The sequence below is a fragment of the Acomys minous genome (genome assembly GCF_964271855.1).
Source record: "Acomys minous genome assembly, chromosome: 2".
Lineage (NCBI taxonomy): Eukaryota > Metazoa > Chordata > Mammalia > Rodentia > Muridae > Acomys > Acomys minous.
This window is the reverse complement of record NC_140484.1, coordinates 110,811,427-111,099,784: the sequence shown is the minus strand read 5'-3', so window position 1 is coordinate 111,099,784 and position 288,358 is coordinate 110,811,427. Positions and strand designations below refer to the sequence as shown.

Below are 288,358 nucleotides of genomic sequence, written 5' to 3'. Positions count from 1 at the left end.
AACCAAACCAAACCAAGCCAAGCTAAGCCAAGCCAAACCAAACCAAACCAAACCAAACCAAACCAAACCAAACCAAGCCAAGCCAAACGAAACGAAACCAAACCAAACCAAACCAAACCATACCAAACCAAACCAAACCAAGCCAAACCAAACCAAACCAAACCAAACCAAGCCAAATGAAGCCAAACCAAACCAAACCAAACCAAATCATACCACACCACACCAAACCAAACAACCACACCACACCACACCACACAAAACCAAACCAAAGGAGACTACTCCTTTGAGGCTATTTGGCAATCAAAATAGCCATAATTAATATGTTAAAGGCTCCAGTGGAAAATGTAGACAGTATGCATGACAACTCTATGGAGAATTGTGGTAGAGAGGTGATGCAATCATTTCGGTTGGAAATGTCCCCACAACAGACTCATGCTCTAAAAGTTTGCTCTGGAGCTGGAGGTGTTATCTGGGGAGGCTGAGGACCTTTTGGAGGTGGGACTTGGTTGGTGGAAGTAGGTCGTCAGAGGTAAGACATTTAAAAGTGTTGACAGCTCCTGGTTCTAGCCTGTTTTCTCTGCTTTCTGGTTAGTAGTAACCATGTGAACAGACAGGCTAACACTATTCTGCCGTGCGTTCCCAGGAAACTTAGAAATGTCCAGTCAAAATAGACCGTTCCCTCTTTAAGCTGTTCCTGCCAGGTATCCTGGTCACAGCACCATGGAAATGATTAATATAGACAAACAGAAGAAGACACGGAGTTGCTAGAATAGTCTCTTCTACAAGTTGCTGCATAAAAGAAGACGGGGACAACGGCAGCATCCATGGACACGTTAACAGTTTCCATGGAGTCCGACCCCTAGACCGAGAACCACAGGCAGCTAATGACTGTGGGGAGAAGGGGACTTCCCTTTTCTCAGGAATGAGTACCATCATCGGTTGTGCAATGCAGAGAAGTCGGCCTGGAAGCCATATGTACACCACCACCAAAAACAGACTCAGCAGGTTATTTTTATATACATTTGTGCACATACATACACACACACACATACATGCATGTATCAACAATAGTAATCAAAGAAAAAGAGGTTGTGAACTTGAGGGTTGGTGAGACATGGGAAAGATTTGAGGGAGGATCGCTACAAGGGCCTAGAAGGAGGGAAGATAGCATCATTCTATTCCAATAAAACTATTTAAAAATAAATGCAAATTATAATACTTTAAAAAGGCAAAATTATAAGATGAAAATGCAAGGAGCAGCTTGGGAGACATTACATTACTGAGGGAAGAGTAAATTACCCTGAAGAGAAGGCAGTGGAGGGGATCCAGCATAGATATATATAGAAACTGTAAAAGGAAAAATGTCCCTAAGCATGCCAAGGATAGGGCGGAGCAGTAGGGATTCTAATGTGTGTATACATGAAATGTCAGGAAGAGAGGAGATAAAGACAATTTGGCTTTTCACTCCATTTTCTTCTTAGAAGTAACCATTGGTTCTGTTGTATGTACGATTTCCATCCTTTTCCATCCTTTTATGGGAGAGAACCAACCCCTGACACTGTTAATGATACTCAGCTACGCTCACAGACAGGTGTCAAGCAGACTCGTCCTCTGAGAGGCTCCACCCAGCAGCACCTTGAAACAAATGCTAAGCTCACAGCCAAACACTGGGCGATGAGCAAGAGCCTTGTGGAAAAGTAGAAGGAAGGAGAGAAGGACCTGGAGGAGACAGGGGCTCCACAAGAAGACCAACAGAGCCAACCAGCCAGGGGCTGGCTAAGACTGAAGCACCAACCAAGGGCCTTGCATGGACTGGACCTAGGTCCCCTACAACGATGTAGCTGATGGGCAGCTCAGGCCTCATAGGTCCCTTAGTAAGGGGAGTGGGGACTCTCTGACTGGACTCTCTTGCCAGCTTGAAAATTACTTCCCCTTACCAGGGCTGCCTTACCAGGCCACAGGGGAAGAGAACACACTCAGTATTGCTATGACTTGATGAGTTGGGGTGGATGGGAAGGGGGGGCTCCCCTTTTCTCAGGAATAGGGGAGGGGGTGGGGGAGAGAGAGGGAGGGTGGGGCTGGGAGGTGAGGAGGGATGGGGCTATGACCAGGATATAAAGTAAATTAATTAATTAATAATAATAATAAAAGACATGTTCTCACTATGTAGACCAGGCTGACAGTTAACACATAGGGATCCATCTGCCTCTGTCTCCTGATTGCTGGGTTTAAAGGTGTGTGCCACCATGTCTAGCAATGCTTTTTTTGTTGTTTTTTTGTAATTTAAATGTTATTCAATGTATATTGTTTTGCCTGCATGTATGTATATGCACTGCTTATGTGTTGGGTGCCCATGGAGGTTAGAAGAAGTTGTTGGACCCCTTGGAACTAGAGTTACAGATTGTTGTGAACAGGGCACTGGGGATTGAACCTGCGTCCTCTGCAAGAGCAATAAGTGCTCTTAATTACTGAGCCATCTCTCCAGCCCTCTGGCAACACTTTTCAAAAAAGCTTTATTATTTTTTTTTTGAGACAGGGTTTCTCTGTGTAGCCTTGGCTGTCCTGGACTCACTCTGTAGACCAGGCTAGCCTCGAACTCACAGCAATCTGCCTGCCTCTTCCTCCCGAGTGCTGGGATTAAAGAAGTGCACCACCACGCCCGGCCATGCTTGGCTTATTTTTATTTTTCGTGTGTGTGTGCATGCATGCAAGGACCACATTCCTCTGGTCCTCGGAAAGAGCAGCGCATGATCATACCTGCTGAACTAACTGTCCAACCCTCTACTTAAGCCCAAAACATTTGAATGTGCAGACACTAAATATGTGTATAAGCTCAAGCATGAACGTATCTGAAATGATATATTGTGGGAAGGACTGTAAGCTTTGTCACAGGTGAAAGCAATCTTGGCGGGCTTTACCCTTGGACACCCCATGGATCCTCCCTGAGATAGACTGGGTGGAGCCATCCTGGGCCTGGAATTCAGGAAGCGGACCTGGGGACTCCACCTGGACTATTGTGTTTCTAATCCACCCTCAATGGGAGAAGGAGACCGCCCTTCGCACGTGAGACAGGCAGGCGGAGAGGGGCAGCAGGGTCAGACAAGGCTTGAGCACAAGTGGATCAGAAGGAGGATCAGCGAACAGGCCGGACCAGCACACAGGCCAGAGACACCTAGGGACCTGTCCCGTGGAACGGATACCGGAAGGTTCACTCTTTTTTCCCTTTAACCTTTTTCCCCCTCTTGTGTAAGCTAGTTGGGTTGTATAATAAAGTTTAATTGTTAAGAAACAGAGCCTACAATATATGATATTGTTTCTATTTCTAAATGTATACAGATGGCATTGTTCAGTTAAACTTAGTAGGTTAGGGGTTAAGATGTTTTTAGATCAAAATAGATGTTTTAAGTTAACAGAGATGAGATATGAAAGATATTAATCTCCATTCAGAAATTTAGACCCAACAAGACAGGAAAGATGTTTACTTCAAGTTTGCCAAATACAAATGGCCAAATCACTATGAATGTAATATTTATATAATTCCTGATTGTCCTGTGGTTCTTCCTGCTGTAGGTAGTTTATTTTACTCAGGTGTAATAATATAAATGTATATGTTAAAAAAAGAAACAAAAATTTTCAAAAAAAAAAAAAAGAAAAAATAGAAAAAGTGGCATTGTATCAATTTCTTTTTTGTGTTTACTTTCTTTTAAATTTTAAGGTAACTTATTTTAAAGCATCAGAGATGGCCTCCTTATATAATTGGGCCTAAATGACACATAGATTTTCTTAAAGCCAATGCTGCAATAAACATAGCTCATGAGACTTCCATGTGAAGCCATTTCACAATCCTCCATGTACATTTCTGAGTTTGGAGCAAGCCATTTCAATAGGACCGAGCCACACTGCTCATTTCAGCTGCTGACCCCAGTTACACCTTCACCAGAGTCAAGAACGGTTTCTTGGTCTTACCTTTTCACAAACATTTAGTTTTATTAGACTCTTAACTGCTGCCAAATCACGGCAGCAAAATTAAATTATACCTTGTATTACTTCATTTCCCCTAAACTAGTTGATTAATCTTTGTTGGCAGCATTCTTATCTGTGCCTGAACTTTTATTTATCTATTTTAATTTTTTTTAGTACACATAACTATGTCACAATGTAGCTCATCACTGTATTTATGTATATACACACATACTTTGGGGCTGGAGAGATGGTTCAGTGATTAAGATTGCTGATTGCTCTTAGAGAGGACCTGAGTTTGGTGTCCAGCAATCCACGAGGTGGTTCACCACTATTTGTAACTTCAGTTTCAGGGGATCTGAAGCCCTCTTTCGACTATCTTGAGAGCCAAGCGTCCACATACATATACACATGCAGAACACTGAGGTGTAAAATAAAATAAGTACATCTAATAAAAAATAAAAAATTAAATATTTTGATTTACCTTCTCTTGCCTCTTTCATTGATTCTCCTCTTTCTCTTGTCAATAGCCCCTTCTACACTCACGTCCTCTAAAAAAATCCAATAAGTTTCACTACAATTAATTAGAAGAATATGTGTGTGTGTGTGTGCGTGCGTGCTGTGAGACACTATTCCTGGGGGAGACATGAGTGTATGTCTACTCGCTCCAGATAGGAAACTGATGGTGGATGAAAATAAGAATACCACTAAAGTCCAACTTGGTGAATCAATGAATTTTAGTGGGTTACTTACAGAGATATCGATGACGTGTTACTTATAGAACCAGAAATGACCCAAAGACAATGACATCACCAAGGACCACCCAGCATGGCTGCCAGCTCATGGGAATCTGGGAACTTGGAGCACACTGCTCAGCCCAGAGGCATGGCAGCTCAGTAGGTTGGAGAGTGTCCTTTCAAAGTAGCTCAGTTGGGGTAAGCCTCTTCCAGGCAACTCAGCTGGATTCAGCTTCTTCCAGGCTTGACCGATCTCTGTTGCTTCGAGGTAGATTGGGTGGTCTGAGCCTCTTCTAGTCAGCTGAGTGTCCCTCAGCAGTTCTTATAGCTTATATACGCTTGAGGAGGTGAGTAGTGCAGCAGGTCAGTTTTAGGGACTTCCTGAAGCTATTCTGAGTTGTTTGCCTCCGAAGTAGAAGGCACTTCCCTGCAGGTAGACTTCTATAGGCCTGTTGTTGTACCTCCCTGTAAACATCCTGTCTTAAAACAGCCTGCTTTTTTCACCTCCCCTATAATAGTGCTTTAAGGAGCTTCTCTTCAAGATGGATGGCTGTAATCTTGTAGAAAAGCACTACCTCACAGGCTCTGGGGGGTTTATTTACAGGAGCTTGAGCATCTTCTCCGTGCCTACACCACAGAAGAAAATGTCTCTAGGTGTTACAGCTCTGAGAGGAAAGGCTTTTCCAGTGAGGTGTTGCAGCTCTGAAGGGAAATGGTATCCTAGCAGTTGGGAGCCAGGGAATACCACAAGGTCCCGTTGCACAGCAAACCTCACACGAGAGATTCATTGGTCGAAACACACGAGGGTGGCTGCCTCTGCTCAAGTCAGAAACAGCAGGACCTGAGCAGGAGGCAGGCTTTATAGAGGGTTCCTTGGGGAGGGGTGGGGTAGAGTTTTCCAGGGTGAGGGTTGGTGGGATTTCAAGCAAAGCCCAGGGATTGGTGGAATTTTGAGCTAAGGGACTGGTAGGTTTTTCAAACTGGGAAGTGGGTTCAGAGTGTTGCTCCTCTTGTAACCTTGAACTGTCCACGGATCCTTAGGGAGGATGAGACAGGGTATCAGGAGTCAGGTTGACCTTAAACGCTCTGTGTAGCAGAAGATATCCTTGAAATCCTGATTCTTCCCTCTCTACCTCCCAAGGGCTCTGACTATAGATGTGAGCCACCACTTCCAAGCTAAAATTTACTTTTTTTTCTAGTGTTGCTGGGAATTTGACACAGGGCCACGTTTGGATGCCAGGCAAGTGTTTTACCACTGTTTTGTGCACCCCTGGTGCTATGTTTTAAAGTGTGATTTCTTTCCTGAGGCACGTTTACAGGTCTCCAAGTTGTCAGTCATACATGGTAGACCTGTTTCCAGATGTCTTTATTATGTCCTGGTCTTTAATTTATTAATTTTTTTCTTCTAGTGCCTCTTTTATTTTTTTCCCCACCTCATATTGACTCATCGTAATGGGCGAAGGAATTTAACAGTTTCCAACAGTGTCTGGGCCCCAGAGATCACGGCTCTCTCACAGTGAGGGCTGAGAGAGCTTCATCTCAGTGAATTTATTGGGCATAGATCCCGACACCAGAAGCTCCAACAACTCTGGGTCCTCCTTCCAACAAACACGATGAGCAGATTACATGGTCTGTGATCGTCCGCTTGGGGACCAGACGAGAACTCCAGCCATCTGTTCCTTTTCTTCCACATGAAAGTTCTTCTGAGTGATTTCACCATGGCATAGAGCATGAAAAATGAAGCCATATCAGAGGAGAGACAACATTTTTTGTGTCTCTGAACAGAGAGTTTAAACAGAGCCACCTGTTTTCTTACCCCTATTTCCATTATAGGGCGACAGAACACAAGGCTGGAAGAAATTGCTGAGGTCATCTGGTTCAGATCTTTTTCAGATGGATGGGGTGAGCACGGCCTGATGTTCCTGGAACAGCCTCAGTTTATAGCACTTGTTCCAGACAGAGTAAACGAGGAGCGGAACCGCCTTTCAGAATCTAAATGTCTCCTTGCAGATGAGCTCCATCACTCTATTGATGAGGAAATGACATCTCTAGAAGCTAAGTGATGTTTTCCACTAATTAAGACGAGTTAATGTTGACAGCAGCATTCCCCAACCCTGATCCCAGGACATCCATCCAAGTGTGAAACTATTTGAAATATTTTTCTTATTAGGTATGATATGAATTTATTACTAACTAAACACCTGGGGAACTGAAATGAAGACGTAATTGGATTTTAGACACAGGACTGGGTGATCAAATTATTGATGACAGAGCTAAAGTAAACTCTGGGGATGAAGTAATTTTTGAAAACTCACACAAATTTCGTAAGTGCACCCGATGGCCAGAGCTCAAGTGTTTTCACTGTTCATTGCTTTCTGAGTAACAGAATAACATGCTCTCAGTTTTATTATTTTTTTCTCTCTGTTTCCAGAATTTTCTCAATGACTATATGTTGTTTATATTATTAGAAAGAAAATAACCGGATTAACAGTTATCCTAGAAGATGACATCTCCCTGCACTTGTGCAAATGTGTAGGAGTCACTTCATGCCCGCTCTCTCTCCATCTGTGACCTTCTGAGGTCCTCACAGGAGCCTCCCCCCATCCTCTAGTGTTAGTTCATGTTTGTAGGTGACTCTGAGGGCTCCAGGAGGCAGAGACAGCCTGTGGCCCCGCCTGGGAAGCCAATGCAGCCCGTCTGCTGAGGGAGCCCATGTGAGGAAGCCACATCCTCTAATCTGCAGACAGGGCCGTGGCTGCTACAGCCTCTGCACCTCCTCCTCCTCTTCCTTCCTGACTGTGCCCAGAGCCCAGCCAAGTCCTTCAAGCCAGATGGTGACGTAACCTCTCAAGTGTCTTCCATACAGATAAAGATAGCAGGGGGCACTATCCAGAGATGGTAGTTTTATTTTAAAATATATTTTATTCGTTCTCTGACAATTTCATAATATAGACGTATCTGATAATCTCAACCCTCTTTCCTCCTCACCTTTTCTTCACAGTTCCCAGCATGTGCCCTTCCCACCTTTATGTTCTTTTCCCTTTCTTTCTTTCTTTCTTTCTTTCTTTCTTTCTTTCTTTCTTTCTTTCTTTCTTTCTTAATAATCAACTGAGTCCAGTTAGCACTGTCTGCATGCATATGGACAACCAACTACGGGCCAGAAGAAAGGTGGCTTCTCTTTCCACAGCAGAAGAAAAGTGGCTTCTCTTTTCGCAGCAGCTCTCAGTGGCCGATAGCTCCTTAGCTAGAGGTGGAGCACGGGCCCACCGCACTCATGGATCCGTGTTGTGATTAGTAACTGGCTTGATTCTGTGCAGGTAAATGTAACTTGTTGATTTCACGAGTAGAGAAACTGGCTCTTGCATGGCGTCCTCCACCCTTCCTCCACTCCACCACACCTTTGTACACAAATACACACACACACACACACACACACACACACACACACACACACACACACATGAACACACACTGAAAAAACAAAACAAACACCAACTCAATCTTTTATGTACTATCAGAGGTAGTTTCCCAAAGGAAATAGTGTCTACTTTGAGACCTGAAAGTCAAAATGAGTTTCCACAATCAGTAAGTCTGTGATGTTACTATGCAGGGCTGTTTTGGATTATACACTATAATACACTATAATAAGGATGTTCTCTGTTCCCAGCACAGATTGGGTGAAATGCCTGGGCTGTTTCCCCGCTATCTCAGTTCTCTCCTGCCATCTGCTGGGACAGGCATTCTGCAGCACAGAGAACCAGGGAAGATGCTATAGGCAAGCTTCCATTTTGTGATATGTACAACAGTGATAGGCTGAAAGACTTTACACGTAGGTTGGAGAAGCAGGAGTTCAACCATCCTGCCTTCCTTTCCCAGCTGATCTTCTGCGCTTTTCGAAGATTAAAATAGTTCCTATTATTTTTAAATGCAGCAACTTTATAATAGCAGCCATTTCTACACATTAAGTTTTTTTTTTTTTAACACTATTGCATAAATGAAACAGAAGCACAGAGATCTGAGGAAAACTTAAGTGTAACTATGAGCCAGAGACTGGGCCACATGAGAAGCTTCCTTGCCTCCTGGCTACACACTTTTCTCCCAAAGCATTGCAGAGAAAACCAAGGGAGGGTCCCAGAGAGCTGAGCCAAGTTGCTGGTCAGTGCATGAAGGTAGGCTGTGGTCCAAGGAGCCCAACCCTCTGAGGGCAGGGAGCAGGCGTGGGTGGGCTGGGCTGAGCAGCACAACAATTTCTCACAAGCCTCCTGTGGACATGCCAGGGCAGTAGCTTCGAGAGACATTAGAAGGGGCATTTATTATTTTTCCTTTATGTATATGAGTGTTTTGCCTGCACACGCATGTATGTGTACCGCCAGCACTGTCTTTGAGACCAGAAGAGGGCATTGGATCTCCTGAAACTGGAGTTAGGGAGTGTTTTAAGTCCTCACGAGGGCACAGAAAACCAAACCAAGAGCAGCGGGCACTCTCAGTGGATGAGCCACCTCTCCAGTCCCATCTGAAACACATTTATTTAAACAAGAGTATGGAACTGAAAGAACTGAACCAAAACAGTTCTGTTTAATCAAACAAAACAGACTCTGCTGTTAAAAAAGTTTTTTTTCACAATTTCATATATTTCATATTCTTTTCATTTTCTTTTTAATTTTTACATTTAAACTTCCTTTTATTTATTTTTTTTTTTAAGACAGGGTTTCACTATATATCTCTGGCTAGTCAGGAACTGACTATGTAAAACAGGCTGGCCTCGAACTCACAAAGATCTGCCTGCTAGTTGAGCTTGGTAGAGGACGCCTTTAATCCCAGCACTTGGGAGGCAGAAGCAGGTGGATCCCTGTGAGTTCAAGGCCAGCCTGGCGTACAAAGTGAGTTTAGGATAGCCAGGGATTCACACAGAGAAACCCTGTCTCAAGAAACCAAAACCAACCAACCAACCAAACAACCAACCAACCAAAAGATCTACCTGCCTCTGTCTCCCTGAGTGTTAGATTTACAGATGTGCGCCACCACGCCTGGCTTGGTTCTTACATCTTTTCTGCTCCTTCCTCCTTAATGTTCCATGAGGGTGATACAGATGTTCATTTAGGGCTGAATGTTCAAGAGTCACGTATTCTCAGCCTCTGATCAGTTAGGAATCTCAGCATTAACCACTGCCCATTGCAAACAGAATGGAGCTCATCTGCAGACACTGACATTTCTGCTAGCATACTTAGTAGAGGCAAGGAAGCTAGCACACAACCCTTTCTTCATTTAATTTTGTCATACAAACAGCCAAACATATTCTTGGTATTATTAAGGGAAACATTCTGATCAAGCTAACAATCTCCTGTATTAGTCTAATGTCTTTCCAAAAAGACAGCTGCAGGGAGGAGCGTTGCTTCCAGATTCCTGTGTGTTTACATAAATATGTGTGTTCCTATAGCAACATAGAGCATTGTTTAGCGTTTCATCCACTTACACAAATGATACCTTCATGCACTCAACTGGGCTGCCCTTCATCTCCAGCTGAGCTACTCCCACTGGCCCCAGACTGGGAGGGGCAGTTGATTAGCTCTGGGCCCTCATAGGAAACTCCCTTTATATACAAAAGCCATTTTCCCCTGAGTCCCAACTCCTCAGGCACCCAGGTTCCAGGCTAGGAGCTTTCTACAGCTTTTATCAAGTTCAAAGAGCCTTCTGTCTTTTCTCCTCCCCCTGCCCCATTATTATAGAATTCAACACAAGCTTCAACATTTTAATCATTAAAATTACATTTGTGTATTTAGCGTGTGTGCGTGCGTGCGTGCATGCATGTGTGTGTGTGTGTGCGCGCGCATGTGTGTGTGTGTGTGTGTGCGTGTGCGTGCACACGCCCACGCACAAGTGCATCTGACTTGCTTATGGAGGTCAGAGGACAGTTTGCAGCAATCAGCCCTCTCCTACTATGTGAGTTCTGGGCTGGAACTCAGGTTCTAGGATCAGAGGCAAGAGCTTATACCCGCTGAACCATCTCTCCAGCCTGTTAAAACATTTTTGTTACCATTTATTTCTTTATTTGCTCCTTTGCTATTTATTTAGAGTGTGAGTGCACATGCAAGCCATGGCCCGCCTGTGCAGGCCAGAGGACAACTGGTCAGTTCTCTCCTTCCACTGAGTAGATGCTGGGGATTGGACCCAGGTGGTCAGATTTGGCAGTAAGCACTGTTCCCCATCGAGTGGGGGCATCCAGGGATGTTAAGTACACCACAACCACCACCCTCCTGCTTCCCAGAATGCCTTTATGTTTACCAACTGAAATCCCACATTCCTTAAACATTAATTGTCCATACTTTCTCCCTACCCTCGGAAACCATTATCTTCCTTTGTCTCAATGAGTTTGACATCTAGGAACCTCATATGGCTGGCTTGTTTCTTTCTTTCTTTCCTTTTTTTTTTTTTGAATAAAGATTTGTTTGTTTGTTATACAGTATTCAGCGCATATGTGAGCCAGCAGGCCAGAAGAGGGCACTAGATCTCACTATAGATGGTTGTGAGCCACCGTGTGTTTGCTGGGAATTAAACTCAGGACCTTTGGAAGAACAGGCAGTGCTCTTAACCTCTGAGCCATCTCTCCAGCCCTCCTGGCTTGTTTCACTTAACAAAACATCTTCAAATTAGACCCACGGTAGGTTGACTGCTCCGATCTTCAGTTCTCTGAGTGTTAATTCTCTCCTTTAAATAATCGACTTGTTATCATTCCTGCTCAGGATTATCTCTGGGCTCCCACCTTAGTGGGTAAGAATTCAGTTCTGGCTTCAGGAGAAGTCCAGAGATGCAGGGCAAAGTCCTCTCAGTTGACCTGTAGATCTGTAGGGAGAAGAAAAGCCACCAGGCCAGCTCCAGCCTAGGTCAGCTGAGGTCTGCAGAGGTGAGTGATCATAAAGTAGCTGCTGTATTGGGCCACTGAGTTTCAGGGTATTTTGTTACATGGCAAGAACTAACCGATACACATCAATGTCTACTCCCCCCCCCCACTTTCTTCTGTTAGATTATTACTTTTCTCTCCTCACTGTTACTGTTTTAACTTTTCTTCCCATTAATTTTTGGAGAAACCATTCCTCTCCTATTCTTTTTCACTTTCACTTTCTGGTGCCTGATTTCAGGAACCACCCTGTAGCTTTTACACAGAAAGGTCTGATTTCACTAAGATTTTATTTGTAAAGACTTGCGGACACTGGCTTCATTCTAAGTTCATAATGTTCTTATGGGAAAAAATAGAGAAAGCCTTCTTTTAGAGTGTACCCACAGCTTCCCATGACCTACTTTAGGTATGTCTACACAATCTCAGATACACTTCCCGTCCCTCCAAAGCACAGGGGACCAACGTGAGAGAATTAAGAGAAGGTGTCAACACCTGCAGGTTTCTTTACCTTCAGTTATATTGTAACACTCATACATATTTAATATATTAATATTGTTATGTATATGATACTATGTATAATCTTTTTTTGAGAGAGCATTTCATGTAGTCCAAGTGGTCCTTGAATTCATTAAGTGGTAGAGGCTGGCCTTGAACTCTTGACCTTCCTGTATCCTATCACTAAGTGCTGCCTCTTTGCATCTGACTCTCTGCCAACTCTACTTTCACAATCATCTGGGGATAGAGAGATGGGCCACATATGCTTCATCTAACAACTGTGTTTTTATAAAGCTCTATTTTGATTTGCAAAGAAAAATTAAATCAAGTTGATCATTGTGCCCAGGAAGCTAGACACGCATTTAGTAGTAAGAATAATATTATTTATTGTTATACTTTGGACTTTTTAAAAATCAGATCTGCTGAGAAACTGGCGGAGAAAATGAATAGGTTATTTGTGTTTTAAAAATTATTTATTACTATTATTATTGTTGTTGTTATTGAAATATGATCTCTATATAATCCTGGCTATCCTGGAACTCACTATGTAGCCCAGGCTGTCCTCAAATTCACAGGGATCCACCTGCCTCTGCCTTCCAAGTCATGGGATTAAAGGCATGCACCACCATGGCCAATTTTGAGTAGGAATTTTGTGAAATTTAGGCTGTAGATTGCCTATGAGTAAATGAAATGACAGATGTAGAGCTCATCGCATTTCTAAATCGTGCAGGCTGCTGCATTATTTATCCTGTAGCTTGAGATACGCTTTCAGTATTTAACTTTAACTCGTTTCATGATCTCCTATCATTGACAGCGAGAATGTATTTTCCCTTTTCTGCTGTTGCCCCCGCCCTTTTTTTTTCTGACAACTACACAGTTTCTTCAGAAAGAAAGTCCCGTGATTCATGGATATCACCGACTGCCAGCTGGGGAAACTAAAGGCACAGTGCTCTTGATTTTGGGTTGTCACTGTTGATCCTGCCACATGGTGGCGCTGTTGAAACAGGCACTCCCGTCACTGGATGCCTTTTGGGTCTAAGGCGGGGCGATCTCCCTTAACCTGGGAACACCTTTGTGAAATTTAATGATAACAAAGCTGTTGCTACATCCCATTTCGGTCTCCGGGACTGATCATTCTACTTAAGTCTGCATTTGTGTGCGATGGAAAAAGCTGCAAGATCACTGTATGTTCAGGAGAGATGTTCACCTGTGTGCTCCCTGCCTGCTACTAGCAAGTTTTTATGCCAACTTCACACAAGCTAGAGACATCAGAGAGGACAGAGCATCAAACGAGAAAATGCCTTCCTAAGATCAAGCTGTAGACAGGTCTGTAGTGCATTTTCTTAATTTGTGATCGATGGGGGAGGACCCAGCCCATTATTGGAAGATGGTCTTCCCTTGGAAGATGGTCCTGAGTTCTATAAGAAAGCAAGGTGAGCAAACCATGGGGAGCAAGCCAGTAAGCATCTCCCAAGGTCCTGTGCTACACTTCTAAGCCATCACTTTCTTTCTTTCTTTTTTTTAAAAAATTTATTTATTTATTTATTATTTATTGTATATGAGCGCTTTATCTGCAGAAGAGGGCATCAGATCACATTATAGATGGTTGTGAGCCATCATGTGGCTGCTGGGAATTGAACTCAGGACCTCTGGAAGAGCAGGCAGCGTTCTAAACCACTGAGCCATCTCTCCAGCCCCCTAAGCCATCACTTTCAACTACAAAAGTGCCCTGGAGAGGGCTCAGTGGTTAAGAGTATTTTCTGCTCTTGCAGAGGATCAGGGTTTTGGTTTTCGACACCCAGGTTCAGTGCTCACAATTCTATAAGTCTAGTTGTAGGGATTTGTTGCCCTTTTCTGGCCTCCGTGGGTACGTACAGAAATATGATGCATATACATATATGCAGGCACACACATATATTTAAAATAAATTACTGACAAACCAAATCTATGAGCACAAATAGGGCTGGGGATGTGGCTCAGCTGATGACGTTTCTCTAGCATGCACAGGCACTGAGGTAAAGAACTGCACAAAACCAGGGATTGTGGGGCATGCTTGTAATTCTGAATTTTTAGGAGGTAGAAAGGGGATCAATTCAAGTCCAACGCCGTATTCAGTTACATAAAGAGTTCAAGTCCAGCCTAGGCTAGAGAACATCCTAACTCAAACAGAAAGTGTTATTCAGCAGTATGCCATATAATGCTAGCAACACCCTTAGACATCTCTGCTTATCATGTCTCTCGATCGCATCGGGAGGCCACATCAGGTGTCTGATCCTGACCACCTAGATTGATGTGAGACCATTCTGTGATGTTCATACAAGGGTGAAGTTGCCTAGCAGCACATTTCCCAGAACACGTCATTTTGTTAAGCGACACAGAGTTGTCTTGGATATTGAGGCAATGACTTCATGTGGCCCCAAAGCCTTAAGTCTTAGGAAGATGAAAAGTAGGGGCTATGGAGATGTCTCAGCGGTTAGGAGCACCCTCCCCCGACTCCCCATAGCGAGATGTCTCAGCAGTTAGGAGCACCCTCCCCCGACTCCCCATAGCGAGATGTCTCAGCAGTTAGGAGCACCCTCCCCCGACTCCCCATAGCGAGATGTCTCAGCAGTTAGGAGCACCCTCCCCCGACTCCCCATAGCGAGATGTCTCAGCAGTTAGGAGCACCCTCCCCCGACTCCCCATAGCGAGATGTCTCAGCAGTTAGGAGCACCCTCCCCCGACTCCCCATAGCGAGATGTCTCAGCGGTTAGGAGCACCCTCCCCCGACTCCCCATCCCGGAGGATCAGGGTTTTAGTTCCCAGCGTTCACACTGGGCAGCTTCACAACCTCCCATCACTCTAGCTTCCTGGGCATTTTACACTGTCCTCAGGCCTCAGAGGGCACCTGCGCACACATGGTGTGAACACACATAGAAGGGGGTGGGGGGGGGAGGAAGAGAGAGGGAGAGGCAGAGGGGGAGGGGGAGAGGGAGAGGGAAAGGGAGGGAGAGACAGAAGGGGAGGGGGAGAGGGAGAGGGAAGAAGGGGGTGGGGAGAGAGAAGGGGGAGGGAGGGAGGGAGGGAGGGAGGAGACTAAAACAAATCTTTTAAAAAGTAGCTACAAAGATGCTAGAGTTTGCCTGCTTGTTTGTGAAGTATGAGGAGTTGGGCCTAGGACCACATGTGCTCTAGGTAACTGCTCTAAATGAGTCAGACTCCCAGGCCAAGATGCTGACTTTTGATGACACATGGTCCTTGGATCCTGTATCGTTCTCTCTTTCTGCTGCCCCTGGATCTGGATGTAGAGCTCTCAGCTACCCTCTCCAGTACCATGTGTGCCTGCACGCTGCCATGCTTCTCGCTATGATGATAATGAACCACGCCTCCGAACTGTTAGCCAGCGCCAATTAAGTGTTTCTATTTACAAGAGTTGCCATGATCATGGAATCTAGTCACAGCAACAGGCTCCAAGACTTACACACTAACGTATATTTAGTGGCTTTTTTTTTTTTTGCATTAATTTGGGAGATGTCAACTTCTATAGCAGGTTAATATCACTTACCAATAGATTAACCCAATAAAAATACATTTCTGTCTTAGATTCCCCCCTCCCCCCCCCCCCCCACAAACTGGTTGGGAGACCTTTGATGTGGCTAGTGAGAGCCCATCCTCCTATCTTGTGCCTCCAGCCTCTTCCAGGCTCTCAGATCTCTTTTCATGGAGTTGATGGGTTGGGAAGATGGTATGGAGGAAACATGTGTTTCTTAATCACTGGCCTAGAGTGACTCACCATAGAAATGCTTCCTAGACAGAGCTAGTTCTGCCTACAGACTGAGGCCAGGGATGCAGTCCTACTTGGAGCTTTTCACCCAAATAATGCGGCACTTAGAGGGAGATCTCATGCATAAACCAGTGGTCTACAGATAACCAGAGAGCATGGAACCATGTCTATCAGCAAACTATTTCGGAAGGTAAAATTCACCCACATACTGTAGTAATTTATTAGTACAATGTTTAATAGTTAATAATTTGATAATAGTGTAATATGTATTTCCAAGTATTAGTAGTGCAATGCAATACCCTTCTGTGTAAGCAGTAACTATATGTCTAATACAGTGCTGGTGGAATTTTTACTTGGCTTAGCCACTTGGTTTGTTTGTTTGTTTGTTTGTTTTAAGACAGGATTTCTCTGTGTAGCCTTGGCTGTCCTGGGTGCATTTTGTAGACCAGACTGGCCTTGAACTCACATCGATCCACCTGCCTCTGCCTCCCAAGTGCTGGGATTACAGGCTTAAGCCATTTGAAGAAGGAACTGCCTTGTTATCTTGAAGTGGAAGATGTGGGCGTCCTATGACTCAGCAAATCTATCAGAATCATTGATAACGATTTATTTTTTCAATCAACAATCCCAGATAACCAAATAGTGCCATCAGTTGCACATTTCAATGATCCCTGGTGGTTTTTGTTTATTTCAACAAGATGGTATTTGAAGAACAGGAAAAATTGACCTGGTTCATATGAGAGGGAAATCAATTTGTCCAGGCTGCTGCTGTCAAGAATGGTACAAGTGAAGTAGAATAAGGCAGAAAAGACCGGTTATTAGCTAGTGATTTGTTTAGTGATTTGTTTAGTGATTTACTTACAGCACTGCCTGTTTGCCAAGCATGACTTCACTTGCTACCTGAAACAGAATGACCCGGAAGAGCAGCTGATACAATGGTTAGTTGCCTCTAACAGCCTGCTGACTGCAGCTCTGCTTCTGTGCAATCCCCATTGCTCATCCGTCCACTTGTAGTTTTGGAGCATAAAATGAGGATGCTGGGGCTGGAGAGATGGCTCATCGGTTAAGAGCACTGATTGCTCTTCCAGAGGTCATGAGTTCAATTCCCAGCAACCACATGGTAGCTCACAACCATCTATAATGTGATTTGATGCCCTCCCCTGGCCTGCAGATGTACATGCAGGCAGAGCACTGTGTAATAAATAAATAAATAAATAAATCTTAAAAAAAAAAAAAGAATTTGTAGACTTGTTTGTTCACTTTAAAAAAAAAATGAGGATGCCAACTGGACCTGGGACTGAGGCCTTTCAGGAGCCATCATCCTGGCTTTGGTCCACTGGTGACCTCTCTCTTCCACTCTCACTGGTGGCAATGTGCTTAGTTCAGAAAGGTTTCTGCAGCACGTTTCTTAATGGGGAGACCATCACTCCATTGGCTCCACGTGTGTCCTTACAGCAGGAACCTGATAAAGGCATCTGTGCAAAGAGTCAACGATAGGCCGTCTTGTGCGCAGCTCACAGGGTCCAGCACATGACGCATCACTAACTTTGCCGTGACCATTCATTTCTGAAAAAAAAAATTAAATTAAAAAGATCAGCAGCATTATTGATTCAGGCACAGTGGAAACACGGTAGAGATTGTTTGCTGGAGAATACATGGAGGCGTCTGGGTGCCATCCATACCATTAGTATGTACATTTACTCTCATTTTAAATAAAGGGTAAAATAGATGCTTTTGTCATTGTTTTAAAATAAGTTAAAAATTTATCATCGGTGTTTGGTTAGTATACTTATTATACGGACCTGTCCGCGTGGCACTGTGGGAAAATTCCTCTGGTGGGAGGTGTTGCCAGAGGAAAGGAAATTTGGAGAGGCAGGCAGGGAGCAGGGTTCTAATAGGTATCTCATAGGTCCCAACACGGTCCCTGGTGTCAGTCAGAATTTTGCTGTGGTGACTTGGTATATCACAAAGCCTACAGGTACAAAGGCTTATTTTGCTAACACTTTAGGAGAGTTCACTCCATGGTCTCTTTGGGTCACGTGCTTGGGGACAAGGTCTTGGTGGTGTTGGAGGAGGGGCCTCTTCATCTCATGGTGGCTAGGAAGCAGAGAGGAAGGGACTGGGCACTAGACACAGCATTTAGAACCTACTTCCTCTTGAAGCTTCCAGAACCTTCCGATATAGTCATACTCCCAGACCAAGTGTTGAACACAAGAGCTGGTGAGGGATGTTTTTTACTCAAACTACAACATGCCCCTATGAGAACAGAGAATTATCCAGCTCTGAATGTCAATAGTGCCCTCTACAGGTGGGCACGGTGACATCTGGGTAACACACATGGCAGCTTACAGTCTAACAGTTTGATAGGAGACAGGAAATGATAAAAATAGACATGAATTTAAAAAATAAAATGAAATCTGGGGCTGGAGAGTTGGGCCAGTAATTAAGAGCACGTGTTGCTCTTGCAGAGGACCCAGGTTCGATTCCCAGCAACCACATGGTGATGGCTCACAACTGTCTGCAATTCCAGTCCCAGGGTATCCAGTGCCCTTTCCTGACTTCTCAGGGCACCAGACAGGCATATGCTGCACAGACAAACATGTAGGAAAAACACTAATACACACAAAATAGTAAAATATATGAATCTAAGAAAATTGCAAAAGCACACTAGCATTGGGCCATTTTATCACAGAGGCAAAGCTCTTCATGCATGCCAACCACCCCTGAGACTATCGCTATATCAGGGTACAGAGTACATAGTGGCTCAAAAGATGATAGTGGATTTGGTTTAATAAGACGGATGGGAGGCCGCTATTATCTGAAGGGCCGCTGCTGAACAGACATCTATGAACTCTTCTTGGAGTGTGAAGATACTGCTTGCCACGCAGTGTATTAGAAGTGTGTGTGTGTGTGTGTGTGTGTGTGTGTGTGTGTGTGTGTGTAAAGTACCTGCATTCAGGAGTCCCAGACCCTGGGAACTTGTCACAGCTCTGCCATTGTGTAAACTGGGATGATTTTGAATTCTCAGAGTTTCCATAGGGGATTATAGTGACCACGACGCTGACGCTGTGAAGACTAAATAGGAACATTTAGTAAATGCCCAAGTCATGAAAGACACCTAAGAAATAGCTCTTATTACCAGAGTAAACGAGGAGTAAAGAATTCATAACTATAAAACACTATCTCTATAAATATTAGATCACTAATAAGTGAGATTTTAATTTATGGTCTGATGTCCTGATATCTAGACATTCTGATATTTTTGTCATCTGGTGAGAGAAAAGACACTTTCTGGAACAGAGTGGGGGAGGAGAGGGGCCTCTAATCAGACAGTCTTCAAGGGCCGGAACTAGAAAGGGAGACTAAAAGGAAGTGAACTTGATGTTGAATATTGTTTTTCCCTTCTCTCTCTCTCTTTCTTTCTTTCTTTCTTTCTTTCTTTCCAAGATCTTAAGCACATGCCCTTGATCCCAGCACCTGGGAGGCAGTGACAGGAAGATCTCTATGAGTTTTAGGCCACCTAAGGCTACATACTGAAACTGTCTCAAGAAGAAATAAAGAAAGAAGAAAAGAAAGAGGGGGGGAAAAGGAAAGAGGAAAAAAGAAAACAAAGACAGACAAACAGAAAGAAAGAAAAACAGACAGACGTACAGACAGACAGACAGACAGACAGACAGATGAGGTCTCATGTGGCCCAGGCTGCAAGCTGCTCAGCTGGAAGGCATGCTCACCTGCATCAGTGGCTCTGATACCCCGCCCCCACGGACTCTCAACCCCCTCGGACCTCTCCTCCACACCCTGAACCTGTTACGGAAGCATCTTTAGACAGAGCTGTCGTAAAAGCTCCGGATTGTCACCAGCCATGCGCTCTTGTTGCCTCTGTAAATGAGCTAGGACCTGTAGGGAGGTCTCGGTTCCCTCACGTGCAGCACAGCAATAGTAATGGACTCTGCTGCTCAGCGTTATTAGCTGATACATGCCAAACATATTTCAAAATAACATTTTGAGTAGGTTTGGTGGTGTTTGCCTGTAATCCTAGGCCTCAGGACTAAGGGTTTGAAGCCAGCCTGAGCTACATAGCAAGCCCCTGTCATAAGAAGAAGAAGAAGAAGAAGAAGAAGAAGAAGAAGAAGAAGAAGAAGAAGAAGAAGAAGAAGAAGAAGAAGAAGAAGAAAAGGATACCAGTCTTTAATAACTTTTAGCTCTCAGTTGAGGGCTGCCTGTAACGAGAGCTCAGATGTTCACTGTTCTATTATTACTTACTGTCCCACTTGGGATGACTTGGGATGACTTGGGATGACTCTTACTGAGTCTCATCCTAGTAGTATTGGTCTTAAGTGGCCATGCTCATAAAACTTGCTCATCTATTTGACTTACAGTAATTTCACATTCATTCTTGAAACTTGAATAACTAAAATAATTTTCCTTCAATAATGAGCAAGTTTTTCATATATATATATAAAATTTTAATTCTTTGTGAGAGAGACAGAACATGAAGTTGGGGGTGAGTAAGGAGGTGAGGGAGAGCTGAGAAGAGCTGTTGGGGGGGGGGAGAAACCCGCTCAAAATATAGTATATGAAAAACATTTTTAAATACAAATGTGTGTGTGTGTGTGTGTGTGTGTGTGTGTGTCTGTCTGTCTGTCTGTCTGTCTGTCTGTCTGTAATTGCATAGGGCTTGGCAAGCATGTGGAGTTCAGAGGACAACTTGCATGTCTTTCAGGAGTCAGGTTTCTTCTTCATCCGTGTGGATTCATGTTGTCAGGGTCAGTGGCAAATGCTGAGCTATCTTGGTGGCCAAAGGTTTAAAAGATTTTTTAAAAATTATTTTAAAAAAAAGTTTAATTATTATTATTATTATTATTGTTATATTAGTCATGATTAAGGTATTACACCAGTTTTGGCCCCAGGCTTCATCGTTTTTCAGTCTCAGAACCAGTGAATGGTACAAAACTCCGTCTACATTGAAGGAAAGTTTATGCTTGGCCAAAGAATTGAAGCAGGGAAGAGGGCTCAGGAACCAGCTCTCCACCCCCTTGAGTTTGGAAGGCATGGACATAGGGAAAAGAAGTGAGAGGAGGGTAAACTTGTAAAGGGAGAACAGCCATGCGGTTTTAAGGGGTGGACAGGGCCTCGTTTTTTAGCCCAGAAAAATGTAACAGGTTTATTTATAAATATATACACTCACATTTATACACCTGCACTCTCTGATACTCTTGCACATACGCTCACACTCATGCACATACATGTGCACACACATATTCACTCCTGCACACACACTCCTCATTCACATCCACTCATTTGTTCATGTACATACGCATGCACTCATGCACACACTTTTGCACACACACGATCTCATACATGCATATAAATGTAATAGAAAAATAACTTGTTCTAGATCACACTTTTCTATTTTGTCTGTTTTAGACAGTGACAGAGACCATGGGTGTCGCTGGTTTAAGCCTAGCGTGCACAGTAGGGTCCTCTGCCTGTGGTCCAATGATGCATTGTGTTTGGGAGGTTTGTGCTTATAATGGATGGAACCTGGTTCAATTGGGAGAAATGTTTATTTTTTATATCAGAGTAAGAAAGCAGCATAGGTAGGGATAACTCCAAATGCTGCTTGGCTTTGGGACTCAGGTAGACCTGGACCATTTTTCTTTTTAATCCCAACTTGCTGAGTGATTTTACCTTCTCCCCTGGTTCTGAATATTGTTAACAGGCTGAAGGCTCTCAAATTATATTGGCAGCCCAGATCTCTTTATGAGGGCCACCCCTGGTTATTCCTTATTTATCTCTTCCTTGACATCTCTGCTTGGCTGCCAAAGTCAACATTTCAATTCCACATGTCCAAAACTAACCTATCCCTGCCTCTCTGGAGAGGATCTCATTATGTAGCTCTAGCTGGCCTGGAACTCGGAACCGCTCGTCTCTGCCTCCCAAGTGCTGGGATGAAGGGCGCATGCCAGCATACCCAGCTCAACTACACTCTTGACTCCAGCTCTGGGTCTCAACAAGCCTGCCCTGCCTCTCAGTACTGGCAGGCTAACTGTCAACAACAGAAATAACAGTAACAACACAAGAGTTGTTTGGGTTTTGTCTCTAGTTCCCGAGGGAAGTCTGTAAGCCTCTGGGGTTTCTTAATGCTACAGGACTGTTGGGTTTTCCATAGTAAAATCACACCTGGATTTGTAAAGATGAGATGAGATTCAGAGCACAGGCTGGCCACGTTAGGAATACCCGCCGTGAGGTTCGAGGCTGGGGCTCTAGCTTCCCTTTGGGGAGGGGAAAAGGAGCTGGAGGCTGAGTTTAATTATGTGTCCAGTATTCAACCTGTGAGTACCGTGTTTATTATGCTCACTTCATCTGTGCGCTTCAGCAGGATACAAGCACCACAGGCTTGGGGGGCTTGCTTAGTGCTACAGCCTTGGTGCCTAGACGCTGATGGCTTACTCTGGTGCTGGTGCTCAGTTGCCACTTTGCAAGCCTGCCTTCTTCCTCTGTCCCCTCCCCTCCCCTCTTCTCCCCTCCCCTCCCCTTCTTTTTCTGCCTCCTTATTTCCTTCATTTCTCTCTCTTCTTTCTTTGTATTCTTTCTCTTTCCCTCCCATCTCCACGTTTCCTTCCTTTTCTCCCCCGATAGACTCTCTAGCCTCAAGTATGTTGAACACACCCAACTACTGAGCAATGACCCCTATCCTTAAGTAAATAATTGAATATCTGAAGAAAATAACTGCTTAGGTAATGCTCTACATCAGCAGTTCTCAACTTGTAGGTAATGATGCCTTTGGGAGTTTAATGAACTTTTCACAGGGTCACATACCAACTCTCCTGCACACCACATAGTCACATTATTACTCATGACAGTATCAAAATTACAGCTGTGAATTAACAGCAAAGATGATTTTATGATTGGGTTCAGCACTACATAAGGAACTGTATTCAAAGGTCACAGCATTAGGAAGGTTGGGAATCTTTGCTCTACATGAAAAGAAATTACTCAATAATGTAACATCGTCTTCATCTGTCTGCATATATCCATATTAACTTTTTCTCTATTCACGTGTATATAAAATAACGCATTTGTTCATGTATTACGAATCCATCTGGAAAAGATAATTACTTTAAAAATACTTGCCTGGTGGTGTGAAGTGGGGAAGACGTGACTCCCATGAGCCTTTGGGAACAGAGTGTTGGGGCTGTGAGGATGGAGATTGCTCAAGGTGTGTCCTGAGCAATCAAAGCCTTCCCAGAGCACTAGAAGCAGAGGACAGAGCACTGTTCTCCGACCAGGCCCCTTGTTATGTCTCAAGCTCTGGCTTTGGCTCCACCTCCTCTTCCTGCAGCAGACACGTGTCTCTGCCCTTTTGTAACGGCCAGTGCAGGGGTTTGATGTGCTCATTGGACTGTGTTCTCAGGACTCCGCTCTGTCTACTGGGAGCCCCAGTGCACGGCCTGGCATACGGCTGGAGTTCTCTGTGTGTGTGTGTGTGTGTGCTGCATTTGGTGCATCTGAGCGCAGGGCGGCAAGGGGAGATGGTTCAGAGTCATTCAGTTGGGCCCAGACTCCAGCTGTCACCTCATTTATAAAATAGGAACAACAGTGTCTGTTTCCAAGTGTTTTGGAGAAGGCCAAATGAAGACAGTGCCGGGAAATGCTTCTAAAGGCTCTGCTGGCCAAATTTTAATTACATTTAGCTTATTTTGTTGGCGTCCTCAATATCTCAAGACTGAGACGCGGTGTGCCATCTTGGGCTGTGGGGACTGGTCAGCGAGAAGGCTGAGTCAATTTCCCTCACACTCCTCTGGGGCTCTTTCACACAGGACCATTTCCCAGAGAACCTCGTTCTGTAACCGGGACTCTTGGCAGGCGTGGCTTTGGGAAGTCTGAGGCTGAGGCAGGGGACTTGTGGAGATGGAGACGGGGAATGAATGCCTGTGACAGCTAAGCAGACTACACACACGGGGACCTCTAGGTCCGCATGCGCAGACGACACCCCCCGTTGGGGGGGTTAGGTCTGCATGTGTGTGCAGATGGAAGTTGCAAGTCTGGGGCTCAGATTTGGAGACTCAGATTCTCTTCAATGAGCAATTTCCTTCTGGTTCTCTGCGTCATAGAATTCCTTGGTGAGGGCTTTGCCACACCGTTCTAAGCTTAATCTGAAATTCTTGGCTTGCTTACAACCTAAGGGCTCAAAGCAATTCTAGTTCTGCTCTCTCCCAGGAAGGCAAACTTCTTTCAGTGAAATGCATTTGTTTCTGAGAGAGGCTTTGATGAATGCCTGCTCTCTCCTGTTGTTTTCTTTAATCTCTGCGGTGGTGAAGGAGTCACAGTGAGATAGTCCCCTTTCCTGCAAATTTGGATGTCAGGGAAATGAAGCTGCATTCAAAAAACTAAACAAAGCCATTCTGGATAGGATAAATTATCTGTTGAGTGAATTGTAATGTGATTTTAAGATAAGAAAATATTAAGGTTGCAGGCAGAGGTGGCGCAGAAGGTAAACGCACTTGATGCCAGCCTTGACAATGTAAGTTCCGCTGTCAGGTCCCACATGGTGGGAGGAGAAAGGACTCCAGCGAGATGTCCTTTGACCTCCACACTTGCGCCATAGCACATATATGCATACATACCCCACTAAGTAAATACAATAAAAAAGGAAAATATTTGAGCAAAGGGTTAAGGGCATCCGAAACTCCAATCCAGTGTGAAAACACATGCTTTCTAGTTGGAAAGAATTTGTTTGAAATCTTGGTTCTGTTTGTTTACTTTTAGACAAATCCCTAGCCCACTCCTCGGTCTCTCTGCAATTGTCATTGGGTTGAGGAATGAACCATGGCCTAGCACATGCTAGATAATCATTCCACCACAGCCTGGCTTTTTTTTTTTTTTTTTTTTTTGGAGACAGGGTTTCTTTGTGTGGCCTTGGCTGTCCTAGACTCGCTTTGTAGAGCAGACTGGCTTCAAACCCAAAGAGATCCACCTGCCTCTGCCTCCCTGGCATAATTCTTGATTTCTTATTTTTCTTGGTGTTTTAAGAATTAAAACATATGTTGCCAAGACTTTACAGCATTAATTTACTATGGTATTTTACCTAAAGGGTCTTTGTCAGTATGGGAGCACTATAGGTATTTAATAGGTTATTAACAATGTCATCATTGTCATTAAGATTGTTAGGGTGTCAGCAGTGGATGAAAACAGATGCAGAGACCCATAGCCAAACATTAGGCTGAGATCGGGGAGTCTTGTGGAAGAGTTGGGAGAAGAATAGAAGGACCTGGAGGGGACAAGAATTCCACCAGAAGACCAACAGAGTCAACTAACCTAGGTCCATGGGGATTTACAGAGACTAATGCACCAACCAAAGCACAGGCATGGACTGGACCTAGGCTCCCGACACACATATAACTGATGGGCAGCTTGGTCTTCATAAGGGTCCCCTAGCAAGCTGAGCAGGAGCAGTCTCTGGCATGGACTCTGTTGCCTGCTTTTGGATCACTTTCTTCTAGCTGGGCTGCCTTGTCTGGCCTCAGTGGAAGAAGATGCTCTTAGACGTGATGCCCCTGGATGTACTAGGGTAGGTTGGTAAAGGGGGGTGGCTTCCCCTTTTCTGAGATATAGGGAAGGGGGGAATGGGGAAAGAGGATGGGAGGGTGGGACTGGAGGAGAGAAGGGAGGGGGTGTGTTTGGCATGTAAAGTGAATACATACATACATACATACAATAAAAGATTATTAGGGTGCAGTTTCAAGGAGATGGGACTATTACGTGGATTGCAATTTTTAAAACAATTGTTGGGGTTGGGAGAGATGGCTCAACGGTTAAGAGCACTGTCTGCTCTTCCAGAGGTCCTGAGTTCAATTCCTAGCAACCACATGATGGCTCACAACCATCTACACTAGGATCTGATGTCCTCTTCTGGCCTGCAGGCCTACATGCAGGTAGAGCACTCATATACATAAAATAAATAAATATAATCTAAAACAAAACAAAACAAAACAATTGTCAACACTTATAGAAGCATTTACCACATGCCAGACCCTGGACTAAATGCTGCTCTGTATGTATTAACACAATAGTGCATACATGTGATATATGTATATATCTGTATACAGTTTCCTAATTATGTGTGTGTGCATATGTGTGTACGTGTGTGACTGTGTGATTATGTGTGTGTGTGTGTATGTATGTGTGTGTGTATCTTTTAGTGTACATATTACAGAATAGTAAACTTAGGATCAGAAATAAGGTGACGGCTAACAGTGGTGGGGTGTCAATTTGTGTGCTCTATCCCCAGAGCTTGTGCCCTGAGCCATTGACTGTGTCACTTTCCCTCCAAGGAATACACATCCAATCAACTCCTGGCTGATGGTGTTAGAAAGAGAAAGGAAATGACGGACATCAAGAGCAGACAGCATGGTTCACACTCTTGAGGGCACAGAGGCACAGCTCGAAGCCAATCTGCAACAAACATTTTCAACTGGTTTCATGTTTTATCAGAAACATACCTAGGATTTTTCATTCGTTTCCACAGTCAGTACTATCCATAGGACACAACATTTTAAATATAGGTGCATGTATACTATTTTTAATATTATTAGAGATTGGACATCTTCAATACTTTCGGAAGACAAATTCTTCATTGAGAATGAATAGTGATATTTTATTCTTTCTGTATTTGCTATATATTTGTTGTATATATATGTAAATATGTGTATAGATAAGCTCTTTTATTATGGTGATGCAGTCATGTCTTTAGAGGCAGGAGGACATGAGAAACATAGATGAATCATAGTACTTGGGGCTGAGGAGATGGCTCAGTGGTTAAAGGTGCTTCTTGCTGTTTTGGAGGACCCGAGTTCATATCTCAGTGCCCACACTGGGTGGCTTGCAACAACCTACAGCTCTCGTTCCAAGGAAGCTAGTGCTCCCTTGTGGCCTCCATATATGTGCCACACACACACACACACACACACACACACACACACACACGTACACACACACACATGTATACACACACACGTACACACATACATGCATACATACATGCATGCACGCACCCCCCCACTATTTATAAAAGTAAATATTAAAAGTAGGCAAGAAAACATACCATACTATTCCTTCAGTCTGTGTTAAGGAGGTTTTTGTTCCCTAGCATATCTGACTTTCCTACTATCTGTCAAAGCTGCACTCCAATTGCAACTCTGTTAAATATTTGAGCCACATGTACGGGGGTCCTTTTTCTTTTATATATCTACCAACACAGCATCTGATCATTGTGTTTTGGTTATTTATGCATTGCACAAGCACGTCTTCTGCTTCATGTGATAGATGTGTCTGCCATTGTAAATCAATGTGCTGGCATTCTAAATTACTTGCTATGCTCTGCAAACCATGTTAGCGTGGCATCCTCACTGAGGAACTGCAATCTTCATTCTGTCTTGATATGTGAATTACCTCTTTGAGTAACTCAGAAACACAGTGATTTTACCAAAACAGCATCACTCTTTGAATTCTCCTAGTGTCCGCTTAGGAAGCATGAGTTTTCTTTGAAAATATTACACCACCACCACCACCAACAACAAAAAACTGTACTAATTACTTTGGGTAGAGAAAAATGAATCAATGCTAGTTTTAGATTTTAAGACATTACCAATGAATAATGGTTTGTTCTCACACGATTGAAGAACAGTGGACACCCAAGCCCTGGAGTTCTTCGTATCAAGAGGAGAGAGGGGGGGGAAAAAAAGGCTATCATTTTCCAAAAACCCTTCAGGGAAGGTTGATATCTTTTTGTTAAAATCACTTGCCATTATCATAAAACCTAGGAGGGGGTGAGTGATAACACATTGCTATTAAAAATGCTGAGCCCCTAAGCTACAGTTATTTATCAAGTACGTGCCAGGTGCTGCACATTGATGGAGCAGCTGGCTAGAACCCTGCAGCCCAGCTCCAGCTGATAAGCACAAAGGGGAGTGGGCATGCTCAGAGGGAGCTGTGCTGATGGCCGGCAGTGCCAGGTTGGTCCCCTTCTCCCAGGTTGGTGTTTATTATAAGGCTGGGACCATGTTGACTGGCAGCTCTGATTGTCCATTCTGTAATGTAAAGGGAATGTCTTGGAGCCGGAGAGAGAGTTCCAGGTGGTTAAGAGCACTGGCTGTTCTTCCAGAGGACTAGGGTTAGATTCCAAGCACCCCCACGATGGCTCGTAACTGCCTATGACTCCAGTTCCAGGGGACCCAATGCCCTCTTCTAGCCTTCTTGTGCACGAGGCGAAGATGTTATACACAGACATACATGCATACGAAAGATCTGTACACATAAACATTTGAAAAGTAAGTAAAGAGAACCTTCCTATGGATGCTAGAAACATCTAGAAAAAAGATTCTAGTCGTTGCTTTGCTCATGCCATTGCCGGCCAATCATTCTGGCCTGACTGAGAAGACTCTGTGATTGGCACAGTGCCCTCAAGACTCACCTCATTGACAGGAGAGGAACCTTGCTCCAAAGGTGGGTGGGTGTAGTTAGGGAAAAAGAACTAAGCATTGTGTGGATCAGGCATCCTAGTTGTGGTAAATGACACGGCTTACTGAGTGCTTTGTACTTCCGTGAAGGGCTTTTCACACACGCTTTATTTACTCCTCATCATAACTCTGTGGTGTAAGTACTATAATTATTCCTATTTTGCAGATTAGGAAACTGAGAAATATTTAAATGAAGCGAATGTTTACCAGACAACACAGCTGCAGAGGGATAGAGCTGGGATTTAAACGCACATGTGTTTCATGCCAAAGTGCCCGTCCCTTCGCATCAGCGTTGGCTCAGTTAAGTGTTGTCAGATTACTGGTGAGCTCAGGTTCTATGAAAATGCCACACATTAAACAAGTGCTTCATGGGAACCGCTGTTTTTTTGTTGTTTTGTTTTATTTTGTTATTTTGTTATTAATTTATTCTTGTTACATCTCAATGGTTATCCCATCCCTTGTATCCTCCCATTCTTCCCTCCCTCCCATTTTCCCCTTATTCCCCTCCCCTATGACTGTTCCTGAGGGGGATTACCTCCCCCTGTATATGCTCATAGGGTATCAAGTCTCTTCTTGGTAGCCTGCTGTCCTTCCTCTGAGTGCCACCAGATCTCCCTCCAGGGGACATGGTCAAATGTGAGGCACCAGAGTATGTGAGAAAGTCATATCCCACTCTCCACTCAACTGTGGAGACTGTTCTGACCATTGGCTAGATCTGGGTAGGGATTTAAAATTTACCACCTGTATTGTCCTTGGATGGTGCCTTAGTTTGAGCAGGACCCCTGGGCCCAAATCTGCTTACCATAATGTTCTACTTGTAGGTTTCTAGGATCCTCTGGATCCTTCTAGTTTGCTATTCTCCATTGCTTCTCTCATCTAGAGTGTTTTGTTATTTTTAATTTGAAGCAGGGTCTCTCCATTGAGCTCTGGCTCTCCTGGAACTCTCTATGTAGACCAGGCTGCCCTCACACTCACAGAGATCCTCTTAACTCTTTCTTGGTCTCCTGAGTGCTGGGTTCAAAGGTACGTGCAACTGTGCCCAGGCTACTGATCTTTATTATATCAAGTAACTGATTTTAATTTTATAGAAAAATGCTGATAAAATTTGATTAATTACACCTCAGAACATTTGACCTGCAATTTTTACATTCTGAATATTGAACCGATGCCAAAACGACTTTGTTGGTGAGCATATCCTAGGCAAAATCTGCTACTCGCATCTTTTGCTTAAGATAATGTTTTCACATAATTTGCCTGTGTTGTTGACAAAATTCACAGAAGTGGGCTGGTGTTTCAAAGGCTATTATATGCTGGTATGCATGTAGTATAGTCAGATGATACAGAACCTTAAGCCTACCTACTTAAAATTAATACACAAACAAATAATTGTAGATCTAACATCTGGGCTCAGAACCAGATGATTGGTAGTGTTTCCTGTCACCTGTGTGCCCTTCCTCAGTGGCGACTTCTCCTTTCCTTGCTTACCTCCATAGCTATGCTTCTGCCTTCACTGTTCGAAATTCCTTCTTTTTATTACAAAATTCTATCAGCTGTACACATGTTACTAAGACGTGTTCTTGAGATGGTGAGATGAATCTGAGACTTAAGGTATTTTTTCCCAAAGCTGGCGATCTTGGTAATCACTGGGACTCACATAGTGGAAGGAGAGAACCAGTTCCCCTAACCATCTGTACGTGTACGCCAAACCGCAGATCCAGACTTACACATAGATAGAGAGAAATGGACACACACACACATACACACATACACACACACACACACACACAGTGGAAGGAGTGCGAGTACTGGTTATTCTTTACCATCTTGACTCAAATTAGTGTCACCTGGGAAGAGGGAACCCTCCCTCACACTGTCTATGGGCATGTCTCTGTGTGTAGTTTCAGTTGCTAATTGATGTGGGAAGGCCTATCTCAGCTCGCTGTGTGTGTGTTTGTGTGTGGGTACCATCCCTAGGCAGGTGAGCCTGGCCTATATAAAAAGTATGCAATTCTCAAGTCTCTGTGAGACATTGAAGGCCAGATAGTATAGTTTTACAATCAAATTTAGTTGGTTAGGGGATAAGATCTTTTTAGACCAAGATAAAGACGTTATTAGAGTAGAGATAGGATATTGAATTTCATTCAGAAATTTAGACCCAACAAGACAGGAAAGACGTTCGCATTAAGCTGGGCAAATACAAATAGCCAAACCACTATGAATGTAACATTTATAGAAAGCATGATGGTCACATGGTTCTCCCTGCTGTATGTAGTTTGTTTTATACATATGTATTTAATAATAAAAAAAAAGTATCCAAGCATCCAAGTATCAGGAAATCCAGCCAGTAAGCCACACTTCTCCATGGCTTCTGCTTTGGTTCCTGCCTCCAGGTTTCTGCCTTGAGTTCCTGTCCTGCCTTCTCTTGATGATAAGACCATAAAATATAAAGTTAAATAAACCCTTTCCTCCCCAGCTGCGTCTTGGTCAGGGTATTTAGCACAGCAATAGAAAACAAGCGAGGGCACACATATTCAATAAATAAATGTAGTAAAATTAGAAAAAATGTGTTCTTTATTTTCACTTATTTTTTTAAATTTTACATAAATGGAAATAATACTTATTTTTTCTTTGACATATGTGCATTCATGGTGCCTGAGGAGGTTGGACAAGGGCATTGGATCTCCAGGAACTTGAGTTACAGTTATGAGTCTTCCTGTGGGTGCTCGGAACTGAATCCAGGTCTCTGTAAAAACAATAAGTGCTCATAACCACAGAGCCATCTCTCCAGCCCTTGCGCCTAGCTCCTCTTGATCAGCATACTTTTGAGACTCATGGGTGCAGACATACCTAGGTTGGGCTTACTTTCACTGTTGAACATATTCACAAAATAGAATGAGCTGATGGCCACATTCTAAGTAGCCAATCAGCTCCAGTGTTGATGGGCATTCAGGCTAGTTTGCCTTTAGTGGTCATGCTGCATGAATATTCTTATTCATATCCTCTAGGCCACCGGAACACACGAACATTTCTTTATGCTTCATATCTAAATGGAACCACTGTGTCACAGTGGGTGAGAAAAATTCAACCTCACTAGGCTACTGTCACACGCGTTTGTATCATCCCTAGTGGATTTTGATAAAAAAAAATCAGTTATCATTGCAATTAATGACAATCTGCAAACATGAATAGTGAATAGGTTCAAGGCAAAATTAGAATGTAAATTTTCCTAATTCAGGACAATGGAGTTTGATAGCTTATTGATTTTGCACAAATGACACAGAAAAATGACTTCCCAAAGGAGACAGGACAATGAAAAGCTGAAAAGTAGATTTAAACAAACTGTTGACCCATTTAACCTCAGCTCTATGGATGACCTACTAAGATTTTTTTTCATAGTGACTGTAAAATACTAACTAATAAAGCAACAGTTTTCTTTAACCCACTAGCTTCCAAAATAATTGACGCACAGGGACTATGATTTATTATTAAGCTGTAAGCACTATGCTGGGCATATTCTGAGCTATTATCCTAGTACCTGCACATTTGCCAACCACTTGTCAATCTGATGACTTCTGGGTGGCTTCTGTTCTATCAGTCTGTTCTCCTGGCCACATGCCCAGCATCCACCTTGTCCCATGGTGATGCCTTCCTCCTTGACTTTCTCTTTTCCTGCTTCACTTTCTGTCCTTGTGGTGTCTCAAGCCCAAGCCTGGGAATCTAAACTCCACCTACCTCTCTTCGGCCCAGTCCTAGGCTTCAGCATATTTATTATCAAATCAGGTTAACTGGGGGAGCATTCTTTACATCACATAGGTACAGGAGATGGCTTAATATTCATAACAATGCCTGTGGCAGGGCAGTAGCCACATCTCAGGGCACTGAAAACAACATCAGAAAACATAATGCATAAGACCTTCCTTCAACAGTGACTAAAACTACTGAGGGTTTTTTTTTTACTGTAGTTATTTACTTTTTATTTTATTTGTGTTTTTGTTTTTTTTGAGATGGAGCCTCACTATTTAGCTCTGGTTGTCCTGGAACTCACTACATAGACCAGGCTGGTCTCGATCTGACAGAGATCCTCCTGCCTCTGCCTCCCACGTGTTGGGATTAAAGGTGTGCTTCACCATGCCCAGTAACTGTATTTATTTTTTTTAAAGTTAAAATCATTTTATTATTTTGTGTGTATGAGTGTTTGGCCTGCATGTATGTCTGTGCACCCCATTAGTGGTTGGTGTCGTCAGAGCTCAGAAGAGTACTTCAGATCTTCTGGAACTGGAGTCACAGATGGCTGTGAGCCACCATATAAGTGCTGAGCATCAAATCCAGGACCTTCGGATGAATGGCCAGTGCACTTACACAAGTGCTAACTTCTGTTAGCCCTGAAGGTTTTAGTTATATACTCAGGCAATGACCTCTTATAAGCTAATCAAATTTTCTTCTTGAAAACTTTTAAAATGAAAGTTCCTTTTTTTTTAAATGAAAAGCTTTGAATATAAGGGGAGGTTTTATTTTCATTTTAAAATTATTTTTAAGTTTTAAAAATTGGATGAGTCAGGGATCATGTTCATGGGAACCATGTGGAAGCCCATAATCTGTGCTCCTGCAGAGTGTGAAGAACAAGGAAGCTGCTTTTGCAGTGATATAGATGATTACATATGCATAGTTGAGAAAAGGGACATGGGAGGCTTCGGTGACATCCTGTAACCCCACCCCAACTCCCACCACCAGAAAAATGTAGCTGCCTAAGCAGGAAGTAGAGGCATTAGGATTCCTGCAAGTTCAAGGCCAGCCTGATCTACCTAGTGATTTCCAGGCCAGTTAGGGTTACAGAATTTGACACCACTTCAAACAAAGAAACAATGAAGTAAACAAACACCCAAGTGATACCTTGGGAGCGTATCTTTGTTTTTTGAGATAGGGTTTCTCTGTGTAGCCTTGGCTGTCCTGGACTCCCTTTGTAGACCAGGCTGGCCTTGAACTCACAGCGATCCACCTACCTCTGCCTCCCAAATGCTGGGATTAAAGGCATGCGCCAACACTGGCCAGCTTGGGAGTGTATCTTAATGGGCAACACTTTCCTGGGATGCACAAGGCCTTCAGTTTCATCCTCAGGACCACAGAGCAAAGGAAAAAATGAGCAAAGAGATCAAAATTAGGGACACAAGATTCACAGAACCGTTCCTAAAATTAAAGGAAGTCCAACAATTGCCCTGCTGAAGAACGTTAAAAAGTCACCCTTTGGGGGGAAAAAAGTCACCCTTTGGGGGAAAAAAGTCACCCTTTGAGTTGACACAAGCATCACACCCCTGAAGGGACAGGAGGAGTTAATGACAGGATTACAGCTGCGGAGGTGATGGAGGTGATGCCCTCTAATACCACTCTAATCAGCAACACCGTGTGAAGGAGTGGCAGCTGGTGCTGACCTTCCTGGGAGATGCTTCACTGTACACTTGGGTGAAACCGTTGTGTGGCTGTGTTACTTTCCTGGCTGCTTAAAAAAGTGATCACACAGTGTTCCCAAGTCTGGACATACAAAACCATCTCTTCAAACAGAGATCACAGAGCATTGTCAAGGCCACTTTCTCTCTGGAGTTTCACGGGAGATCTTTTCCTCTCTTCTTCCAGTTTCTGGTGGCTACTCTGCGATGTAAAAAATCACTGATGTTTTTTGCATCATGGCAAACATCACTTGCCTTTCTTGTGGCTGCATCACTTGGATCTCCATCACTTCCCCTATCTCTCTGACTCCTGTTGCCTGTAACACAACATACATATGATGGTAGTCCAGCCCGCTTACCGCAAAAATCCTTTATTTAATGCCCTATTTTGTTTCTGTACAAAATAACGTTTACATGGTTTAGGGACTAGGGCCAAGTATCTTTGGAGGCCATCCCTCTTGCCCACATACTGCTGTGTGTATGTGAAAACAGAAGCCCTGTGACTTCCGCTGTTTATTACTGAAGTCACATGTTGAAAGAGGAAAGGCTTAAACGATTCAGTCAATAGTGCTTTGTGAGCCACGATGCTCATGTGAAGAGTGTTATTGGGAAAATATTGATGGAGTGCAGGCTGATTTGTAGCAGGAAAGAGCCATGTGACACAAGCCCAGGTGGCTCTTGAATATCAAACCACAAAATGCTTTTTCACAAACAAAAATGAGCACTTAATGACATGCCTGTAAACCTTGATTGAGCATTGATGGAAATGTTGAAAACTGTAAATAAGAGCAGCTTGCAACCCCCCCCCCACATCCTTCTAGTGTGTCAGTGGATACACAGGCCATTAGAGCAACACAATCTATTGTTTGGGAAGGTGCTCTCTTGTCTTTGAAATAAGGGAGATGCCCCATAAATAAGTGTGATTATTATATGCTAATTAATAGTAAGCATGTAAGGGTTACAGCTAGGGCTTAGTGGTAGAGCATTTCTGTAGCATGTGCAAGGCCCTACGCTCAAGGTCTATCCCAACAAAAATTTAAAAGATTTTATTATGGTAATTTAAAAAATAAAAAAATGTTCTACAAAAAAAGAAATAAAGGATGAAATTGAAGTAATTGTCTTTTTTTAAAATAATGTTTCTTGAATACTATAAACCAGGGTTCTAGATTCACATTAGGAACAAAGGAATTAGGGCAAGCTATTAGGATTTTCTTTAGTAAGATGAACTGTGGGGCAGAGAGTTTGATCTCTGGGTATTTGATTACCAGTAGATAATATTTGTTTTCATCAGTTAAAGAACAAGAAGAAAACAGTGTCTTGTATTGCATATTTTTAAATAGTTGACATTCTATTCAAATAGTACAATAGGATGCGGAATGGTAATTTTGTGTGTGCTCATCACTTGTGTGTGTGCACATTAAAGTCAGAACACAACCCTGGGTGTCATTCTTTAGGTAGCGTTTTTCTTGTTTTTGAGAGCCATTGGCCTGAAGCTTGCTAAGTAGGCTAGGCTGGCTGGCTAGCCAGACCCAGGGATCTGCCTGCCTCTGCCTCCCAAGCACTGGAGTATAAACACTTGCTATCACTCATGGATTTGCTCTTTTTTTTTTTCTGGATTTTTTTTTTTGTAACATGGGTTCTGGGGGTCTGACTTAGAGTCTCATGCTTGCAAGGCGAGGTGAGCACTTTGCTGTCTGAGCCATCTCGCTCCAGTCCCCAGAACAATGCTTTCCAGAGTCATTGCCAAGCAAACGGTGAGAAAATGTTTATTTAGAGCTGTCTCCTGGGCAGAAATGGTTCCTCTAGGTGTCGGCACGCTGGGGAAGGCTGGAGTCAGTGGAAGGCTGCTTCCTTTTCTATTGGACTTCCCACTTCTACTGCCATTCCCACTGACCTGCTTTATAGGCTGGGGTTTCCTCATTTAGCAAAAATATAGGGGATGAAAGCAAATATAAGAGGAGGGAAGAGATGGTATAGAGGAGAGGGGCAGGAGGGGGGGGAACCTCTGACCTACATGGCTCAAGCATATCCAGCTCCAACAGAGGCAGTCTCACCAGGGAAAGGTGTCAAAGGAACGCAGCACCACAGCAGGTTACACATTTCTATCAATGCCGGCTTTACCCTCATGATTTCAAGCATTGTATTCATCACTTGTAAACATAATACGTGTGGTTAGAAGTATTTTTCTAAATGTTCACTTTTTTTACCTGTGGATTCCATTTTACAATATTTTTATTTATTGCCTTATTATGTAAATTTAATGCACGCAACACAGTGTTTCAGTACACATATTGAAATGCGTTCTACAGATAAGCATTTTTTCCTGTTTGTTCTCTCACATAGCTATGGTGTGGGTTACTTTTCTTTCTTGCCATTGGGGTCAAACAGCTGGTGTCAAACTAAGAGGTGGAAAGACATAGTTAGGTAGCAGTTTCCGAGGGTCCGGCCCACTGGCTTGGCTCCATGTGTCTTGCAGAGCATCATAGTGATAGGGGCACATGGCAGAAGAGCTTCTCACTTCATGGTGGGTGGGGAAGGGAGAGAAAGGGAGGATGAGCAGGAAAATTAGAGGAGAAGAAGGAGAAAGAAGGGGAAGAAGAAGAGCAGTAAGAGAGGGGGAGGGGGAGGAGGAGGAGGAGGAGGGGGAGGGGGAGGAGGACCAGACACACCCAACATCGTACCTCTAGATATCTACTTTCTCCTCTGATAGTGTCTAGCACCTCCTCATAGAGACTTACCAGCCGGGGACCAAGCATTTCACATATAAGCATTGGGACAGGGTGTTTCATATTCAAACTAAAACAGTTATGTTTTTTTGTGTGTGTGGTAAAAGCACCTAGGATCTACTCCCTTAGCGAGTTTTCTGTACTCAATATAGAATTGCTAGTCTCCATAACCCTCATACTGGGCTTTCCGTAACTAAGGTTTTCACACTACACAGCTCCAAGTTTGTATGCCACGGCTTGCGTCTCCCACTCCCTCCTCTCTCACCTTTGTGAAACGTCAGTTCTCTGCCTTTAATTCCCTAGCAAACGTCCTCATCACTGATAAGATGATAGTACTCTTAATCACAGTGACCCTTTCTTTTTAAGAAACATTTTATTATTTGTATGTAGGCTTTAAACTTTTTCAAACCTACTTTATTTGAGGTTCTTTAATGCTTATACCGCCCTTCCAACCCACCTACTTAGGAGAGAAAATAAGTTAATGGGAACAGGAGAGGTAGACCTTTTTAGACCCAGTTCCTTGGAACAATTCCACTGGTGTAGTCGGCAGGATTCCAGCAGACTGGTTAAATAGGAAACTGGCAATTCAGCAAAGGTGACTGCAACTGCTGCTGCTGGAAGCCAGAGCAGAAGCCAGAAGCTGGAGCAGCAGCCAGAACCTGGAAGCATTTGCTGGAATGGTTCTCTCTAGGCGTGTCCTCTCAGAGTACACACTAGGATATTTATCAGTTGGCAAGGACCATGCCTCCACAAGAAGCAGATCCTCTTCTAGTGGACAAACATCACCTGTTCTCTCACAAGTCTGTTTCCAGAGGAAAAACACTGCATACTCTCACACAAATCTCACACTTGGGATCAAAACAAAAACATATTAACATGCAGTACAATTATTAGTATGAACTTTATCTGTTTTTCCTAGAACCAGTAGTCTATACTAGTGTTGAGAAAGCATTAAGCTCTCTTAAAAACAAAAATAAAAACCAAAACAAAACACCATAAGAAAGGGCAGGCACAATGGCTCAGAGGGTAACGCAGCTTGCCTAATGACCTGTCTTAATGACCTGAGTTTGACCCCTAGGACTCATATGATAGGAGAGAATTAACTCCTGCAAAATGTACTAAATGTGAGAAATGTTTTCTAATCTAATTTTATTCTGAGTTGGGCACAGCTGAAAAGAGAAGAAGCAATACCTGACGTCAAGGATTCGGACTCACACTGGGAGATGAACGCTGCACACCTTACCAGCGTGATAAGGCAATATTTAATTTACAATAGCGTAAAGAAATTTGTATTCACCTATGATGGTTCAACAAAATAAGTGGCAGGTTTAAGACCAGTGCAGGCTTTCTGGAGCAGCTTATTGATTTCATATATCTTTCTGGTTTTTTTTTTTTTTTTTTTTTATCCTCTGGGTTCTCTTTCCTTCTTTCTTTTTCCTTTTTCCTTTCCGGATGGTAAAACAGTTATGTGTTCAAAGTCACCCATGCTGGTGTTGCAGCTTTGGAATTCTGTGTCACAGTGAAAGAGAGGCATTCCCACACTCCCCTGCTAGATGCATTTGCTCAGTTTTTGTTTTGCACACTCTCACGTTTAAGCTTAAATCTTGATCCACTTGGACTTTGTCCCTGTGTGTTTTGAAGGATGGTTCTAATTTTGCATGTTTGAAATGACTATCCACATCTCCCTACAGCTTTTACACACTGTCTGGATTTCCTCACTGTGCTCATTTTTATTTTCTTGTATGCTACTTCAAGGGGGAATGTGACTGTAAAGGGGCTGCATAAATACTACTCAGACACTAAGACAAAGAAGGCAGTCTGTGCATGCTGACATTAAAAAAGAGACTCCGTATACTGTTAAATAAAAGACGTACAATTTTATATAAGAATTATTTATATATGTGTCTGAAGGTAGCTAGAAACAGATCTTTTAAAATGTTGACAATGATTGATAGCAGTTGCCTTTTGTAGGTAGATTGAGGAAATGGAGTATTGATTTTTTTTCTTTGTGCAGTTCAGCATCTAAAATAATTTCAATCACATTTGGGAAAGGAGTAAGGTTAAAATGGCCAAATACTTTATATTAATCCATGAAAGAATTAATAACATATATTCTTTTATAAGTACAAGCAAAATTAATGTATTAACTAATTAATTAATTCAGTGTGTGTATGCATGCATATAAGTGACACTGTGCACATTTGGAGGTCCCAGGACAATGTGTGTGTGGGGGTCAATTCTCTCCTTTTACAATGTGCTCCCAGGAACTGAACTTAGGTCATCAGGCTTGGCAGCAAGCCCCTCTACTCACTGAACTATCTCTCCAGCCCTTTCAACATTTGTCATAATGCGCACATATTATTATAAGTTTAAAACTTCAAATTGGAAAAAAGTGTATGTCATTAATATACCCTAATTGTCCTGTGTGCTACTCCTGCTTGCATGCTGAGTGTCTAGGCGTGCTCTCCCACTTTATGTACTCAAACTACCCACTTTCTCTCTTTTTCCTTCTCTAAAAAAAAAAAAAAGTTCCATGACTTCATCAGGATGGACATTAGAAGTGAGTTTGGCTCTCATTTTGACAGGTAGCTCGCTGAGCTGGACCCCCAGCACTCGCAACTGCTCATGAGGGTGTGGCTCAGGTCTTCTCTGCTAAGTGTTCTCCGTCCCTGAAATTCTGGGATCTGATATTAGTTACACGTGCTTTGTGTTATCTAATCAGTCCACTCTAGCCGGGGCCAGTTTGTAGAAGTTGCCGTAGGCCCAAGCTCCCAGAGAACAACCGTCACCCAGAATGTGTTCTGCCAGTGCGCTCATTCTTTAGATCAGGCTAATAATCCCTGACTCACAGCTGGTGACCAGCGTGGCAACATTATTAGACTCAAACGAACCCCTTGGATAACTGGAGGGCTTCACTGATAAGGAAGTCATTCTATTTCCTTCAATAGTTCGTTTTTGCATTGTAGATTTTATGTTTTGGTGTGTGTGTGTGTGTCTGTGTGTGTGTATGTATCTCTGTGTGTGTCTCTCTGTGTGTGTATGTGTGTGTGTCTGTGTGTGTGTGGTGTGTGTGTGTGTGTGTGTGTGTCCATGCTGGGGCTTGAACTCAGGGCCTGGTGCGTGCTAAGCAAATGTTCTAGCCCTTGACCTACATCCTCAGCCATAAACTTTAATTATTACTGTTCCCTTCCTGATACTATGAGTACAGTGAGATTGCACTATAAATGTATTCAACATAAGCAAATTCAGGTGTTTGCATACAATTCTAATGTTTTCAGGTGCTTATGTTTTATTCAACATAGATTTTATTTTCCTGTTTCACTAATTTATTTATTTTTTTGAGACAAGGTCTCAATAGGTAGCTTTGGTTGTCCTGGAACTTGACATGTAGTCTAAGCTGGCCTTGAACTCACAGAGATCTGCCTGCCTATACCTCCCAAATGCTTGAGAGTAAAAGGGTATGTGTTACCATACTCTTGTTATTTACATTTTATGTATTTATTATTGTGTGTGTTTGTGAATGTGTGTGTATGTGTGTGTGTGTGTGTGTGTGTGTGTGTGTGTGTGTGTGTTTGCATGTATGCCAAGGAACAACATGGAGGTCAGAAGACAAATTTGGAGTTAGTTCTCTTCTTTCATGCGGGTCCTCAACTCAGGTCTTTAGCCTTGGCAGCAGGCTCCTTTACGTGCTGAGCCACCTTGAAAGAAGAAGAAAGGGAAAGATCAGAAACTTCCTCCTACAAGAGAAGATGGAGAAGCTCCAGACAGGATTTGAGAGTTGGATCAGTGGTTAAAAGTACATGTTGTCAGGCAAGGTGGCACACACTTAATTTAATCCCAGCTCTTTGGAGGAGAGGCAGGAGTAGCTCTAAGTTCAAGCCCAGCCTGGTCTACCTGGTGTGTGTGTGTGTGTGTGTGTGTGTGTGTGTGTGTGTGTGTGTGTTCCAGGAGAGCCAGGACTACATAAAGGGACCCTGACTCAACAAAACAAAACAGAACAAAATAAAACAAAACACCCCCCAAAAGAGTATACATTGCTTTCAGAGGACCTAAATTCAGTCTCTAAATTCACCCACCTCAGATGACTTACAACTGCTTGTAACTCCAGCTATAGGGCATCGGACATACTCTTCTGGGTCCCATGGGTATCAGCATTCCACATAGGGACCCACACATAGGGACACCCCAAACCACATAGGGACACACACATAAACACATACTTAAAAAGGATAAAAATAAGCCAGGCCTGCTAGCACATGCTTTAATTCCAGCATGTAGGAGGCAGAGACAGGCAGATCTCTGTGAGTTGGAGGTCAGCCTGGTCTATATAGAGTTCCAGGCCAACCAGGCCTACATAGTAGTGATATTCTTTATAAAATCTTTGAAACAAAATTGTTTTTACATGTATTTATTCTATGTAGATGAGTGTTTTGCCTGCATGTCTGTGCATCAGTTATGTGTCTGGTGCACATGGAGGGCAGAAGAGGGCATCAGATCTCCTGCACCTAGAGTTACAGGTGGTTGTAAGCCATCGTGTGGACGTGGAGACTTGAAGCCAAGTCCTCTGCGAGATACTAACTGGTGAAGCATCTCACCAGCCTCCAATAAAAACAAATCTTTCAGCTAGGGTGTAACGGGACACAGAGCCTGTGCATAGAGATGACAGGGACCAGCAAGGGAGATAGTGCAAAGCTGCTGCCCAGGCCTCACCTCCAATTTGCATCATCTGCCCGCTACAAGGAGGGAGCTGGGGTCAGGATGCACCCAGTGACCACAGGCCTTCTGTGTGTGTTTGAATTTCCAGTGCCACAGAACAAAGCTGCAGTTCCCTGCCTTCCGTGCTGCAGAAATAGCCACAGAGATCAGCCAGTGGGCCTTTGGCACCCGGACCTATTCCCTCCTTGGCCATCTGTTCTCCGAGACACGGCTAGTCCATCTGGATGACTTTGTGTGGCCAGTACTCCCCTTCAAGCATTTTGAACATTTGCAAGCCTATCTGAACCCTGGAAGGGCAATAGAGAGGCCACATGGAAACCGTCTGCTTTGGACTTTGGGGGAACGGTGTAAAATCAGCTGCTTGAAGCGTGTCGCTCTCATCTACACCCCCATATTCGAGTTATTCTGCACACTCAGTTTGGAGGCTGTGTTTTCCCACGTGCTTTCCCCTCACCATTAAATCATCTTCCAGAAAGTGATTTAACACTTTAGAGCATCTCATCTCATGCAGCTGTGCATCACTGTCTACTCCAAAACTCCCCTCTTGTTGAACATTAAAGTGGTTTCTAGTCTTTCACTGCTACAACCAATGGGACAAGGACTTTCACGGTTCTGAATATTTTTTGATGGCAAAAAAAAAAAAAATCACATGATAATTACTGTAAACATTGTTGTCTGGCATTTGGCTTACTTTTCTAGGCTTACTAGCAGCTCTTGAAGCAGCTGAGGCCCCAGCTGCATTGCAGATGGGCAAAGCCTGCAGAGATTGAATGGACACAGCACCCTGGCTGAGAGAAGAAAGGCAGGCATGGGATGATGAGATCGCCATGGAAACATGCTTCCTGGCTTGATACCCATCTCGGTGTTCTCACCCTTGTCTGAGAGGGTGTGGTGCCTAGTGTATTTGAAATGAGGTCCTGCTGTGAGCTTGGCTGTTTCCTGAGGAGAATTCCACAGCTGCTGCTAGTAGCCTCCGTCCTCTCGTGCTTCTGATTGGAACTTGGGTCTGAACTGTCCTCACACACGAACAGAAAAAGCATAAAAGATTAATGGCTTTGCTGCAAACACTTGGAGAACCCTTGCAAGTCAATAAGTGTTGAATTATGCATGACAATATCACCAAGACACATTTATCATTAAGCTTTGGGTTATAGTGGCCAGGGGGACTAGGAGTGCAACCCAAGGAAGACACCAGTCAGGAAGAGTCACAGTCCCTTTGCTGTAGATTTTCACTGCAGAAAAAATTCAGTTCGTGCCAGAGAGCAGAAGTGCGTCACTCACCCAATAGCTCCTGACCTGGCAGCAGGAGGCTGGAAGGAGCCCACTGGGTCACTCTGAGTTTTCCTTTTCTTTTATGGTAGGGAGAATAGGTAAATCTCAATGTACTTTATACCTCTGCTCACCCAGCAGGAATGCATACACATTCTAATAAAATTGGAAGGTGCAGAAGATTTAAATAAACATTTCCCTCACTGCAGTAAATATTACAGGACAGTGAGTTGGTTCAGCAAGTAAAGGTGCTTTCCTCCAAACCCGATGACGTGAGTTTGATTCCTGGGACACACACACATAGAGGAAGGAAGGAGAGAACCAACTCCTACAAGTTGGCCTTTGACCTCTACGTGCATGCTGGGGTAGGCATGTTTCTTCGCATACATGTTTACACAAAAATTTAAAGAAATGTTATTTCTTAGATTAGTTTTTGGGTGAGCATACAAAGTAATGAGTGTTACTTTTTAAAAAAGTTTTGGCTTCCCAGCAAAATTAAACAGAAAGCTCAGAGAAGGCCTGTATATGCCTGGCTACCATATGTCCAACCTTCCCCACTAACAGTATCCGTACAGAGTCTGCACATGGTATAGTCAGTGGACTTGCAGGTGAGATAGCTCAGTAGATAAAGGTACTTGTCAAGCCTGACAATACAGATTTGACCCCTGAACCTACATGAGGGAAGGACAAGACTGATTCTCGAAAGTTGTCATCTGATCTCTACATGTGTGTCATGGCATGGATGTCCTTTCAATGAATGAATGAATGAATGAATGTAAAAAAGTTAAAAACTGAGACCTTCTTTAAAACCATACAGAAACTCTTAGTTACAAATCTTTGTAGAGCAAAGCATTGGTTGCTGGTGTCCCAGGAAGCCAAACTAATGGGGGAATTCTCAAGAAATCCTATTCTGGCCTGGAGAGAAGGCTCAGAGGTTAAGAGCACTGTCTGCTCTTCCAGAGGTCCCGAGTTCAATTCCCAGCATCCACATGGTGGCTCACAACCATCTATAATGAGATCTGGTGCCCTCTTCTGGCTGGCAGGCACAGATGCAGGCAGATGCTGTATACATAATAAATAAATAAATTGTTAAAAAAAAAAAAAAGAAATCCTGTTGTACATGGAACGGAACAAGGTTAGTGTGTGGAATCTTTGGCAAAATACCTAATGTTATGACCTATGGGGGTGTTAGTTTTTTATTCCTATGACAAAACACTTTCTAAAAGCAATACAAGAGATGGTTTGTTTTGGTTTGCTGCTTGAAGGTATAGTCCATCATATTTGGGAAGTTGTAGTGTACGAGCATCAGGCAGTTGGTCCTATTATACCCACAGTCAGGAAGCTGAGAGGCATGAGGCTGGTGTTCAGCTCACTTTCCCCCCCTTTTTTTTTATTGAGTTCATGGTGTGGTGGTCTCCACATTCAGGTCTGGTTTTCTTTTCTCAGCTAATTCGTTCTCAACACACCCTCATAGACACACCCAGAGGTGTGTTCCCATGGCAATTCTAAATTTAGTCAAGTTGACAATGAAGATTAACTGTCAGAGGGTTGAATGTCATTCATCTGAAAAATTGACTTAGGAATATAGCTTTTTCACTTCTTCTCGGAAAAAGGAAACCATCAGCAGAGTGAAGCGATAACCTAGAAAAATGGAGGAAAATTTTAGCCGGCTGTTCTCCAGACAGAGGTCAATATCGATCAATCAGTCAATCAACCCACAAATAAGTAGTTAACACAACAGACCGTTTTCAAGTGAAGAAACACAAGTGGGCAATAAGTATTTTAAACTGTTCCATTAGGGAAATGCAAATCAAAACTACTTTGAGTTTTCATCTTACCCCAGTTCGAATGGCTATAATCAATGAATCAAGCAATAATGAGTAGTGAGTGGTAAGGGTATTGGGGAAGGGCAACCTTTACTCCCTGCTTGTGGGCACATAGACTAAAATCAGCATGGCTGTTCCTCAAAAAATTAAAAACAGAGTTATCATATGTACCTAAGGGACTTTTCCTACTGTAGAGACATCTGCACATCTGTGTTCACTGATGCTCTATTCACAGTAGCAAGGAGAGAGTGCCAGCCCAGATGAACAGATGCTGAAAACATGGGGCATATAAATAGTGAAATTTTTATCTAACCGTAAGTGAATAAAATTATGAAATTTGCAGGAAAATAGGTGGATCCAAAAATTATTATAGTAAATGATATAATCTGGACTCAGAAAGACAAATACTGTGTTCTCTATCATATGTAGATCCTAGGCTTTTGATTGTTACATACGTATACATATGTGGATCCTAGGCTTTTGATTGTTACATACGTATACATATGTGGATCCTAGGCTTTTGATTGTTACATACGTATACATATGTGGATCCTAGGCTTTTGATTGTTACATATGTATACATATGTGGATCTTACGCTTTTGATTGTTACATACGTATACATATGTGGATCCTAGGCTTTTGATTGTTACATACGTATACATATGTGGATCCTAGGCTTTCGATTGTTACATACGTATACATATGTGGATCCTAGGCTTTTGATTGTTACATACGTATACATATGTGGATCTTAGGCTTTCGATTGTTACATACGTATACATATGTGGATCCTAGGCTTTTGATTGTTACATACGTATACATATGTGGATCCTAGGCTTTTGATTGTTACATACGTATACACATGTGGATCCTAGGCTTTTGATTGTTACATACGTATACATATGTGGATCCTAGGCTTTTGATTGTTACATACGTATACATATGAGGATCCTAGGCTTTTGATTGTTACATACGTATACATATGTAGATCCTAGGCTTTTGATTGTTACATACGTATACATATGTGGATCCTAGGCTTTTGATTGTTACATACGTATACATATGTGGATCCTAGGCTTTTGATTGTTACATACGTATACATATGTGGATCCTAGGCTTTTGATTGTTACATACGTATACATATATGGATCCTAGGCTTTTGATTGTTACATATGTATACATATGTGGATCTTACGCTTTTGATTGTTACATACGTATACATATGTGGATCCTAGGCTTTTGATTGTTACATACGTATACATATGTGGATCCTAGGCTTTTGATTGTTACATACGTATACATATGTGGATCCTAGGCTTTTGATTGTTACATACGTATACATATGTGGATCTTAGGCTTTCGATTGTTACATACGTATACATATGTGGATCCTAGGCTTTTGATTGTTACATACGTATACATATGTGGATCCTAGGCTTTTGATTGTTACATACGTATACACATGTGGATCCTAGGCTTTTGATTGTTACATACGTATACATATGTGGATCCTAGGCTTTTGATTGTTACATACGTATACATATGAGGATCCTAGGCTTTTGATTGTTACATACGTATACATATGTAGATCCTAGGCTTTTGATTGTTACATACGTATACATATGTGGATCCTAGGCTTTTGATTGTTACATACGTATACATATGTGGATCCTAGGCTTTTGATTGTTACATACGTATACATATGTGGATCTTAGGCTTTTGATTGTTACATACGTATACATATGTGGATCCTAGGCTTTTGATTGTTACATACGTATACATATGTGGATCCTAGGCTTTTGATTGTTACATACGTATACACATGTGGATCCTAGGCTTTTGATTGTTACATATGTATACATATGTGGATCCTAGGCTTTTGATTGTTACATATGTGGATCCTAGGCTTTTGATTGTTACATATGTATACATATGTGGATCCTAGGCTTTTGATTGTTACATACGTATACATATGTAGATCCTAGGCTTTTGATTGTTACATACGTATACATATGTGGATCCTAGGCTTTTGATTGTTACATATGTATACATATGTGGATCCTAGGCTTTTGATTGTTACATACGTATACATATGTGGATCCTAGGCTTTTGATTGTTACATATGTATACATATGTGGATCCTAGGCTTTTGATTGTTACATATGTGGATCCTAGGCTTTTGATTGTTACATACGTATACATATGTGGATACCAGTGTGGGTATAGGTTATAAAACTATACAGGAGATGGCAGGAGGCTGGAGAGGGGGCTCAGTGGTTAGCAGAATTTGCTGTTCATAGAGAGGACCTGGGGTTGGCTCCCCAACCCACTCGGCAGCTCACAGCAGTCTGTGCTCCAAGTTGTCTGATACCTTCTTTTGGCCTTCATAGGCATAGTATATACATGGTATGCGGACATATGTGCAGGCAAAACATTCATACACATAAAAAAATAAAAACAAATACAAAAGACAGCATCATAAGGGAAAAGAAGTGTTAGAAAAGCAAGAGAATAGAGTACATGCAACATGAAATTAAAAAGGGATGTGTGGAGTAAGAGGTTATATGGGGTCAGGAGACGGAGAGGAGTCAGGGGTAAGAATCAACTGAAACAAATTGTGTATGGAAATATCATACTAGAATGTATTGCTTTGTATGCTAACAAAAACAACCATGGAAGACATGTAGTTTTTAATAGAATAACACTCTTATATTATTAGTTATTTTGATGAGGGTTGCTATGTTGTCCAGGCTGGCTTTGAACTCTGATCTTCTTGTCTCAGCCCCCAAAAGTGGTGAGACTACAGACATATGCCATCACACCTAGCTGAAGAACATTTTACAAAAGCAAATACTGAACATAAGAATACAACACATAAGAATAAGTGGCATTTTTACTTGGAGCAAGGGGTGTGTGTGTGTGCATGTGCGTGTGCATGTGGTGTGTGTGTGTGTGTGTGTATGTGTGTGTGTGTGTGTGTGTGTGTCTGTGTGTGTGTGTGTGTGTGTGTGTGTGTGTGTGTGTGTGTGTGTCTGTGTCTGTGTCTGTGTTTTTAGAGAAGAAGTCAGAGCTCAAATCTCCCACCATGCTCTATTCAAACTTTTCATAGGCTTTCTGAGTCCTTCACCCTTCCCTGACTCCCTTTTCTCTCTGGTTTTGCCTGGGATAGCCATCCTAGAATAAGCTTTTTACCTTCCCCTTAGTAGTTTATAAAGTCTTAGTGCATTTTTTGAAAGCAATTTTTCCATACAGTATATTCTGATGTGTTGTTATAATGGGTCTGTGTTTATATGTTACTTGTCTTTTCCCCTTGCAGCTTTTAAGAGTCTTTCTTTGTTTTGTACATTTAGTGGTTTGATTCTTATGTGTTGTGGTTAATGGTCCAGTCTATTTGGTGTTCTATATGCCTCTTGTACCTTGAAACTTTCTTCTTTAGGTTGGGGAAATTTTATTCTATGGTTTTGTTAAAAACACTTTTTGGTCGCTGGAGAGATGGCTCAGCAGTTAAGAGCACTGCCTGCTCTTCCAGAGGACACAGGTTCAATTCCCAGCACCCATATGGCAGCTCACACTTGTCTATGACTCCAGTTGCAAGGGATCTGACATCCTCCTACAGACATATGTGCAAGCAAAACACCAATGCATACAAAATAAAAATTAAAATTAAAAAAGAAAATATTTTTGTTCTTTAGATCTGGGTTTCTTCTTTGTGTTTTCATGTACTTCATTAATAGATCTATTCACATCCTCTTTAAAGTCTTTGGCTATATTCTTAATCACCATTCTCAAGTTCTTGTGTCAGCTGTACTGGGTTCCTCAGGGCCTACTGTGGTGAGGTTCCCGGGTCCTGGTGGAGATATGTTGTCCTGGCTGTTACTGGTCATGTTTTTACACTGGGGCCTAGGCATCTGAGTTAGGGATGTTTGTAATTACAGGTGTTGATATCCGTTCTTGTCTTTGTAGGGTATGTGTTCCATTCCTTGGTATCTGTTGCCATCTTTGGATCTTAGGAGAGTGTGGTAGGTGTGGGTCGCCTGGGAGGAGATACTTCTGACACCTCTGCTAGGTGTGGCCACTGAGGGTCCATGATAGAACATGTTTCTAGGTATTAGGAGCTGACACAAAGGCATGGGGATGTGCTAGAAGGATGGGGCTGAGAGGGTCCACAGGAAGGAGGAAAGCTGGGTCTGCCATGACGAGCTGTGCGCTTTCCAGGCAGTGAAGTCAGAGAGGGAAGGATGGCCCCCGAAGGTGGTCTACTACAGAGCTGGGTGTGGGAGTGGGGACTCTGCAGTGGTGGACAGGAAGCAGAGTGAAGACCGATTGCATACCTGACTCCCAGGTCAGCATGGCCAATGGTTGCCAGGTATAGAGTGACTCTGGGTATTGGTGGATGACACAAAGGGGTGGAGTGAGGGAAGAAGGAGTCCCCAAAGGATGGATGAGAGGGAAGAAAGAAGTTAAAGAGAGAGGCAGGTGGGAATAAGAGAGGGCAAGAAAATATATATGACATGAAAGCACACAGAGGGACTATTTCGGAGGACAAAGAAGAGAAAATGGTGAGTAGGGGGAAATAAGAACAAAATACAGTGACATGTTTGTATGAAAATGTAACTATGAAACTTTACTTGCAAACAAACAAACAGACAAACAAACAAAGTGGCAGGGTTCACACCTCCACAGGCTCTTGCATTTAAAGTACTAACTTGTCCTAAATGTTTTTGGATAAGAGGCTCACCCAATGATCCCTAACTGGTCATCTGTTTCCCTTTTATCCTATGATACCAAAAAGTGAGGGCAAGCCAAGACTCAGACATCTGGCTTTACAGTTGCGAGCTTTTCACACAGCACACACTTTTCATTACTAAACCACAGGACTCCCCACAAACTGAGTATCTCCCTTGGGAAAAGAAAACGAGCATGCGCAATGAACTGTAACTATTTGCAACTATGAATTATGAAATTTCTAATGTGGGAGATGCAAGCTTAGTTAAGTTCGCTTCTAAATGACATTGATCTATAGAGATTCTGTTTGATCACCATGCTAGTTTAATCCATAGTTAAACGGCCTGCTATCTAACTTTCTCGGCAGGGGTGGGCATTAATAAATCTCAGAGGGAAATCTTAATAAGCTAATGAGTAAAAGTATACTAAATCATGCCCAAAATGTGTTGAACAGGACAGGCTTAATGTGTGTAAACCTTACATCTCCTGGTTCCCTCAGAGTCCTCTCTTAGCAAGACGATGTCTTTTAAGAAGCTGAAAGCAACTGGAAAGGGATGCAATCTTTATATGCTATTCTTAAGGAGGAGTGATGTGATAGAATTAAGGGAAACCAATAAGAAATAATTGCTATTTCTTTGCTAGCCTTTCTGTTACCTCTTATGCCATTGTTCAGTGTTCATGAGCCATCTGTTCTTTCTATCTTTCCTGTTCTCTCTTCCATCTCTGTTCTTGGAATTGAAGTCAGGGTAAGCAAGTACTTCCTTCAGTTTCCTCAGTCTAAGCAAGTACTCTACCACTGAGTTACATCTTCAGCCCTGTCACCATTTATCTAATATATATGTATATATATGATAACTATATAATATTAAATCTGATTTACTAGTCACCTTATATGCACACGTTATTGGAATACAGAGGTAGTAAGACAGTTGCATTGAATGATGGCTTTGAGCTTGTGGTTCCTTATGTCCCTCTGACATCTGCTAGTGCTATAGTGCTACATGAACATCTCTTGTACTTTGCCTCAGATCCTCTCGGTCTACTTTAACGGTCATTGGTGCAGGTATTAGCTGTGTGCAAGGATCTCTACATCCCATCCCACTGCAGCTACACAGAGCATTGTTCCCTTTTCTGCCCCAGGGCTTTTCTCATAGTAGATGAGGGACACTCAGGAGAATCCACCATTTGATCATCTGGACACCCGTGCATAGAGTGACCAGCATAAAGAAAGAGTTAACAGTGCACAGCACAAACTTTGACTGATGTGGAATGAAAGCTGGCACGTAACTGCTTCATTCTTCCTTGGGCAATATTTCTGTGTCATATTTTATATGTTTCCTCAGAAATCTCCTGCAAGGCTCATGTTCAGTTGTCGCCATCAGTGACTAGTACAATAATAAGCCCTTAACTTTGCTTTCCTTCCTCCCCTATTTCATCCTTGAAAGCATCCCTACCCTTGTACCCTGTGTTCTGCATGCAAAGGCTCCACTTTCAGGAGGAAAAGTAGGCAATGGCACTTGGTACCAGGAAGTGTCCTGGAAAGCAGTTCCTCAGGATGGATTCTGATGTGGCATCAGTGACCAGATGGCCAATGGGGAACCCATTGTCACGGGGAGATACACTGTGACTATCACTGAGACTTTCCATGATGCAGAAATGCAGTGAGAAGCAGGTATAAGATGGAGCACTGGTGACTGAAGGAGCTAAGGTAGAAGCCTTCCTGTGGATGCCAGTCCTCACCATGGCTTAGAATGGCTGCCAGCCACCAGAAGAGCTGTCTGCTTCCTCTTTCACAAGCAGGCAGACAGAATGAGGTCTCCAGGAGTTGTTCTTTCTCCACCAAGCATTTGAAAACCTTCTAAAATCAATCTCTGTTGCAAAGGGATGCTTGAGATTAGCAAGAACATACAGAGACTCCCTTTCAATGGGAAGCACCATGTTTAAAGGCACCTGGTAAGCTGGTTGCTAGAGTGGACATTGCTGTGGAGAGCTGCTTTATCCAGGGCGGTGACATTTCAACACTGTTCGATGACAGCATAATGGCATTATCATCATTTATACAGCAATGCAATTCAGGATGAACAGGAAGCCTGCCAGCAGTTGTCAAGGCATGGAAGTCACTGTCCCCTCTAGCTGCCTGGGAACCAGGAGACGGTGATGAGGACACTGCATATCCTGAGCAGAGACCATGGAGATTCCCTTCCTCCCACTGGTTAAAGGTGAGGTGGCACACACCTGTAATCCCAGCACTCAGGAAGCAGAGGCAGGTGGATCTCTGTGAGTTTGAGGCCAGCCTAGTCTACAGAGCGAGTCCAGGACAGCCAGGACTACAAGAAAAACCTTGTCTTGAAAACAAAACAACAAACAAACAAACAAACAAAACCTCACAACTCCCCAAACAAACAAATAAACCAAACCAAACCAAACCAAAAAAAAAAAATCTGTACATCACTTTCCTTAGAGTTTGCTTGGTCTTCCTGTAGTATTGGACTTTATTTCCCTATGGTACCAACTACCAGGTACTGGGAAAATGTGCAGATGGTAAGAGCTTGCTGAATAAGCACAGGGACCTGATTTTGAACCAACAACCCATGCAAAAACAAACAAACAAATAACAACAAAAAGCTAGGCATCCTAACACTTGTAATTCCAGCACTGAGGAGGCAGAGATAGGCAGATCCTGGGGCACAAAGGCTAGCCTGACCAGCTTGATCAGTGAGTCCCAGGCCAATGACAGACCCTACCTCACAAAACAAGGCACATAGTGCCCAAGGGAAGACAGTACACATATCCACAGGCAAGCAAGTGTAAACGTGGGTGTATGCACACAGATACACAGGCACAAAGACACACACACACACACAGACACAAAGACACACACACACACACACACACACACACACACACACATCACATCACATCACATCTCGACAAAAGGCATGGGCCATCACCGCCCAGAAACATTTGCTCTTTTAAGCAAAGAGTTTAAGTTGTTGCTGTACTTCCATTTCAAAAGGGAAATGACAAAACAAACATGCTTTCTGAGACATATTCATATTAATGAAGTGAATTGCCACACTTCATAATGATCTGTGAGAGGAAGATGCTGACAATGGAATAGTCCTTGTGTTTCCTGAAGAAAAGGGGACAGGAACCCTTATTGTGTATGTGAAGTTTGTGCTAGAGTCTTGAGGAATAGTGGAAACTAATTTAATTTCTCTTGTAGAATTTTGGTAAGAGATGGGCCTTGAATTGAAAGCAGATTCTTTATGCACTTGACTCAGCAGTTCACAAAAGAGCCTTTAAAAACTGATATCTTCTTTATATTCTCAGTTAGACACTAGAATTTCATTTTCCCTTAAGTAAAAGGCTGTTCAAACTTCCTGAAGAGAACACTAACAGCCCAAGCCATAAGGTTAACAATTAATAAATGGGACCTCATGGGCCTGAGAAGCTTCTGTAAGGCAGAAGACACTGTCAACAGAACAAAGTGACAGCCTACAGACTGAGAAAAGATCTTCACCAAACCTACATCTGACAAAGGTCTAATATCCAAAATATATAAAGAACTCAAAAAATTAAACACCACCACCAGGCGTGGTGGCGATCACCTTTAATCTCAGCATTTGGAAAGCAGAGGCAGGTGGATTGCTGTGAGTTCGAGGCCAGCCTGGTCTACAAATCGAGTCCAGGACAGCCAAGGCTACACAGAGAAACCCTGTCCCAAAAAACAAAACAAAACAAAACAAAAAAGAAATTACACACCACCAATAACCCAATAAAGAAATGGGGCTCAGAATTAAACAGAGAATTCTCAACAGAGAAATTTCGAATGGCTGAGAAACACTTAAAGAAATGCTCAACATCTTTAATCATCAGAGAAATGCAAATCGAAACAACTCTGAGATTCCATCTTATAGCCATCAGAATGGCTAAGATAAAAAATTCAAGTGACACCACATGCTGGAGAGGATGTGGAGAAAGAGGAACATTTCTTCATTGCTGGTGGGAATGCAAATTTGTACAACCAGTTTGGAAATCTATCTGGTGCTTTCTCAGAAAACTGGGACTGGAGAGATGGCTCAGAGGTTAAGAGCACTTGCTGGTATTCTGAGGACTAAGGTTCAATTCTCGGCACCCATATGACAGCTCACAACTGCCTGTAACTACAGTTTCAGGGGACCCGGTGCCTTCTACTGACCTCTGAGGGCACTCACTATTCATGTGGTGTGCAGACATGTGCAGACAATATACCCATACCCATTAAATAAGACAAGATAGAAGTAAAAAATTATTCAGGTCCACGGTGTTGGCTTAAGTATGTAATTACCTTAAAGTTAGTGCCCCAATACTTCTTTTCTCAACTTTCCTTCTCCCACTGTCCTCTTGCTCCCCTAGGTCTTAATGGCTATTTTTTTGAGATTGTTTATTGCCTCTCACAGGTTTATACATATGTAACTCACTATGTTTAATTAGGGTCATTTGCATGATCTAGGGTGAGAGGTTATTTACTAGATCGAGAACAACTTTCCATCAGTGACACCTCTGAGGAATAGGACTCTCACTCTCCTAGCAGCAATTATCTGTAGATAGCTCCCGAGGGAGCTATAACCTACAAAAGGTATTTCCATTCGAACTATTTTCTTTTAAAAAATTATTTTAAAATTATCTGACAAAGTAAGAATTTCCCCCTGCCCTCATCATGGTAATAAATGTCAATTTAAACATATACATCTACAATTTTGAACTAGAATTCACATACAAGAGAGAGATAGAGATAAAGAGAGAGAGAGCATTTAGAATTTCCTCCACACAGTTTTTGTTCCTACTTTCATGTCACACATATATATACAGTATTTTATGTGTCTATATAAAATGTATACATTACAAGTGGGCGTTAACATGATTATCTTTATATGATATTATATGATAATATGATTAGTATTTCTGAGATTGACTAAATTTAATCTGATTATCCCTAGTTGTATCCAACAACACTTAGGCAGATCACTTAGGACTCTACTTTTGCCTTTGTCTTAGTTAAGGATTTATTGCCATAAAAAGGCTCCATGACCATGGCAACCCTAATAAAGGAAAACATTTAATTGTGGCTGGCTTACAGTTTCAGAGGTTTAGTCCATTACTATCATGGTGGGAAGGATGGTCGCATGCAGGCAGACATGGTGCTGAGAAGGACCTGAAAGTTCTACCTCTGGATCCATAGGCAGGAAGGAGGAGGCTGTATGCCATGCTGAACTTAGCATGAGCAGAGGAGACCTCAAAGCCCCACCTCCAGAGTGACACACTTCCTGCAACAAGGCCACACCTACTCCAGCAAGGCCACAGCTCCTAATAGTGCCATTTCCTATGGCCAATCATTCAAGCACAGGAGTCTATGAGAGCTATTCCTATTCAATCAAACCACCACAGCCTTTCTTTTATGCTTGCATTAAGCCTAGAGACTATCCAGAGGTAAAAACACAGCATCACTTAATATTCTTGCCTGAGCATACACCATACAAGGCACCTGCACAGCTCCCTAATTCTCGGGTATATGTAGGTGCTTGTAAATGCCTTAAATTATCTATAGTGTTCTCTCAAGTTCTCAAGAAATGAAATACTGTGCAGCAATAAAAGGGTGACCTATGTAATGCCACAGATGAATCCCACAGACATCAGAGCAAAAGAAGTCACATACAAAAGAAGACATATACATCATATCATTCTGTTCATAAGCAATTAAAGATCAGAGAATAAAAATAGTAGTTATGTCTTGGGGCTGACAAGTATTGGCTGGGAAGGAACATAAAGAAATCCCTGGATTTCTGGAACTATTTGCAAGCCCAGTATAGACGGTGGCTAAAGAAACATATTGAGCAGGCACTGGTACAGTGTGCCCTGCCTGTGTGTGGCAAGCAACAGAAGCATGCCTTTCTAAGCATTCATTCTAATGAAGACGACATGATTGACAGCTGACTTTAGTAGTGCATTGGGCCTGTGGTGACTGTGGACATACAAGTTGGGAGACCACATGAAGTCCAGGTACGAGGAGTCCATGGCTCAGAGGAGAACAGTAGAGCGCTTGTTCAGGGGAGGGGGTTAAAAAAGAGTTTGGGGGGAAGCAACAGTATATTCAAAGGCCAGGAAGGGAGAGACTGAAGCATGTCTGAAGAATTAGGAACTAGTGATGGCTCAGTTGGGAGTGCTCACATACCATATATAAAACTCTGAATTTGATCCCAGCAGCACAAGAAACTGAGTGTGGTGGCACAAGCCTGAGACCCAGGTCATCCTAGGCTACCCAGTGAGTCCAGGCCTAAAGAAACAAGTGAGTATGGCAGGGTAGAGGGGAAGAGATCAAGGCGGAGCACTGAGGCTGTTAACATCGGTGGGCAAGCTTTGGATTACTAACCGGGAAAGGAGCATTTCCAAGGACAAAGGGGGAGTCAATGGCGTGGTGGCTTTAGCCAAGGAGTGCAGTGGGAGTTTTGAGTTCTTTAAAAAAAAATCAGTTACAATATGTAAACATGTTTTTGTTTTAATCCCAAGTGTGGGATATGGGACCGCCTTAGTTTATCCACAGCTGATAACAGCCTGGTGTGGGGCCTGGTCCTTGCCAGCTGGAGATAGTTTCATTCTGAGGACTCAGAGAGGATAGAATTATGAGAGGAGAGAGAGAGAGAGAGAGAGAGAGAGAGAGAGAGAGAGAGAGAGAGAGAGAGAGAGAGAGAGAGGAGGCTTCGAGGGCTTTGAGGAGATGCACAGAGGAAGAAGAAGGCTGCGTTTGCAGATGCTGGACTGCTGGACATCCTGATGACTGAGATTGGTATTTTCCCAAAGAACTGGAAGACCCTAGCCAGCCGGAACTAAGTCTAAAGAGGTCTGCATCCCCTTTCCCTTCTAACCTTCTTTCTCTCCTGCCTAGGACTAGGGGGTTAGAAGGGAGGTAGAGGCATTTAGGAACCTTCCTCAAAAAATGGAGTTTAAAAAGTAGCGCCTACCAAGGAGTCAAGACTAGACTTACCTTTTAGGGAATGGCTCTGGAAGGGGAACTCGGGAAGCCCTGGCTAGGTGGTCCAGGGTCAAAGCCAGGCTAAGAAAGAGGCAGGGGGCTGGGAGAAGCCTCTTGCAGCGGTGGGGGGGGGGGAGATGGAAGTGAAGACCTTGGGTTGGCAGAAGTTCTGGGTGGGAAAGAGGGAGGATTCTTCTCCACTTGCCTCCAGTTCAACATGATTCGGTACAGTGGTTGGTTTTTATCAACTTGACACAAACCTATACGTATTTGTGAAGAGTAGCCTCAGTTAAGAAAACTCCTTCACCAGATTGCCTGTAGGTAAGCCTGTAAGGGCATCTTCTTAATTAGTGACTGATGTGGGAAGGCCCAGGTCACTGGGCATGGTGCCAGCCCTGACCTGGTGGTCCTGAGTTGTATAAGAAAGCAGGCAGAGCCATCCAGTAGGTACTGTTCCTCCATGGCCTCTCCTTCAGTTCCTGCCCTGACTTCCCTCAATGGATTGTGCTCCGGGATGTGTAAGCCCAGTAGACTCGCCCCCCACCCCCCAATTGCCTTTTGGCCTGGTATCTTTCTCAGCACTAGAAACCTTAAGTATGGCAACCAGGGAAGGCACTTAGCTGCAGTCGCTACAGAAGATCAGGCACCTGTAGTGTTGTGTAATTTGGACTTCGAATTTCCAGGGTAACTTAGTTGCTCTTTACTTCATTCTAGAAGGAGCCCCGTGCTTTTGGAAAACGTCTTTTCAGGCTGGCTGCACTGTGGTTGTGAGTCAGCTATGAATGGGAGTGTGTGTGTGTGTGTGTGTGTGTGTGTGTGTGTGTGTGTGTGTGTGTGTGTAATTGGAGAGAGGGAAAAAGCTAGAGCCTTTCTCCAATATATCAACTCCCCCCCCTCGCAAATTTTTCTCACTCCCCTCTGGACCCTTCACTGGTCAAGCAAGCTTTTTAAAATTTATTTTTATTTTTATTTTATTTTCCAATTCCAAAGGAGTTATCAAGGCCAGAGCGATTTGTCAACATCCACTCTCTCAGATAGTTTGAGGATGGCTTAATCCGAGGATCCCCCTGCCCAAGAACCTAATCCTTTGACTAGGGGTGGCCTTGTCACCTTAGGTGGGAGGAGGGAGAGAGCAAGATATTTAATAGTTAGTTGGAAATAAACCTAATGGAGTAAGAAGTTTGCAGATCTGTCCATCTGCAAATCCAGAAAGCAGAGGGCGGGACTGGGGAGTGGGCGCTGGCTCCACTCCAACCTATCCTGAACTCCTCTCCCTGAATTCAAAAGGGGGTTGGTTAGAAGCAAAGATTTTCCGCAGTGAATACAGCTGGTGCCTGGGCTAGGCTCAAGCTGATCCAGCTGAATAGACTCAGGAGTCTCAGGAGGGTTGGGGTGCTGTGGGGGCTGGGAGCGGGCTGCACAAATGCTGGTAGTGGCAGCGGCGACTAGGGCGCGGCGGTGCAGGTGTGCCCCAGGGAGAACGCCTGCCTAGGCTGGGATCACCAGGGCACCGCGTTAGCGGGAGCTGGCCAGACGGACGCTGCTCAGCTGCTGCCCGGCTTGTTGCGGATTTTCCACCCAGGTAGGGGGACAGCGATCCTTGCTGTGGTGCCCGGCAGGCTAGGACCCACGCTGGGTGGGACTCCTGGGTGCGGTTGATGGGGAAAGCCTCAAAGGACAGTAGAGTTGGAAAACAGCGCACAGAAAAGCAATCACTTGCTGCTGCCCCAGGGCTGAGCGCTTCTTTGAACGTGGCCTTTCCTAGAACTAGGAGTGAAAGCGCGTGAACTGTTGGCGCGATAGTTTCCCAACTTGGGCTACTGACATTTACAGCTGCTTTCCACACGCTTCCTGAGCATCCCTTTAGTTTCAACCTTACTCCTCACAGACCGGTTTGTTCTCAAAGAAGAGATTAAATACATGCCCACACCTGCTGGCTCTGGACTGGGGTTTGTGGGTGTGTGTTTCTCTGTGTGGAGGGCGCCCTCCGCGGGCGTGGAAGCCGTTTCTTTGGGACTCGGGATTTGTTTATGGACGGGTTTTAGCGCAAGGAAAAGAACATGATTTGTTTTGCAGGGGTGGGTGAGCAGATGCGGTTAGCTAGGGAGGAGCTAGGCGCTGCTGTTCCTTCAGCAGACCAGTGGTAGATCTATCATCTGTCGGGGCTGCAGCAGATCGGCTGCCCAAACGCTTTTATCTTTTATCCAGAAATCGCAGATGCAGACAGGCTCCGTTTAAAGGTAACTTAATGTCGATGTGTTGGGCAAGGTAGGGTGGGGCGCTGGGGAATGCTTGCTTGTTTCTAAGCCTGTTTGGAAGGTGAATGTGGGTGGCTCTGTGCCCCAGGGAGGGGCAGGTGAGGGAAGAGAGGTTGTGTGGATGGTGTGGAACTAGACCTTGCAGCCAGCTTAGCTTTTGCTGCCTGCCCTGTGCGGAAGAGAAGAGTTCTGCTTGTTGGAGGATGCAGTTGATATGGTGAGGCACATGCTGCTGCGTCTTCCCTGAGTCAGCAAATACTTACCTAATGGGAATATGTGTCAGAGGTGGGACTGATCCTCAGGGATGAAGAGGTGATGGAAACGAAATCTTAACATCGTATAAGCTCACACCTGGTGGGGGCCGAACACCTGTAGTGAGGCATTGTGACCAATTCGGAGATGGTGCTGGGAAAATAAGAGTGGGTGGTTGAAGAGAGGAGAAGGGAGTTATTTTCAAATGAAGCTCCCACAGGGCTTAGAAGAGATTGGATTTGTTTCTTTGTCCGTTGGTTTTGAATGACCTGCAACCCCTCTTCCCACCCCACCGCCATCACTGCTGATGGGAAAGCCGAGCTGGTGTTTGGGGGGGGGGTGAAACACACCAGTGTAGGTCGGGCTTTTTGCTTTTATTCTTTTAGTAAGTATTATTTTGATAAATTCCAGGACTATGGGATATTGAAATAACATTTCACAAGGGCAAGGAGTCTGGAAAATTCTAAGGGGGTTCCAGAGCTGATCAACTTCTTCTCCCCCTCCCTCAGTCCCTGTTCATGTCCCAGTACAGCTCAGGACAACTCTGACCCAGTTTGTTCATCCCTTTCCCCAGCTAAAGTTGTTGCCACCAGTCTACTCTGGGGGAGGAGTGTAAATGTTCCTTGGAGTTGATTGTTTTGGGACAGAAAGTGAACAGTGACAGGAAGAAGTACTCATGGGCTATTCCTGGTCCTGGAGGTGTGCCTTCTGTGCATTTTGTAACCGAAACCGCTAGAAGATGTTTGGACGCGTCTTCTGGCACACGTGGGTGGGCACTGTGGCCTTGGCTGCTCAAAGAGAGCTGGTGTGGGTCTCAGGCAAATATCTGAACCGTTCTTTGAGCTTTGATTTCCTGATTTGTAAAATGGAAGCAATGGCGTCGTCACGGTAACTGCGTAGCACACACTTAAGACTGTTCGTTCATTTGTTCATTGTTAAACAATTGTCACATGTTGTTAATCACTTGGCATAAAGTCCCTTTTTAAGAAACGAAAGTTTGTTCATTGAGTTCCTACCATGGGCCAGGTAGTTCTCTATAAGTGGGGAATATAGAATTAATCAAAGTGTGTGTGTGTGTGTGTGTGTGTGTGTGTGTGTGTGATAAAGAACAAATAAGTAAGTTCATAGTATATTAGCTCAGGAGCTCCTGGGATGGAGAAAAGCAAAGGAGAATAAAAGGCATGGAGAATGCTGCAAGGGTTAAGAATAGGTTTGGCCACCTATCTATCTATCTATCTATCTATCTGTCTATTATATAACTATTATCTATCTATCCTCTAATCAACCAATTAATCTACCTATATCCACCTATTGTATATCTATCATCTATCTATCTCTATTATCTATTAACTATTATCTATCTATCTATCTATCCATCACTCTATCTATCTATCTATCCATCACTCTATCTATCTATCTATCTATCTATCTATCATCTATCTCTGCCTATCTACATGGTTAGGGAGAGCTTTGATAACAAGGGCATCTGACCAACTCTGGAGAAAATGAGGAAGGAAGCCAGGCAGTGTGAGTAGAGAAACAAAACTCCCAAAGCCCTGAGACAAGAGACAAACATGTTCATAAGAAACCAAGAAAGAGACCCAGGAAGCCGAGTTGTGTGAACGAGGGAGATGGTGGTGGGAAGTGACTCAAGATAACACGACGAGGCCATAGTTGTCTTGCCTCTTGTGATTTATGTTTACGTATTTGTCACTAAGGTACGGCACTGATCACCCCCTCCCCCCTTGCTTTGGTTTGTTTGTTTAAGGACTTGGCTGAGGTCCTAAGCTCCATGTTTAGAAGAAGGTTATTTTTTAGGAAGCAGGACCTGGGCCATTCAGAACATGATCTAACACAGCAAGCAGGAGGGATACATCTCTGCAAGGCAAACAGGGGCTGAGGAGATAGATGGTCAATGGCTCAGATTCCTATCACCCAGATGGGGGATTGTGTTTGCATTTGTTCTTTTCCAAATGAACCAAAGAGTCACCTCTAGTGAACAGTCCAGCAGGTACTGTCCTTGTTAGCCTACGGTCTCTTTGGCAAGAATTTCTGCGATGATGGAAAAGACTGGGGTCATCTGGAAATATACTGACCTTCAGTGCACCATGGAGTGCATTGACGTATGGCTGGGTGGTGAATTTATTTGGGGCTCCCATCCAGAAGTTTAAAATAAAGATCACAGCTTGCTGCTTTGCCCTTTGGAGAAAGCAGTGTTTGGGGATCTAAGAGCTCCATCAGTTTACTGTGGTGCAGTAAGCCTCCTGCAGTGTTCCATGAGCAAAATGGGGAGTTGATGGCTGAGAACCTTGTCAAAGCATCTGTGAAATAGGATGTGGGGAGGCTGGGTCAAGGTCAGGGCGACTGGCTGGCTATCATCCAATTCATCTCAGGAGAGAACATTTACTTCTGTGCTTTTTCCCCATCCAAGGGCTGGCTCTCAGTCATACTCTTTAGTCTCAGAAACCTGATCTGTCTCTCTGGGCTATGGCAGAGTGGCTTTGTTCATCTGCATGCCATGCTATTGATCGTCAGTGGCTGAGCCACTGTGTTCCATGGCTAGTATATATAAGCCCTACAGACTCCCTTCCTGACATCCAAGCCACAGCGAACAAAGCTGCTTAGAAACCTACTTGAAGGACTGGCCATACACTTTAGGGTTTGTCTTCTGAGACTATGGAATAAACCACCCTCAAACTCAGTGACCTTGACCGACCAGCATTTATTATTTTTCACTCATGTGTATGGAGTGGCTGAGAGACCTTTAGAGCTGAGCTGTGCTTGGCTGATCTCTGCTGTGTCTGTTCACGTGACTTGCCTTTGTTGGGGGAGAGTCTAGGAAATGGCTGCTTTGGGATGACCTGAGCTTGGCTCTGACCGTTGCTGTCTCTCATTTTTTCCCAGTATAGCTTGACATGTTCACATGGCAAAGGAAGATAGTCAAGAAAGAGTAGAAGTGTGTGGGCTGGGGATGTAGCTCAGCTTGGAGTGCTTGCCTAGCCTGCACTGAGCCACGGATTTGATCTCCATTACTGTATAAACTGGGCCTGGTGATACATGTCTGAAATGCCAGTAATTGAGAGGTGGAGGCAGGAACAAAGTCTTCCTTTGTTACATAGGAAGTTCAAGGCCAACCTCAACCACATGGGCACTATTCTAGAAAAACAGAAGAGAAAAGGAGGAGGAGAAGAAGAACGCAAAGAAAGAGGATGGAAGTGTGCATGGTGTCTTCAAGTCCAAGCTTACACTTGGCACAGCATTCTGGACCCTTGTTTACTAACAAAAGCAACGTATGAAGAATCCATTGTGAAGGTGTAAAGAAATAGATTCCACTTCTTCAGTTGATCTTAGCCCAAAAGGCTGAGAAGCAATTAGATTCAGTATTACAAAGAGTAGGGTGCAGGGAAAAGAAGAATCTGGAGTGTTTGGCTCTTAATACATAAAGTTCCCTTGTGCATAGAGGGGAGAAGGGTTCAGGAGCCCCTGCCCCAGCTGAGGAGCTATTGATAGCTGATGGGGAGAGTCAATTTTTCTTTAATGGTGTGTGGTTCCTGTACATCATCTGTGCTCTGGTGGATGTCCCTACACCGGAAATGACACGGGCAGCACACATTGTACTTCATAGACACACACACACACACACACACACACACACACACACACACAGAGAGAGAGAGAGAGAGAGAGAGAGAGAGAGAGAGAGAGAGATGAAGTTGGGGGGTTGGGTATAGGTACTGTAACAGAGAGTAGTTAGGAGGAAGAGTCAGGGGTAAACATGATCAAGACACATTGTGTGCATGGATGTAAGTTGCAAAGAATTAACAAAAACACATTAAAAACCAAGTTCTCATGGCTAAACCTCCTTTCTCCATGGACTCACCTTGGGTGAATAATGCTTGTGGCTTTCCCCTGTGGCTGTCCTTTTTCTGTATGTCCATGCATCTTTAGACATGGTTCTTGAGTGTTCTTTGGTGCCAGGCATGCCGTAGGTAGGACATGCAGCAGTTAAGCATAGTGTAAGCTCTACCTCACGAAATAGTCATTCCAGTTGGGGAGGCAAATCTACATATGTGTTAGGCGATTAAGGAGCCAAACAGGGAGAGGAGTCAGGAGAGATTTGAATGGGATTGGGAAGGTGTTGTTAAGTAAGGACTGAGAATAAGGTAACTGATTGAACAGGTGTGAGGGAAATGAAAGAGTGAGCCACTAAAGACCTTTCAAGGCAGGGTAAACAAATGCAAAGTTCCCAAGGCAACAGGTGCTGGCACATTTTAGGAAGGGAAAGTAGGCTTCTGTAGAAAGAACTAGATGAGCTGGGTGCTGTGGCACACGCCTATAATCTCAGCACTCGGTAAGGCAGAGGCAGGCGGATTCTGTGAGTTTGAGGCCAGCCTGGTCTACAGAGTGATTCCAGAACAGCCAAAGGCTATAAAGAGAAACCCTGTCTTGAAAACAAACAAACAAACAAACAACAACAACAACAAGTAAAAACAAACAAATAAAGAACCAGATGAGAAATATCAAGCACAATTGTTGATACTATCAGGGCAGTTTCATGAAGCCAGAGCCTCCAGGGCTTCCAATGTACACAGATTTTGAGTGAGAAGGGAAGTGAAGCCCCTGGAAAATTCTGAGCATTATCTGATTATCTCATTTAAATTTCATGGTGGTCACTTGACGTTTAGAGTGTAGACTAAGGAAATCAGTCAGGGTGCTACCTCTCTGATCCAGGGAACGGTGGTCGCCTGGTTCAGGTGGGATGGTAGTCATGGTGGAGAGGAACAATCAATTCTGCATCCGTGTGATGGTAAAGCAGACAAGATTTGTAATGAGATGCACTTTGGTGATTCATTATTTTGAGGTTAAGAGACAGGACAGATCCATTACTACTGTTGAAGATGAGCTGCTGGATAGCCAATAGTGAGGTCAAGTTCAGAGATGTATTAAGAGTTCAGGGAAGAAGCCCAGGAGGAAGACATAAGTTTGAATAACATCAACAAGGTCGTTATTTGTCCCTTCAATGAGCCGAGTCACTGCTGTGTGGCCAGGGTCCAGAATCCTGCCAGCGTGTGCTCAGTGACTGTCTGCAGGGTGAATGGAAGAAACAGTTTCACTAGAGGTGACTAAATGCTTGCTCTGGCAGACCTTGAAGTGCAACTCCCTGAAGAAATTCCCTTTCTTTTCAAGGTTTCATGGGAGACTTACTGTAGATCTTGGGGAATGAAAACAGGCTTTAAATGTGGAGGTTCCAATTTCTTATGTCTTACAGAAAGCAACACGGAGCAACAAAGCAGGGAAGAGAAACACGTGGAAACCAAAAAATAGCTCAGACTTACCAAAAAAAAAAAAAAAAAAAAAAAAAAAAAAAAAAAAAAAGGAGAAAAGATCCTCCAGGAAAAAGTGGCTAAAATTCAGGGGTGTGATGTTCTTGGATTATTATTGTACTGCTTTTAATTTGAGATGAAGCAGAAGCAGCAAGAAAGAATTCTGGAAGGGAGAGAAAGTTATTTAAATCAGCTTATGCTGAGTGAAAGCATGTCACCGGCTTGCTTGAAAAAACCCCTCTTCTACAGTATCTTGCATAATGCGTTTCTGTTTATAAAAGGAGTGATATAGGCAGTCGCCGTACTGGAAAATGAGAAGGTTGGAAAGGCTCCCATGCCAGGCTAGGTGCTGCTCAATGGCTCCCCAGACAGTGGCTGATTTGGGGTGAGCATGAGTTGTCTTGGTAATATCTGCGGTGGGAAGGGCTGGAATAAGAAAAAGTATGGATTGTAATGGAAAGTGACGTGTGTGTGTGTGTGTGTGAGAGAGAGAGAGAGAGAGAGAGAGAGAGAGAGAGAGAGAGAGAAAGGGAGAGAGAGAGGAGAGAGAGAGAGAGAGAGAGAGAGAGAGAGAGAGAGAGAAAGGGAGAGAGAGAGAAAGGGAGAGAGAGAAGGGGGGAGAGAGGGGGGGGGCGGGGCTGGGGGGGAGAATGGTGAAGAAAAATAAAAACCTGCTATGACGTAGAGACTAATAGCCATTCCTATCTAAATCAGAGTCCCTGCAGTTCCTTTAATAGACCTTCAGCAAGGTTGAGGTTCCCTTGGAGCATTGGTCATTTGATCCTCATCTGGACCCCATCTTCCCCACTGTATGCAGTTCTGCTCCAGCTCCTTACGGTCTCATGGTCTTAGGATGTAGAGGTGTTGTGACTTGTGATCTGAGGTTGGAAGGCTGACTGAATGGAGGAATTCCATCCGGGTAGCCATGGGAAGTCATTATCCATGCTGAGGTGAGACCTTGGGTGATGTGGCTGTTTTGCAGCTACCCATTCTCTCGTCAGTAACCTCTCACCCATGTTTCTGTAGGTAAGCCTAATACACTCATGGGTTCACCAAGATCAACTTGGGGGCCTTGTCATGGGAAGTGGACTTTGTCTACATCTCTGGGTAAAATTCACACAGTACCCTCAAAGGTTTGTGTGCTGGGGGTGTGCTCACTTTATGATAGAAATGAGGTGCTGGATCCTTTAAGAGGTGGAGCTTATGCAAGGTAATCAGATCACAGGGCCATTGCCCTCCAAAGGCATTAATGTTGGTTTTATGGAGTGACTTAGCTCTTAAAGCAGCCGGCTGAAGAAAGAAGGTTCCTATTTTTTTTTTTTTTTTTTACATATTTGGTTGTTTGCTTCTCTGACATGTTGGGGTTCATCAGAGAGTGAACAAGTGGTGTTATTCAGTCATGGACTTTAGGCTCCCCAAACTGCATGCCAAGTCAGTGGCTTGTCATAAAGTTCCCTGCCCCAGGCATTTTGTTATAGCAATATAAAATAGACAAATATAAACCCAGAAGAGATGGCAAGGTCACGTTATTTTTAAATGTGGCTGCTAGGTGTGACCCAGGGAGTTTATGATGGAGCATCAGACCTGGCTGAGTTTCAACTCAGGCTCTGTTACTTTCTGGTTGTATAAACTTGAGTCGTTCAATTTCTTTGGAGCTTTGCTTTTCTCAGTTATCAAGTGATGAAGGTGATGATGATGATGACAACGATGAAGGGACTAATATCCAAGGGCTCTGCTGTTCTCTTTTCATTCCTTGATTTGGAATTGTGCTGAACTCAGAGCATCGCCATCAGCTGCAGGATGTAGTGCTCCCACGTGAGGGAAGACGCAAGAACCTGCATGTGATGTCAGCAGTGCTGTCTAAGTGGGTTTTTGTACGAAGCTTCTACTGTTGTTCAATACTAGACAGAGATGGCCCACACAGCTCTGAAGGGAATTAGTCCATTTTCTGTCTACCAGCCAGTTCTGCCAGTGTGGTTTAGTGTGTTGGCATTTCATGATGCAAATCTCTCAGTTACCTGGAGTGTGTTGAGACAATCAGTGTTCCCTGGGTACCGTTCTCTCAAAATCTGCCCCATGGTCTTGTACTGGGAGGCTTTTCCTCCACACTGAGGACACACATGAGCACAGTATGTGGTTTGTAGATACACTGATGAACAATCACCATTGTTGTTCTTCTCTTGACCAAGGATTGTCATGGTTGTTCCTTATTAGCTTGCACAAGGTGTGCATTTTCACATAGGTAAAGGCACCTCTCTGTCTCTCTCTCTCTGTCTGTCTATCTGTCTCTCTCTGTCTCTCTGTCTCTCTGTCTCTCTCTGTCTCTCTGTCTCTCTGTCTCTCTCTGTCTCTGTCTCTCTCTCCACACTTGTGTGTGTGTGTGTGTGTGTGTGTGTGTGTGTGTGTGTAAGCAATGGTAACTTGATCATCAGCACACCACAGGCACCTATGGTCTCGTTCCTCTTGCCTTCTGCTTGGGACCCCTGTTTGTTATAGAAATTTCTGCTGCACCTGCCATCAGTTCCTGCCAGTCTTCAGAGTGTGTGTGGCTGAAAAGACAGTAACATTTCATTACAATAAAATCTTTCTCCCTTTCTCCCTTTCTCCTGCTCTCCTTCCCCCTCTCTTCTCTCTCTCTCTCTCTCTCTCTCTCTCTCTCTCTCTCTCTCTGTGTTTGTGTGGAGAGAGAGAGAGAGAGAGAGAGAGAGAGAGAGAGAGAGAGAGAGAGAGAGAGAGGCGCAGAGGGGGAGAGAAGGAGGGAGGGAGGGAGAGAGGGAGAGAGGGAGAGAGGGAGATGCCTTTACCTATGTGGGAATGCACACCCATGAGCATGGCTACGAGGCTAGAGGACACTGGGTGTCCTGCTTTGTTGCCCATTACCATATTTCTCTCAGATAACATCTCTCACTTGAGGCTTGAAAATCTCAGTGACCCTCCTGTCTCTTGTCCCCACAACGCTATGGTTATAGGTGTGCTTATGGCATGCCTAGCTTTTTATGCAGAGATCCAAAGTCAGGTCCTCATGTTTGCACAGCAAGAGCTCTTAGCCCTGAGTTGTCTCTGACAGCCCTCTGCCTCAGCTTCCTGCATACATTAACTTTCTTTTTCCTGAAAAAAAAAAAAAAGAACATTAAAATTTAAAAAAGTGTCTAATACACAACACCATGGTGACTGCTTAATGCCTTAATATCCTTCAGGATCTTTCCTCCTGCATTCATTTGAGGGTCAAGAAAGGCTCTGCCTCTGAGAGAACCCACAGACACAAGTACCTTTACACAAACACATTTCTTTTGCCATCAGCTTTGCACAGGTACAGGACAAGGTGGTTTTGCCAAACATGTAGTCTTGAACCTCAGGTGTCCAGCGGCGGAAGCAGACTGTCCAGTGTCGGGGCTGGGTGCGGCTACGTGATTCTGTTGTCATCCTTGAGTGGTCAGTGATTGATGGGAGCACCATGCTTCCAGAACGTCTGTAGGTAGGAGGATGTCCCAATTCTGTGTCCGTGCGTGGTGTTTCCATGATGGAAGCTGCAAATGAACCAGCTAAGGAGAAGGAGGAGAAGCTGCTCCTGGATAACGGAGCTGTCCATCATTACCTGTGGTGGGTGGGCTTTGCTTCAGGGAAAGGTTGCGCAGATTCCTTTTCAGGTCCGGAACATGTCCAGGGCAGTGGAGGCCTGAGCTGATTGATAGAATCTTAAGAGTTCCAGGGGTGAAGGAAGCTTAGAAAGCAAGCAATCTATTCTCCTTATCTGTCCAGGGAGAGGAAAATAGCTCTCCTTTACAGTAAGTTCATGAGAGAGAGAGAGAGAGAGAGAGAGAGAGAGAGAGAGAGAGAGAGAGACAGACAGACACACACACACACACACACACACACACACACACACACACACAGAGAGAGAGAGAGAGAGAGAGAGAGAGAGAGAGAGAGAGAGAGAGAGAGAGAGAGAAAGAACCAGAGCCCACAGACAGACTACAGAAATACAAGTTGCTCGGGAGGTAAGGAGAGTATAGGATAAAGGGGCTTGGGTTCCCTTCACCAGTAGGACCAGAACCTCCCTGAGAGAGCCTCTCAGCCTTCCTAGGCCTGGTGGCTCTCTCAGCAGCTTCCTGACTGTTTTGGTATTCTGGGACTCTCCTGGCTGTGCCCCAGAGTCCAGGCCGGGGAAGGCTATTGCTGTTGTCACTCCCGCTTTGCCCGAGGCCTCTGCTCTATTGGCAGTTTCAGAAGCTGGCTTTTGCCTGATCTGGGGTATAGCAGATGGCAAGGATGTAGGGAGCCCTCTTGGAATATGGCCCAGATCTGAGGGAGAGGACAAGAGTGATATGTTCTAGGCAGAGTTCTGGGCCTGGAAAGGACACAGCAATGTCAGGAGCTTCTTTCTTTCTTTCTTTCTTTCTTTCTTTCTTTCTTTCTTTCTTTCTATCTATCTATCTATCTATCTACCTATCTATCTATCTATCTATCTATCCATTTATCTATTTATACAATCTCTTTCTCTGCAGCTCAGCCAGGTCTCAAACTTGTGACTTCCCACCTTAGCTTCCTTAGTGTTGCGATTACAGATGCATGCTACCAAGCTTGGCCTTACTCCTTCCCTCCTCTCCTACCACTTTTCTTCCCCTTCCCTGGCCTGCCCTGTCCTCCTCTTACCTCCCTTGTCCTCTCCTGTTCTTCTGCTTCCTTTCCTCTCCTCTTCTCTCCTCTCCTGCCTTCTCCTCTCCTTTCTTTTCCCTTCCCTTCCCCTCCCCTCTTCTATTCTTAAAAGGCATAAACATTAAGCTTTGAGGAAAGAGAATCTGTAAGAAAGCAATGAAAGTAACATTAGCACAGAGGGATAGCTGACAGACTCCAGTAGAAGCAGGACGAGCTAGCCAAGAGTCGGAAGTAGTGTGAAGACAGGGCCGGGTGCTGAGGCTAGTTCTCAATGTCTGCATGATGCCTTTCTTGCCCATCACTGGAGCTGTCCGCACCTTTAGCAGAGAGACTGTGTGAGGCTCACGGTGTTGGTGGCCTCCTGCATCCTGTCAGGTTTCCCAGCTTCATCTGTGTCACTCTTAATTTGGTTTCCTGTTTCTTCCAGCCCATTTCCTGTAGATAAGGAAGCCCCTTCAGTCAGTCTTAGCTTTCTATTAGTTCCTGGATTCCTGAGCCAACTCTGCTTTATTGTGTATGTGTGTGTATGTGTTGTGTATGTGTATATGTATGTGTTGTGTATGTGTATATGTATGAATGTGTGTGTGTATACATATGTGTGTGTATGTATGTATGTATGTATGTATGGTTGTGTGTACGTGTGTGCATGTGTGTGTCTGTGTGTGAGTATGTGTGTGTGTGTGTTTGTTTCTATATTGAGATGGTTCAGACCCAGGGGCCCCAGGGACAGTCTGAGTAGGTTCCCATCAGGGCTCTGGGTCTTACTTATATTAGACTTGTGCAAGTTATGTGGCAGTCCAGAGCCTCAGTTTCTCAATAGGGAGCACAGAAATGATGGCGGACTTACCTCCTTGGTAGAACTTGGGGAAGAAGATGTGAACTCACTTGCATAGAGGTCTACAACAAATCTCACTCGCCTCCTCATGAGTGCACACAAAGGACTCTCTCTCCCTGGAAGCGCCTCTGGGTTTCAGTGTCATTGCTGAGTGTATCAAGTAGGAAAGACCTCAAGGACCACTGTGCCGTGCAGAGAAGCAAACTGTCCTGTCCCTTGAAATGGCACTGAGAAGGCTCAGCTCACCAGCCATAGGCTTTGGCTCTGTGTGACCTTGAGTGGATCAGGAGTTTGATTTGGCCTAGATCACAGGTAGCCATCCAGAGAGGAAACAATAGCCCTGAAAAGTATAGTGGGTCACTTGGTGAGGCTTTAAGTCACAGACTCTGGAAAATATTTACCAAAGCAAAGGAAGCTGCTAGAGTGTCACTACCCAGAATAGGTGATGTGGACATGCCCATGCACTCGGTTTGGAACAAATGTGGGAGAAGGGTGAGCTTCATCAGTGCCTCCCAAGGACCCCAGCATTTTAAAAGGAGGTGCTGATTTCAGCAAATCTGGGGTGGGGCCTGACGTTCTGCATTCTAGAGAGGCAGGGAACGGCACCAGTTGGGTTTATTTCCCAGCCGTTGCCTGGATTCCATGGTTCCACTGGTAGCTGTTCAAAGCCCTGCCAATTAGGGACTTCGCCTCATTCTCCTCCTCCCAGACATTTTGTTTATATTAAAGCCACATTATAGGTATCCAAAAAAGAAAAAAAATCAGCAAGAGTGAATCCCATCCATAACTCCCACTATGCGTTTAAACACAATGCATTACTTCCTTAATTCAGAAATAACTATATTTGCTATGTGGCAACTTCTGGCAAATTGCTCACCAAAGATCTTTTCTTCCTTTTCCTGACCATGCAGACTACATCTCCCAGCACCTCTTTAGGTGGGTGTGGACACATTACAGTTCTTTTGTTAGATTGACTATAAGCATGAGAATGGGTCTTTGACCATTGATTGGCCCTGTAGGGTGCTGGATCAAGTTAAGAAACAACTGTCTTGAGCCTGCAGACATCTTTGCTGGGGTTAGTATGACTGCTAAGCAGCACAGAGCCTGGTGTTCCATAAACAATCTTTTGCAAGCTTATGGCAACACATGACAGAAGACCTAGAATGTTTCTTGGTCACGCAGAGATTTGAAAAAAAAAAAAGCTGTGGTTGAGATGACTCAGGTTGTCTGTTCTTTAGGAATGCTTTAAATTGAAATAAGTGCAGAGTTAGAAGCTAGGGGGATGAGTCAACAGTTCAGAACACTGTCTCCTTCTCCAGAGAACTTGGCTTCAATTCCCAGCATCCACATGGCAGCTCATAACTGCCCGTGACTCCAGTTCTAGGGCCTTTATAGTTATCCCGTGAGTATATCTACCCTCTTTAGAGACCAAAAATCCAACATCCACCTTTTCTTTCTCTTACTGTTGCTGACTGCTACAAAATGTTGGGACTGTCCTAGAATTTCCTATCGGTTTGAAACTAAGAGGCTTTCCATGATAGTTACAGGCTACACAACCTCACGCAAGATGTTTGACTGCTCAGTGCCAATTGTCCCACCTGTAGACCAGTCACTGGAAGATGTGTTTCCTGGCTCTGTGGCAAAACCCTGCAGGAGATGCTAGGGTGAAGCACTGAGCTGGGTATAGAGCTTATAGCAGGAGCATCCCCGTTGGTCTGAGAGTTGAGCTCGCCATCTTGGCTACTGTTGCACTTCAGGTGTCTAAGGCGGTTGCCGGCACATGGGCACATGGTGTATGTCTGCTTTGTTTAGTTAGTACTAAGCACAGGCAACCTTGAACCTGTGTGTTTCAAAGGAGGACCAATGAACACTGGATTGGAGGATTTAGGAAGGCAGTGGAGGAACATGGGGGAGATCCTGGCAATCTAGCCTCTTAGCTTTTAGGCTCTGGTTAAACGATCTGTTTACCGATGAGTGTGGGGGAGAGAAGAAGAAAGTCTGAGAGAAGGCTGGGCTTGTCCTGTCTCTCCTGTGCTTGGGGTTGCTCTATATTTGGATGGTGAGTGTCTCAGCTGAGGTTAATCCTCTTTGTTGGAGTCGTCAGCCCAGGGATTAACTGCTTTAAACTCAAAGCTTCGCTGGCCCTGACAATGTGAGCTTTGTGCTTCCAATACCCGAGATTCAGGGGTCAATTTCTGTTGACCTAACACACAAGGCTCCTTTGTGAGCATTTCGTCCTAGTTCCCTTCATGCTATGGAGAAAGGGAGTGAGGGTCTAAAGTGGAAGGTTATGTGCTATCCCTGGTAGATTTATGATCCACAATTCCTAGCTTGCAACGCTCTATTTCATACTGCTCTGGTCTTCTGTGAAGCAGTTAGGCCAAGGGCCTTTGCTGAGAGAGAAAGCTGTGTATCTGTGGGAAGAGTCCTCGCTGGTGAGAATTCTCTACTGTGTTCTAGCAAAGTCTCCATGTGTCTGTGGAGGAACAGCCTGCTTCCTCCCTAATAGATAGACTGTTTAGAATCATGCTCAAGGGACAACTCCCACCATGATTTTTCTGGCTTTAGGGGGACCCAGTTGGGGTCCATGGCCAGACCCAGAGGTCCAAATGTGGAAAGCCAGAGTTGTATGTGGTGAGGGCAGGGGTTGTTCCTCAAAGGAAACTGGGGACTTGCTACCTAAGAAGAGAACATGGTTGCTGGGCAGGCGACCCCCCACAGAGACTTGCCACAGGCTGAGCAGGCTTCTCCCCCTGAAATAAAACTCATGGGACATTAGCTTCATGGGAGAGCATCAAAGACTTCCAAAGTCTGGCTATTTCTCCAGTTCTTTTCTATTCCCAATGAGCTCAAGTGTTTAAAACAATCTTGCTTATTGTGAGATTGCATTGAAAAAACCAAAACCCTAAAATGCACAAAAGTCAAAAGATGCAAATTTCCTTCTTAAATCTGCTTCCTTCCTTCCTTCCTTCCTTTCTTTCTTTCTTTCTTTCTCCCTCCCTCCCTCCCTCCCCTCCTTCCTTTCTTTCTTTAATTAATGTTTATTGCTGGCCCATCATGCCAGGCACAGGGTTTAGTGGTAGGTAAAGAAGACACAATCCCTGTTCTCGGGGTGTGTGTGTCACAGCTTGGTAATTTATAAGGAATTACTATGTATATAAAATACACATATCCATTCTTAATATATATATTGTTCTGCTGTTCATGTTCAGAATTGCAAACTTGTTTGTGACCAGAAGACTCATGTGTCTGATTAGCATGCGTCAGGGTGCTAACCCACCCACAGGAAGACACGCACATGCACTGTATTGACTTTTTTTGTGGAAGAGCATGACTTTGCACATTCTCCCTGTACACAGAGTGCACTGGCAGAGGAAGAGTAAAACTCCTCCCTGAGACCATGCTGCCTGCAACTCTGTCCCCCTGAGGCTGGGAGAGTGGGTGGCCTTCATTTGTGCTGCTTCTGTTTACAGGCTGTGAATGGGAGCTGGCACTGCAGGCTGCTTTGTTGTTGTGTGGTGATGTTTGAACATGGGGCAGCATATTGCTTTGCTATTATCAATTTATTTGTGAAATCCCAGCAGCTGGCAGTGGTATAATAATTTTCAAGTGAGAGAGAGAGAGAGAGAGAGAAAGAGAGAGAGAGAGAGAGAGAGAGAGAGAGAGAGAGAGAGAGAGAGAGAGAGAGAGAAAGCAAACCAAGTCCTGGAGATATTGGCTTAGAGAGAATAAAAATAGGCAGAGCATGAGGTGTGTCACTTATGACAGGATTCACAATGACAGGCTTGTTCAGTGGCTAGAATTCCCAGTGGGGTTTCCCCTCCTCAAAGTGCAGAGAAGGGTCCCGTGTTCTGGAAGGAAAGCCTGTCTTCTTTGCATACACTGACAGAGCTAGAAAACTGGCCCTAGCTTTTGCATTTGGTCGGGGTGTTGCTAATAGAGAACCTGCAAACAGACCTGAGCCTGAATCCAAAGTTATTGCCGGAGTCCTGACGTGGGTAGTACAATGTCATCTTTTGCCCTTTCTGTTTTGTTCTTGTTCCACGATGGTAAAAATATAGTGAGTGGTGTCTTCAGGAATATGGTGCTGTTATCGTCTAGTGGTGGGCAGCCAGGAGGAGTGCCATTAGCCTGTATTATTTTGGGGGCCTCTGGGGTCGTACTGACTAGCAATGTAGGGAGGTGCCTGATGTCTGGCACTGAGATTTCTGTTTAATAATCTGTGGCTTCTGGGAGAGGAGTTATCCACCTGTTCAGGGTGCCTCCCTTCCAACTCCCTTTTGTTAAATTACGTTCTTAATTAGCTTGCAGAATAGTAGCTTTCCATATGGGGTTTCATGCATCCTTAGTTTTGGCTAACTCCCCAAATAGCTCTTCTCTCCCCTCTGCCAATTTAAACCTTTCCAAGCCCCCAAATACCTCTCCCCTTACTTTCACATCACATGCTCCTTACTATCCCCATCCCTGAAGACCCTCAATCTAACGGCTTCTTTCTAATTTTCTTGCCACTACAGGCACTCCAAGTTAAAAACATAAATCTGAGCATTTGACAGGAGAATTTACATTTGAGAGAGAACATGTGTTTCTTTTGTTTTTTTGCCGAGTCTGTGTTACTTCACTTAATATTTTCCATACATATATATTTCCCACAGAGTTTATGCTTTTATTATTTATAGCTGAATAAAATTTCATCTTGTATAAATGAATGTATAAAACACACTTTCTTTTTAAAAAAAACTTTTTATCGATTCTTTGTGAGATTCCCATATGCAGCCTAAATCCCACCTATCTCCCCTTCCCCTCGTACCCACCCTCCATCCTTGTAACCTTCTCCCAAAGGAAAAAAATCTTGTTGTGGAAGCTGTAGTGTGTGACAGTGTGTCCCACCGTATAGCCTTCTGCATGCTTCTCTACTTGCAAGTGTCCGTTGCAATGAGTCATTGGTCTGGTTGGAGGCCTCTGGCTCCTGCTACACTATCTATACTGGACGCTCACCAGGGCTCTCTTGGATATCCTGTTGTTGTCCTGTGTCATGAAGATCCTTGCAGCTTTGGATCTGCAAGCCCAACCCTTTCATGCACTCCAGCAGTTCATAGAAAAACCACAATTTCTTTATCCATTTGGGCTGGTTAGATACAAACTAGAGTCACCTGAGAAGAGAGACCCTCAACTGAGGAGTTGCCTACGTGGATTGGACTGTGGCATGTCTGTGGGGCCATGTTATCGATTAATGATAAACGTGGGAGCGCGCAGCCTACTGTGACCACTGGCGTCTCTAGGCCAGTTGTCCTGGGTTGTCTAAGAAGCCAAGCTGAGCATGCCATGGGAAGGAAACCAATCAGCAGTGCTCTTCTGTGGCCTCTGCCTCTGTTCATCCCTCCAGCTTCCTGCCTTGAACTTCTGCACTGTCTCTCCTCAGTGAAGGACTGAGACCTGTATGCTGAAGTCAGCCCTTTCCTCCCCATGTTGGTTCTGAGCGGTCTTTTTTTTTTTTTTATCACAGAGACAGAAAAGAAAGTGTGACATTCATTCATCTGTTGATGGGTAGTTAGGCTGGTTCCATTTCCTTCTGTTCAGCAGATGTCTCTATAGTAGGATATAGAGACCCTTTGCTTTTTCAGCATCTGAGATCCCTTAAGACTTTCTAAGAGATATCAAAACTGGCCTGGGTGCCCCGAGGTCTCTGTAAGAATAGGGCTCTCAAGGGAAGATAGACTCTTTGGCATCTTCACCTACACTCAAGGATACAAATGCTTTGCTTTACAAAGTCAGGTGAGGGGCCTGTGAGAGAGCCTCTCATGGACACTGCAGGTGCTTCTAGGAAGGGAGTTGGGACAATGACCTGTCCTTCAGAGCCTGCTGATCTGTGGTACTATAAGAATGAAATGACCATGCAAAAGAGATCTTGGCATGTCCCCTGACTTTGGACCATACGAAGACACAGAGTGTACATTTAGCTTGAAAATTGTGGGGAGACAGCTTAAGGTAGAGCCCATACCTGCAGGGTGAGACGGGTGATAGTGCTAAGGGAAGAAACAAACTGTTTCTGTTGGATCCATTGAGGCCTTGGAAAGGTGCAAGGAAAAAGCCTGATGCTTGGGGTCGGAGCAGAAGCCCCAGGGAGGCTTCAACAGTAGCTAAATAACACGGAGAGATTTGTCTGGCATTAGCTGAGAAGCTCACGGGCACGGAAGAGGGGCAGCACAACACGGCCTAGGAAAACTGCATTAGAGAGCTAGTTTAAGTACCAACAATAGCTAATGCCACAGTTCTAATTATCACGGTTACTGGTCCGTTCATTTCTCTTAGTCTTCCAGTGTGAATGACATGCTAAATCTACCTCCTCTACCTCTGGCTCTTCTTCATGGCTCTGCCCCTCCTCCCCTTAGTTCTGTGGAGCCTTAAACTATTTCATATACTGGTTAATGAGCTCAGTCTGCACAGAGGCAGGGCTTGGGCGTGTGGGCGTGCTGACTGATCTGCGTGGGGATCCTGGCTCTTATTCTTAATCCGCGGCTTCTGTCTGGCCTGTAGCAGATGGAATCCCCTGCAGGATGCTCAGGCCAGTTGCTCCACTTTTTAGAACAAGGTAGAGACTGAAATATATAAATAAAATGCAGGCAGGGAGCCTGTCTTTGCAATGAGCAAAAGGTTGACATTTCTGGGAAAGCAAGCTTTCCCCAATGGTGAGAGCTGTCTTTCTAAAGATAAATCCTTTTCTAATTTGACAATCTCTCAGCTTTCAAGAGGAGATTAGATGGCTAAAGTGGATGAAGAAATAAATTAAGATGTATCTAAGGCACTTCAGATCTAGGGTGAGCAACTTACTTGTTCTCATTCTCAGGTTTAAGCTGCCCAGTGAGCTGCCTGAATTTAGCAAGCGTCGAACCCTACTCCTGCCTCTGATGGACCATCCCTGACATGATCTGTTTCTTTTTTTTGTGTGTGTTTGTAAGGGAATAAGGAATGGCCCATATTTGTTGCTGAAGTTAGTGAGGATTCAAGTTTTCCACCAAGGTAGTTGCTTTTTAACAAATGATTATTATTTTTATGATTGGAAAAAATTTGCTGCGGAAGCAGATTTGGTAAGTGGGAAACCTTGAGACAGAGGTCTCCATTTGTGCTGCGAAGTCGCTTTCCATAAAGGTCGTTCCAACTGACGGCCCGTGATGGGAAAGCATGCCCCCTCCACTCCCATGTTCACAGTGACTTTAGTCATGAAAGGGAGTGCCCGTAATTTAAAGAGGCAAAGCCATACTCAGCCGAAGTGCAGAGGCCCCAGTTCTGTCAGCATTCTCTTCTTCGTACCCCTCCCTTCCTCACGGCACCCACTTTGGAAAAAACACTCATGGACTGAGTATTCCCAATCTGTGATCCTTTTGAAATACTGTAAAACTGGAAACTCTTTGTGCTCCAACATGATACCATAGGTAGGATATTCCGTATCTGACTTTATGTATGACAGGATGCGGTAAAAATAATGCAGGCATGCTAAGAATATTGTATGAAATTGCCTTTAGGCTGTGTGTATAAGATAAACGTAACTGGATTCTTAGGCTTGGGTTCCCTCCCAAAGACATCTTATTATATGTATGAAAATATTTAAACATCTGAAAAAAGCCCTTGACATTAACAACAACAACAACAACAACAACAACAACAACAATAATAACTACTACTTTGGTTTTTAGAAACAAGGTTTTTCTGTGTAGTCTTTGCTCACCTTGAATTTACTCTATAGACCAGGCTGACCTCAAACTTAGATCTACCTGCCTCTGCCTCCTAAGTACTGAGATTAAAGGCGTGCGCCATCATCGCCCAGCTGCTGAAATAGTTCTTATCCCAAGCATTGTGGATAAAGGATATTCTCCAACCTCTACTTACATTAATATCTTAAAAGTAAAATACTGTTGACTTCAGGAGTCTGGCCCTGAAGACTACTTGCCATGTGTGCTCAATGTGTGCTGAGCTCTGTCTGCCCTCTCTTGTCTTATTGATATTTATCATAATTCAGGGCGCAGTAGATGCAGGTCAGATTGACACAGATGTAGACTCAGAGTAAGGGTTTATAAAACATCTCTTCTTGACCTCCATGAACAGTTAGGTCATGATGCTCCCAAATGGGTATCCCAGATGGCCACCCCAGGGACTGTTTGGGAAGCAGGAATAGCTGAAACCATCCCTGCTGTGTGAGTCTCTCCTGCCGCATCAGTTCTCTGGCCCCTCTGCCTGTGAGCCATTTGGACCAAGCTCCCTGCGCACTCTTGGCCTGCTCACACCGTGCAAAGCTCGCTCTCCCAGTTCTGGCTCTGGCTCTTCCATTCCTGGTGCGTTTACTTGTCTGTTTTGGTTTTTCTGGGGATTTGACGAAACTGGAGGTCCTCATTAAGATACTTCCTATCTGGAGCCCTAATTTTTTGTCTGTTTCTCCTCTGGTTCTTTTTGAGACATTTATGAAATAAAAGCTAGAATCTGGAGGACGAGCTATCACATGAAATAAGCCAGTCGCAGAGAAATACTGCATGACTTCACTTCAGAGTGGAATCTGAAATCTGAAAAGCTGAAATTGAAGAAAGTGGTCACCAGGGCCCAAGGTCAGGGAGATTTTTGGAGATCTTTATCAAAGGAAACAAAATTTCAGTTAGGAGGAAGAAACTGAGAAGGTATATGATACAGTAGTATGGTGGCTATTGTTGGTAATTATTTTATTTATTGAAAGATTTAAATTTTCTCACCTCCCATATAAAGTCCATGAAAATGCATATATTAAGTAGCTTTATTAGATGGTTCTACAATGTATGCAGGTTTAATTTTTTTCTATCTTTTATTGAAAGTAGATAGTTCCATATAATATATTTTAATTATGAATTTCCTTTCCCTAACTCCTTCCAGATCCTTGCTACCTCCCTACCCACATAACTTTACATCCTTTTCTTCTTTTTTATTTAGAACAAACCAGACATCTAAAAAAAAAACCAAATTAATATAAAATAAAACCAACTCAGAATGGGACAAAACAAACAGAAAAAAGACCAAAGAAAAAACATAAGAAACACATATAGATGCAGACACACAGACATTTGAACGTACAAAAATTTCATAAAAATACAAAATCATAAACCTCGTGAGTTAAAAAATATGTCCAGACAAAGCAATATGAAGCAATCAATATGAGACAAAAACTTCCCCAAATACCACTGAGTTCATTTTGTATTGGCCATCTACTGCTGTGCATCGGGCCTATGGCCTATCCTTAAGTGTGTTTTGTATACCTAGGGACACTCCATTGGAGAAAAATAATTTTTCCTTTGTGAATGGTTAGCAGTTGGAGAAAGTTTCTGGGTTAGGGACAGGGGCTTGAGTCCATTTCCCCTCCTAGTACTGATACTCCATCTGGCTTAGACCTGTACAGGCCATGTGCAGCCTGCCACCAGTCTCTATGAGTTCATATGTGCCTCAACCTGTTGTATCTAGAAGGCTTTGTTCCCTTCGTGTCTTCCATCCTCATTGGCTCTTACCATCTTTCCACCCCCTCTTCTGCAGGGTTCTCTGAGTCCCGAAGGGTGGTGGAATTTGATGAAGACATTCCATTTAAGACTGAGTGTTTCAAGATCTCCCACTCTCTGAACGTTCCAGTTGTGAATCTCTGAGTTTGTTTTCATTTATTCCAGGAGGAAGCTTCTCTGATGATGGCTGAGCAAGACACTGATGGATGGATATAGTAGAATATATTACCAGAGTCACTTTATTACTACATTCCTTTATCAGAACAGTAGTATTAGGGTTTTCTCTAAGTCCGTGTCTAATCTTGGCCACCTGAGCAATGTCAGGCATGGGTTCCACCTCATGGAGTGGGCCTTCAAATCAACCAGGTAGTGGTTGATTACTCCCACAACTTTTGTGACCCTACTACACTAACATATATCTCCAAGGAAGATCACCATTGTAGACAAAGAGTTTGTAGCTTGTAGTGTGTGGCTTAGTGCTTACTTTCCTCCTCTTCTATCATGCAGTGTACTTCCTGTTACCATGAACACTAGTCAGGAGGGGTGAAGGCTCTGTGTAGGCACCATCTTGACCTCTCCATGTTCAATGAATTACGTAGGTGTTGTCTTCAGCAATAGGGCCTTACCGTAAGTTTGTGGGTAACAAAAAATGGCCTTGGAAATAGCCTGAGTTGTTTGATAAGTTTCCGTGGGACACTTTTTGCCAAAAACTCATTCAGATTTAACCCATTCCTGACACAGGAAGCTCTATTTGGTGATGAGAGATTTCTAATTTATTTGGTGACTCCATTTACATTTCTTCTATATACATATATATTTTACAAATACGTCTACTGTATTATGTTTTCATATGATCCTTCAAGTGGCCCTTAGTTTCAGTTGTCCCTTCACGCATTTCATTCCTTATTCCCTTTTCTCTCCCTCTATTGGTTTATTACTCTCATTAATTAGCTTTATCTGACAGATACACCTGTATACAGATTTTTAAAGAACATGTCTATTTGTGGAAAATACATACAGTGTCTGTTAGTCAATTAAAAAAATAAAGAGCTTGAAGGAGGTGCATTTTGGGCCAACTTTAAGTCAGAGCCTGTATTCATGTGTGGCAGTTTGAATAAGAATGACCCCCAGACGCTCATGTATTTGAATGTTTAGTCATTAAGAAGTGGCAATACTTGAGAAGGATTAGGAGGTGTGGTCTTAATTGGAGGAAGTGTGTCACTAGGAGTGAGCGGGTCCAGTGTCTTTCTTTTCCTGTTGCCTGTGAATCCAGATGTAGAACTCTCAGTTATGTTTCCAGCACCATGTCCGCCTGTGTGGTGCCATACCGCCTGCCATGACGATGATGGAACAAACCTACACAGCTGTAAGAAAGCCAGAAAGCAGCACTCCTCCATGGCCCCTGCATCCTCCCCTTCCTCCAGGTTCTTCCCAGATTTGCATTTCTGTCCTGACTTTCCAGAGTGACGGACTGCCACCAGAAGTGTAAGGTGAAATAAAGCCCCCTTTCTCCACAACTAGCTTTGGTCATGGGATCTTATCACAGGAACACTTACTCTATCCAAGAGAGTTGAGCTCCGACTTCTCCTGTTCAGTAAATATCCACGGAGTGGTTTCGGAGCTTGAGCTGTTCACGAGACACATGTTGGTGGCTGAGAACCTGTGTCTTCTCTGATTGATGCCCGAAGAAAGCAAAGCGGTGAAACCAAATCCTTGCTCTAAGGTCACTCTGCCAATTTGCCCATCAGTTCTGAGGAGTAGACTTCCTGTGCTACAACAAAATCCCATGAAAAGAAATGAATGCCACTCCCACAGAATAGAGAAGCCAAGCCACAGCCTGTAAGACACAGCTGGTGATTGGTTGAGTTTTGACCCAGGCTGTTAGATTCCTTATTTCATGCTTTCTTCTTCTTTTAATGGAGCATCTTCACTGAAGCATTCCAGTGATGACCAAGGAGAGATTGACTTGGAAAAGGCTGGGTGGGGCAGTTTGCAAATGCTAGACTACTGATCTCCTTGGGACACAATTTTGAGATTGGTTCTTATATTATATCTGTGCACACTAATGTCGCTATGAAGTCATCTCTCTCATCTAGACATGACCTGAGACAGTCCTGAGGACTGTTGTCTAGAGAGGTGCCTTGCAGAGACAAATATGGAAAATGGCTGCAACATGTTGCTCTGTATACCACCCCACTGGAAGACACTTTAAATCCCTGGGGAAACATTTTCTCATTGTAACCTTGCATTCCTCAGTACGGGAGGTTATCCTGGGGTTAAACTTTACAGAGGACAATTGTTTTCCACCACTGGCTCTGGTACTGGATTGCCATTTTGTCTTCACTATACTCATTAAATTATCAAAGTTCTATTAAGATTTGCATGCAAGCTTCCAGCCCTAGGACCCATCTGTTCTCGCTATTTATTCTCCAGGGAAGTCACGAATCTGTCATTTGTGAATTTACAGTTTTTCATATCTGTGATGCCAGTGGTGTTTCCTTTGCCAGGCTGCCACGCACAGCTCCCACGCAGGTCTCTTGGGAGAATTGTGAAGCTAATGGCGTCTTTTTTTCCCCCAGTATGTGAGAAACCCTCAACTGAGTGTGAGGCACAGCACTAAGTCCTAGAGAGAGAGAGGTGGGGTGGTCTGTGGGAAAGTCACTAGACAGATTTTCATATCTACTGAGGGACCAGGGGTTCTTTATAAGTCATGTTGTTGTTGTATGCATCTAAAGTGAACCCCACAGGCTCATGTTTTGGACACTTGTTTCTAATGGAGAAGCTATTATGGGAGGCTGTCAAACCTTTAGGAGGTGAGACCATAGTGGTGGAAGTGGGCAGCTAGGGGAGGAGTTTTGAAGATTGTGGCTTTGAGTCGGAGAAGGGTTAAGTGGCTCAGAGTGCTCGCTGTGAAAGCATGAGGACCAGAGTTCGAGTCTAGCTCCTATAAAAAACCTGGAGACCTAAAAATGCCTCTAACTGATGCTCTGAGGGGGACAGAGTTAGGAACATCACTTGGCTTTCCTGGCTTCCAGCACAGGTGAGAAAATGTGAGTTCTAGGTTCAGCAAGAAACTCTACCTCAGAAGACTAGGTCAAGAGTAATAGGGGAAGATGCTTGATGCCATCTTCTGGCCTCCGTGTGTGCACACAGGCATGTGCTCCTGCACACATATGTGCAAGCACACAGACATACATACAAATAAATTAATCTTGGAAAAAATTGCCAAGTTGCAGAGATGGCTCAGCAGTTAAGACCACTTGGCTGTTCTTCTAGAGGACCTGGCTTTCATTCCCAGTTACCTACAGGGCAGCTCAAAACAATCTGTAGCTCCGGTTCAAGAAGATATGATGCCCTTTCCCAGGCTCCAAAGGTACTGCACGCAGGTGGTTACACAGACATAGAAACAGGCCAAACACCTTTACACATAAAACTAAAAAAACATTATAACCTTGTCTCTGGTTCCAGGCTCAGCCTCCACTTCATCAACAGGACCCATCTGTTTTCTCAGTATTTATTCCGAACAAGGTGACCCTGTTTGGAGGCACTTCTGCCACACACTCCTGCCACCACGAACACTCCCATGTTCATGGAAGTACTGAAACCTGCTGAAGCCATGAGCTAGAGCAAGTCGTTCCCTCCCTTGTTAAGCACTGAGCTGAAGAGCTCTTTTTTTAAAATATTAATTTATTCGTATTACATCTCAATTGTTATCCCATCCCTTCTATCCTCCCATTCCACCTTCCCTTTCCTTTTTCCCTTACTCCCCTCCGCTATGACTGTGACTGAGGGGGGACCTCCTCCCCCTGTATATGCTCATAGGGTATCAAGTGTCTTCTTGGTAGCCTGTTATCCTTCCTCTGAGAAGAGCTCTTTTCTTCTTAAGGCCATTGTGCCAGACATTGTCACAGAGGCCCTAAAGCAACTAACATACACACGGAAACTTTCTGTTGTCAGAAAATGCCTCTTCCCCTGAAATTTTTATTCAAAGGACATTGCATTCTTTTGCTGTGTCGGCCACAGCACAAAAGCCAGAGTGTGGGCAGCTTAAACAATAGAAGTTCATTTTGTCATAGGAGTTGTCCCTGGCTTGTAGGTGGTCATGTTCTCTTTGTGTCTTCTTGCAGTCTTCCTTTTTCTTGTCTGTGTCTTAACTTTCTCTTCTTGTGCATGTGGCAGTTGTGGGACTATAGCCCTGACGGGCTCATTTTGACTTCATTACCGCTGTACAGTGCCTGTCTTCAAATAGGATCCCTAAAGATGGGTTAGGGATCCCATGGAATTGAGAGGGATACAATGAGTGTATGAGTGAAGGTATATGCATCTGCAGAGGTTTCATTCTGTGCCAGGCACTGAACTTGACCTAACATTCATTTCCTTGTTTCTTGAAAAACATCTCATGGGTCATACAAAAGTGACCCCAGATGACATTTGTATAATTATTATTATATCAGTAGGAGGGCTAAGGCTTCAGTCAAGATCTCAGGAGTTTAAGGCATGGGCATAGAGGATAGTGTGGAGAAGTAAAGTCATATTGAAGAGGAAAAGCACCCAGCTGCATTGTTGTCAAATATAACTGAGATGAATATATTATCAACAACAATGGTGACAATGGTGGTGATGGTGGGTATTTGGAGAGCACTTTCTCTGCTTGGCCTCTGATCCACATGATTGAAACGCATTACTTACTCACAGTCGGAACTCTAAAGAACACATGGGTCCTCTTACGAGGTTGGTCAGCCTTGTCATCTTAGGAAATGGACCTTTTCAGAAGGCAGCGTTGACCATGTTTCCCAAATGCCACCAAAAAGCGACTTTTTGGCTAGGTAGGTCAGGAGTGAGGTTTCCCCTAACAATACTGTAGGCCTAAAGACACTGAGCTCTCGGCTGGGGACCTGGACACACAACAATTTAGTTCCATGACCTTCACTACCCTTCCTCATAGGGATTTCCTCCCTGTGTCAGCAGAGTGAATGATAGGTAGACTTGGTCATGGCCAGATAAGGATCCATCCCATGTGTGGATCTCTTTTTGAAAAGAGGTGCATGTCATTTTAGTTCATGTCTTCATCTAGAAAGCCTACCTGATGAGGAAGGGTCCTGTGTTTTATTGGGCTGGTGAACTAGGCTTTGTGCCTGTGGTGGTTTGAATGACAGGGGCTCCAATAGACTCATGGGGAGTGGCATTTTTGGAGGTGTAGCCTGTTGGAGTAGGGGTCCTTGTTGGAGTGAGTGTGTCCCTGGGGGTGGGCTTTGAGGTCTGAGATGCAGCCAGGCCTAGTGGCTCTCTCTCTTCCTGCTGCCTGTTGATCTAGATGTAGAACTCTCAGCTACCTCTTCCACACCATGTCTGCCTATAGGCCTTCTAACCAGGATGATAATAGTCTAAACCTCTGGATCTATCAGCCAGCCTCAATTAAGTGTTTTTCTTTTTATTAGTGTTGCCATGATCATGGTGTCTCTTCACAGCAATAGAAATCCTAACTATGGCAGCCTGATTTAGGTCAAGTGCTAAAACACAGCTGTTTCCTGTGGCTACCACAACAAATGACTAGTAGTATATTGGTGTCTTAAAACAGGAAAAAAATCTTATGATTCAGGAGGGCATGCAGGAGGATATCCAGCATGAATATCACTTAGCAAAAATTAAGATATTAGGAGTATTGTGTTCCTTCTGGAGGCTTTGGAGAGGAAGTCTAGTCTCCTTCCTTGGCTAGCTTCTTGAGGCCAGCTGCATTCCTAGGCTTCAAATCCAGAAGTGTAACAGTTTCAACTCTCTCTTGGACTCCAGCCCTCCTGCCTCCCTTCTTTCCCTTACAAGGATTCTGTGGCTACATAGCATCCCCATGGATGGCCCAGTATAATCTTTCCATCCCTAATCTATCCTACAGAGTACCTTTACCATGTAATGTAAATACTCACAGGTTCTGGGGGTTTAGATGTGGATACATTTGGGGAGCTACCATTACGCCCACTATAACTTCTTGGTTAGATCAACCTCATAAATCCAAAGCTCTCAGTAGCTAAACCAAACAAAGGTAACACAGAAAAGGAAACCTGGATGGCAGTGGTGTCTTACAGGTAGGTGCAAAGACTCTTGAACAGATGCCAGCATGCCAAGTAAAGAACAGACAATCAAAAAACGCCAGGCACCATGACTGAATGACACTTGTTCCAGGACTGAAAAATTGGTTTAATAGCGAAAAGTCGATTGGCGTGATAGAACACATTGGCTGGATGAAGACTAAAGAACCCCGACATGACCATCTATATCAAGATAGGAAAAAAAAATTTTGTTGGTCAAATTTGAAACCTTCGCATGTTAATAATAGGGAGCTGAGGTCTAAAGGGGAGCTTATTAATCTACTACGGGGTGTCTGTGACGAATCCACAGAGAATGCAGCACAGCTAGTGTTGAGAGACTGGATGCTCTCCCTTTGAGATCAGGAGCAAGACGAGGATGCCTGCCAGCTCTACTTCTATTCAGTATCCCAGGGCACAAAGCGTGGGCTCTGGACTCAAAGGCTAGCTCTGTCAGTCGTTAGCTGGATGGCTTTGGCCAACCCACTTAAGCTCCCTAAGCTTTCTCCAGATCTGTGTTTTCCTTCCAACAATGAGGAAATGACCATGTCTCCAACGGAGAGTTTGTGCGAGGACTTCATAAATGTCAGGTTTCCAGTGCTGAGCTGGGCATGTGGCAAGCCTTCTGAAGTCTTTTCCTTTCCCTTCTCCCTTTGTGCTCACTTCTTAAAAAGAGAGAGATGCAGGTGAGCTGGGGAAAGAGGGGGAAAGGTGGATCGAAACATTTCTAAGAGATTCTGATTAAGGAACAGGGAGGCTGGAAAACAGATCAGCAGACCCTTTGTGCAATGCTCCAAAGCCAGCTCATTTTGCTATGCCCTTGGTGTGAGGGCGCCAAGAGAGCATCCTGTTCTCCGCACCCACGCATCAACAGTGTTTCCTCTGAGGCTGGTTCAGCCCACGAGCTCATTAGAAAGCCAGTTGTCCACCCTGCCTGGGCCCGCTCTTTCTGTGGATCATGTAGCTCCTTGGGAAAGAAAAGGAGTCCCAAGACTCATCCCACCAGGGGCTTTATGTATAAAGATCTGAGAAGTCGGGGTGTGGAGATGGAGGAGACAAGGGGGTAAGGCCTTTGGCTCAGGTGCGTTCTATGTATATGGAAGCACGGAAAGTCCCAAGCGCTTACCAGGATGTCTGTGTTGATGCCGCAAAGCTGTTAGGCTCAGAAGTAGGTCTCTGAGCTTTCCCTCTTCTCATCATAAGCATTAAAGTGAGACACATTTTATGGACTGCTGAGAGACTCAGGAGAAGATGGTGAGTTAGGGCATTTAGTGCTCGGCAGAAAAGCATTCCAAGGTATATGAGCCTGCTGCACTGGAAGAAAGGAGAAGGCACACCTGTGAGAATTCTTGCCTGCCTCCCCCAGCCTCAGGACTCAAATCAAATCTGGGATTGTGGAGACATGGCATTTATACCCTCCGGGATGAATCCTCTCACCAGCCCCACGCAGTGTCTGGCTGAATTTCCAGCCTTTCCCAGGAACGGTTTCTGTCTCTTCCACAGTGAGTCACCCTGAAGCCATTCTTGGAGAAAGTAGGATGGGCAAGCAGAAGGATTTGTCAGAATGGAAGGCTGTTCTGCTCCTTCCTTTCAAAAATGGGCTCCGCAGCTTGTAGCAGTGAGTTTTCTGCAAGGTCTGAGAAAGCAAATGGATTCCCAGGATCTGTAGCCTGCTTCTGCTGGAAGCTGAGATCTGTACCTTGCCATGTATAAGCCCCTTATCCTGTCGATTTACCAGTGGGAAAATTATCCCAGTGCCCAGATGTGTATGTAAGATTCCGGGGATCAAGTCATTTCAACTAGTTTTCAGCATGCTCTGACCTATTATGGTCATGACATCGAGGGCATCGACACACATGTTCATATGCTAAGACAGAGTGAAATGAAGCTATGGCAGAGAGACAGACAAGCCAAATGCTGGACTGTGCTGAAGGGAAAACAAACAAACAAACAAACAAACAAACAATTGTCACAGGCTGGAGCTAGGGGAAGAGGGAGCTTTGAGGATGAGCCAAGGGAGATGGCAGAACCAGCAAAAAAAAAAAAAAAAAAAAAAAAAAAGGGTACAATCAACCCAAACTGGGGCGTGGCCTGATTGTATGGGTGTGGCTACAAAGATGGAGAGCAGTAAAGTGGAAGAGGTACCTGAAAGTAGAGCACGTTGGGCCCAGCACAGACTTCGTGAAGGAAGTTGGTAGACAATGGGAAGCTCCCAAAGAATTCTTAGGAAGTTTCTGGCTTGTGCAGTCTGTGACAGGATACAGTATGACTTCATGGTTTGGGGCCCGCATCCTGGAGTCAGTGAGCCTTGTCTCTATAGCACGAGAATGTCCTTCCTTAGATTTTTGACCTGTGAGGTGGGTGGGGCAGATGGCTTGGAAGGGGAGGGACTATAGAGCTAAACCATGTGGGCAGATAAGCCTGGCCATGAACCAAACTTGGGAGGCATATGGGAAGAAGGAGGACCAACAATGACTGGCGCTGGTGCAATGGAAGGGCAAGACTTGGCAAGTGGGGGGGAACGGGTTGAGGAAAGTAGCAGGACTCAGCCAGCTGAAGATCTCAGGCTAGCACAGCAGGGAAGATGGGCAAGGAACTCCATGTTGGGATTTCATGGGCAAAATGGGCACCCGAGTGGAGTATGTTGCAAATTCACGTATGTGATCAGGGTGTGAGTAATAGGCATGGCTGGAGCTGAAGGTCTGTCTGAAATCATCCAGGAAGACAGAGTGGAAACAGAAGAGAGAAACGCAGAACAATAAAGGACAACGGTGGAGAGAAAGAAGCAACTCAAGAGGGAGGAAGAAGAGAGCGAGGACAGAGTTGATGACACAGTCACCAAAGAAGAAACAACCAAGAAGGGGTCAAGGAGGCTGGAACCAAAAGAAGCTCCAAACGGCATTTAGGACATGCGGAGTGCCACTCTAGGATGTCAGCACAGCAGAATGCAGAAGCAAGAGCCAAACCATCAGGGCTGCACAGTGAGGAGGTGGGGCGACAAGTCTACAACCCCAATGTTCTTGTGAGGTTCAGTGGTGAACAGAAGGGTCTACAGACGATAGACCTAGGCTGAAGACAATGTTGGCAAGACGTGTGGTATTGGAACGTTTTACAGGACAAGAGTTTCAAGGAGAAAATGCTTGAAGATGTAAAGGGAGGAGATGGAGGAGACGGCTTAGGGGTAGGGCGGGGCTGAGAGCCACAGTTAGGGATGAGCTTAGCCTTAGAAACAGAGTGTTGTAGGGCTGAGAGGGGCAGGAGAAGAGAGTGAAGGGACACATGATGCCTGAGCAGGTGCTTAGCAAACTACGAGGTGAGGTCAGGAAGTCAGGGAAGGGGATTAGAAGTGGGGTGAGAATCATTTGAGAGGACTGAAACAGCTTTTCTTGGGGAATAAAACGAGGGACGATATAGGGGCATTGGCAAGCAGGGTTGGTGTTCAACCGATTCACACATTGGTAGAATATGAGCACACGTATTTATATATACACACATGTAATATCTCTCTCTCTGTCTCTCTCTGTCTCCCTCTCTCTCTCCCTCCCCCCCCCCTCTGTCTGTCTCTGTGTGTGTGGCTTGCCTTTTCCTTGAGTATTTAGCAGTCTAGGCAATGAGTAAAAGAAAAAGGATGTTCTCACTTTCTCCTTAAGTCAGCTTAAGGAAGGAAGTGTGTATGCTGGCTCATAGTTTTGGGGAAACAGCCCCCTGTAGTGAGGAAGGCAGAACTGTGGTTCAGGATTCTATAGTACATCATGCTCAGGAAGTTAGGGCTCCTGGAAGCATTTCCATGGCTACAGGATCCTCATCGTCAAGAAACAAGCATTGGTGGGAACCAAGCCCAGGCTATGACTCAGAAGACCTTCCATCCCTGGAGCAATCCACTTCTCGAGGCTAGAAGAACCATATCTTAAAGGTTCCACAGCCTCTCCAAAAAACCACCACTAACGGGGCACCAAGTGCCCAAACATGAGCCTGTGGGGATGTTTCAGGTTAAATTCACAAGGGAGTTACGGACATCTAGAAACTGTACCTAGGGCTGGAGAGATGGCTCAGAGGTCAAGGATACTGACTGCTCCTCCAGGGGTCCTGAGTTCAATTCCCAGCAACCATATGGTGGCTCACAACTATTTATAATGTGAACTGATGCCCTCTTCTGGCCTACAGGTGTACATGCAGGCAGAGCACTGTGTACATAGTAATAAATAAAATCTTAAAAAAAAAAAAAAGAAACTGTACCTAATTAATTCTTCATGGTGACTGGCACCAATTTTACTCAAGTCCAGTACATAAGGTATAGATAAGACAAAAGGCTTTGAGAGATCTGCTTTAACCCCATTTGCTCCCTTAATCCTGTTACCCACTTCAGGAGAGGTCACATCACCTTTCAGAATTTTGGGTTGGAGAAACTGGGGTCAAAAGGCCAGGTGACTTGAATAGCACCACACACAGTGCATTTGTAAGAATTAGGATTTTTTTCCCCCCTACATCTCATGCCTACAGTGCAGATTTGGTCTCAGGGTCATTTAGACATTAAAGGGCAGCATTTCCTTTTTGTGTCAGGTGGATCTGTGAGGTTAAAAAGAAAAAAAGGAACAAAATCGAGCCACCACCTGTCTGTTCCACTACTTGGGGGTAATATGTGTGGGAACCTTTTCTTTTTTTGAGCTGTCTGCTTAAATGCACAGGAATTGACAAATTCTAATGAAAGTCTATTTTGGAGGGAGTGTTAAATTATTCAGAGGCAGGCACAAATAGACTGTCTCCAGGAGCCTTGACTTTCTGCTTAAACTTGCAGACATCAATTTGTTGAATTTTCTGAGGGTCCGCAGACAAGGCTCTGGCCAGGGAGGAGGCAGGCAGCTGGGCTTTTATCCAGCGCTCCGGAAGTGGACGTGATGCTGGGTGGATGCTGTCTACAGTCTATAACTCTAAGTCTCCAGCCCTACCCCCCACCACATTTCCAGTCTCTAAGCTTCAGGGTCACCTGGCATCACTTGGTGTCATGGCAACAGAATCCAAGATTTAGGGCTTCTGGTTGCTTCTGCCCTCTCTGCGTTGGTGTCAGGGAAACTCCGAGGTGTCTAGACCACAGGAAGCTGGACCTAGGGCAGCGGTGAGCACAGGCAGTTTTGCATTCTCTGGGCTCTGCACAGGAGGCTATTTACAGCATAGCTTAAAAAGCAAGGCTTGTTGAAGTGTCGCAAAATGCGAGCTTTCTTCCTTTCCACTGCTCACCCTCTGCTTTTCCAGAAACCTTTGTTCTTGAGAGGAACCGGCAAAGATTCTGGGTGTATTTAACACTGTTCTGATTTTTTTTTTTTTGGCGCTTTCTGTGGAAATGCCTTGAGAGATAGACAGAGCAACAAGAATAACTGCAAAGCAGAATGTTTAATTTATGACCCAAACCAGGATACGGAAGAGAGTGAAGGAGTGTTCTTCACTAATGGTTTCAAGCCAGGAGGCACTGTCCTGAGTGACTTGGGAGGATGGTCACATTAGGAAGAACAGGGCTTTGGAATAGACTGTTTTCACTGTTGATACAAAGACACTGTTTCTCACCGTGCAGCTGAAACCAGCTTCTGACAGGAGGGTTGGCGCAGTGTCCGTCATGTGCCAGGCTCGATTCCTAGTGCAGATATTGTGATCCTCAACTTGACAGGGCGGAGAGTCGCCTCAGAGACAAGCCCCTGGGCATGTCTATGGGAACATCTAGATTGGGTTAATTGAGGCAGGAAGACCTATCCTAAATGGAAGTAAACTGAGCACCAGAGTCATCTTTCTCTGCATCTGACTAGAGATGAAATGTGATTGATTAGCTGCCCTCTGATCCTGCTGTCTGTGATTGATTAGCTGCCCTTCATCCTGCCACTGTGACTTCTCTGCTGGGCTGGACAGTGAGTCCTTGAACTGCAGGGCAAAGTAAATCCACCTTTCTTTTTGTGCTTTTGTCAGCATCAAGAAAAAAACTCCATATATATATAAACAAATGAAACCAGCAGCAATAACAGAACTTTCTCTGCATCAAAATCCATTCCTTGGTGTTCAGCAGGCAAGGCTGAATACTCCCTGTTCTTGCTGCCCATCCCTCTCCTACCATTCCTTCTGTGCCAGAAGTAAAGAGTTAACTTTTTGGTCAGAACCTATTTGGTTCCATAAAGCAGTTTCTCAGTTGTTTTTATTTTTTTCTCTATTACCTCTCAAGGGATCACCATTTTAGACCCCTGTCTGTGCTAATTGCCACGGTTATCATTAAATTTTAATAGCAGGCCGAGCACAGGTCACATGCATGTAATTCAGGCTACTGGCAAAGGCAAGGTGGAACAATCACTTGAGCCAGGAGTTTAGGGCCAACCTGAACCACATAGTAAAACCATGTATCAAAATAAAAAAAGAAAAATTAATATCACAGATATGACATATATGTGTTCATGTATTGTGGGTATCTGAGGAGCTACAAACTGCTGTGAAAGCTGGGGTATTTATTTGAAGCTCTCCCCCCTTGAAGAGTCAATTATTCCTTGGAGAACTGGCCTTTGCTCCCTCCAGGCAGCATCCTGCTTTGGCACCAGTGTGGTGTTCGGTGCCATCATCTTTCAGTCTTCCTACTCGGTCTCAGATCCTCCCGCGCAGAGGATGTCATGCTTCTCTGCAGGAGCTTATCTGTGTGGTGGAGGAGGAGCGAGAAAGCCATGGCGAGACTGTGCACGATGAGATGTGCTCTCTCTACCCCTGCAGCCGCCCTGTGAGAAAATCCTTCCCTGATGTGAAAGTCTGGGTTCAGGAAAGGCAAGTCACTGTGACTGAAGACCACTTCTGTGCCAAGAAAATAACACTGTGGCTGCTTCTCCATCCATAAGGCCAGGCAGGAGGCGATGGTGGAAGACAGAAGTCTTTACCAAGCTCCCCCAATGACCCTGGCGATTGCTTAGGTACTTCTACGTGTCCTTAGCTCTTAATTTGTGTCCTTGCTCTGTGAAGGGTAGGGATGTGATGGTTTCAGAAGTTAAGGACAGATTTGCAAGTGGCTTTTTTGTCAAAATTCATAAAGCCAGCAGCTCATGAGGGCTGGCTCATAACCTGTGTCTTCCTCTCCCTGAACCCCTTTCTCTACCCATCTAAGCATGACTCCCAGGAGATGGATGTCCTGGCCTCCCTTTGCAGGAGGATGGGAGCCACCACATGACTAGATTTTTTCCTATTGCCAGTTTTTACATGTGTAAACATCTCTTTTTATCCTTGGCATTAAAAATTAGCATTGACTAATTGTACATACTAATAGGATCTAATGTGGTGTTTCCATGCATGCACACAACATGCACTGATCAAATGCAGCCTCCTTCACCTACTACCCGCGCTCCCCACGCCCCACCCCCCGCCATATTCAATGTTTCTGGTGTGGTTAGACATGAAGATAAATACAAATCACACCCTTCTGAAAATTACTCTCTTCACAGGCTCCTGGGTGTCTGGGAATCCCAGGTTAGATGCCCCTGGTCTTTGTAATGTCAAAGGCTGATTTGTGTTCCTTGGAGCTAATCTAGCAGAATGCCTTTCAGGAAGTCACACATGGCTTTGTAGTATGGTGGTGTTTTTTTGACTATAAGATGCACCTGACCATAAGACACACTTAGTTTTTAGAGCAGTAGAACAAGAAAATCAGTAAAAATAGCAATCAGCACACCCTAATTTATCCCCACTTTTTTTGGTGAAAAAGTATGTCTTATGGTCTGAAACCTACGGTATAAACTTCAGATACAAGTAGGGACAGACAGGCCTGGCCCAGCAGGGTGCCGGGAGGTTTGAATCAGGGTTAATGCACTTGACAGGCCGAACGGAAGGAGTCAGTCTGTGGGTGGCTCACTCTCCAGGTGCCTTTGGCATATTCTTGGTTCCCCTATATTCATGTATGCTGATCTCAGCTGCCTGGGCACCACCGGGGAGCACATAGCCCTCTGGGAGGCTCTGGTGCTGGCAGAGGACTTGCAGTGCAGTGAGGATCTTGGGAGGGGCTGTCAGCAAGACCTCCCATCTTTCGTAGACATAGTTTGCTGAGCCTTGACCTGACCCACTCTGATGAGTGACACTTTCAGTCACTAATGTGTGTTGAAGCCACCTGCATATCAGGAGCCAGGAACCCCAGTGTTTGGAAAGCTGATGCTGAATGTGAGGTTGAAGACAAGGGTATTACTCATTTTAAACTCCCAGCTAGACTTACAGCAGACAGAACTGTCAGCAAATAACTTATCAAGCGAATAAACAGTATGGGCATTATTCTTAGATGCAGAAATCTCACAGCTCTGCGTTTGTTCTAGAAGTGCAGTGACAAACGATGCAAGCACATAAACCCACCATGTGATGGGCACACTGGCTGTGTGTAAACCCACAGACGGGCGACGGACCTTAGAATGGAACAACTCATGGTCACTTTTGGGAGATACTAGGAACCAGCTAACTATTTTGAAAATTGGCAGAGAAGGGGCAAATAGCACGTTTTAACTCTGCCTTTCCTATACTGGGTGGTTCTCACCCTTCCTAATGCTACAACCCTCTAATACAGTTCCTCATATTGTGATGACCCCCAACTATGAAATTATTTTCATTGCTACTTCACAATACATAATTCATATAATTTTGCTACTGCTATGAACCATAATGTAACTGAGTCAAGCTGGACCGTCAGCACTATCTGATATGCAGGATATCTGGTATGTGACCCCTGTAAAAGGGTCGTTCAAGCCCAGGGGGCTTGTGACCTATAAGTTGAGAACCACCGCACTACAGTCTCCCCTAAGACAACTAAAAAGGAAGCTTTTCTTCATAGAAGTAACCCAGTTGATATATGAAGGAGTGATAGAATTAGAATTTTGTAGTTTGAATTGCAGAATCTAGCAATGATTACCGTGTGTGTGTGTGTGTGTGTGTGTGTGTGTGTGTGTGTGTGTGTATGTGTGTGTGTGGTGTTCTTTCATGTGCATGCATATGAAGGGCTGAAATTGACATTGAATGTTACTCTCTACCTTAGTTCTTTAGCCAGAGTCTCCCACTGAATCTGGACCTCACTGATCATTAGACTATCTGGCCAACAAGCTCCAGGGATCCACTGTCCCCAAGCCCCTTAGTGCTGGGTGATAGAAGTGCATCACTGTACTTGGTTTTTTGTGGGTGTTTTGTGTTCAAATTCAGGTCCCTATGCTTCTGTAGCAATCACCTTTCCAACTGATGCCTTTAATCTCTTGAGAAAAGTAGAACAACATTACCTATGAAAGTCTTGGCCAAAACCAAAACAATGACAACAGCATTATCTCCCACAGTAACATTAACATTAATTCTAATACTACCACTAACTTTACCTTAATCATAACCTTAACCATAACTGTAACCCACATATACCTTTGGTATGTAACCCATATCAAAGGCCTAATCCCTAATCCTAACCCCATTCCTAACCTTAAACTCAATCCTAGCACTAATCCCAACCCTAATCCTAACCAGGGATTTTCAGTAAGAACAAGTCTAATAGGACTTCCTGTGAAGACAGACACGTTTTGCATGGTACATGCACAGAGTATTTGGGCCACCCGACAGGAATTGCCAGCCTCAGGTGTGTGCTGAGCATTTGAAATAAGGTCTGTGTGGGTGAGGAACCAAGCTTTGCATTATATTGCTCTTTAGTAATTCAAACTCCAATAGCTGCATGTGCTATGAGTTATAGCACTGGGCAGCACAGCTCTAGATCTCCCTTGCCCACTCGAGGGAGACACAGAGGACAGAAAACATGTTGAAAGCCATCATAAAAATAACAAAGCATATTCTGAAGAAGCTGGAACAAACCATCTGGTTTCATCATAAGAGGGACACACTGAATAGTGTGAGGTGCTCCGGGGAGCATCTAAGCCTAAGTGCTAAAGATGAGATGTAGCCACCAATGACAAGGTATAGAACTTATTTGGAACCTACTCTGAACAAAGAAATAAAAACCCCGGTGAAACAATTGAGAAAACTTGAACTCTGTCTATTCAACGATGTTACAAAATTATTGCTAATTTCTTAGGTGTGATGATGGTTAGTGGAGTACTATTTTTAATTTAATTAATTAATTTATTCATTCTACATCCTGATTGAAGCTCCTACCTCTCCTCCCAGGCCCTGCTACACATCTTCCATTCTCTCCTTTCCTCCTCAGGGAAGGGGGAGGCTTCCCAGGGGTACCAACTCACCCTGGCACATTAAGTTGCTGTAGGACTAGGTGCAACCTCTCCAGTGGATTAGTTTTAAAAGATTATTATTATTATTATTATTATTATTATTATTATTATTATTATTATTAATTATTATTGTTGTTATTATTATTGTTATTACTACTACTACTATTACTGAATTAGGGTTTCACTATGTAGTTTTCACTGGCCTGAAACTCTCCTTGTAGACCAGGCTGGCTTCCTTCTCGGAGGTCTGTTGTCTGCTTCTTCCTCTTGAATGCTGGAATTAGAGGCCTGAACCACCACGCTGCACCCTCTTATCCTCTTATCCTCAAGAGCTTGTTTGGAGATCTGCAATGGGAGTATAGCTACTCTTGTGTCTTTGACTGAAACACAGTCCAGAGAACACGAGCCTCTACCACCAAGTGTGCAGCTTCAAGAGGGGTGTCTGTGGATGGGTGTGAGAAGACTGGGACACTGGCTTTGCCAGGTTGGTAAAACAGCATCAGCTCTGGGGACTGACAGGGTAACAGTTGCAGCCAAACTGTCCTCAGATCCAGAGTCCTGGGTTTTGTTTTTTTTTTTTAAATAGATACCACTGATCTATTCATAGATTAAAGATCACTGGATATCGAGATCGGCTTCAGTGACTATCTATGTGAGGTGGGAGAATTCAACCATGGTGCGAATGATACAAGGTTGGAATGAGTTAATAACTTTGGGACTGTTTGGTGAATACACAGAAGCATATTATGTTATTCCTAATGTGTTTGATAGTTTCCATAATAAAATGTGAACAACAACAACAACAACAACAACAAAAGGAAGTAAGGGACCTCTTTCTGATCTCAGATGACAGCAGACACCATAGCAACAGCAACAGGAATCACTACCCTGGAGCTAAAAGGAGAGCTGAGCGGTGCGTGGGGGAAGGATGTGCAGTAGTAGCCAAAGAAGCAGCAGCAGCACAGGGCCAGCGAAGGGCTAACACTGCCTCCAACGCTGTGGCAAGGATGCAGAGCTGAGGTCAGGGTCATAAGAAGTGGGACTTCTCATTCTGTGCCAGCTGAAGAGCTCCCAGAGGCTTCATGTCTCTGATCCTCATGGAAAGCAAAAGCAGACTCTTCCCCAGAAGGAAAGCACTTTCCATGTATGATTGAGGGGTTCCTACAGGTCAGAGTGAGGCCCATACTTGAGAGCATTATTATGAGTACCAGAGGCACTTCCAGGATGAAGGGAGATGCTAAATAATTCACAGGAGGAAACTGATTCCAGAAGTCCCCAGTCAGGGACCTCCTGGGCTCTCTGAAAAAGGGGAGGTAGGTATATGTATGGCCTCCAGATTCTGGCTCCTTCTCCTGTTTCTTCAGCTTTATGGATGGGAGACAACTGCCTTGCATTTGGAGGTTGGTCTTGGGGCTCTGTGTCAGTGGCTCTGGAAATGTGTCCTGAGACCAATAGTCCAGAATCGTCTGCTCTGAAGTCAGGAAGTCAAAATTCTAGGCACTACCCTAAACACAGGGACTCAGAAAGTGTTTTGGAAGGAATGATCTGGGTGACTCTTGAATGGTTAAGCATGAGACCCTGGGGGGAAATGTTTCAGGAGTTGAACTGTAGCTACCAGGGTAGCAAGGGGGTCCTGAAGCATTTCTGAACTGGTATCCATCCAGCTTTTGATAAACATTTCCTGACCATTGACATGTAATGACAGTTTTTTCTTAAGAGCAATAACAGGCAGACACAGGGTGTGGTGGCACTTGTTGTTAATCCTGGCAGCAGAGGCAGGTAGATCTATGTGAGTTCGAAGCCAGTCTAGTTTACATAGCCAGGCTAGCCAAGGTCTAGAGACAAATACATAGATACACACACACAGACACAGACACACACACACATGTGCTCGCACACGCATGCGAGATAGATAGAGAGAGAGGGAGGGAGGGAGGGAGGGAGGGAGGGAGGGAGGGAGAGAGAGAGAGAGAGAGAGAGAGAGAGAGAGAGAGAGAGAGAGAGAGAGAGAATGAATCAGAATCCCCTTTGGATTTTATGTAAACATATTCAATTCCAAAGGTCTGGAATTCTTGAGAAATAGGGCAGAGATTTCTCCTCAAAAGAGCCTTTAACTGGGTGCCGGCCTCTCCTATATGTTGGTTTGTGGATGTCCTGTGGTCAAGTTCTCACACACTTTTGGTCAGAGCTAGCTCTTAGCTTGCACTAGCTCCTGCCTTGGGTGTCTGTCACCTGCTTGTGGTCTGAGGAACAGTTCATTACTGTCCATTCTCCTTGTCCTTCTACAATAACATGGAGGAAAGAGCTGCTAGACATCACTTTCCACACTGGGCTTTGGGGGGCATGTACCAGATATGTTTGTGCCCCAGAACATCTCCTTCTGCCAAAGGTGTGCATGTACTTTCCCTACCAAGGTTTTTTTTTTCTCCATGCTTCAGTGGCTGCACATCACTTTGTGTGAAGCATAATAGGCCAGGTCCCTCATTAATTGTAGCCTTGCTGAGAGGTGACATCTGGAGTGATATGACTGCTTTCTTATGGCCACAGGCACTGCGCAGAATTCCCTTCTGTCTCAGTTGAACATATGCTAACTCTGAGATTCTCCACACTTCCCCCAAGTTCTCTTAAAATAGAGCTATTATTGTGATGGAATCTGGAAGTGCTACAAGCTCTAAGGCGGCAGGTTTTGCAGTGTGGAATGGTGGAGAATCACACTTTCTTAATGCCCTCATCTGCAATTGGAGGCATTATCTGTAGATGTTTGGGGCTGAGGACTCAGTTGGTAAAGTGCTTGCTGTTGAACATGAGGACTTGAGTTGAGGTCCCAGTACCCACATAAAATGCCAGGGTGGCACTGTGCATGTAAACCCAGCATTAGGGTGGGGTTGGAGACAGGTGGAAGCTTCAGGCTTGCTGAAAGTCTATCTCAAAAATGAAAGACAGTGATCAAGAAAAAGATGTCCAATGTCAACCTGTTTGTCTCCACATACATGTGCATAAACAAACCCCTACATGCACATGTGCATGATTACACTAGCAAGTACATACACCAGATACCCCCACTGACTATTTGCACCCCGTTCCCAAAGACTTCCCTTTAGTAGGCCTGCACAGAGGCATACGAAACTCTAGTTTTGGAAGGATTCTGGTATGGGGCTGTTGTTGCCAAATCTGAGCTGTTCCAGCTAGAGCCTAGAGTTTTTTCCTGATTGTTGGCTGGTATCACCCAAAGTCTATTGTGTGCTCTTCTTCAGGGAGACCTGGAATTTCCAGGAGCTGATGGCAGTGTGGGGGTGCCCTTTCAACCTAGTCCCAGCCCATGTGGCAGGAGAGCCTGATGGTGGCCTGATGAAGAGGACAGACAGGCCCTGCTTTGAAGGTTGGCTTGGTCACACACCATGGTGAATACAATGACAAAATGATCAAATCCTGTGGGCAGCATTTAGCTTGTCAGACTGACAGTGAGAATACCAGCCAGCTCTCAGGCCTTTGGTGACGATGGAATGAGAGAGCTTAAGTAAAGCACTTAGCTTATTGCTTGGCAGAGTGCGTGCTTGCTCACTAGCGCTACAGATTTATTTGTTTTTCAAAGGGTTACATTTTTTGAGCATTGTTTTCTGGACTTGGGTCACATTTTGACGTATTTTGTTTTTGCTAAGAGCATGTGATGATGGTTATATTGCCAACTTGACAGAATCCAGAGCTGCCCAGAAGACAAACCTCTGGACATGTCCATGCGGCAGCTTCTAGACTGGCTCACCAAGATGAAAATGCCTACAAATGTGGGTAGCACCATGCCAAGGGCTTGCGGGGGGGGGGGTGTCTGGACTGAATGAGGGAGCTGAGCAACAGCACTCATCTCTGCTTCCTGACCGAAGATGCAAAGCGACCAGCTGCCTCATGTCCCTGTTACCATGCCATCCCTACGGTGATGGATGGTAGCTTCAAACCCAAGAGCCCAAAGCAATCTTTCTCTTCTTGAATTACTTTTGGCAGGTATTTTTATCACAGCAGTGAGAGAAGTAGCTAAGATAGGGATTTATAGCACATTACATTTGGGAGATGAAAGCGTCATCCTCAAATGTTTATGTTCGAAAGACCAATAGTCTTAAAGCACATAGGTTCCCACAATGCCCATGCAAGGGTCCTTCAGCATTCACAGACAGAGGCATATCATACAGAACAACGCAGAAATGTCAGGTGGCTTTTGCAGGAACACAGCGCAGGGTAGATGTTAGTGGGATCTTGGAGCTCTGTGAATATGTCTGTTTCAGTTCATTTGGCACAGTGTGGAAGAGCTGAGATTTCTCACACTTCACATGTGGTCTCAAAGGTCCCCTTTAATTCTGACTTCTTGCTTCTGGTCGTTCTTTGCTGCTGCCATCCCTGCTGCAAGGATCTTTTTGCTGTTGCTTGCCTATGGTATGGCTGTTCTGCTTCCCCCTTCCTTGTCTGTTATGCCCAGTGTGTCCAGCCCACTTCAGACGCAGAACAGTGTCTTTGGCTCTTTTACTTGGTGTTGTTATTTTTTGCTAATGTGTGTTCTCAGGTGTCTGTTGCTCCAAGTGACATTCCAAGATCTTCTCCAGGGAAAACAGAATGACTTTTTGATAGAAATTATGTTGCTTGCTCTTAAAATGCTATTTTTCTCATCTCCTTCCAAGCCTAATATTTAGGTAATGAGATGCTGAACAAATATAGGGATGATAACGTGGGTGGTGGTGTTATATCAGAGAAACAAACTGCGTCCAAGATTTTGAGAGTTGATAAAAATCTCATGACAAATTTACCAGAGAGGAAAACAAAAGGAAGGGGAAAGAGGAGAGGCATCATGCAATGAATGCCAGTGTCTCATATTATTACAACTGATGCACATGTGTGTGTGTGTGCACACAATGTGCAAAAGAGTGTGTGTGTGCACACAATGTGCAAAAGAGTGTGTGTGTGTGTGTTCATACAACATGCCATGGTGTATGTCTGTGGAGGTCAGAGAACAATTTGTGGGAGCCAGGCTTGTAGAAAGCATTCTTTTCTCTTGCTGAGCCATCTCTTTGACCCCCTAGATTGATATAACTCCCAATTTCTATTAAACTGAAGCCCAGAGGTAGTAATACATCCAAGACAGGAAATGAACGATCTAGGGCCCACCCGAGTGTGAATTAAAACCCAAGTTCTTTGTCATGCATAATCATGTAATTGTTCCAGTATAGAAGACAGTGAGGTTCATTCATTTTAGAGTAATTGACTTTATTACTTTATATACATGTATGTCTGTGTACCACATGTGTGTCTTGTGCCTGTAGAGGTCAAAAGAGGGCACCAGAACTTCTGAGACTAGAGTTACAGATGGTTGTGAGGTGTCATATGGGTGCTAGATGTCAAACCCAAGTCTTTGGCAGGACCGAGTGTTTTTAACTGCTTGCTAACTCTCCAGCCCAATATAAGGTCCTTTAAAAAAAAAATCAGGATTAGCCCAGTCCTAGGTTGTATACATTTATAAACCCAGATGAAAGGCTTTAACAGGAACTGTCCATCAGAGTCACTTGGGGATGGTGTATTCAAAACCAGACACCTGGGTCCTATTAGAGAAGACCCTAGCTTTCCAACTGACCATAACACATACCAAGGTTTGGGGACAACTGGAGCAAATGATGGTGGAAATCAGTGAATTCTGTTTTCTATTGTAGGAAAGAGATTATTTTGTCCCATAAAGCACAACATTCTGGTCATGTGAGGAAGGATAATTGGTTAAACACTTCTTCTGTCACATTCTTGGGGAAGAGAGACAGTTGAGCTATCTTTAGAGTGTCAGAGTTATGCATCTTCTTTGTAATGGAGAAAATGTAATTTACTCCAACAGTGCTTCTGGGAGACTGTAGGAGACCAAACATGCTTTACTTTGAAGGAGTTGGCTGGTGCTCATACACTCACAGGAAAGACAAAGCATAAGTTTAGCTGATATTGTTTTTATTTTAGGAAACTAAAAGGTAAACTTCAGGACTGCAGCATGCTTCAACATGATTTTTCTTGGTGTACTTAAAACAAAAATTTCTTTTACATGGATGTTAGTGGTGAGCGCACACTGTCTGGCTTTGAAAAAGAATTTTTATTTTTATTTATATTTTTATCTATTATCTGTGTATCTATGTATCTATCTATGTATCTATCATCTATCTATCTATCTATCTATCTATCTATCTATCTATCTATCATTAGTCTATCTGTTTAGCTCTTCAGTTGACCTGTTCACCGACTTTTCTTGGAAAAGCCCTCATATATCCTACACTGGTCTTTGAAGTAACTCTGCAGCTGAGGTTGATTCCGAGCTCTTGATCCTCCTGTCTCTACTTCCCAAGTGCTGGGACTCCAGGCATGGGCCACATGTGAGCTACCTGTTTGTATGGGTGTGTTAAAGCATTGGCCTAATCTTCTCTAAATAGACGAATGCTAGTAATAAATAATGAAAAAAATTGAATGCCAGGAAAATGACATGCAATTTTCCTTTCTTCTTGATGTAAGCTTTCTTAATAATTGATGTGCATGTCTTCCTAGTGCCTAGGGGCCTTTTCTTAAAGAGAGATAAACCACAGGCAGTGGCCAGAGAGGCTTACTGTACTGCTGGAAAGGTCTGGGTGTTGACCTCTCAAATTTTCTGCTTCCCAGAAAAGAGGCAGCTTATAGACAAGGATATAACTTTCTCATCCTGGAATGCAGAGTTGAGCCTTCTTTGGTTTCTGGCTCATTTCTCCCCTCCCCCCCCTTTAAACTAGGAAGGCACTTTAATTTACTTTAGCTTGTTTCTAATGAGATAATTAATGTGTGCCTATAGGAGATTAGTGTTTCTCCTTAAAGTGTGATAAATAGGATTGGTTTTCATGGAAGCCACTTAGAACTCTAGCAGATGAAGCAATTGGTTCTGGAGAGCATTCATACTGAATGGTAAGACATAACTAATGTTTCTTGGTGAGCTTCCATGGGGATTAAAGTACAGAGTCATTCTCAGATTCCTGCTGCGCTTGCTCTTTGTGGGCTTGGAGGATGGTGAGAAAATGGGAGAGCCACTCATGCACCAAACCCAGTCAGATGTGGATTGAATGTCAACCTGTCGTTACTGCGGGATTACTGGTAAGACGTTTGACTTCAGAGTCTTCTTTTCTCACCCGTAAATGTATCCTAGAACTCCTTCTTTGGTCTGAATAATCTCATTTGATGTTTGAGAAGCTTCTGAGATTTGGAACTCAATCTGTGAGCCTACAAGTTGGCTATGAGCCATTGTTCCAATTAGATGGGAAACTCTTTTTTAGCCAGATCTCCAGTGCCTAAGAATTTATATTTATTGAAAGAACGAAAACTGAATGTTCTTGGTTCATCAGCAATTGCCACAATATTGGAGAAGTTGATGTTGGGCTGTGGACGATTTTGTCGTCTTATGCTTTTAAAGGAGCTTAGACCTACCACCACGACTTCCTTAACATCTTAGAAGAGTGTTGGGAAGTCCTTAGAGGTTACCACCGAGAACTGAGCTATCCCTTCCTGTGAGGTCCTTTTGGTCCTGATGTCCCCTGATATGTGATATAGAAGATGTGCTGGCTCCAAACCTTGCTTCTGCTCTTCTTCCCTAGCACAGGGAATCTCTTACGTGCTCTGAGGGAGGTCTACCTTTTCCCGTCCATCCTTTAAGATACTCAGTTCATACTTAGCAAACCTTGGGCTTCTGGAACACCCAAGTAAACACACACACACACACACACACACACACACACACAAAGACACAGTTTTCTCCTCTTGGCCAGAAACCTCTCTGAGGTGGTTGGGCTAGAATGTCGTACTTGACTGAGTAGGGGAAAGGAGAGTTAAAATGTTGTAGACACAATGCCTCAGAGGAAGTAATTAGATTGGACTCAGCAGGACTGGCTAGAGCTTCATGGATCAAGGGGCTATTGATTCCCTATGGTTATAAGACAGTGATTATTGTCACACTATTTAAGATGGGGAGAATCTCTCTTTCTCTCTCTCCCTCTCTCCTTCCTTCTTTTCTTCCTTACCTTTCCTTTTCCCTATTAACAAGAATTAAAAAAAAACATTCTTGAGCGCCTTCCACCCAGGGCACCTATTTTTATCTATTGTTGTCTAAGTTTCTACAGCTATCTTGTACTCTACAGGAAGCTGGTGTGGAAGGACAGCAAGGGAGAGATGGCTGCGAATATAGGTGGTCAGGCTGGGCCCCTCAGAAGCAGATCTTGAGATAAAGGTTCAAGTGCAAGTAGTTTGTTTGGGTGGTAAAGAAACACTGGGAGATACAAAGGAAGAAGCTGCAGGTGTTAGTCTCAGTTCCATGGAGTGACAGAACCAATGGGAAATAGATATGTGTGATATGTATCTCTGCAAATATAGATATATACTTACATTTTATATGTATAGTGTGTGTACCTATCTTAGTTAGGATGTTATTGTTGTGAAGAGACACTATGACCATGGCAACTCTTATAAAGGAGATGTTTAATTGGGGCTGGCTTACAGTTAGAAAGGCTTAGTTCATTATCATCATGGTGGGAAGTATGGCAGTGTGCAGGCAGATAGGGTGCCGGAGAAGGAGCTGAGAGTTCTCCATCTGGATCGGCAGAAAACCAGAAATGAACAGGCTTGAACTTCCGTGACTACAAAGCCCACTCACTCTCTAGTGATGTGCCTCCTCCAACAAAGCCACACCTCTTCCAACAAAGCCACACCTCTTCCAACAAGGCCACACCTCCTCCAACAAGGCCACACCTCCTAATAGTGCTGCTCCCTATAGACCTATGGGGATCATTTTTATTAAATTCACCATAGTCCCTATGTTATATTGTATGTACATATGTATCTATTCATTGTAAGGGGTTTGTTCACATGATTTTGGCAGCTGAGCATTGTATTCAATTACCTGGAGACCTAGGAGAGCTGATGTCTAACAAGTCGAAACAAAGCGAGAGCTGATCACCTATGAGAGAGGCAGGGGTTGGGGGGTGGGAACTTCTTATTCATTTGTTCTACTCAAGGCTGCATTAGATTGGAGTGAATGAGGCCATCTGTTCTACACAGCCTACTGATCTCAGGAGAGTCTCACTCAAACTTTCTTCCCCAAGACATAGCCAGATAATCTGACCAAGTATGTGGACACCCTGTGGTCCAATCCTATTGACCAGGAAAGCAGGATCATGAAGTTGGTTATTCCTGTGGACAGCTGAAGCCTAATCCTGTCAGAGTGATGCTGAGAACCTGTTGAGAACACAGTGGAACTGTTCTGTTTCCACCTGATACCTCTGTCCTGGCAGTGAGTCAGTAGGTAGAGTTTGTAGGGAATTCTTTCAGGTGAATCAATGCTAGTTGGTTCTGGAAGTCCAGTGGTCATTGGGGAAGAGTTGGATGAGAAGATACAGTGAGTGTGGTAGCATCATTAAAGTCCTTCACACAGAGTAGGGTAAAGCACTCACTTGCATGTTAAATCTTTAATCACTGCTTTAAAAAACTCTCTCTCTCTCTCTCTCTCTCTCTCTCTCTCTCTCTCTCCCTCTCTCTGTCTCTCTCTGTCTCTCTCTCTCTGTTGCATCTGTATTTATATCTGTGTGTGCATATATATGTGTGCTGTGCATGCAGAGGCCAGAAGAGGACATCCTCTGAAGCTGATGTTTCAAGTGCTGTGAGCTGATTTATATGGGTGCTGGGAACTGAACTTTGGTCCTCTACAAGAGTAACAAGCACTTTTAACTCTCCAGCCCCATTAAAAAATATGTGTACTTATTGCATGTGTATGGCTGCTTTGCCTGCATGAATATATGTGTACCACATGTGTGCAGTGCTCCCAGAGGTCAGGAGAGGGCATTGGATCCTCTGGAGCTGGAGTTATGGATGGTTGTGAGCCACTGTGTGGTTGCTAGGAATTGAATCTGGTCCTCTGCAAGATCAACAAATACTCTTAGCCACTGGGAAATCTTTCCAGCTCAAGATTCCCATGTTCTTTATCTCAAAAAAAATTAAAATTACGAATTACACCGTTCAGACATAGCATATTGATATTAAAGATTTTATTCAGGAGAAATCTGCTCTTATGGCATTTTCTCTGGGGACAACTTACCAAGGTTGGGCTAAAGATGAACTGAGAGGAGTCTTGTTTGAACTATTTAGTTTTTAACATGAGCTGAGGCTCTCTGAGGTCTCTCCATCTGTGATGTGTTCAGAGTTTAAAAAGAGGAAAATTATACTATCATATTTAAGTTCAACCCTGGGCAAGGTAGTGCTACCTAGGTTTTCAGGTAAGGAGACTGAGGCTCGAAGAGGGATTGTTTCAGTCACAGAGGTGGAAAGATGCAAGGCTGCCTGGTGATGTCACCTTCTTGAGTGGATGTGGGGGTGTCTGGTGATGACGCCCTCTTGAATCGATATGGGGATCCCAGGTGATGACTGCTTCCTGGGTGGATGTGGGGGTGTCTGGTAATGACTTCTTCCTGAGTGGATGCAGGGATCCCTGGTGATGACGCCCTTCTGAGTGGATGTGGGGATCCCAGGTGATGACTCCTTGCTGAGTGGATGTGAGGATGTCTGGTAATGACTTCTTCCTGAGTGGATACGGGGATCCTTGGTGATGACTCTTCCCTGAGTGGATGTGGGGAATCCCTGGTGACGATGCCTTCCCATCACCTGCTAGTTCTTCCTTGGAAGACAACCTTTCATATGTACAACATGACTTAATAATGGTATAATTATGTAATTATAATTATGTAATTATAACCAGAGCTGACTCACACCAAGCCAGTGGCTTAAAGTTGTTTTTCTGATGGGGAATGTCTTGTACTGATTCTCTGATCGTGCCCTCTCCTGTTGGAATGTGCTGAGAGTCATGGCACCAATTCAATTCCACTCAGTTCATGGTGGGCTGAGCCACACCCTCATCTATTGATGTTTTCTCCCAAAGGATGAAAACTTCAGACAGCTGTTAAGATCTGCATTAGGGAAACAAGATATGCATAAAACTTGGCTCTGTCTTGTCCTCTGTTATTAAAATAGACATAGAAATGGATCCAGAATGCCCTTCTTCTTTCATCAGTTCCTGATCCACAGACCTGCCCGAGGGAGGCGCAGCTCTCGGTATTTGTATTGCGTGGGCATTTGATCAAGAAAGGGGGAACCACCGACTACAGTTTTGGTCCCGGGAACTGACACCTGAGCCTCACAGAGGCTGTGGCAAAGCTTATTGCACAGTCGCGTGTGAGCCTTAGGTCAGCAGCGCAGCAGGGCCTGGAGTGAGCAGAGAGGAGATGCTTGCCAGGGACAGAGGCAAGAGAACAGATGGCTCTGCGGGGGAGTGAGTCCAGTCTTGTCATCCTTCTGCTTTGCAGAGTCCTGTGATCAGACTGAAAGACCCTCCTTCCTTGCGGCTGGAGAAAGGGTGTGGTCCCTTTTCATCCACAGGATTCTTATCAAGCGGACTCAAACGAGAGCTGTGGTCTGGACCGCAGGCGCTGCCTTCTCACTGGCACGCAGCCCCAAGATGACACGGAACACAAGCAGCAAAGGCACCTGGGGTGATTCAAGCCCCTGTAATTCCTTACAACACAGATCAGGGCCTCGCTGAAGCTAAACAGAGCCACGAACACCCAAACAGACGAAGGGTGACATTAGTGGCAGTGCAGGAGAATGGGTTCCAATGACCAGGTGGCTTCCGTGGCAGTGTTAAGTCACAGCTTAATGTCTCTGATATAACTGGAGAATTTGCTTGTTTATTCCAAGGGATAAACAATCATTAAAAATATCACACATTGACTAATGAAAGTTAAATAAAAACAGCTTTGATTCAGTCAGTGCAAGATCACTAGGGACAGATCTATGTCCCAATAAAGTTGTATTTATTGGCCCATTTCTATGATAGAGACTGCATGCTCGAAGTGCAGGGGCATTCCCGCCAATACAAACACAGGAAAGACAGAAGTAGGGTAGGATTTTTGGGGAAGGGCAGAACTTTGGGAAAATGGAAACAAGGCAGTGCTGAGTGGAGTGAATCAAGGCTCTCATTTGCTTGGAAAGGACCAAGTTAAGGTGTATATGAACACAGTCTTCTTCATCAGAAAAGCCTTGTCTGAAGCTGCACATTGGGGCTAGAAACCAGGCTGTGCTCACATGTCAAAGAGACTTCAAGCAAGAGTGAGATGCTTCATTCTCACGGATACAATTCCCAGCAGTGAGACTCTGATGGACTCTGGTTTTCGAGAGCAAGGATTTTCAGGAAGCAGAGGAACAGTTCTTAGCCAAGTCAGATCTGAAAGTGCAGCACATCCTAGGAAGGAAGAATACTTCCTTTTGCTTTACAGCCATTTTTATCCATCTCTGGCTCTCAGCTGGATGGGTGGCAAAGGGAGATTGCTCTGTATGAGCTAATCTGCAAGCTTTGTGGTGCCTTTGGAGGGAAATGTGATGGTTGATGTTTTCTAAAACTTGTGGTAGATTTCTTCCCCTTGCAAGTTGCAAAAACCATGTAAGTATTCTAAGTGACAGGACACTGTTTCCACTTCAGATTCTGCTGAGGACCGCTTTCTTGATTTTCCTGTATGGGGAAATATTCACTCTTACTTTCTCAGTCATTAAGAAGCAGATTCACTCTTCTTACCATAGGTAATCTATTATGTATATATATATATATATATATATATATATATATATATATATATATATGTAAAAAATAAAAATATAAATAAACAAATAAAAAAGAATTACAAAAAAAGCAGATTCACATCTTATGCTTAACTAAATGTACTACAAAATGAGCCACCTAGCCTTAATTACTACCATAAATTTAAAGTAAATAAAGAAAAGAAAGGATGATCAGATCCATCCCCCACCCCTGGGGCTATTAAATTTCATGAGCTTGAGGCTTACATTACCTTTAAAAATGGTAGGGCATTTAGAAGTTTAAAAATGTCAGGAAAGTTTTAAATTGCTCCCCAACATCACCAAGCACATACCTTCTCTATTGCGTACCAAGAAAGATGAAAGAGAGCCACAAGAAGGTATCTTACGAAGTGCCTTACTGTGTTTGTACTGTATAACAAAATATCCGAGTCTGAGTAGTTTGTAAGCAATAGAAAGTAATTTCACATTGTTCTGGAGGACAAGAAGCCCAAGATCACAAAGCTATCAGATTAGGGTCTGGTGAGAGAATCTGTGCTTCCAACACAAGGCTGTGTCATTCTCTCTCATGTGGCAGAAACAGCAAGTTCTGTGTCTTACATGGAGGGAGAGGGGGAAGGATTGAGGGCCCCTCTTAAGCTCTTGAGAAAAACAATGAGGGTAACAAGTAATCTCTTCTCACTACAGAACCATTATCCTACGGGATAAGTCCTCACACATGAATTTTGGAGGGACACATTCATTCAAACCAGAGCTCCAGGGTTCAGTGTTGAGATCGTGTTTGTGTACCCTCTCCAATGTGTACAATGACTGTGTGTCCCAGTTTCTTGGGAGACTGGCACGCTTCAGGAGCTCTGGCTGCGCTGTCACAGCCTCAAGATGGAGTGTAGTGCTAGCACCCTGTAGATGTGTGTCTCTGGGGCTGGTATTTAACTCTTAGAGGCTCATTTTCCCCCTCATCTACACAATGGGACAATAGTTATTAACTCTCCTGGTTGTTGTGTGGATTTGAGGAACTAGTCCATCAACACTGGGGGCTGTTGTACACAGTTTTTCACAGCTGGGATCCCGAGACAAGCTAATATCATGGATCTGCTAAATGATCAATGCCTGAATGAGTTTCAGAGACAGATCTGAGTCATCAGAGATCAAGAAGAAGGTCAGGTTGAATGCTGAAGGTCAGTTTCTACTATATGAAAGGATGGAAACAAGGGTTAGGATGAAATAGGTAAAGGATGAGAGGAGCAAGAGAGAGTACCAAATGTGGGCAGGCTATCAAGGCTTTGCTATCTTGAGCAAGTGATGCAGCTACAAGCCAAGGCCCTGTGGCAAGAAGCAAGACAGGATTCTTTCCTCTTGTCTTCAGAAAGAAGTGGCTTTGCTGACACATTGATTTTGACTTGTAGCAAATCACAGGCAAGTAAATTTCTGTTATTTAAAGTCACTATCCAGTTTATGTTGGCTAGCTCTATTGTTATGGTGGTCCTAGGAAACTAACAGATCTTCTGTCTAACAACATGGATCCTCAAGGCAGGCCCAGACCACCATGATGGAGGGTGGAGAGAGCTTGGACCTTCCATCCCATGGCTAATCATTAGTTATTGGTGAGTTTCTTGTCCTAAAAATTCCCACATAGTCTAAATTTTCCTTCACGGCCTGCCCTTGGGACTCAGCTTCTTCTCACCACTCTACCATCCTTTCCCACCGTATCCTATTGTTCACTACCCAGAGAAACTGCTTAGCTTGGCATAGAAGGTTGGCATAGAAAATCAGAAGGCTGGGGAGCAGACACAGGAGCCAAGGATGTGGGAGAAACCAGCAGAAGGCTGAGGCGAGCTTGGCAGTGGCTCTGGGCTGACCACTCCTCTTAGTGACTGGCCTGGCTTAAACATACAAGACAAGTCAAGCACTCGACCCTTTCTGGTAATTTCTAGTCAAAAGTCCATGCCAGCTAATCAGAGATATGATCAGTTCAGTGTAAAAATTAAAAATTCCCAGGGAAGCTCCCATGACCTGCTTCAAAGACTGCATGGAGAGCCTCCAGGCTGTAAAATCCTGTCAGCCTTTGTTCTCAGGCATAAACTCCCCACGTTTATGAGCCACATAGAGGACTCCCTACTTCCTTTATGTGGGCTGCTAATTGCAATTTTGATGTTTCCATAAAGTGGCGGCACAGATGCCTTATCCAGAAGCTCAGATAACGAGAGCAGACAGCCTCAGCTGTCACTAACCAAGGTCTTCTGTTGTTGCCCTTGACTTTTGGTGGCAACTCAGCTGGTCAGGAGATGGTCAAAGCCCTGTGTTCACCGCACATTCGGAGTCATGGCAGTGGCAGGCGGGTGCTGAACTTGGAGATTCAGAGTAGGGTTCGTTCTTTTTTTTTCTTTTTCTCTACTTCCACCTTTATCAACGTCTTCTGAGCCTTCTGCGAAGTATTCTCTAGAGGAAATGGATGCAGAATCACTAGGGACAATAAGTGATTTGCGTTAGCCTCACCTCTGAGGCTCCAATAAAAACGTATAGCATGCATAAGGAGAGATGTTCTAGATCACAGTGGGATGGGTTCAGAACCTGTTGGGAGACCCAGTCTTTCTGTCCCTCCTTTCCTTTTCTTGTCTTCTTGCCCATCCCTGCTACGTAGTAAATAGTATTTCCACCTTTCTTCCTATTTCCAGGATGACTTTACCTAGAGTAATGATCTTAAAATATAGATTTCTTGCGATAAATTAAAATTAAAAAATTATTAGCATATGTAATTATAGATAGTGGGTTTCATTGTGAGTTTTATATGTAGTTATGATATAGTGTGACTAGATTCACCCCACCATGACCCTCTAACTATCTCCCTCCAATTCCTGTGGATCCCTTCCTCTTACCAAGCAGCCCTCCCTCTACTTTCACTTCCTCTTTGACTACATGTTGATGGATCCAGTCTCATTCAGTCTTGCTCAAGTAATTACAGCTGCTGTGATGTCGTGAGTGCAACAGCCTTGCCATGTTCTGAAGAAAGCATTCTGCCACACAACGCTAGCTTTCTCCAGCTTGGACAGTCTGTCTGCCCTCTGTTGTGCGATGCCTCCTGGGCCTTCGAGGGGGGTGATACACGTGTCCCTTAAGGCTGAGCATCCAGCAGTCATTTGTTTTCACCTCTTTCATTAGTTATAAGCCTTTGCAATCATTGCTGCCCAAAGAAACTTCTCTGACCAAAGCTGACAGCAGCATAAACGTAAATATTTAGAGAACTATTTGATATGTACATCATATACACTTAGTGAAACAACCAGAGTTTCCTTCCCAGCAAGGCCTATGACCTTTACAGCTGTGGGATTTTGACCAGGGCAAAACTATTTTTGATGCTGAGAGAGTGCTCGACACCGACAGTCTGTTCTGAGCACTTTGTATGTCTTTGCCCATTTATTAACTCTTCCTCACAGCTCTGTGATGATGAGAATGTCACTGTCAACCCATCTTACAGAGAGAACGGAAGCGCATCAGGGTTAATTAACTGGAGACAGGTGGTAGAGCTATGATTTGAACTAGAATCTAGATCAAGACTCCGCTTGTAGGATAAAGAGCAAGTTCACCAGCTTGGGTGGGATCCACTGTCTTTTACAACACCTGGCCTTGTCTGCCTTGTCTCCTGTGTTTACTTTGGAGTACACCATGTGCCTTCAACATCAGGTGCTTCCTTAATGCCACCAAGTTTTCCCCCACCCACACCATCCTCCTGGCTTATCTGGCTTATGTAGGCCAGGGGTGCTGATCTTGGATTTAGAGGATTTGATTGAATTCGTACTCTGCTCCATCTCTGTGCTCATGGGGGGTCAGCTTCCTCTTCTGTCCTTTGCTCTTTCAACCTGTGAGAGTTAGAGCTTGGACCTGCTAATATCTGCTTATGTTGAGACAAGGTTTCTCTGTGTGGCCTTGGTTGTCCTAGACTCACTTTGTAGACTGGGCTGGCCTCGAACTCATAGCAATCCGCCTGCCTCTGCCTCCCCATGACAAGGAGATTTTAAAATGTGAGGTTCAGAGAGGGCTGTGTGATTAAGGACAAGGACTGCTCTTGCAGAGGATACTTCCAACACCCAATCAGATGGCTCACAGCTGCCTAAGGCTCCTCCTACTCAAGGGAATCTGTGGCCTCCTCTGGCTTCTGTGGGAATCTGCACGCATGTGCATACTGCCCCCTCATACAAATATTTAAAATAAAAACAAATCTTTAAAAAACTTTTAAAATAAAAACATGGAAAACAAGAATGTAGATCTGAGGAGAGTATTTGTATTATTTAGAAAAGATAGATCAAGATCATAAGTATTTGCATTATTTAGAAATGATAAATCGAGAACATCTCGTTAAAATGGAAGCAGCAAACAATTAGATCTTGAGTTAGCTCAAGTATGCGCAGACCAATGGAGGAGCAACTTTGGCTAGGTAGTCACGTAAACGAAATCTTAAGCCATTCACAGGCAATGTGGCACGTGAAGAATCGAATGTCTGGGAGTGTGAATCAATTTACTTTCAGAGATGAGTGAGACAGTAGCTTTTAAGATTTAAAAAGTGTTTTCCTTTAGTAAAGCCATTCCTGTTCTGAAAGAGTAGTGCACATACATTTCGGCAAGTGCCTAAGTTATTTGCAATATTTGAAAATAACCAGAAACAGGGGCAGGTGCGTTTTCAAAGACAGGGACTTGCTAGAACATACTTTGCTGAGTCAGAATATCCTGTGTAGCCTCGGGAAGAAGTAGACACACTGTCCTCACTGCCTGGGAAAGCTGTGTGCTGTTGACTCATGTGCTATTTCTGTAACAAGCTGGACACTTAGGTTTTCTGACCATTGGCTCTGCGTTTCTGTTGTTCTGAAGTTGGCAAGACATGGCTGCGTGTCCCCACTCAGAAAATTCTCTGGAAGCCCTGTGGGAAGACGGGCAGAGTCTGGCACTCTGAGATTGTAAGATGAGGTCTCCTTTTTCATGCTTCTTGTCACATGGCCTAGAATCCATGTACACTGCCAGCCAAGTGTCCCCTTCCATCTTTAAGCCAAAGTAGCGTGTCTATCCTCTGGCTTAGACTTGACTTTCCTGCTTCTGACCTCAGACCCACCTGAAAGAGGTCATTTTATTATTTCTACCTAATCATTTTCTGGCTTACGTAGTGTGAGTGCTCATGTGTATGCATGTGTACATATGTGCACATGGGTATGGAGGCCGGGGTCAGTCTTGGATGTCACTCCACACCACCTTGTGTTTTTGAGACAGGGTCTCACTGGCCTGGAACCCACTGACTTGTCTAGGCTGGCTGACCAGTGATGCCTGGGGATCCGGTAGCCTCCACTTCTCCAGTGCTGGAATTGAAAGCATGTCACCACACTGAACTTTTTCTCATGGGTTCTGGGGATGAACTCAGGCCCTTGTGCCTTCAAGTCATAGGCATTACTGACTGAGCTACCACCCTGAGCTTATTTTTGTTTTTCAGTGAAACTGACTTGAGACTTTAATTATATCTGTAAAGCATCCTATAGTCAACACTTAGGTTTATTTATTTTTAAACATGATTTTGGAAAATTTTATAAATACTTTTAGTTTTCCAGAAGATTTATTAAAACATGCCTGACCTGATCATACACACACACACACACACACACACACACACACACACACACAGACAGATACACACACACACACACACACACACACACACACACACATACACACACGACTTTTATATTGACCGAGCTACACTGAATCTCTTATAATCTATAAATTTGTGTCCTGCAGCAAATTTCAGAAGAATTTGGTCATTATTTGTTTAAATGCATCATTTTCTTTCTCTTGCCCTTTTTAAGACTCCAATAATTTATGTTTAAAATTCTTTTCTGTTTGGTTGGTTTTGGGTTTTTGAGACAGGTTTTCTCTGTATAGCCCTGGATGTCCTGGAACTCACTTTGTAGACCAGGCTGGCCTTGAACTCAGATCCAACCCCCTGCCTCTGCTAGGATTAAAGGCACGTGCCCACTATGCCCTGCTTCTGTTTAAAAGTCTTAGCACTGTTCCACGAGCGCCTGGGGCTCTGACTTTTTTCTTGACTTTTTTTGTACCATTCAGATGAGACAATTCCTTATTCAGCTATTGGCAAGTTCACACATTCAGTCCTTTGCCATTTTCCCTCTGCTCTTGAGCTCCCACAAAGAGCCTTGTATCTCAGATCTAAACTTTTCCTTTAGGTTCCCCGACCCCCATATTGAGAAGTTTTTTTCTTTTCATTCACTTAAATGATTTACGTTCATTTCATGGAACATAGTTTGAGCCATTATTTTTACATCCTTTATAACTTCCAAATCTGGAATAAATTAATTTGTTTTTTTTGTTACTATACTGAAATATACTCAAGACACTTCATCTTTTTTATTTCAATAAGGAAGACAGGTTTATTTATCTCAGAGTTCTGGAGGTTGATGGGTATGGCACTGGCATCAGCTTGGATTTAGGGACAGTTTGAAGACCTTATGTTGGTGCCATCACTGGGGAAGCCATTTAGTGTTCCAGGCCTTTGCAGGTGTGTGCATTCTCCCTGGGCGTACCTCTGGGCCAGTATGGAATCTGGGGCTGTGACCGACACCAGTTTTTATGGGGTTTGCTCTGTGGCTTTGGGCTCACTGTGTATGGGAACTGCTATGAAAGATCCCAGTCATTTGCCTGTAGGACAGTGTATGTCACATCCTTCCAATTTCTGATCACCTCCACACCTTCTGCTTCCCAGAGTCCCCCTTTTCTTGGCCCTCTGGCTAGGAATTTGAGGTTTATTCTACCCTGTTCAATTCTGCACTGTTGGTGGATTAGCCTCTCGTGTCAAAACAGTGGGACAGAACAGAAAAAAACAAAACAAAACAAAACAACAAAACAAAACAAAACAAAAAAACAAATGAAGGGGACACCTACACTCATCAGACAAAATGCTCCTACTCCCTCTGTCACAAGGGCAGGATTTTCTCTCATGGTTTGGTGCTTGGGTGGCTGGCTATGGCATGGCTTTTGATTGTGGTTAAGCAAAGACGTGGACAGCCAGAAGGGATAAAATTTGTGGAGACCATCACATTCTCTGTCCCACTCATTGGTCTTCAGGACATAAAAAGGAAAAATTTCCCCAGAGACATGTCTGTTGGCCCCTGCTGGGGGACTGTGAGCCGGGAGAACTGAGAGTTCAAAGAAAATCAAGCCAGCTCTGCCATCTCTTCCCTGTGTTTTCATTTTCCTCCCGAGCAGGCCTGCTATTATTCGCCTTTACCATCCTAGAGTAATTGCTCTCTCCAGTTTGTGCAGGGGTTTCCATTGGAATCAGCAGGAGAGGTGGAGGAAAGTGTACTTCTTCCGTCTTCCCAGAAGCCCCTGCGAGATTGCTAGTAACCTAATGACAGTGAACTCTTAGAGTAAAGTAGAAGACAGTGTGGGGCCTTGGCTGTGGAGCTCTTGTGTCTGCAGAGAAGCGCTAGGCTGATGTCCCCCTTAACAGGAGCAGTTCACTGCTACTTTCTAAATGACCTCAGGAGGCGCTGTTCATTTGGCGTTGGTTGGGCATCTCTGTGTTTTTGCATAAGAGGTACTTATTACATTTTCCCCTTCTTCTCCCTTACAAGCTATGACCTATTTAAGAAGGGCATAGTCATATGTACTCATCTCTCTTCTCTTTTTTAAAAAATTATTTTTTAATTAAATATTTTTAATTTTTACATATACATTTATATATTACACATATATACAATCAACTACCTGTAGCAAGAAGAACCATGACACAATGAAGAATTACATAAATGTTACATTCTTAGTGTTTTGGCTATTTGTATTTGACAGCCTTGAAGATAACATCTTTCCTATCTTGGTGCGTCTAAAATCCTGAATGTAAATCAATCTTTATCACATATTGTCATTATCAACTTAAAACATCTATCTAGACCTAAAAAAAATCTTAACTCCTAAACAACTAAGCATAATTGCAAAACTAAACTATCTGGTCTTCAATACCATCAGAGACTTCAGAAGGAATAAACTTGATTACCTGAGTATACTGGGAGTGTAGGTTAGCAGCTTTTCAAATGAGGAGATGACAGAGACAGTTTGCTACCTGAATAGTCACCCAAAAATCTGTTTAATGTTGGAGCATCATCTTCAGCCTTCTGGCCCAAAATATCTGACAGACAAATTTTTTGAGGCAGGAACTATTGAGGACTTGTTTACTCTGTCTCAGCAGAGTTTGGCCACCAACTCTGCCTGCATCCAAGCTTGCCCTTTTTTAGGCAGAATTCTGTCTGTGGTGGAAATGAGGACATTTTCCCCGGTGGCTTGTTTGCCATCTCCTTGAGGTTCTTTGATGCTCATCATCCTCTTTGAGGTAGGCTGTGTGTTGCCAGGAGTTAACCTGTCTCATTGTCAGTGAATCTTTAAAATAATAAAAATATTTTAAAATGCCATATTCTGTATGTCTGTGAGGTTTTTGAAGTCCTTATCTATTTTACCTTATCAATCTAGAGAACCATATCTATCTGTTGCACTTAAGATGTATATACTTGTTATAAAAATAGACTGGTAATTACTATGACCATCATTTGATCAACTAACAATTAATTTGTATAACTTATTTATCCTAAACAGCCTTCTTTTTTATTTTTAAAAATAATTTATTTATTTTATTTGCATTGGTGTTTTGCCTGCATGTATGTCTGTGAGAGGGTGTTGGATTCTCTGGAACTGGAGTTATAGACAGCTGTGAGCCGCCATGTGGTTTCTGGGAATTGAACTCAGGACTTCTGGAAGAGCAGCCAATGCTCTTAACCACTAAGCCATCTCCCCCTGGCCCCAATCTCTCTTTTCTTACTATAGCCGAGGAAAGAGACCCAATCACAAGAACACATGGACAGTGTGTGTACAGGAAGTGCTCTGGTGGCTGGAGAGTGCTGAGGAGAAGCCGAGCAGATCCCTCTTCAGGGAAAGTTGCTCTAAAGTGTGAGAGATGGTCAGGAAATGGGAGAACTGATGAATCATCCAGGCCCTTTTAGGTGGTGTTAACAAGCAGGGCGATGGGTAGAAATGGAGTGGGGTCCAGTTGCATTGGTGTCACTTGGTGGGTGGCTTATGGAGGTCAAATCTGGGCTAACTTGTGAGAAACAAAGAGACAATTTGGTTGTGTGTGGGTCACCTGACCACTTGGAATCACCCTCTTGTACCGTGCCTGTGATTTTCCCTGGGAAAATCAGTAGTGTAAATAAGGCGGTGAGAGTTCTCTTCTAGAGAACTGGTTACTTTCCTACTGCTAAAGTGAATGACGGGACCTTCGTCATCCATTTCAGCCCAGCTATCCTGCTGTTTGTTGCAGTAGGTGAGAACAGAGTCTTTACAACAAGGCTTTCTGTTTTTGAATCTTAGCTGTGCTGTGTGACCTCAGGCAAACACTTAGATCTTTCTGTGCTTCCGTTTCATTGCCTCTAAACCAGTAGTTCTCAACCTTCCTAATGCCAAGATCTTTCAGTACAGTTCCTCATATTGTGGTGACTGCCAAGCATAAAATAATTTTGGTTGCTACTTCATAATTCAACCTCAAAGGGGGTCGCGACCCACAGGTTGAGAATGGTGGCGCAGATTGTGCTTACTAATGGCATTATTAATGAAATTACACAATGCGTATAAAACACATAGAAAGTTGTCCACAGGAGTATTCCCTCTGTCCTTCTGAGCACGAGGAGTTTGGGTGTTTGCTCTGGAGGTCAGAGCTGGCTGCTTGGTGGGTATCTTCAGCTCCTTGTCTTTCTGTGGCTATGGCCACTCACTGTATTTACCTTGCTTGGTCTCTTGGTCCAGGTCATATGTCAAGCTGGCAGCTAATTTTCTCTGAGCAAAGGGCTGGAGTGGATTGCAGAGGCTGCACCCACAGCTGTAAAGTGCACAGACCGCTGAAATGGCCTCATCTTTGCTCATGAAGAGAATGGATGGCTGGCGGCTGTATTGATCGGAATGTGGTTTTTCCTTCTTATGGAAAAATCCTGTGCTTAACCCACAAAGACCAGCTCTGCTATTTCATGCTTTCTTCTTTTTGGCATTTGACAAGATCTGTGACTTGGCACTATTCTGAGGAGGTTTTTAAGAGGATTTTTTTTTTCTGTTGAATATCTTTGCCTCAGCGATCACACGTGGAGAGAGATGAGTGGGGTTAGCAATGGCGCAGTCCTCCTTACCATCATCTAGATGTCTTGAAACACCAACCTCAGGGCCCCATTTTGTGGGTAAAAACTGTGAAGTGGTATAAAACTTTTAAAGTAGGTAGCAGTATTGATGTCCCTGCTGTGTGATGCTTAAGTGGATGGGCAGATTGGTTTAAACCCACCAGCTGGGGCTGGGGAGCTAGCTCAGCTGGTGAGGTACTTGCTTTGCAAGCATGACAACCCGACTTTTATACCTAGAACCTGCATTAAAAACAAAACGAAACTGGAGTGTCATGTTATGTGTCTTTAATCCCAGTGTGGGGGAGGCAGAGACAGGAGGATTAGGCCAGCCAGTCCCAGTGAACCAGTGCGCCCCAGTGAAAGATCTTGTCCCCCCAAAGCAAGGTGGGCAGCATCTTAGGAAACAGCTGGTGTTGTCTTCTGGCTTCCACATACACATACCTCCCCACCATGTACACCTGCACACACACACACACACACACACACACACACACAACATTATCAGCTCCTTGAACATGGTGGTACACCTTCAATCCAGTGCTTGAGAGGCAGGAGGAGTGTGAGTATGAGGCCATCCTGGGGTACCTAATGAGAACTCCCCCCACCCCCACCACAAAGAAAAAAGAAAGAAATCAAAGGCTGGACACGTGGGTTTGTGTAAATAACATGTCCGTAGAGCACACATGCTCAGAAGCAGGGGAGCTGGCTCTCCTTACTGAGTGCACGGTGCCTTTCTTGCCTGGCTACAGACTCACTTCCCAGCCTTCTTCTTCCCCTCCTTTCCTGCACCACACTGCGCCCACACCACTTTCCCTGTGGGTGTCAGTTTCCGACGTTCTCCAGGGGGCGAGCTCCTTCCTACCTCCTGTCAAGGTCTCCCACATATCAGACTCTCTGCTAAGGCCAGAGGAATGAAGGCGTGGCTCTGCTCAGCCTTTTGGGGTCACCCCAGGCAGCCCCTTCCCTCTCACACACATCGTTTTGTGGTTCTCCTTTTATTCCGCTTCTGGAATGTGGGATGGGGGCTTCTCCAACAGGTGGAAAGTAGAGAAGAGCCTGAGGCAGAGCCTAGAAAGAGGCAGGCTGAAGGACCTAAGGTCCCTGAGAGCCCCACCTTCTCAGTGCTTCCTCCTAAGAAGGTTCCATTTTCTCCTCAAGAAGTGAGAGCCAAAAACCAGAGCAGTGAAGACTTTCCACTTTGACGATAGCTCATCTAGGTTCTGAACTGCAGTCTTTGCTAGCTGTGTGAATTTCACGGCTTACTTAACTTCTCTGTATTATGATGTCGAGGAACAGAATGATTTCCTCCCCAATGGATTAGGTGAATTAGACATGTAAAGGAAAACCTGAGTATCTGGATTATAATAAGGTTACATAAGCATTGCTATTATCATCATCATCATCATCATCATCATCATCATCATCATCATTGCCTATCTATTACTTGGGTAAGCAAGAGCTGGCCTTTGGAAAGCCACCTCCATTTCTAGTGGAAAAGTTCTGATAGTAAGCAAGTGAATAAATCAACACCAAGATGACCCCGCATTATAACACAAAGGAGTAAATTTGCTAGCCTTTAGTTATTCTGGAGGAAGGGTTGGAACTTTTCAGTTGGTGGGGGAGGAGGGGAAGGTAGGAGGGTCTCATTGAAAAGATTGCATGTGGACTGAAGAGCAAGTGCTTAAAAGATCAGGCACAGGGCCTGGGAGGAAAAAAGAGAGCCATGGGGGAGATGAGCCCAAGCCCCAGAGCCTGGAGTATTTGAAGGAGGCAAAAGAAGATGCTCTGGGATGCAGGCTTCAGGACTTAGTCATTAAAGATTCCCAGCTGTGTCAAGCAGCTGAAATTTTATTCCTAAGAGCCTCATCCTACTAGCACACCAACATTCTATTGCAGATAATCCAGGAGTGATGTCTTTATATTGATCCCTGTGACAGTATTATAACTGCAGGGACTGTATTATGACACTACCCATCCCCTAGGCATGCCCTGTCCTCAGAGACCTTTTGTCCATTGTGTGTCCTCCAACTCACCCATCTTGTGTCCACACCCCTCAAGATATTCCTAAGGGATTGCCCAGCTCCAGCCTAGGAGAAAATGTCTCCTGTTTGTGCCAAAGACTTAGAGATCTTTATCAGGAAGCCCCACAGAAGAATTGTAGGTGTTCATGGACCACTATCACGGGTGACTATTTCCAACATCAGAATCAGAGTTACCACGCAAAGCATTTGTTCTCTCCAAGGCCTTGTCCCACCTTTCATGTGGCAATCTTTTTCTCTAACCACATTCTCAGTACTTTAAGGTGGGTTTTGCCTCGGTCTCAACCACCCAAGGATTTTCATCATCCCAGCATCTTGATGAAAATGTGTGTTAAGGACCACTGCAATGGTTCTTAAGTCTCTCCTATTGGTGCCATCAGTCAGTCCCTTTCTCTAATTCTAGAGCAACCAATTGCAAGTGTCTTCTGATCGTTTGTCAAACACACACAAGCTGAGCTTGTTCTGTAGAGCTGCAGCCACGAGCAATTTGGATTTGTGTGCCAACAAGAGGTAAAGAGCACTGGAAACAAAACCTTTCCTAGTGAAGACAGTTGGGCTGGAGAGAAAGTGAAACTTAATTAATTGTAATCCTCGTCTTCCCCTTTTGCCTTTAGGCAAGTTACTTAAGCCTTTGTATGTCCCCAAGGTTGGTAATTATTAGTTTTGTATGCCGTGGCTATGAGAAATGTCCCAGAGTGCATAGCTGCATCTCTACATATGTTAAGTCCTTTCCTACTTGGAAATGGAATGTAGAAGGTTGTGTGATCTTGGGCTTACGGGAAAGGGACTTAATTTGAAGGCAAGGATCACTTCTTTAAGTAGTTTATCTCTGTACGGTGTGCTGGCCCATCCTACCTTCCATGATTTTGCCATTTGGTAACGTTCTTGTTTAGGTCGCATCCAGCATGAATGATGTGCAGGCTGGCTGGTTTAGTTAATTTGTACTTTGGGGAAGATCCTCTGGAGGGAACCTTCTGGGGACAGATAGAATCAAGTGGAGTCACAGCAGAAGCAAAGCTTTACTGAAGTGGCTCTGTGACTTTGTAACATCTCTATCTAGTTTATTAAAAGGTGGTTATAGGCTAGTCACGGGCAGTCAAGTCACTTAGCATGTGTCTTCTGACACATCTCTCACTTCTGAACCTGGTGGTGCCCCCTGTGGGATTCAGCTTGAGATGTGGAGCAGAGTGAAGCTGGACCCAGATCAAGCTGTTTGATCTGGGGGTGGGAGACTCTCCTTGCTGTGAGGTTGATAGGAGAAATGCTATGCAATATACTTTGTGCTACTACGTAGAAACACCTGGGGCTGGACACATTTGCTCTGTATTCTGGTTGAAGGTTGTGGGCCTTTTTCTCATTATAGTCTTGCTAGATGAGCCCCAAGTTGATTGGGACTATCACATGAACATGGCAAGGGGCAGGGGCCATATGTGTGTCTTCTGTCTTTCCTACAAAGCCACCAGGATTTATCATGAGATGTCACTTGTTGAGCTTCTGTAACTCTACCTCTATATATTATAATTAGATTAAGTTGCCACTCTTCTGATTCTCAAGATGGGGATTAAATTTGAGCACATTAAACTTTGGGGGAAACTTAAACCATACTCAAACCACAGCTGACGTTAAGGAGAGATTGCTGTTGCCCCCTCAGGCTCCTGTGTTGAAAACTTGGTTTCCAACTGGTGTCACCATTTTGAGAGTGAGTGTAAACTTTAGGAGATAGGGTCTAGTTAGAGGAAGGTTACTGGAGGCTTTGAAAGTTATATCTCATCCTGGGGTTCTTGCTCTTCATCTCTGCTTCTTTTTTTACCATAAGGTAAAGAAACCCCTCTACCACAGGATCCTGTCACCATGAGCGTGGAGCCAATGGCTGGGGCCTGAATCCTCTGAAATCATAAGCCAAATACTAAACCATTCATGAAATGGCATCCTCTTTATAAGCCTTGTAGCTGTTGCCAAAGAGGGAGGAACACATTCAGATCCGTGAGTGCAGCGTTCACTTTGGGCGGAGATGAATTAAGTCTAGAAGACCTGCACACGAGCCCCAGAATCCACAGAAAAAGCCAGGGCCAATGGTGTGTGCTTATACTCCCAATGAGGTGTGGCGGGGACAGAGACGAGGTGGATGCCTGGGAGCTTCCTGGCCAGCTAAATCTAGCCTACTGGCTGAAGTAGGAAGAGAGGAAGGCTCCCAACCTCCTGACCTGCACAAATGTGTACACATTCAAAATACTTGTGTGTACACGTGCATGCACACATACACACTCACACAAATACACACACTCATATAAACACACACACTCACACACACTCACATAAACACACACTTACACAAACACACATACGCACACAAACACACACAATCACACACACTAACTTCCAGCAAAATATCTGTTATACTGAATGTCAAGAAGTCTGTGTCTCCACTTTTCTTTTCTTTTACTAATAAAAAATGAAAATTTCACACCACTGACATATCATTTGGCCATTTTCAGGGAAAGTAAAGTGAACATACGTATCCTTATCCTAGTAAGTGTTGAAGCTTTTGCCTCTCTCCATGTCCTCATGGTGTGAGTGGTCTTTATTTCTATTTGACAGAAAAAGAGCTTGAGGTTTAGAAAGCTTTACTATTTCCCAGTACTTAGTGGCTAGTAAAGAAACGAATTCACAAGCTTATGGTCCAACTCCAAAGCCATGAACTTCTACTTTCTCTCCAACTGATTCTGAGCCATTTGGAGAGCTGCCTTTACTCTCTAAGTGTTTTAGAGGCCTCTAATGGGGTTTTATGCTGAGAGTGATGCTAGGTACTGGGCTATGGAGAAAAACGAAACACATATTCCTGATGACTTCCCATGCATGGAGTTCGTAATACAGTGTTACATGTTCTAGAGATTTCATAAAATTGAAAGTGGGCATACTATCTTGTTAGTGGGGGTTTCAACTAAATGACTCCAGAAGATACTACAGATTTTTTGTTTGTTTCACCCAAGGCAATTATTTCAGGTGTTAAGCAAGTTGTAAAAATAAGACATGCAGAAATGATGAGCGGATGAAAATGTGAACGTTTTTCAAAGGCCAGGAGGAAAACTCAATTTACGTTCCGTTCTGTCCTTGCCAAGCAGTCACTTCCATCCCTCCCTCTCTGTTTCCTGAATGTGGATCTGGCCTGTTTGCTTCCCTGATCTGTTTGCTCATTGACATTCACACAGCTTCAAGGCCTGGGCTTCTCATTTCCTTTGTCTTTATGATGAACGGCCTGACAACCACATAGAAAATGACTGTGAGGGTCATTAAAACCTGCAGAGGAGCTGCATCTAGGCGGTGAGATCTTATGAGCCAGGAAATAAGCAGTGATGGAGACTGACATAATTTGTAGAATGTGGGGGAAAATATACCTGCGACAGACGAAGCCATAGTTCTTTCTTTTTAAGATTTATTTATTTATTTATTTATTTATTTATTTATTTATGTAGACAGTGTTCTGCTGCATGTACACCTGCAGGCCAGAAGTGGGCACCAGATCTCATTTTAGATGGTTATGAGCCACCATGTAGTTGCTGGGAATTGAACTCAGGACCTCTGGAAGAGCAGTCAGTGCTCTTAACCTCTGAGCCATCTCTCCAGACCAAGCCATATTTCCTAAGCTGGACACTAGAACTGGTTTTTATAGGTGTTATGGGGCCAGAGATTCAAGCAAATGTTTACACAGTTCCTGTTCAAGCCACCCTTCATTAGTATCTACATTATTAGGGTCAAAGTAGTTTCTGGCCAATAACTGACTCTCTACAGGACATTTTGATAGTGGACAACATACAGGCAAAGGGAATCATCTGAAGATTCAAGTCAAGAGAATTAACCCATGGTTAACTAGATTAATTAATCCTACTTTGTATGTATCTGCATTTATGGTCATCTTAATTTTTTTCTAATTATTCATCATCGAGTTCTCAACTCAAAGGGTCCCTTGCTGGAGACAGCTCCAAAAACTCAGACTAAGTAAAGCCACTCCAGGGGATGCATTTCCTGTTGTTTTTACTGGACTGTGTTATTTGTAACATCCACCTTATCCTTGGAATATGCAGTCCATGAGGGTGGATGCAAAGCTGCTCTCTCTATGCTTGCAAGCCACAGTGCTACAGGAGCTGGTAACATAACAGTTCTGGCATCTGAGCTTGCCTTGGGGTCACCTAATATCCAGCAGAACGGCGGCTTTGCTCCCTGGACGAATGACATTTTTACAGGTAGCAGGAAAAGAAAACTTAGTGGAAGCCCTTAAAATGAAGGTGCCACCACAGGGGGTCTGATGCAGATCAGCCCTCTGGAATTGTTTTCTCTGGGTTTGACTCAGGGCTGACACAACTCAGATGCCCTGATGGCCACTGACACACCTTGAAGAGGTGATGAGCTGGGCCACCTGCAGAGTGTGGGGACTCAGAATCTCAGCGCTGTCCGGTCTCCTGGTGGGGTAGTGGTGGTGCGGGGATTGAGTTCATGACCTTGTCATCAACGGAACCACAGCCAATTTCATAATCTTATTTCAGAGACTGGCCTTGTTGTGGGATTTTTGAGCTAGCTGTTTTATTCATGCATGTGGATAGATGTGCATGTGTATTCAGCTAACGGCTTTGGCAGATTTCTACGCTGGAGAACGGCTTTCCATGTTGGAACCGACCTTCTCTTTAAATTAATCATGGAGGAAAACAGTCCCCTTCTTGGCTTGCCTACTTGAGTTCATTTTCAAGTGCCATTATGTTTTTGAATTCATTTCCCCACCAACAAAGACAGTGATATTGTGGCTCTAGACCCTGCATTTGGAGATGTACATTTCAAAATGAAAGAAGAAAGAACAACATTTCAAGGATTCATTTTCTTTCTTTGTCTCAGATTGAAACTTCTAAGATGCCTATAATGTAACACTCCCCCGCCCTCACTCTCTCCTTCCTCTTTCTGGCTAGGAGACCAGATATTATATTCTGAGGATTCTTATATTACTTTACAAATATTCCAGTACAAGTCTAACCACGACTGTCACAGGGAAGGAATGACAGACACATGATCCCTCAGAGGAGTGATTCCTCACAATAGTTACCAAACTGATTATTTTGTCTGACCATTTTTTTTATCTGATTGATATTCTGTTATTTAATGATAACACCTGAAGATCCCTGCCTAAAAAATCTTCTGGGATTAATCTTAATCTTGTACATTGGACACCACACATCTTCAAATGCCACACTATACACCCTGAAAAGATAAATTATGTGCCAATTAAAAATAATACTTCAAAATCATTAGAATAGCTAGGAATTATTTACATGTTATGCGTCACAAGGGAAGGTGGCCAGGTGTGCTAGCTCACACATGTAATCCCAGAACTTGAGAGGTCAAGGTAGGGAGATTACTGTGTGTATGAGGCTGGGCAAGTACAAGGGTATCCAGGGCTACTACACAGCAAGACCACATCTGAGAAAAACAAACAAGCAAGCAAACAAACAAACAAACATCCCAAATCCAAACTCTAAAAAATCAAAACAAGATGAACCAACAAAAAATTCTCCCCGAACAACAACAAAATGAAAAGAAAAAGGCCGGGGTAAAGTACTGCCTTGTGAGCACGAGAACGTGAGATTAGATTTCCCAAAACTCACATCTAAAAAGCACACCTGAAGTCTCCAAGATGGCAAGATGGCAGACAGAGACAGGCCAGGCATCCTGGCCTATGTTCCATGCTAAAGAGAGACCATATCTTCAACAGAAGGTGGAAGGCACCTGAGGATTCACCCCTGAGGCTGTCCTCTGAACCCCATGTATATGTGGTGCGTGTCCACCATACCCACAATGAAACTCAAAGATAAGAAGGAAAGGAAGGAAGCACCACAAAGCTCAGAAAAAGTCCCCAAAGCTTAGGAGATTTTATTCCCAACATCCTTTGCCTTTCTCCTTCTATGTCAGCTCTATACAAAGTTTGGTCTGGAAAAAATTTTACATGGTATTTCCCCCCCCCCTTATATCATATTTTCTTAAAAGTTCAGCATCTTCTCCCATTGTCTCTTCAGACACCCATGGATTCTGAGTCACACAGCGAGGCTCTCCACTAAATTTCCTACATGTTCTGAGGCAGGTCATTTAATTTCTCAGAGCTTTAGTTTTCCACAGGAAGTTAACATAGAGGCAGAAAGATACACACATTTACACTACAGCAAATGGAAACACTAATGGCTCCCATCCCAACGGGTGGGAGAAGAGTGTAGGATGCTTGGCAGGATGCCCCATGCACAGCAACCTTTCACTGTTTGGTGCCTTGTCTGAGCATCATGAGTTGGATGCCAGATGTTGTGAGGAGAGGTGCCGGTTATTTATTGAGGATCAGTCTAGCTTTGGATGATGCTTCCTAAGATGTGCTTTTTTCCGTACAGCCTGCGTTGCCTTCTGATCCTCATCACCTTGGTACCTCTCCATTCCTCCCACTCTTCTTCTCTATTCTTACTTGTTTGCTTTTTCAGTGTTTGTTGGTGGCTGCTTCCTTTGTGATCTTGAAAAAAAAATGCCCACTCATCATGGCTTCACTGTTACATCAAAGCGTGCTTCATTTTACCATCGGCATCCCACTTCTACGCAACCTTCCCGGCTTTATTCAGAATTTGAGTGGTCAGATGTAGCTCCCTTCAGCCCTCCCAAGACTTCTTTGAAATAATGTAAGTCAAAGTATCATAGTCTTCTTAAGACTTTTTAGGCTATTTTGCATAAATGTGTACTGAAAACATATATAAACACTTGGTCTGTTTATGTTAACATCGTGAAAGATCTGTTTCAAGTGGGATAAATGTTCATGAAAGTTCCTGACCACCTAGTGAATGGATAGAGTATCAGTGATAGTGCAATGAAAGAAATTAAGCTTCAAAATTGAGTTTGTTTTGATCTGTAAATCACATTAAGGGCATGCAACACATGCTTATGTCCCACTGTTCACAGTCTTTGGCCTTCTGCACATAGCCCTTTTGACTTGGTACAATTATTTCCTTGCATCCTTTGAAATGATCACAAGGGATCATTTGCTGCAGAAGGCTCTTTCCACGAGGTCTGAAGCTGTTTCTAGCCACTGCTCAGAGGAGCCCTGGTCTTGCTGGCTTAGAACTCATAGCTGTTTTAGAAAATATGTGTGTTTCTCCAGCAAAGCTTAAAGGGCACAAGGGTGGGGTAAGAATTCTCCTAGCCCCCATACCTCCAAGTCACCATTCTTACAGGATGTCCTGAGAAAACAGAGGTAAACATTTTCAAAGGTCAAAGAGCAGAGAAGACATATAGGGTTCAGATGACGATGGTGAGTAACACTTACTCAACCATTACCTTGGTCCAGAAGCTCATTAAGCTCTCGCAGTCCCCTGCCTGGGAGATGTAATTATCTTCCTTTTCCAGATGAAGGAACTTAAATAGTAGAGAGAGGTAAATATCTCGCTTAAGGTCATGTAATTGAGGCCCAACTCCATGTCAGGAGTCCATTGCCACTGTGCCAGCACATTGGGCCAACATTAGTTTTGTCACTTGGATCAGGACACCCCAGCTGAATGTCCTTAGGCTTCTCTGGAGATGTCCGGTCAATGTGGAGGTTCTGTGCACCTGTTTTTTTTTCCTTCCCCCTCATGACTACCACAAGCCAACTCCATATTTCTACACTGTGGGGTTTTCTTCTATGAACAAGGGTTCAAGTTTTGGCATGGAATTATTTATTTCTTCTATCCCAGAAAAATATGCCCTGGACCATCAGGGAGATAAATACAAAGGAAACTGAGGCTGTTGTTTTACACCCAAAGCATATGGTGTCTTCGAGGTCTCTGGAGACCTGTTTAACAGCTCACTGTCATAGACATGCTTTATTTTTTATACATTGAAACCAACAAAATAGTTTATTTTTTTTTATTTTTATGTTTTACTGTGAGATAAGACCCCAGGCAAAACCTAGGGCAGTCACTGAGTTTAAATGGGAAAAGCATCACCCACAGAGTTGGGCAAGGCTTCTTTCAAAGCTGAGCTCCACAGTTTGCAGCTTGGTGGCTACATTGAAGTTTCTAATTTTAAAGATACATTTTACATTTATTTATTTTGAACCTATATATGTGCATGAATGTGAGCATGTTACTGCAGGCATGTGGAGGTCAGAAGACAACTTTCAGGACTTAGCTCAATCCTTCTGCAATATGCATCACAGGAATCAAACTCGAGTTATCAGGCTAATCAACAAGCACCTTTATCATCTTGTCTTGAGTTGTTTTTTTAATTTTTAAGAGGAGTTAATTATATATAAATCAATGTTATTAATCACTTTGTAGAAATGTGAGATGATTCTAGATGCTTAATGAACTTTTAAAAATAAAAATGTGGCCAGGCTGTGGTGGCATACACCTTTAATCCCAGCATTTGGGAGGCAGAGGTTGGTGGATCACTCTGAGTTTGAGGCCAGCCTGGTCTACAAAGCGAGTAGACCTTAGGCTACACAGAGAAACCCTGTCTCGAAAAACAAAACAACAATAACAACAACAACAACAAAAACCCAAAAAATGCTTACATCTTTTGCTGGTGACAGAGGCATGACATGCCAACTAAATATACAAAAGAAACTTATTTTTAATGTTTGTTTATCTTTTTAAAGTAAAGCTTGCTTTTACACTTTAAAAAAATGTTTGTTTGAACCTGCTGAAATTTTACAACCACTGTCTGACTTAGGTCATGCACAAGCCATACTTTAAAAACAAACAAACAAACCCAAAACCCTGACAGGCATTAGCATTGTATAATCCCTGTGTGCATGCATACTGCACTTAAAAAAAAATAAATCCAATGGCATCACACTGTGTGGCATATTGTAGGAGGTGAATAATTTATCTACTCTGACTGCTTGAGGAAATATTTCTCTATATTTGTGAGTAGATGCTTTTTCTCATTACTCATAGATTTATTGCATGGGAAAAACACATTATATAATGCTCTTAAATGTTCTCAGGAAGAGATGAATTTCAGAATCTCACATTCAATCAATAATTTTCTATGTGACAGCAGAATAGAAGAACATTCCACCAGCTCATTCACTGCCCCTGAGAACAGACCAAGGTCACCACCCTCTATGCTGAAGGCTGCTACTGCTTATGAACTCAGTTGCCTTGCGTTTATTATCAGGAAGGCATCAGAGTTGGAGATAGAGTCCAATAGCTATTTATAGCTCTGGAAAATGAACTCAGGGCTCTCTGCAGGCCAAGGGAGCACTCCACCACAGAGCCCCAGCTCCGTGTTTTATAATTCTCCACAGGAAACCTTTAGATGTTGGGATGTGTCTTTCAGGTTACTGCTTTGACATCTAGAACAATAGCAGAAATCTGGAAATCACTTGATTTTAGGTTTTTATTTGTGGTAATATTCTTTTTGTCCTTGTTACAAATATAGGCGCATTTGTTAATTATGATTAAGTTTCAGTTACAAGTAATAACATTCACTAGGAAGAAACTTTGGAGATTGTGTGTGTGTGTGTGTGTGTGTGTGTGTGTGTGTGTGTGTGTGTTAGATGTTTTCTGTATTTCCCTTAATCATTGTGTTTTGATGGTCAGTTAGGGCCTTTAAAAAACTGAGCCACATAATTGAAGATTAGGGTAGCCTTATTTATTTATTTATTTATTTATTTATTGATTGATTGATTGATCTATCTATCTATCTATCTAGCATGTGTGTATGTTTCATGGTGTGTGTGTGTGTGTCTATCTGTCTGTGTGTCTGTCTCTCTTTCTGTATACATGTCATGGTACATGTGTGGGGAGATCAGAGGACAATTTTATGGAGTTAAGTGTGCCCTCCCAGTATTATGTAGCTCCACGGATTAAACTTAGATTGACAGGTTTGCACAGGAAGGGCCCTTCCCTGCTGAGTTAACTTGTTCACTGGCCCTGGGGCAGCTTAAAATTTATTTTCTAAAAAGTTGTTTTGTGTGTAGGGATGTTTTGCCTGCATGTACGTTTCTGCACCACACCTATTTAAAAATTACATTTGGATTTAATTAAAATAATAAGCAAAATAACAATTCTAGCAATGATATTTTGTATTTGTAAAAAAGCTGTCTGTATTTATGAACACTGGGCTACTGTATTCATACAGTATGTGTAGATTTCAGATGAGCTTCTATGAAATTATCTTCCCAATATGTTTTCGTGCTGACCTTATTTAATCAGGAATGATTATAGACAGACCAAGAGATGTAAATGGGGCTTTGCCATGCAATCTGCCTTTCACAGAGGCCAAGAGAGAGGGAACACTGGAGGGATCGGTCAGCATAAAAGGTCTCCACCCCATCATGCCTAGCAAATTTGGAATCCAAAACAAAATACTTTTCTCCTTCAGCATGAATGCGTAGTTTGACTGGTGGGAGTTACTTAGAAATTTGTTTGAGAGGAAAATTAATCAGAAAGCTCTTGTTTCGACCCAATATGTATTTAGGTTTTCTTTCGCATTGCTCTCATGATCCACCAGCTTTTGATCCAGAACTAAGGCCCCGTTGTTCTAATCTTCCTTTTCCTTCTTCTGATGCTATTCTCTAAGATGGTGCTGCACCAACATTTAATTTCATTTCTTCCTTTATCAACTCGATGTTATTCTTGATCTACTCATGTTCACAAACAAAAGTGGTTTCCACATCTGTGGGTTCTGTACTTTTATTAATATTGGGATTTACAGGGACATTTTCTTACAAGTATATTGTGCACTTTGACCATGTTCCCCCCATTATTCTCTACCCCCCTCTTTTGCTTCCTCCCTTTTACAAATCTCTTTCACTTCCCTAGGCAGTACTATTCCCATTTTCACACTATATATGTAGATATCATGACTTTATGTATATACATAAAATCTCGGATTCCCCAAATGAGAGAAAATCTACAAATATGTGTCCTTCTTAGACTGAATTAAGTCATTTAATACCAGGATCTCTAGTTGCACCCATTTTCCTGCAAATGACACAACTTCTTCCTCCTTTATGGCTTTATAAGTCAGTCGTACAATATACCGAGCTTTCCTTACCCATTGCTTGGTTGACAGGCACCTAGGTTGGTTCCATAATCCAGTTATTGTAAACATCAGTGTGAAGGTATCTTCATGACACAGTGACTTGACATCCTTTGAGTAAATGCTCTGGAGTTCTATTGCTGGCATATGGTAGGTCTAGTCTTCGTCTTCTCCACATTAATTTCTGTATGGTTGGGCTGACTTACGTTCTCCCAGCAGTGTATGGGGGCTCCCTTTTCTCCACATCCTTGCCATCATTTGCTGTTGATTGTTTCCTTAATGGTTACATTATGTCTGAGTTGATGAAGACCCTCAATGTAGCTTTGGATTGCAGTTCTCTGGTGGGTAATAATGTTGAACACTTTTCACATGTTTATTGGCCATTTGTACTTTAGGTTTTTTTTTTTTGAACTGCCTGTCCATTAACCCATTCATTGATTAGGTTGTTTGATTTCTAAGTATTTAGTGTTTTGGTTTTTTATGTCTACACTTGTGTAGTTATCAGATTTTTTTTTCTAGTTCCAAACGCTGTCTTTTTCCTCTGTTGTTTCCCTTGTTCTGCAGAAGTTGTGTAAACTCAGCCAATAACAGATTTAATCAACTGTGGATGGAAAATATTTTTTTTAACGTTCTTCACACTGTGCTGGCTCAACTCAAATACCCCAGTCTGTAGCAAGCTCTGAGGTAACCACAGCCTTTTCTAATACCCACTGCTTAAAAGTTATTGCCTTTGTGCCTGTCCCATGGACTGTAGGATGAGGCCTAGGATGGTTACCCCTCTGCAGAATAATGCCTAAAACTGGAGATCATGTCCCTCTAACCACCACAGTGTAGCAACCATACACACAACTTTTATATTAGGTTGGTGCTGTAAGTAATCTATAGATTATTCGAAATATTTAGTCATTATGTAGTTTGGATTCAAAGAGTATGCAGTCTTTTGTAGGTAATTTGAGGACCTCAGGATTTTGATATCCAAGATAAGGACCAGGAATCTGTCCTTCATAGATATAGTGAATGACGTGTGTGTGTGTGTGTGTGTGTGTGTGTGTGTGTGTGTGTGTGTATTTCAAATGCTTCTGACTTTATAAAGTAAACTTTCTCTGAATTAACTAACACAATCTAGTTCTAAGAGAATTCCTCCCTTAGACTATTATAACTATACATGTACGTGCTAAATATGTGCATATGTGCAGATGTGTTGTAGAGGATTTTTGTGTGTGATAGTTTTAGGTTTTCCTCTGGAAAGATCTTGTATTCACTTAAGAATACCTCTTTAATACTTAAGGATGTGATTGTCATGGTATTTTCCACCCGATTTCACATTCATTTCTTTGTTAGTTTTTGGTATAAAGATAAATGGTGTTTACCTTGGGTTACTGCAGCTACATGAATGGCATAATTCAATTGATCTTCAGTGGTAATTGCTTTATATTTTTACTCTTCTTTCCTTTGTTCTTGCTTAACTGTTTTGGAAAGGCTAGTGTTATGTTGTACAGTTGTGGTAAAACTGTGCACTCCTTTTTCTTTTCCTTTTTTCTTTTATTTTTTTTTTGCTTATGATCTTAATATAAATACACTTTTTTTTTACTGGGTATGATGTTTCCTGTATGGTTTTGGTAATTATTGTTTATTCACCATCATAAAAATACTTACCTTGGGATGCTTTCAATATCTTCAGATTTCTATTTTGTTTTTCCTCAAAGATAAAACACTTCTTAGTTTTCAGATACCTGTGCTGACTTACAGTTTTTGTTTCCTGGTCAAACCATAGTTCCTCGATGCTTTCCTGAAACATTTCCTTTGCGAGCATTCCTTATACACAAGCAAACATTTTTAGCTCTGACTCAAGAGACATTTTAAAAATCATTTTGAAAAGTGAAAGGGGAAAATGATGTAATTATATCTTAATTAGAAATGTGTTAAAAGAATAATAAACGAAATACGAAGAATTTAAGATGTCATTATAATAGTTACTTTGGATTCTTGTTCATATTTTTATATCTTTACTTTCAAAGGACATAGACTCTGTCTTTGACCAAACTTCGCTCACATCCTTCTCAGCTTTTTCTTTGAAAACTTAAGTCTTGTTCTTGACCTGCTTGTTCAGTTCTAGCGGAGAATCTTGAGGCGTCAGTTTAGAGGGCACCCTCCCACCCGTGAGGTCGCATTATCCCCGTGTTATATGAATCCTCGACTCCCTTCGACAGGAACCACACTAAGCCAGTTATAGTAAGTTTCTGGCTCCTGATGTCTAACCAGTTCCTTAGATGCACTGTCTCTGCCTACTGTGCTCCTGACTGTCCTTACCACACCTGGAGTTGAAACCCAGTGTGTATCAGAAGGTCCCCCCTGTACTGCAGTGGTTCAAGCATCTTGTCATTTTAAACAGCTTTCTCCTGCAACGTTTCTCTTCGATGTCACCTTTATGCACATTTTTATCTTTATTTATTTAGTTAGTTTTTCAAGAAACGGTCTCTCTGTGTAGCCTTGGTTGTCCTGGACTCACTCTGTAGACCAGGCTGGCCTCAAACTCACAGCTATCCACCTGTCTCTGCCTCCATGAGTGCTGGGATTAAAGGCGTGTGCCACCATGCCCTGCTTACCTTTTTTTCTTCTAAGATCCAGGTTGTCGGGGATTTTTTCCCAAGATAATAATTTAATTGCTTAGTTGAACTTTAAAAAAGTATTTGCTATTATGTCACATCTTACTGCTGTCATCTCATTTAAAAATCTGTATATCTTTTGTGGCTCCTTTTCTCATTGGTGTTTGAGAATTTTATATATGCATACAATACATTTTCATCACATTCCCCTCCCACTCCCTTTTGCCCACACACAGCCCCCTCTCAAGTTAATGTTTTGTTTTTCTATAAATAGAGGTGGAACCTTGGGTGCCCTTCCGCCATCCATCCTTGAGGGTTGACCCATAGGGCCTTGTGCTGGTAGCTATAGTGTCAGAGGTATCCTGAGGAACAGCGCCGTGTGCTCATTATTCTGTGTAAAGCACCATTGACTTTGTTCTGTTTTGACATTTTCCAAATTGGATATACAAAAACAAAACAAAAACAAAAACAAAAGTCAAAACAAAACAAAACAAAACAAAACAAAAAACCCAAGAACAGAATCAGAGCCAAAGAGGTAGTCTGGAAGCTGTATTGATGGAGCTGATGTTCCCTTTGCCAGGCATAAGCAAGAGGCAGGCCTCACGGTGCTGGACTGTGCACTGCTGAAGATCTGAGGCCTTTGAAGTCATCAGATCCCTAACAAGAGCCCAAGGCCATTTGCCAACAGAGAATGAAAGTGGCTTTTATCATCTCAAAGTTGTCTTACATCTTCACTCTAGAAAGTTCTCAGCTTTTTTTTTTTTAATCTGCCCCTTTGCATTACTATAGTGCCAATCCTTCAGTGAATTAGCATGTCAAGAGGCCACAAAAGAGATGACTGGGAAAGATGTGAATGCCGTGAATATGTTTATAATCTCGGGAACTCACTCCAGAAAAACATCTCAGAATTATTCTCTACATACTCTAGCACGTTTAGGCACACAAAATGTCAATTTCTTATCCTAAGGACTCACACGATTTCACCCTCCTTTTGTGGTATAAATAATGGGATCTGAAAACCCACACTTACGTTTGCTAGCTGACAGTCAAAGATGAAGACTCAACAGCGCCTTTCTCTTGTAGGGACCTGGTTAATGGCCCTTAGACAACAGTTGGAATAAGCAAAGGGAAGCTTTGCAGGTGTCATGTCCTAAGTGACCTAGAGGGGAGGAGACTGCGCTTCAGTTAAACAGGAGTGGTAGGAGAGGTAAAAAAGCAAGGGACATATTTAACTGGACAGAGCCATGGCGTGTGGCTTGGCGTGTCCCTTGTCTCTGCCCTTTAAAGGTGTAATTTTGCCAGCCTGGCCTATCTCTGAGCTTCTTGAGTTTTACTTCCATTTCTGATAACGTTGGGATAATATCTTGGGCAGTTAAGTTGCTTTCACTCTGTGGTGCTTATGACTGAACTGCTGTTACCATTCCTATTCCTGTACAGATATGTACCCCTGTTTTCCTAGGGTGAATATCCAGCAGTGTTTTTTTTTTTTTGTGTGTTTGTCTGTTTGTTTGCAGAGTCATAGGTTAACTAGCTTTCCTATCTCTCTGGAAATTTTTAGGGCACTTCAGAACAAATCTTTGGTGATTTCATGTTAATTACCATGGGCCTCTGGAGACTCGTTAGGCAAGGATCTCATCCTCCAGGAAGCCCACTAGGAGTGCAGGCCTGAAATAAAGAGACGCCCTATTCTAGAAAGTCAGTGAATGAAAGGAGGCAGCATCTTTGGGTTTAGGTCATGATACTGTCACTCTTCATTGTGGGAGATACTGGCTGGAGCCCTTTTGTGTGGGTAAGATCATGGATGATTGTTCATTTTCCCTAGTTGAATTTGGCTACAGTCACGTGACCAGTTTTGACTGCTGAAGGATGTGTGAAGTGACCTATGCCCATGTAATTGTAGCTTTAAGAGTTAGCTCATAGCTTGCATCCTTGTTCCCCTCTGCCACCACGAGCAACAATGCTTAAGGTCAAGGCTGCTCCTGCTGTGTAGCTTGGCTCTCAGAATGAAGAGTGGGCTATCGCAGAGACACAGTCAATCTGTGAAAGGCTCGGTCTTAAGTCACGAGATATTTGGGGGCTATTTGTGAACACCACATAGCTCTGCGTGTCCTGAATGGTAAAATGTCTTATCCTTGAGTGCACCATGTAAATTGGTTGACTCACAGCTGCCAAACCTATAAAATGGGGAAAGGACATCTGTTTGGGTTGATGCAATCTGATAGAACTGTGAAGACAAAAATAAGCAATAGAAGATGTAATTTCTACAGTTATGAGAATTGGCTTAATATTGTTCCAGTATGGTTTCACCTAATATTCATGTTTGAGGGCAGGCTTTGGGATTAAGTAGCTGGGCCATTTAGTAGCTGTGTGACTTTGAGTAAGCTACTCCAGCCCTTTGAGTTGCCTCATCTCTAAACTGTGCTTGGCAACAGTAGCCAAGCTATAGGGTGGTGTGCAAGTTATGTGAATCCAGATAAAACAGAGAGGCTCATCAACTCCTTATTATTGAAATCATAAGACTTCTTACAGATCTGCTAAAAGTGCCTTATTCTCCAAGGTAAATCAACAGACACAGAGACCACTGTGCTAACAGTATCTCTTTCTTGCTAGAAGTCAGTTAGGGTGAGGGTGGATTGTATTTGATGCACTTACAAAGCATTTGTTCACTTTAATGTGTGAAGATAAAGTACAGGGTAGAATGAGATGTAAGGCAGATGTAAGACACTAAGGCTCAGAGTGTAGAGTGGGAGATGGGTGTCTCAAAGAATCATTAAAATAAGATGCCATAAGAGCTCCAGTATGGAGTTACTCAAAAAAGATGACAAGAACACAGGTGGAAGAGTGATATAAAGTGCCCATGCTAGTGCCAACCAAAGCCTTGGAGAGAAAATGACACTTAACTTAAAACAAAAACAAACAAACAAACAAACAATTGGAACACCCTTGGCTGTATAGGGCTCCTCTTAGAGAAGGAAGGCACTGGCTGGGAAGAGGGTGTGGGTGTGGCTACAGACGAGGTGGGTGTGGCTACAGATGAGATGGGTGTAGCTACAGATGAGATGGATGTAGCTACAGACGAGGTGGGTGTGGCTACAGATGAGATGGGTGTAGCTACAGATGAGATGGGTGTGGCTACAGATGAGGTGGGTGTGGCTACAGATGAGGTGGGTGTGGCTACAGATGAGATGGATGTAGCTACAGACGAGGTGGGTGTGGCTACAGATGAGATGGGTGTAGCTACAGATGAGATGGATGTAGCTACAGACGAGGTGGGTGTGGCTACAGATGAAATGGGTGTAGCTACAGATGAGATGGATGTGGCTACAGATGAGATAGGATGCATGGCTGATGCCGCATGGAAAGTCCGGAGGCTATGGTAGAGAACCCGGATGCGTCCTCAGGCAAGGGGTGGGGGGTGAGCATTGAGATCATGTCCTTAGACAAACACCAATAAGGAGAAACCTGGCAATGCTATAAATGACCTGAGCTTTATCTATGCACCAAGCAGAGAGCTTATTTATGGATAGGGTACTCCTTTCTTCACAGATTGTTGGGTTGTAATTGTACAAAATAAGAAGTGTGCCAGATAGGCTTCTTAACAAGCTAATGTGTCACTCAGTTGTCACTCAGGTGACTCTAAAGGAGTGCCCTAGATATCCGCCAAGCAGGGGCCCAAGCAGATGATGGTAAGAGTGCTGGCTACTTGTGAATGGCATGGCCACAATGGGGCAAGCCCTCAGACAGACGCTTCACACATGGTCCTACCACAGGGCAACGTTGCAGAGCCACAGGGATTTTGTCTCTCTTCTGCTCAGCTTGTTGACTGGGACTGACAGCCTTCAGCCTGTAGTTGTAGGCTTTAAACTCTACAATAGAAGGAAGGCAGAAAGCCCTGTGTGCCCTGCCCCAGATAGGTGCAGGAGTTAAGCCAGCCTGATCAAAACATTGCACGTCTTCCCAGAGCATCAATGATCATCAGCATAATGAGATACTCTGATTATTATTTCTGATAGCAAAATTCCAAGTCTTGTAAAGGGAGAATGGGTAAACAGAAGGATATAAGGGACTATAAGCAGAAAAATTAATTAGAATTATATACATGTTATGGCTAAGTCTCCAAAATGCATTATAGGACAGAAAATATAGATTTTTGGGCTTATCACTTAGAAAAAGATTTTCTCTCTCTCTCTCTCTCTCTATATATATATATATATATATATATATATACTCTCTCTCTCTCTCTATATATATATATATAGAGAGAGAGAGAGAGAGAGAGAGACAGAGTCTCATGAATCGTGGACTAGTTTCAACTTAGTATGTAACTGAGGCTTGCTTGTGCTTGCACTTCCCTAGGGCTTGGATTACAGGCATGTGCCAGCATGCCCTACTAAAGTTAAACCAGCATATAGGACTTCTAGGGTAGAAACACTGATATGTGGGGAAAACAAAAGCTGATGAATTTTTGAGAGGAGAAGAAGAAAGAAATTAGATGGAAAATATCTATGAACAGGCTTCAGTTTCTTATCTTCAGTGCCTTTTTGTTTTTGGTTTTGAGTCAGGGTTTCCTTGTGTAGCCCTGGCATGTCCTAAGAATGCCAATGAAAATGCTTTCACCAAGGCCCTGAGGCCTATTATCAAAGACATTCTCTTTGGCTCTGAGTGGGCTTTGATTACTTCTTCTCTGCGACAGTGCTTGTGCTTGCATCCAGGATGCATGTGCATAGGTGTGTATACATCCATGATGCATGTGCACAGGTATGTGTGCATCCATGATTCATGTGCATAGGTGTGTGATTGCATCCATGATACATGTACAAAGGTGTGTGCTTGCATCCATGATTCATGGCATAGGTGTGTGCTTGGAGGCTGGATGGACAGAAGGCTCAAATGTACCCAAATCTAAAATCAAATTGCCTTTAGGTTAAATGTAAAACATAGTACTTTCATGAGTATAAAGGCTTCTTTTATGGATGACCAGAGCCTGGGCTGCAAGAATGAAGGGCATGGATGGGGAAGAACACAGGGTATTTAAGAGGAAAGGGCATTCTGTCTAGGAAAAAAATGACAAAAACAATTAATTATAACATTTGGGGCTATGGATGACTGGGGCCTGATGATGACTGGTGCAGCTGTAGGCTCATGGCAGGATGTGGTATCTACAAACCTGAGACTCTGAGCTGCATGGAGATGGCTCTCTAGACCTGCAGCATCTCCTTTGGCTTTCGAATACATACTTAAAGTTCATAGCAGTGCAGTTATTACTATAAAATTCACTTTCCATTTTCAGTATAAAAACCATTTTGTGCCATCTAAACTATCTAGAGGTAATCTCAGTGAGTCTTAAGGGAAGAGTTTTCAGAAAATAATTTGATTTTTTATCTCCACCCATGACGCTCCAGGGAAAGAATGAGAATAAATGGCTGTCGGATTTGCTGAAAGGGAGAGGCATAGGGTAAATGGTGGAGTAATGCTATTGTGTCCTAGTGTGCCCAGGGGATCCGGGCCTTGTGGCGGTGGTGGTTGTGGTGGTGGTGGTGGTGGTAGTGGTGGTAGTAGTTGTTGTGCATGTGTGTGTGGACATGGGCTCTTCTTCTCTATGGCTCCCATTTTCTGGGGTGGGAGTGAGTCTTGGTTACTCTTTATTAAATACTTCTGTGTTAGCCACTTGTCCCTAGGAATGTTAAGCCCTCATGCATCTTTGAACAAAGCAACTATTTTGAGAATCTCAGTGGCAAGCAGCATGTTTCCCAGAATATGTCACCACAGAGTTGGAGCTCTGAGGAAGATCATGGCACTTGGATTTCAGAACCCATGTGGGTCAGTGGGTCAGCCATGTGATGGAATGGTGGCCCCATGATGTTTCTAGACATACGCACTGTGGGTGAGGCCTTGACAGCTTATTCCAGACTTAAGGTTATTTCAAGTCTGCCTGATGAGGATAAAGCAGCTTTGAGCATCTCACCATCTGGGCACTGTGGGCACCTGGGGCGGATAAGTGCATTCTCACTGAAGGGATCCATATGAGGCTAGGCTTACAGACTGCCAGTCCTCCAAAGAATGGCCTGGTGAGGCAGGTGTGTTCTCCCAGAGTCCAGGCTCTGATTTCTTCTCGACATCTGCTACTGTTGACCCAGACTGTCCACATTTGTATACTCAAGATGCATTAGAAAGCCCAGGAAATATTTGGATCCTGCACGAGTTCAAGGTTCCCCTATTGCTTATCTTCTGATACTTGACAATTCACCAGGAGGAGATTAGGTCTCTGTGTAGGGCACCTGTGCTTTCCTTCTGACTCTAGGAAGTTTGTGCACCTTCCTCCTGAGCCCAGCCAGCATTGCTCTGCTAGAGTCAAAAATTTGACCTTTGCAATGTGTTTCTCCACTAGAAATATTAGGGACCAAGATGCAGTGAGAGTTTAGGGATATTTATGTTTATTCAAACATATGGCCTTGAAACATTCAGATGTAATGAAGACAAATGTGGATTCCACTGCTTTGTTGTTGACTTTTGAGCATAACTTCCTGGAATATCAGAAAGAAAGTTATGGGGTGCAGGAATGGTAACTGTTAGCTGTTAGAGGCCTTTGTGTGTGTATATATATATACACATATATTATATAACTATATAATCATTATATTAAATACACATATAAACATACATAAAACATGTGCTAAATATAATTACATTATATATTTACACATATGAGTATATGTGTATCTATGTAATATCAATATATGTATTGAGACAGGGCCTTGCTATATAAAGATGGGGGCCTTGCTATGTAGCCCTGGCTAGCCTGAAACTCACTATGTAGCTCAGGCTGCCCTCAAAATGCCACATTCTTCTACTTTAGCCTCCTTAAATGCTGAGACGTCTCTTGGCTTCAATATGAGCTCTGACATGGTCAAAGTCAATATGGCAGCCCTGGTCTGACTCAGTGATGACAGGTGGAGATCAGGTGAGCTGTTCTAGGTTGATCCATTTGAATTCATGAACCAAAAATAATTTTTATCCTCTTTGGACATGAACTAGATCCTACGGTATCAGCACAACTTAAGACAAGAACCCTAAGACAACCATTTTGTGCATGGCCTTTGCTACATGCTGGCTGTGCTATCAGAAAAAGAGGCAGACTGTTACCTCTGTCTTGGATGGTCCCCCTCCTCTCCATCATCTGTAAAAGCTAAGCCCAGTTTCCTCCAGATCTGGGAAGCTAGAGTTCAGAGCCACCGAGCCACCTTTCCTGGTCTTTCCTACTGCATATGAACTTTGAAGTTTTAGATTGGGAGCCTTGTTATAATTTTTCAATCTCAACATGGTGCTCCTTGAATGAAAGCCACTCATTGTTTTCTTAAATACATATGTTCATATTTACTCCTTCTCATTTCCTAACCACACTATGAGGCTAGTACAAATGTTTTTCCCCATTTTACAGATTAAAATAACAAAATTCAGGAAGGACGGCACGGCATCTTACCTAAGGCCTCACAGCCAGGAGTAGAAGAGCTGACTCAGTTCTGTAGTCTGGCTGTGGGATCTGTGTACATAAGCAGCCTGCTGTCCGATTCCTTGCTGAAGTTTACGGTTATAGAACGAAGTTGCATGAGTCTGCATCGCCTGGCCCTGCACCATCTTCTTGTTCCTCCCCTAGACCTTTATATCTCAGTCCCCAGCACTTCCCAGTTGCTGAGGTCAAGATCTTGGCGTCATCTTTGGCTTTTCCTTTGCTGTCGCGCATATGATCTATCTGCCTATCTAAACGGCTTCATCTCTTGTGTACATCTTTCTGTTTCTGACTTGTCCTTGATAAGATCTTGGTTCAAATTACTGCCATTGCTTGGTTCAGATTATGGCCAGAGGCTGCTATCTGGCCTCCCCACCCCTTTTCTTGTCCCAGAATGCCCTTCCTCAGTCTATGTACAACAAAGCACCAGAGAAATCCCTTTAGAATTTGCCAAATGCTGCTAAGCCTTTGGTCAATATCTTTCATGATTTCCAACTTTGCCCTTACCTCTTTCATAGGACACCATATGCCTTTGAATATCCACACGACTCCGCTCCTTTCATTTACTCAAATGTTACTCTGTCCCTGGAGCCCTGCCTCAGTTCTCTACGTAACATAGGCCCCTGTCTCTCTTGTTCTCCTGATCTCACCTTCTGTTCCTATGCAGTCCTCATTTAACATGGACAGTTTCTCATTTTTTATTCTTCTCTTATAAGGTTAATCTCTCAAGCGCGCGCTCTCTCTCTTTCCCCACTCCATGCATGAACTTGTAGACAACCCCAACACCCCAATCGCCCATCAAGAAAAACTTCTACAGTATGTGGTTTTGATGATGATTTCTTATTTTACCATTTTAATCTAGGAGGTAATTTCCTGCTGAAGAATCTCTAGCAAGTCTTGGGGGTCATTTGGTACAGAGAAAATTTATCTATTGGGAGTTTTAGCTTCCCTATAAAGACTTCATGTTGGACTTGATACACGTGTCTTTCTTCTTGCCGCTTACCACCAGTGGGGTATCTTCCTGGGCTGTTTAATTGCTATGATCTCAATTTGGTAGGTTCGGTCACTGTTATCCTGTGTGGCAAAGGTGATTAGGTGATTTCTGTTTGTTTTTTTTAGTTGTTTAAGCAAAATAGGTCAAGCCTTTGTCTAAGTTTAAGTCAGCAAGACTTAGCCAGATCTCTCCTACCACCTGGAATGTCATTGTGTGTTGAAGCATTAAAAAACAAGCAAGCAAGCAAGCAAACAAACAAAATCCAAGTGTGTTCTACTTTTCTACTTGAATCCAAATAATGGAAAGTTAAGGCTAAATTTTGTTTTGTATTTTCAAGATAGGGTTTCTCTGTGTAGTCCTGGCTGTTCTGGACTCTCTTTGTAGACCAGGCTGGCCTCGAACTCACAGAGATCTGCTTGCTTCTCCCTTCTGCGTGCTGGAATTTTTGATGGAATATTCTGTAAAGTCTTATCCAAACATGATCAATGCTTTCCTTTGAAGTTATTATAAACCTGGCATCATTGTTTTATGTTTATGTTCTTTTTTTGGGTTTCACAGACTTTTAATGAAAAAAAAAAACACCCTACATGGAGGATTTTATTTGGACATTTTCTTTGAGAGACGTTAGGGGAATGTACTGGAGACCTGGAGTTAGTGTGGTAATTGTCCTAATACACTGGAGGGTTCTTATCAACTTCCTGTGTGTCTCAGACACTCTAGGCTTTCTATTGATGAAGAGAGATCGGTACAGTTCTCACTGGACACACGGCCTTGTACTGGATGGGTGTGGAAATGGTCCCTTGTTTCTTTTGCTGCCTAATGTTTAGTAGGTGTATTTGCTGAGGAGGAACCTCAGTCTCCATTTGTGATGTGCTGAGAGCTGACGGTCAGGGGCAGCACTTCTTGATGGCCATGCATACTTCTGGCACTAAGCTTATGTCTTTTATTCCTCATCACCGCCCTGAGACTTGACTCTCCTTTTTCATTTTGGAATGATTTGCAACTGCTAACTTTGTATAAGTTTCAGTTTTCTTGTTCATAAACTTTAATTGCATTATTTTATTACAAAATATTTTTTAAATATTTTGAGATTATAGTTATAACATTTTTCTTTTCCCTTTCTTTCCTCCTTCCAAACCCTCCTCTTTACCCTACTGCTTTCTTTCAAATTCATGGCATCTTTTTCTTCAAATATATATGTATATATATTTGCTTATGTATAGTGTTTTATATATATGTGTGTATATATATATATATATACATATATATATATACATATAAATATGTATATATACACATATTTTACATATAAATATGTATATATACACATATATACATATTTATCCTAAATACATACATACAATCTGCTCAGTCCATATAATGTTACTTGTAGGTATATGTTTTCAGGATGACTACTTGATATTGGATAACCAGTTTGGGAGCTCTCCTCTGGGAAAGATTATGTCTCTCCTCCTCAGCTTTGTTGCCTATAGCTTTGACTATGGTTGAGGCCTTGTGAAATTGCCTTTTTCACATTAGCATGTCTGACGGTGTCACTCCTTGTTCAGTTCATGTTTGGTCAGCCATGTTGGAGAGACTTCATGGGTGTAGCTTCTGACATTTCCAGGAGACACTCTCAGAGCTAATTTTCATAGCTGAGAAAGGAGGAATTTGATGATTTGCGGGAGATCTTTGCTTGGGCGGAGATTCAGGTGTGTCTAATGCAGAATCCATTATGTTCTGCAAAAATCATGATACAGAATGAACACAGAGAAACTCATCAATCGTACAATGTGTACAAACCAATAGCTTATCCTGAGGTCCAGAATTAGTAAAATCTGGATGGTCTAAATGTGTTACGTGAATAAAAGAGGCTTATTTTAAAAAAGGGTTTGGGTCTGGAGAGAGTGCTTACTGCTCTTGCAGAGGACCCAGATTTGCTTCCCAGTACCCACAATAGGTGGGTTACAACAGCTAGCAACTCTAGTTCCAGGGTCTGGCCTCTGGATGGAGGGTCCTGTATATGCATGGTGCATACACACTCACAAAGGCTTACACATACAAGCATAACAAGTAAGTATTTTTAAGAAAAAAGTAATTAATGGATTGGTCATTCCAGCTGCTCTTTTCCCTCTTTTGTTCCATATTCTAGAACGTGCTATGGCCATGGTTTGTTGCACATAATTTTTATCTTCTGGCCATGATCATTGTAAATATATTGTTAAGGTCTCCTTTTCCAGAAGTTTCTCCATGCATATAGCAGTGGAGATGGTATTTCCATACATGGATGGTACACTGATGGCTACTCAGTCAAAGAGCTGACTAGGGTTATTGTCTTTCATTTCAGTGAGGTAGAGTAAGATACCCTGGCAGGAACTGTTTTTTACTGGCATCAGATAGAAAGCTTAGCAGTTTTTTTTAGGCATTTGAGAAAGGCTGTCCATTTGGGCATACAATGGGCAATGCCTACTTCAAAAGTAAGAATTAGAAAATCCCTTTGAGTGACTGTGAGTGGAGCGAGGGGTAGGGGATTGTGGAGTGCACGTTTACTGTAGAGAACAATATATTTCTTCTGGTTTGTCAACTGACATGCTCTTAATGGTATAAATGTTACACCAGTCAGTCCTTTATGTCTTTTCTCTTGAATATATTCTTCAGTAGAAAAAGAGCATTGGGCAGTCGTCAGGTCTGGGGCAGGTGGGTGGGTTTGGGGAGTAGTCCTCTGACTGGTCTTTAAGCTCCACAGATTAGTGTTCTAATGTTAGAATCTTTTATTAGTGTGCATCATCCCCGGTAGGAAAGTGGAGTACTGCTCAGTGCTGGGGAAACATCTTCCAGGGAGGCTGGAAAGGGCAAGAAGGAAGGGTTAGGTGGAGAGTGAAAGCAATTTGGTAATTCTATAAAAGACATGCAGTCAAGTGCTAGGAATATAGCTCAATGGGAGAGTGCTTGCCTAGTGTATAAAAGGTCCTTAGTTCGATTCCCAGCACCACAAGAAGGTGGGCTGTAAAAGTGAATGGTGAGCAGTTTTCTCTAAAACTCTTATGTCAGGTATTTTAAAAAGAAGGCAGACTGCATCAAGGGGAAAATCCCTGGTTTAGGAAGGAATCTTCTAAGTCACTGTGCCTGAAAACAATCTGTATGATGGGCAGGGTGCCCACCAGGAAATGATTTGTCCAGTTCGTGCAAGCAGAGGGCATAGCCATCTAGTCTGTTTAACTGGCCCTATGTTGTAGGGCAGAGAAATAATTTCCTCACTTGCTGCAGAATTCATGGCTGAGACCCCATAACAAGAAACAGATTAACCAAAGCATACAAATTTATTTAATATAAGTTTTGTGCAGCTCAAGTGGCTTTGGCAATGCAACTTCAAAGCCGTGGGAAGGGCTGAGTATTTTTTTTTTTTTTTGTGGACAGTTATGCAAACGTGTGAGATGATCTAATGGCGGGGGTGGGGGAAGGATTTAGCAAGATGTGTCAGCATGCCCCCCTCTCCCTAAGCCCCACATTTCTTCTTGATGTTCCTTGTCTTCATTCCTTCTAACTCCAGATGTAGGGCAGGACACCAGTCACATGGGGTGTCATGGAGAGGGGAGAAGGTCAGAGAGTGATCATCCCAGGTTTTATGGGTTCTTTCAAGGAAGGAGATTCGAGGGGAAGTCTGGTTTACAGCCTGCTTCTGGGCAGGAAGGGGCGGGGACCATTCATTGCAGCTTCCTCTGCTTCCTCACTGATCAGTGGGCCACACTCTGGGCCACAGTTCCCTGTGCACACCCTGTCTCTGCCGCCGGGTCTCTGGTCCAGTGCAAATCCCTGTAACTTTGTCCACATGCTGGAAACTTGCTTAAGTCTGAACAGCGTGCCTCCAACTCCCCAGCAGGAGTCACAAAGCCTTCCCCATGTACAAGCCTCTGCATCTGTGCTTCAACTTAGATGCACAACAGCCTGCAAGTGGCCTCTTGCTTCCTTGGGTTTCTAGAAGGAACAATCACCGTGCAGCTTATGATGATGATGTATTTGTCTGTTGGTTTTTCCATCGTTGAAAAGAAAACAATAGGGTGCTAGCTGGTTTCAATGCCAGGTGAAAGTAGTTAAAAAATCACTTCCCCGATGACAGTGTTTAGTCATGCAGCTCTGAAAGACATCTTGTGTTTGACTTCAGGGCCCCTGATGACAGCAGCCAGCAGTGCTGGGGGTGGATCCTGTGGCTGTCTGGTGTAGCAATGTCCTTCTTGCAGCTATGTGCCATCTGTTTCTCGTAGCTAGGGGTGGGGCTTTGAGAACCTCATGAAAACATTCCTGTGAGAGTTTCTCAAAAAAAGTCCCCCTTTGAGACAATCCTCTATACAACATGGCGATTTAGACACAGGAGGGTGCTGGGTGTGGAGGTGTATACTCTTAATCTTAGCATTGAAACGCAGGAGGGTTATAAATTTGAGTGGTATTTAGTAAGATTCTGTCAAAAAAAGAAAAAAAGAAAAAAAAAAGAGGATAGATTAAGAATGACGTCGTTTTGAATCTGACCTGACTACTGCCCTCAGCTTGTTGGCGCTTTATCTTCTCCCTCTTCTGGTCCCCATCAGGATCCTGTGACATGGCACTGCCACTTGTTTCAATATTCAGGGACAGTTCAATAAAGGAAGCCATAACTGGCTATTGGCGTTTCCATCACTCTAGGCTTGACTTGGACAGGAGTCTGTGCCAAGTCCTGATGCATGCTATACAGGAGGTATAGTTGCACCCTACCCTCCAGGTGCTTAGGTGCTTAGAATCTAGCAGAAACTGTAAGGATGAGAACTGTCCTCTGTGTCTTGCAGGTTCTTGAAAAAAAAAATCTTGTACCATTGGGCATCTTTCCTTGCCAGGTATGTAGCATCATTTGAGAAAAAAAAAAAATAGGCCTGTGGAGGAAGTTGTGATCTCAGTTAGTGGAGACAGTCAGGCATGTCAGACGGAGGTCACTAGTTGTCTCTGCATCACTGTTACCATAGTGACTGAGAGAAGCAGCTTAAGAGATCAATGGCTTACTTTAGCTCATGGTTTCAGAAGGTTCTGTCCACCAGGGTGGAGGAACGTGGAGTGGAGTGGAGTGGAGGATGTGTCAGAGCTGTTCAGTAATGACCGGGGGGGGGGGGGGGGGAAGGGAAGGAGGAAGGGAGTGAGGGAGGAAGAGAAGGAGAGGGAGAGAGGGAGCGAGGGAGGGAGGGAGGGGGGAGGGAGCAAGGAGCCGGGTATAATCTTCAAAGACCCACTCCTAGTGACCTACATCTGCCAGCTGTGTCCCACCCCTCCAAAATGTCCAGAACCTCCAAAAATATTACCACTAGCTGGAGACAATTGGTTCAAAACATGATGTTTCAGATTCAACTGACAAAAGATAGAGAGTCAAAATGGAATCTGTTCTGCCTTTCTCTAGCTTTATAACCTTGACAACATCCTTTGGGTCTCTGAGCTCACAAAGAGCCGTCCCAGTCTTTGGGAACATTATGTGAGACTGTGCATGAGAACATCCCAGGCGTGGACTATAGGCTCATTAACGCTCTCTCTTCCTTCCCCATCTTTCTCTGTTTCTTTAATGTTTGGAGTAGAGCCCAGAACGGCACAAAATGCTAGGCTCTAGAGCTAAATGTATTTGCATTCCTGGCAACACTTGAGCCCTTTGTAATTACAAAGTTTATACACTGCCAAGGCTGAATTAGGGATGAAGATGGAGAAAGAGAGAGAGAGAGAGAGAGAGAGAGAGAGAGAGAGAGAGAGAGAGAGAGAGAATATAGAAGTAGTACAGTGGAGTAGGGTGTGTATATTATGGCAGAGGGGAGTTGTGGGGCCAATATCACTTAGGGATTAGTGATTTGGGGATAATTAGGAGATGGAGATAGAGACTGTAATGCACTGAAATGAGTTTTAAAAATCATTTAAGGAAAATATATGGTGCTGCAAGATCACCTGTGAGGCCTTTGCTTATGATTTCCCCATTGAGAAAGTAAAGAGGTTTCCAAAAGCCCAGAGAGTTGTAGACTGACTGTGTGAGACTATCGCTAGGCAACCAGGGAACCCTAATGGGCAGGGAGTCGTGCCTTAGTGGGTCTGAGATGCCCAAGTTACCAATGTCAGGCATCTTCAGGACTGGACGATGGCAGGGCTAGTCTGTAACCAAAGGTAGGTTCATTTCTAGAAAGAAATTTATATGAAGACAGAGGCAAGTCAAGATAGATCAAGTGGCACTTGCCAGCTCTTCTCAGGTGTGCCTTTGGAGAAATAGTCCAAAATCCACCTTGATATTTTTATCAGTCTCCCAGGCTTCCCTCTACTCAAACCCAGTAAAGCTGTAGCCATAATGTTCCTTGAGTATTTAATTTTTTTCCTTTATTTTTATTTTACATCTATGTATATTTTGTCTACACATGTGTCTGTGCATTGTGTGATTGCAATGCCTGAGGAGTCCAGAAGATGCATCAGATCCCTTGGGACTGGAGTTATAGATAATGCAAATCACCATGTGGGTGCTAGGAATCCAACATGGGCCTTCCAGGCCATCAGCCAGCCCTCTTAACCACTGAGCCACCTCTTGAGCTGTTCCCCCTATTGGACCAATAATCTTCTAGGCTCTGTCTTTTTATTTTCAAGTGTTCTTCCCAAAACTCCAATGATCCAGATGGTACTTCCTTATAGGTGGTGAGGCATCCTTACCCTTGCAGACAGGATGCTGACTTTATACTTAGTAAAATTTATACCTACTCTCCTACAAGGAACAGGACAGTGGGAGCCTGTTACATTCTCTGGATGTCCCCAGCACCTGACATAGGACCTTCATGTGACTCCCAAAGATTGACAGAACAGATGATGAGAGCAACAGTGGCAATGGAGTAAGAGTGTTTGCCTATGGAGGAGCTGCCAGAAAGGGGAAAGTAAAGCTGAGAGCTGAGGTGTGCGTTGCACAGTGAAGGGCACTTTGAGGACAAATCAAGTATTTTGAGAGTCTTCAAGACCACTAAGACATTTCTTCCATCTGCTTAAAGGAAGAAGGGCCTGGTGGTGTTGGGATGATTGGGGTACGAGGTGTGTTAGACGTGTCAATAGGATGGTATAGAGTGCCTGTGGCTAGACCTTCTTAGGCTTGGTGACACAGTATAGAAGCTAATAGTGTCATTAGACAAAATCTTCCATCCACACAAGGAGGGAGTCATCAAACTCTCCTTTATGTTTCATTTTGTGGTGGCTAAGGCCATCTCCAAGGTCAGCTGTGGCTTCATTATTGGCTTAGTGGTTTAAGCTATTTGTTCTCTATTTTTGAGACAAGCTTTCTACCTGTGGAATTGTTTTTCAATTGGCTCTATTTTGGAAAGAAGAAGAAGAAGAAGAAGAAGAAGAAGAAGAAGAAGAAGAAGAAGAAGAAGAAGAAGAAGAAGAAGAAGAAAACACGTCTGAAATGCCCAGCAGGTTATATTATTTCTTCCTTTCTCCAGGAGATTGAAGTTTTCTGGAAACATGACTGACTATAGGGGTGCTCACGTTGTGTCTCACAAGCCCTCATGTGCATCTGCCCAGTAGCAGAGGGTCCCATTGTTATAGCTTCTACTTTTTTTCTTCAGAAAACAGTCCTTCAAATAAATAGGAACAGCATCTTATGCTTCAAAATCTGCCCCCTTCTCCTCTGTCCAACTCCTAAACTTACCTGTGCCAGTTCCTCTTCTCAGGCTTTGAGGTGTCAATTGATGCTTTCTGTTGTCACTCAAGTCCTTACCAACCTGCTTCCATCTTTCCTTCCACATGTATCCTCAGGCATCTTCCCACACTTGCCCACCAAGGGGACCCCTTCATCTGATAGTTTAGCATCTCTGTGGGCTTCAGGGTTGGCTTAAGGTGCGGATACTCCTAAGTGATTGGTCATACTGGGATGTCTTCAGTCGTGGCGTACAGCAGATGTTCTTTGTTGGGTAAACTTGAATGCAAAGCAGAATTATAGAGAAGAGAAGAAACCCACCATTGGACTGGGGACAAGGTGCTGTGCGACAGGCTGGCCTTCCCAGTGGCAGCCAGTAGACTTCCAAGTATAGTCAGTGTTTCCTGGTCTATCATTGGCTGCTGGGAGCTGTCCATGAAGGAGCAAGAGATGTAGTAAACATGACAGGCAGGAAGGCAGCTTAGTGTAGGAGAGTCTTAATGCAACTTCTAAATTTCCGATCCAAGGGCACCAGAGTTACTCTCTTTGAGCCTTTGTGTGGCGTCTATGGACGGGAAAAGTAAAGTTATATCCCAATGCTGCAAAATTGGAATAAGAGAACAAACAAATTACTCAGTTCAGAAAATATTCTTGCTCATTACTTTCTTTGGAAATGCCAGCTTAGGGGCAGGACAGATGGTTCTGTCAATAAAAACACATGCCACACAAACCCGAGGGCCTGAGTTCAGACCACAGTACTTATGTAAAAGCCAGGCACAGAAGTGTGCATCTGTAACTTTAGAACTGTGTGGGTGGGGGTGTGGGGGAGAGGGCAAATGATCCCCAGAGCTCATTGACAGCCAGTCTAGCCAATCAGTGAACTTGGCATCAGAGAGAGACTTAGTCTCAAAAAATAAGCTGAAGTGTGGTAAAGGGAAACACTTAGTGGTGTCATCCTCTTGCTTTCTCCCCCTCCCCCCTCTCTCTCTTGCACACATACACACCCACACACCTACACACATCATAGATATACACAACATACACTCATATACACCCTCTCATACACACGCAAATAAAAATAAAATGTCAGTTGGGTGTGTTCATTTAAGAAATTACATTACTACTGTATGTATTGTGTAAATCATAAAGGCAAAGCCAATGAAAACACTACAATATCATGATGACTTCCATAAGCTGCAGTTGTTCCTTCTAAAGGTTCTGAACTTGAGCCATGTCCCCATTTCATTAGAAAGGACAGTTAGAAAGGTAGCAGGGAGCTGGTAGAGCTGAGCTGGCACCCCTGGGGAGCCTGACCTAAAAAAAAACCTAAATGACCAATTGATAAGAGTCACCTTTTCTCCCTGAAATTTGATGCTATTTAATGGTATAAAATTATGTTAGGTACCACGAAGAGCAACATTTCTGCTTTGGAAAATTTCACCTTAATAATTATTCATTCTGAAAACAAAATATGAGTGGGTGCCTGCGACTCATAGTGGAGGAGATTCAGGTGCATGTGGAAGAAGGTCAGGACTCTAGGCTAAGGTCACATGGGAATTCAAGGCAGGGCTCCAGCAGAGTGGGGGTACCCCAAATCTAAAGGCTCTCCTTGAGAAGACTGAAGATTTGTGTTTGTGTGGAGGTGAAGCGAAAGTCTCCATAGTGCTTTTGGCTCGGGTGTGCTTTGAGATGTAAGTGGTGCAGGCAGAGGAAGGTTTTCTCTGTGTGGTGTATGTGCACAGTAGCTTTTGTTGCTGAGTTCCTTTCTGGTCCTGTGCACTGTACCAAGCATTATGAGCATGTTTCTTTCATAACAACTAAATAACTGAGATGTCATATTCTTCTCATTTCACACATGAAGAAAACAAAGCTTCCAGAGTCAACTACCTGGCCTGATTTGCAGAGCTGGAATCTATAAATATATACAACATCAAACATCTGCTTTGTTAACACTGACTCCAAGGCAAGAAATGATGTGGAAAAAGTTGTAATAAAACAAAATTCAAAGAGATGAGGGACTGGCAAGATGCCTATAAATTTGATGTTAGTTTTGAGGCAGAGTCTTTGCCTGCTGACTTCTACTGGCAGTTCTATTTTGGATGACCAAAGGCACACTGTTCAAGGACTCCTGATCCTGGTAGGTTGTAGTGTGGGTTGAAACCTTGCAGATGGTTCTATCTCCTCTTAGGGAACTCATATCCCTCCTCCCTTGGCTCTGATCCCAGCACTTGGGAATCTCTTTAAATTTGAGCACCAGCCCCTGTATCCTTCCCTTGTGGCTCAGCTCCTGGAAGGACCTAGGTGTTGGAAGGCAGGGTGTCTCTTTGGTTTTGCCTTTGGATCACAAAGATACGATGATTTACTTCCAGGGGAAGAGGACTTAGGGCGGAGGAGGGTCTTTAACACTGAAGGAGGGAGCTTCCTACGGCAGCAAACTTCAGTGTTTCTTCCAAGAGTATGCCTTTGAACAGCACCAAGAGACTTTGCTGTCAGGGCTGACCACACATTGAAAAACACTGTACAGTCTTTTGAATATGGGCAGAAAAGGGACTAACAGGCTTTTCATGGAGTGATAATCCTGCCAGAGATATTTACGTAAGAGAGTATCTACAAATTTATGTAACCCTATGGATATTATTTGTCTAATATATGAATAGATGGTTTTCCTAATGTTTTCACTAACATAGCTGGCTATTTCCTTTTCGTCCCAAATAGAAGTCCTTCATAGGCACAGTTTTTATATTGCCATATTATTTAACTACATAAATATTTCAAGGTTTATTTGCCTGGCACCTGTTTAGCATATGAATTACTTCAATATTTTTAATATAAACAATGCTATAATTAACATTCCTCATCAGTTGTTGTCCTACTTTTCTATTTTTTTAAAAATTAACGCATTCTCCTACATATTACATCTTGACTGCAGTTTTCCCTCCCTCTGCCCCACACCTCTCCCTCCCCATCCATCCCTTCACAGTTTCCCTTCAGACAAGGGCGGGCATCTCAGGGATGTGAACCAAACATGGCATTTCAGGTTGCAATAAGATTAGGCACCTCCCCTCATATTAAGGCAGAATGAGGCAAGCCAGTAAGTAAGAGGACATTGGTCCCAAAAGCAAGTAAAACAGTCAGAAAGAGCTCCCACTCCCTCTGTTAGGGGTCCCACAAAACACCAAGCCACACAGCTACAGTATATATTAAGAGTGACTAGCTTAGACTCATATAGGTTCCATGATTGTTGGCTCAGTTTCACTGAGCCTCTATGAGCCCACGTTAGTTGACTCTTTGGGTTTTCTTGTGATCTCCTTGACCCCTCTGGCTCCTACAATCCTTCCTCCTCCCCTTCTTCAGCAGAATTCCTCCAAGCTCCATCTAATGTTTGCCTGTGGGTCTCTGCATTTGTTTCCATCAACTGCTGGATGAAGCTTCTTGGATGACAATTGGGCTTAGGCACCAATCTATGAATAGAGCAGAATAGCATTGGGAACCATTTCATTGACTTTTTTTTTTTCCAATCATGTTTGGTTCTATCCTAGCTCTCTTGGCTATCTGGCTTCTGGGTCCTGACCCTTCAGGCTGTGACAGGGGTGGGCTCCCTCGCATGGCACGAGTCTCAAGCTGGACCAGTCATTGGTTAGCCACTGCCACAAGCCTTACTTTTCTACTTTAAAAGCAAGCGATATTCTCTAACATCAAACTAAGTCTTGCTGTACTTTAAAAGATTTGATTTAATTTCTTGAGAAAATAATCAGGAGGTTATCATGGATGATGTCCTTTCTTAACCCCACTTGTTTCTCACAGGAAATCAGGGTTCTATTCTAATACAATAAGAAGGGAGACATGCTCTTAAGGTTATAGCACCAATGAACTAGCATGGTCCTGGGTGGGGCAAATCTGGAAGTGATTGTTAGAGTTTCAAAGAGCAGTCTTCCACTCCTAGCCAGATTAATGAGTCCTGTTACTTTCAACCCACAGTTGATGCAACCTCTGCCAGAGACACCGTGTTTCAAGAAATATCACAGATGATTAAAATCAATTTTATGTTCAGAAACTTGATAACAAACAACTCAAGCTCTCCTAAAGCACTTTGACCTCACAACCTCAACTAGGATGCTGCCAGCATTAAAAGGATGTGAGGAAAGACGTGGTAGATTCCTTGGGACCTAACTAATCTAGCCCTTCCATTTTAATTTCCATTTAAAAAATAAAAGTATTAATTTAACAGCGTTAAACAAGTGGACCTATTTACAGCAAGGAGGGGCCCTCTGGTTCCAAGGTGGGTTTTGACTTGCTTTTAGTGAGGCATTGAGTGGTAGTTAGCCTTCTTGGTTGCGCAAACATTTTCAAAGACTTGCTATGCTCAAAGACTATGCATTTGGTGATGGTGACTCAAAATAAAATAATACACACTGCAGGAATACATACACAGGAATGTCCTAGACTTGCTCATAGATTTCCAGCAGAGAAACACATAGAAAACACAGAGACATTAATAACTATCATATAATATGATAATAAAGGAGTAGGCATATGCCAAGGGACTTCCTCGAACAATTGTAAGTGTTCAAGAATGAAGGACTATCAAAGCTGTCAGTCTATAAACATTGCTTTTAATTAGGAAGAAACACGGTCCTAGATATTAAAATAAGAAAACTTACATTATATGTTTCTCAGATGGCACACTGTGTTTGTAAATGCACAAGAAATCTTTGGAGCAGATGGCTGCAAAGAAACCATTCAGCACAGCCCCACTGGAGAGATGAGGGTCTGTGGCCTCAAAAGGCAGGTCATCGACCCAGGTTCCCACAAGGCTTGAAGACATGTTTAGGACAACAGCTCAGGCATCCATACCATGGTCTTTCTTGTATTCCCCTGTATCTCCAAGTATTCATCATTGGTGTTGACTTCTCAATAAGGATAGAACCCAAAGACAAGCGAGTGTAAGGGAGATTTCACCTACTGCTAGGTTCATGGGCGGAAGCAAATATAACAATATAGGCAATGTATTAACTTTTGCATCGCTGTGCTCAAAATGTCTGATAGAAGCAATTTAATCGAAGAAGGATTTACATGGGTTCACAGTTTATAGCAGCAATTTTTATCCTGTAGGTCATGACCCCTGGGGGGAGGTCAAAGGACTGTTTCCCAGCGGTTGCCTAAGACCATGGGAAAACACAGATATTAACATTATGATTTATAACAGTAAAAATTATAGTTATGAGGTAGCAACAAAAATAATTTTATGCTTGGGGGTCACCACAATGGATCACAGCATAAAAAAGGTTAAGAACCACTATTTTATAGCATTCAGTCAATTGGAGGAAGCCCTAAGCTCACATCATTATGGTAGACCAGGAGACAGAAAGTGACATTAACTGTCCAGAGATAATACTCTCCCAAAGATGTTCCCTGAGTAACCTACTTTCTATATCTAGGTCCCACATACTGAAGTTCCCACAACTCCCCCCAGGGGACCAAGCATCAGAATACATGATATAACAGAGATATTTGATATTCGAACCACAGTAGAAAAATTAAACAGAGATGATAATAGTTATGTGTGACAGAGGAGCCTTCAGCAATGGTGGCACAGTATCAGGAAGGTCTACTGTGAGTTGTGTGCAAGTATGACTAGTGGATGGAAGGGTGGGTTCAATAGTGATAAAATTAGACTCCATAGAAAAGACATGCATTTCCTCTAGGCATTGGGTGGGCAGCTGTGGAATAAATGTTTTTTTTTTTAACTTACCTTAGTAGAAGACAGAGAATTCTTTTGTAAGTGACTTTAATGGAGACAGGGAAAGGGAGAGCCTGTTTTCTGTTTCTATTGAGTTTTTAAATGCCGAGGTGGCTATTTGGGGTCAGCAGTCCAACAGCATCAAAGCTCACTGGGATACATGAGCATGTCTTTTGGTATCTATCTGAGTTAGTTGGCTCACCCCAATAATGCTCATGTAGAATAAATGACATTTCTCCTTCTCCTTCTTCTCCTCCTTCTTCTTCCTCTTCTTCTCTTCCTCCCTTTTCTTTGTTATTTGAGACAGGGTGTCTCTGTGTAGCCATGAAATTTCTGGGACTTGCTCTATAGACGCTGGCCTTGAACTCATAGAGATCTGGCTGCTTCTGCCTTTTGAATACGGAGATTAAAAGAATGCCCCACCACTGGCCTGCTAACAATGAGCTTCTTAAGGAACACTTTATGAGATGTTTCCTTGCATGCCTCGGTCCTCTCCAAATTCCTGCCCAACACTCAGGGTTACCTACCTGATGGCTTGAGTCCTTCTAAACACAGGGTGCCTACTGTCTTCTTTGTTTGCCTTCATGGGTTGGGGTCAACTTCTTATCAAAGCCAATTTTAGCCAAAGGCACACCTACTACTGACTTCTGTAAAGCTGGACACCAGTGTCCCCAGGTCTTCTGTGGCTGCTCTTGCTGTCTTTCCTAAGGGAGTCATTTTCTGTCATTGCTTGCACTGAAGCATCACATTCTGTGCCCTTGATATATTAACAGCAGAGCCTCACTGGACCTGGAAAAAAGTGCCACTTTTTATTTTCTCCCTGAGCTGTGGCCCATCAGGCCATGACAAAGCTATGCTTTCTAATCCTCCTTTCCAATAGTGTTCTCCTTGCTTCTACAAGTGGATTCTAGATGGTGCACTCAGATGGACCCTCAAATCTAGACTCTGGATAGAAAAACAGCACTTAACCATTTAGAAGACCCTGCATGCATGCATACATGTCAGAATTTCCAAGGAGAAAGGGGATTATGACTGTGGTAAACATAGATTTTTAGCAAAGTAGACAGACTCCCTTTCAGTAGAAGCAGGAGTTCTACTGTGTAGAAGGAGGTACTCTGTATAGATTACAGCTATATTTCCGTGCCCCAGAATCTACTCATGGACACACAGTTAAGCGATTTTTAGTGATATGTTGGATTGTACATTCACCACTGTAACCTGATTTGAGGACATTCGCATCACTTTTTTGTTTCCCAATTCTCTTAAGTTCATTTGGAGTCAATACCCACTTCTACCATGGTCCTAGACCACCCCTGACCTATTTCCTGTCATTGTGGACTTGCTTCTTCTGGCTATTTTATTTAAATTGAGCAAGATAACCTGTGGCCTTTTGTAACTAGCTGAATATCTGTCCAAACTATTGTATGTATCACTAATTTGATCCTTCTTAATGTTAGTTCATATTGTACAGCATACACATGACATTTCATTTACGTACTCATGGGCTCCTGGGCACTTGTGTTAATCCCACTTTGGAGCTGATGTAGATGCTAGTGCTGTGAACATGTATGTACAAGTCTCTGTGTAAGCATATTTATTTGTCTTGGATAAACTTTTTGCATGGGAATTGCTTGGGTTTTATTACATATATGTTCAATATTTTAAGAACCTGGCAAACTATTTTCCATGGTGATTGAGCCATTTCTCACTCTCACCAGCAGTTTTTAATGGTTTTTGTTCATCACCTTCTAGCCCACACATGCTGTCATCTGTCTGTTGATTACAGCTGCACTAGTGGGTGTGTAGTAGTGTCTCATTGTTGCATTAAATAAGTTTTTGTTCAGTTTTACAGCGTTCAATGTGACAGTGTGTACTGTGAATCACCAAAAGAGAATCTCAAGGATGCAGAGTTTACCAAATTTATTTGCTCTTGGAATCCTTTTTTTTTTAATCTCTTAAATGAATATGTTTAAGGTCTAATAGCATTCAAACTTCTGGGAGGAACTACATAATTTGAATACAGCATTGTTTTTAGCTTTGTTGTAAAACAATGCCTACGGCACAATGATTCTGAACTAAGTAGCTAGATGAGGCAATTACTGTAAGGGTTAAAGAAAGATGACAAAGAAATCAGGACTAGCAGGTTGAGAAACCAACAGTTTGCAACGAGTAGCTAAATGTCAGTTTGTTTTCTGTATTTGGTTCCATAGCCCAGGCCAGATGGACTCAGATGGGGAGGGAGCTGAGCTCAAGGTGGAATCTTGTCTTCAGTTTAATTCCCAATACTCAGGTAACAGTCATTATAAGATGAGATTTGTATTGTTACACCTGTGCATGCCAGGAGCTGTGCTGACCGAGGCTCACCAGTATCTCATTAAGTCCTCATGGTGACTCTGTGCATGGCTGCTATAATTATAACCATTAGTAGATGAGAAAACTGAGGCACCGAGAGGCTGCTAGTAGCTTCTACACAGGCAGCAAGAAAGAGCAGAATCAGCATTTGACTCTGGGCTCCCCAGACACAAGGGTGCTTGAGATACACCCTACTACCATGCCAAAAAGGGCAAATCTGTCCGGAAGATCCTTGTTTTTCCTAATTACAGAGAAATCACTGCGTTCTGGAAATGTCAGCAATATCTAGCTTTGGCTGGCTGGAATCATCACTGCTCCAGCTTCCTGGGTGCTCATCTTTATGTCTACAGGGCACAGTCTATTCTATTCATTCCACACATGCGTTCTGGCACATGCATCTCCCTGGTTTCATGGTCCCCCATGCCAGATTTTTGTTAAAACCAGAACTTACACTCCCACGAGTGAGGCCTCCCTCTATCAGTTCTGCACACCTTCCCAACTCATTTTCACCATCTTTATTGGCTCCTGATATTTAGACAAAATTCTCACCTCTGAGCAAACGCTGAGTTTGGCCTTGCTTTCCAGTCCCATCAACCGCCTACACTTCCCCATGTGGATCCTCTGCTGCAGACTGGTTCGCTTCTCACCGCTATCCTAAAGGAAGAGCTAGTCTCACTTCCAAGCGCCACCCTCCAGGTGCCTTGCTTGTGGTGCCCAAGTTTTCCTGAGCCCTCTCTGCCTTTGGATGTCTCCCTACCTCTGGGTTGCTTTCTCAGCCAGTCCCAAGCCACAATGGCCCTCTCGCCTCTGAATTCCCTTGGAGAACCTGTTCACTGCCACTTGGGTCATTTGTCTGGCTTCTCCATGTTCTCTGAAAAAAAAATTGTGATAATTATGGGACTGCCTCATAGGGTTCATATGCTGGTTAAAAGATGTAAAGCACATGATAAGCTTAGGTCAGGATCTGGCCTGAAGCTATTAAGTCAAGTGCTCAATATATGAAAAATAGCATAATTAATAATTAAGATTGGAAATTAGTTATGTTTCTCATGGCTGTGGCAAAGTGCCTGACAAAAACAGGGAAGGAAGGGTTATTTTGGTTTACAATTTGAAGATGCTGTGCATCATAGTGATGAGGGTATGGCAGTGAGATTATGAGTCAGTTGGTCACATTGAAGCTGTCCTTGGAGAGAACACCTGATGTTTTATTCTGTCTGGGACTCCAGCGCATGAAATCTGACTTGAAACACCCTCAGACATTCCCCGAGATAGCTCTCCTAAGAGATTGCAAAGCCAGTCAAGTTGACAATGAAGATTAACCAGGGTGTAAGTTTCGTCGCCGAGTGATGATCTCTGTGGTTTTTAATTTTACTTTTCCATAATGGCTCAGCCTCTTAAGAATGGGGCTGAGTTGTGACCATTTACACAAGGCCTTGTGCTCCAAATATCCTGGGAAATGCATGGTGGATGTGGGGAGAAAAAAACTCAGTTGTGGAAGTAGGAGCCGCTCTCTATCTATCAAGATTAGTTCTGCTGCAGCTGCGCGTGGGGCCTTGACCCACCTCTTTGGGTTCCAGTTTCTTTCTCTCTGTACAACCCCCAACATTCGGCTTGAATCCAGCTTCTTACTCATCCCCTGGTACTGACTCTCTGTGTTCACGAGGGCACATCCTTTTGTCCTCCCTGTCCTTCACCTCTCCATCCACGACACAGAAAATCATGGTTCATTCTTGGTCCTGAGCATAGGTGAGGCATCATGGGAAGTGGCCACTTTAGTCCTTAGCCAATGGTTGTTCCTGTGGGTGTCTTCTCCCCTGCTGTTTAGTTGATGAACCTGTTGACTGTCCTTTCAAAGAGTTAGAGTATTATAGTTTTTTTGTGGATCTAATCAAAGAGGTCTGTTGTGACCCAGTTCTGGAGACTCTTAGAAGTCCTAAATCGAGGAGTCAGCAGACTGTGTTGGCTTGTCTCACAACTGTTGGTGGCCTTGAGCCTGCAGTAGCTTGTACATGACACTATCCCTGAATGTCTACATCATCTTCCCTCTATGTACTTCTGTCTTCCTGTCTCCACATCCAGATTTGCCTTTTTCATAAGGTCACAGTTACCTTAGGCTCACCCTAATGTCGTATTTTATCACTTCTGTAAAAACCATGGTGTGTGTGTGTGTGTGTGTGTGTGTGTGTGTGTGTGTGTGTGTGTCTATGAAGGAATGTTGAGGCTATAAACAGTCATTGGGTATATTTCTCTCCTACTTTCCCCCACTTATTTTGTTGAAATAGGATCTCTCACTAAAACTGGAGCTCACATGGCATTTTACATTTCGGCTAGGCTAAAGGCCAGCAAATCCAAGAAGCCTCCTTTTTCCTGCCACCCAAGTGCTTCCTGGGCATCTGAACTCAGGTTTTCATGCTAGCACATTAAGCACCAACCCACCAATTGGCTTCTCTACTCTCAGACTCTATTCTTAATGAGGATCAGAGTTCAATTTCTCTTTCCTGAAAGAAGCAATTTAACCCACAATATTGCAAATGTTGTGTTCTCTAGAAAATGTTCTGCTGTAAAAAAAAAATTAATAACTTGTCATTTCTCAATGAGATAGATTTCAAGAGATACTAAAAACACACTTGACAGGGAGGCCCCTTTGCTTCACTGCACTTGACATTCCTAGCCGTTCTTTAGCCAGATCGGCTGAGTGGGGTTATTTTTTTTTACAAAGACCTGTTTTTTTCCACAGAGAAAGGCTCAGAATCTTTACCCAAAGTGGTATTTCCCACATATGCTTTCAGAATTGAAAATCTTCCCTTCCTGGCTCGTGACATTTTTGTGGGGCCTCCAGAATAGAAATAACCCAGCAGACCTCAGGCAGTCAGCATACCTTCCCCATGTGACAGCATGCTGCCAACGCCCCCACTGTTTATGTGTGATTTATTATCCTCCCAGGGTTCCTAAATGCAGGCAATAAAAACTGGTTTAGAATATTAATATGACATGATCCAGGCCAGCCTGGTCCAATCGACGTTTGTTTACTGGAGATGGTGATAATTCTGCAAGAGTAAAGCGAGAGTCATTCTGTTAAGTATTTCTTTTAGCTTCTTTAGCGCTGTTGATCTCAGTCTGCTGGGTTGATAGTGGTGCTGATGAAAAAAAAAAACAGTTTTGCCAGGCCTGATTTCCACCCTGAAGTTAAGTGTCTTTGGGAGACAGAGGCAGGATCCCATTCCTAATAAGTCACCTGGGTGGTTCTCACGCACACTCTGTATTTGAGGACCAGTGTCTTCTATCATCCTCCCATGAGACAAGGCATCGTGTCGTTTGAGTTACATGATTCCCAGAGGCAGAGACTGTCCAAGGCTGAAGGCAGGGAGAGCCGGGTGCCAGGTGTGGGGCAGAGAGCCCAGAGATGGGCTGTGGGCAGGGGAGGAGTCCAGCAGCTGCGGCGTGACGTGACATCTGCTGAACAAGGGGAAGGACAGTGGGTTCCAGGAGTGGCGGGAGGCCTAGTAAGGGTTGATGGCTATACATTTGTCAGCAGGTGGGCTGAACTAATGAATGGTTTTCTGTCAGTCAGAAAATCTGGCGCCCAGAGGACATCGCTGTTGGGATAGGGTCCAATGGTGAGTATATACCATGTGCATCTTTCTGGGTCTGGGTTAACTCACTCAGGATGATCATTTCTAGGGATTGGGATAGATGCTGGGACTTCCTATTGGGATTCCAGGTGAGAAAGGTATAGGGGAACAGGGAAATGGAGGAACCCAGAGGGTCCAGAAACCCTACAAGAAGACCATCAGGGCTGGCAGATCTGGACCCAGGGGCCTCTGATTAAACTACTGTACCAACCAAGGACAATGCGTGCAGTAAACTTAGACTCCCTATTCCAATCTAGCTAATGGACAGTACATTCTCCACAGTTATGTGAAGAGCAGGGACTGACTTTGACATGAACTCTGCTGCCCCCTATTTGACTATTTCATCTTGATGGGGAGGCCTGGTGACACTCAGAGGAAGGGTAAGCAGGCTACCAGGATGAGACCTGATAGGCTGTGATCATATGGTGGAGGAGGAGGTCCCCTTCTGTCACAGGCCTAGGGGAGGGGAATAGGGTAAAAGAAGGAGGGAAAGAGGAAACAGGAAGATACAAGTGAGGGGATAACAATTGAGATGTAATCTAAACAAATTATTTAAATAAAAACTTTTAAAAAAAGAAAAGAAAAAAGAAAAAGTGGCTCCTCAGCTGGCGTAGAGAAGAGCTGAGGGAGGGGCTTAGCCCGTACTGCTGAGGGCCTGTTCAGTGAGATGGGGCCTTGAGGCTCCTTGGGCAGCTGTGTGAAAACCCAGATTTCTGATATCCAATTGGCCCCCTGAGAGCTCTGGAGACTGTATTTTCAAAGTCCGCATGCGATCTAATGTGTCAATCACCCAGGACAGCATTAAGACATCGTTCACGAAGAGTTGTGGACCTTGCAGCGAATCTTAGCTTTGTGACAACCTTGCTTCTGTTATTAACCTACTCTGAACCACCCTTGATTTACTCATTAGATGAAATGCTCCTTTCTGCTCACCCAACTCTTTCCTCCTTTCCCCTGTCTCCCTTTCTTTCCTTACTTTACCATGCCTTCTCTAGGTCTCAGTGTGTAGCTTATTTTTAGTCACATTTGGATACATGGTAAGCGTCAATCAGTGATAGCTCATGCCCTGGGAGACTTGAGATTCTCAACCTTCCTAGCGCTGTGACCCTTAAATACAGTTCTTCATGTTGTGGTGACCCAAGAACCATTATTTTCATTGCTACTTCATGACTTTTATGACTCATAATGTAAGGATCAGTGTTTTCTGATGGTCTTAGGCAACCTTAGTGAAAAGGTCATTTGACCCTAAAGAGGGCATGACCTACAAGTTGGAAACTGCTGTTTTAGAAGGTAATTTGGACAAGGCATCTACTTACCCCTTGGATATTGAACTCAACAGAGGGAACCAGTGGTTAGACCTGAGTTATAAGAGAGTGCCTTGGCCTTAGGTAATGCTGGTTCCTGGTTTTCCAGAACTAGGAAAATAATATTGCCTGAAATATATTGACCTGCAGGCTTGTATTTGGTATAAAATTGTATGCATTAGGTACTATTGTCTTTGCTTTACATGTGAGAGCAGGAAAACATGGAAAGAGGCATGTAAGTTCCTGCCTGTCATGCATCAGAATATCTGGGAGATGCGGCTCGGGGTTTGTTCTTAGCCTTTTGAGCCAAGGTCATAGTGGCCCTTGGAACTCCATGCTGGGCCTTAGAGGAAGCTATTCGGGATATTTCTGTGCTCCACTTTTATAGATGTAAGCCGACACAGCTACTTCATAGTGAAGGTGGAAAAGCATGCATTCACAGATTAGAAATTAACCCTTAGGATATTTTTGCTATTGCCAAAAGCTTGACAAGTTCACAGGAAACCCAAAGCACAAAGTTGCTTTTGTACTGAAAATTCCTTGTCCACTTCCTATTGCATTCCTGTGGAAGATCTGACCTTTGACCTTCGCTTGGCTCTTTAGTACTTAAAGGACTTTTCTGCCCATAGTCTATGCTTCACTGATTCAATACTCATCTAGTTTGTGTGAATTCAAATGTCTAACCAAAATCTACCTCACTTTACACATGAAGTATGTGTATTAATAAATATAATCATTTAATTCAGAGGTCATGTCAGAATCTCAGCCATTTGTAACTATTTCCTTTCCTGTCCTACTCACAGGGCACACTCTTCAGTAGAAGGACAAACACCATAGCCAGTGAACTGCCAAGCCCCCATCTTGTCAAAGAGAGCAGCCGGACCCAATTTTCGTCAGCACCTCCCAGCACAAGCCTCTGGGTCACAGAAGAAGAAGAAGAGGCCAGAGTTTTACACTTTCCAAAGACATTGAACACATGCTGAGTGCGAAAGGTTACTTAGGTTGTCTTTGTTAGAATCTGGTTAGTTTGCAAAACAAACTGAAGAGGTGTGACGTTCACTGAAGAAGTCACACGGACATACTCACAGTTTCAACCACATAATAGATGATGGTTATTGGAACAGCCAGAACATTCACCGTAGAGCAAGAGATATAGCTTGAGAGGCTACCAGACAACCCAACAACCAAGGAATGGATGACTACAGATATCGGGACAACTATGAGGGCTATGCCCCTAGTGATGGCTACTACCGGGGCAATGAGCCAAACCAGGAAGAAGATGCCCAGAGTGATGTTACGGAAGGCCATGATGAGGAGGACGAGATCTATGAGGGCGAGTATCAGGGCATCCCTCATCCAGATGATGTCAAGTCTAAGCAGCCTAAGATGGCACCCTCCAGAGCAGATGGCCTTCGGGGCCAGGCAGACCTGATGGCTGAGCGGATGGAAGATGAGGAGGAGTTGGCTCACCAATATGAGACCATCATTGATGAATGTGGCCATGGGCGCTTCCAATGGACCCTCTTTTTTGTCTTGGGTTTGGCATTGATGGCTGATGGGGTGGAAGTGTTCGTGGTGAGCTTTGCTCTGCCCAGTGCAGAGAAAGACATGTGTCTGTCCAGTTCCAAGAAAGGAATGCTTGGTAAGTAGAAACTTCCAAAGGTCTTTTTCCTTGTGACATTTCTATATGCAAGTAAAGGAGAATATATACAAATATACTTACATGTAAATGTATATATATATTTATATAAAATATATACAAATATACTTACATATATATGTATATATGTATGTATACATACATGTTTATATAGCCTGTTACTGTTAGACACTTTAAATGTGCCATAATGTCCTTCAGAGTTATACTTTTATAGTCACTTTGTCATTAAGATGATATTGTATATTGGAAATCAATTGATCGATTTATTAACTCAAACTTACATAACTAGTATCAGAGCTTGCTTTCCTATTCAAGTCTGTTTGATTCTTAGCTCTTTCTTTGATCCTCAAATCTTGTTTTCTTGAATGGCAAATTATTCTCCTACTAAACCATCTTCTGTATCCAAGTAATAGTAACAATACATTTTGGAAGAAGTAAATCAGAGGTCTCTTCCATCATTCCTTCTTTACATGTCTTCCCGGAATCTGGTGGCATCTGCTCCCAGTTTCCCTTGTACTAAGAGTTGGTGGCTGAGTGCCCATGTGCCTTGGATAACTGATGGGCTTGGGTGTGCCCGCAGGGATCCTGTAGGCAGTTGGGAACCATGGTGTGAAGCACAGATGGATTGGGAAGTCAGTTAGCAGACCAGCACGGTCAGATCCAAGCCTCAGCCATCAGCGCTCGAGGCAGAGAGGATTTTGTGAAGTTACAGAAGGGATGGGCATGAGTGGTGTGGAATAGGAGAGATTCATCATAAGAGAGCTAAGGGCTTATCTCGATTCCCCAAATGTTCTGGAAAACATTTAGTGTCCATACAGAGCCCAAGAAACATGCAGCTATTGAGGACTTGTCATGAGCCAGTTTCTCATTCAAGATAACGAATATTTATGGCCCCCAGGACTCCAACATCTGTCCAGCCATCAAATTCATTAATTCAACAAATAGGTATGTATTTCTAGTCTACAGTATGCTGGTACCCGTGATATGGTCTTGGAGAGAAAATAGCTCTTGTTTCTTAATTCCAGGGAAAAGCACTAGGCTGTGGGACTTGAGATCTTGATTTTGGAGGAGGAGCTAGCAAACATTTTTGAACAGACTGAGATAGTAATCATTTTTGAAGCCCAGATGGCCTCTCTCACAACTATCCAAATCCACTGCTGTGACCGAAATTGTCTGGAGATAATCCGTAACAAATGGGTGCAGTTGTGTTTCGGTGAAACCGAGGCTGAACTCAGGACGTGGAAGCAGGAGGACCGTGAACTTGAGGGCAGCCTGTGAGAACATCACAAAATCGGGGCCAGGGCTGTAGTAAAACGCTTATATAGAGCTATACAAAGAATTGTTACCAGTGAAACAAAACAACAGCAACAAAATGTCCAAAACTAGCCAAGCAAAAGAAGCTGTCTCTGGACCATTGAAACTGTCTTGCACATTTATGCTTAGCGATAATGCCACTTGAAATGGTTAGAACTCCATCCGGCATGACAAGGAAAATCAAAGGACACTGAATATATATGCACAGAAGCAATTCTTTGAAAAGCATGCGTGCCATTCAGCTTTTAAAAGCCAGCCACATTTTAGTGACATGTGTGAGTCCTACATGTGCGCATACACACTATCCAACCTTAAATGTTGAATACTAGATTTAAAAAATTTATTTATTTTTACTTTTATGCGCGTTGGTGTTTTTGCCTGCATGTTATGTCTGTGTCGGGTGTCAGATTCCCTGGAACTGGAGTTACAGACAGTTGTGAGCTGCTGTGTGGGTGCTGGGAATTGAACCTGAATCTTCTGGAAAAGCAGCCAGTGCCCTTAACTGCTGACCCATCTCTCCAGCCTAGAATAGAAGATTTTTTTCCCCAAAGGGCACATGAAAGAACAGAATTTCCAACTGAAACCAATCCACCCTTAACTGACTTTAGCATTTCTTAGTCACCAGCTTGTTCTATGCTGTTCCCAAGTGAAACCAGAGTCCTTGTTTATTCTGGCAATGTCAATAATGGTTTCATGCCTATCAGTCTCTCTGGCACCGTGGTGCCCAGAAACCTCATTAGCAGAACTGCAGTATTGTGGCAGCTCCAGCTTTTCCCAGGGTACATGCTGGGCAGGAGCCTAGGGAATGTGTTTATGATCTGGAGAGCCCACACTGATGCAGTTCTGCCCCATGTTTACCACGAAGATGCTATGACTCAAACACATAGATGTTGTGCAGAGATTTCTACCTTGGGTGCTCAGGAGACATGTTGTGTGGTTAAAAAAAAAAACCATGAACCTAAATGGATCCAGGGAGGTGGATGATTGAGGGGCTCAGAGACACTTTGGATATTGGCCATATGTAGAAATAGATTCAGAGAGCTGTATCTAAGCCCACAGAGATAGTTAAGTGGCAAGCAGAGCATGGTGGCAGGACTGTCTTTGAAGCCTTTGAAGAAGTTCACTCTTCTGTACCATCCTGCCTTGGTCTTAATCATGGACTGTGGAAAAGAAGCCAAGCCCCGTGCAGGCTTCACCATGTGCAATCATGCTATAGTGGATAATAGCTTGAGCACTGGGTTTTGACCGTGAAAGTTTGGCAGCCAGCTATGTTATTGTCAGTCAATGACCCTAGGAAAGTTCCAACTCCTGCGACTCAGTTTTCCCCAGCAATAAGTAAGGACAAGGACACTTCTGTTGTGAGGACTGAGATAACACAAGCAAAGGAACAGTCTGGATGCTTCCTATACAACTCAGCCCCCATCTTTGTGTCATGGCACCTTCCCGCCAGCGTTTGCATGGATTCTGATTGAGCTGATATAATGAATGGGGGCAACCTGGATGTCAGGGCCAAGATGCTTGGATTTGAAGTATCACTGCTGACTCTTAGTGAGGCAGCCTCAGAAAAACTTCAGCTGCTCTACTCTGTGCCCAGGGTTCCCTCGCCTGTAAAATGTGGATTATGGTGATGCCTGTTCAGTAGGATTTCTGTGGAGATGGATTGAATTCCGCCATACTGGAATTTAATGTAGTTCATAGGGATGACTTATTGCCTGTAGGAGCTCAAGATGTCTTTATAGCATTTGATTGAAGTTATTACTATCATTAACCTGATTGCTTGGGAGTGATGAGCCACCCACGCTCAGGGCTAGATCTGCTCCAATGACTTTGCACATATCCTTCAGCCAAGATGATGCCTTGTAGACTCTTAAAGTCAAGCTGCTTGGCCTTAGCTGGCAAAAGGCCTTTGCATTCCAGCATTAACCCCGAGCATTCTCTCTCCTGTTTCCATTGTTTTAAAAAGAAATTCTCTTAAGTGAAACCTCAAGTTTGACTCTCAGTTACTGGTCTAAGAAGAAAGTAACACAGAGAACAACCCAGGTCTAACTCACAGATCATTTTATTTTCTTCCTGGAAAGAAACAAATAAGTTCAGAAAAATTAAAGAGGCCCCCTCAGTATCTTGGTTGTTTCTCTTGAGTGTTGTGTTTTAGTGATCCCCTCATGTACAAATGCCTCACTGGGCAGAAAATAGGTTCAAGAACATATTGCTGGCACCGAAGGCTCAGCCATGCTTCTATCCAGTGGTGGTCACCTTTAAGACAAGGAGAATGCATCCACTAGTTAATTAAGCACCTCCTTCATTCTTTGATTCTCTATTTCTTCCATGTATGTGTGTGCACACACATGTGTGTTGCACATACATGTGCATGCCCATGCTTTAGGAGGCTCAAAGTTGATGTGAGGTGTCTTCCTAGTTTTCTCTCCACTTTATCTATTGAAGCAGGGCCTCTTGTTAAACCTTGGAGCTCACCAATTCTGGCTTGTCTTGCTGCCCAACTTGCCCTGGCAATCTCCTGTCTCTGCCTCCCAAGCACTGGGATTGCAGGGGGTTGCATGGGCTGCCCAGCCTTTACATGTTCTCTGGGGGACCCATCTCGAGTCTGCATGCTTGTTCGACAAAGACTTTATCTGCTGAGCCATTGGCTCATTACTTCTTTTGAAAACAGAGGCTGGAGAGATGGCTCAGTCAGTGTGTAGGAGTTTCTGCTGAACCCACGTTCAGTTCCCAGCATCTAGCGGGAACTGCACCTCCAGTTCCAGGGGATCTGACATCCCCTTCTGGGATTTCTGAGCGCCAAGAATGTAGGTGGCACATTTATATACACACAGTCAAAATATGTATAAAAGGAAAGTGATAAACCTTTTTTTGATGGTTTTTGATAATTGCTATTCATTGACCCTAAGTGCTTGAACACCTTAAGTGTGTGCTCCACTCTGAGTTCCTTCCCCAGCGCCTTCCTTCCTTTCTTCTATTTAAAAAAAATGTTTTAAAAAATGTTTTGGTAGTAGCTCAGGCATAGCTCAGGCTAGCCTGAAAATCGCCATATAGCCAAGGATGGCCTTGAGTCCTTCTGCTTTTACCTCACGAGCACTGGGATTATAGGCATATGTCTTCATGCTTCACATTTGATTCATTTTTGAAAGAAGGTATTTGATTTTTAATTCTGTACTTGTGAATAGGCATACGCACATGAGAGTGCCACCCTGAAGATGCAGTTCCATGTGGTTATGAGCTGCCCAGTTTAAGTTCTGGGAACTGAAATCCAGTCCTGTGGAAGAACACCAAATACTCTTAACCACAGAACTGTCCCTCCACCCCCACTTCATTCACTTAACAAATAATTGCTGAGCATCAGTGCGTGCCTTTTCCATTTCTGGTTGATAGAAATGCAAGACAGACCAAGTATTAACATTCAGAGAGTTCTAGTCTCACAGCAGAAGTTGAGATCATATGTGAAATATAGACCAACAGCACAGTACAGTGCAGTTGTGCAGTGCAGTATTCATTGGTGTCACTTTTCTCAGCTAGGGAAGAAACAAAGGCAGTGTGAGCGAACAAGTCTCAGAAAGGGACATTTTGGACTGAGGGGCCTTGTTTTTCCTGGCGTTGCTCAGCTCTGGCGTGGGTCTGTGACCCTGGCCTGATGTGAACATTATGAATTCTGGTGACTGATGAGTGGAGCTCAGCGATCCCTTTCTCTCTCCAATTTCACACTGTAGTATGTATGTGTGTGGAGGTCACATGACAGCTTGTGGGAGTCAGTTTCCTTCATCCACCATATACGTCCTGGGGACTGAACCCAGGCCATTAGGATTGGTGGTGGCACGTGCCTCTACCACGGAGCCAACTTACTGGCCCTTTTCTACCTTTGGCTTTTTCTTCCCTTTCCTTTTTCTTTTAACTTCCTTCTAGGTGATAGTTGTGCTTTATATATATTAGGAAAAACAGAAACACCTCATAGGCCTGGTACTGTAATATTGTAACTCCTGCTACTAGGAAGGTTGACACAGGAGCATGGATAGCCTGGATAATTTAATCTCACAATAGAACATAAAAACATTATTGAGGATATAGCTCAGTGTTATTATGCTTGCTTAAAACATAAAAGATCCTAGGTTCAGGCTCTAGTACCACTGTAAATAAATAATAAACAAACAAACAAACAAACAAATAAATAAATTTGCCTAAAGCAATGGCTTTCACAGTAGAAAGTTCTAGACTTCCTGGTGTGATGAAACATTGATTTACTTCTTTCAGATGATATCGAGTGATTCTTAGTTAAGGTGACACTTAACATGGATGACATGAAAGACAAACCACTAGCATCCTTTTTGTGGGGGCTTGATGAGGTGATACCTGCTTTTTACCTTATAAATAGGGTACCTTCCAGCTTTATGCCTATCAAAAGAAAGAGAGCCATGCTTGCCTGCAAAGGTCTGTTAGTGAATATTTCACTGCATGTTAGTTTTTCTTGCTGTAGTGGAAAGTCCTAGGGCATCCCATGCTTCAGCTAGTATTTTGATCCTAAGAGGGAACCCCTGGGACTTGGAGTCTGTCCTGACTCTGGAGAGGACATAGAACAACATCAAATGAGCTTAATCCACTGGCATAAGTTGTGAGCTCAATTTTCATGGTATCTCAGAAATGAATTCATCACTCTGATTTCATGAAAATTTATTTTATGATCATTTTATATACAAATGATTGCTGAGTGTCAGGGCAGAACATTTGGTGTATGCGCCTCTTTTTGTTTTTTCTTCCTAAACTTTAAAATCAGCATTCCAGTTAGTAACGGGAGAGGAGTCCCAGGTCCAAAGACCTGGCACAAAGCACGCCCTCCAGCATCTACCACAGCTTGTTTTTATGCATTCCTTTGTGTGCTCAATTTACTTGGTTCAGCTGCTCTTGCTTACCCTCACACAGACCACAGGATTGCTTAGCATAGAACCAGAGCTAAAGGCTCTCCTGCTGATCACCACATGTGGCAATGACAGCTTGATTCCACAGGCGATGGAAACCTGTCAGGTGGTAAACGGCTTGCAAGACTATGCGGATGCTGAGCCTGGGTGGCGGCTGTGGCTGACCCTTAGCACCCACCCAAGAAACTGTAAAAGAATACAGACCTGGGGCGGGAAGATGGTTCAGTTGGTAATGTGCCTGCTGCATAAGCATGAAGATCTGAGTTTGCATTCCCAGACACTGTAAAAAGTTGGAGGTGGTGGCCTATAACTGTAACCCTGTCACTGGAGGAGCGTGGTGGCCGAGACAGGTCAATCCCTGTTGTTTGTCATCCTGCCAGCCATGTAGCCAAGTCAATGAACTTGAGGTTCAGTGAGAGAATTTGTCTTTAAAAAAAAAAAAGTGTGGAGAGCATTGGAGGAAAGGCAGTTAATATCTGCCTCTGGCTTCCACACACATATGTCTGTGCACATGCACACACTTACCTTGGCAAGTACATTCACTAAAACATGTGTGCATTTACCCACACAAATATGAATACACTTATACTAGCAAGCATACTGTACACGCAGCATATATCACCCCCTCTGTCACACACACAAACTTAAACACATACTTAGAATACATACATGCACACATGTACACGCGTGTATGCCCATGCACGTACACACACACACACACACACACACACACACACACACACACACACACACAATGTATATCAGGTTCTAGAGTAGCCTCCCTGGCTTTGATTGGAGTCCCTACTGGTGAGATATGAGTATGGCGTGGCTTTGTTGGGCCCTCAGGGGTAAAGAAGATCACAACTGTAGAGATGCCAAGGCCTGTGCTCTGTGGTATGAAAGATGGCATGATTCCCAGGAGGCCTTCCTTCTAGCGTTTTCCTTGATAGTTTGTTTATCTGCTATCTGGGCCAGATTGATAAGACGGATATGCATCCGAATCATGCTCAGTGCTTTACAGATTTTCAACCGTTTTCCTGCTTTCTCTCATTTTATCTTTCAATGACCCAGGGAGGTGAGCGGAGTATGAACTCCCCGTTCCCCAGATGAGGGAAGTGTTGCTTGGAGACCGTAAGTGATGAATGCTGGGACCCACTCCCTAATGATGTCCTCTGGCCCTGTGTTCCTTTCATTGCTATTCATCTCCACGTGGGTTACTTTCTGCTAATGAGGTTGGAAGGTTGATTTTTATCATGTACAGATTTCTTCCTGGGATGCCAAAGAAATGGAAGCTAAAGATGCAGTGATTTCCCAGAGCCTGTACTCTCTCTGTTAGCTTTCTTCTAATTTCAAAGCAAATTATAATAGTTACACCGCCACGACCTAGAATTGTAATTTGATAAGCTCTCTCCTTGCATCAATTCTACATGAATATCAGATCTATGGCATCTGTAATCCTTATGGGAAGGTAAATATTGTCTTCATTGAAACTGTTCTATCTAACTTCACCTATTGTTTCTCCTTTCCCTTGCTCTACCATCCACGGAAGACCATGCAGGTGCCATTGCATACATACTGTTAACCTTTTATGCAAAATTCATCATCTAGTAAGTGAAGGTGCTGGACTTCCAGCCATGTGCTGGAACCAGTGACAGTCCCTCTCTGTAGATGAGAAGAGTCTCAGCCAGCTGTGTCACAAAGGCCAGGGGACTTCAGGAGTATGTAGTAATTCCTTGAGGCATAGACTGTCTACCGAGGACAGGCTTCCAGAGTTGGAAAACAGCACTGGCATCCTGCTTCAGGCCAAGAAAGATGCCCCCTAGGTAATGTCTGTTACCGTGGAAACACCACAGCAGGGGAGGCACAAATACCTACCCTAAATTCACCTCCATCGAACACATTAGGGGGGAGCACTTGGATCCCATGTGGGAGTTCATGACTATACAGCTAAAATGGCCTTTACTTATAAATCTTAAGCTGAACAAGCAGAGATGATCTGATTTTTACTGTGCAGAGGCTTGATTTAGTTCCTGGAGGAGGAAAGGTCAGTGTCACATTAACGGTGTGGGGGGTTGGGGGGGTAGGAAAGGGAAAAGATAGGTTCTAGAAGTGCCATGGCCTTTGACATGCCCTCTGGGGTTCACTGAACAGACAGGATGTGAACACTGCCTTCTCCGGGGCAAGCTGGCCAGGTTGCTCAGCCATGCAGACTGAGCACTTTCTGTTTCACTGTGGGAGATTTTGCTGACTCAGGGGCACACATTAATCTCTGTTGGGGATGTGCAGAAAATAGTCCACAGAAACTTCCTCCCTGACCTGGCTGGCCACTCTGCCTCATCTCTCATTGGCTCTGTGAACGAGAACTAGTTTCTTCAAAAGAGGATATGTTAACTGAGTATAAGTCTGCCACGAGGTCTAAATCAGTGTTGTAGAACCATGTGAAGGGGAAGGGCGGGGTGGGGGGGTGGGGCTTCTGGGATGCTCTTCATTCCCAGCTTCAGGGAACTGAGCCCCACAGAGCAAGTTAACTTGGTCAAGGTCATGAGTCCTAAAACTAGAACTGACTGGGCCTCCTTGTTACCTGGCTGTCATAGTTAGGGTTTCTATTGCTGGGATAAAACACTGTGACCAAAAACAACTTGGAGAGGGAAGTCAGGCCAGGATCTCAAGGCAGGAACCTAGAGTCAGGAACAGAAGCAGAGGCCAGGAACGGGGTGCTGCTTACTGGTGTGCTCCTCATGGCTTGCTCAGTCTGCTTTCTTATACACCCCGAGGACTACCTACTTAGGGTAGCACTGTCCACAGTGGACTAGCCCTCCCATAGCAACCATTAATCAAGAAAATGCCATACAGATTTGCCTATAGAACAATCTTATGGAGGCATTTTCACAATTAAGAGTTCGTCTTCCCAAATGACTCTAGCTTGTGTCCAGTTGGCAAACACCTAGCCAGGACATTGGCATAGAACTCTTTTTTTCCACAAGTTGTCTTGCATTTTGCTCCTAAGAAATAACTATATAAATCAGTCAGATGATGTTTTATCTGCATGGCTTCTTTTTATAGGAGACAATATGTGCATAGGATATATTTGGCTGCTTTTACCAGTGGCTCTGAATGCATTTATGAAGGCATCACTTATTTTCTGCTTCATGAGCTTCCAAGTATGTTGCTCCAAGCATTGATTCAATGCCTTGCTGGTGCTAGGGCTGTGAGGTCCACGTCTTCGCCATTCCTCACGGTCACAAGGTTAGCACCACAGTTCTGGGTACCCACTCCTCAGGACAGTTTTCTAAGTAGATAAAGGAGAGAGATGGTGGACAGCCTTTGTCTCCCTCCTTGTTGCCTTTTAGTCTGCCATAACGCATTGCTCGAAGGCCTCCGTGGGATGTCTGTCTGCTCCTTCTCTTTTTGGATTATCACTGGCAGGAGAGCTGGATGAAGATGGCCATCTTAAGTAAGCTATGAGTCGTTTCTGAGGGATAGGGATGGAAGAAAACATTTCAACACCTGAAAAAACCCTCAAAACAAACAAAAGCAAAGGCAAGGTCCTTCTAACAAGGAAGAAGAGAAAAGAAAGTTAGTGGGTATGTAATGTATAAGGTTTGACACATTCACTACCTTTTTTTCAAGGTAGGCTTGATTTCAGAGTTTAGCTATAGTGCTGTCCCTACCATCTTATTTATTTATTTATTTAAGTAATTATTCAGATTACATCTCAATTATTATCCCTTCACTTGTATCTTCCCATTCCCTGCTCCCTCCCCCTTTCATCCTATTCCCCTCCCACAGGTCTGTGACAGAAGGGGGCCTCCTCCTGCACCATATGATCACAGCCTAACAGTTCTCATCCTGGTAGCCTGTTTACCCTTTCTCCGAGTGCCACCAGGCCTCCTCACCAAGGGCAACTAAGGGACACCAGAGCTCATGTCCAAGTCAGTCCCTACTCTCCACACAACTGGAGAATGTGCTGTCCATTGGCTAGATCTGAATAGAGGCTCTAGGTTTACTGCATGTATTGTCCTTGGTTGCTACAGTAGTTTGAGCAGACCACCTGGGTCCAGATCCATCAGCCTTGATGGTCTTCTTGTAGGTTTCTAGGACCCTCTGGCTCCTTCTATTTCCCTACCATCTTGGATTAGTCACTTAAGCATTCCAACACTTGTTTTTAATCAATAGGATTAAGATATCATCAGCACTTATGTCATAAAACATTCATGAGGATTAAATAAAATAGTGCATGAGAGGCTGGAGAGATGGGTCAGTGGTTAAGAGCACTCACTGTTCCTGTAGAGTGGGTTCCCAGTACCCACATGGAAGCTCACAACCATCTGTAACTCTAATTCCAGGGTCTCTGGCATTCTCTCTTGACTTCACAGACACTAGACATGTGTGTAGTATACATGTATACATGCAGGTAGAGCACTCGTATACATAAAATAAAAGTAAAAGAAGCTTAATAAATACAATACATAGAAAGGCTCAGCAAAGTCTCTGGCATATAAGGATCCACCAAATATGAGCCTACATCTATGTTTTCTTTATATTTACTTTGTATACTAATAAGTCAACAATTATTTATTGGCCTCTTATTACTAAGACACATAAGTCTTTCCTCTCAAGGGACACACATTTTCATGAAGAAATATAGGGATAGAAGACCACTGTCCCTCAGCCATCCTTTCTTCTTTGTCAGGAATTAAGGGAATTCCAGAACTCAATGTACTTGTTTTGTTTATGAGACAGGGTCTTGTGTAGCCCAGGCTGGCCTCAACCTCACTTTTGACTTCTCATTTCCCAGTGCTGGGACCACAGGCATGCAGCACACATGCCTTATTTATGCAGTGTTGAAAAATCGAACCCCAGGCCCTTAAGCACTCTAGATAAACACTCACATCCTTAGCCTCAAGAGCTCAACAAACTCTTGGTAGGACTCCCAGCATTTCTTTCTCCACAATGCTGCCAGTCCTGCTACCAAGACCAGGGTTAATGTTGCTATGCCTTTTGTTGTTTGTGTCGCTCATGCTGGGAGTCCCATGCCTCCTAGGATACCCATTATCATCTATCCCCTCACCCACATGCAGGAATGTGACCCTTTTCCCTATAAGTGTTCTCTGAAAGCCATTTACCTTCTTTATGTAACCAAACTTGTTCTCCCCGCAGAGCGCAGAGCGTTACTTAGCCATCCAGTCTCAGTGTGAACTGTTTTCGCTTTCACACCCTGCATGCCAGCATTCTTGCCACCTCACGAACCTCCCCAAACCACTCTCCCTCCCTCCTGACTCAAAGATGCCAGATTTTAATCTTTTGTCACTAGGGCCTATCACTTCCTACTCACTTCTTATGACAGAAATCCAGTGACCTCTGGGTTATAATGGTTGGTCCTTTAGGAGTTCAGCTCCAGGAGTATTGTCCTATTCCAACACCATGAGAATTCTTAGTGGTTTTAACACTTACTTTGCAGTGGCTTGGCTTCTATGTTCCTGAGTCATCTCCAACAGACATTTGATGAACGTGTCTCTTACCATCCTCTTCCACTCACAACATTCATCATTAAGCAGAGTCATTGCACACAGCATGAATTTCTGGGCGCTTCTTCCTCTCTTGGATTCCCTAAGTGCTGGTTGCATTGGCTCCATCATCAATCTGTCTTCACATCCTACAGCTGAGTGTGGCTGCTGAGAAACACTTGTAAGGTTGTGTGCTGGCCCGACTAAGCTCCCAACCAAGGACCTGCAAGGCCTCTTTGTGCCACCAGTCATTGTGTTTTATTTCCTTGATCCACTTCTTCTCCCACTGAGGATGGCTGCATTTCTTATCTGCTCTTCCCCTATTCTGAGGACCTCGTCCCCATGCCAACACTCTGACTTATGAACTCAGTTCTGCTTGCTTCCCCTAAGAATAACAGAAGCGATCAGAAGGGATCATCCACAGCTCCAAGCTCCATGGCTACCTGCCTCCTTACCGCTGTGCTTCTATCTTTGCGTCTGGGGAGGGAACCTAGTATTTGCCCCTTAGTTCTCAGCATCTCCCATCTCCATGGGATATTACGTTAAAAATTCTCATCTTCTTTCCCAGCAACAGTTTTTGTTCTTTTTACGGATTCTTTTCTTATCAGCACCCGGTGTGCTGCAGTTTCATCAACGTTTACCCACAAAGGTCTGTTCTAGTGTCTGTTTTCATAAAAGCCACTGAGTCTGATCCTCTCTTCTCATTCTTCCTCCAACCCATGTGAACAGGTTTCAGTCCTAATCCACTTCATAAGCTTATTCTTGTCTAGACCACTAATGGCTCCTAGGTGTTGAACTCAATGATTAGACCTTCGTGCTCAACATCCTGACCAGACCACAGCAACATTACCATTACTGTCCACTTCTCCTCAGTGAAACACACTCATTCGACTTCTCAGCTGTCACCGTCTCCCATTTCCTGTGCTGCTCATTGGCTGCTACCTTCACTCTCCATCCTGAGCTTCTTTGAATCTTTCTGACCTGTAAACACTAGGATACTCTGGTGCTCAGTTCCGTGCTTCCTCTATGACTCATACCTTGGGAGAACTCACTTAGCCTCTGTTTAATATCCCCTTTCTGACTGATATTGCTCTTGATGCATCTTTGGGACCCAGTCACTTTATCCCTCCTCTCCTGCTGCCATCTTGGCCCGTGTTGTCAGCATCAGCCACTTGGAATATATAGCAACAGTCTCCGTAAGATTGTCATGACTCAGTATGTTGAAGGAGAAGCTAGGCTGGGTGGTTAGTCAGGGCAGGCCTCTCAGAGTGTGAGAGAGAACCAACCACGTGAAGAACTGCAGACAGAAGAATGATGTGTACAAGTGCTGGAGGAGACACTGAGGCAGGAAAGAACATAAGACATCAATATCTAGGGGCCATGCAATGTAAATATCATCTTAAGGGGATTTTCCAGAGGAGCAAAGAACAAGAGATTTGACCCATAAGTTATATTTTATTTTTAAAAATATAAGTATTCACTTTATTAACATACTATTAAAGTACAAATCAAACAAGACACATGGGTTCTCAAACAACAGATAAAAATAACTATTTTGCTAGTAGAATATTTTAAAAAGCAGAGTTTTATTTAGCAATTCAAATTTCTCTTTCTCTTTTAAGCTATAATAAGCTCTACCATACATAATTCAGCAGTTATTTGAGGTGCTGGCTACTCCCTTTAGATGAGACATCTATCTGTCTGTCTGTCTGTCTATCTATCTCTCTATCTATCTATCTATCTATCCTATCATCTATTTATGTATGTATGCATGTATCTATCTATCTATGTATCTATCATCTATTTATGTATGTATGTATGTATCATCTATGTATATATGTTGATGTGTGTGTATGTATGTGTATTTGTGTTTATATGTATCTATTATTTATTTATGTATCTTTCATCTATTCATCTATCATTTATTTTTATATTCTTAAAAATACTGCCTCTCTCTCTTTGTGTGTGTGTGTGTGCATTCCCAAGTGCCAGAGGAAATAGAAGAAGGTGTAGGATTCTCTGGAGCTGGGGTTACAGGTAGCTGTAAACCATCTGACATGGGCATGCTTAGAAACTGCATTCATGTTCTTTGTAAGAGCAGATGGTACTCTTATCCATTAAGTCATCTCTAGGCTTCATCTTCATATGCTTTGGCTTTCCACATCTCCTGCCACCCATTCCTTATCAGTGCTCAACGGGCTTCACCCATGAGCATTACTTACCTTGTTTTGTAAACATCTGGTTTTGAAACCTCAAGGTCATGATGCACAAAAATCCATTAGTTTGGATATTTAAGAGAATCCACATGATTCATCTATCTATACATGTTCATGGAAGACTTCTATTTTAAGTCAGAGAATACAGTGGATGAAGAGAAAGAAAGTGTAAGCAAACACTGGAGCTCTAAGAGGCATCTAGTTATGGACCTGTCTCCAGTTTGAGCTACACGGATATGTGTGATACATTTTAACTTTGGAAGCAATCAAGGCAGAAAGTGTCCAACGGGATTTCCAGGTCAAACCAGTTGTCTAACCAGTTGTCCATCATGCCACCAAAACCCATACGTGAATGGGCTAGAGGCTCCTAAATGACTTTACAACACATCATAGATGCCCTTATGTTGGTCAAGAGTCAGAGTCAGATACTTAAGTGTTCCCTGAGACAAAGGGCAGTCTCTCCTTGCTGTAAAGCAACTGTACCTGAACACAGGCAGTGTTGATTTCTGAAGACCAGGCATCTGGTTCAGTCACTAGATTCTGGGAGGACTTGTGTGACACAGGTCATGATTTCGTCTAGTTTCTAGCCTCTTCACCTTGATCACATGGTGTGCCACTCTGTCCTGACATCTTTCTATTCCACACTCAGATTCTGAGTCAGCCACTTTCAGATCCTGATCTCCTTCTGGGGGACAGAGTTCTTGCTGTGTCCCTTTTTTGGACTTTGATCTTCTCTCTTTCAAATTCTGCTGGAATATGAGTTTTCAGAAAGCAGAGGATTGTTTTAATCAAGCACTGCTAACAATTTTATTTGTATTGCACTATCATCTATACTTTCTTTCTTTAGAACCACATTCCGAATTGTTGTTTATATTCTTTAAATTTTTATTTATTTATCTTTTTATTATTTTGAGGTTGCAATGTAATTATATCACTTCCTCCTTCTCTTTCCTACCTCCAAACTCTCTCATATACACTCCTCCATGGTCTTTTTCAAACTCATAGCCTCATTTTTCATTAACTGTTGTTATATATATTCCTAAGTATGTAAGTGTAACCAAGCAGAGGAATTTTGACTTGCTCATTTTCATATCCTTGTCATGGAATCTCTACAAGAGCTTAGCAAATTGATTCCTTCTTTACCTCTCTTGTCATTTCTCTCAGCTTTCCTCTGTGATTGGCCCTATTGCTACACTCCTGGACTGTTTCTAGATCTTACCAGATCTCCTTATGAGCAAGGAGCCCAGCACCTGTCACAACACAACATTAAAACAAAGGGCTTAAAACAAACTTAAAACAAAACAGAGATTGCTGAGTCTCACTGGGTCATGACCATGTCTGAGATGTCCATCCTCTGTGCCCATAAGAAAGCTCAGAGGTGTCCTACATCCGTGGCTGAGGTGTCACCTCCCCTAATCTGCCTTACCTATGATTATCCTGCATCTGCAGAGAGTGCCAAAAGAGAAATGGTGTCTTCTTAAGGTACTTCTAGTGTGGTACGTGAACAAGACAGTTACAATTTTCCTATGGTGTCCCCAGGGAATATTCACCAGACCCTTTTCAATTCAAGAAGAAAACTAATGATGCTCCTTAAGCCCACAGCTAGGGTTAGCCCTTGTTAGAAGCCTCCCTTATGAGCTTGGCATCATATCTGTTACAGTTGCTCCTACCATGGCTGACACTCTGCCTCTGCTCAGCAGAGCATGGCCAGGGATCTGGAGTCTGGGTTTGCTCACAGAACACTGCTTAGCAGAAGGTTTCCCTGAGGTGAGAGGTAGGTTACCCAACATCCAGGATGATGAATTCTCCGGGCTGCCTGATAGGGTCATTAGTTTCGGATAAGCACGTATCCTGGTTTAAAGGTCTGTCCTGATACCATGGTGTGGAAGCAGGAGGCATCTTACTCCCAGATTCTACAGTCTGCCTGCAGACCTCCGGGCTTGTTGACCGCACTGAAACCTTGACCTTCCACAAGGCTCAGCTCTGATCGTTTATGGAGCTGTGGCTTGGCTGGGACTGAGCCAGTGTGTCGGTGAGTAGGGTTCATTCTCAGGCTCAGTAACAAGGGCTTCACTTAGTCTTCATCTCTAATAGTCTTATCTATTCACACGCATTCCATAATCTGGGACATTGATGGATCTCCCAACTATATGCTTGGATTTTTCCATGAGATATTGAAAAGACTTTCTTCTTCTTCTTCTTCTTCTTCTTCTTCTTCTTCTTCTTCTTCTTCTTCTTCTTCTTCTTCTTCTTCTTCTTCTTCATGATTTTGGTTAGGGAGAAAAATTCATAACCTCAATTTTCCCATGTTATCTACCCGCCCCACAGTAGAGATGGCCAAGTGAAAGTGTTGCATATGTACCACCTAGCATACAGGTTTCTGATGCGTGGCAGGGACTTCAGAATCACTAGTCTTATTGCTCTTCCTTTTTCTCCTCTGTGTTATATTTTAAATTTTTTTTCTCTAATTTTTTTCTTCTGTGTTATTTTTAAGTAACACATGTGACATTTAGGGAAGTTCCATTTTCAAGTAGATGAGGAATGACTCATTCACCTGTGCTTACTGACCTCATGAAAAGTCATAAAAGCCGCATGTAATGATTCTGTATTAGTGTCCACTAGACTAAATGGAAAGCCAAACCCCTTCATTATGACATGCACTAAGTGTTAACTCATCAAAAAGTTTCCAAGGACCCAGGTATTATATAAATAAAGCACCTGTCAAGCTTACTCAGTATTCCGATCTCACAGTGTGCACAGACATACCTTCAAGTTCTTTCTTGATTTGAAGGCAAGGCAAGAGTTTTATAGGGTACTGCCATGAGTGTTAGAATTATACCTTCCCGTATTTATCACCATGTGGGCCTATAAACCTGAGATGCTAGCCCAAGAGAATAGATTTCCTTCAGAGAGTAAATTTCTTTTGTAAGTAATAATAACAACAGCATGGAAAAGCACTGTCAGGTGTATCTGTTATAAATGGTAGGTGGAATGGAGATTGTTTAGCTGACAGAGGTTGATTTTTCTGTGAGACTGTGCTGCTGAAAATCAAATGCAGTCTAGCCTAAGCTATGCAGGTAATTTACCAATGCGCCCGGGAGGTGCTGTTTTTTTTTTTCCTCTACAAAGTGTGTACATAGAGTGAAATAAAGTGGTTGCAGGGAAAGAGAGCTCAGAATACTCCTAGAAAAATTATCTAGGTATAATTAGTACATTTAATTTCTATGTATTTAGGCAAGGGGGAAAAAAGCTAGGAATGGCTTCTTCATCCTGAGTTAATTGATGAATAATATGATCATCCATGTAAGAGCCTCTTTTTTCCACGTTACTTTAAGCAAATACAATCTGATTATACATCGCATTATCACATTGCCTTCCCTGCTTAGAGGAAGCATCCTGTGCGGGGGAAGCAAATCATCTAGCTACTGAGGGGGTTTAGGTACATGCCTGCTATCTGGAAAGCAATTTGACCTTCCATGTTGGGAACCACAAACTTATTGATTGCCTGTAAACTCATAATCCTGTTTCTTAGGACCTCTTCTGAGCAAACAACTAGTGATGCAGACAGGGACATATGCACCAAAATATCCTTTCCTGAATTATTTACAAAGCGGAAAAAATGGCCTCTGGAGCTGCCAATACTGAAGTGATTTTGACTCTGTAACTACAGCATGTAGTATTATACCCACAGACATGCTAATAGCCATCTTCTAGTGGCACTGTGATGGATAATTTTTCCTTATTGTTTATACATCTTGAGGGTAGTGTTCATGTTTTCTCATCATGAATATGAATTAGGTTTATATTATTTCATTTATCAAACAAATATTAATGGGATCTTTTTATTTGACAATACTGGGAATTTAGGGCCTTACATGGCACTTTCCCATTGGGTCCCAGCCCCAGCCCTGAGCTAATACTAATGGAGCACCTACTATGTACCCAGTCTGTGCTACATGCATGACACACCATGGGACACTTCAGCAGAATTGATAGGATTCATGCAGGAATGTGCAGTCAAAGGAGTCTGAGAAGCACCAGGTACAAGATTGTCTAAAAGCACATAGAGTTGTGTGCAACGGAGAAAGAGCTTGTCATAAAAAGATGATCAGAGTGACCATATTTGTTTGGGACAGGGGTCAGCAAACTATGGCCCAAAGCCCTGTGACCTATTTCTATTTGTACTTCTTAAAGGGGTGCACACATTATGTTTAAAATTTAACTGATGTACAACAATTGCACGTATTTGTGTTACAGTGTGATAACTTGACATATCTATGTGACATAGAATTATGAAATCCAGACAATTAGCATTCCTATCTTAAACATTTATCATTTTATTGCATTAGGAACATTTGCATTCCTCCTCTTCCTCTTCTTCCTCCTCCTCCCCCTTTCTCCCTATCTATCTATCTATCTGTCTATCTATCTATCTATCTATCTCTCAGTCAGGTCTCATTGTATAGGCAGGGCTGGCTTGGAACTTGTTTTGCAGTCTAGACTGGCCTTGAACTTACAGAGATCCACCTGCCTCTGCTTACTGAGTGCTGGAATTAAAGAAGTGCACCACCACACCAAGCTCTTTTTGGTCTCTGTAAAATAAACAGTAAATCCATATAAACTCTAGCCACCCTCCTATGCTGTAGAATATGGAGGAGGAAAAGGAAAAGGAGGACTCAGTGAAAGCCATATAGCAACCCCCCCCCCGGGAAGTCTATGAAATAACTGCTTGCAAGTGAAATATGTACTTTTTGGCTCTTGTCAGAAGCACTTGGTGAGATGAAGTTTAGGACATTGGCGATCTCTCTAGTGGAATGACATTTACAATGGGAATTTTTAAAATTTAAGAGTCGGATCTAGCCAATGGACAGGACATTCTCCACAGTTGAGCAGAGAGTGGGGACTGACTTTCACATGAACTCTGGTGCTCCATATTTGACCACGTCCCCTGGATGGGGAGGCCTGGTGGCACTCGGAGGAAGGATAGCAGGCAACCAAGAAGAGATTTGATACCCTATGAGCATATACAGGGGGAGGAGGTCCCCCTCAGTCACAGTCATAGGAGAGGGGAGTAGGGGGTAAGCAGGAGGGAGGGAGGAATGGGAGGATACAAGGGATGGGATAACAACTGAGATGTAATATGAATAAATTAATAAAATATTTAAAAAAGAGTTGGGCTGGGGAAAAAGTTTTTTTCCTTAAAGTTTTGTTAGAAAGAGCTGAAAAGTATTTTAGTCAAAGGAAGCTTTACATTGGATCATGACTTCTCCTGGTCTGATAGCGAGAAGTCTATCTAAAGGGCAAGCTCCTGTAAAGAATTATCTTCCACAACTCCTCACCACATCCTTTGCAATCCCTCTCATATATGGTTGGCTTAGTCTTAAAATGACAGCATTTCATCTTCATTTCCCTGAGCCCTGGCTTCCTAAGGCAATAGCCCACACCCAGATGGCCTATTAATGACAACAATAGGAATTTAAGGTGGTTGAACATTCATGCTGGGCCTCTGCTCCTTCTCCATGTCACCTCCTCTGTCACCCTAACAGCTCTGCCAGAAGACCACTGGCTGAAGTGTATAAAGCATGGCCATGTTGCTGGTAATTGCCCACAATGTGAAGATGTCTCTGCCTCTTCCGCCATGGCTCTTTTCACTGCAGAGTGAGCTCTTTTCCACACAAGGGGGGAGTCCATGTCTTTGTTCTGTTGTCAACCCTTCAACATCAGGCCCCCTCTGAGTATGTCTACCTCCATTTGACATTATCAGCTCTACTCTTCAGGTAGCACCATAAGTTTTAATTTCTATAAAAAATATCAGTGCACTTGGGGGTGGGACACTTCCCTAATCTCCTAGTAGCCTGTTGCACAGAATTAGAGAATGGTAGTTTCCAGCTTTCTAAATGGTCTCTCATCTGCTTCAAGCTAAAGCAATTTTTGATAACTCCATTGCACTCTAATTTTCCAAATTTATTATCTCAATTTCTTCAGCTAAGGACGGGTCTTAATGAGTTTGGTAGTGTGCAGTCGTTTCGGAGGCATCATTAATTTCACATTTCTCTTCTCTGGTGAATAGGATCTTTTTTTTTCTTTTATATCTCCTCTTTCCAACCTCAAAGGCAGCATTTAAGGAACTCTTTTTGCTCTTCCTGGTACTTCCAGGGGCTTGGACGGGGAGGTTTGCTGGTGAAAGCGCCAAATTGGAGCCAGGAAAGCAAGGATACAGGGATTTCAGATCCTCAGCCAGCATCAAGGTGCTGGGGGACTTATGAGCTTCTTGGGCCTAAACTACTCTATCTGATAAAATTGAGGGGTGGATGGGACTGAATATTTAATTTCTAATATTTGCCAATTTCCTGGTAAGTCTGGATCAGTCAAGGACTAGCAAGGACACCAACAACATGCCAGTTATCTGGAGAGAGAGAGAGAGAGAGAGAGAGAGAGAGAGAGAGAGAGAGAGAGAGAGAGAGAGAGAGAGAGTTCAATGTAAAACATTACCAATTGGGTAAATGAAATGTGTTTTAAAAACATGGCTTAAATGGTGAAAGTAGGATGTAGCTGGCACAGAAAGAAGGTACTGGAATTATTATAACTAAAGAGACCAGAGAAGGGCTGCCCTGGCGCTGCATTAAAGATGAGGCTGGCTCAGTCACTGGCTGGCTTACCCTGGTGTGAGAGAGGAGGGTGGGGGCACAGTCGAGCTTCTGCTAATTGGATTCAGCTGCTACCATGGGAAGGCATTGCTGCTGTCAGGGTGGTGGTGGTGAACCCGTCGTTAACAGGTTGAGACAAAGAGGGTCTTCCTTTCTACTCTTTAAGCCCCTATTTAAAGCATCCCCTGTCCCCTGTGGGAAGAACTTAGAAGGAAGCACTGTCAAGTAAGGTCTGGAATAGCTTTGGACTGGGAGACAATAGCTTAACACCTGAAGGAGGTTTTTTTTTTCCTGTGATAGCAAATGGGTAACCCGGAAGTCACTTCTGTTAAGATCATGTCTTGTGTGTCCCTCAGTATTTTAATTAGACATCTGTGTTTAGGCTTATGTTTATTTATTTGTTCATTCATTCATTTATTCATTCATTGTGTGTGTGTGTGACTGTGTGTGTGTGCACACTCACGTACACGTGCACTCACACACACATGTTGTGCCTTTGCACGCATGTGGAAGTCAGAGGCCAACTTGGGGAATTTAGTTATCCTGTTTTCTTGCTAAGCCATCTTGTGGGGCTTGTTTTTAACCCGAAAAACTTCTAACTGAGAAGTCTACAGAACCTCATCTCTCATGATTTGTATTTCTTTTTTTCAAAAAGTGTTGGAAGATGGCTTGGCGTTCAGCAGCCAGTTTATGAATGAGGTTGCTAAGAGCCCCAGAAGGCAAGAGCTTTTCTCTAAAACCAGGTAGTAGGTGAATGAGATCGCTCGGTGCTGAGGCCAGTGTCCTTACTGTGGTTAAAGAAGGTCAATCCTTTTGCTACTCAAAGTCTTTTTTCAGGGCCAGCATCAACTAAGAGCATGTTAGAGATACAGGAACTCAGGCTCCACTTTATGACACACACAGACACAGAGCTATTTATGGTTACGTCCTATACATTTAGCACCATCCCTCACCAGGTGCCCCTGCATTAACTATACTCTACCCACTCTCAACTACTTGACAGTAGTTGCCCGGACATACCAGGCTCTCTTTTGGCTGTCCTGGGTTTGCACTGGACATTGTCGTGTGTGTGTGTGTGTGTGTGTGTGTGTGTGTGTGTGTGTGTGTGTGTGTGATGTGTGCACTCAGATATATGAGTGCAGGCATGAGTATACAGGCATGTGCGTGCCATGCTGTGTACATGGAGGTCAGAGGACAAACTGGAATTTCATCTTGTTTGAGACTTGAGACAGGGTCGTTTTGTTGTTTCCCACTGCCCGTGGTAGACTAGCTGACCTGTGAGTTTCTGGGATCCTCCTGTCTTGGATTACCAATACAGGCTTTCATGTGAATTTTGGGTATGTATGGTACATATATTCAGATACCTATGCTTGTATGAAAAGCATTTTACTCACTGAGCCATTTCCCTAGCCCCAGGAACAGTTTTTAGTGCCCACTTCAAGAAGAGCAGAACATTTCTCCTTTGGAGACCTTCCCACACCGGGTGAGAGTCCTTTTCTGTGTTTTAATAATACTTGACAGATACATTTTCTAGGTTTCCTCACTGTGTGATGATCATATATTTTATCATTTATCTACCTGGAATGAAGGGACCCTTCCCAACTAAGCAGTTTGCCCTGGAGATGGGTAATGAAGAAGAATGAACTAACATAGAGACAATAGATCTAGCCAATATTTGTCTACAAGGAGCAATAAAGTGTAACCGTTGTAGGCTCATTTTTTTTCAAAGATAGACAAAACCAATAAACTTCTAGCTGACCTAAGGAAAAACAGAGCTGACTCATAATCAGGAATGGACAAGGGGACATTGCAACTAATGCCACAGAAAGATAAGCAATAGTAGCAGACTACTTTGAACAAGTATGTGTCAACCAAATAGATGGCCAAGAATAGATACATCCATAGAAACATACTGCTAAGACCAAATCACAAGAAACAGGAAATGGGAAGAGAGTAAAAGTTAGAGAGTGAATTTCAGTTGATCTGGGTTGATGTGCATGCGGGTAAGGCTGGTGATCTTGTTATCTTGTTGTAATAGCATATGCAGAAAATCACCTTTGGATAGGTTCCGATTTGCCACAGGGATCTTGCTCCATACCCTCCATTTTAATTGGCTGACATGGGATTTCACTACAGATCCTGAGGGTGGAGTAGAAGGTAATTAGTGCTCTCTGGTGTCTTGTCATCTCTATTTACCCTCTGCCATTTTCTTTTTCCTAGGGCTGATAGTCTACCTGGGAATGATGGCAGGAGCCTTCATCCTCGGAGGCCTGGCTGATAAACTGGGAAGGAAGAAAGTCCTCAGCATGTCCTTGGCCATCAATGCCTCCTTCGCCTCCCTCTCCTCCTTCGTGCAGGGATATGGAGCCTTCCTCTTCTGCAGACTCATCTCAGGCATAGGGTACGCACTGGCCTCCTCCACCACAAAGTTTTTCTCCTCTGGCCCTCTAGCTCCAAGTGGTACCCAATGAAGCATTTGGATTGAAGGATTTTGTTTGACTTTAAAGATGCTATGTTAAAGTAAAGGGCAGACAAGATGGCTCAGGGGATAGAAGTGTTTGCCACCAAACTTGATGGCCTGAATTCAATATCCAGAATGAACATGGTGGAATTTGAGAAGTAACTCCCATACGTTGTCATCTAACGCCTTGCATTGTACCATGTCTTGTCTGTATGAACACTCACAATAATAAACAAACAAAAACGAGTAAGTACAATAACTTTAAAAAAGTCAAAACAACCCAAGATTGCTTTCTAAATGTAGGGGAAGCCTCCATGCTGGTCTATTAAATTAGTGAAGTTTTCACCACAGAGCCTAAAGGTACAATAGAAGGTAATTTGATTTTTGCTATGACCTTTTTTTTTTTTTTTTAGTATACTGCTTGATGGTCTCTTTCTGGTTTTTTTTTTCTCTTCAGTATTGGGGGCTCCCTGCCAATTGTTTTCACCTACTTTTCTGAGTTCTTATCACGGGAGAAACGAGGTGAGCATCTCAGCTGGCTGGGCATCTTCTGGATGACTGGGGGCATCTACGCATCTGCGATGGCTTGGAGCATCATCCCACACTATGGTGAGCCGCTGACTTAAGATAGCTCCAGGTTCTCTGTTTCTATAGCAACTGCATCATATAAATACCTGACCCCAACCTTATTCCCAGCTTGTACACAGTTTCTGTATGTCACTCGGGTTTTTTTTTTAATTTATAATGTTGCAGAAGAACTGTTAATTTTAATTTAGAAATAATGTCATCTCTTCTCTCTCCTTTTCTTACCCTTTCTCTTCCTCCCTCTCTCAGCTCCCTCAGTTTTAAATTTTCTTTTACTTATGTCTCAGTGTGGTATGTGTTCTCATGTATGTACTTGTGAAGATCAGAGGACAACCTGTGAGACTCAGTTCTCTGCTCACACGACCGTTTCCTCTGGCCCTCTTCACCTCAGTGAGGCAGGCTTCGGGAGGCCCATTTTATAGATGACAAATGCAGAACTGGTCGACTTACCCAAAGTTATGCACCAGAGATGGAGTAGGGCTGGAAACCTGGTGCTCCTCCAGGTGTAGCCCACTTCTTGGGTACTTTCCATTGTCTTTCTTTCTTTTTTAAATTTCAAGCTAGCATACTAAACATCTTGGCATCTTCATACTTATGTTATTGTACTCTGTTCTTATTAATTTCCCTCCCTTGGCCCTCTTCCTCCTGTTGTTTGCTCCCCTCCCCTAGCTAGTGCCCCACCCAATTTCTTATCACCTGTATTTCACTGCTCTTCATAGTTCCCCATCTTCTTTAAGAGCTCTTCTTCCTTTCTCATGATCCACACACATATAAACACACATGTGCACCCACACACAAATATAAACATATACACTCACACACATATAAACACACATGCATACACATGTTTTCTTCTTTTCTCTAGTCACCTTTCTTTCCTTTTCTATTATATTTTTAAGATTTTGGTATTATGACATAATTACATCATTTCCCCTCACTTTTTTCCTCCAAAGCCTTCCATGTACCCACTCTCTGTCTCTCAAAGTCATGTCCCCCTTTTAATTGTTGTTGTTGTTGTTGTTGGTGGTGGTGATGTGTGTGTGTGTGTGTGTGTGTGTGTGTGTGTGTGTGTATGTGTCTAAATATATAAACACAACATTTTCAGTCTATATAATGTTACTTGTATGTATATGTTTTCAGGATATGTGTTCAGCCTGTAAGAACATGAGTTCTTTGTCTTCCTAGCTTATTTCACTGAATGTAATGATTTATAGTTCCACCCATTTCCCCACAATTGTCCCCACTTTTCTTATGTATATGCAATTGCCTTTGTATATATGTTACACATAATCTTTGTTGATGACATGTAGATTGGTTCCATTTCCTAGCTCCTGTGTAGTGCAAAAGTGTGCAAGCACCGCTGTGGTGTGCCTTCTTAGAGTCTTTTGGGCTGGTATCCAGGAGTGAAACAGCTGGGCCATATGGTAGCTCTGTAAGTTTTTAGGGAAATTTCACACTGATTTCTGTAATAGGCATCAAAGTTACAGTCCCATGAGTAGTGAATCGTGGTTCCTCTTTGCCTATACCATCTTTGATATTTGCTGTTTTTCCTCTTGGTCTCAGGGAGATTTTCACTTGTGTTTCTGTAGTGGCTGAGGACGTTTCAAGTACTTTCTGGCCATGTGTTCTCTTTGGAGAACTGTCCATTCAGTCCATTGGCCCATGAGGTAACAGAACGATTGGGTCTGGAATGGTCCATGGTTGTAGTTCTGCAGGTATCCTAGGTATGAATCCCCACTCTGATACCTAGTTTAAAAGATATTTTCATTCTGTGGGTGGTCTTTTCACTTTGGTGATTTTTTTTCTATTGTTGTGATGAAATATTTTAATTTTGTACAACTCGGTCTGTTAGTTGTTGAGGTTATGCCCTATGTTGTTGGAGTCCTTTTCAGAAACTCCTTGCCTATGCCTGTATCTTTGAGTATTTTACCTCCATTTCTGTCTAGCAATTTTATGTGTTTCATTGAAGCCTTTATTTGATCTGTTTTGAACTGACTTCTGTTCAGGTGGAGAGGTATGGATCTACTTTCTAGTAGAAGCCTGTGGAAATCGAGTTTTGCTTCAAAGGCTGTCTTTCCACCAAAGTATGCTTTTGACGTATTTGCCAAAACTGAGTTTGAGGTAGCTGAGTCTCCTGTCCTACTTTTATTAATTTACGTGTCTGTTTTTTGTGCCAGCCCCATTCTCTGTCACTGTGGCTCTGTCTGTAATTTGAACTCAGGTGTTAGGATACTCCATTGCTCTTTCTAATGATTACTTTGCCTCTTCAGGGTTTGTGTGTGTGTGTGTGTGTGTGTGTGTGTGTGTGTGTGTGTGATTTCCTATTAATTTTTAGAACTTTTGTTTTTAGTTCTGTGTAGAATATCATTGGGATTTTTAATTGAAACTTCACTGAATCTGTAGATGTTTGGTAACATGGCCATTTTAATGGTATTAATTCTACCAATCAACCCTTGAGCATGAGTCTTTTTATCTATGTATTCTTCAGTTTCTTTTCTTTCTCTTTTGTCATTGTTATTTTTATAATACAGACCCTTCACTTCCTTTGCTGAGTTTATTTATGGGTATTTCTGAAGCTATTGTGAATAGGATTAAAAAGTGTCTTTGTAAATTTATTATTGGTACGAGGTAACACTGCTGATTCTGGTATGCTGATTTTTGCATCTTGCCACTATGATGATGAAACACACCACTTTTACTCCTAATGTCCTTGTTGCTTGTCTACAGAAGTGGAGTAATCCGCAGACATTCACCCATCAAGAGCACTTTTACTACCCCCAGTAGGTAAAAACTGATCCCTGGCAGCACTGACTTTACTATCAGTCTGTTGAGTGGTAAATGGGGAGAAACAGAAGTTTTGAGTTTTATGATGTCTTTTGAGTGTTCTGGGTAATATCATCAGCATCCTTCAAAACTTTTTTTTTTCAAAATGTTGATTGTAGGTATACTCTCTGTGGTATTCTAAAATCCTGAAGACAAGTAGTGATGGCACATACAATTTTCTTATTTTGGATCTGACTCTCCAGTATGTGCTGAGCTCAGGGAGGCTGGTGTACACCCTTGTAAGAAGCAGGTCCAGTGTTGATAATGCTTGCTGCATTGGTTGGGGGTGGTATTGGGTGTGTGTCTGTGGCAAACTGATAGACCCAGAAGTTTCAGTGGCTTTGAGGTTTTTAGAAGAAACAACAGAAATGTCTTTCCCCTGTAAAGTCAGGCTGATGTTTCTGGTTTGCTTATGGCTCTGCTCCATCAGTAATTCTTGGGCGTATATCATGCAATTAGACCATCTTTGACAGATGGCTTGCAGCACTTTACATTTTCCATGTGAAATGTCCCCCACAGGGTCACCTGGTTCCAACAGGTTGTTCCCAGCTGGCGGTGCTGTTTAGTGTGGTTGTGAACCTTTCGGACATGGGGTCTAACTGGTAGACTTAGGGGTAGAATAGGGGTTTATGGCCTGGCCCTAGTTCTGGCTTGAGCTCTATGGTTCCTGCTGCGATGTGACAAGTCATCTTATGTTTATGCTGCTACAGCTGTGAACCGTCTCCACCATATCTTCTCTGCTACGATGCACTATGAATTCTGAACTGTGAGTCAGAATAAAAGCTTTCTCTCTTAAGTTGCTTGTGCCAGGTATTCTGTCACGGGGATGTAGGAAGTGGCTTTGTGTCGTCTTTCACTTGAGAAGGAGCATGGGCTGTTCTGTGCAGGCTTTTTAGGGCAGGCCGGAAATGGAACTTATCACCTCCATTCATGTTCTGCTGGCCCCGTATCTGTGGCATAAACAAACACTATGGCAATGGATGCTGGGAAAGGCAGGCGAGCTGGGAGGCTAGAAAATAGAAGAAAAAAGGGGGTTGTTGCGGTCATTTTTAATATTTGAGAACCTACTAGATTTTTTATCATTAGAAATGGGACAAGTTGTGAGTAGGTCTAGTGAAGAAAAGGGGTATTTCCGGGCAATTCTGTCATTTGGCAGGTTTTCATGACTTTAGATAGAAAATTGCATACGTCTAATAGGAGGCGTTCTAACCTTTACCAGGTACACGCTTTAAATGGTTATACGGTTCTAAAAATTAAAATTAATTAATTAATTAATTTATGGTGCCATTCTTTATAAAAGATGACTTCTTCTGTTAACTTATCCAAATATGGTAGCACTACAGTAGCATGGCAGATTGAAGTGAACTTATTAAAAAAAAAACTTTTTGGTAAGGAAAAATCTGAATAAAAGTAAATCAGTATTTGTTCTGAATAAATCTGAGTGAAATTAGCGGCGGTGTGCAGTATGGGACACTCCTCCCCTTCCTTACAGCCATGGCTCTATCACTTACAAAACAGGGGAAAGAAGTGAAAAGAATTCACCACAGACTTCCTGCCAGCTTGAAGTACAGTGACTCCCAGGGTGCAAGCAGTGTTCAGAATATTTCCTAGGTGATCTTAGTACTGGGGCTAGCTTTCTTCACGGAAGGAGTAGCCTTTCTAACCTACCTGTTTACAGAGTACACGCACAAAAGGATGTCCTCAACTCAGCCAGCAGGCAGAGAAGGCGTGACTTCCTCTGATTGGAGCAGTCTAAGCCATGTTCTCACCTTAGCCAGTCACCAAATACTGGCTGATGCAGGTCCTGGCTGGGTGAGAAGTACTTCCTTTCCCACCATGCCATGTTCCTGAAGCTCAGTCGGGGAGGGGGGAAAGGAAGGGTAGGGATGGATGCTGTAAGAAGAGAGTCAAGTCACAATGATCTTTACAACCCGTGTTGGTATTTTGTTTGCTTGTTTTGTTTTTGCTTTTTTTTTTTTTGTTTTTTTTTGTTTTTTTTGTTTTTCGAGACAGGGTCTCTCTGTGTAGCCTTGGCTGTCCTGGACTCACTTTGTAGACCAGGCTGGCCTCGAACTCACAGTGATCCACCTGCCTCTGCCTCCCGAGTGCTGGGACTAAAGGCGTGCGCCACCACGCCCGGCTCTGTTTTTGCTTTTTTAAAGACAGGACTTTATATTGTGGCCCTGTTGGCCTTGAACGTGCAGTAGTTCTTCTTCTTGTCTTCACTGGAATTACAGCCATGTGCTAAAGGTCTGGTTTCTAAGATTTTAGTAAAAAATCGAGGTAGGGAGAAAATGATACCAAATGAAAGGCCATGTGGAGGGAACCACATGGTTGCTGTCTGGCCACTGCTGGCTTGTGAACTAAATATTTTACACCAAATGGATAGGAACCTTCTTAAGTCGTAGGCCTGTATGGAATCTGTGGCTTTTATACTCGATATAGAAGCAGAGGTTTAGTCAAAACAGGAATTAGCTTAGAGGAAAACTATTCAAGACACTGTGCAGTAGAATCAGAGTACAATAAGAGCAATTATTTTACTTTAAGCATCATTTTACCAGGACCAGATGTTGGATGTGCAACGAAAAGACATCTGATGGCATTTCCCAATATGTTTGAGACATCTGCCCTCTAACAAATGAAAAAGGTGACTCTAGGAAGGAGGCAGAGGCTTGCATGTGCACAACTTCCATAACCTCTTTAGTTGCTCTTGCAAGAACGATGATGAGAGCCTTGGCTCCAGAATTTTGGGCAACTGATTCATAGAGGAAAAAAACCTCCCAATTCTTTTTTTTTTTTTTAAACCATGTCTCAGCAAAAACTAAAAAGGAATGGGCATATGATGGAAGACTGATTCTTGTAGTCAACTCCCTCCAGATGTTTCTGAAATCCCAACAGAGGAAAGTAGGGCAAGCTGAAAGATCAGCCAGCAGAACAATTCATGCCTCGGAATTAATATTGTTTCAAATATTTGGAGGCAGTTCAGCACTTAATTTTATTCAGTTTAAGGCCCCAAAGGTGTGCCTAATGAACTCAATAAACGCAAATGACTGAAGTCACCAGGAAAATCGTAGAAGCATGAGGATGTTAGATATTTCACACATAGGATCATAAAGGAAAAAGCCTTTCTGATGCAGGGTACTTTATAAATGCACCAGCGTCGGTCCCTCGTTCAAGGTCATCCATTTGAGTTCGACTCCCTGAGAAGTTTTGATCAACTTTGCTTCTAGTGATGCCAGAACCATGTTTGGACCTGAGCCCAGGGTGTTTAAATACTGCTATGCTTTGTGTAAATCTTGTTGTGATTTTTATCTTTCTTTGACCAGTGTTACTCCCAGGAGGAAGTAAAGGCTTTTTAATTAAAATTACGGTAAAATAAACCAACCCCAACGAGACAGGGAGAGACCAGGCTGTGCAAAAGGAAGTTTGGTTTTAATGGCACTGGATAAGGTATGAGCGTCCTCACTCGGGTCAAATCTGCCTAAGGGGGCATAGCTCACCACCTGCACCCCTGTTTTGCTGTTGTTGCTCAGTTGTGCATCTAGCAGGAAATGTATGTAGGTCCAAAATGTGTGAGTTAGAAGTCTACTGTGGAAACACAAGTTGAACCACGAAGGGAGTCATAGAAAATTCAAGATATGAGCTTCCCACCAGCACCGGAGCCAGCCATGAAGTGTGTGGTTTTGCATCCAAAAGGTAGTTACTACCTTTCCTAAACATTAGGAGAGAGTGTACTTATTTCTTAGGCTTTACCTATTAAAATGCCAATTGAGCTGTTTTCAGATAAGCCCTGAGGGGTATTGTAACCTCAGCCTTTGCTTTTCAAAAGTAACCATGGATTTTATTCAGCAACTCTTACAATAAATGCCATGAAGTTATTTCTGAAAATGTTGAATCTTGTCTGAGGCAGGTGAGTCATTATGGGTTGCCAGGAACAGGCATGCCTAGCAAGCTTGCAGGGGACCATTATCTTCGTTCTGCAGCCGTGAAGACCCATTAAGATAATGATATGGTCAGGATTTGAACTCTGACCTCTGTGACTACAAAAGCCCAAGCTCTTCCCATTGTGTAGCTTGCTCCTTAAAAGAAGGGAGTTGACTACTCATTAGGGCATTTAAAGTTAATGTTTAAGTAAACTAGCACAATTACTATGGGAATCACAGAAGAGGATTCTTCACCCTCACCCCCAAAAGAAAGAAAAAAAACCAAAAATAAATAAAACTAAGGCTCTCCTATGATTCAGTTATACCATTCCTAGGTGAGTGTCCAAACGAATCCTTGTTAGCATACTGTGGAGGTCTGTTTATCATAACCACATCTATGTTTACCATAGTGTGGCTTAGAGCAGCTAAGATCTGGAACCAGCCTGTATGTCCATCAACAGATAATGGATAAAGCAAATGTGGTGTAGATATAGTGAAGACCTATTCAGCCATGAATGAGAACAGAATTATGTCATTTGAAAGAAAATAGATGGAGTTGGAGATGATCATAAGTAAAATTAGACAGACTCAGACAAATATTGCATATTTTCTTTCATATGTACAGCCTACATTAGACTATGTATGTGCAATGTGAAAGTGGAAGGGGACGATTTGGGAAGATAAAAGGGATTCTAGGGAGGGGATACATGACAGGATAATGGGCTGTGAGTATAGACAGAGTACACGACATGCTCGAATGAAGATGTCCTGATGAAACCCATCACTTCATGCAGTGATTACACACTAATAAAGTCTTAAAACTGCCTTTTGAATGTAACCTAGAATAGGACCTAGTCCCCATCACCCCCAATACCCCCACTCCACCCCCACCCAGCTTTCAGTGGTGGCGGATTCATTTGAATAGAGAAGAATGGCTGCTTAGGAAAACATATGCAGCCATGTTGGATGCCTGGTGCTTTCCAAAGTGTGGCTAGGAAGCTTGCTCAGTGGAATCACTTGGAGCTGACTTGGTTAGGCGGGAACCCTGACCCCTGGACCACTGTAAAGCCTACTCTGGTCTAATGCCAGGAGTGTCTCCTGACTCCCCAAATCCCTCTCCCAACCAGACCATGCCCTCAGCACTCAATCCCAAAATGCCTGTGACTAAGACAAGAGCATCTCTTTTTGACTGTGGCAGTCTGGGGCATCTCTACCATTTGGTGTGGTGCCACTTGTTGAGTAGGAAGAGAAGGGCATTCAATCAGAGTGCCTTCCAGGCCACTGTTTGTGGAGGTGTGCTTGCTGGTATAACAGCTTCAGATAACAGTTTGTTCTCTAAACATTACATGTCTACACGGGGCTGAGGGTGTAGCTCTATTAGCACCGTGTTGGTCCAGCATGCACAAAGCCCTGAATTTAGGCCCAGCAACATATAAACTGGATCTGATGGTGCATGCCTGAAATCCCAGTTTGTGGGAGGCAGAGGCAGGAGGATCACAAGTTCCTGGTTAGGCCTGGAGAGATGGCTTAGTGGTTAGGAGCACTTAATGGTCTTCCGTTCTCAGCACCCATGTGGTGGCTCACAACCATTCATAACTCAAGTTCCGGGCATCTGATACCCTCTTCTGACCTCCTTATGTGCGAGGCATGCGCATGATGCACATACATACATGCAGGCAAAACATACACATAAAAATAAATAAATGAATATTTTAGATAAAGATGTTCAAGGTAATCCTTGACTAACTACACAGTGTGTTCCAGGCCAAGTTAGGCATAGGAGAGCCCGGGTGAAGGGTGGGGAGTGGGGGTGAGGGGTGGGAGGTAGGGATGGGGGTGGGGGTGGGGGATAAAGGCAAAAGTAAGATATTAGTTTCTTTTTCTTTTAAACAAAATTTCACCATGACTGACAGTAATCCTCCTGTCTCAGTCACTTGAATACTGAGAATATAAGCACAAACACACGCCCCACCTTTGACTGGGAATGTTTTTCTATTTATACATTTATATAAGGCTCTGTAAATGTCAGGCAGGCCCAGGGCTCAGGGTTTGTCAAAATGCAGACTCACAGCTCATATCCCAGATGCATAACTGAGAAGCTTCTCCGAGGCAACCAGGGAATCTGCATTTTTTTTTCCAGCAGCTTCTCCCAAAAGTCTAGCATGTCCGTGAGCTTAGGAGCTGGCTTTCCGTTTTCTCTGCAGTGGGAAAGCCTCTTCCACAAACCTTCTGCTTCTTTACAGGCTGGGGCTTCAGCATGGGGACCAATTACCACTTCCACAGCTGGAGAGTGTTCGTCATCGTCTGTGCTCTGCCCTGCACTGTGTCCATGGTGGCACTGAAGTTCATGCCGGAGAGCCCCAGGTTCCTGCTGGAGGTGAGTCTTTAGCAGCCTCAGGATTCCTGGCCTTGTTTCCTCAGTCTCCGCCTGCTGCACACTTTCCCTTGTTGATGAACTTTCTTTCTTTCTTTCTTTCTTTCTTTCTTTCTTTCTTTCTTTCTTTCTTTTTTTTAAGACAAGGTTTCTCTGTGTAGCCTTGGCTGTCCTGGACTCGCTTTGTAGACCAGGCTGGCCTCGAACTCACAGCAATCTCCCTGCCTCTGCCTTCTGAGTGCTGGCATTAAAGGCGTGCGCCACCATGCCCTGCGAGCTTTCTTACGATTACCTATCACTCCCTTCCATTTGGCGATGGGACAGGTCATGGTGCAACAGTCAGAGACCCTCCCTCAGGCTTGGAGGGTACTGAGGGACAGATCCTGTCTTGCCTCATGGTGCTACCTCCTCATGGGGGTCCCAAATAGGAGGCCCTTCACATTTTCATGCCGTTTTTCTGATTGGGCACAGTGAGCTCTATGGAAAATCTTGTCACTGTCCCAGGGCTCTCAGGACTCTTAGCTCTACAGGGCCTCTACCCACTCGAAAGCTGCTGCTGATCTTAGGAGCTTCCAACTCCGGGGGCTCATGTGCCTGCCCTGGTCAGACAGAGGGGGCTGGCATCGGGTGACAGGACTCAGTCTCACACAGCCTCAGTTCCCAGATCAGTCTCGTCGGTGACTATTGCCACGGTGATCTATGCTGAGTTCTCTCTTGCATCCCACTTAGCAGTCACATAGGGCAGGCAGTTTTCAGCCAGGGTCATTGCAAACTGCATCCTTTGTCCACACATTTCTTATGGCCACTCTAACAAAGAACCAGAGGGTGACTTTAAGAAATTTGTCTCACAGGTCCATGACTTTGAAGCACAAAATGAAGGTATTAGCAGGCCAGGCAAGGAGCTGTCCCTGTTCTTCACAAGGATGCTGCCAGTCCAAAGGGGCTGGGGACCCCTCTACTGTGGGATGAACTGATATTAACTAATTTCATCCACAGCAACCTTCATTCTGAATAAGGTCACATTCTGCAGTGCAGTGACAGTGTGGGCTGGTACTTAGGACCTCACACATGATACATTACCTTTTGGGTTGCCTTGTTAGTGAGGAGCATGGCTCCTCTCCATGATTTCCTCCATGTCACACCGAGAACAGTTACTAATAGTGAGGATGGCATGTGGCCTCTACCCCTTGAAGTCATACCCCCGTTGTCCTGTCAATGCAGGCTGGTAGGCCTCACCTGTGCCTAATAGGTCCCAATGAAAAGGAGGCATATGCAGCCATGAACTTTCATGTCTCTACTTTTGGATTTTTCCAGATGGGCAAACATGATGAAGCCTGGATGATTCTCAAGCAGGTCCATGACACCAACATGAGGGCAAAGGGGACCCCTGAGAAGGTGTTCACGGTGAGTGTGCTAGCCCGCACCAACACAGCACTTTTCCACTGTGTTGAAAGAAAAGTATTCCTTTAACATTTCTATCACTTTCCCACCTGAAAGTGGGAAATCAGAATTATTTCCTTCATCAGAACTATTATTTGCAGTGTGTGTATGTGTGTGTGTGTGTGTGTGTGTGTGTGTGTGTGTGTGTGTGTGTGTGTACAGGTGCATGCGTTCCACAGCATACCCATTGGAGTCAGTTCTCTCCTGCCACCTTGTGGGATCCAAGCATCAAATTCAGATCATCAGGCTGCGCTGTGCAAGTGCCTCTACTCACAGAAACATTTTACCCACCTTGCCAGGCCTAGGTAGTTTTTGCTTTGCTATCATTTTCTAATAACATTACCTGAGCAAAAATCTGGAAATTAGCCACCGAAGTGCAAGGCTGAAGAGATGCTTTAGCCAGTAGAGTGCTTGCTGCACAGACACAAGGCCCTTAATTTGATCCTTGGAGACCACAGTAAGAAAGTGTGTATGCATGTACACACAGGCACACGCACACACACACACACAAATACACAGAGACACTCAGACACACACAAACACATACAGAGACACACATGCACACACACAAACACACACAGACACATGTACACACACAGACACATACACAGACATACACACACATACACAGAGACACACAGGTATGCACAAACACACACAGAACACGTGCTCTCACAGACACAGGCATACAGACTCAGACACACAAGTGCACACAGACACATGCACATACACACACAGAGACACAGACATACACGTGCACACATCCACTCACACACACACAGACACACACAGACATACAGATATATTCGCGCACGCACATGCACACACACTAAACAATCAAGAGAGAAAGAGAAAAAAACACTAAGGTTAGCGAGGTGGCTCACTGTTAAGAGCACGTGCTGTTCCTTCTTGTGTAGGACTAGGGTTTAGTTTCCAGCCCCATGTGACAGCTCACTGTAACTTCTGTGCAGGGAATTTGACTTCCTCTTCTGGCCTCTATGAGCACTAGACCTCCCCCTCAGGTAACCTCCCCCTCAACAAAAGTGAAAATGAGTGAATTTTTTTTAAAAAGATAAGACTAGCTATATTTCCGTGAACATATGTACACATGAAAATTTTGTATTATATTTAGCGGCATGCACCAGCATTTTGGATGTTGCCTCATATATCCAGAGCCATTGCTTTTCCCCATTAGCCTCTCACACTACTGTTTTAATGAACGATTCCATTATGTTAATGAAAGCCAGCACTCAGAACATTACCATTGTTTTCAACATGTCCCTAATGTCAGAGGTTCGTTTACACTATTTTACTGCCTTGTTTCTATAAATATCATTGTGATGAGCCCTCTCATCCACGTAGCTCCTGTTCCTTCATGTTCTGTAGAAATAAAATTACTGGCTCCGATGTCATTAATTTTTTTATTATTTATTTTATTTTTTGAGATTATAATATAATCACAATATTTCCCCCCTTCCCTTTCCTCCCTCAAAACCCTCTCATATATTCTTCTTGCTGTCTTTCAAATTCCTGGCCTCTTTAAAAAAAATAATTACTATTTTATACATGTATGCATGTACATATGTATTTCTAAATACTTAAATACTACCTTGAGATGAATTCCCAAGTTACATCTCATTAGAGTTTTGTTACTCTTCAAAATCCAAGTAGCAAGTAGCAGGCTACCTATTTCTCCCCATCCCCCACCTATGAACACTGGCTATTAGCCTGGTTTAAAGAACCAGGAAGTGGTAATTCCCACAAAAATGTCTCTTACACAGAGAGGTCTGTGCTGCTGCTTGTCATGTGTTGTAGCCAAACACAAGCAAGGCTTGCCTCAGGCAGCTCTTCACACCTGCACTTTTTTTTTTTTTTTTTTTTTTTTTTTTTTGGGTTTTCAAGACAGGGTTTCCTGTGTAGCCTTGGCTGTCCTAGACTCGCTTTGTAGACCATGCTGGCCTCAAACTCAGTGATCTGCCTGCACTTATAAACATCCTTTCAGACCCATTTCAAATCCATTTCCTCTGAGAAGCCTTCCTGGATAAACTCCCACCTTGCTCCCACTCCCTAACTTTTCTCCTTGTTAATCTGCTGCTGCTGCTTAGAGCCCTGGAGTCTCAGGCAGGGTCACAGGGTGGCACTTGAGTTTCCTCATGGGGAAAGGCAGATAACATGTCTCTGAAGACAGTTACTACAGAGATAAAACAAAGCACCTGAAACAGTGCCTGCTTTGGAGCATTAAAAAAATATTAACAGTTATGAAAAATGTTATGATGTATATTTTGTATAAATTAGCTCATTATAATCTTTATAGAAAACTGCTTAATGGCATGCTTACTCAGTTCTAATGCTCCTAAAATATTTACAATAATAGACATTTTATTTTGCTTTTAATTTAAAATTATTTTAAAATATTCATAAACATGCCTACTGTGTATATTAGCAGTACCCCCATCCTCCCAAACTACCTCTCTTTCTTCCGCTCCCATTATTTCTGTTTGTCCTCCTAGATACTTTCACTTGTCCTTTTATGGGACCAATACTTTCATTAGTAAAACTTACCATGAAGAACAAACAACAGAAATACTCCACATGAGATGTTAAGGGTCAACGGCCCTCCCAGCCATCCAGCCCTGCACATTCTCTGGTGGACTGTGATGCATAGGTAGGCTACACTTGCAGAACTCAGGCGTCAGGGCAATAGGTAGGCTACACTTGCAGAACTCAGGCGTCAGGGCGGACGCCCATCCACCAGCATCATTTCTGCAGCCCTCCTCTTTGCTCTGTTCCACAGCCCAGGCAAGTCCCAGCTCCCAGTTCGTCCAGGGAGATGGTTCCATAGCCATCCCTCTTCCTCTGGTCTTTGACTCCATCTCAGCTTGCAATGGCTTTTGGACCATATTAACCTGGCATAGAGTGCATATCCAGACACCCACCCACCCACCACCTGCAGCAAGCGTTTGTGAATTTGGTGGTGTTACTGAAAAGTTGATGACATAGCTTTGCCTTTCCTTTCTTCCAGCTCCCCCTCCCCCATTTTCCCCTATGAGTAGCAAGCTTTACTATTAATCTACCATCGATAGGCATAAAAACCCAACACCCCTCTGCCCTTCCCCAACAAGGAAGTAAAAAACATTTAACAAAAAGGAGCCAATACTTGGGAGTCAGGAATCCTGTGACATGCCTGCCATCTCTGATTTGGTAGCCAGAAGTGAGTGTGAGCCTCCCCAAGGCTTCCAAAGCTTTGGGGAGCCCAGGGTTGTTGTTTAGGGGGGACTCCTTGGGGTTCTGCCTGATTGTCCATCTTGCTAGCGGGTAGAGCTCCATCACTTTGATTTGGAGGAACAAGAGGCTTAATCTAATATGGTGATGCTTATTGGGCTTGTAAACATTATATCTCAGCTTTGCCCTGTTGGCCTTGGACAACTTTGTGAGCTTTATCTTGTTCCTGCGGAAAAAGAAATCAAGTCTCAATTTATCTTTCTGTCAGTTTCAGCCTGTCAGCCAGGTCCTTGAGAATCTCCTCGTTAGGGTTAGGGTGTGTCCCAAAGTGTTTTGAAGTACTACTTACAAGTGAACCCAGGGTGTTGGGCCCAGCAGGGCAAACTCGGAGTTGTCTCCATTGGAGTTACTTCCATCTTGGTTGCTGCTCACTTGAGTTCAGTTTGTCAGTTTCTTTTTCCCTTTTCCTAAACCTCTTTTTATGAATTGATCTCCTCCTTCCCACCATGCACTGAATGCTACGGTACAGGGAAACTTCCGTGGTTGGCTTTTGGGTTCTGAAGTCCGAGTCGCTAGGATTCCTGTATAGCTCATATATTTTATTAAATGGATTTATCACAACTATGGACTCTCCTAAGAGGTGTCATGATAGAAAGTTCCTTTCCACAACACACACACAGACACAGACACACACACAGAGGCACACACACAGACACACACAGACACACACACACACACACACACACACACACACACACACACACACGAACGTGCACTTGTGTTCTTCATTCCAAGGGACTGTACTCTCTGTGTTCTCAGCTTATGCTTCCTCGCCTTTAGCACAGAAGCCTTTCCCAGGGTAACTGGGCTGTGACTTCTGTAAGGAATTCTTCTGAAAACCTGGCTTATGAGACTGGCTATCCTCTGTAGAAAAGTGATCCCACTTTCTCACTTGGCAAAATGCCAAGAGACAAGCTCCGGCACATTACAGTTAGACGTTTATCTGAACAGAGAGTGATTTGCAAGTCTGCAGCTCCAACCCCAAGGCGGTTGGGATTCCTCTGTGGGTTTCCTAGGGTGAAGTTGGAACGGTCAGCTGGTTCGTATTCTCCTCCTAAGAAATTTGAGATGATACAGCCAACGATAACCCCAACTTCTAAAGGCAGAAGTTAAGGTGTTCACTTCAGGAACAGAGTTGGTCTTGTCAGGGATGGGAACACACTGGGAAGAAAGGCCACGGAGGTTAGAATGCAGGGGCTCTCAGATGCTGCAGCTGCCTTACCCCAACATGTATGTCACTTCTGCTTTTGGTGTTTTGGCTTTTTTTTTTTTTAACCTAGTAGGAAAGAGGAACTAAAGGTTATAGGTTCCAAACCGACTTGTTGATCATGAGCTGGGTTGAAGTGGGTGACTGGATGGTTCAGGGAAAAGGAAAGAAGGTGGATAAGAGGAGTAAGAAGAGGGAAGGAAGAAGAAAATGGGGAGAAAGGAAGACAAGGAGGAAGGGAGGGAGAGAGAAAGAAGGGAGAGTGGAGGGAAGGGGAAAGTGGAAGGAAGAGAGGGAAACGGGAATTGGAGGGGAAGGGGAAGGGAAGGGAAGTAAAAGAGGGAAGGAGGGATTACAGAAAGCTCACTGACCTCAGGCAGCTGGGCTGACATTGGCCATCAGTAGCACGTGCACACTCAGTCTACCTGGACAAAGCTATCAGCTCTGTGTGCCCCCACCCCCACTAAAGCACTCATAAGTGTGCTCAGCGGCCCAAGCAGAAGAGCAGGTAGGCTCTGAAGATGTTTGGCTGAGAGCTCACCTCTTGCTTGACCTCTGAGCTGCAGGCTTTTGCAGCTCCGATGTGTGCCTCCCACGCGCCTAGACAGGCCCAGCCCGCAGCTTTCCCTGCAGAGAAACCTTGGAGGGTCAGGGACTTGGAGCATTCTGCTCAGAGCTCGTGTTCTGCAGGGTAAACAGGAACACGGGCCATATGCTGTTCTCCGTGGCACCAAAGTAAATGTTCTAATTAATTGTAAATTAGAGCTCTTGTGCTGGAAATCAACACGCCCACTCCCCAAAGCCCAGAACAGGGTGTTATTTCCCTCAAGAAAGCTAAGGTACATCACTGTGGCTACGTTGGTGACGTAGAGCATGCTTTGTCAGGGCCTTTCGAACCGGATGCCTTCCTTTCTTTTTGGTCTCCTTTGGCAGTGTCTGGTGCTATGATGTCCATGGGCTTAGACAAGGCCTGCTCCATCTACTTCTGCCGAGTCCTTCTGCAGGGCCCTCGGTGACCCTTGTCCACTTCCCAGGATAACCCCAGTCGAAAGAGCATTTTCACTGGCCGTGCAGTTGCTCAGCGTACAGATGTGACTGTCAGCAGCTGTAGCTGGGAGGCTCAGAGTACAGATGCGTCAGCAGGCTGTTGAGCGGGAACCTGGCCTTCCTGAAGGTTATCCAGCCCCATCTGTGTTTCTCCTTTGCGCCTTCACATTCTCAGCTCATTGGCTGAAGAAAGAGATGGAGAACACGGATCTGTTTTATTCCTATTCAAGTGCTTTGTTGGAGGACAGATAGAAACAGCTTTTGAGTTTTAATGACCACACCCCTCTCCTGGTCCTGTGAGTTCAGGGAGAGTGACTGCACTGTGGACTAAAAGAGTTTACAGGATCAGGAGTCTTCCTTAGCACTGACCAGGTCTACAATTCAACGGCTAGTTTAGAAATCAGGTTGCCTTGAAAGTCTCTGTTATGATGAGTGGGGGTTGGGGGATGTTTACATAGGGTTTCCCATGTTTTTTTTTTTTTACAGTTTGAGGGGACTATGAATGTATTCCACTTTACCTGACTCCAGAACTCTCCTTTATAACCAAGAAAACTGGGATATCAAGGAAGCCACGATTCCTCTCATTCTGTTGTATTTTTAAGACATCTTAAGTCTCAACGTCCCTCCCTCATACTGTTGCCTGCTTGTGTTAGAAATTTTCCTGATATTTTTTATATCCACTAGTTATAGAAGTATGAATTTTAAGGCAACATCATCTTTGGTCAGTCAACATACTATAGACCTGGTAATATACATTTCTCAATGGCCTGATTTGCTGAAAAACTTATAGTTCATTTTGCTTGCAGTCAGATATATCCACATAGGGAAGTTCCCTGAGAGCTACCGTGCAAATCTTTATTAAAATCATAACTAAAGGATTATCATTATCATTCACTTTTTAAATTCTCAATAATCCAATAAAGTCAATGATATTAAAGTAAATATTTAAAAAGAAAAAAAAAGTAAAGATAAATGCTGTTGAGACAGTCACGCCCATCTTTGCTTTCCAGGTGTCCCACATCAAAACTCCCAAGCAAATGGATGAATTCATCGAGATCCAGAGTTCAACAGGAACTTGGTACCAGCGCTGGCTGGTCAGGTTCATGACCATTTTCAAACAGGTACAGTTTGTGAAGACATTTTTAGAGGGAAGGGTGTCTCCATGGGAGTCTGTTATTTCAATGAGTGAAGAGAAAAGACCACGTAAGCATCCTTAAATTAAGGCAGCATGACAGAGAGAGCCAGCCTCAAGGAAGGTTCTGCTCCATGCAGGGCCATCTCTCTAAATTGGCCCTGTGTCTTGAGATGTGAGTGCTTTAAACAGTAATGTCTTTTTCTGCTGCTCTTTCTCAAGGCTAGGGTTTTTGATAGTTTAGTAAGCATCCTTCTTTCCACCTCCTTCTCTACAGCAACTTCTTTTTAAGTAATTCATAGCAAGGAAGCTAGGATGAAAATCAATGACACTGGGATTTTAGTTGACTTTGGGAAGGAGTTATAAAGGATCAGGCCGTCATCTATTGAGACTCCGTAGGCTCATGCTTTATGGCTAATAAACATTTGAAGTGTTACTCTTTTTGCAGAGTTGGGGGCAGTGTAGAATTGACTGCTGCAAGTTACTGGCTGCCTTGGAACCCCCAACTTGGTGTGCTTTTGGTTGCATTTACCAAAATTCCATGTACCCAGGGGAAATACTCCAAGGTTGTTGATGTTCAAAGCTGGACAGAGCTTATTCCTCTGGGAAAGGATGGGCTGCCTGTCCCTCCTGTGACGTCCTAGGCGATCATTTAGCAAATCTGAGGAATGTGCTGTCTGTGCCACCTGGCCACTGTCTCTTCCTTTAACGGTTCTTCTCTGTTGTGGATCTTAGGTCTGGGATAACGCCTTGTACTGTGTGATGGGGCCCTACAGAATGAACACCCTGATTCTGGCTGTGGTTTGGTTCACCATGGCTTTAAGGTAAGTTCTAGCTCACATCCGCCTCTCAATAGCCTAGTTTATAAATTGAGGTTTATACTTTGCTTGAATGCACAGTTGGCCTCAGAGAAGATGCTTTGGGCCACAAGAGATGAGTAACCGTCCAGTGGCTTCTGTGAACAGAAACCTCTTCTTCCACAGAGAATGCTTAGAGTAGTCAGGAGGAGGCGCAGCCTTAGACTAGTGACTAGTGACTGAAAACTGCCTGCAGGCTTCCCGTGGACGAAACAACTGTCAGGAGGAAGAAGAGGCTGGGTCTTCTCAGCTCTCTCCTTCATCTACACTGAGGTATAGCTGACAAATAGAAAATGGATATGCCTACTGTGCATAATGTAATTTTTCAGTATACTCAAGCTTTGTGCAACAGTGAAGCTAATGATGAAGTTTATCTCCTCCTCCTCTTCTTTTTTTTCTCCTCCTCCTCCTTCTCCTCCTCCTTCTTCTTCTTCAACACCAAAGATCCCCTCTCCCCTCAGCAGAGTTCAAGTTAGCACTGATTGTTGATGGTGAACTGGTGGCTACTGTTAGCTATAACTGTTAATTACTGAGCTGCTGCTTCTTCTTCTTCTTCTTCTTCTTCTTCTTCTTCTTCTTCTTCTTCTTCTTCCTCTTTTTTTAACCAACAGCAGATTTCTTAGAAGCCCCTGAGCCAACATTTCTTTGGATCCAGTAGGCAGATGGCAGTCTCCTTTCCTGGTACTGGCTAAGGAAGTGGGAGTGGCCTGTGGTTTTTGACTCATTTGAATTTACCCCCAAACTGAAGATGTCTGAACTTTCCTGAAGGCTGATGTCTGAGTAAAGTTTCTGCTCTTATCATACTGTACCCAACAATAAAGAGAAAAAAAAATGACAACCCAGAGCTGGTTCTGGCCTTAAACTGCAGACTGGTCCCCTAGGCATTTCCTAGCTTCAGACAGCATCACTTTGCTTCCTAGGTGGGTTCTGGAGGGCACACACAACACTCAGGAGGCAGTTCAGCCGTGCGTGTGAGGAGCATCAGGTCCACAGTGCTCGATTCACAAGACTGTAAACTTAGATCTGTGAAGTTGCTTTGTTCTACAGCCCATGTGTAGGGAACTTGAGAAGTCCACTCAAGACGCCTCAAGATCAAGTTCTCAGCACAAAGGAGATTTATTTGCCCCAGAGTGACAGAGGACAGGGATAAGGGACAAAGACAGGAGATAGAAGAAAAGGAAGAAGGGAAAGGGAATAGGGGAGAGAAAAGGGTCAAGGGAGAGGGAAAGGGGCATTTGTCCAGGTAGGATGGGAAGGACAAAGGGCTGTTTCTGGATAGAAAGGAGACAGATGTGGCCCATAGGCAGATGGTGATTTATAAAGGTTAAGGTGGGGGGGGGACCTGTGTTAGGATTAGGTGTTTGATTTTTATTGGGCATGTTAATTAGGGGCTTTTGGTTGCTGGGCTTGAACACTTTGATAGCCGGACTTTTGTAGTCAGCCTCAGGAGGAGGAAGTGACCAAATAAGGGAATAGACCTTGGGGGCCAGCTTTAGGAATGTCATCTAATTTTTTTATTTAGAAAAGCTGAGGGAGTGTTTGCCAGGCCCCAGGCTGGCAAGAGTCACTTCGCCATGATCCACAAACAACCTCCTCACCTTAGAAAAGCAAGTGGGCTCTAGGGATCTCTTTGATTGTTGGTAAATGTGGGCAAAATGAACACCACTCAGTACCTGGAAGGAAAGGATGGAAATCAGCCTTTCCAGAATCCTTCTCAGACCCAAGCAGGTTGATTATAGAGTGAGCCTGAGTCTGCTACTTTCGAATTATTCAATTCCAACATTTTGAAGGCAAATGCAGTGCGCACTAAGATTCAATTCATCAGCAGTTTTTAAAGTGGGTTTTACTTATATTTATTGATGCTGAATTTAATTTCATCCAATAGGCAATATATCCTACATGTAGGAACACCAGGGAAATCTTACCTCCATCCCTTCCTCTTCCACCCACTCCCTTCTATTTCATGTTTTTCACTCCAGTGTTTTCTTCTTTTTCACTTTTATAAATATAAGCCGATATATACAGATACATGTAGATGTTTCCAAGGGTGTATGTATGTATGTATGTATGTATGTATGTATGTATGTATGTACATATGTATGTGCTTCTCAAGTTGTATGCATGTATGCAGATGTTTTCTGAGGTCTATGTATATATGTAGATGCTTTCCAAGATCTATGTATGTATGTACCTGTTTCCCAAGGCCTCTGTAATATGTGTAGCTATTGCCCAAGATCTATGAATATATGTAGCTGTTTCTCAAGTATGTATATATGCAGATATATGCATATTGTATATATGTAGATGTTCCCATAGTCTATATATGTATGTGTATGTAGCTGTTTCCCAAGAGGTTTGTATATTTTCAGATGTTTCTTTTTTTTCCTTCATCAAAGAAAAGCATCTTGCATTTTCTTGCTGTGTTCAATTATCTAGTCTGAATATCTATCCACACCAATCAACTAAGCTTTTTGTTTGCTTGTTTTCCTCTCCCTCCCACCCTCTCTCTTTCTTTCCCTTCCTTTCTTCCTTCCCCCCTTTTCTTACTTGTTTTGAGACAGTATTCATGTAGCCCAGGCTGGCTGGAAATGCACTGTATGACAGGATTTCCCGCAATCCCTGATCCTCCTGCTTCCACTTGCTGAGTGCTGGCATTAAAGGCCCTTCTTCTCTGAAGTGAAATAACATGTGTAAGCAGAAAGCCCACACTGCCCCATCACATCACTAACCAAGGCTCCTTGCTAGGCTCCTGGGAGTTTCCAGACTTTTGCTATTGCAAACAGTGCCACAGTGTCCAGCCCTGTGTGCAGCACATTGCACTGGGGCTGCTTTGTCAGTGGACTCGATTCCTGAAAGTGGGGTTCAGGGGTCAAAAGGGATAAAGCTCTCATCCACGTGTGCTTTTATCGACTTCAGTAGAACAGAGAATCGCTTCTGTCAGTCTGATAATATCTGTTGCTTTGAGTTGACATTTAGGGTTTAGGGTTTAAACTATATTATTAAAAAGTGTAGCTAGTGAGCAATACAGAGGATGAGGGTGGGACATCCTGGTTCAGTGAGAGGAGGAAGCAAGAAGACCATAAAGATGCATAAGGAGAGGACCAGGAAACACCAGGAGGAGTGAGCCGGACCTAGGAGATGAGTAAAAAGCAAATATTACATGGGAAATCTGAATGGAAAGAAACTCTACTAGCCTGGAGGTTTAGGATGGAGTAACTGTTGCACAGCATTGTGCTCTGTTTAAACTTTAAAAAAGAAAAAGAACTAATTTTACAATTTTATATTTCTATGTTTGTTTCATGTATATATGTGGTATGTGTATGTATGTGTGTGTATGTGTGTGTATGTGTGTGTGTGTGTGCATGCTTGTGTGTAAGCCAGACATTGAACGTTGGGTGTCTTTGCAGATTGTTCCCACTTTCTTTACTGAGGTAGGGTGTCATAGAAGCTGGATCTTGATGGTTTGTTTAGTCTAGCTAGCTGGCGTGCCCTAAGATTCCCTGTCCTCACCTCTCTAGGTGGGCCATCTTATCTACCTGGTCTTTGTGCTGGTACTGGGGATCTGAACTCCACTCCTCATCTTGTATGATGAACACTTTATCTACTGGGCTATTTGCTCAGCCCCCGCTCCTGTTTCCTTTCTCTCACTAATCAGGTTGTCTAAGAGCTACTAAGTCAGTGGTGACGAACATGTTGTCTTGTTCCTCATACTAGTGGGCGCATCCTTAGTGTGTCCCTCTTTTACTACAGTTCTGGCTTTTGAGTTCAGATGTTCTTTCTATAGATTAGAGAAGTGTCCATCAGCCCTTAATCTATTGGCAAATTTTTGTTTAATAACAAGTGAGCTTTTTAATAAAATATATTTCAAAATACCATTTCCTTCTTACCTCTTAGATGTGTTAATGTAGTGAATTTTTGTATTCAATTTTCTAATAATGAACCAAATTCCTACATTAAGTATGATCTACATTAAGTCATGGATGCAGACTCTGCTGCTGAAAAAACGATCCTGGGGGGCGCTTCTTAGCTTTTCTGCTTTCTCTCTTGCAGTTACTACGGCCTTACAGTGTGGTTCCCTGATATGATCCGGTATTTCCAGGATGAAGAGTACAAGTCTAAAATGAAGGTGTTTTTCGGTGAGCACGTGCATGGCGCCACAATCAACTTCACGATGGAAAACCAGATCCACCAACATGGGAAGCTTGTGAACGATAAGTAAGTGTGTGACCAGGGGCTTTCCTTAGGCCTGAGTGACAGTCACTGGGGCTTTCCCTAAGCCTAGTCACAGCCGCTAGGGCTTTCCTTAGGCCTAGTCACAGTCACTGGGGCTTTCCTTGGACGAGAGCATTGGGACGATGGGAGTTCAACGCGATAAGAATGAGCTCCAAGGATGTGTCCTCCCAACCCATCCTGGCTGCTAAAGACACTGTAGTCCCCGATGGCTGAATCCGTATTGCACTGATATAAGATGACACGCCATTTGGTGGAGGGTGACCAATCTGGCTATCTCTCCTGAGAACTTGACCCTTTGACGGAAGGGAACAGACAGCCACATTCTTCCACGGTGTCGTGTTATTCACTAGGCTAAGCACGGCCTCCTTTGAGCTGAACTGTGCTGAGTGAAGCTCCCAAGAGTGTTGCTGATGGCTGCGTGAGTGACCACGGACTAGGCAATAGCGCCGGGAAATAAAGGATGCGCAGCTTTTAGTGCTGAGGCCCTTGAAACAATCCGTGGCCTGGTTACTGAGCTTTTTCTTTGAGCGTGGCAGCTTCTCTGTGCAAGGCTATTATGGAACTACCTTTGTCATTCTTCATGTACTACTACCTCAGAAGGTGGACCTGAATCATGTTCTGTGGTCAGGGCGAGCCTTGTCCTCAGGGGAGAAATCAGTGGGATATTAGGGTCTTCCTACATCTTTGTGAGGATGCTTCCTCGGGCCGTTGGAGTCACCTCTTTACTTCTTAGACAAATAAGATGGATAATTCAGCCTGCTGAATTCCCCCCTCCGAGGCTTCCATCTGGAGGTGAAGTAGTAGACAGAGGCAGGACATTAGATAAGCTTTCTCCAGGTCATATTTTTCTTCAAGATGAGCATGAGTCCCTTGAAATTTGCCTCCTGGAACTGTACCTAGGAAGATCAATGAGTTAAGTGGCGTGTGAATGACCATAGATTTATGTGGGATTGCTGGAGATGCCGTGGCCTAGAAACATCACTGTCAACGCCATAAGCGCCCTGCTCACCACCTTGATACAACATTGGCACCGTCACTTGGAGTACATAGATTTTCCTCTGAAGCCTATTGAGTTCAAAATTATTTGTCTTCATGGGCTTATTTGAAAAAATACAATCTGCTTCTCTTCTTGTGTTGTGCTGCCATCTGGTGGTCAAGATGTAACAGTGGTTTTTTTTCTTTCAAAGCATCTAACCTTTATGCCAATATTCCGTCACGCACATGTTGCTGGTTTAACATTTAAATGAAAGTGATTTATTTTATTATCTAAAACACATGGAGGTAATGACTTCTGTATACAGGGCCTCAGACTTTCTCCAAGTATTTTAGGTCTCACTGAAAGGTACCCCTTATCCTGCTGAGAAACCTATCCCCTTGGCATGGATTAGTTTTGACCCCACCCCAAGGGGTTCTACACTGCATCCTGGTTGGTGCATCTTATGGGGCATAGTGCCTCTAAGTCCCAACATGCAGTTTGTCTTGGAGTTTGAGTTTTTTAAAGGCGTAGGATTAAATTTGTATTTGCACTCTTAGACAAAATGACAAGTTACCATTATTAGTAATTAAGAGAAAGCAGGCTCCCATCTGAGTGTGCATTAGCTAATCAGCTGACTAATTAATGTGCCTCCTGCTGGGAGAAAGTGGTTTGACTGGATGGGGTTGTGAAAGGGTCAGGCTTGGGGAAGCATTATCAGGGAGAGCTGCCTGATTGCTGTCTGCGAAAGTTCAGGACCCTGGAAATGATATCCTGATCCCCACTTTTCCTCCCAGCAAAAGGGAAGTCAAGGCTGTACTCTGAGCCACCATGTGGTTGCTGGGAATTGAACTCAGGACCTTTGGAAGATTATGCAACCTCTGAGCTATCTCTCTAGCCCCCCCCCCCCTTTTTGTTTTTTGTTTCTCTGGGTAGCCTTGGCTATCCTGAACTCGCTTTGTAGACCAGGCTGGTCTCGAACTCACAGAGATGCATCTGCCTCTACCTCCCAAGTGCTGAGATTAAAGGTGTGTGCCACCATGCCTGGCTGTACTCCGAATACTCAGGGTTGGCCCTCCAGTGGGACTGAGTCACCATTCACATAGGTGACTTGTCAGGGAGGAATAGAAAGGCTTCTTATTAAAGTCGTATAAAGTCAACAGGGCTTTCATTAAAGGTCAGTGGTGAATAGCTCAGAGTGAAAATGAGGCTGTGAGAGTTACCTCCAAATGAGGTCTAGAGCACAGCAGGAAGCAGGGAGAGAGGAGGGGGAGGCAAAGTCATGCAATGTGCAGAGACGGATTTTATGCATAGCGTGAAAGGTCACCGTGCTGCCGGGGTCCCTTTTGGAAGCACATAAATAAGATGTGTTATTTTAAAAACACTCAGTGTGGCTCGTTTCAATACAGCAAAGTCCCTTACAGATGGCAACAGTAGGTGGTAAGCACAGGCACACGCTGGGATACACTGGCCTGTGCAGCCTCACAGCCCACATTTGAAGGTCACAGTTCAGATATGGGCCACATGTCAGATTATGTGGTAAAATTTCTCAGTACAATTTCCTGCTTTATATTGGCTCTGTGTAGTTCCTCCTGAGAGTCTTTCTGGGTACTTTGTATTTTGCTTGGGCATTGAAAATAGGATTGCTTTCTCCCAATAAAAGGTTTGCACACATTATTGCAAGCATATAGGAATCCTATCGATTATTGGAGGGTTACTTTGCACTTAACAATTTCTCTTCTTATTGGTCCTGGAATACTGTCACCTTTGAATAACTATTGCTTTCTTTTTTTTTTTTCTTTTTTCTTTTTTTTAATGGTGGAATAGTCTACACTTTGAGATACTAGGGAGTAATACAGATAACAGTATTCGGGGCACTTTATAAAACCATAACCTCAAGGTCATTAACTTAGGCTTTAAGCATTCGCTTTGTGAACCCCATTTTCTTCTGGTGAAGGACGCTTCTTGGGGTTGACCCCAGCACCTCTCACAAGTTAAGCATGCACTTTACCATGGAGAAGCGGATCCTAACCTGTGGGTCACAGCCCCTGTGGGGCTTGCATATCAGATACCCTATATATCAGATATTTATGTTACAATTCAGAACAATAGCAAAGTTACAATTACGAAGTCACAAAAAAATAATAATTGTGTGGCTGGGGGTCACCACAACATGAGGAACTGTATTAAAAGATGCAGCATTAGGAAGGTTGAGAACCACTGCCGGGAGCTACAGCCCTCCATCCTCGAGTTGAATTCTTGGTACGATTCCTGTCTCTCTCCAGAGGACATGATCATCATTGTCAGAAGTTGGTGCTTTATATTTTTGTATGCTTTTGTGTTTTTCCAAAGTATTTCTATATATATAAGCATTGCACAGTTGTCGTCTGTATGTTTCAAGTCTCAGCTAAATATACTATGGTGTATGTGTGTATATATTAATTGTTATTATTATTGGTTTTTGAGATGGGGCCTTATGTAGCCCAGGCTGGCCTCAAACTTGCCATGTAGCTGAAGATGTCTCTGAATTCCTGATTCTCCTGCTCCCACCTCCCATGAGGATTACAAAGGTGTCATGCTAATTATTATCCAACTTGTGGCTTTCTTTCTTTGTTTAGAATCAAAGTCTTTTAAAAATTAATCTGGGCCAGGCATGGTGGCGCACACCTTTAATCTCAGCACTTGGGAGGCAGAGGTAGGCAGAGCGCTGTGAGTTCGAGGCCAGCCTGGTCTACAAACTGAGTCCAGGACAGCCAAGACAGAGAAACCCTGTCTCAAAAAAAAATTATTCTTTGACAGTTTCATACACACACACACACACACACACTCACACACACACATACACACACACACTAGATTCAAAGTACAGCGATCTCCTAGAACCCTCCCTTACCTTCTCCAGCTCCCACCAACATGCTCCTCTACCAAGCCCCTACTCTACTTTCATGTCATTTTGTTTTGTTTTTGTTTTTGTTTTGTGACCAAACATGGGTGCAAAGCTATCCACGGGAGTATGATCCCTCATAGTGGTCACATCACTAAGAACAATGACTTCCTATCACCCATAGCCACTGCTGCCCACAGCTCCCCTGGGGAGGACTGGACTCCATGGCCTGTCCATGGCTGCTTATGGGTTCACTCTTTGTAGGCCCTGTGCAGGCAGCTGCAGCTCTCAGGATGATTAGCATAGCTATGTAACTCACTTATTTTCATTCGAATTTTACTTCATGCATATTCTACTGTGTATTTTCTATTCTTTTGGTGGCCATTTAGGTGATAATTGTTTTCTTTTATATACTGCTGCAAAAAAGTATTCTTATGAAAGAGTTTTTTTTCTAGCTAGTATAACTAAAAGTAGAATTTCTGAGCGGGAAGGGTCTTGCTCTCTCTATACAAGTGTTTCTCAACCTGTTACTCCTTTGGGGTCAAACGAACCTTTCACACGGGTCACGTGACCCAAGACCACCAGAAAACACAGATACTTACATTACTATTCACAGCAGGCGGCCAAATTACTGTTATGAAGTAGTAACAAAAATACTTTTTTTTAACCTTTACCACTCAAGATCTATTTTTTAATTGTCTCCTCATGTAACCTCTTCTCTCTTCCCATCATCTCTGCCTCAACTCTATGCTTTTCAAAGAACTGGATTATAGGGAAACATCTCTCCAGAAAGTGGCAGACTGCCTCTGATTCATTGTAACTACTTAGCAGTGAATCAATTGCGATCTGCCACACTCTGGAGAGATTTTAAAAAAAAGATGTTTGGCAAGTCTGCTTCCAGCTTCCAGTCAGCCAGCCAGGCTCTGTACCCTGGTCAAGGGAGCAATGCCACGCCACATGCTACAGAGTAGGATCCAACCCCCAATTCTCTGTGGATCCCTGAGGGTTGCAGAGGGATCCCACATGCTCATGGCTGTGGTTTTATCATCTTGCATTCATCACCCCACTCAGGAAGACAGACTTTTATTATGCAGCAAAGTTTCTGCTGCAGGGTAAACTTCGACATAATGCAATTGTGTTCTCGATCCAATCAGCTAATTTAAGTATAAAAGCATAGAGAACAGACCTGAGGTAAGTCTCAGGTATATAGAGTTGGGGGTCACCACAACATGAGGAACTACATTAAAGGGTAGGAGCATTAGGAAAGTTGATTACCACTGTTCTATACTTCTAAATAAAAAAGTACTTTTAAATCCTATGTACATTTTAAGTGTGTGTGTGTGTGTGTGTGTGTGTGTGTGTGTGTGTGTGTGTGTAAGGGACACATATGTCATAGCATGCAGAGGACAACTTGGTGGAGTTGGTTTTCTCCTTTCACTTTTATGTGGGTTTTGGGGATTAAACTCAGGCCCTTAAGTTGTCAGCTGTGGTAAAAGCCTTTACATGCTGAGCTATCTCACTGGCTCCTGCTACAGTTTTATCTGTCTGTCTGTCTGATGTGATTTTAAAAACGTTCCTCATTTCAAGATTTTCCTCCCATCTCCTCTCCCAGACAGGATCTCACTATGTAGTCCTGGCTGTCCTGGAACTCCCTACAATGACCAGGGTAGCCTTGACCTCACAGAAAGCTTCCTGCCTCTGCCTTCCCAGTGCTGGTATTAGAGGCGTGTGCCCCACACCACACCTGGCCTTATATTTGTTACTTGTCTGTTTTCATATAGGATGCTTTTTCCTTCCTTCCTTGCACTTCTTCTGGTATTGCCTCTGTGGACTTTTTACGTTCCTTACAAAACATAAGTGTTTTGTTTTCATAGTCCTTTAGGAAAATTACCATTTCTTTTGCCAAATTCTCTCCCTTTCTTATCTTGAATTATGAACTGTACCTATATTATACCATCCTGTGTTTCCCCATAGTATTTAGATGTTTTGTTTTGCCCTCCTTTATTTTTCTCTTTGTGTTACCATTTTGGTAATTTCTTTAGAATTATGTATAATTTCAGCAATTCCTTCTTTTTGTTGTGACACATGTCCTGATGAGCCTATCAAATGCATTCTTTTAAAAATGAACATTTTGATTCATTCTTTGACAATTTCCTCATGTATACACTGAATCTTGATCATATCCAACTATAATTTCCCTCATATTCCTTCCTGGGCTCCCACTTTACTTTCCCCTTTCCCCTCCTCCTCCACTTCCTCCTGCATTTCCTCCTTTTCTATTTTGTTTTATAACCCACTAAGTCAAATTAGTGCTGCCCTTATGCCCGTGGGTGTAGGACCACCCACTGCAGCATGGAAGCCTACTAGTGGGCGTGCTCCTGAGACAAACGACTCTCCCTACCCCAGTAGCCATCAATTACCAATAGCTCCTTAGCTTGGAGTACAGCCTCAAGAGCCTCTCCCTCATCTGCGCTGGCATAGAGACTGGCTTGCTCTTGTGTCATAGCTGCTGTTAGTTCATGAGAGCAACAACCCTGTCATGTCCCATAGTGCCATTTCACCGCGCGCCTCTAGTTCCTCACATTCTTACATTCTTTCTGCCTGCTCTTCTGCATTATTTTCTGGTCCAGATGGTGACTGGATAGTATAGCTTCTGTCTCATAATGATCACACTCAGTTATCATCAACCTTTTCTGTAGAGGCAGTTTCCTGACTGTGACATCACCAAACCACAAACACGAGGATTATATTTATGAGTCTGGTGTCCTCTAGATCACTTGGTGGACAAAGCATCGATGACTCTAAGGGTGATGGGATTAGAGTATAATAATGACTCTTTTCTCAAACTTTAAATTTTTATTATTTAACCTTGTTCTTTGACAATTTCATACACGTGTAAAATGCATTCTGGTCACTCTCACCTCCACCCTGTCTTACCTCCCTCTCATCCCTGACAACACTATGTCACATGCTCATGTCTTTTTGCTTTGTTTGTGACCCACTGGGCTTAAGCAGGGCTGCCCATATGACCACAGATTTGGAACTGTACACTGGCACCTGGTGGGCTCAGCAGAGTTGTCACATAATAATGTTGTCCCAGACTCTGCATTGCTGGTAGCTTCTCTTTCCTGAAAGGAATAGAAGATACACAGTCTTGCTAACCCACTCTCCACCCCCATCTCTATACTTAGACGCAGGATCTCATCATGTAGCCCAGGCTGTCCTTAAACCCATAATACCCTGCTTCAGTCCCCTAAGTGCTGGTTACTTTGTTTTCAGCCTCCGAACCTCCTGAGTGAGGAATCTTGGGATGACTCTGTGTATAAGTTAGATATTGGAAGAGATGATTTATGTAAGGACTCATAAAATATGTGTTGGTCCTTTCTCCTTCTATCTTTTTCCTTATAATGCTGGCTTTTTATAACCCAGCTGAAGACATATTTTAAGGCTGACCTGCGTGAGACTCATTTTTGATATATGGCTCAACTTTCTTAACCCACTCTTGGAAGAATATTAAAATACCTCTGAAGGCCATGTCACCAGCCCCCTATTATGTTAAACAGAAGGATATCTTAAGAAAGACAAAGATGGAGACAAGAATAGCTGTTCCACGTAAACACATCTGGCGCGCAGTATTTGAAACCACAGGCATCTTCCTGTAATAAAAATATCCCAATTATTTTTTTGCTTCTCTCTTCCCTTCCCGTCTACTCTCCTTCCTTTCCCCCTCTGTGGCAGGGTTTCCAATAGGCCAGACTAGCCACAAATTTGTACCTGAGGGTGACTTGAACTCCTGATGTTCCTGCCTCTGCCTCCCAAATGCTGGGATTCTGGGATGCTTGGATCATAGGCAAGTACCACTGTACTCTTCCCCATCTGACTCTATAGCTAAGGCTGGCCTCTGACTCATTGCTTTTCTTCTTTCTCAACCTCCTAAGTGCTGGGTTGGCAGGCGTTACCTACCATGTCCCGATTAGTTTTTCTGTAGAAACTGGAAACTTAATGACAGATTTTGTAAGCTTGAGTTTAAATGTTTGCCCAAATTTGTGCCTTAAAAAATGATACAAAGTTGTTAGGAGCACAGCATTGACAGTTCTTTCATTCACAGATCTCCAGAAAAGCCAGGAATGTCAAGTGCACAGAATTGTCTTTCCAGTGTGAAAGATGTAAAACCTATTCCTCCATCCAGAAAGCTGGAAATTGGAAGTGATTAATAGCCTTGTGATCAGTGTTATCTGTTGGGCAAGGCTATATCAAGCTCCTACAACCAGGACCGAAGGTGCCTAGTAATCTAAATGACCTTTACAGCCAGGAGCTTACCAAGCTCTCACTACCAGGACCAGAGGTGATTAATAGCCCAAATGACCTCTATGCTATCAGTATGATTGAGATCAGGCCAGATCTCTCCCTAGGCTGTTAAGATAGTACACTTAGCCTATCTGTAGAACCCATCCTCTTGGAAGAAATGACAGGTACCCTGAGTCATTTTGGTGTAATTATACTTCCCTGTGCACCTGTATTACACCAGGAAACCCCCCCCCCAACTCCAAATTATACTGTTTAAATTAGGGGAAAATGGGAGGGAGGGAAGAATGGGAGGATACAAGGGATGGGATAACCATTGAGATGTAACAAGAATAAATTAATAAAAAAAAAGAAATTAAAACTTTTTTGAAACATCGACAAAACAAAAAAATAAATTTGTTGGGAATAAACCACCTGGCATTAGTCTCCATCTACATTGTCAAAGTCAATCTGAACCCAGTGTTCATTCTCACCTCTTCCTGGTTCATCTCCATGCCTACTGTGATCACCTGCGGGCTCTCACTCACAAACTGATTTTCTAGACCTTGAAAATATAATAATATGGTCTAAGATTATATTTTTGAGCTGAGGTCTCACTATATAATCCCAGGCTATCCTCAAACTCATAATCCTCCTGCCTCAGGACTCCCAGGGCTGGCATTGCAGGTGTTCACCACCATGTCCAGCTATGGAAACAATATTTAACAGCAGTTTTTTTTTTTTTGGTTTTATTCTGATGAAGTGGTCAGGGCCTATCACTGTGGCAATCACTGGCCCAAGCCTTCTTTTGGGTTGGGAGTTCCCTTTGCAGAGGCTAATGAGGAGTGTGTGTTCTGGTTAGGCTCTGAGCAGCAGTGCACAGCGGAACACTGGTCATTACATAAGGTCAGAAAGTGCATCATCTCAGGGTGCTCAAGGGACACAATGACCCTCAGCCCCCTGTGCTGCTCTGTCTCTGTGATTCCACTATCTGGCAGTGGCCCACTGTGCTTAAAGTATCACTTCTTCCCATCAATTAGATTGAAAGGTGGGGAACATGTTTTTTCTCTGGACTCACAGGACCTAGCCCTGTGATACTAGTACCGTGCTCAGGAAGGCTTGGCTAAAGATTGACTGTGCAGATGTGTGAAGGAGGGGAGTGGTTTGCAATTATTCGCCAATGAGGACTTACCTAAAAGTTTCCACCTAAACATCTGACCGAGCTACAGAGGACCAGATTAACATGCACGGAAGAGACTTTCTTTCCTTCCAAGATGACAGGGGAGTTGGACCAGTACCAAGTGGCCTCCCCATGTGGCTGCACCTCATAACTGTCCAGATGTCTTGCCCATTTATTATTAACGGGATGCTTTTTAAAATTTAAATTTATTTTTAAAATTCATTCACATTACATCCCTATTGTATAGCTCCCTCCCTTGTCTCCTCCCAGTCCCACCCTCCCGCTTCTTCCCCTATCCCCCTCCCCTAGTCCTCAGAAAGGGGGAGCCCTCCTCCCTTACCAACTGATCTCAGCCTATCAAGTCTCATCAGGACTGCCAGAGTCTTCTTGCTCTGTGGCCTGGCCAGAAGGAAGAGGCTGAAGAGCAGGCTGCAGAGTCCATGTCTGAGACAGACCCTGCTCCCTGTACTAGGGGACCCACATGTAGAGTGAGCTCCTTATTGGCTACATCTGAGCAGGGGGCCTAGATCTTCTCCATGCATGGTCCTAGGTTGGTGCATTAGTCATTGCTGGCCCCCTTGGGCCCAGATTTGTTGGCTCTGTTGGTCCTTCTTGTGGAGTTCCTGTCCCCTCTGGGTCCTCCTATCCCCCCACCCCCAACACTTTTCCATAAGACTCTGCACTCTGCCCACAATTTGACTGTGAGTCTTGGCATCTGCTTTTATCCCCTGCTGGTTGAAGTCTTTCAGAGGACATCAACGGTAGGTTCTCATTCTGTTCCCTCTTTTTGACTTCTTCCAGTGTCTATTCTATTTGCTCTTATGAATGGGAATTAAGCATTCTTCCTAGGGTGGTCCTTGTTACTTAGTTTCTTTAGGTCTGTGTATTGTAGTGTGGCTATCTTGTATTTTATGGCTAATATCTGTTTATAAGTGAGTTTATACCATGCCTGCCTTTTTGGGTCTGGGTTACATCACTCAGGATGATTTTTTTCCAGTTTCATCCATTTGCCTGCAAATTTCAATATTTCCTTATTTTTAATAGCTGAGTAGTATCCCATTGTGTAGATGCACCATAATTTCTTTATCTATTCTTTGGTTGAGGGACATCTGGGTTATTTCCAGTTTCTGGATATTATGAATAAAGCCTCTATGAACATAGTTTAGCAAATGTCCTTGTTGTATGATGGAGCATCTTTTGGGTATATACCCAGGAGTGGAATAGCTGGGTCTTGGGGTAGAGATGTTCCCAGTTCTCTGAGAAAGTGCCAGGTTGATTTCCAAAGTGGTTGTACAAGTTTTCACTCTGTCCAGGAATAGAGGAGTGTTCCCCTTTCTACGCATCCTCACAGCATGTGCTGTCACTTGAGTTATTTTTATCTTAGCCATTCTGATGGGTATAAGATGGAATCTCAGAGTTGTTTTGATTTGCATTTCCCTGATGATTAAGGATGTTAATCATTTCTTTAAGTGCTTCTTATTTCTGTGCTGTGAATTCTTTGTTTATGTCTGAACCACGTTTTAAAATTTGATTATTTGGTTAATTGGTATTTAATTTCTTGAGTTCTTTATATATTTTGGATACTAGCCACCTGTTAGATGTAGGGTTGGTAAATATCTTTGTCCAGAGTGTAGGATGTCATTCTGTTCTGTTGACAGTGTCTTCTGCCTTACAGAAGCTTTTCAGTTTCATGAGGTCCCATATATTAATTGTTGCTCTTAGAGCCTGAGCTCTAAGAATCTGTTGGTGTTCTATTCAGAAATTGTCTTCTGTGCCAATAAGTTCAAGGTTCTTCCCCACTTCTCTTCCAACAGATCTAGTGTGCCTGGTTTTATGTTGAGGTCTTTAATCCACTTGGACTTGAGTTTTGGTCAGGGTGATAAATATGGATCTATTTGCATTTTTCCACGTGTAGATATTCAGGTAGACCTGCACCATTTGTTGAAGATGCTGTCTTTTTTCCATTGTACGGTTTTAGCTCCTTTGTCAAAAATTAAGTGCCTGTGGGTGTGTGGGTTTATTTCAATTCCATTGATCAACCAGTCTATTTCTATGCCAGTACCATACTGTTTTTATTACTATTGCTCTATACTATAGCTTGAAGTTAGGGATGGAGATATCTCCAGATCTTTTATTGTATAAGATTGTTTTAGTTATTCTGTTTTTTTTTCATATGAAGTTTAGAATTGTTCTTTTAGTGTCTGTAAAGGATTGTGTTGGTATTTAGTGGGGATTACATTGAATATGTAGATTGCTTCTGGTAACATGGTCATTTTTACTATGTTAATCCTACTGATCCATGAGTATGGGACATCTTTTCATCTTCTGATATCTTGCTCAGTTTCTTTCATCAGAGACTTGAAGTTCTTGTCATACAGGTCATTGACTTGCTTGGTTAGAGTTACACCAAAGATATATTTTTATTATTATTTGTGTCTATAGTGTATATATAGGGTATAGTTTCCCTAATTTCTTTCTCAGCTTGTTTGTCATTTGTATACAAGAGTGCTACTGATTTTTAAAAATTAATCTTGTATCCAGTCATTTTGCTGAAGGTGTTTATCACCTTTAGGAGTTCTCTGGTGGGTTTTTTTGGGCCATTTGTTTATACTATTATATCATCTGCAAATAGTGATACGTTTACATTTTCCTTTCCATTTGGACCTCCTTGATCTCTTTTCTTTGTCTTATTTCTCTAGCTAGAACTTCAATTACTATATTAAAGTTGTATGGAGTGGGCAGCCTTGTCTTGTCCCTGATATTAATGGAATTTTTTTGAGTTTCTCTCCATTTAATTTTTTTTGGCTATTGGTTTGCTGTATATAGCCTTTATTATGTTTAGGTATGGGACTTGTATTCCTTATCTTTCTAAGACTTTTATCATGAAGGGCTGTAGTATTTTGTCAAAGGCCTTGTCTGCATCTAATGAGATGATCATGTGATTTTTCTCTTTCAACTTATTTATATGGTGTATTAAATTGATGGATTTTCATATGTTGAACCATCCCTACATCCCTGGGATGAAGTGTACTTGATCATGGTGGATGATATATTTGATGTGTTCTTGCATTCAGTTTGCTAATATTTTATTGAGTCTTTTTGCATCAATGTTGGTGAGTGAAATTGGTCTGAAATTTTCTTACTTTGTTGATTCTTTGTGTAATTCAGGCATCAGGATGACTGTGGCCTCATAGAATGAGTTTGGTAATATTCCTTCTATTTCTATTTTGTGGAATAGTTTGAGACTTATTGGTATTAGCTTTTCTTTGAAGGTCTTGTAGAACTCTCCACTGTATCAAAAAAACCCTGTGGTTTTTTGGTTGGGAGACTTTTGATAACTGCTTCTATTTCTTTAGGGATTATAGGACTATTTAAACCGTTTACCTGATCTAGATTTACCTTTGTTAAGTAAAATCTATCAAGAAAATCATCCAATTCTTTTAGATTTTTTCAATTTTGTGGAATATAGGATTTTGAAGTAAGGCCTAATGATTCTTTGGAGTTCCTCAGTGTCTGTTTTATGTCTATTTTTCATTTATGATTTTGTTAATTTGGATGCTCTCTCTCTGCCTTTTAGTTAGTTTGGCTAAGGGTTTGTCTATATTGTTGATTTTCTCAAAGAACCTGCTCTTGCTTTTATTGTTTCTTTGTATTGTTCTCTTTGTTTCTAATTCATCAATTTAAGCCCTGAACTTGATGATTTCCTGTTGTCTACTCCTCTTTGGTGTGTTTGTTTATTTTTGTTTTAGAGATTTCAGGTGTGCTGTTAAGTTGCTAGTATAGGATCTCTGCAACTTCTTAATGGAGGCGCTTAGTGCTATGAATTTTCCTCTTAGCATTGTTTTCATTGTGTCACATAAGTTTGGGTATCTTGTGCCCATTTCATTTTCAGTGAATTCTAGAGAGTCTTTAATTTCTTTCTTTCTTTTGTCCCTGACCCAGTGGCCATTGAGCAGGGAGTTGTTCAGTTTCCATGAGTTTGTCTTCTTTCTCTTGTTTCTGTTGTTATTGTATTTAACCGAAGGTGGTCTGATAAGATGAAAACGGTTATTTCAGGTTTTTTTTTTATATCTGTTGAGGTTTGATTTGTGGCTGAGTACATAGTCAATTTTGGAGAAGGTTCCATGAAGTGCTGAGAAGAAGGTATATTATTTTGTGTTTGGATAAAATATTCTGTAGATATCTGAGAAGTCCATTTGATTGATGGCACATATTAGTTTTATTATTTATCTATTTAGTTTCTGTCTTGATGATCTGTCGATTGGTGAGAGTGGGGTGTTGAAGTCTCCTACTCTTAATGTATGGGGTTCAATATGCGATTTAAGCTTTAGTAACTTTTTTTGAATGTGGTGTCCTTGTGTTTGGGGTAGAGTTGCTCAGAATTGAGACGTTATCTTGGTGTATTTTTCCTTTGATGAGTATGAAGTATTCTTCCCTATCTCTTTTCATTAGTTTTGGTTGAAAGTCTATTTTATTAAATACTAGAATGGCTACTCCAGCTTGCTTTTTGGGTATGTTTGTTTGGCATAGCCTTTTCCAGCTCTTAATTATGAGGTAATGTCTATCTTTATTGATGAGGTGTGTTTCTTGTATGCTGCAGAATGATGGGTCCTGTTTTTGCATCCATTCTATTAGCCTGTCTTTTTATTGGGGAGTTGAGGCCATTAATATTGAGAGATATTATTGACCAGTTGTTAATTTCTGTTATTTTGATGGTGGTGGTATTGTGTGTGTGTGTGTGTGTGTGTGTGTGTGTTTCCTTTCTTTTGATTTTGAAAATGTGTTGTTATCTATTTCCTGTGTTTTTCTGGGTGTAGTTATCCTCCTTGGGTTGGAGTTTTCCCTCTAGTATCTTCCATAGGGCTGTATTTGTGCATAAATATTGTTTAAATTTGGTTTTGTTGTGGAATATCTTTTTTTTCTATCTGTGGTGATTGAAAGTTTTGCTGGCTATCATAGCCTGGGTTGGCATATGTGGTCTTTAGCATTTGCAAGATGTCTGCCCAGGTCCTTCTGGCGTTTATAGTCTCTGTTGAGAAGTCAGGTGTTATTCTGATAGGTTTGCCATTTCATGTTATATGACTTTTCCCCTTGCAGCCTTTAATATTTTTTCTTTATATTTAGTGTTTTGAGTATTATATATCTTCTGCACCTAAGATTATTTCCTCCATCTCTTGTATTCTGTTGTTGATGCTTACCTCTGAAGTGCTTGTTTTCTTTCCTAAGTTCTCCATCTTCAGGATTTTTTCAGTTTGGGCTTTCTTTATTGTTTTCATTTCCATTTTAAGATCTTAAACAGTTTTATTGATTTAATTCACCTGTTTGTTTGTATTTTCCTCCATTTCTTTAAATGATTTTTCAATTCCTTTACCTGTTTGTTTGTATTTTCCTGAATTTCTTTGAGTGATTTATTCATTTTCTCTCTCATGGACTCTCTAAGGGCCTCAGTATGTTTGACTGTTTCTTACTGTATTCCTTTAAGGATTTTATGCATTTCCTCTATTATCATCTTTATAAGCATAGATTTAATGTCATGTTCTTATGTTTTATTCGTGTTAGGGGATTCAAGGCTGTCTGCTATAGAATAACTGAGCTCTGGAGATGCCATATTGCTCTGGGTTTTTACACTGGCCTTTAACCATTTGATTGCTTTTGTCATTGGCTGGTAGTTCCTGGTGCCTGCTGGAGTTCTAGGGGGTGTGGGATGAGCCTTAGGTAGGAAGCTAGATGTTCCTTTAGGAGTCTTCCTCGGATTGGTAGGTATGGTATTGGGCTATGCCATTGGTGCACACTCCTCCAAGTACACCTGGACAAGATGCTCTCTTCCATGGCCGCAGAGCATGTTCAGCAATACAAAAGCAGCTGCAAGGTGAAGCAGTAGTCTGCCTTGAAATAATGTTCTTCTACTAGTCCTATGCAGTTCTTGTTTCTGTCATTCTGCGTTTTCCATTTTAGTCACAAGCATTCGTCTTTTCCTGGGATGCTTCACTCAAGGATACTGTCTTCCTCACAGGTTCATAAAGATGTACTTTAAACATGTCCTCTTTGAGGACACATTCTTTGACAAGTGCTCTTTTGAAGATGTGACATCCACAGATACTTATTTCAAGAACTGTACCATCGAATCAACCACCTTCTACAACACAGGTAAGATGATGAACACACTGGGGAGAATACACAAAGGCCACCTGGGGCTTAGGAGCCAAAGCCCAGAGTCAGAGCCGAAGCAAGAATGAATGTATTCATAGTGATCAATGCCAGCTTTAGTGGCTTTTTACCCCCAGAAAGGGCATATATTAGATACCATTCTAACATTTGCTTAGTCTATACCTCTGTTTTGGATCACATATAAATTGGAGCAAAAATTCTGGCCAATTGTTCTCACCTGAATGAGACTGATGCTATACAGACATATATCTCTGTTCAGATTTTGGTGCATAAGGCAAGACACAAAGAACATCTTAGAATCACACTGTTTCAGATCTTCGTGTTTAAAAACATCACAGAATTCTCTCACTCCACCACTCTGGGTACCTCTACTGTGTGCATTATAGCTTAATGGTATCTTGTTGCAGCTGGGACACAGGAATCTCATTGGTTATTACTAGCACCCTCCCCTACCAGGGTTTCAGTGGAGAAATGTATTCTGAGTATTCCTACCTTAGAGCTGAGGACACAGGCTTAAGCCATTGATAAAGGCCACAGCTAGCAAGGAGATGGAGTTTAAATCCATTTCTCAATTACTTGGCTCAAAAAGCTCTTTGCACTGAACCATGTGCTTCATGTCCATATTTATGATTTCTCCTTGCCCTCAATGTCAACAGATAGTTCACAGAACATCTTTTCTCCTCATGATTCCAGCCTCAGAAGGTTTAATATATGGTCTCTAAAATTACCCCGTCTCTAATAATTTGATATTGTTACCTTCCTGAATTTCTTCCCAGCTTTGCCTAAAAAAAAACAATGAATTCCAGAATTTCCATTTCTCATTAAAAAGTGTCATACCCTTTTATCCTTTCAAGTTCAAAGTTCAAAGAATGCCCCCCTTCATTTGTATACTCAACACAGGCCTTTTTCCTCCTTAACATTTATAGTTGGGAAATGTCATAACTGGGAGAAGCAAAGATATATGCCTCCAATTGTGTGTATATGTGCAAACATGGAAGCCAGAGGTTGATAGTGAATATCTTTTTCAGTCATTTCACCTTACTATTTGTATCAGGGTCTCTCAATGACCCTGCAGCTCACTTATCCAGCTAGATTGCCTGGTTGGCAAGCCCTGGAAATCCTCCTGTGTTCAATTCCCCAAATCTAGGATTATAGGAACACACTACTGTATTTGACTTTTTTATATGGGGGCTAGAGATCTGAACTCAGAACCTTATGCTTGAATGTCAGACACTTTACTGTCTGAGCTACCTCCCTAGCTCCTGTACACATTTGGTTGTATAGGCAGATGAGTGTTCATGATAGGGTCAGCCATCCCAACCCAGATTTCTCTATTTAGCATTCTATCTACTAGAAGTTGGTCTTTGATAGTGTTGGAAGACATATGAATTATTTCACAGCAAATGCTTTTCACTTTTGAGAAAGTTTAGGGTTTTGAATATGTGACTGTCTGGGCTCTGCACTAGACAGTTCAGGCTGGCCCTAATTCCTAGTGTGTGTGTGTGTGTGTGTGTGTGTGTGTGTGTGTGTGTGTGTGTGTGTGCCAGAAGTTAACCTTGGGTGTTGTTCCCAGTTGTTCTCCACCTTGTGTTTTGAGGCATGATCGCTCACTAGGACCTGAAACTCATCAATTAAGCTAGATTGGCTGGCCAACAAGCTTCAGCAATCCATTTATTTCCACTTTTCAGCAGTGGAATTGCAAATGTGTGCCATCATGCTCAGTTTCTATGTGGGTTCTAGGGTCTAAATCCTTTTGCAGATAGTACTTTACTGATCTATTTTGGTAGTCCTGAACTCCAATTCTTTTTTTTAATTTTTTTTATTAATTTATTCTTGTTACATCTCAATGGTTATCCCATCCCTTGTATCCTCCCATTCTTCCCTCCCTCCCATTTTCCCCTTATTCCCCTCCCCTATGACTGTTCCTGAGGGGGATTACCTCCCCCTGTATATGCTCATAGGGTATCAGGTCTCTTCTCGGTAACCTGCTGTCCTTCCTCTGAGTGCCACCAGGTCTCCCCCTCCAGGGGATCCCCAGGGCAAGCTGGCTAGCTAGACTAGCTAGAGTAAGTGAGCTTCAGTTTCAGTGAAGGGTTCTACCTTAATACATAAAGTAGAGAGTGACTGAGATAGATATCCAACAACTTCAGGTTTCAATATGGATGTGCATATGCCCATCCCCAAATATGCCCAGACACCTGTGAACATACATACTCACATGTGCATGCCACGCAAACATAGATATGTAAAAAAAGTCTCTAAAATTGGCACTAATTCCATTTGTCTTTATTGCAGGAACTTGAGTAGGTTAGTATATTTTTGGCCAAACATCCCTGTGACTTCAAGGTCACAGCTTTTCAATAAAGAAGGCATCTATGTGTCTGCCTTTCTTTCCCCAGCTCCCATCAGCTCACATGAACTGAGGTGTCTTTCTTTCTCCAGACCTCTACAAACACAAGTTCATCAACTGTCGGTTTATCAACTCCACCTTCCTGGAGCAGAAGGAGGGCTGCCACATGGACTTTGAGGAGGACAATGATTTTCTGATTTACCTCGTCAGCTTCCTGGGCAGCCTGTCTGTCTTGCCTGGGAACATAATTTCTGCCTTGCTCATGGACAGAATCGGAAGACTCAAGATGATTGGTAAGTTGCTCATGAAGGAACATTTGGGTCCCCTGGCCACAAGGGCTTGCTTCTTTCTCTTAAAGAAATGTTGCCTGGGGAAGGCTGGATCTGCTGCTGTAAAACCAAGCAGGCATGTTCACAGTCCTAGGGTTTCATAGAAAGGCTTTGAGGGTGCTGGGGAGGGTTCTTCATCACTTCCAGGCTTTTCTATCAGCATACATAGCGATGACAAAATAGATCTACCACACTTGCTTCATAACAATAGTACAGAAATGTATTCAATGTTCTTTAATGATAGTTTGATGATTTAAGATAAATTATATATTTTTTATTTAATAGCAACTTTCTGTTGTTTTATAGTGGAAGTGAGAGGGGATAAGAGCCATAATGGACAGATATGATCAAATTCTATAAAAGAATAGGTGAATAAAGAATAAAAACTATGTTAAATTGCATAAAAATAGTTTAGGTTTTGTTTGACAGACTCATGTTGAAATCATTGCACACAGCCGTTTGATTTTTGAGCATACGCCTTTCTCTGGGTTTTGGTTTCCTAATAATACAAGGAATACTAGCTGGGAGGATTTTGTGAGGGTTAAACATAAGATAACTCAGGCATCTTATTATACACAGTATGCTGTAGGCTCTTGGAGTGGCAGCTGTATTCACATCTGCCTTGCTTCCTTCCACCAGGGCATGCACTGTTGGATACTGAAACTCAACACTGCGAGGGGCCAAAAGGAAGTGAGATGAGTATACTGAGGGCCAGGGAGAGTGTGTGTTAAGTGTGAGCCGAGACCAGCGCTAGGATACTAGGAGGCACATTAATAAAGCTGCCATTAAGGATCTGCCCTCAGGATGTTATTCATAGGGAAAATAAATACTAGACTTTCCAGTGTCAGAACACAGAGAGAAACAGAATCAATCACACTGTCATTTTTCTGGAGAAGAGAAAATAAATCAAGTCTTCATGAGAAGAAACATCTCTTGGTGTTTGGATTGTACTGGATATTGTTGTTGTTGTTGTTGTTATTATTATTATTATTATTATACATAGGAGATGAATATTCAGAATGGTGAACACAAGATGTGTCTGTGATTTTTGGCTTTTTCATCTCATTGAAAAGATGGAAATTCTTTTCATGGGTACTGCAGACTCAGCTGTTTCTGTTAGAGGAAGTGTCCTTGTCAGCACAGAAGTCTTTTGAGGAACACAGACACAGAACACACACACACACACACACACACACACACACACACACACACACACACAGAGAAAGAGAGAGAGAGAGAGGGGGGGGGAGGGAGAGAGTCAGAGAGTCACTACTCAGGCTGTGATGGCACCCCTTGTCTTTAAGGAAAGGAAGGCCTGGAGCCATAGACCAGCTACGACATTCTCAGTTCATAAAAAGCACTACATGCTCAGCAGAACTTCCTATCCCCCATGTCATGAACTGCTTTGAAGCAGTATTTCTGCTCTGACCCCAGAGCAGCTTGTCTGCTGCAGCTTTGTCCTGATCACTCCTCAGGGCTCTTGTCTGGTAGAAGTCATTTTTTTTTTTGTTAAGAGAATAGAAGGATCCTTAATGAGGCCGTTACTCATTTATTCATTTAATAAGCATTTATTTATATAGTTCTTACTCTGTTCCAGACTGTGGAGGAAGCAATGGGAATATAACAGTAATTGAGACCATCAACATCTTCATGTTTAAAGAGCAGATGATAGATTGAGAAAGGCAGACATAAACTAGAGATTTCATTTAACTAACACTGGGATGCTTATTGTCTGCCAGGCTGTGTTCCCAGCATTTCATAAACATTAATGCATTTGAACCCTCACCATAACCCCGTGGGGTAGGCACTATTGTTACTAACATTTTACAGATGGGAAGATGAGACACTGCAGGGAGGGTAAATGACCTACTCAGAATCACACAGATACAAAGTTGTAAGGCTTAAACTTGAACTCAGAGCTCTTAATTTGAAGAGGAATCAGGGTTACGGAAGTGAAAGGGCAGTGGACCACATGGCTCTATGGTAGGAGCAATTAACACAGAGTCAAGGAAGCTTTCCTTGACCATTGCTTGATTTGACAATGGTGTTTTATTCGTCAGAATTTATTAGTGAAACCTCACATTGGTCTCCCTGAGGAGAGCATATGTTTAGATGGAATTATTCTTAGGACTCTTGTGGCCCCGCAGATGCCAGCCTCCTTCCCCCAGGCTTCTGTTTTGGCTGTTAGAAAGAGCCTAGACTGCCTGCTTGCAGCCCTGCCTCTTCCCAGCGGGGGCAACATCCAGGTGGATGGTTATCATCTCCCAATGCCTTAGCCAGGCTTACACTTGCCACAGTTCTTACAGCCCTGAGTCCTGGTGTGATGCCAGGGTGAGATCTTGTCAGGAAGATGTTTCTTGTTAGCATCACAAAAGAATTTGGATTCCTGGCAAGGAGGATGCTGGCTCCCTACTGATCTGATGCACATGGGGAGCTCACCCATGTACTAATTGGTGCCCACAGTGTTTACCTTCTTTGTTTTGGCCCATCCCCACCTGATTCCAGACCCTTTCAGGCCGGCAGTCTTCTCTGTCTCAATCAGAACTAACCTGAGGCCTCCCAAGCTCCCCTTGGTGGACTTCCTGGGTTTGGAAAGGGGTTGCTACAGCCCTTTTTAGAAAGGGGTCTCTTGTTACCAATTCATTCAGTGGGATTCCTCCTCGTCAGAGAATTCACCCTGGATGGCATAGAGAAGAGATTTTGCTGGTGGACAGCTTTATTCATGTGGCCTGGGTTGGAAAGACAAATGAAGGAGATGAGACTCTCAGATACTGGCAAAAGTGGGAGGCAGCTGTCATTCCATGATGGCAGGAGCCAGTATTCACAGAGCCCAGTGGAGCCTGAAACAGCAGTGGAAGAATAACCCGGAAGGAGCTGTGGTCCTGGAGGGACTTAGCCATTGCCCAAAACGGCCCTTCTACAATGAGAAGGGAGTCACTGAGCAGTCCGACCCCTCTCTCTTCCCATCATGGTGATGACGGTTCCTGTAGGTCAGCTTCTCAGAGAGTTGCAGTGGGGTCCATGAGGGCGGAGAGATCTCTGGAGTGGAGATGGGAATGTACAAGTCCTACATCTGTTGCTGTGACAGAACACCCCACATTTTCCACTTAGAAGGAAGAAGTATTCATTTTGGTTCCTGACTTCAGAGATTTGGTCTATGGTTTTTGGCTCCATTGTTTCAGTTTGTGTTAAGGACAAGCATTGGGCGGGGAGAATGCCACAGAGCAGAGCTGCTCACCTCACGGTGGCCTGGGAGTAGAGGGAGCTTACCTTTATTTTTAGTTTTTTAAGTTTATTCACTTTATATCCCAATTGTAGCCCCTCCTCCACCTCCTCCCGGTCCCACCCTCCCTCCCTCCCTATTTCCCCCACCCCCTCCCTTAGTCCTCAGAAAGGGAAAGAAAGCCTTACCATCTGACCCGAGCCTATTACGTCTCATCTAGATTGCCTGTATCCTCTTCCTTTGTGGCCTGGCAAGGCTGCTCCGCTAGGGGAAAGTGATCAGTGAGTGGGAGGGCACCAGAGTCCATGTCAGAGCTGACCCCTGCTCCCCAATTAGAGGATCCTCATGGAGACTGAGCTGCACATTGACTGTATCCGAGCAGGAGGTCTAGGCCTTCTCCGTGTGTGGTCCTCAGTGCATTAGTCTCTGCAGGCCCCATGGACCCAGATTTGTTGGCTCTGTTGGTCTCCTTGTGGAGCTTCTGTTTCCTCTAGGTTCTTTTACACCCCCAACTCTTACATAAGACTCTCCACGCTCTGCCCAAAGTTTGTCCATGAGTCTCAGCATCTGCTTTCATTCCTTGCTGGGTGGAGTCTTTCTGAGGACCTCTATGGTAGGCTCTCGTCCTGTTCTCTCTTTTCAAGTTCTTCAAGTGTCTATTCTATTTTCCCTTCCTAATGAGAATTAAGCATCCTTCCTAGGGTCTTCCTTGTTACTTAGCTTCTTTAGGCCTGTGGATTGTAGTATGGCTTTCCTATATTTTATTGCTAATATCCACTTATAAGTGATATGTACCATGAGTGTCTTTCTGGGTCTGGGTTACCTCACTCAGGATGATCATGTCTAGTTCCATCCATTTGCCAGCAAATTTCATGATGTCCTTGTTTTTAATAGCCTAATAGTTTTCCACTGTGAAAAATGTATCACAGTTTCTTTATCCATTCTTTGGTTGAGGGACATCTAGGTTGCTTCCAGATTCTGGCTATTACACATAAAGCTGCTATGAACAGAGTTGAACAAATGTCCTTCTTCTGTGGTGGAGCATCTTTGGAGTATATGCCCAGGAGTGATATAGCTGCATCTTGACGTAGAGCTGTTTCCAATTTCCTGAGACAATACCAGATTGATTTCCAAAGTGGTTGCACAAGTTTGCACTCCCACGAGCAATGGAATAAAGGGAACTTATTAAAAAGCTCTTTATTCAGACTGTATTAAGCTATGAATCCATAAATAATTAATCCACCTCTGAATGTTGCTGCCTTGTGGGCAACCCCTCATTTGGCATGTGTGTATTTGGAGGCATTTACAATTCAAACCAGAGCAGGTCATAAGTAAATAAGCAGAAAAATAGCCCTTCTGGAATTTTCCCCTTGTACCCCAGCTACAGATGTGTTCATATTAGAATGTAAGCTGTATAAGCTTGGGTTCTATTTTTTTTAACATTTCTTTAAAAAAATTAAATTTTAATATCTTAAGTTTTGAGTTGTATATTAATGTATTCCCACTCTTTTCATGTGTATATGTCAATATTTACTTTTTCACTGTATATACTTGTATTTAACATTTGCATGAGTTTATTCTTTTTATTAATAAATTTATTCACTTTACATCCCAGTCATAGCCCCACCCCTCCTCTACTCCCAGTCCCATGATCCTTTCTTCCTTGGATCTATTCCTTGGAAAAAGGGAGCCCCCCTACCCACTCACCCCAGCTCATCAAGTTACACAAGGATTTGAATTTGTCCTTCTTCCCTGTGGCGTGGCAAGGCAGTCCCATCAGGGGGAAGTGATAAAAAAATCAGGTAATAGAGTCCATGTCAGAGACAGCCCCTGCTCCCCTTACTAGTGGACCCACACGAAGCCTGAGCTGCCCATCTATGTAGAGGATCTAGGTCCAGGCATGCATGGTCCTTGCTTGGTGCTTCAAACTCCATAGGCCCCTCTGGGTCTTGGTTAGTTGGTTCTATTGATTCTCTTGTGAAGCTTTTGTAACCTCTAGGTCTTTTCATATCTGCTCCCCCAACACTTTTCCAGTAGACTCCCTATGCTTATCCCAATGTTTGGCTATAAGTTTCAGCATCTGTTTTGATCTGCTGCCTGGTTGAGTCTCACAGAGGGTAGTTCTGGTAGGCTTCTGTCTGCAAGCATAGCAGAATATTGTTAATAATGCCAGGGGTTGGCTCTCTTCCATGGGATGGGTCTTGGGTTGGGCTAGGCATTGGTTGGACATTCCCTCAATCTGTGCTTTTTTCTATCTTTATCCTTGCATGTCTTGTAGGCAGGGTAAGTTTTAGATCAAAAAAATTTTTTTTTGTGGATTGGTAGGATTAACATAGTGAAAATCTTACCAAAAGCAATCTACAGATTCAGTGCAATTCCAATCAAAATCCCAACACAATTTTTTACACACCTTGAAAGAACAATTCTAAATTTCATGTCGAAAAGCAAAAACCCAGAATAGCTAAAACGATCATACAGAATAATAGAACTTATGGAGGTGTCTCTATCCCTGACTTCAAGCTATACTACAGAGCAATAGTAATAAAAACTGCATGGCACTGGTGTAGAAATAGGCTGCTTGATCATTGGAATTGAATCAAAGACCCAGAAATAAACCCACTCACCTATGGACACCTGATTGTTGACAAACCATGCAATGGAAAAAAGACAGCATCTTCAACAAATGGTGCTGATTTAACTGGATGTCTACATGTAGAGAAATGCAAGTAGATCCATATTTATCACCCTGCACACAACTCAAGTCCGAGTGGATCAAAGACCTCAACATAACACCAGATACACTAAATCTGTTAGAATAGAAAGTGCAGAAGAGCCTTGAACTCATTGGCACAGGAGACAACTTCCGAGTTCATTCTTTCCATTTTTTGCTCTTTCCAATTGGAAGATAGACCTAGTCACTCAATATCATGATATGTCTGCTGAGCTTGAGAGAATAGGAAGTGGGCAGACTCCAGGACACAAGGCTTCACATTTCTTCTGAACTTTGTCTTGTCTCCACAGGTGGCTCCATGCTCATCTCTGCAGTCTGCTGCTTCTTCCTGTTTTTTGGCAACAGCGAGTCTGCAATGATCGGCTGGCAGTGCCTGTTCTGTGGGACCAGCATTGCAGCCTGGAACGCTCTGGATGTGATCACGGTGGAGCTGTATCCCACCAACCAGAGGTCAGTCCTTCCCTGAGTTTCCATCTAGGACTTGTTTGGGTTTCTTTGCTCAGAAGCCTACTGCCCACTGGACTGTGTACTACATGTAGTTTTGCTCTTCCTGGAGAGCATGTTCCGAAGGCTTTCTGGGCAACTGACTTTCTCTCCAAGAAGGTGGCAGAAGCCTGGGTAGGGCTTGGTAGGATTGAGTAGGTGACAAAAAAACAAAGAACAGGAGTAAAGTGTCTCAGCAGAGAGTTAAGTGTGAAGACTGAGTAAAGTCTTGCGTATCATGCAATCCTCATGGCAGCGGAAGCCAGGCTGGCCAATGGGAACTAAGGACAAAAGGTGAAAATTTGAAACAACATGGGGTGTTGTTCCAAGAAGGAAGAGGAGGTGGATGGAGGCAGAATGGTCCAGGGACACCAGAGTTTACTCTTTGTTTAAGAGCAGAGGGTCAAGACCATTAACCAGTAGGTGTTTCTCTTCATGAAGGGGATCTTGAGCTGTATGTACAGAAGATATGGCTAATAAGGAGTAGGCATGATGTAGAGGATGGGCCAATGGAATTCTGAAGAGTGTTTTACTGATATTTCCAAATTCAACGACAGAGCTTTTGGGTTTGGATGGCTATAGGATACGATTTTATATCATCTTTGAAGCCTCTTTCCTGAATCAAAGAATGCTAAGTCTTACAAAAAGTAATGGACAGGACAGTAGTCATTGTTGAGTGGGGTGTTGTTTTACAAATAGGACATTTAGGAGAGTGAAATAAAGAGACACTTAGAAGTAATAGGTAAAATGGGAGGGAAGGAGGAATGGGAGGATACAAGGGAGGGAATAACCATTGAGATGTAATATGAATAAATTAATAAAATAAAAAAAGTAGTAATAGGTGATCAGGAAAAAACCACCTTAGAACATAAATGTTTAGTGTATTCAAAAAGTTAAAAAATGCAATTGAAGTAACCTGATAATATCAGAAATGATAAAATATCTAGAAAACAACTTGGACCATACATGAATAAAACTATAAACTTCTACACAACAACATTTAAAAAAAGACAAAATAGGAATTAAGACAAACTTCATCATGGATAAGATACTTTGATCTTAATAAAATGTCAAGTTTTATTTAAATTTTCCCAACTGCAAAATTATCCATTCAAAATTCAATGAGGCTTTTACCTCCCTAAAAAGCAGGAAAACGTAACTTTAAATTTTATTTAGAAAAGCAATCACGTGAAAAGTAGAAACAAATAAGGTAGACACCAAGGGTTAGTGTTGGAATTGGAGCCTAGAAAGCTGCCATATTGTTCAGGGATAGATAGCAATAGAGTGCAATATTTAACTGTAAAAATATGGCAACATTCTTAAATCTTTGATTTATACAAAAAGGCATTTTACTTTAGTCAAGGAGACCACCTTGAGAATAGTATAGTAATTCAGTCACTAATGTTGTAGTGGCCCCAATTGTAAAATTATTTTCATTGCTACTTCATGACTGTAATTTTGTTCCTGTAATGAAAATATCCATGTTTTGCAATAGTCTTAGATCCCCTCTGTGAAAGAGTTGTTCAACATCTATAGGTTCAACATCTATAGGAAATGCTGCTTGTATACAGCCAGGGTCAGGAAAGGCCCTGTGTTTTGTGATGGTTATCACTTAAGTGTTATCTAGGAATAATAAGCAGGAGTGGGTCAGCCATGGATGACAGATACTCCAAACAAGCATGGGAGATTAGGCATCGAATATCCTCTTTATTAGCAGCCTGAGCAGATGGCTTAGGCTTCTATGTTGTTACTCTGCTTTGCCTGGACGCCACCACAGATCATCCGTTTTGCAGGCAGTTAGACAAAAGAGGGGGGAAAAGAAGAAGAAGAAGAAGAAGAAGAAGAAGAAGAAGAAGAAGAAGAAGAAGAAGAAGAAGAAGAAGAAGAAGAAGACAGAGCAAAAGCCCACTCATAACCTCTTTCAGGAAATTTCTCAGTTGCTGCACTTTTGTGCCACAGGCCTAAACTAAGTCACGCCCATACAGCCAGCAGCAAGGGACCCTGGGAAACGTAGTCTTACACATGGGGACCTTCTGTGCAGGGCAAGCTGCCAGTCTTTGCCACAAGACAATGGACTGCTCATTCTCCACGGTTGTGGAGAGAGCAGGGACTGCTGTGACATGAACTCTGGCACCTCTGATTTGATCACTTGCCCTTGGTGGGGAGGCTGGGTGGCACACAGAGGAAGGAGAAGCAGGCTATCCAGATGAGACCTGATAGGCTGTGGTCATATGGTGGGAGGGGAAGTCCCCCCTCCTCTCCCTTACCCCCCCCCCCTCCGACTTCTGTTAGAGGTCTAGGGTAGGGGAATAGGGCAGAAAAGGGAGGGAGGGCTGGAATGGGAAGATATGAGCAAGGAATAACAATCAGGATATAAGCTGAGTAAATTATAATAAATTAAGATAGGAAAAAAGAACCCCCACCCACCCAAAGGGTTGCACTCACACTTTATTTTGCATGGAGTTTCACGTTTTTGATATTTTTCTGTAAGCAAGTATACTTGTAACCATTTTAATAAGAGATATGCTTGGAAAGATAAAGAAAGAAGCTTAAGGCAATACTCCAAAATGTTAATAGTGGTCCTTAGTCTAGATAGCCCTACATGTTTATAATATTATTTCTAATGTTGGCTAAAATAAAAACATTGTTTTTATATTAATGTTAAAATATTCACTCCCACACCTCTTCCTCTTACAACAAGGTAAGAACCTAGTGTCGCTCATGTACCTAGGCTCAGAATTTCAGAATCCTTTCCAATCCTCTTCTTTTGCAGGGCCACAGCCTTCGGCATCCTCAATGGATTGTGCAAGTTTGGTGCCATCCTGGGAAACACTATATTTGCTTCTTTCGTTGGGATAACCAAAGTGGTCCCCATCCTTCTGGCTGCTGCTTCTCTGGTTGGGGGTGGCCTGATTGCCCTTCGACTGCCAGAGACCCGAGAGCAGGTCCTGATGTGAACAACCCACTGGGGAAAGAAAGATGGCCAGATCTTCTCCAGGACACTCCAGCCCAGCCACGCCTCCTGCCTCTCGCTGTCCACTGGTTACCATGGACAGCAAAGGAGGAAAAATGGACTTTATGATCCCTAGTTTAGGACCCACTTCAGTTGTCAATACATTTGTAACTCAGGTGATTGACTAGGGGTGCCCTGAGCCACCCTTAGGATCCCAGAGCTGTGTGCTTAGCTTCAGGTCTCTCCATCCAAGGCAGGGGTAGAACCCTCCAGTAAACACATATCTGTTTCTCTAATCGAGGTGCAAGGAATTGTTTGCATTTCAGACTGAAGTTGAGAACAAGAAACACCGAGGCTCCTCTATGTAGCTCCTGGGAGCCCCATGACCTAGAAGATTGCCCCAGTTGGCAGTTGGGGTCATCACATGAAAACTGGGCTTGGAGAACAGAATATATATTTGCATTTGAGAGTATCACCTATCATATTTTTTCATTTGAATATTGGCACAGTAGTACCGAAAATACACTGATATAGGAAAACCAAATACTTAAGCAAAATCTGTATAGACTTGACTTTTCTTCCCAAGCGTTCTCAACTTTGCAAGATGACGAGGTGATACATTGAGAATGGGATTTATTACGGTGTTTCTCTAATCAGAGAAACTTGAGCGTGGGTATTCTGTAAACTAAGTCTGTATATAACAGTTTTGAGGTTTTTATTTCCACAAACGGTAACTGCTAGCATTGCCAGCATTTTAGCCATATTTGGGGGGGACACACCATTCGACGTCCCAGGAAACTTGGTGCAATTGGATGGTGTGTAAGCACACTATCAGTACAGCCATCTTGTTTGCTGTCAGAATTGCTTAGCAAGCCACATGTAGTTTCCTTCACCTGGGAACTTTTCTTCAACTTGGCAGGGCCGTTCCTTTTCTCACCTATGTTGATTGCTTGTGAAGCTCAAATCTCTGGGTGATTTGATGCTGTTTATCCAGAAGGAAGAGGAACGAGTTTGTTTTTTTAAATGGCTGCTGGCACTCTATTTTTAGAGAATCAGACCACACAGGTAATTGATTAAGAATGGGGCAATATAACCACAGTTGTTCAACGTGTGAATTCTTGCTTGATTTCAAAGGAAAACATGACACACATTTATTATGGTGTTCAGGACCTATGAGAAATTTATGTTCTGTGCCCTGGCTTGGGGCTTTTGAAACAGGCCATTAACACGCAAGTTAGAAAATAACAGTTGTGAAATACATCTATTTCTTCCGAGCTCTAGGGACATTTTCTTGAGGTCCAGTTTGGAATGTGAGTGTGGAAGTGGAAGGAGAGAGGAAGTCAAGACAAACTGCTCTGGCACGTGTCAACCATCACCTGAAATCTTGACTCTATGCTGAGGAGCAACTTTCGTTCATCATGACTCTCTAGCAATGGTTGAGACAGGGAGCTAGGGGTTTCCGCCACTGGAGTTGTGCTTGCCTGGGCCAGGGGAGCATCTGTCTGTATGAACTAGCTTGCTCACTTCATTTGCAGCACACGCAAGAGCTGTAAAATGCTAAATGTTGCTTATTAGAAACCTCCCTAAATCTAAACCAGACTAATGGCTACATCAAGTGTTTTCTCAGTTTTGTGGGAATGCTTAGAACCCAAGAAAGTTCAAGCCATCTTCCTGTAATCCTCCAGAGTATTAGTCAACAGGGGGAAAGAGTGAATTTCTTGAGATCTTCCCTTCTTTAAGTCTGGCTCACGTGCTTGCTCTGTTTCTCTGGTCCCTACCACTTTACTTACACCACCATTACTTTCTGTACAGGGAAGGAAGCTCTGATGTGATACCCTGAATCCCCAAAATATAAATACATATAAATACACAGAATGTATTAATGCTTCTTTCAGTGTTTTATAGGTATTAGCTAACAATGCTCTGTTGATAACGAGAAGCTTCCTGTAATATAGCTGTAATGTCTTTTCCCATTGTCTTGTGATATGTAGTGCATTGGCTAAGATCATGAGAGAACTGTGTAAATCTGTATTCTTCAGTATTCTTCAATGGGATAATACACCCCAGTGAGCAGCACGCAAGAAATGTACAGGACAGTTAGAACCCATCTGGAAACAGCCAGATGGATCATGTAAACGTAAGAACTAATTAATATTTGAGTGTAGGGGTGGCTGCAGTCATTTGTAGGTTAACTGTACTTGGTTTCTCATCTTTGTCTTCTAAATTACATTTATGGATCCTCAAACGAACCAAGGGCAATTCCTATCCCATCCATCACATGGGCTGTGTGAAGGATGCAGCCATGGTCTGCGGCCTCCCTCATGAAGGATTATCCGGCCAGGATACCTGGACACTTCATAACTGCTGTCACTCCTGGTGAGATAAATGGGTCTTTAAAAATAGTCTCCGTGGCAGGTCACTGGGGCATAATGTACAACATTCTTAGCCATCCATTTCTTTTCCTTTCTTGTTTTGCCCCTAGAGACTCCCAATGGCATCTATAGAGGGCTAAAGAAAAGAACCTTACTCTCATTGAACAAGACGGCTCACAGTTCATGATGTATTTTATGATGGCCCATTTGGGAGTGGTTACTTCCAACAGTCTCAACTGCGTTGTGTTATCTCCTGATGCTGATTTTTGATCTTTTGTTTTATTAAAACTAATTAGTGAAAGAGGTGTCCTGTTTCTGAAATTTGTAGCACACGAGCTTGAGATTATGTAATAATTAACCCCATTCTCTGTGGTCCTTGGCTATTGGCTCATGACAAAAGACAAAAACAAAGGCAAAAAACAAAATAACCCATCCCCAACAACAACAACAACTAATAAAAATAACTATAAGTGATTCTCTAAGGATCGAAATTAGAGCTCATTTTATAGCACTCGTGTCTTGTGCATGCCTGAGGTGGTTGAATCCTTCTAAGTTTCTTATTTTTTCATATGGGGCCTCTGCGTGATGCAAACCAGCCACCCACGGTGCTTGGACTCTGTAACAAGGCCTAGGATGATGCTCTCTCTTTCTATGGACTAACCCTCCGTTGAACCAGCTAAGGCTGTTTCAAACCTGCTTTCCTGGAGGCCCCTCTCAGTTATGTCCACATGAACGTCATTGCTCTCCTTTCCAAAGTGCATGCTGGGAAGTGTATTTACTGGGTACGTGACCATCATTTCTTCAAAGTGGAGTTCTTGGTGCTGAAAGAAAACAGATGAATGAATCATTCTTCTTCAGCTTTTCTCGTTTATCAGAATCACTTGAAATGGGAGCTGGGACAATATCTGGGGGCAAATGTGAGGCCCTGAGTTCGATGCCCAGGACTTAACTAAGCTGGGCATGGTGGTTTGCTAGTAATCCCAATCCTGGGGAGATGGAGACAGGAGGGCTTCCTAGTATCGATGGCCTACCAGCCTAGTCTATTTGGGAAGTTCCAGCCAATAAGAGATTCACATCAAGGAAAAGGTGAGCAAGACTTGAAGACTGACACCAGAGATTGTCCTCTGGCCTCTACACTCACGTGTATGCGTACCCCCACAGACATGAATCTGAACAACTGCTTGGCCCTATCCCCAGAGGTTATGATTAAGTATGTATAGGATTTGAGAATCAGCCTTTTAAACAAACTTTCACATGGCACGGGTGGTACTAGTCTCCAAATCATATTTGGAGAACCACAGACAAGCTAGGTACTTGGATTTGCTGGGGTGGAGGTAAAGTGGCAGAGTCCTTTTGTCCCAGTATCAGCCCAGCCACAATCTCATGTGAGGCCACGAGAAGCATTTCTAGTGCCAGACATCAGTAACTCAATGGTGTCAGTGGTGACATTTTCATCCCTAAAGACTGTGTTCCCCAAAGTCTCGGCCTTTGGGTTACGTCTTGCAGTCTGAGTCTGCCTCTTCTCTAGCCTCAGCAGGGGTAAATTTCAACTGGGATCACTGGTGTCTGTCTTGACTATTTCCAGCCGGCATGTTAGTGGTGGCTGTGTTTATAGCCTTGCAGACAAAGATGACTTTGGCATATTGTAATCCCCAGGGCTCTATAGTGAGAGTTTGATCCTAAAAGCTTTTCCTACCTAGTGATCATGACAGAGTGAGGTGGACCGTGGCTGGCTGCCCGTCAGCTGACCTTGCTTGGTGATGATCTTGACAAAGCTGGGAAGATTTTTCCTTTAGAGATAAGGCAGGATAGGGCATTTTCCTCCATGCAGACCTCATGGGACACAGTTTCAGAACAGCCTCCTCAGCTCTTGCACAATGCCAGGTACCCAATCCTAGGAGGATTTTCCCAAGTTAAAATCCTGTGGGACTGTGGGCAGCTCTGTCATCTTTGGACATAGCCCCAGAGCTGTTTGCAAATCAATCACAAAGCACCTTTGAATTCAAACAAGCTTAAAGCACATTTTGTTTAATTTGCAGAGGCATGGTGAAGAATTCATATCCGAGGCTTTTGTGTGGCAGGAAGGCTTCCCCAAAGATTAATAATGAAATGAATTAGACTAGAGCTGTCCACAGATGTTAAGTGGAAGGCCAAAAGTTGTTAGTTACTTTAAGTTATGGGTTGGGCAGGAGATTTACTTAGCACACCCATCCTATAACCTCTGCAAGGCTCAGTTCATGAACAGAAAGAAGAGATTCACTGTTACCTCACCTTAAATATGCATCTAGCTGTCTTTTGGTACCATGGGCTTAATATACTTTAAAATTTTAGAGGCCATAAAGACATATTGAGAAGTTGTCTCCTGAAGTGAACGTGGCCATTGCACTTGGTGATTTCCCTTAGGTAAGCAGGGAGGTTTCCTGCATCACAGGCACTGTCACTCCGGGAAACAAGAGAAAAAGGTATTGAAACATGACATCTCTGACCTTCACTCATGATGCACTCGTGCAGATTCCTTCAAATCAGCACTTGTGATGATTTCAGCAGAGTCTGAACAAAAAGCCTATAAAATAGCACTTTATTCCACCAAAAAAAAAAAAAAAAAAAAGTAAGCATTAGTGTGTAGAGTTAAATAGCCTCAGTTAGCCACCTGGCAGCACATACATATTCATGTGTTTAGCCAGGGAAAGAGGTGTGCTCTCAGAAATGCATGCTAGGCAATTCTGAAATTGTGCAAACATCAGAGAGTGTGCCCACACAAACAAAACTGGGTACAGAGTTACCAGGCAGCCCGATCTTAAGGGGCCATAATTATCAACGTCGTTCCTCTTCATGCACTGCAGATCTGTATCTCAAAGTGTGTTGTCATAAATACATGTAATCTGGACGTGTCAGTTTAAAAGTAAATAAATAAGAATGGTTTTCCAGGGACACGATATCACAAAGGAGTTGTTAAAAATGAGTAGAAAACTAACTGTTGTGCAGTTGGTGAATGGATTCGAAACGAGTATCATGGTTAAAGTCCTTCCTCTGAAGCATTGCCAACCAAACTCTCCAATGTCTAGAATATAAAAGTGGGAAAGCTCTCCTGAGAGCACGTGCGATGTGGTCACTGGCACAGCACTAGTGGTTTTTTTTTTAAACAATAATCACTTTAAAAAACAACCTGGGCTCTTCACATTGAACAGGGGAGATGCGATGTTATTGTAGCACACGATTTTCAAAGAGTTGTGGTGGTACGTTGTTCAGCTGTGACTTGAGAGCCAGAGAAAGCATGTTGGATGGGTAACTCTGAATATCTGCACACTTATGCTGGGTGTATTATTAGATGTTTCAAAAAGAAGCCCAACATTTTAAAATTATATTCTGGGAAGTGCAATATAGGTACTTATGACATAAAACAGGAAAACTCTCTTGTAGAATATATACACATACTAGACACACACAAATTTTTAAGTCTAGTATATGTTCTATGGATTAGTCAGTTTTAATCTAGGCTATTTTTACATAGGAGTAAGACAGGAGAAGATAATTTAAAATTTGAAATATTTATCAGATAGCTTTTTGCAAAACTTCCAAGTTTGCCTCATTTCAAATGAGTCAAATAGAAGCATAGTGATACACAGCTTTTAAGTGTCAAGAGTGGAGCTATTTAAGATTATTTTTCTACATGAAAATATGGCCTAGATGAATCCTGGAGGTCTGTAACCTTAATAGACTAGAAGTGTCCTCATGGACATTAACCTTGTTGGGTTAAATAGAGTAAGGTACTAGAAAGGATGCTTAAAGTTTGATGGGTTATTTTTCACAGTCACACATGCTTGTGATCTTTTGTCCTTTTCCAGTTTCAAAGTCATGTCCTAAATTCAGGAAGTTTTGGGCTCTAGAAAGAATATCTGAAGGGCTAGCAGGCTTTATTCTTTGGAGGAAGATGGTCCTAGAAAAGTGCCAGTGTTTGAGAGAGGAGAAAGTACGTTTGTATGACTGTTTTCATCCATTGTGTATTTCTATAACAGAATGTTTGATGCTGGGTAATGTACAATGAAAAGAGGTTAATATGGTCATAATTTTGGTGCTTGTAAAATTTAAGCAACATGGTGCCAATGTCTCTCAACTCCTTAGCTTGCTCCCAATATGGCAGATGACATCTCATGATGAGAGAGAAGTTACAGGGCGGGAGAGGAAAAAAGATAGTGAAGCCAGGCTCACTTTTACAATAACACACTGTCTTTGGGACTAATTCACTCCCATTAGACTTAATGCACTCTGAGAGACCAGCATTAATCCATTCCTGAGTGTGAATCATGGCCCAGTTGTTTCCTCCTACTCCCTACGATGCTCAAACATCCTGCCAGCTCTTAGCACCACTGTGCTGGGAACTAGGCTCCAACATGAGTTTGAGAGAGAGCAAATATCAGAACTATATGTGTGAGCCATGTGATGGTGGCAGGAGGTGGTGGTGTATGCCTTTAATCCCAGCACTTTGGAGGCAGAGACAAAGGCAGGTGGATCTCTGTGAGTTCAAAGACACCCTTGTCTACACAGAGAGTTCCAAGACAGCCAAGGCTACACAGAGAAACTCTGTTCTGAAAAGCCAAAACCAAAACCAAGCAACCACCCACCCACCAAAAAACAAACCAACCAGCCAGCCAATCATCCAAAAACAAAAACCAAACCAAACCAAACCAAACCAAACCAAACCAAACCAAACCCAAAACCAAACCAAAAATAAGAAATCACCAGAAACCAAAACCCCAGACTATAACTGTGACTATTTCTGGTTTCCTCCAAGTGTCTGCAAAGTGGTTCCCCCAGCAATTGCTTCACAGGCACCTATTCTAGATCTTTCAGTAGGTGAGATGCTACCTTCAGCACTGTAGATGTGAGCTGTTTGAAGAGCTGTGTCTGCTGCCGCAGGAGGTTTCTGCAACGTTGGTACCTAGAGACAACATTAACAAAGGCGGTCTCTCTAGGTACTTGGGAGTCTCTGGTAAAATGTCCAGTGAAGTGCCAAGAATGGCTTGTAGGTAATGGAAACATTTGAGGAGGATTTAAAAAAGAATTACTTTTTAATGTCAGCACACGCTTCTTCATGGAATCTTCATACATGTGTGCCCTTGTACTTCCTTCTCATTTGTTTTCGGCTCACAATGCCTCTGCCAGCCTCGTTCTTTCCCTGCCTCCAGCTGCTTCCATTTCTTTCCCCTTGTTAGCGATCTTCATGCGTAATTATCACAGGCGTTCCATGTTCTTTCCCACCTCCATTAACCTCCTTTGCTCCTGCCTTATGATCCAGCGGGAGAAGGCATTTGTAAGACTCCTGGTGACAATGACATGTGCCCTCCCACACTGAAGAGGGATGACATGCTTCTCGGGAAGCCATCTTCCTGTAACACACCTTTAAGACCGAAGAATATTAAGATCCAGCTTAGTTTTAGTCTTTGTGTCACAATGACCATACGTCCTATGGTACCATAGGCCACTGAATGGCACAGAACCAGGAAGAAGTCTGCAAGCAATGTGCAAAGGGGCCATTCAGTTCACCATGACTTGGCATGTCACTGGACCCTATGTCCATCTAGGGCTGCTCATATTAGTCTCTACATAATGCCTCATATAGCAACTGCAGCGAGTGAGTGGTTAGCCAGTGCTGTGCGTGTGGCCGAGCCGTGCATCGTTTCTCACGGTTTTTACGCTCCAGTTGCTGCTCCAGTTGCCCTCTGCCTTTGAACCCTTCCCATATCACTATCCCCAGGAATCTCAGCTATTCAGACAAGTGATACTTTTTTGTTCTGTAGCACAGAAATCTAGTAGAACAATCCCATTTGGTGATTAGTGAGTAAATTTTTAATATTTATGACTTTGCAATCCGCACATTAGCTGGAATTTATTGAACACTTTACTGTACTGGTGACAAGGATCTATGCAGCCTATCTCTGCTAGCCCCCATAATAACTTAGTGATGTGTTGTGTTCTTCTTGTAGAAATGGAGGAATTTGAAGCATAGATGAAGCAGCTCACCAAAGGTCAAACAGTTCCTAATAATCGGAGCCAAGGGATATTGCACAGCTTGAGGGAGAGCTCTTGCCTCTGGCATTCACAAAGACCTGCCTGGCCTTAATCCCTGGTATGGACATTTTTTCTTTTCAATAAAATCCCTATTATTAAAACGAATTCAGTTGATGGTTGCCGAGGAAGGGAGAGTCAATTTTGTGCCCCCAGGGCTGTGGCCCCAAGGGTGTTGTCCATGCTCCAGGAGATAACCTTATACCTACACGCCCATAGGTAATGCAATTCAACATGGAGAAACACAATGACATGAAGTTGGGAGGTGGATGGGGGGCCTTGGAGTAGTTAAAAAAGGAGTTAAAAATATATTGCATTAAAAAACAAAACAAGTCAGGTGTGGTGGCGCACACCTTTAATCCCAGAACTCAGAGAGGCAGAGGCAAGTGATCTCTGCTGGTCTACAAAGTGAATCCAGGACAACCAATACTACACAGAGAAACTCTGTCTCAAAAAAAAGTTTTTAAAGGAAATAAAGAAAAAAGAAAGAAACAAAGAAAGAAAAAAAACCAAAATAGAGACATTTTAGAAACATGCTAAAAAGAAGTAAAATTTCAAATGAGGCAAAATGGTGTGTGTATGTGTGTATGTGTGTGTGTGTGTGTGTGTGTGTGTGTGTGTGTGTGTGTGTGTGTGTGAAACAGCCCATTTATCTCCAAGAAAGGCCTAAGTGGAGGCTGGCTTTCAGCCACCGGTGGTTCTGGGTCATCTGTTTTCTAGCTGCTGTTTTCTAAATTAGAAGCCATCTTAAGTGCAGAGATGACACAAGGCTGTGACATACACAGACTCTCCTCTTGTGACCTGCTTGATACATAGAGGATAGACTTAGTGATAAATGACAGAGAGATACTGGTTGAACCTTGAGAACAAAAGATGTTTAATCGCTGGGTTCGTTCAGACCCAACATACTGCAACTGCAGTGCTGGCTGGGTGTCCAAAGTCCCTGTTTTGCTGGGATAGATTAGTACTATTATTATTATTATTATTATTATTATTATTATTATTATTATTATTATATTATTATTATTATTATTATTATTATTATTATTATTATTATTATTATTATTATTAAGTTTTGTTTTAGTTTCTTGTATTCCTCTTACCCACCCCCTTTCGGATTTTCAAGGTGGAGATTCTCTGTGTAACCCTGACTGTCCTGGAACTCACTCTGTAGACCAGGCTGCCCTCAAGCTCAGATTCGATTGTCTCTGCCTCCTGAGTGCCGGGATTCAAGGCACCAGCACGGCCCAGAACTTCTTGTAGTTTTATTTTATGTATGTAGGTGTTTTGCCTGCCTGCATATCTGGGTACCACATCCGTACTTGGTGCCCACAGAGGCCAGAAAAGGTCATCAGATCCTCCATGGAAAAGGAGTTATAGATGGTTATTAGTCACCAGGTGGAGGGTGGGTATTGGACCCGGTTCCTCAGGAAGAGGCGTGCTTTTAACCTCTGAGCCATTTCTCCAGCCCCTTGTTTATCTGAGCTTTAAGGCGTTAGTTACTAGGTGGTGGAGATGACCTGGCAGTCTAGAGGAAGGACCTGGCTCTGGAGACGCGGTGTTGGATGGGGAGTTAAGGACGATGGCTCGTTGCTAACTGCTATTTCAGCAAGCACGGAAGCACAGTGTGAATGAGGTAACTAGAAGCTTTAGAGGCACAATGAGTCAGGTCCACTGAGGTAACCTTCCTGAGCGGTGTTTCCCAAGCTACCTGCCAAGGCTCCTAGGCATGCACCTAACTGAAAACTTAAGTCTATCTAAGGATGCTTGTTGCTTTATTCCTATACCAACACTAGAGGGCAGTAGCTACCTGGAGCATGCAAAGCCGCTTCCACGCCAAGGTTGGTTAGCTCTGTCACCCAGTCTAACCAGCGGAAAAAGACTGCTTTGGGGAAATGCTTGTTTCCCACCACTGTTTCTTTCCTTCTTTTTTATTTTTCAAAGGATGTACATGCATGTGGAGATGTTTCCAGAAGACATTTTCTGAAGGATCTCAGGGTTCCTTCAGACTCGTTGTATGCTCAGGTCTGAAATAAGGAAATCTCTTTGTCTCTGGAGGAACTGTAGATCGGTTACCATTTGTTAAACGCTCATGCAAACATGCCTTGCATCATCCTATGACACAGCTGAGTTTGAACCCAGGCTTATTTCACCATCTCTTCACTGCTTCCTGTCATTGGTTAATTTCACATACACACATGTATGTATGTATGTATGTATGTATGTATGTATCTATCTATCTATCTATCTATTTATCTATCTATCTTTGGGTATGCCTAGAAATTCCGGAGGATGATGTATTTAAGCAAGAAGACCTCCCGTTAAAGCCTGAACCCTTCCCCACAGGGGAGGAGACTCTTAACATTAGCTGTATTAAAAACCACATGGCGACTGACCTCGCTGACGTAATGGAAATGGGCACCCATCCTCCCACCACAGTACAGCTGATTCATGTAAAGATCATGTCATAAACCAGGAACAGATCCTCTTGGGAGCCCCAGAGTTCCTTGGGTATACTTGTATAATCTAGAGAAAGGCTTTGAGATCTTGGGCTGGTTGCTTGATGCCATTTGATTAATATTTAACACTGAAAATAGTTAAAACAAAAAGGTAGGAAAACGACTGCGAGTTTTGACTCACTAGGATGAGAACAGTGCCCAACCAGGAATGCATACAAACCAAATAACAGACAGAGAAGTTTGCCTGCATGCAAGAAAGTTCACGAGCAACATTGGCTGTATGTCACGGTGACGTTTTCAAGGGTCTATTTTGCTTATTGCTCACCAGTAGAGGGAGCAACTGAGCAGTGCATGCCTACATCTCCTTTGTCAGCCCTCGAATCTGCGTTTCTGGAGACTTAAGTTTTGCCTATCCAGTTTAAGTAATTCTCCACAGACCCAAACACATAGGAAAGTGTCTTGAAGATACTGCTGAAGAAGCCACACGGTTTCTAGAAAAGTAGGTGAGGGGGCTTGGGCTTTTCCTTAATTCCAGTTCTCTTGCGTTTCTTTGAAGACAGTCCTGATTTTTAGCTTGAGTGATAGAATTCTTTCGGCTTTCAGAATGGAGGTAAAAAAGCAGGCACGCTGTGTGGGCAAGAAGGGCAGGAAAGACCACACACCCTTAGATTGCCTGAAGGGCCTCCCTGGGTCTACACAGAGAGGTCTTTATTCACCAGGGAGGAGGCTACTGGAGTGTTGCAGGTTCTGAGGCCGCAGCTGTAGCAATGGTGAGAGTGGGAAAGAGCCGTGGCCTCGGGCTTGAGGGCGCAGTTAGGTGAGAGGAGCCAGAGTTGTCACAAAGGCAGGAGGAAAACACTTGTAGCCTAACTATGTGACTCTTAAAAGTAATTTTTTTTTCCAGGACAGCCAGGGCTACACAGAGAAACCCTGTCTCGAAGAACAAACAAACAAACAAACAAAGAAAGTAATTTTTATGGATTGTTTGAGAATTTTATACCTGCATTACATAATGTATTTTGGCCAAATCTACTCCCATTCCCGGCCTTCTCATTCCTCCGCTATCCCTCCTCCGGCGCAGTTTACTCCCAATATGTGATCACTTTTTAAGATACACTGTGTGCTGCCTGTAGGGCCATCCAGAAACCATCAATTGCCAATAGCTCATGAGCTTCTCCCCTGTCCATGCTGGAATTTGCCTGGCTTGAGTCTCTTGTTCACTCAGTCACAGCCGCTGTGTAGTCACGTGTGCAATGGTCCTGCTATGTCCACCGAATGCTGTATGACTGCAGCTGGCCACTGCCTCTGGCCCTTACAGTCTTTCCACCCCTTTTCTGTGATGACCCTTTCAGGCAAAGGGTGTGATGTAGATGTTTCATTTAGAGCTCAGCACTCTGCAGCCTCCTATTTTCTATGCATCGATCAATGGTATGTTTCTGTGTTAATTTCTATCTACTGCAAAAAAGCAGCTTCCTGGTGGGGTTGCTAAACGATGTGGCTCCCATAGAAGTTGGTGTGGAAGTTAGTTCCCTTTCCCCACCCACCCAGAAAGAGGCCTATGATCTAGCTATACCATTTTCAGGGATATATCCAAAGAACTCCACACCCTGCAACAGAGATACTCATCAATGCTCATTGCTGCTCTATTCACAATAGCCAGAACATGGAGACAGCCTAGATGTCCGTGAACAGATGAATGGATAATGAAAATGTGGCACGTTTACACAATATAATATTATTCAGCTGTCAAAAGAAGTAAAACTATGAAACTTGTAAATAAATGCATAGATCTAGAAATAAACATTTTGAGCAAGATAACCAAGACCCAGAAAGACAAATACTGGCTATTCTCTCTCACATGCGGATGTTAGGTTAGAATTTTTAAATAGGTTTGTTTAAATTTGAATACCCTTGTGGCTCTCAATGACACTGGAAGTCCTATACAGACATCTCCTTATGTCTCTACTATTCTATACTTATATAAACTTATACTAGTTTTGACTTACAACTCTTTTTTTTTTTAGATTATGATGGTGCATAATAATACATATTCAGCAATCGCCATTCTTTACAGTTTGAAGGTTAACCTTTTCCTGGCCTGTGGTATGTGGTATGATTATATTCTTGTTATGTTGGGCATTGGTTCTAGTCAGCCACAAGCTGACGTGAGGCGCATTGAATGTGCCGCCCCCCCCCCCTCTAATGTGTATGTGAATGCAGGTGTATATGTGCCACAGCATGTGCATGGAGGTCAGGTCACGACATTTACATGGATTTAGGGACTGAACTCAGTTAGCAAGCAGTTTTACCTGCGGAGTCTCTTGCCAGACCTTCATTGCATTCTCTGCTGCAGTTCTACTGGGCCATAATCCTGTTCAGAGTTGAGTAGCATCTGTAGTGCCAGCTCCGATGCGGAGAAACCCCCAACAAACATCAGGGAAGACTGAGTGCGGTCCCGTGTATAGGAGATCTACAAATGTATACTGAATAGTTACAGATCACATGCCACATGAGATGACTGGAGGAAATTGTAGTGTCTCACATGGGAAAAGAAGTATGAAGGAACTGGACAAAATTCAGTAAAGTACCATGTCTCTAAAATTCTGGGCACTGAGGCAGCTATAGGTGGTTTAAGGTCATGAAGCTTGATGGGATCGGTCATTATGTATTTACTTAATAAAAAAGAAAAAGAAAAGAAAAAGGCAGCCTTCTTTTAAAGAACTTCTGCTTCCTAATCTTGTCAGAGAAATTCCAGCAAGAAGAATAGACTCCCAGAAATTTGCATAATCTTGCTTCAGAAATCAATAATGTGTTTTCATCAAGTTCTCAGATCTAATTTGCACTGCATATAGGATTTCCCCCTAGGAAACCAGAGCAAAGAAAAAGATGCTAAAGAGAAGAGAGGGAGAACAACTGTGATCCCAGGGACAGAAGGGTACAGAAAGCAAGAGGGTCAGAGCTGGGTACAAGGTCAAGTCAGAAGGGGCAGCAGGTGATTCACACGGAAGCATGAAATTGGCCATCACGAGCAATTCTAGAAATACAGAAAGTGTCTGGAGATCCTGATTCTTCTAACAGGGGAAAGAAAAGGTCTGGCATATGAGCCAGAGTATGGGCCTGGAACAGCACTGCGTCTACCAACAAGTCAGAGGTGAGTCCAGAAGGTGAGTCTGGAAATAGGAAGAGTTTCAGGTGCATGGAAGCCAGTACAATGCCTGGAAAAGATGCTGGCATGGGAATTGCATCCCTTTCAGAAATGGACAGTCTGATCACCATACCTCTAAGAAATGACAGAGCATTCAGGCCTGGGTTTCCTACCCTTTTAGCTGTTGGATACTTCTGAGGAAGCATTGGCTACATCCTTTGTGCCACCTGTGTTCCTTTTGGCCTTACCTCTCTTTACACATTGGCTGCCGTGGCCGTCAGCCACACAGGCTTTGACAAGGTTCTTGCAGTAAAGTTCTTTTGCTTCCTGTCCCACTCACCAGCTCCCCCTCCCCAATATACCATGTGCACTCACCAGTTACTATAGCACGGCATGACCAAAGAACTGACCATCCTAAGGAATGCGTTCATGTAGAATCAAGGGGAGTTTATGGCCTTAGGTGTGAGAATGAGTGGACCAACAGGGGTCAAAAGCCAGTGGATACGTCCTTTCCTTTTCCTTACCTCAGACAGATCATTTAGCAACAGGGCTCGTGATGATGTGGTCTAGAGCAAGCGGCACATAGGTAACACCAGCACATGTTCATATTGACTTTCTTTCCCTGCCTTTGTATCCTTCTTATGCCCCCAAGCATGCTGGGTCATCTTCCCAGAGGAACACATTCACTTCGGGCTCTACTCTGGGTAAGGCTGGCTAGAAAAACAGGAGACTAAGACAGCGAGTGAGGAGAGGTCCCTGGAAGGTGTCTTGAATGAGCAGAGAGCATGTAGTGTAGTGAGCAAATAGGACCAATGTTGTAACACCAGCACTTTCTCCATGGACTCTGACAAGGGGCTGGAATAGTGGTCTGTAATGGAAGGGTTTTTGTTTTTGTTTTTGTTTTGTTTTGTTTTGTTTTGTAAACTCAGTTTTGTTATGTAAATGTGTTTTCATTTTAATCCCAAGTGTGGGATTTTAGTTTGGGCTTTAGTATGTTCACAGCTTATAATTGCTTCCTGCGGAGTATGGTCTTTGCTGGCTGGTAACAGTCTGCCTCATGCCGCGTGGAGAGGGGCATGGTCTAGGACACTGAGGGAGATAAAGACGAGAGCCTGGAGAGAGAAAGTGTGGTGTGTAGCAGTTTGGAGAGACCAGAGATGGATGGTGTGGTGGCTTGGAAGAACACAGAGAGAAATGTTTCAGTGCAGCAGCTCAGAGGAGACTGCTTGCTGCATGTGCTGCTGGTGAAGATTGGTGTTATCTCCCTCCCCCAAGCTGCATTGACCCTAAGCAGCCAGGAGAAGTAAAGGGGTCCTCAGCCCCTCTATCCACTAACCTTCTTTCTCAAATCTAGGGTTAAGGGGTTGATGAGAGGGAGGTACAGGCAATAAAACCCCAAATAAAGTAGAGTTTAAAAACTAGGGTCAACAGTGGTCTCCTTGGACCTCCTTCTTCAGAGCTAATCTGCTCTTCAGAGGTGATTTTTATGTCTCTTATACTTCTGCACGTAAGGCTCCTCTTGCCTTTCACATTGTTTACTTATGGTGTGTGTGTGTGTGTGTGTGTGTGTGTGTGTGTGTGTGTGTGTGTTGGTCAGAAGATAGCTTCTGGAGTCATTCTGCTCTCTCACCATGCAGCCTCTTGGGCTTGAACTCAGGTTGTCAGGCTTGGCATCGGCTGCCTTCTCCCCTTCCTCCCTCCCCTCCCCCCTCCCCGAGCCATCTCACTGGTCCTCCTCTTGTCTTAACACAAGGTTTTCAGACATAGCTCAGGCTCTTGTCCCTGAAGGTGGGTCCGGCCATGCTTGCTTCTTCAAAGCCATCTGCTGGGGTCTCTCCTCTCTGACTCAGGTGTGGCTTAACCAGCACATTCAGGGGTATTATCTCTTCTTATTGAAATTCAGCTCCTGGTCAAATAATGGGGACCCGGGTTGTAGAATGCAGGTCTTTGACTCCAGGAAATTCAATTACTGTGCTGAAAGCACTAATTACCTGCCTTAAAAACCAACACGCGTCTCCAAGAATAATTATTACTGCAAGGAAAGTGAAAACAATCAGGGGAGTACCTACCTTTAAGGCTACCTTCAATTTCACGTTTCCGTTTTAACACGGAGGAGGATTGTATGAATTCTACATTTTCTATCCATAGGAAGTCGTCAACTGCTAGCAAACTGCCACCCATTTACGGTTTCTACCTTTGGTGTGAATACTAATTAGACATAGTGACAAAACCCACAACATGCGGGGGTTCATACAACTTTAATGTCTGTTATTTTAAGCTCACTCGAAGGATGTAAGTCATTATTGAAGTCTTTGCTGGTGGGTAAAGATTTGAGTGAGTGTGTGTGGTGTTTTGTGTGTGTGTGTGTGTGTGTGTGTGTGTGTATGGTGACTTTCAAGGTTACTATGGTTACATCACATAATTCCCTTGCCCCTTGCACAGCCTGTAAAGGCCACAGCAGGGGGAGGGGCTTGGCAAATCATATAAATGAAATCAGAGGGGTTACAAACTCCCAAATTGGAAAGCTGTATTTCCTTAAATACCTCTACCATCTGGGCATATTCTCTGGGAGGATGCTGTACTCCAGATGCGATTTTGTCCAACAAAGCAGAGTTATCTTTAGTCAAGTAAGATTAAAGGGACCGTGACTGAATGGAACTATTCTAAAGACAGCCTGGACCTGCTCTAAAGTGGTGTTTCATAGTGGGCATAGTGGGGGCCTCTGGGCCTCAGAAATAGGACATCTCTTCAGTGGGGGCTCTCCTTGTTGAAGTAGGGCAGATGAGCAGACAAGAGGGAAGGTTCCCTTTATCATTCTCTCCTACTCCTTCTGGAAGGCTGGTCCTGTCACATCACCTCCTGGTCCACTTGGGCCCCATTCAGGCCACAATATTTTTAGAGATTTAGGGCCACCATGCCTATTCTTATAACACCAACAAGAGAAACCAGACAAAGGAGAGAAATGTAGTGACTGAAAAATCTGGCCCTTATGCCACAAAATCCAAATAATTTATAATTATACTACTTATAGGTTTACTATTATAATTTTTAATTCACCTTTTCCCCTTATCTATTGTTTTTTTTCCTCTCCAACTCAACTGAGACCTCTTCTTCTAATTTTTCTGCTTAAAAAAAGCTTAATTGGAGAAAAAACTTCATTCAGAAGATTTATAAGTCACATGTGCAGTCCACTGACTTTGTTACTCTGTCTCCCTAAAACTCATACCAAGACTCTCTCCATCAGCAGCTTTCCCTTGAGTCCTGTCCACTCCCACAGAGGAGCTGCCATCCTCCTCAGATCTGTCATGCTTCTTTTTGAAACTCACATGTATGAAATTCTCCCATACTTTCTGTATTCTCATCAGGATGTCCGGTTCTGCGGCTTCATTATTCTTATTACTGTATTGTTTTTTTTCTTGAGTGAATTTCCCTCATTTCATTCCCTATGTTTATTATTATTATTATTATTGTTGTTGTTGTTGTTGTTGTTGTCATTAAGATTTCCTCTTCAGATTGATAGATAAATTCCTCTGGCCTGCTCACTGAGGAGAACCATATTGCTCAAGGCCACACATCTCTGTTGGGGCAGGAGCAGCCAGCACGGTGGACGCCGCAAACAGGACAGCCTGGGTTCTCATCCCAGACTCAGAACTTCTTGCAGCATCAGCAGAGGCCACATGACTGCACTCTAACCCAATAATCCCCTTCCCTGCCCAGGTCCCTTTCGTTTCCCTGCCTGGTGCAAACTACTGCGGCTTCCTGCAGAGCAGAGGAGTTGGGGGCATTTTCACCTTTTAGCCTTTTCCAGTATTGTTGCTATGGCACTCTCACAGTTCTGTTGAACATCCGTCTTGCATCTTCGTGGAGTCTAGAGCTCAGAGTGGAACTGCTGGAGTTCAGAATCAGTGTATGCTAAACATTAACAGGCGTTGCTAACTATGTTCCCCGAGTTATAGCAATTGTTATCTTACCAGCAGTCTGCTTGTCCTCGCCAAGGCTTGGCATCGCTCCTCTGTATACTTTAGCTATTGTAGCAGGTGCCATGCTTTTCATGTACAATGTTCCTGCACAGGATCACTTGCTTATACTCGGCTCCCCGAATGGAGGTGCTGTTTTGTGAGGTTGGGAAATCTTTGTGAGGTGAGGCCCAGCTAGAGGAGGTGGGACACTGGCATTGGGGGTATAAGCCAGCTATTTCTGGATCATACCTCTGTTTCCTGATCTGGGAGAGATGAATAAGCCCTATTACAAGCACATCTGGGCTGTGAGCCATAAATCCTGCCTCCTTAAGTTGTCAGGTATTTGGTCACAGGAAGGAGAAAAAATAACTGATTGGAATGTCATGCATTTCAACATGGTGCTAATTGGCATTTCCATTACAGCCTGAATACATTTAAAACACCATTCTTGGGCCATTAGGAAGACACTATTTGGTTTTAAGACTTAATTTTGGGGGAAAGCAACTTTAGGAAAATCCAGAGGAAGGCATAGAGATTTGCCCACATTTACTGCACAGAGACAGTCTGTCCTAGAGTGACACACTGGTGAACCAACATTGACACACCATCATCAGCCCAAGTCCACAGTTTGTAGCTGCATGGTTCTTGTGTTGTGCAGTGTATGGGTTTTCACTAATATATAATGACATGTACCCATCATTACAGAACCACAGGGGCATGCCACTATGCTGAAAATCCTCTGCACTATAGACATTCTTTATAACGATCACATCTGCCTTCATTCAAGGGGAAGCGCAGATTTTCTTCCGGATGGAAATACATTAACTTTAGTGCCTTTCGACTCACTGAGTACAGTGAGGACTGGCATTGTTTTCTGTGGTAATATTACTGGGCTCATTAAATGGCTATGGTGCTTCCAAGTGAGAGGCAGCAGAAAGTCGACAGGAAATCAGAGGGCATGTGATCACACAGCAAGAAAGGCGTGGTAAGTCTAGAGAAGGTCTTGGAGCTGGAAAGGGGGTAGGACACCTGCAGAAATTGGCTGTAGCAGCAGATGACATGAGGAGAAGGACACAGGTTTGAATTATAAATTGATATGAGTGGGGGTAAACTTTTGCTAAGAACTTTGAGCCTGAGATTCTACATCTATCCATAAACAAGTCTGGAGTGAAATACTTTTCTTCTTTTTCTTGTTGTGTTTATACAGTCACAGATTGCAAACATTATTTATGTAAGGTTAGTGATTGAAGATCAACTTCTGATGCTCAGATGGAACTCTAGGGACCCATTTGCCATGGGAGAAAACTCTTGGAGGCCAAAGGAAGATCAAGTGCACTGAACTACTCAAGAGACTCCATGGCAGTGGTTGTAACCTCTTTTGGGGGTGAAAACAAGGGTTGTTTAATTCTATCAGAAACCTCAGATATTTATGTTATGGCTCCTAACAGTAGCTAAATTGCTGTTATGAAGTAGCAACAAAAATAATTTGATGCTTAGGGTCACCACAACATGAGAAACTCTATCGAAGAGTTGCCATATTCTGAAGGTAGGACCCACTTGCCTTGGCATCAAACAGGAAAAGGGGTAATGTCCGCATGTCCCTTTCCTGTGACATGAGCTCTCTTCTTCAGCATGTCTGCTCATCAAGTTCATTTACACTTCTGAAAGCTGAAGCTGAGAACCCAGGAGTCCCTGACCCTTTGCTCCTAGACAGAGACCTTCAGGGAGGAGCAGACACTTGCCTTCCTCATCTTGTTCCTATCTCCTTGCTGTTGAGGCCAACTCTCAGTCACAAGCTCCTTTCTGTAGACCAGGATGGCTTGAGAATGTGACGGCCTACTATACACCCTTTGTTCCAGCTCATAAGCCATGATTCCATTTCAGCAAGTGAGCCACAAAGACCGAAATCTGTAATATCCTTTTCACTGAGCATCCATTCTAGAACAAAGAGAAGCTGGAAACATCCTCGTCTCATCTTCGGAGAGATGTCATAGAGAGTTTGCAATGCTGTACACAAAACAGGTGCTCCTGATCTCCTCCTAAAGCACCTGGTTTCATTTGGACTGAGATGTTCAGACCTAAGGACCCTTTCACACACTGTGGGAGAGACAGCTGACACATAGACTTGACGATAACATAGCCTACCACTATTGTCGAGCTAGTTTGTTTGCAATTGGGAAATGGAGATCCCTCTTGGGTTCAAAATGAATCCCCAACATGAACATCAGGAATCCAACTGGATTAGGCTTGAGCACATTTCTACCTCAGGAGACTGTTGGAGGCAATGTAGTAGCGCTGCACTTCTGGGAGAGGTAGGGGAAGGAAAGCAAACCCCACCAAGTACCCCTGCTAGGCCACTATGGCACACCCAAGTACACCTTTCTGGGGAAAACCTTCAGAGGGTGTTACACTCCCATTAAATCCAGCAGCAACTGAACAGCAGAAAAGCAAGAGGATAACAAATGCAAGGGCTTTAGGGACACTGGTATCTAGAGCTGTTACAATGTACCACTGAAAAGATTTAGTTTCCATCAGGAAATTAGAAGGTACATAAAGGAACATTTTCTACCTGGCAGTTCAGATAAGCTGTTTTTCCATAAAATGTAATGGCTAGAAAATTATATGTTGTTTCTGTAAATCATTTTGTAGAGTCTATTAGTTTTATTAGTACTGTCTGCTTGATTTCAAGAAAGCACACACAAGTCGCTTTTTAAAAAATGGCCAGCTAAATTAAATATATACTTTTATGTTATAAACTAGCACCCTTTAGAGATCCTTTTAACTTCTGAAAACAAACGCATTCTATAAAAACCCGGGAAATATTTATCCATCAGAGGAAGTCACAGAGATGTAAAAAATGCTTGTGCTAGAGATCAGTTTCCATATATATGTTGTATATGCACCTGAATATGTGTGCAGGCAAACATGTATGCTGAGGTCATAGGGCAACTTTGGATATTGTTTGTAAGGGCTATTCACCTTTATTGTTATTATTTTTGAGACAAATTTTCTTTATTGACCTGAAGCTTGGCAAGTAGACCATGAGCTTCATAGACCCATCTATGTTCAGTTCCATAGCAATGAGTGAACACCACTGCGTTGTTTATTTTTAATATATATTTTATTAATTTATTCATATTACATCTAAATTGTTATCCCATCCCTTGTATCCTCCCATTCCTCCCTCCCTCCCTCCCATTTTCCCCTTACTCCTCTCCCCTATGACTGTGACTGAGGGGAACCTCCTCCCCCTGTATATGCTCCTAGGGTATCAAGTCTCTTCTTGGTAGCCTGCTATCCTTCCTCTGAGTGCCACCAGGTCTCCCCATGCAGGGGACATGGTCAAATATGGGGCACCAGAGTACATGTGAAAGTCTGACCCCACTCTCCACTCAACCGTGGAGAATGTCCTGTCCATTGGCTAGATCTGGGTAGGGGTTTGAAGCTTACTGCCTATTTTGTCCTTGGCTGGTGCCATAGTTTGAGCCACTGTTTTGTTTAATGTGAGTTCTGAGGATTGAACTCACATCCTTGTACTTGCAGGCAGCTACTTTTTCAATAAACAATCTTTCCTTCCCAGGTCCAGATATCACATTTTGACAACAGAAGACTGTTTATAAGTCTATTCACACAAATAATGCAACTGTGACTTGTGGAAGTTAAGTAAGGTGGAATGATAACGGCGCATCAGATAAAGAGTAATAATACAAGACATAAAGTATACAACAGGAACAAGTGGAGCTGAAAAATATGTAAATCAAAACATTTACTAGAGGGGGCTTGAGACTCAATCTGTAGTGGAAGAAGAAAATAATTACTCAACTAGAGTATGCATTAATAGAGACTACAAATGAAGATTTGAGAGAACAAAGAAGGAAGATGAGCAGGGCCTTAGACAATTACGGGCTACCATTGAGTTCATGTTGTCCTGCGAGAAGCAGAAGGAAGCAGAGAGGAGAAAGCAGAGTATTCAAATACACAGTGCCTGAAAAGTGACGCAAGAGTGTAGTAACAAGTGAAGCAATATAAAGATGTGTAAGGTAAATGCTGATAAGATCCCTCTTTCTGTTCTGGGAAAATCACCCAGTCCTAGTATGTGAGAACACAATGAAAGGTGCTGTGAACTGAAGAAATAGACAGAGATTGGATTATACAGAGTTACCTTTGGGCAGTTTTCAGTTCCAACTCAAGATGGCTGCCTTACTTAGGGGTTTTTATTGCTGTGAATAGATCTCTTGATCATGGCAACTCTTATAAAGGAAAGCATTTGACTGGGCCTGGCTTACAGTTTCAGAGGTTCAGTCCATTGTCATCATAGTGAGAAGCATGGTGGCACGCAGGCAGACATGGTACTGGAGAGGGAGCTGAGGGTTTTACATCTGGATCTACAGGCAGCATGAAGAGACAGAGGGCCACTAGACCAGGCCTGAGCTTCTGAAACTTCAAAACCCATCCCCCCTGGGACATATTTACTCCCTCAAGGCCACACCTACCCCCACAGGGCCACACTTACTCCCACAAGGCCACACCTCCAGTAATGGCACTCCCTATAAAGCTATGGGGCCACTTTCATTCAAACCACCACAATGGCTATGGTTAGGCCAAACTAGATCTTTAAAACTACAGCTGTGCTTCCCATTTAGGCTGATGTGATCAACATGATAGTTTAGTGTGTTTTCTATGCTTTTTTTCATTTATTCAAAAATAAGCAAATATTTACTTACCTTTTACATATAAAACAGAGAAGGTTATGTTATTGCTTAGATGTATTGCAACCATCTTCCTGTTAGGATCCCTGGTAATGGTGATTCTGTTTGTTTAATAACAGCCTTTAATTTGTAAACTTTATTTTATTCTAATCATACTGAATTCGATTTTAAATATTCATTGTAAAACTTGTGTCTAATAGCCTTATTATTTTTAGGATGGGGACTAGTCCAGTTTATGTGGAAGACTTTTATAGAAAAAGAGAAAGGATGGCAAAGATTAACTTGTTCAATATTCTTTTTAGCTGATCATAATTTCCCACGTATCAAATGTACATTGGGTGGGCCTCTTCCCATTCCTTTGAGACTCACCAGATTCCAGCCCACTTCCTAGAAGGCACTCTCAATCTATCAGAGGTCATCTAAGACCATTGGAAAACACAGATATTTACATTATGGCTTATAACAGTAGCAAAATTACAGTTATAAAGTAGCAATGAAAATAATATTGTGGTTGGGAGTCATCACAACATGAGGAACTGTAGTAAAGGGTTGCAGGACTAGCAAGGTTGAAAACCACTGTTCTAGAAGACTTGTCTGCAGACAAGTCTCTGGGGGAAGTCTTTTTGATTAATGATTGATGTGGGAAGACTCAGCCCACTGGGAACAATGTCACCCAAGTCTTGAACTGTCTAAGAAAGCAGGCTGAGCAACCATTGGGTAGCAAGCAAGTAAGCAACTTTCTCCACGATCTCTACATCAGTTCCTGCTCCCAGGTTCCCATCTTGCTTGACTTCCTGCTTTGAGTTCCCTCAACAATGGTCTATGATTGAGAAGTGTAAGCCAGAAAAACCCTTTGTTCCCACTTGCTTTCTGTCATGTCATTTTTATCTTAGCAATAGAAGCCTAAGACCTGTTGGATAGATGGTGGTTACCAGGTTTGGAGGCAGCAAAAAGGGAGAGGTTGCCTGCTGTGAATTAAAGTCATGCTCAAGTAGAAGTGTTAAGTTCTGAAGCCTTGTTACATGGCAGGGTAGGTTGATGCCTGTCAGCAATTATTCACTGTAATTTCAAAACAGCCAGAAGAGAGGGCTTTGAATATTCCTTCACAAAGACATGATACGAGCTTCAGGTAGTCATTGTACAATAGATTTGTAGATGAAAGATGACATTGTGCCCAGTAAACTAGTTAATTAGGTGTCAATTAAAAACAAACTGTTAGCCACACGCCACTCCCCCTGCCCTCCAGACACTGTTAGGATTAGTTTAGCTCACATGTCTATGTAGCAGCATGAGACTGGGGAAACAGGATGCAGGTGGGGGTAGAGGTGAAGATACGATTTACTACATTTGACTCAGAAGGGGTAGATCTAATGTATGTGCCTTTTTGCGACCAGAAGACCAGATGGGTGAAGGCAGAGGGGCAAGATTTGTAGGTCTACCTGAAAAAGCACACTCCAAACCTTGGTTGGCCTCCCGCTGCTAATATCCTAGAGGTCCAACCATGCTGGCTAGCTAAGAGTCCAAGGAGGACTGGGTAGTCTCAGGAAGAGGTTATAGCTGCGTGATTGATTCTATTGCTGGAGAAGGAGTTAAGACCTGGAACTATAACTTGGCTTAGTGTTGTCATCTGTTAGCAATTTCCTTCGTGTTATTTGAGGAAGAAAAAGAAGATAGAGCTATCCACCTTGTAATTTTGTTGTGAGGGATAATTGTAACATTGTAGGTACCTCCCTTGACATCTCATATATAAGCACTGGCTATTAACTTCCTTCCTTTACACAAGCTATCATGGATAATACGGTTCTCTGATGTTCAAACTCTTTAATGATTTTATCAAATTGATAGAATAAAAAAGGTATACAGCAATTTAAAAAGCCTTTTTTTCTCCAGTACACTAGTGCATAATGTAATCTCACTCATTGCACCTAGATGGTCCCATTAGGGACTCAATTAGTTCCAGTTTAATAAATACCTTTGCATACTTGCATGCAGAGTGTAAAAGCCATTTTGGATTTTGATATTTAAATTTTTTTCTCACATCAAAACATTGTCTGCATCCCTTTTCCCCTTCATCTCTTCTGGTTGTGAGGTAGTCTGCTTCTTCACAAGAGCACAGTGAGGTTTCACAGGTTCATGGAAAGGGCTGGAAGCCTACTGGCTGAGAATCCATCACCTGAGCTGATGTCCTTTTGGTTTTAGAGCATGACACCTGCTGGGTCCTGATGGGGAAGGTCCCAGGGCATGGGGACTCTCAAGCTCCCATAAATCCTCTCTTCTCTGAGAAGTCAAAAGAATATTCTAGAAAAAGCAATAAGGCACTCTGTGCTGTATTAGTGTGACTGCTGCCTGTGGGAGGAAAAACAGAACCATCTGTTCTGTCAGTGACAGTGACACACTGCACCAGGCTCCAACCTCATTGACCTGACTTTGTGGTCTGAAATTATTTTAGTCAGACATAGAACTAAAGCTGTGGTTTAGTGAATCTGATTGAGTCCTTTAAGCTCATTTGTTAAAATTTAAACCGTACGTAAAGAGAGCTTAGAGCTGGTTTAATGAAGAGTCAGCCAGTCAAGGGCAGCGCATGAGTTCTGCCACCTGGGCAGATTTACTTCAGTTAGGGTAGGCTCACCATGGAGCTGTTGGTCTCTTTGGGTGTCAAATGGCAAATGCCTTTGTGTTGGGACTAATTCTGTAGCTAGACTGGAGAGGGTCTGTGCCAAGCCAGGGGTTCAGTTAACATAGGGGAAGAAAATACTTTTGTTTAGGGTTGTCTAATAAGACTTTGTGACTTCTTGCTCAGGAGCTTCTACAAATAAGCCTGAGACCCTGTGAGTTTTACTTCCCCACAACATAACAGTCAGTTCTCCAGAGACAACTCTATAATGACCTAGGTTTATGGGAATATTTTGGTTGGAAAGGTCTCAGAGAATGACCTATATTCATACTTTTTGGAGAACATTGCTTTGTTTGGTTCAACTCAACTTAACACAAACTAAAATCACCTGGGAGGACGGACCCCATCACATGGTTCCATGGACATGTCTGGGGTGCATTTTCTTGATTCACGATTGATATGGGAGGATCCAGTCTATTTAGGATGGTGCCACCATGGGAAGGGTTGTCCTGGCTTGTATGAGAATGCAAGTTGAACATTAGTCAGGAGAGCAAGTCTGAAGCAGCATTGTTCTATGGTCTCTGCTTCAGTTCCTGCCTCAGGTTCCTGCGTTGAGTTCTTGCCTTGGCTTCCCTCGATGATGGATTGTATATAACCTGTAAGCCAAGTAAACCTCTCTTTCTGCAACTTGTTGTTTCATCAGTGTTTTACTATGGCAACATAAAGCAAATTAGAAGAGGCATCTTCCTATCATAATGTTCTACTTGTAGGCTTCTAGAACCCTCTGGATCCTTCTACTTTGCCATTCTCCCATGCTTCTCTCATCCACAGTCCCACTAGTATGTCCTCCCCTCTGTCTCAGTTTCCTGGTAAGTGAAGGCTTTCATGGGACATGCCCCTTGGGCTAATATGCAGATATAAGTGAGTATATACCATTTGAGTCTTTCTGCTTCTGGGTTAACTCACTCATTATGATCATTTCTAGCTCAATCCATTTATCCACAAATTTTGGGAATTCCTTGTTTTAATAGCTGAATAGTATTCCATAGTGTATATGTACCACAGTTTCTTTATCCATTCTTCTATTGAGGGACACTTAGGCTGTTTCCATGTTCTGGCTATTATGAATAAGGCTGCTATGAACACACATACTCTGGTGCCTCACCTTTGACCATGTCCCCTGAAGGGGGAGACCTGGTGGCACTCAGAGGAAGGACAGCAGGTTACCAAGAAGAGACTTGATACCCTATGAACATATACAGGGGGAGGTAATCCCCCTCAGAAACAGTCATGGGGAGAGGAATAAGGGGAAAATGGGAGGGAGGGAAGAATGGGAGGATACAAGGGATGGGATAACCATTGAGATGTAACAAGAATAAATTAATAAAGGAGAAAAAAAATGAAAAAAAAAGAAGAGGCATCTTTCTAAGTCCTTGTGGAGTATGTCTTTGTGCCTCACTCCATGTGCCCAGTGGGTGTTTCTAAATGAATGGTCTTCATACTAGGCTTAGCCACTTAGGAATTATCAGTTTCAGCCAATCACCTTCCTTCATAGGATTATCCAGGATTTGAAGAGTACCAGGTTTCTGTAGTGTAATAGCTTTCATGTTTATCTCACAGGTGAAAGGACCTTGGGTGGAAACAAACTTCTATTTTGGGCCAGTGAGACAGCTCAGTGTGTAAAGGCTGTTGCCACCAATCCTGATACCCTGAGGTCGATCTCCAGAGCCTTCATGGTAGAGAGAACTGACTCCTGGAAACTGCTGTTTCACACAACACACACACACACACACACACACACACACACACACACACACACACACACACACAGACACACACACACACACACACACACACCCTCTTCCACCACTCCATATACATAAATGTAATTAAAATTTTTTTCTAAGAAAAAAAGAGAATTAAGAAGCTCTGTAAAGTGTTTGGAGTAGTCTGTGACAGAGAGCACCACGTAAGTGGAGCTCTCATTATATTAAGATTTCAACGGACAAGGGATAAATGAGATAGTACAATGAGCACTGTAGCGTAGTGAGCTGTACATTGGATTGTAGCTATTGTTGCTGCTACCACTCACTGCTAACCTTCCCTCATAGCTCCTATTGGGTAAAATGCCTGGGTGATAATCACAGGGTTCTTAAAGCTAGATAAAGTCCTATCCTATATTTTCCTTTATTAAGTTTGAAGTCTTCTATGTAAAGTATGTTTTGAAAATGCTGCTGCTGCTGCTGTGTGTGTGTGTGGTGTGTGTGTAGTGTGTGTGTGTGTGTGTGTGTGTGTGTGTGTGTGTGTGTGTTTCTAATACATCTTCAGGCCACAGAGCTATTATGCCTAAAAACAGCTATTGAAATTTTTCTGAGGCTTGCAATTTCAGATGAGGCAATCATTGGCAGTATTCTCAACCCTTCTAAAATAATGCTAATCAAGAAACTTCCCTCCTCACCCCTGAGAGACGTGACCATACTTATTAAGCCCCCCCATACATCAGAAATTGGCTGCAACACTGGAAAATGGATTATCACCAATAAAAACATATTAATAGCTATCGTTTATTGACCACCTGGTATGCTCCAGGCATTTCGAGAAGAAATCTTTTCTAACTTCTTTAAAGTCTTTTGCGGAATATGATGATTATCTCTGATTTCAAGAGGAGGAAATTGACGTTCTGTGGAGAGAGCAGGTTACAGCTCGGGTCTAAAGGCTTCCAAATATCACTTTGCAAGATTATGATGGGGAAATTTGGCATTCTCCATAGTACTTAAGGAGATTAGGAAAGAAGAGAGAGAAGAAGCAGTAATTAACTGGGAGCACATTCCTGTTAACATTTAGAAAATGCTTCCAGGAGTTTCTTATTTGATTCTTCGTATGTGTAACCCGGGCCACCTTTTCCATGTCTGTTCCCACAGCGGCCAGTGCTCCTCTGAACTCAAGTGGCTCCTGTGATCTCTTGCATTTTCTAATACTCACATTTTCCCCGCATGGGCTCCTTTGTATGGCTGACTTGTACCTGTCTTCTGTGAGTGGCCTCTCCCTACCTGCCTCCAGACAGGAGCAGCCTCCATTTCCTTTCACACCACAGTTTCAGTCACACCCATTCACTGCAGTTAGCACACTGAGCTCCAGTTGCTCGATGGGAAATGGGATGACGGAGCGAGAGAAGACCCCCTTTCAGATGGATGTCAGTACTGTCTTGGCTTGTTCTTACAATTTCAAATATTTATTCTATTCTAATTGTATGTATGTGCACTCCTGTGTAAGTTCATGTGCATCACGGCAGTGCAGGAACCCAAGGAGTCCTGAAAAGGCTATTGGACTCCTTAGAACTGGCATTACAGACAGTTGTGAGACAGATGCCTTGTGGGCACTGGGAACTTAACCCATTAATCTGCAAGAGCAGTAAACAATTAACCACATAGCCATCTCTCTAGGCCTGCGGTCAGGTAAGATGAAGAAAGTACACTGTCTTATTTTTTCTCTTTAATTTATTCACTTATTCACTTTACAAAGCAACACATCCCCCTCCCTTCTCTCCTCCCAGTCCTACTCTCCCACTGTTTTTCCCTATTGTCCCCTCCCCTCCTTCTCAGAGAAGGGAACGCCCCCCTCACCACATACCATCCTGCCCCACCACTTCATGTCACACCAGGACTAACATCCTCTTCCAGAGACAGTTGCCCAGCTAGGGGAAAGTGATCCAACAGCAGGCAACTGTGCCCGTGTCAGTGACAGCCTCTCAATGATTGGCCCAACTTAAGACCCACCCATGGGAGAGAGCCATCCCCTGTCACTACTTGTGATAATACTCTGCTATGCTTGCAGACATGAGCCAAGATGCCTGTCTTCTGAGAAGCTCCACCCAGCAGCAGATCAAAGCAGATGCTGAGACACATAGCCAAACATTAGACAGAGATCTGGGAATCTTATGGAAAAGTTGGGGGAAGGCTAGGGAGACCTGAAGGGGAGAAGAACTCCACAAGAAGACCAACAGAATCAACCAACCTAGGCCCATGGGGGTTCACAGAGACTGAACCACCAACCTAAGTGCATTCATGGGCTAGACCTAGGCCCCCTACACTTATGGAGCTGATGGACAGCTTGGTCTTCATGTGGGCCCCTTAGTAAGTGGAGCACTGTCTTATTTTTAAAGCGATTGATCCTCCCACCTGCCATGTGGAGGACTGACCCTAGGGCCTCCCTCATGGGAACCAAGCACTCAAACTCTGACACACAGATCTCTTCCAGGATGAGCGAACACAAAAACATAGCTTGTAGCCCCTTACATATATGTATGTTAATTCACAGACTGCCCCTATTCTTCCCACTTCAACAGCTACACCAGTAGAGTCCCATGGTGAGGATCCCATCCCTGAACTGATTGAAATGAGCAAATATATCTCTTGGTGTATCTTTGTATTAAAGGAAAACTTCCACTGCTGATAACAGCTCAGCATCTCCTGTGTCTTTCCAGCTAAGGCTAGGTTTGTACAGGCCATTTCTCTTTCTTTTCTTGCTCTGTGGGAATTTCTGCATTTTCCACACCTTACAGAGGGAAATTAAAAGAAATCAATTACAGTCAGACTTTGTGAAGGCAGTGATCCAACAAAAGGGAAGTAAATGAGCAAGGGTGTTTATCATCATGGAAGCCGAGAAGCTAATATTGCCTAAATAAACAGCTTTTCTCAGGCATGAGATCGACAGCCACAGGCAGCCTTGGAGGATGTGATGCGATGAAGGCCTTGCACTTCAGCATGCTCTCCAGCTTTACCTCCTGTGCACTGGTGTAGGGCTGAGTGTTCAGTCAGGTGAGGGAGTGAGGCAGAGTGCACCCACTGAGGCAGGCAGGCTGCCTTGTCTGGAGCCATATCACCACCAGCCATGATGCAGTGCTCAATATAACTGCGATCTGCATGGCTAGCCTTCCTGATTGCTTTGGGTAAATTTTCTTTGAGGATAAGATAGAAACCATTAGGTGTAGACTATGATTCACTGGGTCCAGGAAGGGTCTGTTCAGGCAACAGCTAACAGTGCTCTAGGCAGTGAAGAAAGCAGTCATTGGACTTTGGCTCCATCCAGGGAGCTGTATCATCATGCTGAGCGCTCCAAGCCAGGCCTCCGCCCTTCCTCATCTCTATCCACATCTAGAGGCCCATCTTCTGCTTGCTACATAAAGATAGTGGGAATGGGTCTTAAGACTTCTCAGTAAATCCGAAAAATAATTTTGCCTTTGTCTGTGTATGTTTGCAGGTAGACGTGTGGTGTGTGTGTGTGTGTGTGTGTGTGTGTGTGTGTGTGTGTGTGTGTGTGTGTATGTGTGTGTGTGTGTGTAAACTGGAGAACATCAGTACTGCTTCTCAGGTGGAATCAACCTTTGGTTTTTAGACAGGGTCTGTCAATGGCCAAGCAGGTGAGTTTGGAGGGCCAGCAAGCACCAGAAATCTACCTATTTACTTATCTTCAGAACCGGGATTACAAGCGTGTGCCACCACACCTGCATTTTTGATATAGGTTCTGGGGCATGAACACAGACTCACATGTTTATATAACAAGTGTTTACCAACTGGGCCATCGCCCCAGACCTTCCCTTGCCTGCATTCTGGGGGGTTGGGGGTACTTGATTCAGAACCTAGATGCTCATGCTTAGTAGGCAAGCACCCTATCACTAACTTACACGCCCAGCTCTCTTATTTTATTTTGTTTTTTATTTTTAACATTTTTCCAATATAATTTGGTCATATTCCTTCCCTCCCTTAACTACTCCCATTTCCCTATCTGCCTATCCACCCAACCTCATATTTTTTCTCTGTCTTAAGAAACAAAAAGCAAACACAAGTGGACACAAACCCAAATCCAAACTAAAACCAAACAAACACAACAAACCCACAAACCAGACCAAAATAAACACGGCATTCATTTTGTGTTAGCCAACTATTCCTAAGCATGCAACCAGGCTTGGGGTGTGGTTAATATAACCAGCGTCACTCCACTGAAGACAGCTGATGTTCTTTCGCAGAAGGTATCAATTACAGATAGCTTCTTGGCTGGGGGTGGGCCTTAGTATCCACTTCCTTTTCTATGTGCTAGGATTTTGTCTGGTTTGATCTTGTGCAGGTCTTCTGTATACTCTCACAGTTTCTCGAGTTCTAGTCCTCTTAAAATTTTTTTTTTTTCATTTTGAGATAGTGTTTCAGAAAGTGGTCCAGGTTGACCTTGAACTCACTGTGTAACTCAGAAAGCCTTGAGCTTTCAATCCTCCCATTTCAGCCTTCAGTGTAGCACAGATTACAGACTTGTGCCCATGGTTACCTCTCCTCTCAGCTTTCTTTCTCACTGAAGTTGCTCGGTGGATCTTGCCTGTTCCTATGTAATGGAGTAAGTCCTAAATCTGTAGTAATCACTGAAGGCAGGTGATTATAGTGAAGCCAGGATCTCAGAGCTGATAGGGCGAGTGAGCTTGGCTGTGCCTGGGGTAACTTGTCTCTGTTAATTCCTCTTCATACCAATGATGATGGGCTTTATGATTTGACTTCTGACCATTTCACAGAGTTTCCTTTACTCTCTGAGAATTGAACATTTTAAAAAAATTACTACATCTTAAATAAATAGCATGAAAGTTGTCTGTATTTTTCCTTTCTCATTTGTAAACAGGAAGTTTCATTAAAGGACGCTGAGTATAGGTGGGGTTACGCCTAAGTAAATGACGGCCCTTTAGTAGTTAACCACTTAACTTCATTGGGCATGTTATTGTTCAGAATCACTTAGGTACAAGTGAAAGAAAGTAGCCCTATGAGGCCAACGACTGAAACCAGATACTCAAACCACTGAGCTAAGCGCCAACTGCCCTGACTTTGAACCTCTACCCAGATCTAGCCAATGGACAGGACATTCTCCACAGTTGAGTGGAAAGTGGAGACTGACTTTCACACGAACTCTGGTGCTCCATATTTGACCACGTCCCCTGGATGGGGAGGTCTGGTGGCACTCAGAGGAAGGATAACAGGTTACCAAGAAGAGACTTGAAACCCTATAAGCATATACAGGGGGAGGAGGTCCCCCTCAGTCACAATCATAGGGGAGGAAAATAAGGGGGAAAGAGGGAGGGAGGGAGCAATGGGAGGATACAAGGGATAGGATAACAATTGAGATGTAATAGAAATAAATTAATAAAATATATATTAAAAAATAAAAGCACATACTACTATATCATAAAAAAAGAAAGAAAGTAGCCTTAGTAAATTTTATGTCATGAGTTAATTTATGTTTCCAACATGTATCATAGAATCCAAGAACACAAATATGACTACTTCTAAGGACTCTCAAAGTCAAGAACTTAACTCTCAGAGCTGACTCTATTTCTTTCATCTACAGTTTCCTCCACATGCTAGTTCTTTTATTTTTATTTTTATGTGTAGAGATTCACTTCGTGTGTAATCCATGCCACGGAAGATAGCACTATAAATATGTTATAAGTTCCTAGTCTCACAGTGAGCATTCAAATGCTGGCTTTCTTGGATCAAGGTCCAAGGTTCCTTTACCAGCACTGCAGATGACCTGTAGTGGATAGTGGCCTAACTAACAGGCTTACATCACATCAGTCTGGATTGAGGGATCAGATGTGGCAGGAAGGCCTTGGAGGAAACCAGAAACATGCCTACATAGTTATAAACCCTCCGTTAGATGTAGGGTTAGTGAAGATCTTTTCCCAGTCTGTACTCTGCTGTTTTGTTCTGTTCACTGTATCCTTTGCCTTTCAGAAGCTTTTCAGTTTCATGAGGTCCCATTTATGAATTGTTGATCTTAGAGTCTGAGCTATTGGTGTTCTGTTCAGCAAATTGTCTCCTGTACCAATAAATTCAAGGCTCTTCCCCATCTTTTCTTCTAACAGATTTAGGGTGTCCAGTTTTAGGTTGAGGTCTTTAGTCTACTTGGACTTGTGTTTTGTGCAGGGTGATAAACATGCATCTGTGTACGCTTTTCTACATGTAGCCATCCTGTTAGACCATTTGCTGAAGATGCTGTCTTTTTTCCATTGTAAGGATTTGGCTTCTTTGTCAAAAATCAAATGTCTGTAGGTATGTGGGTTTATTTCTCCGTCTTCTATTCGATTCCAGCCTGTTTTTATGCCAGTACCATGCTGTTTTTATTACTGTTGCTCTGTAATACAGCTTGAGATCAGGGATGGAGATTCCTCCCCAGTATCTTTTATTGCACAGTATTGTTTCAGCTATTGTGGGTTTTTTTGTTTTTCCACGTAACGTTGAGAATTTATCTTTCAAGGTCGGTAAAGAATTGTGTAGGTATTTTGATAGGGATTGCATTGAATGTGTAGATTGCTTTTGGTAGGATAATCATTTTTACACTGTTGATCCTCCCAGTCCATGAGCATGGGAGATCTCTCCATCTTCTAATGTCTTCTTCAGTTTCTTTCTTTAGACTCTTGAAGTTTAGGAGTTACTATTTGTGGCTATTGTGAAGGCTGTAGTTTCCCATTTCCTGAGCAAACATTGATTTCATTATTTCTCATAAGTTAATTCTTTTTTAATTCATTTTAATTCATTTTATGTGTGTGATTGTTTTGTTTTCATGTATGTCTGCACACCATGTGCACGTCTGGTACCCTTAGATCTCTCGGGACTGTGGAGCTGCTGTGAATTGCGTGGAGGTGCTGAAAATAGACCTCTGGTCTTTTGGAAGAGCAGGCAGTTCTCTGAACCATGGAGTCGTCTCTCCAGGCCTAAGTCAATTCCTTTTTGTAGGAAGCAAGTTGTTGTAGATATTTAATCTATGAGCTGTTAGCTTCTATTACTAATTAAATTTGGTTACTTAGAGAAATCAATTCTTTTCTCAGACAACCATTAACTGAAAAATATCTATTTTCATTGATTTTTTCCCCCTAAGCAACATATAATAGCAGTAAATAATACAGGGATGACTACATTTAGACTCTCTCTCTCTCTCTCTCTCTCTCTCTCTCTCTCTCTCTCTCTCTCTGTGTGTGTGTGTGTGTGTGTGTGTGTGTGCATGTGTATGCATGTGCTAGGGCACACACACATGCACATGTGTGTATGCATACCTTTGGATATTTTTCAATTCTTAAAACTATCACATGAGAATATTGAGTATGCAAATTTGCCTGAAGAATTTGAAAATTGTTCATGGTCAAAAGATATTAAGAGGTGGAGCTTAAATTAGTGAAATGGGGTGAGGGAAATATATATAATTTAAACATGCTAAATGACAAAACACTGAATCATGTGGTATAATATCTTAGAATTTGGAGGAAGTTTAGGGACCATGTAAACTAGTTTTACAAAAAATATAATATTCAGGTAGATCTCTGTGAGTTTCAGGCCAGCCTGATCTACAAAGTGAGTCCAGGACAGCCAAGGATACACAGAGAAACCTTGTCTTGAGAAACAAACAAACAAACAAAAAAGCATAAAATTAACATAGACAGTCACTACTGTTCTACTACCAGAAAAAATGATTTTATAAATTCACAATGAATTTTTGTTGTAGCCTATTTAAAAGTAGCTATGAAAAGGTAGGAAGAAATATTAAAGTCTGGAGTGTAGTCAGATGTAAGAGGGTAAACTTTCTCAGAGGGCAGATCCAGCAGGAATTGGGTTCTGATTTGGTTCCACTGGGAAATCCTGCCACTATTAATTCAGCTTGTACTAGAACAATGGGTCTTTCAGAGCAGGGAGATCCCAAAGTGTGGTCCCTGGATCTGCAGCAACAGCATCTTCTGAAGGATCCTGCCTGAGGCCAATGTGAAACAATATACAGTGGCAACTGCTGCTGACTGTCACAGTCACCAGGAATCCTTCCTGGTCTTCACTGCATCAATATATGAAACATTGGGAAGAAGTGACCCTCCTGGTTAGAAAGAGCTTATACTGGCCATGCAGTGTTTTGTTTTTGTTTTTGTTTTTTTGTCATCATATAGTCTTATTTATTCTCAGAGAATTTTATACATGCACAGTATATGCATGTTTACTAGGGGACACTTTTACCCTTTCGATCTTCCCCTAACTCCTCCCAGATCTACCCCCATGACTGCCTCCCAACTTTACATCTTTTTTAAAGTTCACCTGGTTCAATTAGTATTGCTCATATATGTAATGGGTTTGGAGTCATCTACTGGAGCATGGTCAACCAACAGGAATCACACCCATAAAGAAAACTGACCCTCAGATAGAAGTAAAGAAAGAAGTTAAAGACTTTCTAGAATTCAATGCAAATGAAAACACAGCATACTAAAACTCATGGCATACAATAAAATCAGTGTTAAAAGGAAATTCATAGCTAAGTGCACACATAACAAAATTGATTAGATCTCATTCTAGGAACCTAAGAGCATTCCTGAAAGCTCTAGAACAAAAAGCGGTAACCACACTCAAGAGGGGTAGATGTAAAGAAATAATGAAACTGAGGACTGAAATCAGTAAAATAGAAACAGAGAACACTACAAAGAATCAATGAAACAGCAGAGTTGGTTCTTGGAGAACCAACAAGATAGACAAACTCTTAGTTAAATTAACTAAGAGAGAGAGAGAGAGACAGACAGACAGAGAGAGAGAGAGAGAGAGAGAGAGAGAGAGAGAGAGAGAGAGAGAGACACACACACACACACACACACACACACAGAGAGAGAGAGAGAGAGAGAGAGAGAGAGAGAGAGAGAGAGAGAGAGAGAGAGAGAATATCCAATTTAACAAGATCAGAAAGGAAAAGGGACATAACAACAGACATCAAGGAAGCCCAGAGATGCATAAGGACATACTTTAAAAACCTCTACTCCAGAAAATTGGAAAAGCTAAACAAACAAACAAACAAACAAACAAAAGGATAAGTTTCTCAGTACATATACCAAAGTTATCAAGATCAAACATACAATTTAAATAGATTTCTTAAATCCCTAAGGAACTAGAAGCAGTCATTAAAAGTCTCCAAACCAAAAATCCCCAGGGCCAGATGGTCTTAAGGCAAAATTCTTCCAGGCTTTCAAAGAAGAGTTAATGTCAGTACTCCTCAAATTATTCCAGAAAATAGAAACAAAGGGAAGGTTGCCCTATTCATTATATGAAGCTACAGTAATTCTGATACTAAACCACATAAAGACTCAAGAAATTGGAACTACAGACCCATTTCCCTTATCAGCATAGATGAAAAAAATATTCAATAAAAAATACTTGCAAACTAAATCTAAGAACACATCAAAAAAACCACCAACCATGATCAAGTAGGCTTCCTTCCCCACAATTAGTCAGTGTAATCTATCATATAAACAAACTGGAAAAAAACCCACATGTTCATCTCATTAGATGCAGAAAAGGCCTTTGACAAAATCCAACACCCTTTCATGATAAAGTCCTGTGGTGATTAGGGATACAAGGCACATACCTCAACATAGTAAAGGCAATATACAGCAAATTGATAGCCAACATCAACTCAAAGCAATTGCACTAAAATCAGGAACAAAACAAGGTTGTCCACTTTCTCCATATATATTTAATAAAGCATTCGAAGTTGTAGGTAGAGCAATAAGACAACTAAAGTAGATTAAGGGGATAAAAATTGGACAGAAGGATCAAAAAGTCAAAGTATCAAAGTATTTGTAGGTGGTAAGATAGTATACATAAGTGACTATAAAAATTCCACTAGGGAACTCCAACAGCTGATAAATATTTTCAGCAAAGTAGCTGGATATAAAATTAACTCATAAAAATCACTAGCTCCCCTAGATTCAAATGAAAATTGGACTGAGAAAGAAATTAGGATAACTATACCCTTCACAATATCCTCAAATACTATAAAATATCTTGGTGTAACTCTAACCAAGCAGGTGAAAGAATTTTAGACAAAATATTCAAGGGTCTGAAGGAAGAAATTGAAGAAGATATGAGAAGATGGGAAGATGTCCTATGCTCATGGGTTGGTAGGATTAACATAGTAAAAATGGCCATCCTATCAAAAGCAATCTGCCGATTCAATGTAATCCCCATCAAAATTCCAACAGAAAATGTAAAGACCTTGAAAGGACAATTCTCAACTTCATATGGAAAAACAAAAACCCAAGGACAGCTAGAACAATCCTGAGTAATGAAACTTCTGGAGGCCTCACCATTCCCAATGTCAAGTTGAACCACAGAACTATACTAATAAAAACTTCATGGTATTGTCATAAAAAGAGACACGTTCATCAGTAGAAATAAACTGAAGGTCCAGACATAAAGCCACATACATACGGACACCTGATTTTTGATAAAGAAGCCAGAAATACACACTGAAAAAAAAAAGACAGCCTCTTCAACAAGTGGTGCTGGTCAAACTAGATGCTGCATGCAGAAGAATACAAATAGTTCCATACTTATCGCCCTGAACAAAACTTAAGTCCAACTGAACCAAAGACACCAACATCAAGCCAGATAACGTTGAAGCTGATAGAAGGGAAAGTGGAGAATAGTCTTGAACGCACTGGAACAGAGGCAGGCTTATGAATAGAACACCATAATGCTGGCGCTAACATCTGCAATTAATAAATGGAATCTTATGAAATTGAAAAGCTTCCAATTTCCCAGATCTAGCCAATGGACAGAACACTCTCCACAGTAGAGTGGAGAGTGGGATATTACTTTCTCACATACTCTGGTGCCTCACCTTTGACCATGTCCCCTGGAGGGAGAGACCTGATGGCACTCAGAGGAAGGACAGCAGGTTACCAAGAGGAGACTTGATACCCTATGAACATATAGAGGGGGAGGTAATCCCCCTCAGGAACAGTCATAGGGGAGGGGAGTAAGGGGAAAATGGGAGGGAGGTAAGAATGGGAGGATACAAGGGAGGGGATAACCATTGAGATGTAACAAGAATAAATTAATAATAATAAAAAAATTAAAAAAAAAAGATTTTGAAAAGCTTCTGTAAGTCAAAGGACATTAACCGGACAAATGCAAGCCTACAGAATAGGAAAAGATTTTCACTAACTCCATATCTGACAGAGGGCTAATTTACAAAATACATAAAGAACTCAAGAAACTAAATATCAAAACCACAAATAAGCCAAAACAGATCTAAACAGAGAACATCAACAGCGAACCACATAAATGCTCAACATCCTTAGCCATCAGGGAAATGCAGATTAAAAACTACTTTGAGATTCCATCTTACATCTGTCAGAATGGCTAAGATGAATAACATAAGTGACAGCTCATGCTAGTGAGGATGTGGGGCAAGGGGAACACTTCTCTGTTGCTGGTGGGCAGGCAAGCTTGTACAGCCACTCTAGAAATCAATATGGTGGTTCCTCAGAAAGTTGGGAATTGATCTACCTCAAGATGCTGCTAAACTACTCTTGGGCATATATCCAAAGGATGCTCCATCCTACCATAACGACACTTACTCAACAATGTTCACAGCAGCTTTATTCATAATAAACAGAAACTGGAAACAATCTAGATGTCCCTCAACAAAAGAACAAAGAAAATGTGGTACATTTACACAATGGAGTATTACTCAGCTGTGTAAAAAATGACACCATAAAATATGCAGGTAAATAGATGGAACTAGAAAAAAATCATCTTGAATGAGGTAATTCAGACCCCGAAAGGTAAATATGGTATATATTTATTTATAAGTGGATAATCGCCATTAAGTAAACACTAGCCAAGCTACAACCCAGAGACCCAAAGAGGTTAGGTAAAGAGGAGTGGTCTGGGGGTAGGGGTGTGAGGAGGGACATATGGATATCTCTGGGAAGAGGGAATAGAATAGATTTTATGGGAAGATTGGGAGCAAGTGGGAATTGGAACAGTGGGATCAGGTATGTAGGGGTTGGGGAGATGGTGTGGAGGGAGAGAGTTTAGGGAGAGATGGCTGGAATTGTAGGGCAAGCATTTGGGGGTGGTGCAGGAACAACCCAGTTGAGTGGAAACTTTCTGGTATGTATGAAGGTGATCCTAATGAGGACTCCTAGTAATGGGGGATATGGAGTCTCAACTGGCCATCTCTTGTCATCAGGCAAGGCTTCCAGTGGCAGAACTGAGTTCATTCAGTTGATCTGTTAGCCAAGGGAGTCCCATGGGCATCCCCAAACAACACAGGCTGATGCTAAGACAATGGGCCACTCTCCACAAACTGACAGCAGTGCTGCATTGCTAAGGACAACGCCCACACAACTCACTGAACATGGGGAAGTCAAGCTGGTGCCTACATGGAGCCTTCATCTCTAAGTTCTGGACTCTGGTGCAGGAAGGTACTTTGCAGGCTACCAAAAGAGAAATATGGACACCAACTCGGCCACATAATCTTTGACCAACAATCTGTTCTGCCTGCAAAATATGGTAGGGCAATGGTAGCATAGAACTTGTGTGAGTAGCCAACCAATGTTTGATTCGGCTTAAGGCCCACTCGATGAGAAGAACCCATACCAGACACTGCTTGGGTAACTAAGAACCAGAGACTAGATAGACCAGAGATCCAGGGTAAAACCAAACACTATGCTCTAATTAAAAGATCAATAAAATGACTTACTCATAGATTAGAATCTTACCAAGTCATCATCCAAGAGACTTCCTCCAGCAGCATATGGGAACAGATGCAGAGACCCATGATCAGATATTTCTTGGAGAGAGAGTCGAAATGGGAGGTGTCCTTCAAATCCCTCCCCTCAGAGAATCTTGAGGAAAAGGATGTGGAAAGATTGTAAGAGCCAGAAGTGCTGGAGGAGACTAGAACACAGCCCTCTAAACCAACCAAACAAGACACATATGAGCGCACAGAGACTGAAGTAGCAAGCAATAGGGCCTATAAATGTCTGCAGCGGGTGCTGTGTGTATGTGTTATAGTTTTTAGTTTAATACTTTTTATGGGACTCCTGACTTTGAGAATGAGTGGGTCTCTGACTCTTACTTGCTCTTGGGTCTCTTTTTCTCCTGTTGGTTGCCATGTTTCAATTTTGATATGATAGTTTTTGCTTCATCTTATCATATTTTCTTTTGTTGTGTTTGGCTGTTATCCCTTAGAAGCCTGTTCTTTTCTAATGAAAAGGGAAATAGATTTGGACGAGAGTGACGGTGTGGAGGAACTGGCTGGAGTAAAGGGAAGGGGAGCTATCCTTGGGATATGTAGTATAAGAAATGAATCTATGTACAATAAAGGAAAAATTTAAAAAGTTATCTTAATGGGAAAAAAGTGAATGAAACCTGACTCTCCCTCTCCCAGAGTCCACCAAGAGTCAATAGCTCCTCAGTTAATGGTGGAGCCTAGTGACTCCCTCTTTCACTAGTGCCAGGTTGTTGTCTGGCTTGGTCTGTGTAGGGCTTGTATGGACAACCCGAGCTGCTATGAGCTCATGAGCACAGAAGTTGTCCTTCCTATCTGTGCGGCGTTCCTTATTTCACAGTCTCAGAACCTGTGCTGAAGTGGTCTTTACCATTCTGTACTGTACATTGGAATCAGAACCGAATTCAGTTATATATATATATGTTGGTTGGCATGTTTGTGGGGGGGCAGTGGGAGATATGTAAATGAGTGATGTCCAAGTCATTTGCGCATGCATCTAAAGTTCCTGAATCGTCAAGGGGACCATTGAACAGGAAAAAGCCCTCTTCATAATCAAGAGAACTTGATTTTTTTGTCTAAGCACCTCTACTTATCAGAAGGTGAATTTATTTAGTCATAAAATAAGATAATCATAGAAAATATCTAGTTTAGCTCAATTTACTTATTTTGCAGATGGAAGAAACAAACAAACAAACAAAAGACCTGGAGGATGGAAACAGCTAGGAGCAACCCCCAGGTTTTCAGAATTATTAGAAAAGTTACACTTTATATCACTTCTTGTCAGTGCCTACTTTATCTCATTGTTCTCATTTCTATAATAGATATAATGACATTTATGTTCCTACTTAAAATAGAACTTGCTAGAGACAGAATGCACATCAATTAAAAAGCATCTTTTTGTAGATTAAAATGTTACAGATTATTCAATGCTATTATTTTCACTATTGATTTTTATCATAAAATCTGTCCTGTATATTAAGTAGCCTTCAAGCATAGGATTTTAATGCCAGAGGGTCCTAGGAGGTCATTCCTTCCAAAACTTCATTTTGCTGAGGACACTAAGGCCCTGGGAGGCCTATGTAACTTGCAGAAGGTCATTGGTAATCAAACAAATTTCCCATATTGTGCTTCCCTGAGGATCCACATTTCAGGGAGTGGCTCTCTTGAAATGCTTCTGAGGCTGTTGTCTACTTCCCATATAATTTCCCCTCTGGTGTTTGACGCTACCAATGGAAGCACACAGCCAGCTGCTTAATAGCTCTAAATGGAGCTGTGGAATGACAAAACGACCTTTCTCCGTCTTTTCGGGGGTTGTTGTGTCTCCTCCAAAGTCATCATTTTTCCTTGTTTGCTAGCTTATTTCCAAACGGGGAATTACAAAAATGATTTTGAAGAGAAGACTATTTATGGAAAACTGTAAGATACAGCATATATATGCACACACACACACACACACACACACACACACACACACACATACACATTTAGGAATTGTGCAGTTAATAATGATCATTGGTATACTTCTGGTCAACTTCTTGCAGAACAGAAAACTGTAAATATAAAGGATATTCTTGGGTGTATTATATTTTATTTATTTAAAGAGTAGAATTTATTTCTCATATATTATAAACAATCTTGTTTCATGGAACAAAAAATTTAAAAAGTCCTCAGACTTTACTGTCTACTCCGAGTTCATCTTGTACATTTCCTAGCTCAATCCTAAAGTCTGCCCCTTCTTTTGGCTGGAGAATGGATTTTTGTTTTGTTTTGTTTTTTGAGACAGGGTTTCCCTGTGTGTTCCTTGGCTGCCCTAGCCTTGCTTTGTGGACCAGGCTGGCCTCGAGAATGGATTGAGAAACAAAGATTTGGCCTGTAAGTTGTGCCCTTGGCTAACAGAACAAAGAAGTATGTATGTGCTGAGTGTCGTGTATGTGTCCGTAAGTATGGGTATTATGCCTATATAAGAATAACGTGAGCTTTTATTGATATCTACAGCTTTACGTCATTACCACATATATCACTGTAGCCTTCTTGCTTGTTTATCTTGAATTTCCCACTCCAATAATGAGGAACTTGGCTGGCACCATCTGCTCTCCATTTATGTAACTGTTCCATTCTTGTTGACATATGTAGCAATGTTAGAATCCCAGTCAATGCATTTTCATTATATTGTTTTGTTCTGTTCATATTGCTAGTTATTACAACAATGATAACGTGCATATCTAACACTAAAAATCAGAATATAATAAAATTCTTTAACTTACATCCTGATAAACCTTACAACACTTGAGCTTCAGCCGTCCTCCCACCTTACTGCAACATGACAATTTAATTCTCTCTGCATATGCATGTGTGTTAACACATTCATATATACACCTTATTGCATACTGTTCAGTGTACTGCATGTAGCTTTCTTTGTTTTCCATTCTTTCTTAAATATCAGCTTTTAATCAGAGATAAATTTTCTTTCCTTTGAAATATATCTTTCAGCATTTCCCACAGTGAGAGCCTTTTGATCATGACTTTCAACTGTAGCTTGTGTGAAAAGTTTTTATTTTGTCTCTTATTCTTCTTGACAGATAATCTTGTTACATATAGAAATTTTGACTGCTACGAAGTTCCTTTCAGCTCCCTGAAAACAGCAGCTTTCCAGTCTTGCCTGCCTTGTTGTTGAGTGAAGTTCATCACCAGTTTTACTACCACTTATTGAGGCTAATACATCTTTATGCTTTTATATACATTTCTTTTGGTTATTTATTTATTTATACTGTCTCAGTTTGGCCTTGTCACATCACTGCCCACCATTCAAATGCATACATGTCTGTTCACATGTGGGCACACACATGTACACATGAACATGTACATGCACACACACACACACACACACACACACACACACACACACACACACACACTCAAACCCTGTTCTGTACACAGTTCTTTTAGTTTGTCCTGATGGATTTTCTAAGCCTATGGAGGTTGATCTCATACGTCAAGTCTAAAAACATCAGACCTCATGTCTTTAAACATTGCCTTTCTTCCATTTCCTCTCTCTTCTCCGTGAGCTGTCCAGATTATGCTTATCTGTGTTTGTGCTTTGTCTGGGAGATGTATTTGCTTTTGTAATCTCTTTGTGGCTACGTCAAATTTGTTGTCCATGTAGCCACTGAGTGTTAGTCCTTTCGTTTTGTGTTTTATATCCACAAGTTCTAATTCTTTTTCATATTTATTATGTCAAGATGCTTTTAGCTGATACCACTGAAAGTCCCTGCCTCTTATCTGTCTAACTGACAGTCACAGTTATTTTATTAGCTAATAATTGAAGGGTCTCTTTCCTGCTTCCGCTCAGTCTCCATGAACACGTGGTTACCCTTGATCACCAGCTTGTCACCGCTCTAGGAAACTATTTGACCAGACTTCCTTAGTTCAAGAATGGATGTGGTTTCTGGGTTTTTCTACAGAGAGCCATACAGTCATGTTCTTGGCCCATTTCAGGCAAGGTGTGCCTGACAAGAGGAGGAGGGCAGGTAGAATTTAGTGTATCACCCCAGCCTTAATACTCCTGGTCCTGAGAATGCCTTGGGCTCGAACTTCCCCCTTCTTCCTCTGCACAGATGATGGAGTCTAAGCAATTGCTATAAGCAAATAGACTCAGAGCACATGTTCTGCTTACCACAAGTGTGCTTTATGCAGCACACAATATTGTTGTGTATCTTGACATTTTTCTCTTAATATAGTTTCCATGTCTTATGTAAATAGCTTCTTATTTTTGTGCTTCAATCACACTGATAACTTATGGAATTATTTTTAACATAATTATTGATTATGATTATGATTGTGATTATTCTTTCAGATACCTTTTGCTTTATTTTGTTTTGTTTTGAGACAGGGTTTCTCTGTGTTATCCTTGGCTGTCTTGGACTCATTTTGTAGACCAGGCTGGCCTTGAATTCACAGCGATCCACCTGACTCTGCCTGCTGAGTGCTGGGATGAAAGGTGTGGGCCACCATACCCAGCCCCCATTTAGATGACTTAAGACAGGGGAAAAGACCCCCCCCCCCAAATATCAAGGAACACAATTAAACCTACAACTTGCAAATGGAAAACAGAAAATTTCAATTAATAACTGTAACAGGTAAATCACCAAAACAAGGGTATGCCAATTCCATACAACACAGCCGAGAAGATAAATGGAAGGACTCATGAAAAGAGGTGCCTGTCACTAAGCTAGATTTTGATTTCTGGACTACTTTCTCGGGTGGGTACTCCAGTGTGTGTGTGTGTGTGTGTGTGTGTGTGTGTGTGTGTGTGTGTGTCTGTGCACCTGTGCTCCAGCTAACCACATTAGGTGTCACTTCTCAGCAGCCATCCACCTTATTTTCTTAAGGTCTCATGCCCTTGGGCTTGCCAACTATGCCAGGCTGGCTGGCCAGTGAGCCCCAGGGACTCCTCACCTGTCTGCCTCGCCAGTGCTGGGATTACAAGGGTTTGATATTGTGATTAGCTTTTTAAAACGGGTTTTGTGGATTGAACTCAGGTTCTCATGCTTGCATGGCAAATACTTTAACAGTGGAGCTTTCTCCCTTGCCTTCACGCTACCTCCTTCTGTTCTAGATGGGCACCGTCTCTTGCAGTTCTAATGCTAACAACCACAAGAGAACGAGATCTGTTCCAATGAGAACCAGGTAACCGTTTTCAGGCCAGACTGCCTTCATCCTAGAAGGAGTGTAAATTGCTACAATGATTCTGAAGACGAATTTGACAACGTGTAGTGCAATTAAGTGTATGGACACCCTGCAGCAGGCAATTTCACTTCTGAATAGTGTTTCCAGAGAAACGCTTACGCAGGCAGATAAAGATATGTACATGAGTATGTTTGCAGAGGAAAAAACTGGAGGCAGTCCAACTGTTCATTCCTAGAAGAATAGATAAGAAAAATGCGACATGTGCAGATAGCAGAATGCCACCCAGTAGCCAGAAGGAGTGAAAAAGAGCTACAAATAGAAATTTCTCAAGTACATAGTGTTAGAATGAATAAACAGAGATGAGATCTATGGCTTCATCAGATCAGTTGTTGTCAACAAACCATCCCAAACTCACTGGCTTACAACACGTGTGTTCTACCTCAGAATTTTGGGCTAGCCTAAAATTCTGCTAGTTTCACCTGGCCTCATACAATGCACCTTAAAGTTGATTGACAATGTGCCAACTGCCTTGGCTTTCTAAAATGGCTTCATCCACAAAAGTAATCGTAGACATTAGCTCCTTATATCTGGGAGAACATCACGCCTGTACAACTGGAAGGTTAGCTTAGGTTTTCTCATGCAATGCTAGATAATGTGCCAACACTGTAAAAAGAAAGCCCCAGTGAACCAGACATTATTAAGCCTTTGCCTGCATCATGTTTGCTTAAGTCCCATAGAACAAGTTATGTGCCAAGCTTTTGGGTCCAATGATGTGCTGTGTGGTCCATTGGGTACCGTGATGCAATATCATTCACTGTTAAAGACTTGTTTTAAGAAGAATTGTGCCATTCCATCAGTCATACATTGTAGCTTTCTGGGCATGGTGGTGCAAGTCTATATTCTCAGAACTTAGGAGGTAGAGGCAGGAGGATCAGAAGTTCAAGGTCATCTTTGGCTACAACAGTGAGTTTGAAATCAGTCTAGGCTAATGAGCTCCTGTCTCAATAAACCACAAAAATCACAAGACATGCACAAGATCTATCCAGGCAAAATAGCAGCATGGAAGAAGATGTGGGTCATGAAGTCCTACCCATAGCTTGGGAGCTATTGGCAACTGAGGGCTACTTGGAGAGGAAGAGTCAGTTTTCTTTATGGATGTGGCCCCTAAGAGGCTGCCCATGCTCCAGTAGATGGACCTACACTGATGCACATACTGGCAACACTAACTGGACTCAGTGGGTTTAAGAAATGAGCATATAAAAGTTGGGAGGGGAAAGTGGTCAGTGGTATGGGAGAAATTGGAGGGGAATGAATGGTGCCAGAATTTGCTCAAAATTTATTATCTACATGTATGAAATTCTCAAATACTGAAAAATAATATAAGTGTTGGAAATTGAACCCCATAGCTTAGAATATAATAATATTAAAGGTAAGATCTTCAAAAAAGGTATTATTTAATATGAATATCTTAGAGTCAATTCTCTTTTTGAGACAGAGTTTCACCCGGTAGCCCTGGCAAGCCTGAAACACACTATGTTGACTGCCTTGGCCTCATACTCACAGGTATCTGTCTGCCTCTGCCTCCTGAATGTTGGGATTAAAGGTGTCCACCACTATATCTTACAGAGTGCACTCTTAAATAGTAGGCTTTATTCTAGTGTGATAAGTGGCCTTATAGGGAGGAACCATTAGAACACAGAGTCCCCAGGATTGTCCACAAGGAAGCAACATCATGAGGTTTCAGGGAGATTTCATCTACAAGTCAAGGACAAGGGCCTTGGAAGAGATCAACCCTATCAACATTTGGTCTTGGACTTTTAGTCTACAGGACCGTGAGGAAATATTTGTAGATTTTTTAAATAACCTGGTTCATGACATTTTATGATGTTAGCCTCAGAAAATGAATATAACATTATTCCGGTAAAATATCAGATGTTTACTCAGAAGTCACACCAAAATGTTCTATAGATACAACGGTAATTGGGTAAACATATGTGTAGATGAGAAATGTGTGTGCTAAGCCCCAGAGTAAAGGTGCTTAGAGGGACAACGAGACACAGGAGATGCCAGCTTAAGAAGGTTCTGCTGGATGGACAGTGTACTTTGTGTCTAAGAAGATGGTCCATGTCAGAAGTAGTCCATACTGCCCATAGTGTGGGGCCCACAAGGAGACTGTGCTGCCTATGTACTACATCTACCAGAGGGTCCAGGTCCACATTATACATGGACCTTGGTCAGTGCATCAGTCTCTGTGTTGTAGTGCGGTTATCCTGTACTATGTGGCTTAAGTTGAGAGAAAAGAGATATGATAGATAATGATTTACATTCAGAATTTTAGACTCACCAAGGTAAGAAAAATGTTTCCTCCAAGGTTGCCAAACACAAATAGCCAAATCACTATGAATGTAACATTTATATAATTCTTGGTTGTTTCGTGGTTCTTCTTGCTGTAGGTAGTTTATTGTATATATGTGTAATAATATAAATGTATGTGTAAATAAAGAAAAAAAAATCAATGCCTGAGAGAGGAATGGAAAACAGAAGATGGTCAATTCAAGCAAATATACATGAGCTCCATAGAGTAGGATAAAGTAAGATAAATGTAATTTTCCTAAACTGAAGCAGAGTTGTTATTGTATGATAGATTCTCATATCATTTAACTGTTCCCAAGATGATACCATTGCTTGTACTTATGGGAAAGGAAACAGGCCAAGACAATGCAGATAAACTCTCCAGTGGTGCATAAGAAGTAGAGGGGTGAGCCCAGTCTTTCTGGCTCTCTCACATGTTCAACTTCTTAGATCATTGTTTACTTAACTACCTGTGCTTCTCCAGATGCTGAGGCTGCTCTTTGTAGCTACAACCTGATTTCTCTTTGCTCATTGCTGCCAGTGTTATTTTCCACTCTCCCTCTCTTCACATCCTGCTTCACCTTCTGTTGTTTGTGGGTTCTGACTTATAGCCTGGCTCTTGTATGTGGTTTCCGGGCAGCTCCAACTTGCTTCTCTCTCTGTCTCTCTATCTCTGTGTCTGTGTCTCTGTGTCTCTGTGTCTCTGTGTCTCTGTCTCTGTCTCTCTGTCTGTCTCTGTCTCTGTCTCTGTCTCTCTCTCCCTGTCTCTCTCTCCTCTCTGTCTCTCCCCCTCTTCCAGAAAGTTCTTAGGTTGCATCCACAGGGTCTGAGAAAAATCCAGAGACTGGAGAGCAAAACAAATGCAGACAGCAATGGACAGACAGAAAGAAACAAGGCTCAGCCTTTACTTCTTAGCTGTGGGCAATTTGAAAGACCTGTAGATCTATTTAAAAAGTAAAGTCGGTGAGAGCTGATGGTGAAGTGAGGGAAAATTCCAGAAGCTGATATCTTGCACTAGACATTGGCTGGCATGGTTTACACCACAGACATTGACGAATGTGACAGATCCTGTTTTGCTGTCTGGGTGGCGAGTTTGTCAGAACATGGATTATAAATTTCTTTCATGTAAACAATGTAACACTGTGAGGTTTGAGTTTAAATCAAAACCTCCTCAAATTTTTAGTCAGTAGCTGAAGGGACTGATATTATGTCACATTTCCTTGAGTTTTGATTGTGTCAGCTTCCAAACATGAGTAATCTTATCACCTTCATTGAAATGCTGTGTGTGTGCGTGCGTGTGTGTGTGTGTGTGTGTGTGTGTGTGTGTGTGTGTGTGAGAGAGAGAGAGAGAGAGAGAGAGAGAGAGAGAGAGAGAGAGAGAGAGAGAGAGAGAAAGAGAGAGAGAGAGAGAGAGAGAAAGCATTTGCAAAAAAATTTTGTATTGTGCACACAAAAGGCGCTTGAAAAATATTAGGTCAATTAATCTAGAAAGAAAAGGCTTTGGAAAACGCAGATACCAATGTTGTTCACGAGTGTTTTCTGAGTGCTAGATGCTGTGTGGGCTTACTACAGTTTGATATAGGTATTGTTTTGTTGCCACCATTTTAAAGATGATCAAATTCATAGAAGGATTTCCTATGATCAGTCTCGGGCCTGTCAGACTTCAGATCATTTTTCAACTACCCCAGGCTGTTGGTAAAGTCATGACTTCCAAATGAGGGTAATGCCTGCAATAAACATGATTACATGGAGCATGTGTGTCTGCTTGTTCAATTAGGTGTGAGGTCATCTGGAAAACAGAAGCCTTGTATCAATTAATGTGGAATCACAGCTTTGGTGACCTCTCAGGGGCTGCCTGAGACCTTTGTCATAAATTGTGGGTCATGTTTTATGCAGTGCAGTCACTCTCTTCCATCCTGTGGGGATTAGAGTCTTTCCAGAAGAGGTTCTTATGGTCTTCAGCTAAACCACCTTAAAGCTCAATTTTCATTCCAAGATCCTATTAGCCGACCTTTGATATGGCACTGATAACTGCCTGTCACTCTGCGATTAGCCTTTCTGTCATCTTCTAAGCCTAGCCAGTTCCTTTAAAGAATATATGAAGTGAAGTTTCTCATTTCATCCCAGTCTCCACGCTCAATCAATTATCTGGGCCATTAGAAGATTCCAATTTGGGGGCTCGTGAGATGATGCAGCAAGTAAAGTAAGAGTGTTTGCCATTGAGTCTGATGACCTTGGTTCAGTCTCCAGAACCCACATGATGAATGGAGAGATCTGACTCCCCCAAATTGTCTTCTGACTTCCACATGCTTGCCATGGTGCATGTCTCTAACGAAATAAATAATAAATGTAAAATAAAACTAAGAGGGTGGAGTCAGGGTCCAGCAGTTAAGAGCACTTGCTGCTCTTGCAGAGGATCTGAGTTTGGTTCCTAGCACCTACATGGTGGTTTACAACCATATGAGAGTCTAGTTCCAGAGGATACAAAGCTCTCTTCCTCCACTGAGCATGAGACACATATGCGGGGCACATATATACAACTAGGCAAATACATACATGCACACATGTATATTACACAAATAAAAAATAAATTTAAAATTCCAATGGAAACAAAATCTATTCACATCACATTTCAATAAAGACAGCATTTTACTCCCCTTTGGTATTTTGTCTCCTGGCTGGCATCCTACAGAACATAGGCAACACAAGAAACTTCCTTTCTTCCTTTCATGGAGGAGCAACCGAGAAAATGGATTTCATTTCCTTACCTCTGGCTTTACTTATT

The 288,358-nt window shown here is 43.1% G+C and overlaps 1 protein-coding gene across 7 annotated transcripts; it reads left to right on the top strand.

The window, feature by feature from the left end:
* The first annotated feature begins 55,909 nt into the window (after positions 1 to 55,909).
* Positions 55,910 to 240,806, top strand: SV2B (synaptic vesicle glycoprotein 2B). Of its 7 annotated transcripts, none has more exons than XM_084801452.1 (14): positions 57,425 to 57,669; positions 161,577 to 161,626; positions 163,749 to 164,587; positions 187,432 to 187,612; positions 188,130 to 188,281; positions 197,247 to 197,380; positions 198,692 to 198,781; positions 205,364 to 205,474; positions 206,221 to 206,309; positions 210,393 to 210,557; positions 225,910 to 226,043; positions 228,507 to 228,707; positions 234,988 to 235,147; positions 237,954 to 240,806. In XM_084801452.1, exons 3-14 carry the CDS (start codon positions 164,137 to 164,139, stop codon positions 238,135 to 238,137), a joined length of 2,052 nt encoding a protein of 683 aa, XP_084657578.1. In that variant the 5' UTR covers positions 57,425 to 57,669; positions 161,577 to 161,626; positions 163,749 to 164,136; the 3' UTR covers positions 238,138 to 240,806. The 7 variants fall into 7 exon arrangements, with proteins under 7 accessions (XP_084657581.1, XP_084657578.1, XP_084657576.1 ...); XM_084801451.1 differs by lacking the exon at positions 57,425 to 57,669 and adding an exon at positions 57,996 to 58,327; XM_084801455.1 differs by lacking the exons at positions 57,425 to 57,669; positions 161,577 to 161,626 and adding an exon at positions 55,910 to 55,955.
* The last annotated feature ends 47,552 nt before the right edge of the window (positions 240,807 to 288,358 follow it).

Coding starts and splice junctions, on each gene's coding strand:
- SV2B (XM_084801455.1), top strand. CDS start 164,137: ATGGATGACTACAGATATCGGGACAACTATGAGGGCTATGCCCCTAGT. Junction 164,588..187,431: donor TTCCAAGAAAGGAATGCTTG/GTAAGTAGAAAC, acceptor TCTTTTTCCTAG/GGCTGATAGTCTACCTGGGA. Junction 198,782..205,363: donor CCCCTGAGAAGGTGTTCACG/GTGAGTGTGCTA, acceptor TTTGCTTTCCAG/GTGTCCCACATCAAAACTCC.